General features: G+C 42.2%; 8 protein-coding genes across 20 annotated transcripts in view; 6 read left to right on the top strand and 2 right to left on the bottom strand.

Annotated features, from left to right (window-relative positions):
• FNDC3A (fibronectin type III domain containing 3A) overlaps nt 1–75,917 on the top strand; it is a 124,992-nt gene extending 49,075 nt beyond the window's left edge. For 2 of the 3 annotated variants that reach the window (XM_054058764.1, XM_054058754.1), the window contains exons 4-26: nt 18,580–18,656; nt 23,181–23,418; nt 26,408–26,680; nt 28,727–28,785; nt 39,514–39,671; nt 40,880–40,939; nt 43,294–43,432; nt 44,070–44,123; nt 45,232–45,356; nt 49,264–49,438; nt 50,075–50,161; nt 55,828–55,966; nt 57,824–57,892; nt 59,230–59,348; nt 61,315–61,420; nt 61,504–61,679; nt 62,792–62,905; nt 66,500–66,649; nt 66,735–67,018; nt 69,093–69,302; nt 70,683–70,849; nt 71,406–71,533; nt 74,335–75,917. In XM_054058764.1, the coding sequence (XP_053914739.1) occupies nt 18,580–18,656; nt 23,181–23,418; nt 26,408–26,680; nt 28,727–28,785; nt 39,514–39,671; nt 40,880–40,939; nt 43,294–43,432; nt 44,070–44,123; nt 45,232–45,356; nt 49,264–49,438; nt 50,075–50,161; nt 55,828–55,966; nt 57,824–57,892; nt 59,230–59,348; nt 61,315–61,420; nt 61,504–61,679; nt 62,792–62,905; nt 66,500–66,649; nt 66,735–67,018; nt 69,093–69,302; nt 70,683–70,849; nt 71,406–71,533; nt 74,335–74,649 (3,422 nt within the window). In that variant the 3' untranslated portion in view covers nt 74,650–75,917. Of the gene's footprint in view, nt 1–13,320; nt 13,343–18,579; nt 18,657–23,180; nt 23,419–26,407; nt 26,681–28,726; nt 28,786–39,513; nt 39,672–40,879; nt 40,940–43,293; nt 43,433–44,069; nt 44,124–45,231; nt 45,357–49,263; nt 49,439–50,074; nt 50,162–55,827; nt 55,967–57,823; nt 57,893–59,229; nt 59,349–61,314; nt 61,421–61,503; nt 61,680–62,791; nt 62,906–66,499; nt 66,650–66,734; nt 67,019–69,092; nt 69,303–70,682; nt 70,850–71,405; nt 71,534–74,334 lie in introns of those variants that run through there. The other variant, XM_054058772.1, reaches the window with a different exon arrangement.
• Nucleotides 75,918–76,998: 1,081 nt separating this feature from the next.
• Nucleotides 76,999–82,703, top strand: MLNR (motilin receptor). Its single transcript, XM_009568753.2, has 2 exons — nt 76,999–77,758; nt 81,313–82,703. Exons 1-2 carry the CDS (start codon nt 76,999–77,001, stop codon nt 81,609–81,611), a joined length of 1,059 nt encoding a protein of 352 aa, XP_009567048.2. The 3' UTR covers nt 81,612–82,703.
• Nucleotides 82,704–89,970: 7,267 nt separating this feature from the next.
• On the top strand, nt 89,971–107,039 carry CDADC1 (cytidine and dCMP deaminase domain containing 1). 3 transcript variants are annotated; one of them, XR_008447285.1, is made up of 10 exons: nt 89,971–90,113; nt 94,315–94,409; nt 95,899–96,076; nt 96,893–97,471; nt 99,530–99,579; nt 100,984–101,153; nt 101,484–101,673; nt 101,928–102,043; nt 102,327–102,387; nt 103,647–103,707. XR_008447285.1 is itself a non-coding variant. In XM_054050330.1 (9 exons), the coding sequence occupies exons 1-9, from the start codon at nt 89,981–89,983 to the stop codon at nt 103,718–103,720; spliced, it is 1,530 nt and encodes a 509-aa protein (XP_053906305.1). In that variant the 5' UTR covers nt 89,971–89,980; the 3' UTR covers nt 103,721–107,039. The 3 variants fall into 3 exon arrangements, 1 of the variants encoding a protein (XP_053906305.1); XR_008447284.1 differs by having other exon boundaries at nt 101,928–102,387; nt 103,647–107,039; XM_054050330.1 differs by lacking the exon at nt 101,928–102,043 and having other exon boundaries at nt 103,647–107,039.
• An 8,466-nt stretch (nt 107,040–115,505) lies between these two features.
• On the bottom strand, nt 115,506–188,417 carry CAB39L (calcium binding protein 39 like). 3 transcript variants are annotated; one of them, XM_054077927.1, is made up of 10 exons: nt 188,224–188,407; nt 167,007–167,222; nt 157,302–157,450; nt 144,375–144,539; nt 137,493–137,611; nt 132,434–132,602; nt 127,040–127,099; nt 125,075–125,140; nt 124,272–124,415; nt 115,506–117,385 (listed from the first exon to the last, which is right to left on the bottom strand). In XM_054077927.1, exons 3-10 carry the CDS (start codon nt 157,401–157,403, stop codon nt 117,206–117,208), a joined length of 1,005 nt encoding a protein of 334 aa, XP_053933902.1. In that variant the 5' UTR covers nt 157,404–157,450; nt 167,007–167,222; nt 188,224–188,407; the 3' UTR covers nt 115,506–117,205. The 3 variants fall into 3 exon arrangements, with proteins under 3 accessions (XP_053933902.1, XP_053933912.1, XP_053933922.1); XM_054077937.1 differs by lacking the exon at nt 167,007–167,222 and having other exon boundaries at nt 188,224–188,417; XM_054077947.1 differs by lacking the exons at nt 167,007–167,222; nt 188,224–188,407 and adding an exon at nt 183,484–183,598.
• A 549-nt stretch (nt 188,418–188,966) lies between these two features.
• Nucleotides 188,967–210,774, top strand: SETDB2 (SET domain bifurcated histone lysine methyltransferase 2). 4 transcript variants are annotated; one of them, XM_054077896.1, is made up of 14 exons: nt 188,967–189,517; nt 192,017–192,077; nt 192,824–192,946; nt 194,358–194,423; nt 195,208–195,310; nt 195,917–196,483; nt 197,984–198,103; nt 199,347–199,489; nt 201,864–202,071; nt 204,051–204,135; nt 204,994–205,102; nt 205,879–206,204; nt 207,280–207,368; nt 208,937–210,774. In XM_054077896.1, the coding sequence occupies exons 1-14, from the start codon at nt 189,506–189,508 to the stop codon at nt 209,052–209,054; spliced, it is 2,130 nt and encodes a 709-aa protein (XP_053933871.1). In that variant the 5' UTR covers nt 188,967–189,505; the 3' UTR covers nt 209,055–210,774. The 4 variants fall into 4 exon arrangements, with proteins under 4 accessions (XP_053933871.1, XP_053933863.1, XP_053933878.1 ...); XM_054077888.1 differs by having other exon boundaries at nt 188,974–189,517; nt 199,320–199,489; nt 208,937–210,755; XM_054077911.1 differs by lacking the exon at nt 188,967–189,517 and adding an exon at nt 191,014–191,092 and having other exon boundaries at nt 199,320–199,489; nt 208,937–210,718.
• Nucleotides 210,775–213,255: 2,481 nt separating this feature from the next.
• PHF11 (PHD finger protein 11) lies at nt 213,256–237,620 on the top strand. Its single transcript, XM_009568719.2, has 12 exons — nt 213,256–213,414; nt 216,137–216,280; nt 216,851–216,969; nt 217,867–218,002; nt 219,640–219,747; nt 221,024–221,157; nt 224,192–224,238; nt 227,362–227,420; nt 229,529–229,595; nt 231,217–231,339; nt 233,350–233,421; nt 237,380–237,620. The coding sequence occupies exons 4-12, from the start codon at nt 217,895–217,897 to the stop codon at nt 237,514–237,516; spliced, it is 855 nt and encodes a 284-aa protein (XP_009567014.2). The 5' UTR covers nt 213,256–213,414; nt 216,137–216,280; nt 216,851–216,969; nt 217,867–217,894; the 3' UTR covers nt 237,517–237,620.
• A 2,196-nt stretch (nt 237,621–239,816) lies between these two features.
• RCBTB1 (RCC1 and BTB domain containing protein 1) lies at nt 239,817–267,212 on the bottom strand. Of its 4 annotated transcripts, XM_054080559.1 has the most exons (13): nt 267,021–267,212; nt 263,459–263,599; nt 261,515–261,685; nt 260,506–260,656; nt 259,886–260,052; nt 257,075–257,233; nt 255,896–256,003; nt 254,838–254,980; nt 251,069–251,259; nt 246,524–246,650; nt 246,000–246,151; nt 245,179–245,309; nt 239,817–241,531 (listed from the first exon to the last, which is right to left on the bottom strand). In XM_054080559.1, exons 3-13 carry the CDS (start codon nt 261,656–261,658, stop codon nt 241,391–241,393), a joined length of 1,614 nt encoding a protein of 537 aa, XP_053936534.1. In that variant the 5' UTR covers nt 261,659–261,685; nt 263,459–263,599; nt 267,021–267,212; the 3' UTR covers nt 239,817–241,390. The 4 variants fall into 4 exon arrangements, 3 of the variants coding, with proteins under 3 accessions (XP_053936534.1, XP_053936544.1, XP_009567013.2); XM_054080569.1 differs by lacking the exons at nt 263,459–263,599; nt 267,021–267,212 and adding an exon at nt 266,502–266,712; XM_009568718.2 differs by lacking the exon at nt 263,459–263,599 and having other exon boundaries at nt 239,818–241,531.
• A 10,267-nt stretch (nt 267,213–277,479) lies between these two features.
• On the top strand, nt 277,480–281,243 carry ARL11 (ADP ribosylation factor like GTPase 11). The gene is given in 3 exon segments (XM_054068206.1): nt 277,480–277,821; nt 277,994–279,297; nt 279,299–281,243. Coding segments are annotated over 2 exon segments (672 nt in total). The 5' UTR covers nt 277,480–277,821; nt 277,994–278,772; the 3' UTR covers nt 279,446–281,243.
• The last annotated feature ends 7,115 nt before the right edge of the window (nt 281,244–288,358 follow it).

The following is a 288,358-nucleotide window of genomic DNA, read 5'->3' as shown; positions in this document are numbered from 1 at the left end:
GTACAAAACAAGGCCACCCCGCTGACCAGAACAAAATATAGCCATCCAGAAGTCTGTTGTTTAGATCCAGCTCTTTCTGCTCTGAGAGTAGAGCTCCCCAAGCCTTCTCGTGGAACTGCCTGACTTTCTCCTCTAATAAGTCTGAGAACTGACCAGGTCTTGGTGGTCCCAGTCTCCTCCGGCCCTTAAGGAGGCAGTCAGGGATACTACAAGAAGCTGTTGTTGGAAAAGCTTCCTTTATTATGCTGCTTTTCTGCCAGAGCAGCTCGTGTCATGGTTGTGCCAATTTTGTTAGGATTACAAACAATAGATTTCTAAAACATGCTGGTTGTTCCCAGAATAAACTAAACTTGGCAAAATTTTTATTAAAAAGCAAACTAGACCTGTTTTATCACCTCTGCAGCAGCAAATTAAAAAGCAGATTAAAAGGGAAATGCACTAGAATCATAGAATAGTTTGGGTTGGAAGGCACATTAAATATCATCTAGTTCCAACCCCCCTGCCATGGGCAGGGACACCTCCCACTAGATCAAGCTGCTCAAGGTCGCATCCAACCTGGCCTTGGACACCTCAAGGTATGGGGCAGCCAAAAGTTCCCTGAGCAACCTGTGCATCCACCTTACCACTCTCATGGTGAAGAAATTCTTCCTTATGTCTGGCCTAAATCTGCCCCCCTCCAGTTTATACCAGTTCCCCCTCGTCCTATCACTGCAAGCCTTTGTAAAAAGTTCCTCCCCAGCTTTCTTGTAGGCCCTTTCAGGTAGTGGAAGGTTGCTATAAGGTCTTCTCAGAGCTTTCTCTTCTCCAGGCTGAACAAGCCCAACTCTCTCCGCCTATATTCGTATGGGAGATGCTCTTTTTTTCAGATCTCTTTCACATTGTTGGTTGTGGAGTGGTTTAGGAAAAAATTTTATCTAAAATGTGTGGAATGGATCCAGTATCTTTAGTTGGACAAACAAAGACATGCCTGTAACATTTTTGACTTGGCTATTTTCTTATTCTTCTGTTAGATATTTTTCTAACTTTTATTCTGTCTTGACTTCTTTAGCATATTTTGAGAAGTAAACGAGTTCAGAATTTACTATATTCATTATAAGGCATTCAGTCAGGTTGTCCTTTTCATGTCTTATTTTCCTGTATCTTCTCTAATCTCTTCCATCATTCCCCCTCCTCGCTACACTGCAAACCCAGCCTGATGATAGGAAGGTTCTGGAGACATTTGTTTGAAATATCAGTGCTTCAGCTGCATACTGAAGACATCTAATTTTAGGTGTCTAAATGTGTGTTTCTATATGTGGCCTTGGATCTAAGCTCCCATTATAAGTAGTGAAGATTTAGTCACTAGCTATAGTACAGTCAGTGCTTTTCAGCTGACATCAGGTTGCACTGAATAGCACTCCAGGCTCCACTGTCTGTACTGACTGGGTCTCCACTTGCTATAATGAGTGTTTAAAAGTTCTAACTTGCATGCAGACACGTAATTTTAGATACCTAGATGAGATGTTTCCATTCTGGAACTGAAGTCTGGCTATTATAAGCTGAAATAAGTAAGGCTACATCCTGAAAACATCTCATTTGAGTGTGTTGTTTCGCTGTTGTGCCCACAGTGAATCTTTGTCCCCAAGCATCAGAACTTTTTGAACTCATCCATTTCCACGAGCACCCAACATCTCACATTTTACAAGGATGATACCAGTACTTGGAGGTGCTTGTTGGAAACACCTGCAGCCTGGAGTTGCAGCTAGACAATGCCCCTAAAACTTGGTTTCCATAACTGTAGTCAGTCATACCTGGCCCACAAGGCTGCAAAGTGTTAACTCAAACCACTGTGGGCTATCTGAGTCTGAAATCATTTGGCTGAATCTTGTATACAGTATGTTAAGCTTGACATGTCTGCATGTGACAGTATTATAATAGTCTGCAGCATTGCAGTCAGTTTATCTGTTTTCTAATCATAGAATATTTTGGGTTGGAAGGGACCCTTACAGGTCATCTAGTCCAACCCGTCTGCAAAGAGCAAGAACATCTTCGGTTAGATCAGGTTGCTCAGAGCCCCGTCCAACCTGACCTTGATGCTAAGGTTGTGTAGACAGAGGGCCAAGGTAGCAAAAGAAAGACATCAGGAGGTTAGTCTCCCTTCATTTTCACCAGGGTTGTCTGTATGGGTCCAGGTACACTTTCCTTTCGGGAAGGTAATATCTAACTGAATGTTGCAACTTTGAATCCATGGGGTTTTTTTATTACTCTGTTCTTAGTTCTGCTTTTTTCTAATGGATGAATCAGCAGAGCATGGCTTGATAGATATGGCTGCGCGTGTGTTACTGCTAGTAAAGGATTATAGTTGTCTTTTTTTGACCGTCTGTTAAAAACCTGAGGTTTTGTCAGCTTGCATGAGTTACATGAACACAACACTCTTAAACTTCATTGAAACCATGGTAATATAACTTCCTTTCCCCTTCTTCCTTTTGCAGACATGCAGCAATCTGTTTTACGTCTAAAGCAGTTTATTATCCAAATGAAGGAAAGGAAGGACAAAGATAATAAGGTCATTACAAACATAGGCTAGCTATGCACAAATATAAACAGCTACTGTGTAATGCAAGTTAAAGACCAATTACAACTATGTGAGTTCAGCCACTTAAAGCCATTAAGAAATAGTGTAATTACATGGGGTTTCAAATAAAGTTGGAAGGGCCAAGTTGACTGGTAGTGAATACAGTTACCCACAGCGCTGTTCTTTTTTCCTTTTTGCCTAAGATAAGCCCTTTCTTACATTGCAAAGGGCTTTCCAGTTGTCCCTCAGAAAATGCAGTTGTCTGGAGCAGGTGCCATAGTTCACCATCCCAAAGCCTTCAGATCTTTTCAAGTGACTGTACAGCACCTGATAACTTATAGGTTGATCTCAAGTTAAAGGTATTAGAGCTACTAGAGAAGGTGACTACACCTCCCTTCCCTTTTGATGAATCAGCTGTTCTGTGAGTGTGCTCTTTCCCTTGTGCTTGATCTCAATTTGTTTTTCAACAGCATTTTTCAACTGCTATTCTCCAGCAGTTTCACCTGTCTTTTCCCTTTGCTGCTGTACATATGGGCCATATGCAAAAATACTGAGTATATTGTTTTCCTTGAATGATCTTGACATCTGTCCTCAAAGGTAGAGTGGATGTGCCTTCCAAGGCAACTGAGAAAAGAGCTATGCATGCTAAACCGGCGGTCTATATTATTGCTTCATTAATAATTCTTAAAAGGAGCTAATACAAAACTAGTTTCAGTAAGATGTGAGTATTCCCCATCGCAACCTCTTCATAATGAAGTGTTGCAGCAGTCCTAGAAAAATCTTATGAAACATGGACAGATCACTTATACTAGAAGGACCGCACTGAACAAAGACCCCAAAAGGACTGTGGGCTGAGGCACAGTCCCAAAGTAGTGAAAGCCCTACTCATAAAACACACTGTTTGCAAGCCAGTTCCAAAAACTAACAAAAAAACCAAAGCAAACTACTAAAGCTGGTGGAAGCAAATCAGGTTCCCAGGAAGAGGGCAGGGAAATAATGTTAGGTCTACGAGCTGTGACTTAATGATGCTGCAGTCTTATAGGATTCAGTATGAAAGATGTAGAAAACAGGGAGGAAAATGATGTATCTACAGAGAGTTGTTAGCCTTTCTCTTTTTCTTTGTTTTTTTTCCCCACAAGTTTCATTTAAGGTGGTCTCTTGAAAGACAGCATTTAAGTGAAATGCTACTGTGTTACGTCCTCAGTTGCTTTAGCCTTGAAGAGGTTGTGCTCTGAAGGGCACCACTCTTGACAGAGTTAGCTCTTAGGGATAATGTAACCAAGAGACAACTCAGTAAAACTCTTAAAGTAGCAGGTAGATTTAGAAAATTATATTAAACATAATTAAGTTTGTGTTTATTCTTATTTTTTGTTGTGCCTTCCATATATTTTGTTTCTCATTTTGTGGTCAGGCACAGAACTGTATGGTTCAATTTAAAAAAAAAAAAAATAGAAAAAAAAGTAAGTTTAGCCTTACCTAGCTTTTAGGATCAGTTAAATCTGAAATGTCATCTGACTTTTTACTTTTAGTTTTAAAAAGCTGTCATGCAGGCAGATCCTTGAAGTGCCTAAAGCCCAAGATGAGTTTAGGCATTTGAGAAGCTATTTTTTTTTTTCTGAATTGGGTAATAAGAGGTCAAAAGCAGAGAGACTGCCTCTGATTTATTGTGGCACTACTGGCAGTGCAATTTGGGGGAGCATCTGGTGACTAAGAGTGAAAATATTTAGTAAGTTACAAGGACAGTCTGAGCCACTTAAAAGTTCTTCCAGCATGAATGAGTTTTAAAAATCACCTGCTAAGAGAGCTGAAAAATAAAAGTGAAATTTTTATTTCAGCAAATGCTGAAGTGAGATGCAGAGGACTATCTCGTATGAGCCTAACTTCCACTCTTTTCCTGGACTTGTACTGCAAATGGGTATGAGAGGACTGGCAAGCATAAGATTTGGAGGTTGATTGTAGACAGTTTGGTCACTTTTCACTGCAGACTTCAGGCCCCTGTGTGAACAGTGCTTTTTCTACATAGGTTGTAAATCTGACACAATGTAGCCTTTTCAATAAAGTCTGTGTAAAAGATGTGATTTTATGCTTACTACACCCTTCTAATTCTTGTACAAAGAAAGATTGCGTAAAAGGGAGGAAAACGTACCTCGGAAAGACCCTATCTTTTCTCTTAATTGCAGCTATATACTCTCATATTTCCTTGCATTCCTTTCCAGCAAGGTTCTGACACATACTAGACTAGGAATCTTATTCATATGCCCACACAGCTTTATCTGTAGGTTGTTTCGCCAATTCATTCTCTGACAGGTCTTTAAAATACCATGCAGAGCACCGATTTGCCCATAACAGCCTTCCAGCTGCCCATTATCTTCACAGAATTACAATGTGTTGCCTTTTTTTTTTTTCAGTTACTGACCTCATACTCTCATCAGAAAAGCAGATCTATTATTTTTTTATGCGAAAGAATCTAGTCTCATCTTAGTGACAACAGTTAAACAGAAGAGTGTTAGGTGTTGGGTTTGGGTTTCTTCTCAGAAGCATGGAAACTTATGTTGCTGGATCATGTTGTTGTATGGTGGTGTTGTCCAGACACAGCAGCACAAGTAGTACTTTGGCAGGTAAACATTTCTGTGTAGCTTCAGAGAGCTGAACAGAATGTCTGAAGTGCCTGAGAATATGCGAAGTAGCAAAGGAGGCTAAATGTTAGTTAAGTTTATGTCTATGTAGGATATAACTTTGGGAATATGAAGGCCAGCGGGAAGTAAATCAAGGGACTAAAGAATGCAAGTGTAAAGAATTGAAGATATGCAGTGGAGTCTTGAGGCCAGATGCTTGTCTCCATGCTGCAAAATTCAAAGCACAGTACAGAATCCTTTTTAATTTCTATGTCTAAAGAGCTTCAGCAGAGTCAATATAACCTTACTTGGTTGGGGCTTTTTTAAGGTTCTGAATTGTGGATGAAATAGGAAAGGATTGAATTCTAAAGCATGATGCACAGCTAGGCTAAATGTAAATATAACCTTTCTTAATCACTCAGTAACCACTGTAGTCACGTATCTTTCCGCTATCAAGATATACTGGAAATACTTGGCATTTCAGCCAAGCTGATCATCCAGACACCTCCAGTGGCATAGGAAGTGTATTCCAGAAGTGGTAACAGTGGTAAAAGGTCAACAAAAACATGCATAAACTGTCTAAAGGAGTGTTGTTTGAATGGTACCCCTGAACTGGGTGAGATGCAGTTATACACAATACGGGGTCATGTATAATATTAATAAATTATAAATGGGAATCTCCCTGATTGAAACTTGATAAAGAGGAGAAGGAAGCAGGTAAGCTATTTGACTTACAAGGTAAGCATGATCTCCATTGTCATGTATCTGTAGAGGTTACTGTGATCTTAAAATGCATCAGGGCAGTTCTTGCTAGTGCAGCTTGGGATGTTTAGTAGTATTTTATGGGATTCTGCTGAGACCTCAACTGTAACTTTATAGTTCATGTATTCAGGAGATGAAATGAAGCTGATACTAGGTGTTGTAGAAAAGTGCTGTTAGGATATTCAGAGGAATGAGGAGTTTATTTTATAAAAGAGTAGAAGAATTTGGTTTGTTAGGCTAAAAATGAATTTTGTTAGGAATAGTTAAGTAAACACTAGGGATTTAACACCCCCCCCCAAAAAAAAATGTAGTTACTAGTTAATGCCAGTGCTGCTGGAATTTCAAATGGCTGTGACTAACTTTTGTCTAATTACAAGAAACCTCCTTGTGAGGAGAGCAGTGCTCTCAGACAGCTCTAGAGTGCTCTAGGGAGATGTATAGGTTAAAGAACCAACTGTTTTAAGATCGGCCTTCATGTTTTACGTAGAATCCATTTATGATGCATCTTGATGTATGGTAATGGGGGAGAAGAATGAAGCTGAAATAGCAGGTGAATAGACTTGATTCATGAGGTCTTTCTCAGCGCTTGGGCCCTGATTGTGCAGCAACAGAAAATTTAGGTCTCCTGCATCCAGACGGTAGTAAAGCAATAAAAAAGGTTTCTGTGCAAAGGACACATTTACTGTCCAGCTATTAAGTAATTTTTTTGTCTCAGCTCCTTCGTAGAGGGATATATTGATCCATACATAATGTATGGTGAGGAGCTTCACCATATTCATGTCCTTTTCCCTTTCTTCTGGTTTGGAATGACAACTTTTATATGTCTGAGCCAAGTTAGTTGTTTCTTCCCTGGCCTCTTGTTTGGCACAGGTTGAGTAGATTCCTTACATAGTTCTTTCTGGCTCTGCATTCATTTTGGCTGCCAAAGCGCTGCGTAAGTTGCTTTCTAAAACATATTTGGTTACAGAGCAAATTGAATATGAAGATAACACTGCAAGAGCATAGGCTTATCTTTGTGTGTGGCCCCTGTTTAATGCTTTACCAGATACTTTCTTTCTGATAATACATATTTATTAACATTGTTGAAAGCTTTTTATCAACAACTTTGTCATTGAGCTTTCATTTGTCATAAGACCTTTGTCATTGAAGCTCTTAGTGTTTGAGCTTACAGACTTCCTCTGTGTGGTAACTTGCTTGAGATTTGGAGAAAAGAATTCCATGTTGAAGGGATCTGTAAAGAGTTCATTGTGAAGAATCAAGGAGCCTTTGTCACAAAATACACCAAAAAAGACCAAATTTTAAATTTCAAATGCTAAAACAAGTTTAAAAGTTGTAAATAAATAAAAATTTTTAACGCTTTTATTAGTTAGTGTGTGGTGATTTTTTTTTTTAAGCTAAGACCTTTTGAATCTCTTTCAACAGTAAAATGTGGGTATTGGTTGAAGGTGTTTAGTGATCTGTATGGCAGTAGAAACATTTCACTACAGAAGAGGCTGCAGGTGTTTGTAGTAATTACGGTACCTCTTTATGTTGCTGTGTCTGACTGGGAACATCAGTTCTTTTTTAGGTATACTCTGGTTTGGGGTTGGTTAATTTGGGACCAAATTTCTGCAAAAGTTTTTAATCATGAGAACTCTTGTGTGTTGACCTTAAGTCATGAGCAGAATTGGAAGTCTTAATCTAAATGTTTCAAGTATCTGTTTTGTCAGGTGCAATGTTATTAAGAATTTTCAAGATCAGTAGTTTTTCAGTCAAACTTTCATTTCTGATGTCTTCCAAGCATCCCTTATTGTAGCTGCATTCATAATCTCGTCTTTTTTTTATTGGTAGAAAGACAGAAGAGTATGTCCCTGCAATGGACTGTAATCACAAGGGGTGTCACATTCAGGCTGTTTGCATTCTACCTTAGTTCTAATTTCAGAAGCTTTTAGCTGCCAAAGTCTCAGACGCAGCCCAGGTCACCCACTTAATCACAACCTAATCCTAGCAAGCACATTGAATTCACTGCTTCTTCTGTTTCAACCATGGCATTCCCTGTAGAGGAATATAATTGTACATTGCCTATAATTGTACAAAACATGAGGTTGCAGCAGGACAGTCAGAAGCCAGAAGAAAGACAATATAGAGACAATATATAAATGGTGCCTTTCTCTCTCTCCAAAACAAAAGATAGGCTGTTTGTTTATTCGGGCTATATTAAGTCTATCCCCAAATGCAAACAGTATCAGCAGTAGGAAATTGTTAAAGAACTCACTCAGAACTGAGGAGATCTGAGGGTTTTAACTCTGTGAGGTACTACAGAATCTGATTCCAGCAGAGCCCTCTAGCATGTGACTCTGGGTATTGTGAGTTTAGAAGACTCCATAAGAAGACAATCTGCTTTTTTCTTTTGATGTAGTAGGGATTTGGGTAAAGTTCTGAGTTCCGGTTCCTGTTTTCAGGGCTGGCTCTGTATTGTCTGTTTAGAAGCTGTTGAAATAAAGGAGTTAAGCATCTCTAGCATGGACAGGAGCTTTGTTGCATTCCAGTTTTTAGTGGCCTATCTTCAGTAGAGGTGACCCAAGTTATTCCATAGGTGTACATTGCACTTTCCTAGATAGGAGCAAGCTGTAGGGTTGATCTCTCTGAGCACAATCCAGAAGTTAGCCTGCCTGCTAACTGAACAAGGCATCTTTTCCTGACAGCAGAAATCTACTCTCAGAAAACTTGATGTGCTCTCCTGAAATTTGACAGAAGAGTGACTAGGGCAGGCCTGAACCAGGTATCTACTTGAGGACACACGGTGCTTAATGATTTGGATCATTCGGTATGAGGTGGCTGCCTGATAAAATGTACTGAAGCTCAGAGTTGTCCTCTGGAGACAGCCAGTGAATCACCCGGCTGAAGCAGTATTTGCTTTAGGCGCTGCAACGTGTGAGGTGTGTAACATCAGATGTTTTCCATTTGGTCTTATGTCCCATTTTTTGTCACATGACAAAAATTGTGTCATTTGCTTGGGGCTCATTCCCTACATGACAGAAGGAGTTTGCGTTACCAAATGTCAGCTTTTGAATTGGCAGCTTCAGGGACTGTTTTCTTCACTTATGATTTGGAATAAAACCATGTAATAAAGTGTTACTTCAAAGTTTATTTCATAGTTTAGAAACTTGCATCTGAACATTGCAGTTCCACAAACAAATGTTGGTGGAATCTTTGTTGGTGACCTCAGATGAATGGCAGGCATAAAAAAAAATTGTATATGGTGAATGTGAAGAGAGGAAGTCTTGTAGGACTGAACATTTTCTATATCTTTGTATTGTTACAGAAGACCTTTTCATCTGACTGGAACAACAAACTCACCTAATCTAAGAATTAAAATTCAAGTGGGACAGAGATTCTTGGGGTTTGAGGAGTTTTTTAAATCAGCTGTTATCATTAACATTTTATGTCTACTAAGAACAAGATTGAGCCCTGGTTTTGCAGCCTAGAACTCTAGTTGTGGGGCCAGTGTCTAAATTTACCTAGTTTTCTCTCTTTCTGGTAAATCATGTAGAATCCTGGATTATGGTATTCCTGGAAAGCTGAGGCACCTCACATCCTGCTAACGTAGTTTTATATCTTCTAGTTAGGAATGACCACTCCCAAATTTGTACCTCTAAAGAAAGATGTGTGTTGTATTTATTTTGGGTATTAGGAGGACTTCAGCTAATACTAATAATAATCATCATCATCTTTGTTCTGCTTTGGTTTTATTTTAAATAAACCATCTGAATGTGTCTTGCATTCATTTACATAGTTAGCTGGAAGCCTAAACAACTCGCAGGTTTTCAAACGAAAGTACCCGTTATTCGTGGATTCCAGGGACTCAGAGTGGTACATCTTTAGAGGTGTTTGCCTTGCATAGAAATAAAAATTTGAGTTAGGCGCCATATTTTCTCTTGGCAGCCTTTACTGGTATTCTTAATGAGTTTCTCACACTATATATGTTGTAATACTCAATCACAGTTTGCACAAACAGAATTTCAGTGATTCCACAATCTCTTCTGTGTGTTTTCAATCCATAGCTTTAAAACACCCTCCCCTAGATTTTGGCAAAATTGTTTCAGTGTTTATACGGATGCTACATCATAGTAATATAAGTAATATTCAATAAGTCATATTCAAGTCATAATCTGTATTTAGATCTATATACGATAATTTGAGGGGGGAATATTAAGAAATTTGCACAAGGGAGGCAGAGGCTTCTCTGAATGCCAGCTCCGAGACAGTTGAACGTGCCAGAAAATTTGCACTCTGATTTCAAATCAATGTAGCCAGGTAGGGATGCAAAGAAAAAAATAACTCATTAGTGTCATAAGTTCTATATAATGATGCCAAAAAGGCCTTTACAAGTAATTATACTACATAATTCCATTTTTGGCACAACCAGGTGCCGAAGGCGGGAGGGAAGGGGTGATGTTAAACCTCATTCCTTCCAAGATCTCTCCTCTCTGAATCAATATGCTCTCTTGTAGAAGCCACCGTCTACAGCCAAGAACTGCCAACTGCTGAGAATCCTTTGTGCTATTCATCTCTTAACCACAAGGGGTTATCAGTAGTAGTGCATTACTTTTTAGCTTTCCAGTTTGCAGTACTATGTGGCCTAAAAAAATCTGATTAGAAAAACACAGATTCTAGAAGTAACAACTGTTAGATGACTAAATTGTAGTTTTTCCCGAATGTTACTAATCAAATGGAATATGATTAAGCAGTATGCACAAATATTAAATATTAGTCTGAAAAAGTTGCACATCAGCACTGCTCAGCGTAAGTGCTAGGAAATTAGGCTCTCCTTGCATAAAAAGCTAAACAAATATCTGATGCAGTTAGATTAGAATGAGTGCAGATTATTTTTCCTGCTAATAAAAACATTTTCATCAAAGCTTCTCTGTTAAGAATGGTAAATCACATTTGACTTCTGTTGAAATGGAATGATTTATGGTTCACCTGATATTTAAATTGGACGACTGTGAGAGAGAGAAAACAATTTTGTGACATAACTTGTCCACATAGTTACTAAATAACTGCCCTAAGTCTAAACCTAAAACAGGCAGTGAAACAAAGCATTTTAACAATCTAGACTGCACAGTACAATGTCTGTGTTGCATTTACAAATTAACATCTTAGATGCATTGATACATTTTGTTAACGAAGTAGGATAGAGTTGACCACTGTGCCACATAATTGCTTCATGAAGAATGTATAAAAACTTTTTATTGTTGGAGTATCTCAAAAGACTAAAATCATCCTTTTCTGGGTTCCAAAGTGTAATATTGTGTTATGAAGTTTGCACCATTTAAAGGCATTGGCTTGCAGTCTTTTCTAAACACAAAATTGTAGCATGGTCATTATTTAGAAAGAGGTGAAATGAAAATACATTTAAAATCTGAACACAGAAACCATTGTCACCTCTTTCTTCTGAAAGTGCATGAGGTCATTATAAAAGAAAACCGATATCTGTATTGATGGTAAGGTGCTATAGGAATCTGTCATCTCTGCACTTTACCTGTGAGAAGGGATTTCAAGTCTTTTTTTATTTTTCTGAATATGTATGTGTAGTTTCATGGGAAAAGATTAGGATCTCATTAGGATGTAATCTTTAAAAATACTGTAGTTAGGCTTCATGCTCTTTTATCCATTATTCCAAAGCCTCTGTGGATGAAACTGATGCTTTCCCCCCCTACTTTTGAAAGGAACTATGTAAACATTTTACCTTAAGCTTTTCCTTGTGTTTGCCAGCCTGCAATCTACTGATAGATTTTTATTTTTTTTTCTGTAGCCAATTAATATGTTTAAATTGATGATGATGCTTTGTCAGCTGCTTTTCCCCAGCCTTGGTGGCAAAAGTAGACAGATGGATTGGGGAAGGGATTGTTTTGTCAAGATGAATTTAGAGCATAAGAAATATGTTAAATTGACAGCATTGAGAACTGAAGTCTTTTGATTGCCTGTGTCCTTGTAGTCGTAGTTCCTTCTGGTTCCTCTTGCCTAGCTCAGGCCTAACACTAAGTTCTGTGCTTGCTTTTCTTTTTTGTTATTATTTGCCCCAATTACATTGCACCTAGTAAAGGTAAAGCTGCTGATGCTTTGTGGTAAAGTTTTAGCACCTGTTAACCTAAAGTACTGATTCGGAAGTATTTTCCAGGCATAGCTTACAAGACAAATGTAGGCCAGTTGGAGGTGGTGGTTGTTACTGGGTTTTCTTTAATGGTAGCTACTGGGAGCCCAAAATAAAACTTTGAAGTCTTAGCTGTTATGTCCGAGATCTGAAGGGGCTACAAGAAAGCTGCGGAGGGACTTGTTACAAAGCCTTGTAGTGATAGGACAAGGGGCAATGGGGAATCCTTAACATAGGAAGGATATGGAGCTGGTGGGATGGGTCCAGAAGAGGCTACAGAGCTGATCAGAGGACTGGAGCACCTCCCATACAAGGATAGGCTGAGAGGGTTGGACTTGTTCAGCCTGGAGAAGAGAAGGCTCTAGGGAGAACTTAGAGTGAACTTCCAGTACCTGAAGGGGCTACAAGAAAGCTGGGGAGGGACTGTTTACAAAGGCTTGTAGTGATAGGACATGGGGCACTGGGTATAAACTGGAGAGGGGCAGATTTAGACTAGACGTTAGGAGGAATTTCTCCACCATGAGGGTGGTGAGGCACCGGCACAGGTTGCCCAGGGAAGTTGTGGCTGCCCCATCCCTGGAGGTGTTCAAGGCCAGGTTGGATGGGACCATGGGCAGGGAGGTGTCCCTGCCCATGGCAGGGGGGTTGGAACTGGATGATCTTTAATGTCCCTTCCAAGTCAAACCATTCTATGGTTCTATGTAAAAGCCAGAGCGGTGCAACTATTTGTGGCACCTGGGACTATTGATCTGCTGCAGCCGTCGGTGTTGGAGGGGTGTGCTGCTACGTCAGCCGCGTGCTCTATTGTTTCAAGCACTGTGGCCTTTGTGTTTGATCCTGTCAGCGCTTGCGTCAGCGATGCACATCGCGGACCGCGTGATGTCAAAGTGTGGGTGTTCGCTTATAGAGCCATAGTTAACCTAATGTGCCGCAGTAAATCCCGAACGCGCTTCCTCCTGGGGACAGCAGTGATTCATCACCGCTCGCATTAGACTGATGCTAAGTATAGCTGCGCTCCCACAGCAGCATCCACGCGCATCAGTACCAAAGGCACTCATCCAGAAAGGGTTTGCACCCCGCTCCGTGTGCTCAGCACCCCCTTTCCTAGTTGTCAACCCATTAGCAGTTCAACCCCAGGTAAATCCCGTGGCAGCCTCGCGCCGGGGTTATCCTTTCTGACTTAATGGCATTGATGAGGATCCGAGCTGCGGCTGCGGCGGGCGGGGCGGGGCGGGCGGAGCGGGCGGAGCAGCCTCGCCCGGGCCGACATGAGCGGTAAGGACTGCGGGGCGTAGGGCGGTGGGGTGGGGGTCCGCAGCGAGTCCGCAGCCCCTCGGGCCGGGCCGGCGCTGCTGCGCCGCGATGGGGCCGCGATGGGCGCGGGGAGGAGCCCGAGGGACCCGCCGGTGCCTCCCCGCGCCGGAGCGGGGGCCGTTCCTGCCTCGGACTCGCGTCCCGAGCGGTGTGCGGTCCCTGACACGCGTCCCGAGCTTTAGGCGATCCTCGACACACATCCCAAGCTTTATGCGATCCTTGACACACGTCCCGAGCTTTCTGTGATTCCTGACACACATCCCGAGCTTTATATGATGCTTGACACGCATTGTGAGCTTTCTATAACCCAAGACATGCATCCCAAGCTTCACGCGATCCTTGACACGCATCCTGAGCTTCATGTGGTCCTCAACACGCATCCTGAGCTTTCTATGATCCAAGACATGCACCCGAAGCTTTATGTGGCCCTTGACAGGCATACCGAGCTTTATGCAATCCTTGACACACATCATGAGCTTTCTGTAATCCAAGACATGCGTCCCAAGCTTCATGCGGTCCTTGACATGCATCTGGAGCTTCATGTGGTCCTCGACACACATCCTGAGCTTTATGTGGTCCTTTACAGGCATACCAAGCTTTATGCAATCCTTGACACACATCATGAGCTTTCTGTAGTCCAAGACATGCATCCCGAGCTTCATGCGATCCTTGACACACTTCCTGAGCTTTATGCGATCCTTGACACGTATCCTGAGCTTTATGTGTTCCTCGACTTGCATCTCGAGCTTTATGTGATCCTTGACAAGCATCCAGAGCTTTATATGATCCTTGACACACATCTGAAGCTTTATGTTGTCCTCAACTCGCATCTCGAGCTTTATGTGATCCTTGACACGTGTCCTGAGCTTTATGTGATCCTCGACATGCATCCTGAACTTTATACGGTCTTCAAAACACATCTTGAGCTTTATGCGGTCCCTGAAACGCATCTCAAACTTTATGCGATCCTCAACATGCATTCCAAGTTTCATGCAATCCTTGACATGCGTCCTGAGCTTTCGGTGATCCTTGACACGCATCCAGAGCTTTATTTGATCCTCGACAGGCACCATGATTGTTTGGGTTTTTTTAAACGTAGGGCAGAATGCTTGCATAGAAATGTTTTTCAAGTGTTCTCTTTCGTAATAGTGAAATGGCAAATTTCAGGACAATAATAAACTGAAAGTGAGGCAAAACATCTGTTACTGGGGTTCAGTTGAGTTAAATAAACCCTTACTGTGTTAGATGAGTCATTTTTCAAGAATAAAATATAAAACAAGGCTGTACGTTTGTTTTGTCTCCCACAGTACTACTTTTGCACTGCTAATATAAGTAAACTTGTGTACCTGGAAGTGTATATAGAAAATTAGAGATACACACACACCCCCCCCTTACAATGGTCAAGTCATCAACGTTTATAATAGAGGGATTTGGGCAAAGTCAATTACATTTATATGCGGTATAGAAAGTCAGATGTTTGTTTTAACACAAATTCCTGATGCTGCTGTTTGCTGATCCTCTTTACTCAGTCTTGCCTTATGGTAAAAGACACTGGCTTTGTCATGCACCAGTCTAGCCAATACCTAAAAGCATGAAAATTCCTCTTGCAGCGTGTTTCACTGAAGTAGAGCGAAGACCTTCGCATTAGTAGTTATTAAAATGAAAAAAAAAACAACCTATTTTATAGCATATTAGCATTTTGCCTTTAGATACAGGAAAGCTTTTTTAAATTTCTACAGTTAGTAATGTGCTTTCTGTCAAGAAATCAGTAATTTCACTGTAAAGACCCTGTGCTCATTAAAATATATAGTCTACCACATTTTTTTTCTATGCGTTCTATTTTCTTGAATATCCCTCTGCAATCTAACTTCATTCCATAGCCACCTAGAAATCTAATCAGAAGTAAATTAGAGTTCACCCTTACATCTTGCCTATTAAAAATATATTTTTATGAATTCTGGAACTTTAAAGCACTAAAGATGGGATGCAAGTTTTCAAACTGGCAATTTGACTCTATTCCAGCACTGCAATACTTTTTCCGTTTCCTACATTGCCTTTATGTCCTTATTTTTGTGACCACCAGGTTATGGGGATAGTGAATATAGTTTTGTGGATCAGTGGTTGTGCTGGATTGGAGATCACTGCTTTTTTTGTTTGTTAGAGAGGTGAAAGCACTAAGTAAGTTTTAAAAAGGCTGCTAAACAATATTCTTTAGACATCTAAAGCAAAACAAAACAAAATAGCCAAACCCAATTAGAGATACCCACCAAAATGAGCTGTTGAGGTTAAAGTTTCTTTATCCCCTGAGGTCATTACTTTTGCTGTAAAAAGTTCAAGTAGCTGTGGTCTCAATGCTCAATTTACCTGAAACTTATATAGTTTAAAATTGCGGGTTTAGTACAAGTGTCAGTGTTTTGTATTCATTATGGAAAACTATAAGTAAGCAGCGCAAGATACAAGCTGTGTAAAATCCACCCTCTCGTGTAAGAATGTAAACCCTTATTTGAATCACAGAATCAGAGAATGGCTTAGGTTGGAAGGGACCTTAAAGATCATACAGTTCCAACCCCCCTGCAATGGGCAGGGACACCTCCCACTAGATCAGGCTGTTCAAGGTCCCGTCCAACCTGACCTTGAACGCTTCCAGGGAGGGGCTGAATGGCAAATTACAATAAATACACTCCTGTTGACTTTTTTGCATTTATTTTAAGCTAATGCTCTATAGCACTTTTTCAGCTTCTCTTTTACTGCTTTCACTTCACTTCACTTCACTTCACTTCACTTTGATTTCTTTTTAGTACTTCATACTCAGGAGAATCTGAAACATTTTCAACTGAGCAAAGGGGCCTGAAGGAGGTTCAATTCTGAATTTGTAGCTTACTATAGGCTTTACGTTCTTTACTGCTGCACAGTTCAGACAGTCTTTCAATTAATACCTTAAAACATCTCTTCTTCCCTTTGGCGCAGGTATGGGTTAACATTCTGTCAAGAATAAAACCGTGATTCTTTTTAGGTAATACATTTAAAAACTTCTGTATCTTATTCTGAAGAAGTCTCTATAGTATATGTAATCAAGTTGGATTACATACTACTTTTTTAAAGAATGCGTTTTGTTCCTTTTCCCCTGCTCTTGGCATCTGGATATAGTTATCTTTACCTTTCTGTCAAGTTCACATTTATCAGAATGAGGTATGCTAATCTTATATGCTGTACTTTGCATTTACTCAGTACTTTCCATTTGCAGATCTTAACTGTGTTTATAAAACATTAATGTGCAACTATGAATGCCCTTTTAGAAGTATTATAGAAACTTCTCTAAGAGTTGTGTTGGTGCTTTTGGCAGCTTCACTACACTGAATTGGAAATTTGGAGAATGCAGCATGGAGCATCTGAATCCCGGCTTTATGAACTTGCCATAAAACCTGGTTGGATTATGTTGCGTTTCAGTTTTTCTGTAATAATTAAACTACAACAATTGTTGCCTTCTGTTTTTTAAACACAAGAATGTAAGGATGTCTGTAGGCATTCCCTCTTGAAGCCTGTGCCAGTGTGCTTGCTCTGATAGATGCCAGTATGAAATACTAAAGGGGAGAGCACATGGATAAGGCAGGTGTGTAGAAATAACTTTCTGGCTTCTATTTTTCTGAACCTAAAGTAATATTATATTTTTACAGCTCCTAATGGATAGCCCCTCTCTGTTTAATTTTTTATAGGTCTTCTACTGTTTCTCTGCTGCCAGCCCTTTTATATTTTAACCATCTTCATGTGGAAGAATCCTGGTCTCTTTAATCTTTCCTGATAGACAGGTGGAAAGCCACTGTAAACTTCTCGCTTTTTTTTTCTTTTTTTTTGTCTTTTTCTAGTTCTGCATGTTCTTTTTGAAAGGTGGAGACAAACACTGCACAAAGTATTGAGGTACAGCGTGAATTTATAGCGGAGCATAACAACGTTTTTTGCTTGTTCTCTGTTCTGTTCCTAATGATTTTTAATGTTCTTGTTCTTTCTGCAAATGCCACTGAACAATGCTCAGCTGGTGTTTCCTTAGACATATATGTAGTAACTCCATAGTCTGTTTATTTACAACTAATTTGTGGCTTATCACTGTATAATAAACACATTTGATATTGTCCAGGTACTTTATACTTATGAACACTATTTCTTCTGCTTTTTTATCATCTGATCATTGAATACGGTGGGATCCTTTGCAGCTCTCTGAGACCATACCGAAAGTTTATCACCTGTCTGTTCATTTCCTTTTCCAGAAGTTTTGTTAATACATTGAACAGGTTCTTCTCTGCATGCCTGTGAGACTTCTTTGACCACTACTGGCACTTTGAAAGCTGATAAATTACTTCTCTTTGTTTCCTGTTCTCAAGCTGTTTAGTTATTCATGAGACGCCCTTTTCCCGTTTTAAGCAAAGGCAGCATTACTTCCATAGGGGTCTTGGAGAGGCGCTGTCAAAAGCTTTTGGAAAATCCAAGTATGTCACAGCATCCCTGTGGCCTTTGGAAGTATCATGTGTTCCAGTCAGTACTTTATCTATAAATGATACCTTAACACACCCCTGTTGTTTCATGTTTATCTAAGTGTCTGTGAACTCTGTTCTTTCTGTTTTGCATGGTACAAGGGTCATTATGGGATCACGACTTTTCCCATTAGTAGGAGTAGACTCGTTGGTTTGTAATGCATTGGCTTTCCCCTGGGAACTTAAGTTAGCATCCTGTTTGCTGCCTCCCACTCCTGTGGTACTGAGACCACTTGAGGTGATACAGAGCAGCATTTTTATAAGTAATTTTCTTTAAAACTCTTAGCTGAATGGTACATGGTTTCAGCAATTTATTTCCAATACGATTTTTTGTTTTCTTCTACGGTCTTTTCATCTTGAGACACTTCTTCACTTGTCACTTGTTAAGCAGTTTTGACACGAGCTCTTCTGTGAGCTTACTGACAGAGAAGGGGAAGGGAAAATATCTGCTGGTGATTTTTTTTAAATGTTGTTTCTGGTTTTTTTATTTCTAACTGTTTCTTAGGTTTCTAAGAGTGCCCTTTGCTATAATTTCATCTGCGCAGTTCATTGCCTTTGTTTATCCATGTTATCTTGTATATTTTTCCCAGGGACTTTCCAGCTCAGTATGTTCTTTGAACTTTCTCAGACTTTTAAATGCTGCTGTACTGAATATTTCTGTAACCCATTTAGGTCCTGCTCAGGTTCCAATGATGTCCCCAAATGGTTCAGTGCCTACTATTTATGTGCCTCCTGGATATGCCCCACAGGTATGTCTCTTCATCTCATTCTTATTTTATTTCTTTTCATGCAAATCATGGGAGTAGAACCAAAATCTGTCAAGTTTCAAAGTCACTGTGGTCAAGCAAGCAAGTAAGTAAGGGGGGAAATCCTGCAGTATCTCTGTGATGGGAGCCTTGTCATGCTGTATGTGTGCCTGTTTAGTTATATATTAACTACTTATATGACAATAACAAGCACAGTAGCTTTATGAGTTCAGGATCCTAATGTACTCAGTGCCTTCTGAGCATAAAATACAATCATGACCCAAATAGCTCATTGTGCAGGACCTATTCTGAATTCTGGTTTAGCGGATATTTTCTCCTGGCACCAATGTAATTTTATGTATGTACGTAGTTCATATAGCAAAGTTCCTTGCAGGTAAGAATAAAACAAATCAGTTATAAAAAGTGTAGCAAACAATATGGAAAAAATGTCAGCTGTTGATGGCGAATAAATTATCATATAATACATGTTTCCACAGCTTATCTTAAAATGGGGCTCTGATTTTCTCACTGCTGTCTGATTCATAGTATCATAGTGTAGTTAGGGTTAGAAGAAACCTTAAAGATCGTCTAGTTCCAACCCCTGTGCCATGGGCAGGGACATCCCACTAAATCAGGCTGCCCAAGGCCCCATCCAACCTGGCCTTGAACACCTCCAGGGATGAGGCATCCACAGCCTCCTTGGGCAACCTGTTCCAGTGTCTCACCACTCTCATGGTGAAGAAATTCTCCCTAATGTCTAGGATTCCTCATTTAGATGCCTGAAAATTAAATGTGTCAATTAAATGTGTAAATAACCTGGACATCCTTTAAAGCAGATTAAAGGGATGATTCCTATTGACTATTTTAGGCACTTGTATTATAATGAGATTTGTGGCCTTCTAGATGGTGTCTCTTTGTTTCCCTCATCTATTAAACAAGCCTAAGTCAGTAGGTCAGACTTGGAAGTTAGACCAGATGACTGCCGCTCTCCATAATGTATGTCTTTTCTGACAACATTCTGTTGTCGTGACCAGTCTCCCTCTGACTCAGCATGCATCCCATGGTGCATCCCATAAGCTGAGAAGAGATACAACCTGTAAAATGCAATTTAAAAAAAACCCACAGTGTCTAGCAGATGTTGGACTAATTTTCTGAACTGCATAAAAAAATTGTCCTCTAGCAAAAAAAAATGCTCTTAGGTTAGGAAAATAATACATGGGGTCACCACGGTTTTACCTTCCAGCTGTTGGGAAGTTGGCTGAGTTGATTCCTATTTCCTTCACAGCTGAATTCCCAGACAGGCAGAAGAAACGTGAATTAAAAATAATCATGAAAGTCGATTTGTGGTTGGGTCATAATAAAAAGTCCTAATTCCTCTTAGAATTAATTTTTTTAAGAACTGAACTGAAAGAATTTTTTAGATAATTGAAATTCAAAGTTTTACCATATCTATTGATTACTTAATTTCAGTTGATGAAGTACTTATGTTTAAAAAGTTGTGTAACCTGCAACAATTTGAATAATCTTTATGAATGGAATTTAGCCTTCCACTGAGGACAGCTTGCAGCAGACAGGCTGAAGGACTGAGCCTCCCTGGGGCACACTCCTCAGCCTTTCACTGGAGCTTGTTAGTGCAAGCAAGTGTTGTGCTAACACAGAGCTCTGACTTTTGAACTGAAGGTGCCTCGAATCTATCAAGCTCAGAGTGCAGGTGGAATGAGCTCATGTCTGCTGTTTTCATCTGAGTAGAAGTGTCATAGCCCAAAAAAACCCTGTCGTTTATAAGGCTTCTGAAGTATTTACTGCTGAAAAAACATTACTGGCCGTTGTGGTTTATGATGAAAGTTCCTGTTACAAGCCAGAAGATTTAATAGTCGTCTTGCAAACAGGAAAGTCTAACACAATCAAGCAGAGAGTTATCCCAGGCTTAATGTAGTCCCAGCAAAGTAACTTGCATGGTTTCTTCAGGCATGGTATGTTTTCAGACATCTGCAACTGCAGATATATTTTGAGAGAAATTGGAAGCCATCTAAATGTCTAAAGTCATCAGCCTGGCAGAATAACTTCAGCATAACCATCCTTTGTCTATCCATTTTCATTTAGTTCTGTTATGCCTCTGCTTGTTTCAATTCCTGTTTGGCAGTGACAGAGCGTACTGTCCTCTCTTGGAAGTTGGGGATAACTACAGAGTAAAGCATGTTTATTTTTCTTATATCACATAAATAAAAAGCAATTCATAAGTTTATTTAATTTTCGCTTCCTCTTCTTTTGGAACTGTAGTTCTAAAATGCTGAAAGAAAGCCCAACTTCCTTCATCCTTTCTAAGCTGTCTAAATTCTCTGTCTGTAGTGAATTTTCCAGTGCTGTTTGGTTGGTTCACTCTGCCAAACAAGCCTATGCCAGAACTATGTGTTTTGCTAGCAGAATTAGGATAATAGCTTGTTTGCTTTTTTTTAATTTAAGATTATGTACTTGACATGATGCTCTGACTGATTTTTGGAGGGTTTTTATGTGGGTAGTAGCTTAGTAGAGGTCTACCGTTGAGGAGTTGTTTGATGTGGAGGCACAGTTACAGACCTGTCAGGCTCTTTTCATTTTACACTATTGAACTTAAGGTCCCTGTTGCTATGAATTTAGTATCTATTTCTGAATACTTAGACTATCAGCAGACCCAAGAAACAAATAAATTATAAACTAAGTAGCTTATTGTTTATGGAAGCTGCTTCCTACATGATCTGCTATAAAATCATAATAAATTGCAATATTTTTTAAGTGTGTAAGCAAATAGGACTCAAATAATTAAAACTGTGTTTCAGTGTTTAGAAAATTTCATTGGAAAGCAATTCTAGTCATATTTACTGCTCTTAATATATCGTGCTTTTAGATACCACACAGCTATGGTTGCACAGATATGAAGAATGTTCTCTTTAGTAGAATTATTCTTTCATGCTAAGGGATAATTTCTGAAAATAGCCCATTTTTTTAAAGTCATATGATATGTATGTGTTTTAAAGCCATCTTCACTTAGGTCATTTGTATTAATTTCCAGCACCGTATTTATGTAAGAAAGATGAGATCAGCTCCACTGTGTACATATTTTTACGTATTTTGAATGTCATTGCTTGTGTATAAAGATCCTCCTTTTACCATTATACCAGAAGCACACAGCTTTGTCTACAAAACTGTCTGCCTCAGTATGGCATCAAAGTTCTGAAACAGTTTCCTAGGCCATGCTTACTTACCTTGTATTGATTTGGCCAGCAGGATAATTTTGGGGTGTGCAAGTTAGATTACTGTCAGAGAAAACAAAAGCAGAAGCTCCATTCCAGATGTACCAGGTGCACACCAGGCCCTAGCCAGAAGTACTTTAAAAACCCAATGATTGATTTCAGACAGCTTATTGTCATGTATCCAGTGTAAGTGTTCACACCAGATCGTGGGACTAAATATAGCCAAGCATAATTCTCTTAAGCTTAAAACAGTGGAGGTGAAAGCAGCTTGGCATTAAGTGCTTTGATCTATTGATCTGCTCCTGTCACATCAGGTTACTCATTGGTCTACATGTACATGTCCCTACCTGATTTCAAATATCAGTGAAAACTTAGGTCATAGGGTTGTCTCGTCCCCTGCTTTTGAATATGCTCATGGTATTCCAGATTCTGTTCTTCTCCTTTTCTGTTTACATTGCAATCCTCACTGTGACATTAATTTACAGCATTTTCCTAGGAAGTGGAGAACAATTTATTCACATCCAGACTCTTAAGGTTATTGGACACCACAATACATGCAAGTCAAATTATGCCAAGAACATTTCTAGATATTATCAACAGTCATGTTTAATTGTGAATTTACCACTAGTGTTACCAACATCACAAGAGGATCACAATGGCAGTTTTTGCTGTCTGTGATGTGCATCAGGGAGAGACCCGTGTTTCTGATCCAGCTGATGACCAACTTGCTGGGCGAACAGACCTCACGCTGCATAAATGGAGAGAAAAAAGTCACAGTGGGGACTGGTCTTTGCTCTAACCGCGAGGCGCTTCCCATACTGCATCTGTTGGTACACGGCAACCACCATCTGCATCACCTTCTTAAAGGAAAAAAACTAGCAAGTCACTTCCAGGGAGAAGTAGAACAAATCCATGGACCAGTGTAGCGTACAAGCAGTGTGAATGAGGATGGAAACAGGACCCTGGAGACAAGCTGGGCTCATGCCATAAATATGCCAGATTCTTTATAAGATTGTTTAAAAAAAAATCTGGCTGTACAATACTTTTCCCATTCACATTGAGAAATTACTGGCATTGTTGTAGTTAATACACTTAAAATAGATAACCCTTTAATTGTCCTGGTTTTTCTTAGGCTCCTGTGTTTTCCTTTTCTCAAACGTAGAGTTTTACCTTTGCTGAGTTTTATTGAAATATCTATAGAAACATACCTTTCAGACTGTCATTCTAAACATGTTCGTTCTTTCGCTTGTTACTAAACATTTCTTGGTTTTGGTGTGCAATGTCTCTCACTGTACAGGTTATTGAGGATAACGGTGTTCGAAGGGTTATGGTGGTTCCCCAGGCTCCAGAATTCCATCCTGGTGGTCATGCAGTGATACACAGGCCTCCACATCCCCCACTGCCTGGCTTCCTTCCTCTTCCAGCCATAATACCCCCTCCACCGCGTCATATATACTCACCTGTGAGCGGAGCCAGTGACATACCAACACAGTACATTCCACAGTATCACACCTCACAAATGTATGGGGATCTGGGTAAGTAGCTTATCAAATATGGTGAGTTCTGTCATTGGTAATGATACACTGCATCACTATCTGTGATGCTGAGGTACGGGCTTTGTCAAGCAAAATTTATAGCTTGAGTGGGAGCTGTACACAATAGATTTAGAAGGATACTAGTCTTGTTTTTACTGAAGCTTATTATTCAGAAGTTCTTCTAATTAATGTGACTTGTCTATTCAGTCATCCATTAAACATACAGTTTATTTCTTGTGTATATAAGTTGTAGATTTGCACAGGAAAGCCCGGGAAGTGTTTGTAATGATTCAGCTGATCCCTTCCCCTGAGATTGAGCATTAAAACCTGAGCCCTGTTCTGAGATATCATATCTTGCAAGTATCTTGTTTGAAGCATGAAACAGGAGTTCTTAGTATTGATTATGAAAAAATGTTTGCTGTTTTTCATAATACTGTGCACATTTAGTCCGATGTCTGTATTGAAGTCCAACTTGAGTAACCAGGTGCCATCAACCTAAACTTAATATTGTGGTTGAAGCAGTCTTTGGTAGTACTATTGACATCTGTCTTTAATACTGTTAAATGGCAAAATGTGTGTGTGTCTACTGACTCAGTGGTTGCATTGCTAGGTTAATATTTACATTTGTAGTAGACTTGCTTTTCTTTAGATAAGCTTCAGCTGCAAGGCAAGTACTGACCTTGAAAGACTTTCGGAGAGCAATGCCAGGTTGCTCCTTTTAGAGAAAGAAGCTAGAAGCTATGAAGAGGGAGACTAATTACAACTTTGTCATGGCTGTTGATGTGTACATTCTCAGCATTTTCTGATACAAGTGAAATCATCAAAAAATGTCCTCCATATAGTCACCGTGCTTAAATAGTCATGATGTTCAAAGCTGTCAGGAAAAAATATACCAGTGTCTTGATCTTCCTGGAATTCTTAGTGTTTCTGTATTTTTAAGTTGTATTTCTTCCTTGCACTGCTTTGATAACAGTACATTATTAGATGCTCTTTGGATGCTTATTTCTAGTTTTATTAATTTCTTGGTTTCCTGTAGATGGCAGTTGTTTGCTTTTAGTTTGCTAAATTAAGAGATCAGAGCGTGATAATTAAATGCATAAAAGAGAAAGGATACTTGTTAATACATTAGTATTTTTTAGATTTTTGGTGCTAGATTGTATCCCTTCATATAGGAGCAGTATAATTTTCTAAACTGCTAATGTAAAACAATTGATAAAGTGAGATTCTTTGGTTTTGCTTTGTTTTAAATATACAGATAAGATGCCCTTGGATTTAAGGAGTTAGAGATGCTTTAAGTTGTTTCATATTTGCTGCAGAGTTAATATTCAGTTATGACTGACTTCCACCATGGCTTTCAGAAGTCAAAGCCCACAGTAAGCCTCATATATGAGCAACCTGAATTTCACAGAATTGTTTACATTGGAAAAAAACTTTTGGCCATAAATCTAACACTGTCAAATTCTAAACCATGTCCCTAAGCACCACATCTGCACATCTTTTAGATACCTCTAGGGATGATGAATCAACCACTTCTCTGGGCAGCCTGTGCCAGTACTTGACAACCATTTCAGTGAAATAATATTTTCTAATAACCAGTCTAAACCTCCCCTGGTTGGTACAACTTGAGACCATTTCCTCTCTTCCTATTGCTTGTTACTTGGGAGAACAGACCAGCACCACTCCCAACTCCCAGGTAGTTGTAGGCAGTGATAAGGTCTCCTGTCAGCCTCCTTTTCTCCAGGCTAAAGAGCCTCAGCTTTCTCAGTTGCTCCTCACAAGACTAGTTCTCCAGCCCCTTCACCAGCATTGTTGCACTTCTTTGCACACTCTCAGGATCTCTGTGTCCTTCTTGTAGTGAGGGGCCCAAAACTGAACACGGGTAAATTTAAGAGGAAGGGGGGAACCATAAGTACTTCCAGTGTGGTAGTTGTCTAACAAGAACACCTAAGTCTCTAATGACAGTGAAAATCAAATTTCTAAGTAGTCATAGCTTATCTAAGTAGTCCTCTGTCAAATTTTCTGGGAATTAAGCTGAAGTAAACAAACCAGAAACTTCTGCAAGTTCTCTAGTTCTTTAATTTTGCCTTTCTTGCAAGGAAGATTTTATTTGATTTTGTTTTCTGTACTTCTAGCACATAAGGATTAAAAAGTAATGAATTTCATTCTTCATACCAAGTGACCCAGCTGAAAATGGACAAATTCTTTGCTTGTTTTGAAGGATGTCATTTTTTGAAAGCTTTCATCATTCATCGGAGATAGAGTTACACCGAGGAAAGAGTTGGTGCTGTGTTGGTGCTGTGTGGTGCACTGTTTTAAAGTCTTGAGTCATTAAGCTGTTTCTAAGCATAAAGGTGAAATGGATAGAAGTGTTAGAATTGGATAGAAGAGTTCACCAATCTGCAGGTTTAATTTTTTTCATTAGTCCAGTACAGAGTTTGTTCCATAGGCATGTTCTGACTTAGATATGGGACTGAGTACTTACAAGACCTAGTCATACAATCTTCAGTCTTAGTTTACTGTCGTTTTAGTGCCTTTCAGTTGCCCTTTGCTTTTGTGGTTTTCTTTCCCAGTTGATTTCTGCTGAAGCACCATTAAATACGGCTCTGATTGCATAACAAAACTTAAAACTTATGTAATTTTTATTCAGTATTAGAGCAAATCTCCTCCCATGTAATAAAGTAGCAAGTTTTTTCTGTGTATACTTTGTCCTGTACCTTGTAGCTTAAGGAAGATTGTAGAAACATTTTAAGAGTAGTTTTTAAGTAGAAAAAAGATGTGGGAAGGAAAGATTACACTTTCTTACACGTTGTTAATGTCCAGTTAGTGTGTATTAGTTTATCTACTGGACACTTCAGTTTTCCAATGACAATAGAGATGTAATTTTACGTGCAAGCATGCACTGAATGCATATTGCATTTTTAAGTAGATATTGCATTACATTAAGTTCTTAGTGGTTACTTTTAATTTTTTTTTCTTTACTTTCATTTAGATACTCTGCCTGCTCATGGAAGATCCAACTTCAGAGATGAAAGGTCTAGTAAAACATACGAAAGGTTGCAAAAAAAATTAAAAGATCGTCATGGAACTCAGAAGGATAAGTTGAACAGTCCTCCATCATCTCCTCAGAAATGTCCTTCTCCTACAAGTGAACACAATGGACTTACAAAAGGACAGGATGCGGGTGGTATAAGCACAGGTTCTACCAAAAGCAAGTCTCTGGGTAAAGGAAAAAGCAATTCTCAGACAGACGCAGAAGTAGAAGGTAAGTGTTAACTTGTGTGTATGCGTGTATAATGCAAGTCCCATGTCTGACTTGGCGTAGCATTTTTAGATAGAACACCAGGTTTTGACAGTCTTGAAGTTAAGTAGTAGCTCATAACTGCCTTGACTTACACAGAATTGAGTTAATGACAGTCAGCCTGCTCCAGACATTGGAACAGTGGGCTTAAGAGAACGTAACTACTGACACACAAGTCTCCATGTAGATTTGAGCAAATCTTCTGAGGCATACTTCATAACACTGCTTAAAGAAAAATCTGTGCTTTTGTCCAGAGTTACTGGTGCTTACATTTTGAGGAATCACTGTATATTGATGGCCTGCTTGATACTGTAGAAAACATGGAAAGAACCAGCGGTCTGGTACAGGAAACCTGCGTTCATCTTGTTAGAGGAGGAACATTTTGTAAAAGAGATACTGTTGTTATATGAAATTCACATAATGCCTGTCCCTACCAACTTGTTAGTCAAAGCGCTTTGTAGAAAAGGACTGGTCCTCACACTGTCCCCATGAGTACATGTGTTCTGAGACACTACCATAGGGGATGTGTTTGTTCATAATACCTTTATTTCATCAGAAAGATTGTGAATCTTATAAATGGACTGAATTCACTCAGTCTTGGTCTCACACTCATTGTGGAACCTGATAATGTGTCACAATATAACTTGCAGGTCATTGGCATGACACTTCAGATTGAGAACACAATGTCAAAGACTTGTCATCAGCCAAGTACAATTTTCTCAGAATAGCTAGCTGTAACTAGTGATGCCAAGGGAAACCATGATTTTCTCAACTCATTTTTACTTTGAGGTGATGATTTTGTGCCAATGAATATTAGATTGCTGTAGACCAAAAGGAGTGTGAAGAAAGTATGTCTTAACTAAGACCTGGAAATTACAGCCTAAAAGAACTGTTTAAAAACGCGCAGACGGTACCCTGCGAAAGCTTTGTATCAAGTGACGCATTTGAGATACAACCTGAATTCAGAAGTTGGGGACTGTTGCTCCAAACTTGAACGAATACTTGTCACTGTAGTTCCCGAGTGACGTTTGTCTTGGCTTCAGTTTACTTTCTGTTAGTTGGTATTTATCTGTGAGCTAACGTTACCAAGACACGGGTGATAAAATGTACTGTCGCTTACATGGATTAAAACTGTGTTAATGATTCCTTAGAAGTATTTAATGTGAAAGATGGAGAAGTCCACTTTTCAGAATTATTTATTTCAGGAGACGTTTTTGAGAATTATGCACTGTGACTTAGACTTGTGACAATAAACAGAAGTCAGAAAGGCATTTAATTAGTTACAAACTTAGAAATATTAAGTTGGAAACAGATTTGTTGTGTTTTTTGAAGAATTTTATCAGGTTTGCTTTTCTTTTCTTTTTAGTTAAAGACAGAATAAGTGAATTAAAAATGCGTAGGCATACCTTCAAAACTGAGTAGCCCCTTTACTTACACTATTGAGATAATAAAATTTTAATATTGTGTGAGATAAAGTACATGAAATGCTTGCTATAAACTTACTGAGTCCTCTATAAAGCTCTGCTATACCTTCAGCTGAAATAAACTGCCTTAGATTCTTTCCCTGAGATGTAGCTGAAGCCTAAGGTTTTGCCCTTGCAGTTGACAGAGGCCAACAGTATTGCCATCAGTCCTCTACCTGATGTGCAATAACATATTAAATAAGTACTATAACTTGACTACATCTACATCCTAAGAGAAATCTATAGGGAGTATCTCAGCCAAGAACTTAAGTTCTCCAGAGCAGTGGTTTGGTTGAAGTTATACATTCATAAAAGATAACCTGGCTTTCTGTACTCCATTACATCACAGAACAGATTTAGAAATAGTTCAGTATGAACAACATCTTTGGAAGCTTTTTTGGTTTTATGTTGCTCTAAATGAAGCTGGCAATGTGTTCTATTTTATATGTTTTAGTCTATGTGCATTGTTTAATTTGGAGAGCAATTTTGCTATAAAGTCAATAATATTCACGGGTACTTTTTGTTCGCTTTGATTTTGTTTTTTAAGAAAAGGATGAAGAAACAAAAGCACTTGAAGTACTTCTTTCTAAAATAGCCAAGCCAGTGGTAAGTAAATAAAGCTTTTGATAAAGTCAGAATGTGTCCTGCTAGTTTATACACTTACACCTCCTTTTCTCTTTCCAAGTTTAAAGGATCTTTGACTTCCCACACTAAAGAAAACTTGCTTAATTATAATCATTAAAATGTAAATGACTGAAGTAATTTTTAGTGTATTAACATTTATGAAGCTAAAGTTGTCTTGATACTTATTATGTGGATTTATTCTTGTTGACCACTCTGTGAAATTTCAGTATTAACAGTGTTATGAAAAATATACGTAGAAATAGCTTGTAACATTGCCAGTAACATGGTTCTAGTGCTTAACATAGGTTGTTGCTTAACATTCTATCTTACTGTAAAATCTCTTCTCAATTTCTTGTGCCATTATTTAGTTTTAACTCTTCAGGAAACAGTTTTACACACCAGGTATCTCTAGGCATGAGAGATACCTGGTGAGGTTTTGGAAAATCTTATTTGAAAAGTAAAGAAAAGCAATGGCAGATTCCTCTTTAAGAATCTCCAGGTGGGAGAGACATAAAATTCACAAGGAATGTGACTGTCAGCAGTGGGCTTCTCACTTAACCTGGCTTAATCTATCGATTTCTTTTCAGTTTGTAAAACTGTGTTTTGTAACCTCTGTGTGGAGGTTCTTTAAAGAACTGTTGCCAAATTCAGCAGTTTATTGTGGTTTAGAACAGGCCTGCATTCTTTTCTTTCATCATCAACCTGGACATAAGGAGGAATTTCTTCACCATGAGAGTGGTGAGTCACTGGCACAGGTTGCCCAGGGAAGTTGTGGATGCTCCATCCCTGGAGGTGTTCAAGGCCAGGTTGGATGGGGCCTTGGGCAGCCTGATCTAGTGGGACGTGTCTCTGCCCGTGGTAGGGGTGTTGGAACTAGGTGACCTTTAATGTCTCTTCCAACCCAAACTATTCTATGATTCTGTGATCATTCAGACCTTCCCTGGTCTCAGCCTTTCTCTGAGGGTTTATATAGTTTTTCCAAAAATCTGCACCTTAGTCCTCCAACTTGCCTGTGTAAAAATAGTCTGCATTCCCTATTGTAAACTAGAAAAAGTCTATGCAACTGAAGCTCTAGGAGGAGTTTGCCATAGGTTTGTCTGCTCAGTCAGCTACTTCTTCTATAATTGCGCACCCTGCTTTTCATCCCTTGTCAGTCCTCAGCTTACGCCACCACACTTGCATGCACTCACACACAGTTCATGTGACTAGTAAAGAAGATAAAACTTTTGTGGAAGGAAGGACATGCAGAGAAGAGAAGATAAGGAAGGAAGAGGGGTCAGATGGAATTAATGGTCATCATCAGACTTCCAGTGTTGCTGTTCATCAGTCTCATACCTTCAGCCCTTCATCTCCCAGACAGCCTGGTCCTGGTTTTAGTACCCGGTCTTGATTCCTCTTTCATATGTTTATTTACAATCTGGTGAGGTGAAGTGAGAGAGCTGGGGCTGTTTAGCCTGGAGAAGAAAAGGCTCAGGGTGATCTTATCAGTGTATATAGATATCTGCAGGGCAAGTGGAGGCAGTGGGCACAAACACAGGAGATTTCCTCTGAACAGCAGTAAAAACTTTTACTGAACACCAGCACAGCTTACCCAGAGAGTTTCTGGGTACTCCCTCTTTGGAGGTACTGAAAAGCTGTCTGGACATGGTTTTGAGCAGCTGGCTTTAAGTGACCCTGCTTGAGCAAGAGGGTTAGACCAGAGGACCTCCAAGGGTCCCTTCCAACCAGCTATTCTGTGATTCTATGGTGTTCCAAGGGCTGAGCGGGGATTGTTATTAGAGAGATGCATATCCTGACCTGTCCAAGCATCAGAATGGGTTAGTGTGTCTTTAGAACCACTCTGTCTTTGGTGGTTATAAGCAGCATGGAGGTGGAATCTGTCTGAATCAAATCCTATAAGAAGGGGCTCAGAGAAAGGGAGGAGTTAGCTGGTCCTGGCTGTTGCTGTGGTGTAGATAGTATCCAGGAGTGTCAAGTTCAGTAGCATTTAACAGGATGACGCTGGCAGTTGGAGCTAATGGAAGGTTGATAAGAAGAATTTTTTGAGAAGAAACAGGAAGTGGAGAGAAAGCTTTGGGAGATTAAGGTGTGGGAGAGAAAGAAAGTGAGAGAGTAAGAGACTGCTCTGACAGGCAGCACAAGTCCAAAAGATGATCAAGACTTGAGGGATCTTAAAGTAGATGAGTAGTCTAAGATGAGAAGATAAGACCAGGAACAAGCAGAGTAGTACGTGTCAACTATTGGAAGAATGAGAAGGAGAACAATTAGCTTTTATGTTTGTTATTTTTACCAGCAGACTGATAACAAAAGGGTAATAGGTCTCTTGTTAGTAAGACAGAGAGGTGGGGATAGTGGGCAATAACAGCAAGGGACTGAAACTGCCTGAGATAGATGGAGCTTGGCAATACAAGAATAGCAGAACTTTATTGAGAGACTAAAGGGCTAAAGTCTGGTGTGGAGTAAACAAGGAGTACAGGCTGGAATGAAGAACTGTTGATTAGGACCAGGCTTCAAGGAGCTGGAGATAAAGGGTCATAAGGGGTTATGGCTGTGAGAAAGGAATGTAAGTCTACATCTGATAGCACTGATTTTTATCCAAGAGCTGGAACATGATCCAGCTTTTCCACATCTGATCTTTCTTCTGACAGCAAGTACCTGCAAAATCCTACCATCAGAAGCTTCCTTTTGCTGCCTGTTGTTTCACTGCCTAGTTATGTATCTCATCTCCACAGATGTTAGTGAACAGATGTTAGACTGCTATTGCTAACGCTCTGTTAGATCAGGCAGTAGAGATTTGTGCAGTGGATCTAAAGGCTCTAGACTTGCTGTAGGATGATGCCAGAAAGAATTTAAGGAGTCATTTGCTATGATAAAAAAAAATTGAAAACATAAATTATGTATATAGACACATTCTAGAAAAATATGTGACAAAATATCGAACAGAATTCTATTCTGTTCTCAAAGTGAAGCAGGAAAGATTTGGTACTAATGCTGGTACATTGTGTTCAAGATTGTAATAGCCTTTTGGGTTTGTTTGTTTGTTTGTTTTAAATACAGCATCATGCTGTCCTTTCTGTATGGTCCATGCCATTCACTGTAAAAACATAATATGCCTTGGGAGTGGGTCAGGGCTTTGCAGCTAAAGGCACTGGTTGTCTTTGACCCCATTTGACTCCAAGTCATGAGGGTCTCTCCCAGCAAGGGAGCACAGGCCTGCTTTAGCCACATACTGCATCAGCATGGATATAGGAACAAATTTTGCTGCCATGTAAGCTTACTGCAAGATAGTGCCGTCACTGGGTTATGCTGGACAACAGCATTCTCATCATTCCTCAAGTCACGAAAGCGTGCTGTCCCCTTCTTAACTTAATGAGAATGTGGATGGTCTTTTTCATCCTGACTAGAAGTAGGGGGATCAGTTCTCTAGATGTATGCACTGTCCTTTGCTAGTGGTCAGGGTATGCAGGATGCCATCCAAATCTGGAGTGTCACCTGTGGCTGAATTTCCAAGGGGAATGACAACTCAGCTTCCAGGGGAGGTTAGAATGAAGACTGAGCAGTATGATCTGGTGGTGTCTTCTTCTGTATTGCTAATGACATATGAAAAAATAATGGAGTGCCAGTCTTGTTTTCATTCACTTCCTTCCACCCTGAATACTCAACCAGCCATGCCTTTCAGGCAAGCACACCATTTCCCCTCTCCACCATGTCCTTACTCGAACGTCATTGCATGTAGCTGTGTGCCTACGAGTGCTCTCTTTGCAGACCTCAGAAGACATTGCAGGTTTAGGCAGTAGTAGTGTGCTGCAGACTAGTCAGTGTACACAAGGCAAGAAGCCAAACTTCCAGTGCTTGGAGAGGCTTATGCTTTGCAAAGACAAGGGACTGTCAAGGCTGTGGGTGGGTGGAAGACTCGCTGATGTTGCAGCTTGGGGGAGTGTGATATGATAAGAGAAAGGGAGGCTATGTTACTTACTTAGGCCTTGCAGGATCGAGAGCAACCCTCCCACAGTTTCTCCAAGGAAACGTATTCCTCACCCTCCCACAAGTGAACCAGGAGATAGTGTTTTCTCACGCCTTCTGTTTGTAGTTATCATCAGAAATATTCCTGCAAGTTTTTGATTAATTGTTTGCTTGAAGCGCTCACTGTGGGGTCTGTACCACGATGCTGCTCTTGATGGATCGTCAACATGAATTTCCTGGTTGAACTTCAGTGCTGGCATAGGCAGTACTGGATACCAACTGTGGTGGTTGTCGTATGATCAGATAATCATATGGGTACAGTACAGTATCCATTGCACTATATCCTCCAGGTGGCTTCAGAAAGCCCAGAGTAGGGCTGAAGGCTGTGACCTGCCCTGGGCTGTCCCATGCCTTAATGTCCAGGTCCGGGGCATGTGCATCTGAATCAGATGGTGGACTTCGTGGTGTGCTTTCATTCACATGTCTCCTTCAGTTCTCTGCACTATGGGGCACATCAGCTTTGCTTTGTCCAGACTCCCATTAGATGTTTTTATGAACATGTTCTCATTTTCTTCAGTTCTTTCAATATGGATCCCCCATCCTTTCATATGTGGCAGTGTTAAATGAAGTTGGTAATGTGGTACTGCCACCTGCTGACCCTTCTGCTTAGAGAGGTCTTGAACTTTCTATACCCAAGTGTAAGTTGGAGTGGTTCTGCAGATAGCACCACACAGAGTCCTCAGCATTTGAGCAGAATCCCCACCAGCTGTCCTGTCTATTAACCAAATAAAAAAAGTAAACAGAAGATAAGACAAGAGGGCCTGTGAAGACAAAAGCAAAATGAAGAATGGAGCAGAAGGCTAGTGTTCAATAAGAAGAAGCAATAGGAACTCATAGTTTGAGGACTGGTTGTATAAGATACAAGTCTCTTGGTAAGGGATCATGTTTTGTGGTTCACACATTTCTGAATATGCTTATGGGCTTTTAGAATGTGGTGCACCTTATGCACCAGTTAAGTACCTTGTGTCACTGTGAATGCAATCCAGTTTGCACATGCTAAAACTGCTCTTTTGTTTGACCCTAATTAGGATAATGAGGAGATTCTCTTTTGCAAGCTGGACTGCTAATGCAGACACATCCACCTTTTAGTTTCTTCCATGCTAGGACCTGACTCAAGCATTGTACTGTGTGTTGCAGAAGCACATGGTGCTCAGAGCTCAGTGCTCAATTGCAGCTGCTGGAATAAGCATATGAAGTAATAAGTAATGCCACGCTTTCTGAAAAAGCCACTCCTGAGTGTTTCAGAGCACCTAAGAATAGTAGATTCTTCTGATCTTAGTCTTTGTTCTTCAAAAATACTTTTTACTCCTTATATTGCAGAGATTTGTCAAAAATATGTTAATGTTTTGTGCTTGAGAACTGATGGGAATTTCTGAAACTCTAGTGATTCTTTTCCACAATAGAGCTCTGGCCTGTGTTCAAAAAGTCAAGTACTGGGCTATTATTGAACAGCAAGTATAAAGGACAGTATTGAATAGTGGCTGCTTAGTGAAGAACTTAGTAATTGCTGTCATATCCCTGCATCATGCAAAGCTGAGTTTTGTGTTAAAATAGTATATGGTGATGTAATCTAGCCATAGTGCGTATACATAATAGAGAAAAGTTTTTTATAGGAAATCTTTCAATACTTTGCTTTTGTCCTTTATTAATTGTCTTATGAGGAATAATACAGCTGAACCTAGACTTGTGTTTAAGAATCATTCTCTTAGCTGGAAGTTGAATCTGAAAAGCAGTATCAAATTTTTTATAAATGAATTTAGAAGGACTTAAATTTCATTTTCTGATTCTTCCTTGTCAGTGCTTCCAACTGTGATTTTTTTTTTAGTAACTAGGAGTGGTTGAAAATACTCACACACCTCTACGGGAATTTACTGAAAAGCTCCAGAACTTGGCAAGCATGTTACATCTTTTAAGAGTGTAGGCCCAGAAGAAAGACCTTGATGTTATTCAGTCCCACTCCTTCTACCTCTCTTCTTTTTATCTGACTACTGCCCCCCTCACGCACAAACTCTGTTTCTGAGGCCAACACAATCCTTGACTCCCATTCTCTGGGGTTGCAGAAAGGAAGAAGGTAGCACCTTCAGTGGAATTCAGGTGTACGAGGGACAGGATTGGAAATTATTTCCATTATTTATGCCTGCCAAAGAGTTAAGTGTTGTACCTCTTCTTCTGTTCTTCTGACCATGAGCCTGCTCTCATAGGCCCTCAGGTATGTGCCTCTTACACTTGTTCTGTAACTAGTTCACTCCCCAGGGCTTACTAGTTTAGTCTTGGCTTGTAGGCACTACTTGGTTTAATGCGAGTGTACATCGCTGACGAGGAACCAGGGGTTTAACTTGAACACCTGGTCTATTCCAGACCCTCTCAGTTTTCTTGGGCACCATCTGCTGGACCCAGTGACTTTGCTGTAGGTTGTGAATTTTATAGTCCACAACAGGGCTACATAAGAAGGATACGGATTTCTGTCTCGTTGATAGTGCAGGATGGAAGTAACATTTGACAGTTTTAGCTTCTCCATCCACCAGTAACAGAGCACTGCCTGATTTGGAGCATACATGGTGGGCTGACGTTGGCTAAATGCCAGGTGACTCCAAAGCTGCTCCATCGCTCTTCTCCTCAGCTGGGCAGGGGAGAGAAAATTTAACAAATGGCTGTCATAGGTTGAGATAAGGACAGGGAGAGATCACTCAGTGATTACTGTCACTGACGAAACAGACTCAGCTCGGGGAAATTAGTTTATTTCATTACTAATCAAATCAGAGAAGGGTGATGAGGAATAAAACCAGATCTTTAAAATACCTCCTCCCTACCCCACCCTTCTTCCCAGGCTTGGCTTTACACTTGATTTTCTCTGCCTCCAACTCAGCAACACAGGGTGATTGGGAATGAGAGTTGTGGTCAGTTCATTACATGTTTTCCCTTCTGCTCCCTCCTCCTCAGGGAGAGGACTCCTCATACTCTTCCCTCATTCCAGCATGGAGTTCCTCCTATGGGAGACAGTTCTCCACAAATTCCTCCAGTGCGAGTCCTTTCTGTGGTCTGCGGTTCTTCACAAACTGCTCTAGCGTGGGTTCCTTCCACAGGGTACATTCCTTCAGGAACAGACCTGCTCCAGCGTGGTCACAAGTCCTGCCAGAAAACCTGCTGCAGCGGGTGCCACTTTCCACGGGTCCTCAGGTCCTGCCGGGAGCTCTAGCGTGGGCTTCCCATGGAGTCCCATGCCTCCTTCAGGCACATCCACCTGCTCTGGCATGGGATCCTCTATGGGCTGCAGGTGGATTGTGCTCCACTATTGACCTCCATGGGCTGCAGGGGGACAGCCTGCCTCAGTGTGGTCTTTGCGCTGGGCTGCAAGGGAATCTGCTCTGGCACCTGAGACACCTCCTCCCTGTCCTGCTTCACTGACCTTGGTGTCTGCAAAGCCATTTCTTGTGCATATTCTCACTCCTGTCCCCTAATGCTGTTTCACAGTAGGGTTTTTCCCCCATTCTCATATCTGTTATCCCAGAGGTGCTACCACCATCACTGATGGGCTCATCCTTGGCCAACAGCAAGTCCATCTTGGAGCCAGCTGGCGTAGACTGTCGGATATGGAGGAGGCTTCTAGCTGCTTCTCACAGAAGCCGCTTCTATAACTCCCCTTCTACCAAAACCTTGCCACACAAACCAAATACAAGGTATGTGTGGATTTGTACGTATAGAGAATTTGTATGATCTTTTACATTGCAGCTTTTTATGCACCATTGGGATGTCCTTAATTCCCAGCTTCTGTGAACACTTTTCACTTTGCATTTCTGATCACTGGCTGTGAACACTTTGCATTTCTGATTTCTGATCCACTGGCTGTTGTTTTTAAGCTTTAGCAAATGGGCCATAGCAAAGCTTCAGTTTTTCATAATATTCTGTAGTCACATACTCTGTTTACACAAAGTAAAACAACCAGAACAACCTACATAGTCACTGATTTTTAGCTCATTTCATAATACTGCTTCATTGTGTTGTAGTTAGTGCTCTGTTACTTTAGAAGTCTTAGGGAAGGTTTACGTTGCCCTTGAGGAGTAACTCAGGATAACAATTTTTCATCCAGTCAGAGACCTAAAGAGCATTTCACCCTGTTCTCTGTCGACGCTTGTTGATATATAATGATTTCCACTAATAGTCTGGGTTTAATTTTACTAGTCAGCCCTGTGAGTTGTCTGTTGCTCTATAGTCTGTAATGTTGTCTTTGATCTCCATCCCACTCTTCTTGCTCTCTCTGTACTGAACAGTTGAAACCTCTAATCTTTTAATGTTCCAATAAGTTGTAATGCCACCTTTCACTCATACCAACCTCATTACTTCTCTGGTATAAAAGAAGATAGACAGACTAAGATGCATGAGGTGAAATGTAATCTGTCAGTGTATAAGGCAGTTATGGTAAAAGCACTAAAGATAATGAAACAGTAGGAGATAAAGAGAACATTGAGAATGATCAGAGATTTAGATAAGTGAGGGAAGACACAAATGCTAGTAATCTTCAAATACGTAAGAAAACTGCAGAAAGGAAGGTCTCACATTCAACTGCATGGTGACTAGGACAAGTAGGCTTAGCTGGTAGTAAGAGAGATACTTCCTGGACATCAGCAAAAAAAAATCATTTGTTAAGGTTGCTAACCATAGGAATAGATCAACTTAAAATGGACCTACTAGTTCTGGAGTATACTAGGTCCTCCAGGAACCTACATGTCCCTTCAGTACCCGCTGCTGCCTTTTGCAACCCAGGAGGGAGGGATTAAGACTGTCTGAGAGGGAGATTTAACCAGAGGCTTCCCACAACTCCAAAGATTTCCAGAAATGCTAGGATTGTACTGAGGTGACATTATTTCCAAGACATTGAGGTTCATTTTGTTTGATTTTCCTACTTTTCATTTGTCTGTCATCAAAAAATTATTTCCTCTGCTTTGTTCTTGAAGTTGACTCATTCAGGTTTTTTGTTCAGTATATTATAGCAGTTTGGGAGCACCAGTTGTGAAGATGATTGTATTTTGATACTGGTACTCTGATAATAGATTTCCAAAAGCAATTATTCCCAGAATAGGTATATATTACAGTCATATTGTAAATCTAGTCATTTCATATGCTGTGTTTTCTCTTCTCTTATGAAATCAGAACTAGTAAGCAGGTGCTACAAATAAACCACAATACTAGATGTGCAGTATTCCACGAATTTCTAGGCTTCCTTCTGTAACGAATCCTAAAAAATCATAATCACGTGCGCACACTCATGCACTCACCTACAGAAATAGGAGCATCCCTTTGCAGCACATGTGGGTTTCAGGCAGCACCCACTCTTCTGGGAATGTGGGTGCCCCTAACTGCACATCTCCTTTGGGATGCATGGGTGCCCCTAACTGCACATCTCCTTTGGGATGCATGGGTGCTTTAGCTTTGAATGTAACTGTGTTATTCTCTGAACTGTGGTGTTCCCTACAGTCTGCTAATCCACTGGCCATTGAGAAAGCTCTCCACCAGGTCACACACGCCCACCCAAACTGCACCCCAAACTGCAGTTGCATCAGCTGGAGTGCAGCTGTTCGCGGCATCCGTCAGGCCTGGGTGGAGGTTGTGATGGTGGCAGGGCAATTTCCCACCCTGCCAGGCCAGGTGTTGATCACTGTTCTGTTCCACTCCAGCATGTCTTATCCCTGGTATGAATTTTCATGCCGCTTTTGTACTTCTGAAGCCAATTCTTCATTTCAGAAGTCTCTTTGCAGTTCCACAGTTACCATTTAAGCCACCCAGGGGCCACCACCTTTAGCTCAAGGAGTCTGCTAGGGCAAAGATTTCTCAGACAACTAGAGTTGTTGCATTCACACACTTTTTATGCTCACGTTTCTGTCACACCCACTGTTGTTACCTGGGCCTTTATGCAAAGGCTGGGCTGTGCAAACAAGCATCATCATAGAAATTCTTTAGGATATTGCCTATATGTAGGTATATATATATGTACATGGACTTCATGAGCATGCCTGCATCGCAAGTGCCTGAACTGAAACTACGTTTTATGTTTTAATACTCTGTTCGCTAACAGAGTACTAGATGAGCACCTCAGGTAGTTGTATCCCTGCTAATATCCTGATCAAAAAGTTTGCTGGGGTAGCTAACCAAATAGATTCTAATCTAATGGGAGAGTCTGTTTGTCACAGTCATAATTAAATGGCCAAAGCACAGTTTCTTTATGTCCCTGCTACAGTAATGCCAGTCATTTTTTGAGAAATTCCTCAGCTTCTCTATATTTCATATGAAAATCACCTCATCAACAAGGAGTTTAAAAAAATCAGAGTACCACATAAAAAAAACCCAGTCTGAAACATTCTCCCTTAATGAAATTATTAATTCATGGTATATGGTTGCCATCTCTTGTGGTTCACAAATGATAGTTATTTTTATGTAGCCCACTAGGTGGCATTTGTTACTTAGAAGTTTATGTGTACTCAGTCCTGGACCTTAAAATTGCAGTTTTCTCATGCAGATTTCCAGTTAGATTTCATCTGTAAAAACTAATTAGTAGCTATTAGATGAGTATAAATACTTTGATATGATAGTGCTGTCTTATTTTCTTCTCTTTTATTTAGCCCTACATGGCAAAGGAACATTTATGAACAATAGCATTTAAAAGGCACAGTTCTCAAAGTTGTGTTTCTACAGGTATCAGATATTCAGGCAAGAACAGCACTGCTTACCTGGTCCCCTCCATCCAGTGATACCGGAGAAGATGCTGACAAGAATGACGTTCCAGATGTTTATATTTATGAAGTAATGATTTCAAATACTGGAAAAGATGGAAAGTACAAAACTGTATACATGTAGGTGTTCATTATTTTTATTTCTTTGCTATTACATTGAATTGTGGGTCTTAAAACCTCATTAAAAATCTTCTTGTTGTCCAGAGATTTAAGTAATAAGCAGTTTTGTGCAACTTCTCCTTTGAAGCAAACTACTTTTTTTTTCAGTAGAATTGGTTCTAGTTTATTACTGAAATCTGTACCATCAATTAGAATTTAAAGACTTTGTTCTTGGATGTTGGAAACCTGTTTTAATATCACTTATCTGTATTTCAACCAGCTGCATTAGAAAATATTCTCCATTAGTGAGATATACAAATAGTGAGAAATACAGATAATTGTATTTGTAGTTATTTACTTCAGCATGTGCTTCCGATACTAGTAAGGTTATCCCTTTCTTCCCTGAAGATGCTCCTGGTAAAAGATGATCTTAAGATATGGCATAAATTAGGTGGATTCACACGGAATGCAACTCCAGCAGCAGCAAAACAAGAAAACCTCTTCAATTGTTTCTTTCTTAATACAACAGTTTGTAATTGGGTTTTGCAACTTGGAGAAATACAATAGAAAATTTACCATTAAGTGTGTAGAGCTTTCTAATAATTACAGATCTTTATATTTAGCTAGTTTGTCTTGCTCACCTTCCATGAATTTCTTAGAAACATTCTCATTATTCAGCATGCATCACAAGTTGGATATCCCTGTCCTAGAAGCTTAAAGGGAAAGAAATGAGCTTTGCTAACATAGCTGATGTCAGTAGAAGCACACTGATACTATAGTTGTCACTGAGGTGCCTTTTCTGTGTACTGGGCTCTAACAAGCAGATGTATTCAGTCATTTACAGTTTTAGATAACCGTTTTTGTAGGGCTGAACTGAGCTTCTAAAGGCCCCAGCACTTTAATGGGTTTTGTGTGATAAAGTACATGCACAGACACACAGCTGATCTTAGAGAGTAAAGAGGAAAATAATTATTCTTAAAAAAAATCCAAACAAACAGAACAACAAAAAAAAACCAAACCCACCAGTGCAAAACAATAGGATTCAAATATGAGTAGCCCCTAAAGTTCAAAGATAAATGCATTTTCATTTTACTATACTGAGCAACAGAAACAAACCATTAGTAAATATATTTCTTAGAAGTGTTAGTTGGATTAATTAGATGATGTGTATCTTTTTATAAATGTATGGGTTCTGAAACAGTGTTAAACCAAATAATTTCTCTTTCCAGCGGAGAAGAAAACAAAGTTACTGTAAATGATCTCAGACCAGCAACTGATTACCATGCAAAGTGAGTATCTCCCTCTGTATTCATTAAATTCAGTGGAAATGTTTTAAAAGTTTCATTGGATCTGTGTATTTGCATAAATAAATCTTCAGAGGTTCTTTACTGCATCTCATCCTCATTTGAGCCATAAGTCAACATTTTTGGCTTAGCTGACCACTTAGTCCATTTTGGAAAACGATATTAATCCTTCCTCATCCAGCATCTGTGCTCTTTACTTCTCATGGCTTACCAGAAGAGTAGCATTTTTCTGTCCTTGGAGCCAGATGCTGCTTGCTTTCTGTTTCTCAGAAGCAGCAGAGGGAGGTATCTTGCACAGGAACATGCTGCTGGCTCCCTGAAAGCCAGCTTATGCTGCTTTCACTTTGCTCCAGCAGACCAGTGAGTCTGACCCCATATGTGTAACTAGATACACCTCTCACTCAGAGTGATTCTGCCCTTCTAGCAGAATTTTCTGCTTTGGTGTGTCCTGCTGAAGAAGTAGCATAGGCTTGGAAAGGTGTAGTTAGGTGTTACTTCTCCCTGCTTTTTGGAAGATTGTCTTATTTCTTAATTTAAAAAACAAAAAAACAGTATGAATACAGCAGTTTATAATAACGTTGTAAAGGCAGAAGTGAAGGCCGCCTTAATAGTACTGCCTTTTCAAGAAATAATTGCAGGTGGAGAGTGCAACTTTGGAAGTGACTGAATGCGCAGCATGTGAGGGATGTGCCTCTCTTGATTGTGGAGAACCCCAAGACTCCTGTGTATTGACCAGGGAACCAATTTAGAGGCTGTTGGTAGGAAGCACAGGGAACAGAAGTGTGTGAGTAAGGATCCAAGCCAGAAATGTTGTGCCTCTTGCCACATCAGCTTTACAATATCAGCAGTAGGGAGGAGGAGGATTTCTGTTGTGTAAGTCTTCTGATTAGCATTTGCTCCAATGGGAGAGCTACATTCCTGGTCCTCATTGTGAGGGCATCTGTACCTTCTAGTGCTGTTTTCCAGCATATTGTCCTGATGCCAAACCAGAAGCAAAAGAGGGTTGGTCTGTTCTTCAATACAAACGTCATTTAATTTGGGCCACTATATGGCCTGCAGCACAGATTCAGGAGAAAGATGAATGATAGATTGACTCAAAATTCTTCATATGCAAGTGTCTTCCCTGCAATTTTGTTCCTAGTTTTAGTAGTGTTTATGCAGTTTGTCCAATGATGTTAAAGCTCAAAATGTATGAAATGTAAGGGTCAAAGCCTATAATTTTTTTTTCCCCACTGTAAGTCCCTTTTTAGCAAGCTACATTCAGATTCTTTCTTGCTCAATTCTGATAGTTTTAGAGAATGCGTGGGAATAGATGACTTAGCCATTTAAGCTCTTCCTGAACTGGGTGTTAAACAGAATTCTGCCAGTGTGAACACTGCCCAAAGTCAATGAATACCAGAAAGAGTGAACTATGAAGATAACTACTAAATTACGCATTTCTGATTGTATGCAAGCACAAACAAGTTTGTGCGCAGCAGTAGTCACTGTTTGAATGTCTCTCCCTGTTCATGAAATCTACAAAGCCAAATTTCCTGTGACTCGCTGCTCATGCAACAAGAGCATAGAAAGAAGGACTTTTGCATCCTCATCAGCAGGGAACACAAGTCTTATATCAGTGATCTGAGGAAAATGGGGGGGGGCGGAATGTTGTGAAGGGGAAGTGTTTTTTTAATATCAAAGGAACAGGTGAATCATAAGAAGGTAACGTGTGGGTTGACCCAGGAAGGAGACAAAGCATAGCTACACAGCTGAGGTGACAGGAGAGCACAGGAGGATGCCAGATAATAATCCTGCACTGCATTTTGGGGAAAAGCTACTAGAAAAACCATTTCTCTTTGAGACAGAAGCAAGAATTCACTCTTCTGAAGTACATGGAGAGTTAATTCATAACCTTCCAAAGGAAAGGACGGGGTAAACAGACTAAGCAAGGTCTTGAAGGCATGCAGAAGGTACTCTGAAAATGTATCAACAGCTTCACTGTTCTCATCTGACAAAAGCACTTGCAGAAGAAGAATTATTCATAGTATCACTTAATTTCTGCAACATATAATGAGCCTGCAAGATGTTACTATTATTTCCCAACCAAAGTACAGCAAATAACAAACAGATTTAAAATGTAATTGTAAGACTAAAGCTGATGGACTGTAAAGATATACATCCAAAGTAAAGGACTCTCTTACTTTTGCATTCTAGATGCTTCCACCAGTTATGTATTTGTAACAGTGATATTTTAATAGTGAGATAGCAAAGCAGTGACTTAATTCTGAACACTGAGTTTTCTTTGGAAACTGTATACACAGATTTTGAAGCAAAACGTTCTTGCCTCTTTTCCACTTCAGAGTCCAAGTCGAATGCAACTGTGTAAAGGGGAGCCCTTCAGAAGCAGAGAGTTTTACCACAACAAGTTGTGAACCTGATGCTCCAAATCTGCCCAGGATAACTAATCGGACCAAAAATTCTCTTACTTTGCAGTGGAAGGTAAGAGTAGTTTAAAAACCTTTGAAACAAATAGTTTATACTCTTCAGAAATGTTTTGGATTTGTCAATCAAATGACAGTTCATTGAAATGAAAAATTTTTGTCAAATATACTGTTTCCACAGTTCCATGACTGGAAATACATATACTGGGTTAGGAGCGGACTTGAGCAAAGAGAAGATTCCCAGAAAACCAGGGAGCCTTTGTAGATAAAGTTACTGAGTTTGAATGAGGGACAGTGGTTTGGGTTCCAATCCCCTCTTATACTATGGAACCAATTCCTTTCACTGTTATTGAACATAGGCTTGATTGTGTAAAGCAAATAAAGTGGTCTGGAAGGACTGAGGTTTGAGCAGACCAACAATCTGGCTGCTCAGAGATATACTGTAGTGTTTTACACTGCTGCCAGAATACTTTTCCAAGTCTAAATTGAAAAAAAACCCAAACCGTAAACACAATACAGGCATTCATTGGATGGAGGCTGAACTATAGGGCTGTCTTGGCAAGTGAAACATTCAAGTAACGAGAGCATCATTTGCCCTCTGCTGGTCTTGACATGGTTTGACCTATATAAGCATTTTTTCCTTAAGTAGTCTTGTATCCAATTAGAGCTCTAATTTTCATCTTTTCTTGTTTCAGGCATCTTGTGATAATGGTTCTAAAATCCACAGTTACCTTTTGGAATGGGATGAAGTAAGCAAGTTATTCTCTTTCGAATGTTGTATTTTTTTAAAAAGTAGTTGTATGCAACTGTGCACATTGGGTTGTATGAAAATGTAACTTCTGTCTAGAGCCATATGCCAAATACGTAATTCTGAAGCAATTATCAAAATACGAGTATTGCACAATTTTTTTTCTTGGGGAATATAAAATAATAGGATCTTAATTACATAAGTTCTCATGAAACTATTCATGTAGATGGGAATGCACAGGCTTTTTTTGAGGGACAGGAGTTTATCCTATTTGAACTGACACAAATTCTCTGTTAACCTTGCAAGGAAATTCCTCCTAGGCTGGTTATTTGAAATCTTCCTGTAAAGCCTGTCCTGCTTTACCATCCTGAGACCAGACAAGCTGCTGGTTTTACTGACCCTGTTCTAAGTGTTTTTTTCCTTAATAGCAGCACAAGCAAGTTAGAGCAAACAACAATTTTAGTTTATTGCCTCTGCATTTTCTGATGCTTGCTAGCAGCAAAATGCCTTTCTTGAAGTGGGTAAGTAATAGCATTGAGTCTGTAGTGGGTGAAAGACAGACAGACCAGCAGAAACAAACAATGTAGTTGCTAAAAGCAGCTGCCTCGGCATAGGTCACCATGCAGTAGTGCCTGACCTAAAAAAAACAGACAATAAAAGATATCTTTTTCCCTGTTGGAACTGGATGATCTTAAAGGTCTCTTCCAACCCAAACCTTTCTATGATTCTCCCACTATTAATAGAGGCTCTTTCACTTGTAGTCCAATACTTCTGTCAAGACCTGTAACAGTCTTCCTTTTGTATAACCCAGCAAGCATCTTCCAGTTTCTACCTAGACAGATATCCCAAGATTGCAGAACTGTAGAAGCTTCATGGCTTTCTCTTTCCAACCCTGTGAAACTGAGAAATGGAAAGGAAGGAAGGGAAAAAAGCTTCTAATTCAATATATATATGAAGTTTCATATACTACCTACTACCTCACTATATAGGAAATTCTTGAGTTATGTTTCGTTTCAAAAAAATGAGTTTATTTCACATTTGTGTGTTACTTTAATTGATGTATGCATATATAATAGGGTGGATAATGTGATTAACCTATTCCTTTTTAGGGAAAAGGAAATGGAGAGTTCTGCCAATGTTATTATGGCCAACAGAAGCAGTATAGGATTACTAAACTATCACCAGCAATGGGATACACCTTTAGGCTAGCAGCCAAAAATGACATGGGAATGAGGTAAATATTACTACTACGTACATGAATATGGAATGCATATGCATGCGCGTGTGTGCTTGTTTAGGAAAGACATATGATGACATTTAAAGAAATAAGTCTTTTGTCCAGCTGGAATGAAACAGAATATAGAATACAGAATAGTTCAGTTGAAAGGGATCCACAGTGATCATCTAGTCCAACTGCATAGTTAATTGACAGTGTATGATTGGAATGTTTGTTTGCAGATTACCTGTGTTCTGTGTACCACTTGATCCTGCCTGAGCAGAGGAGGTTGGACGAGATGACCTCCAGAGATCCCTTCCAACCTCAGCTGTTCTGTGATTCCCAGCGTAGTGTATTTTGTCCAGGTGTGGTGTAGCTACATACTAGAAACTCTGTTATGGGCATACTTACCATATAAATGCTACAAATCTCAGCAGATATTACAGCTGTTCTGCTGGCCTTAACCTCATGTCCTGAACAGCCTGCTCAGACGTTTCTACACAATGCCCCTAGAATGGGGAGCATGAGCATGATACAGACAATCCAGCTGCCCAGACGTGAAATTAGCTCAGGCTGTGCTGGTTTTTAGTTTCAGTCCTTGTAGGCCCACACTGACCACCAAAGTTGCTGCTTTGGACATGTTTCCTACTACATGTACTTGTAATAGAATTTTTGGGTAAGCGCTACACTGCAGAGACTCACACACAGTGGCTTTTGTGTCTGATGTAATAAGACACAAAAGATTTCTGGAGGTCACACTAAAAGAGAAGTGATTCAGCCAAAGGGCCAGAACTGAATAGTTTAAATACAGCAGTGCCTGTGCTGCTGTGCTTACTGGACAGTACCTCCTACCATGCTCTTTGCTGCTCTTGGTGCCAGGGACGTTTGACATGGTAGTTCTTGAAGCTGGTGTAGCAATTTTCCAAGGCTTATCAGCCCTCCTTAAATTTAGAGTTTTAGTGAGGACAGTATAGTGAGGTGTCAGTAACTCTGCTGGAGGAGGAAGCAAGTCTGACAGAACCCCCAGTGCTACCTGAAGGTGTATCTGTATTGTGCTCTGTGCTGTGTCCCGTTACACAGATATGCCCTTTATCTAAGGTACCTGTTAGTCTCCTTTTACCCTGGGAAATGGATAGAATATTACATTACCATATCACTGATTCTTTTGATGTTATAGAGCTTATTTGGAATCCTTAGGACATGTGGTTCTTGCTTTTAATTTCTACTTTTCAGAAGTTACAGAGCACAAAACTTTGTTTTGAATTTTTTGATGAATGACATTAATTTCAGCTGAGACTTGCAAAAAAAAACCCCAAATTACTTGTTTCTCAGTCAAGCTTTCAGCACTGGATATGTTAGTTCTTGAGAATGCTTCTTGATCTTGAGGCAAAGCAGATAAACCTGGCCAACAGTCGCACTACCAGGGCTCGTCATCCCTAGGGCAGACTGCCAGTATCCACACTACGTAGTAGCACTTGGACCTTGAAGTCCTGTGTGGCATAAAGACAGCTTCTCTAGCCATCATCCTAAAATTGCTATTATGCGTTCATTTTTTTTTTATTCAGTGTTTGAAATATTAGGAGTATTGTGTGCAGATCCCCAGAATGGTGTTTCTGTAGCACGAAATAGAGGATGTGCATTTTATGTCCTTCAGCTGGCACAAGGAGGTGCTTGAGGGAGCAGTGCCTGCTTGGACACTGTAAAGAATAGGGAGCCAGACGTGGGGCGATAATTCCTGCTGGGCAGAAGAAATCTTCTGCAGACTATGAAGTATTAGGAGATCTAAGACGTGTGTTGGGAGGCTTTGGAGAGTCCTGAGGGAATGCATTGCGTATAGTACCTGTTCCTGTGCCTTTCCTTAGGCAGCTGCTTTGGGACACTGTCAGAGTACAGCATAGTGAGCTAAAATGACTTCTGGTGTGCTCTGACAGTCTTTTTTACTGCCTTCTGGATGGTGTTTCTGGAATTAATTGTTCTCAGAGTTGCTCCTGGACTTTGTCTTGATGAGATTTAGTTGGAACTGCTCAAAAAAATAGACAGGGAGTGGAGTGACGGTTAAGCAAGGTCCAGTGCTCTGGCTCTTTTCTGTTCAAGTTTTATGCCTGACTGTAAATGGGCCCTCAAGGAATAACCTGCACGTATTACAAATGCCTGCAGTGTAAGCCAGTGAAAGACACTGAACAAAAAAAGTAGCCCTTTTAAACTAATCATGCCAAATAGATTTTTAAATCAATGTTTCATAGCATTGTAAAAATGCACTTTATTGTCCTTATGGTATTATTTAATTAAGTCTCATTAAATAGTATTTATTAGGGTGGAGTGCCTGATTATTCCTTATGAAGAACATCGAGAATCTTAGGCTTCTGGAGACAGGATTTTGTCTAAATGATTTTGCCAACAAGAACAGATATTTTATGTTTTAGTTACTCATGTTTTTAAATCTAATTCTAAGCATGCTTGAAACAGCGGCAAAAGAAAACTGGAGCATTATTGTATTTCTAAGTGAATGGTTTAAGAGTCACTGAAATGTGGGTGTTGCTGGAATCTTTTACTTGATTTCAGGGTGTTTTGGAATGGTTTGATCAAGTAAAGAAAGTCAATGTTTTTAAGATGTGTGGGTTTTTACCTCATATTTGCTTGTAAGGTGACTCATTCAGTAGTTTGTTGTGAATAGAGAAAGGCTTAGTATATGTCTAGCCTCTCTTTAGGCTTTGTCTAGCCTACCTATATATTATGCTGAGATTTTTTTAGTAGATGTATTCTATGTATCACATCATCTTCATTTTCAGAGATTTTCTTGCCTGTGACTTTTGCAAGAAAAAAATGTATTCCCTATAAGATTTTTTTAGTTCTTTTTTTTTTTAGAAGAAGACCTCAGAGCAGACCCAAATTTTCAGTTTGTGCATTACTATAATGTGGGTTAGGTAAGAGAGAAAATGAAGTTGAGGTATCTCTGTATTGACATTTTTCAGGAAAGTCAGGTTCCAACACACAAGATAAAATTTAACTGATACTGTTATTTAAGCCATACAGAGAATTCTGTTTTCAGGGCTTCCTGATGCTCACTTAGGTAGTGCCTAGCTTTTTAGATTAAGATTACATCTTTGACGTTAGTTTCATACAGTTAAAAAAGAAAACTAGACTAGCTCTTTAGCCTGTGTTTCTTCAGATCTGATCTGGAAGCAGCAAATCTCTACATAAATGCCATCTGAGAACCGATGGGTGGTTTTTAGAGTCTAGCTGATACGTGTCAAACCACCTATGCAAGTATAGTACCAGTTTACTGACATTTGCATCCCTCTGTTTCACAGTAGGTCTTTTTATGTAACTTACTTGTATTTTCACTTCAAGGTCTATCCAGGCATTATCAGATAAGCTTAACAGCTGTGTTAAGAGACTCACTGGTGGACAATACTTCGTTTGTTCTGCCATAAGACTTTCATATTGGCAGCTCTTAAAGTAACGTAACATTGAATGAGACTATTCTGTTATTTTTCTGAATCACTAGAGAAACTAATACTTCACAGTATACTGGAATTGCTGCCTGGGAAGCAAAATTTTTTTGAGGTCTTCCCATGTATGCTTTTATGTCTTCATATTTCATTTTGAATATGAACGACACTATGGTATTAGTAGATTACTGTGTATAGAGCTCTGTTGTTTTAGAATAATGATTTAATATGAAAAAGCAAAACATTTTGGTTAGCAAAACATTGTAATTATACAAAAAAATATGTTGACCTTGTTCAAATGTATTGTTACTGGCAGACTCGTGGGCAAGTGAAGTTGTCTGCATGTACCAGCTTGCAATTTCCAGTTTCACAAGTGTCCAAGAATCTGTCATAGCTGTGTTTAGTAAGAATTATGCTTTTCTAGATATTCATTACTGTGTCTAGTTAGTTTACATACTGTCTGTTTTAAACAGTGGTTTTAGTGAAGAAGTCCTGTATCATACCTCAGGCACTGCCCCAACCACACCAGCAAGTCCTTTGCTGATTAATGCTGGAGTTACTTGGTTATCCCTACAGTGGACAAAACCCTCAGGAACACCATCAGATGAAGGAATCTCATATATATTAGAGATGGAGGACGAGAACTCAGTAAGTTTAGAATACTTACTCTCAATTAAAAAAGAGATTGTAATATGTGTGTTTAATACATAATTGTATTAAGTGTAACTGATTATTTTTGGTAGAATGTTCTACGAGGAGCTATGTTTTCTGAAAGTAAGCTAATGGCTGTCATTGCTATGACCAAGCGACATAACTTTCTTATTTTTATTGTGACAGTAATTGTTATTAATACTATTAAGATTTAGTCCTGCAAAGACTTTTGAATTACTTTTAACTTTGTGAATGTATGTAAGTTAATCTTTGTAAGAGCTACATCAAAGTAGCTCCATGATGAAGTGTGGTCTCTCTAGATGTCTTTTCAACCTAACCAAGTTTGTTTAAAAATCAGTCTCATTCTGCCCTTTGAAAGTGTTAGATATAATTTCCGTTGTCACTGTGTATATTTTTCTTTACTCTTCCTTTCTTCTGATTGGAGAATGGTTAATCAGTTTTCTCTTTTGTAAAAAAAATATCTTGTGTTTACACAACGAAGTTACACGTATTATTTTCTCAGGGAGCGTGACTATTATGGTCTGAAACAGTAAATTATAACAGTAACTTATGTGTATCAAGTATGGTACATAGTTTGGTCTGTGTTTCAAGTAATGCTGTTTAATTCTGCAGGGATATGGTTTCAAGCCAAAATATGATGGTGATGATCTTACCTACACGGTGAAGAATTTGAGGCGCAGTACAAAATATAAATTTAGGGTAAGATTTTTTCCTATGTGTGAGATTTTTTGCACCAGAGTAGCTCAGGTTGACTCAGGGCAGGGGGGCAACGACTTGTTTTAAGGAAAACTAAATTTTATACCAGCTTCTTACAATTTCAATCTCTTGAAACTATCGGCTGAACACCTGCTTCACTAATTGCCTATGTAGAAGGGATAAGTACCTCCCTCTGCAAGGACACTAACAGGTATCCATGTCATAAGTCAATACTCTTAACCATTGGGGTTTTTATTTGGTTTTGGTATTGCATATACTCTGGTAATATTACTTAGTGTAGCTGTGGGGTTCTTTGAGAGACTCTAAACGTCTGAAAGTGTTGATGTAAGGAGCAACGTGATCGAAAAACATTTGTCAGTGGTAGTATAGCACTGAGCCTGTGTTGGTAAACCATTCCTGTTATCATGGTGCTGAGCCCCTTCTGGTAAGTCTTGAGGACTGAACTTGTTAGCTCAGAACGAGGTCTGACTTAATAATGGCTTGACAATGAGCTTTTGGCTGTGGTTAAATGCAAAAAGAAGAAGCATACCAGCTTGGAAAGGCGGACGAATAGCTGTCAAGGACTACAAGAACCTTGCTAGGACATGCAGAGTTGCAGTCAGCAAATCTGAGGATCAGCTAAAACTGAAATTGACCAAAGATGTCAAGAACAACAAGAAAGGGTTCTTCAGATACAGAAGCACGGGGAAGACATACATAGGCCTATTGCTAAACTGGGCAGGGACACAAGTTATTAATAATGCCAGTAAGGCAGAGATTCTCAATATCTTCTTTGCCTGTGTCTTTACTGGCATAGCTGGATCCCAGATCACAGGATCAAGTAGCTGTGACAGCGCATGCGTCAACGCAGTAGTAGTGGAGGAAAGGCTGGGCTGTGGCCTCTTGCAACAACCCACATCAATCTATGGGCCAAGGCAGGATCCACTCCAGGATGTTAAGAGAAGTGGCTGACCTTGCAAGGCCACTACCTATAATATTTGAAAAGTGACAGAGATCAGAGGATTTCCTGATGACCAGAAGAAGGCAGATGTCATGCCCATCTACAAGAAAGGCCCCAAATAGGACCCAGGAAACTACAGGGCTGTCAGTCTTATTTCAGTCCCCAGGAAGGTAATGGAACAAGTGGAACAGAAATTATTATGAGCCCGGTGAAGCAGGTGGTTGGAAGAAGCCAACAGGGATTTACCAAAGGCAAATGGTGCCTGACTAACCTGATCACCTGATCAACGCTTTCAGATGGTTTGGGAAGAGCAGTGGGTGTTGTATACTTGGACTTCAGAAAAGCGTTCCACGCTGTTTCCTATGGCTTTCTCCTGGACAAACTGGCAAGATACAGACTGGATGGGTGGTCCGTGAGATGGGTAGAAAATTGATCAACAGGCCACACTCAGAGGGTGGTGATCAGTGGTTTCTACTCGTGCTGGCAATTTGTCACAAGTAGGATCCCCTAGAGACTGGTCCAGGGCCCCAAGTTGCTCATCTTCATAATGATCTAGACTATGGGATTGAAAGCATCCTCACCAAGTTTGCTGGTGGCACCAAACAAAGTGGAGAGGTGGACGCATCAGAAGGGAGAGGCATCTTACAGAGACTTGGACAGGCTAAAAGACTGAGCTAGCAAGAACAATTTGAAGTTTACCAAGGCAAATGCAAAGTCCTGCACCTGGGTCAGAATAACTAAGGGCCCAGGACAGGCTAGGATCTGTGTGGCTGGGGAGCAGCCTTGCTGAAAGGGACCTGGAAGTCCCAGTGAACAACAGGTTGAACGTGAATCAGCAGTGCACCACTGCAGCAACCAAGACAAATCTGATCCTGGGCTGCATCTGTGGGTGCATTGCTAGCAGAGATAAGAGATGTGATCATCCCACTCTACTCAGTGCTTGTCAGGCCACACCTGGAGTACAGTGTCAAGTTCTGGTCCCCACAATTCAAAAAAGACACAGATGAACTGGAGAAATTTCAAAGGAGGGCCACTAAGATGATCAAAGGGCTGGAGAACCTGTCCTGTAGGGAAAGAAGTTAGGGCTTCTCTCCTTGGAGAAGAGAAGGTTTAAGGGGGGACAGTTTTCCAGTACTTAAAGGGTAGCTACAAAGAGGAATGAGGCTCTTATGTTGCAGGGAACCACATGGAGGAGACATGGGCAATGGGTACAAGTTGCACTAGGACAGATTTCACCTCAACTGAAGAAATAAATTCTTTACAATGAGCATAATCCACCACTGGAACAACCTCCCCAGAGACATGTTGGGACTCCTGATCACTGGATGCTTTCAAGACACAACTGAAGAGGGTGCTGGGTAGTCTCGTATAGGCTCCCTTTTTCCTGAAAGGTTGGACCAGATGATCTTTCAGGTCTCTTCCAGCCTGCGCTGTTCTATGTTCTAAGTCATTCTTGAACAGCTGGCAGGGGTTTGGGAGCAAAATTGAAGGCATGTCCCACAGCATGTAGCAGTCAGAATGATCTCATCTCTGCTTGCAAGGTAAAAACGTTGATAGCTGCCATTTTGCATATGCCTAAAATACTATTTCATAAGGAGGAACTGGGAACTGCTGAAGAAAAGCATTTCTGTGCAATGTGAAAGGTATCAGTTTAGAGATTGGTTGGTTTGTTTTGAGTTAACACTAAAACATGTAAGTAGCCTTTTTCAAATGATAACTGGTATTTTGCGCTTTTGAATATGATTACTTTCTTAAGCAGAAAAAGTTATGATAGAGATTAATCCTACAGTACTCGGATTTTTTTTACATAACTTAAGATATAAATAATTGAAACTATACATTGTGTTCCAAGGACTGTACCAAGCTAAGCTTGTTATGGCCACACAATGAACTTAAACTGAAAACCAGCTAATTACCTCACAGCTAGCTTTTGCGGGATTTGATTGTAGTTTTCCTTTGGAAGTAATCCTACATGTTAATCATACATGTTACTAGTAAATATATAGTCAACAGAAAGATCCTAAATTTGTCATTAATTAAAAAAAAAATCTTATGTTTATACCCTATTTTTCATAACAAAACAGTAAACAGAAGTCTCTGTTCACTCATTCACAGGGAATAAAGGAGAAACAAATGTGTTAATCAGGTCTTTAATTTTTATTATACAGGGGAAAGACTTAATTAGTAGTAATATTCCTTAAGGCTTTTGAAAGAAGCTTTATAACCATTGAAATCTTATTATAGTATGTAAATGCTAATTGTGCCTGCTTAACTTCATTTGTAAGGGCACAAAGACAACCAGATGATTGTTAATCTTGTAAACTGTGTCGAGAGACTTAATGTCTGAGAGACATTAGCTCACTTTTCCTTTTCTCAGTCTGTGCTAACATTACAGCTTTCGTTTTATTCTGCTTGTTTTTGAAACAAATAGAAAAGCAAAATCCTTTTTTTTAGGTTATTCAGGTGTTTTGCTAGAAACAAATGGGAGTAAGTAGTAAACTAACTACAGATGCAAAAAAAAAAAATGTGAAGAATAACAGCAGTTTGTTTTCCTAGAATCACAGGAAAGTCTAGGTTGGAAGGGACTTCTGGGGATCATCTGGGTTAAACTTGTATGGAAAGCAGGGCCTTAGGTTAGGCAACTCAACTCTGTCCTAGCCCTGTCAAGCTCAAACTGCAGTATTTCCAGCAAGAGAGATTCCACCACTTCTCCGAGCAGCCTGTTTTCATGGTTATTAATTTCTTGTATCCCACTAGAATTTTCCCTAATGCATTCATGCGCATTATCTCTTGTCCTGTCATCACAGGTCCTTATGAAGAGAATATCTTTATCTCTGTTGTAACTACCTTTTGGGTATTGGAAGACTGATTAAATTCCCCCCAAAATGGAACTTTTTTTTTAGCAGAGTAAACCCAAGTTCTTGAATCTTTCTTTGTGTGTCAGGTTCTCCAACCCTCTAATCATCCTTGCCCTCTTCTCGGTGTCTGTCTTGTATTGGGAAGACCAAAACTAGATGGAGTGTTTCAGCCTAAAATGTGCTAACTGAAGTGACGTAATCACATCCCTTGCTGTGCTGGCTAAATTCTTGCTAGTGCAGCCCATGAAACAATTTGCCTTTGCTACTCCAGGGTGCTTTGCTGATTCATTTGGCTTGCTCTCCATCAGGATCCCAAGGTGCTTCTCGGCAGAGCTGAAAAAAGAGAAGCTGACTATCCAGTCAGACCCCAGGCTCTACTGCTGCTGGGATTATTCCATCCCACGTGCAAGACTTTACATTTGCCATAGTTGCCATAGTCAAAACTCACACAGTTCTTGTTGATGCAGACTTCCAACCTGTCAAAGTCTGTCTGTGTGGTGGCTTTTCCTTCCAGCATACCTCTCTCTACTCCTAGTTTAGTGCCACATGCAAACGTGGGGATTGTACAGTCATTCTTGTCTTCAAGATCACTTCTAAAGATATTGATTAGTATCTGATGTTATATTGACTTTTGAGGAAATTGAATCATGAGCAGCTGCCAATTTGCCTTTGAAGCATTAGCCACCACCCTTTTAGCCTGGTGTTCTACCAGGTTTTCCACATCTTGTGGTCCATCTGTCCTGTCTATGTTACCAGCTTGTCTACATGGACGTTGCGGGAGACCATGTCAAATTAAAATCGAGGTGGATGATGTCCATAGATCTCCCCTCACGTATTGAGCAAGTTCTTTCATCATAGAAGGCGCTCAGGTTGGTTGAACATGAGTTGTCCTTGATAAATCTAGTCACCCTCTTGCCCTTCATGTGTATATAAATAACTTCCATTACAACCTTTGCCATAATTTCTGAAGAATTTATGTCACTTTTGCTGTTTTTAATACAACTTACCCATATAAACACTTTTACCTCTGAGTGCATTTCCTTAAAAGAAGGTACCATAGTAACGTGCGAGCACTACTTAATTGATCACGATTATTGCAATTTTTCAGCAGTTAGTAAAGAATCATGAAAATATTTTGACCTCCGTAGGAAAAGAATTGCAATTAGAATTATAATACTTACAAGTTCCTTCAGTGAAAGTTTCAAAGTGGCCTCTTTGCTGTCTTTTTCATCATCTCTGTTTCCGTGCTTTTATGAAGTTTATTTCTCATGTGTAGATTTTATCAATAAATGGTGCAACTGCAATGGAAACCAGTAGTTCTTAGATCTAATTTCTGAGTAGCTTAGATAGTTTTAAAAAAACAAGTTTTCAGATCCATGACTTCAAATAAAGTGGCTTGGATTGTATTGAGCACTTGCAGATTCTATTAATGTCAATGAGATTTGCGTGTCCTTATTACATTTTACAGTCAGGTAGCTCTTAAGTGTCCTAAGTAGAAGCCAAACTTCATACACCAATGTTTGTAATTTGGGGGATATGGAAAGTTAGTTGAGGTGTAAATTTTGAATTTATTTTTTTTTCAGCATCATAATTACTAGGGGTTTTTTAAGTTTGGACCTTTTTCCTGGCAATTTTCAGGAATTTTTAGTTTCAGTATAGTGATTGTCTAACTATGGTCCTAAATGTAAAATGAAGGTATATCAGAACTTGTGATATATCAGAATTCTTGTGATATTTTCTTATATAGCTACCTATACACATAAATTAATTTGACATTACTATTAACAGTGAATAACATACCACTATCCGGCATGTTTGTTCTGTCTATAATACTTTTAATGTATTTACAGGTCATTGCCTATAACTCAGAAGGCAAAAGCAGTCCAAGTGAGACAGTAGAATACATTACTTGTCCAGACAAGCCTGGAGCGCCTTCAAAACCCACAGTGAAAGGAAAAATTCATGCACAGAGTTTTAAAATAACCTGGGGTAAGATTGTTGTCTAACTCTGTTTAGACTACACTCTCTGTATTTTAAACATATATAAAAATGTTTATATATATTTGTGCATAGAAGGACAGATTTTACTTCAGTAACGCTTCAGTCAATTGAGCCATTATGATCCATTTTCATGGAACTAAGAGAAAACTATTAATTCAAAATACTTCGAGTGCCAATATAATACTGTAGTTATGCAGGAAGAGTAATATACAAATTGTAATAGGCACTGTTATTGCAGAGCACCACAATAATTTAAAAACCAGGAGTATTAGTTTATCTACTAAGAACTGTTTCTTTGTCACAAAAAGTAGAAGCAACAAAGTTCTATTTTTTTATCATAAGAGAAGATCCAAGTTCATCGTATCTCTTTGAAATGTTTTATTTTTATGGATGCTTTTATTTGCTCAGGATCGTAAAAAAACTTTTCCTTAGGCTCAGATTTTTTTACCCTTGTGCTGTGAAACAGAAGGTAACAGTATTGTTAGCAGAAAACAAAACAGTTAAAAGGTTTTATTTAGTGTCATGGGTAATTAAACTTATTACCTGTTTCTGCTTAATAGTGTGTTTAATTATTTTGCATTAGTAATAAGATAGCTGCTGGTAGAGGATAAGTAGTACTCAGCAAGTCCAGCCTTATATCTTTCCAGAGTACTTTGCTACATCAAGGCCTGAGACTTGATCTTGTATGGATGATATGTAATATTTGAAGTTACTAGGAATATATAATTTGTAAATCGAAAACTGTCTAAAATGTCTGTATTATAAAATTTTTTAATAGACCTTATAGACTTTTAATAGACTTTAACTGTCTGTTTTTTTAATGAGTGATAATTAACGTGATAATTTTGGTTTGCATTTGGAGTAGTATGTTACCTTCCAACCAAAAAAGTGCTGTGTGGCAGATGATAGTCAGTCTTATTTTACTTATCAGGCATGATGGGATATGTAACCCTTCCCAACAGCCAACACTGTTTCATCCAGCGCATACATGATGTAATAATGTTATGGCAGCAGTACCCTTCTGTATTGAAGTATCATTCTGTCTTTATATTCATCAAAAATGTCAGTTTTCCACATTATTTTAATTCTGCTACTCTTCTAAGTCAGCTCTGAGAGAGCAGGAGTATTACATGTCAAAAGTAGCTCTGTAAGTTCGTATTTCGTACATGAATGTTGTACCAGGAAGGATAGTGCATTGAATTTCTAGCAGTGTGTTAAAAATTTAAATGATTTAAGTTTTCAGTATAGAACCTCTAACTTCTGGTCTCTCCCAAAATACTTAGGGTTTTGAAATGCTAACCTTAAATAATTTTTAAATACTCTTATTTGCAAGACAGTGTGGTAATCTTTTCCTATCTGCAGTCCAAATTACAGGACCATTAGAATCTATGTCCCTGAAACCATAACCAGGCAGCTTTACATGGCACTTCAGACTAACTATATAATGTTTGCTATGGCATCTTCCAGGTGCCCGTTCACTTACCACACTGTAGAAGGGTTGTGACCCGGCAGCTTCGCCTGGTGGAGGATTTAAATAGAATCATAGAGTCATTAAGGTTGGAAAAGACCTCTAAGATCATCCAGTCCAACCGTCAGCCCAATACCACGATGCCTACTAACCCATGCCCCAACACACTTTGTGAACACCTCTAGGGAAGGAGACTCCATCACTTCCCTGGGCAGGAAATGCTTTGCTGCTGCCCTAAAGTAGGATGCTATGGCGCTCTGTCAAAATGTGCACCCCTTCCCAGCTGGCTTTTGATTTTTCCTTTTGCAAATTCTCCTCAAAAGCTACAAAAACATTTAATTTACCTCACTTAGTTGAAATATTGCTATTTTTTATAGATCCGCCAAAAGACAATGGAGGAGCAGCAATAAATACATACGTTGTGGAAATGTCTGAAGGCTTAAATGGTAAGTATTAGGAGAATGTGGTGGCATTCAACTGTTTGCTTTTTTGTATGTGTGCCTCTTGGAAGAGTAGGATGTATTCTGATAGGGGAAGTTACTGCAAAGAACTGCCATTAAAAAAATAGGACTGTTGATGCTTGTATACAAGTTTCTTTTTTGCTGGCTTAGAAGATGCCATGGAAGTCTGTCAAAACAGATGGTCTGTGTTCAACCTATCACTTGGTTGTATTCTGTTTTGGAAATGAATGACACATTTCAGGCACTTTAGGTCAAGAAGGCAGGGCCACGGAGCATTGTTGGATGTGTGACAGATGAAAGAAAAACTAGTGCTCCATTTTTCGCTACTGAAGTAGAAGAGTGATGCACTTGAGATAACTCTTTCTGCTATTTATTCTTCTGTTCTTTCATACAGAAGGAAAATTAACAATATTTCTAATATGGCCGTAAAGCCATGCAGCTATTTAAAAATCTAGAACTCTTAAGTAACCTTATCAAATTCAGAAACACAGTTACATCGAGAATGGAAGTTTATGTGTCTCCAGTGCTGTGTCGAAATAAGACAGTGCACTCACTGTCCCCAGATTGTAATGGTAGCCCTGTCAGGCATCTCAGCTGCGGTTCTTTTGATACTTAGTCTATCACTTTCCTTAGTCCGTCGTGTGTCCACATTAATTCACTTCTGTTATGATTTACCTGAGCCTTTCACAGAGATTTAGTGAGATGCGCATTACGTTTCATTCCTAGTTCTCTTAATTCTGTGGTATATTGAGTTGTTAGAGATTTAATTAGAAGTCCCCAGGTTTCCTGCTTAATCTCTTAAAAAGAGAGGGAGAATGCTAAAGAGTTTCTGATTTCGGAATCTGTCTGAACAGCAGGGAATGAAATCAGTATTTCGGATCATGCTGGGTCATTCAGGAATACAGGAATGAGCTTTATCAGTTGTAAACTGTAGTTACAGTCTGCAAAATGAATGTTGTAATTAAAAGCTTTTTCCATGGAAATTTTACTTTTGTATCTTCCCTATTTACGTGGTTGTGATGTTTTAATGTGTTTGCTGGCCCAGTAATATCTACTTCATTAAAAAGTAAATTCTCTCCTAGTTAATGTGGATGCCAAATACAGAAGGTATTTCACTTCAGCAGATCTAGACAAATTTACCTGGCAAACAGTCTTTATTAAATGATTGGATTTTTTCCAGGAAACTCAAAGGAAGCTTTTATTTTTTCATATAAATGTCAAGCACACACTTATTTACTAGAGCTAGGATGCCTGCTGTGGCTGGTACTGAAGTCTGGCAAATTACCCCTTGGTTCATGGCTCATGTATTCTTAACCTTTAAGGAAACAAATGGGACATGATATACAGTGGAGCTGCTAGAGAACATGTGTGTGACCGACTAAATCCCGGTTGTTCCTATCGCTTACGCGTATATTGCGTTGGGGAAGGAGGACAAAGCACGGTAATATGAGCTCATATTTTTACTAAATAAAATTTCTTTCTGTTTAAGAAAATCTGATCCTGTAGTAAATAAGCAAATACTGTACAAAAGTGCACAACAAAATAGCTGTAATTAGTACCTCGAAGAGTTTCCAGTGTTGTTGTACAGTGTTTCTAGTTTCTGCCCATTTCTTTAAGAAATAAATGGGAATATTCTTTTCTGATGCTATATTTTGTTTAAAGTGCTTTTTCTTATTTATAGAAATAGATACTATGTCATTTCCTGTGTGATACATTGATGCAATGTCATTTCCTAAGGCCTGTCCCAAGACAGCAGTGTAAATTAAATGTTTTCCATGTGGTCAGTGGAGTACCCTGTCTGAGCAGCCAAGTCAGCCTAGCAGGCAGGGGGTGACAGAGTGTTTCCTCAGGCTTTACAGGGTTATACATTGTAGTCTCTTCCCATGCTGCCTCGATTACAATCAAAATGTGCGCATTCAGTATTCTCAAACAATTTGGTGTGCCGTACTGTGCTCCCTCATATACACGCATGACATGCACACGCACTTGGATTGTCTCTTCTCTGGTGTAGTTCAGCCTCCAGTGTCAAAATGTCATGCTATATTCTCTCTCTTCCCAGCAGCAACTGTAACAAAGCCAGTCCTGGTTCTCTACAGACTTCCAGTGGGGCTTAACAGTCAAGCTTATCTCCTGGAAGACTAAAAACCTTGTGTTCTTGGTGTTTGCCATTTCTTCCCCAGCCTCCCTGTACTATAAGAACTTTATGTGTTCTTCCATGTAGAAATCTCCTGCAAAAGCATCCTTGCCCACAGCCACTTTGTCTTCAGAATGAATCTGGATTCTGTCAGTGCTGGCTCAGCTGCAATGCTTTCCCTCTTGCCACAGCTCAGCTTGCTGTCGTACAGGGGAAAGGGGAAGGCAGCATCCTTCCCAGTCACCTCACCAAAAATCCATGTATGTCTTTGCAGACTTTTTCTCTACCAACCTCCTTTCGCACAAGCCAACCCCATTAGTTTAGAATAAACATTATTTGAGAACCAAAGAGAAGATAACTTTCAGAAAGTCATGCTGCGTTCTGGAGGTGTCAGCAATCAATGGAATAGTAAAGAAAGATGTAGTGAAACTTTTCTGTAGCTTGTCATGGACATATGCCTCTTGCGAAATGTTCTGCATTTTAAGTAGCATCTGTTGTTTAGTGTGATAACACATTTCAAAGGAACTGAAAAGCAGCAGAGCTACCAATCTATTCTTTCTGTAACATATGTAGAAAAAAGTTGTGAAATGAGACTCTAAGATATGTCTCTCTTGTAAACTAAAAGGCTTACCGACTTCGCGTTTGTTCTGTATTGCACTTAAGCTAATAACCCCGCATTGCCTCTGAATCATTTCTGTCTGCACCCAGAATAGTCAGTACCATCTGCTGTGTGTTGTTATGCCATGTATTTTTGCACACACTTCAAGTCAGAGGTTGAAGTTTGTTACACTTTGAAGTATTGCTAAGCAATCAAAAAGTTGAAATATCAGGGTTTTTTAATCTCTTCTGTTTGACATTTCTGACCACTTTTGCTTTGTTGAGAAGTTTTTTGCACAAAGAAGTATGCAACCCTGAGATTAAGGTTTTAAGAGTTTGATGGAAAAGAGAATGAGGTTACATTAAATATGTCCTATTTTAAGCATCTATACTAGGTTTGCACTGATACTTAACTACTGTTTCTAGTTCCACCCCTTCCATGTGTACCAAAACACAAAAGCAAAAGTTAATTTTGCCTGTTGTGTGATTACTGTAGCATGTTTTATATAGACATTATGAGAAATATGTGCCAGGTCACTTAAGAATCTTCATGTATTTGCAAATATAGTTCAAAAAATGGAAGAAATGTTTCTTAAGTAATTGCCTTTACTTCTAGCATAATCAGTAGTGCTTTTTTTGGCCTAGGTGACTTCATTAGTCTCTCTTTCCTGTGTAGGCATCTGATTCTTTAACGGTGCAGACACCAGCAGTGGTTCCTGGACCATGCCAACCTCCAAGGCTACAGGGTAGACCAAGAGCAAGAGAAGTTCAGCTGCGCTGGGGTAATTCTGTTACAGCTGTTAGTGAATGTAAGGGATCCAAATGTGTTATGTGTTAAAATTAAGCTTTTCTTTCTTATTTTCAGGACCACCTCAGGCAGATGGGGGTTCACCTATTACATGTTACGGTCTGGAAATGTTTCAGACAGAAACGGATGAACACAGAGAGGTTTACCAAGGCTCTGATGTTGAATGCACAGTAGGCAGTCTTCTTCCAGGGAGGATATACAACTTCAGACTGCGAGCAGCTAACAAGACTGGGGTAAGGAGGCAGTGTGAAATGAAACTAGTTGCAGAGACTGCAATTAATTTAAGGGTCTTCTCTTTTAAAAGAAGCATCTAACAGTATTTTTAAAATGAGGACTTCCTAATGCAGAGTCATTTGATTCACATAGTTTATTGTTGTGTGGGAGCCATTAAACATCAATTTATAATAAAGGAGGTTCTAGATGAAGGGAAGACAAAATAACTCATTACATCTTATATCTGAATAACAGCATTGGGAAATGGCTAGGGAATGCCAAGTACTTTATCAAAGCATTGTTGCAATTTTAATGCTCATATTTGAAGTGACATAGTAAATTATTTTCTGTATACAGCTTTGTAAATTGATTCTCCCTTACTTTTACAACTGCTGGTGTTCTAGAACAAAATAATTAGCATTTCCTGACTCTTTTTTTTTTTTTAGTTTAGTTTCATTTCTGATTGCCTGTTTTATCAGATGTAATATTTTCTGCATTTGGAGAATTAAATGTGTTTAAATCAATTGCTGCTGTAGACCAAGCTTAATTTAATGACATATCCAAAGACAGAGAGGCAAGGCTGCTTGCATTTGTTCAACAACATTCTCTTCATGATAACTATTATGACCAGTTGACACTGCTTGTGGAGAGGTCTGCAACTTAAAGCTTTAAAGCACTCACCTGACATTTTGTCCTCTCCTTCTCTCCCCGCTGCCTCCACCCCGCAAAGTGTTTTATAGCTCAAGCATCTTTTCAATCTTTTATTTATGTTAGATAGATATAAATAAGTGTTGCAAATTGTATGCTGTTACAGTGCCGCCATCGTATAACTTTAAAAGGATTTGAATAGCACTTTCCAGTTTGCCTGGGAGTTTCAAGTGTTAAATTTATTATGATTGCATTTGCTGTAGAGAAGTAGAGTCTTGCAGTTTTTCTGGAGAACAATCAGCTGCTGAAATAAATCCTGAATCCACAGTCCACAAGGATTTATTTTGTAAGCAAGTAATGCAACGTTTCAGGCCATTATTGTATGTTTCTACTACTGTAGAAACTGTTTGTAGGGACTACAAACTGTTATTTAAAAAGTAATTTTATTCTTACAAACTAGTTGTATTAATTCCCTTTTTAATAGTTTGGACCTTATTCAGAAAAATGTGAAGTAACTACAGCACCCGGACCACCAGATCAGTGCAAGCCCCCGCAAGTGGCATGCAGATCTGCTGCATGTGCTCAGGTGTCCTGGGAGGTAAGAGTGCCATGTTACACTTATCTTAACATGATTGTCTTCCACATTTTTAAGTTAAACTTTAAAAGCTTAAGACTATATTTTAATCACATTTTTAAACATACTTACGGATTATCCAGTACTCAGGATGTAGAACCCTAAAGTCATTGATCATTCCATTATGTGACAGCTGTAAGTTTGTAGCCTGCAGGTATCTGAGATCTTACTCACTTCCTTTGTTCAAGAGTTTCGCTGCCACTGCTGCACCACATTTCTGAGTGATGCAGGCTGTTCTTAAAATTTTTCTTTAATGTAGTTACCTTTGCTCAGGGCAAATATATCCACATAATACAATAGATTATTGTACATTTGCTGGTTTTATAAGCTAATTTTATTTCATGTAATCACATCAGTAATAATGTACCAAAAGGCTCACAGACTTCACATGAACCCATAGTATTTAGATATCTGATTAAAAAATGCAATAGATAAAAATTAAGCTAGTAAAAAAGAAGGTTCTATCTGGGAATACTGTTTAAACACAGCTTTTCAGTGGCTTGAAATGGAGTGAAGTGTCTGAGTTAGAGAACTCTACAGAAACAAAAGATAAATCTATTTTACTTGAATAGGAGAGTTTCTGCTTCCTACTGGATATGTCAGAGGACCTCTTTTTAATTGTCTACAAGGCAAAGCTTTTTGAAGAATTCTCTTACAGTGTTCAAGTAGGATTAATTTGACCGACATTAGGTGCCTGCTTTATAGAACCATAGAATCACTAGGTTGGAAAAGACCTTAGAGATCATAGACTCTAACCGTACCTGTCTACTACTAAATCATGTCCCCAAGCACCTTATCTAACCACCTTTTGAACACCTCCAAGGATGGTGGCTCAGCCGCCTCCCTGGGCAGCCTCTGCCAGTGCTTGATAACCCTTTCTGTGAAGAAATTATTCCTAATGTCCAATCTAAACTTCCCCTGACGCAGCTTGACACCATTTCCTCTTGTCCTATCACCTGTCACTTGGGAGAAGAGACCAACATCCACCTCTCTGCAACCTCCTTTCAGGTAGTTGTAGAGAGCAATAAGATCTCCCGTCATCCTCCTTTTCTCTAGACTAAACAACCCAAGTTCCCTCAGCCACTGCTCTTAATACTTGTTCTGCAGCCCCTTCACCAGTTTCGTTGCTCTTCTCTGAACACGCCCCAGCACCTCAATGTCTTTCCTATAGTGAGGGGCCCAAAACTGAACACAGTCTTCGAGGTGCGGCCTCACCACTGCCGAATACAGGGGCAGAATCACTTCCCTGGTCCTGATGGCCACACCGGTTTTGATACGAGCCAAGGTGCTGTTGGCTTTCTTGGCCACCTGGGCACACTGCTGCCTCGTGTTCACTCAGCTGTCGACCAACACCCACCAGTCTTTCTCTGCTGGGCAGCTTTCTACGCTCTCTTCCCCAAGCCTGTAGCGCAGCATGGGAGTTTTGTGTCCCAAATGCAGGACTCTGCACTTGGCCTTGTTAAACCTCATCCCATTGGCCTCAGCCCATCGATCCAGCCTGTCTGTAATCAGGCTGTAAATGTAACTAAGGTAGGAGCGGACCTGTAGGTGTCATTTAGTTCAACCTTATGTTCAGACCAGACCTAACTTAAAATTTAGGTCAGGTTTCTCAGGGTCTTGTCCAATCAAGTTTTACTTCTCTCCAAGGATGAGATTCTTCAGCCCAGTAAAGCTTTCTCTGGGCAAACTCAAACATGCTGTAGAATTTTTTTTCCTTTATGTCCTGTCAAAATATCTTTACTGCAAGTTGAGTCTTTCCTCTTCTCTTTCCACTGTGCCCACCATCAGGAAGAATCTGACACCATCTTCTTTATGCCCTCTTAGTAAGTAATTGAGGGCAGCAGTAAGATGTCCCCTTAGCCTTATCAACTTGATATTAAACAAACTTTGTCTTTTTGTCATGTGTTGCACTTCCTCTTCGTAGCCATCCGCTGGACTTATTCCAGCATGTCAATGTCCGTGTTGTACTGAGGAGCCCAAGGTGGGACACAGTACTGGAGATGCAGCCTCACAGGTGCTGAATAGAGGGGAATCTTTACTCCTTTTAGCATTCTTGCCGTTCTTTTGCCTGTACAGCCGTTATGTACTTGGCTTTCATGAGACATACATTGCTGAGTCGTGTTCTGCTCACTCACCAGGACATACAGGTTCCTTTTTGGAAAAGTTGCTCCTCAGCCTGTACTGTTCTATTCCAGTTCCAGGTCTTCGCAGTCGTGTTTGTCTTCATCGAACTTCCTGAGTTTTGTATCACATCCTGGTTATTGAAATTCCTCTGGTAGCCATACCCTTCACCATACTGAACACTTCTCCATTTCTTGTCATCCCTGAACTTGATGACTCAATTCCCCTACTTCTCTTAAGGTTAATTCTACTAGATCTGCAGCAGCAACAGCAGTAACGTTGAGAAGTTACTCCATCTTCACTGCCGGTTGCACAGCTGCATTCTCTGACCAAACACATATCATTGTAAATTAGAGAAGGGAAAGAGGGTCCCTGTCAGTCACAGATTAGGAGCATCGGATGTTATCCTGTGAAATGCTATTTTTATTCAGTTGCGTATCTTCACATAGCCTGATGCTGAAAGCAGTAAATACATTCTTTCAAAGGAAGAGGAAAGAAAAAAACACATTTTGGAGCAGTTATTATCTGCACCTCAGTGTGACTGCTGTCTTAGAATATCTAGTCTATAACACCAGCAGCATTTTTCTTCTATTTTCTTTGTGATCTAAAACTTTTTTTATTGATTTGGGATGGAGGTTTTGGCTTTTTGGTTGGTTTTTTTCTTTACTGTTTTATTGGCTGCTGATATCTTTCTATAGTTTCACGTCCTAGTCTGGCACTGGTACACATGATTTTAATTGCACTTCAAATTATTATTTCTAAGGAGTATGAAAACCATTCGACTCCTAAAATTGGGAAGGCTACATTTGGATCCTAGGGCAGGTAGTGAGGAAGAATAGGCTACTCGAGTAGGCATTTCAGCCCACATCAATGTTGGTGCTTAGGTGCCTGTCCCAGTTGCTTCACAACTTTATTTTGGAAAGAGACAGAATGCGCAGTTTCCTGCTTCCCACTATGTTTACAACCTAGTTTTCATGCACAAGAGCCATGGTTTTCTCCAAAGGAGAAGTCCTTTGATCTGGAATGTGAAGACACTAGCAGACCGGTGTGCTTTTGCATATTGTCATCCCTGTGCTATAGAACCAGCCAGTGAAAACTTTAGTACCCTAGATCACCCTCTGAAGAAGACTGATCTCTTGCCATTGACCTTTCAGGCTACTAAGCTAAATGCTGCATGCTAAATGATCTCTGTAGTTAAGCAACTGAAATCACACACACTTACTTTGTATGCTGTTGTCTGCAAAGGAAGTAGTGCTTTAAAAGTATAGGTGACTCAAGGCCAGTAATGCACTGATTTTTTTGTATTGTGCTACATTAAGTCAGAACAGAAATGGGAGGATAACATTCCTGTGAAAAAAGCAATATAGATATAGTGAGTTTGGTTGAATTTTTTTGGTCAGTGACTTTAACTTCTAACTATTTGTATCCATTCTAAAGGTTCCAGTGAGTAACGGAGCTGACATCACGGAGTACCGACTGGAGTGGGGTGGCGTGGAAGGATGCATGCAGATCTACTATTGTGGGCCTGGGCTCAGCTGTGAAATGAAAGGACTTTTGCCTGCCACTATATACTATTGCAGGGTTCAGGTAAAGACTTGACACCGTTTGTTAGTGAAATCTGGAAATGGCAGTCGTCTCTGCCATAAAAACATGGTGTACTTTGCATTTGCAGGCAGTGAATGGGGCAGGTGCAGGCCCTTTCAGTGAAGTAGTGGCATGTATGACTCCAGCCTCTGTACCTGCAGTTGTGACTTCTCTTCGGGGACTAAGTGAAGATGAAGTTGAAAGTCCACACTATTCTCCTTCCACATGCCTTGCTATAAGCTGGGAAAAGCCTTGCGACCATGGATCTGAAATCCTTGGCTACAGCATAGACTTTGGAGATAAGCAGCCAATAACTGTTGGGAAGGTTCTGACCTATTTTATAGATGGCTTACAGCCAGATACTACCTACAGGTATGCCGCGCACAGCTACTTGACAGCCTACTGTTTATTCCACAAGAGCAGATTCTTCATTTGTTTGTTTCCTTGTGTTTTTTTTAATTCTCTGCATTACTCTCAGAGAAGCATTAGTACATAGTCATGGAGCAAATGGGAGCTTTTAATGGTGATCATTGTAAGTAGATGAACTGTGCTGGTTTTATTTTCTCTTAGAAAATTCTAACCATTTCCGTTAGATTTTTTGCTGTGGTGTTGTTGTATCTGCCTGGTTGATATGTCAGTTTGGCCGAATTCAGATTACAGATCTGGATTTGTAACTGTTTTAACTATGTTGACTGTCTGCCCCATAGATAGATGGCCTCTAATCTATATGACAAGATGAAATCCATCCAAGGAGAGACTATGTCCAGTCTTTACTGACTGAATTGTCTGATCTAATAACAGCTCATTGCAACTGACAGTGCCTTTTCTGCAGAAATAGTGGGCGTTTGCGTGGCAATCAGCATGTAGAATATTAATTTGGAAATCTATCAATCAATTTTAAATGTCTTTTCAGGAATCTTAGTTACTAAAATCATCCCTTAAGTTTGGCCCTAAGGGTTACTGAAAATATGAATAAGGTCCATAATTCTCCCTGAAAGCATTCTGCATTCCTGTTACAAAAACATGTTCTCAGTGTTAAAGGAGAAGGTCAGTCTCACTGGGGTCGGAATTTAAGCCCACACTGGTTTCACTATAGTTAAGGATATCATCTGGCTATGCAATTTTCTGAATCCTTGAAGTTTTGGTTTTACTTTTTTAATCCTGTATGTAAGACTGCAGTGTTTCCCTGTGCCTTGTAAGTATTTAACAGTAATGCTGGCAATTTGAAGAGCCATTGCCTTCTGTGTCAACAAACTGAAAAAGAAGAAAAGCTTCTAATGCAGAGGTACTTCTGTATTTCAGCCCACAAAAGTGCTTTTATAGAATACATTGTCAACTCTGTGCAAATAAAAATTTGCGTATATTAAGCTTAGTGCTGTGCTATAATAAGTTAGCGTAGTGTTAAATATTTTTGTAGTGAAGGAGAAATATTTCTTCATAAGCCTGTACACTCATTTATGTTTCTGTATTTTTAAATTCTTTGGTTGATTGTTTCCTAAGTTGATCGTTGTGGTTACTTTTTTCCATTTTACCTAGATACTATTTTAGGCAGGCAAATGTTTGTCTGCAAAATGAGATTAGACACACTTTGCTTGCTGCGACTTCCTGTAAGATATGTATAGATATGTATATATACATATATTTCTATGTATAGAAATATATATATATTTCTCTGTTTTCTGCTTTTTCCTTTTTAGAAATACATTTCTTGTCAAGTTCTTTTAATTCTTACTTGTAAACCTAATGCCAGCATTGTTTTCCATGGAGTACCAAAAAGAAAAAACAAATTATCCCTGAATTTCAAGTTGTACAAACCACTCAGCTACGTGTCCTTTGACTACTTATGATTTGTTCCTCTCCTTTTCCAAGCTTACCCAAGATGACTCGTGTTTGCAGGCACCCAGAGATATGCTACCAGTGAAAACAGCAGGAGAGGTGGCTCTGCACCTTACTTTATTTTCACATGAATCCAACCTGTTCTAAAGAGCCCATAAAAATCCTGTAGTTACCCTTGAACTCATCTGATGTAACAGCCAAAGATATGGATTCACCTCTTCTGGGTGTGGGGATTTTTTACCTTCCCTCATCTCTCCTGTGTGGCTGTCAAAAATGTTGGCACAAGACTTGCAGGTTCAGGAAGATGGACCACTCTTGAAGTCACTGATGGAGCTTTGGCATCTTTTCACTAATGTCAATCATGCAAATATGCTAACGTGTTTTTATTTTGAGTCAATCTAGTTCCTTACAGTGTGGCAAAGAAAGTGACACTCCTGCATATTCATGACAGTCTATCAAAGCATAATATTGATACAAGTCTTCATTGTAGAAATACCATTTAGTTGTACCATTATTCTCTCTTGAATGTCAGTGGTGGAAATGACCTGTTATTTCTTAGAATCTAATTTCAAGTTAATTTATTCTCTCTTATTTTTTTTCCAAATACCAGAGTACGAATTCAAGCCCTTAACAGTCTTGGAGCAGGTCCTTTCAGCCACACTATAAAACTGAAAACAAAGCCTCTCCCCCCGGATCCACCTCGCCTGGAATGTGCTGCATACAGTTCTCAGACTCTCAAGCTGAAGTGGGGAGAGGGAACTGCAAAAGCATTAACTGACTCCATTCAGTACCACCTTCAAATGGAGGATAAGAATGGAAGGTTGGTCTTGGCATCGCTTTAATCTGGCCTGTATCGCTGTGGTCTGATGCTTGGGAGATGGCAGCAAAGGGCAAAATTCCATATGCTTTGCTGAATTTACCACAGACCTAGGAGGTCATCTCGTCTGGCAAGGCAAGAAGGTCTCTAGTATTCCATGCTGGGAAGTACAGGATTAAAAACGTCGTAGTTTTTTATTTACAGTTCAGTAGGAAGAGTTTAATGAAATATTTCATATTGGCACCCTTTTCTTTCTTTCTTTTTTGGTTAAGTATTTTGTCAAAGTATCAAGTCTGATCAGTCTTGCGGATTTTATGTATTTGATTTGGAAGGGGTGAATTCTTTACTCTGTTGTATTTATATGCAGTTATTTTTAGTGGAAAATAAACTCGTGTAGTATAAATTATTATTTTAAGGGATCGTTTTTCTCATGTTAAGTCAGAGTGCAAGCTGAGGTGGTACATCAAATACCCTCACCTAGATGGTAAAGTGAACAGTGCTGCTGCTCTGTGTACTGTGTCTGAATCTCTGAGTAGCTTTAGCTTGACAGTGAGACAAAATAGATTTGCTAGTCAAAATTGCTCTGCTGTGAGGAGGAAAAGAAATTAGACTCTTAACTGGAAGGAAATTCATTGCCATTACCAAAGACTAGGTCACATGCAGGTACCATCTGTTATAAATTTAAAAGTCTAAGTCTATGGTAACCCGTGCAGAAAGAGATAGACTTGGGCTGTGTCCTGGGGAGCCATGATTGAAAATCAAATGAGAGCTGCCAAGGTTAGTCTGTATAAGAATTGGAACATGATGAAGAGTGAACTGTCTACAAAGCTCTCAGAATGGGACTTCATGTGCACTGCAAGTGTGACTCTGCCCTCCAGTGCAGATCTGAGTCTGCCTCGTTAGTCACACATCTCTGACAACAATGTACAAGATGCATTGGATCCATGACCCTTTCTTAGGTATAGTAAGGGAGAGTTGCAAAGGTGCAAAAAGCTAAAATCTTGTTACCTAATTTTGAAAAGCTGAAGATATTGGGGGAGTAGGTGGCCAAAATAAGCATGTACACAGCTCAGAGAGAGAGACGAGATCTTTTCCCATAGTTTCAAGTGCAGAAGGGTTTCTGAAAATGCTTAGAAACGTTTTTGCCAAGAAACTGTTGTAGTACTCTGAGTAAAAGAGATTTTATTTCAAAGACATGAGAAATACAATATTGGCCCTGGGAAACAAGCTTATTGTTTTATAGTAATACTAGAACACTGTCTAACTCAGAAATAAATATTTCTCTCATTAGATTCTGGGAAACTATGGGAATAGAATTCAAGGCAATACTGTAGCCATTTCGGAAGTCCTTTTCTGTGTTTGAAATATGCTTTCCCTTTTCAGGTTTGTATCCTTATACAGAGGACCATGTCATACGTACAAAGTACAAAGACTCAGTGAGTCAACATCATATAAATTTTGTATTCAGGCATGTAATGAAGCTGGTGAAGGTCCTCTTTCTCAAGAATACATTTTCACTACTCCCAAATCTATTCCAGCTGCCTTGAAAGGTAAAGAGGCTTTGTTTTTTATTTGGCCGGTGGTGGTGTGGCAAGTTGGTTTTGGTATTGTGTTGTATTTGGGGTTTCTAGAATGCCAAGCTCGTTTCCAAGTGCAGGGAGGGATAGTAGGGAAATGTTCTTTTTGTGTAATTGCCTAAAGCCTAAAATACTCTTCTAAAATGAGAGACTTGGCATTTATCCATTCTTTGATATAAAAAGATATGTACTTAGAATCCTTGCTTCCCAGGAGAGAGTGACCAGGCTGTTGCAGCAATGGGAAATGAAAATTCTCCCTGGCATGTTTAGAATAATTCTAAGCATAGCAGCTATTGACGTTCACCAAATTTTACTTGCTTTCTCTTAGACGATACCTAAACCAGCAAGAAAGACCTACATGAATTGTTAGTTGTTGTTCAGAAAACATAGTAGAAAGAATACATTTGAATCTGAATCTTTTGTTGCTCCTAGACAAAATAGCATATAGAATTTTACAAGGCGTTGTATTCCAACATTAAGTGATGGGGAGAGCAAAGTTAGCTGTCACTTTTGTGTTTTCTTCCTTCAGCACCCAGGATAGAGAGAATAAACGACCACACTTGTGAGATCACGTGGGAGGCTTTGCAGCCCATGAAGGGCGACCCAGTTATCTATTGTCTTCAGGTCATGGTGGGAAAAGACTCAGAATTCAAACAGGTACGATGTGTTCAAGTTACTGTATTTTTCTTCAATTACTATTTGCAATAACTAGTTCAGATTAAAGAGTAGTGGGTTCCAGTATAGTTTTAGTCACCATGCTAACCTTTCGTTAGTGAATAATGTACGGTAATATCTCCCAAAACAATTGTGGGAGAGAAAGGAGATTTAAGTAATATAAATACTGCAGTAAGTTTCAGCCTCTCTGGGTTACCCAGATGTTTACTAAATACAACTTGACGCCTCAGGTGGTGAGGAAATTGTCCACTGATGGGAAGAACGGACAAAGAGAAAACATCCATCCAGTGAGTGGTACAGAATTGAGAAAAAATAAAAAGAGTTCTCTACACTGAGAGCTGTTTTTATGGCTAAGTATTATAAAAGCTTGGATGTTGTCAGTCATACTTGTGTACAGAGAAGTGCAGATAGGAAGGAACCCCTGTGTATGCAATGTAGTCATTGAGGTGTAGGGAAACTTCATGTAATTCAGTGATCAGTTTTTTACCGTAGGGCCATTTCAGTAGTAAGGCATGCTGTTACTACAAGGCTCAAGCAGTTGAGACTGGTTTTATTTCAGGTTTGATTATCCAAACATGCAGTTCAAAACGCCAAGCCACAAATGAATCCATATTTAGAAGAGGGTGTGCAGTGCTAGTTTTGCTTTCCTGTAAACTGCCTCATAATTGATGTGAAATTAGGCTTGGAAACTTTGTTTCACACTGTTAAGCAAACAGATTTCCTTCCGGCAAGAAAACACAATTAATTTTCATATATTCTAATTCTATCATAAGTCAGTATTAAATAAGTTTTGCCTGTGCTTTGGTAAATTATAGGCTTTAGTGTTTTCATAATTCATAACTTTTAGTGTAGTGCTATGTCCCTTTGTTAAATTTTTCAGTAAAAGATGAACCATAACTGAAGACATTTATTACCTCGCCTCGTGAATATTCTTTATTGTAACTCCAAAATTGTAAAAGGAACATTAAATATTTTAGTAAGGTAAGGTATGGTCAGTGTCGATTCTGGACATGGAGTCAAATCACGCTTTGATTAGCAATGTGCATTGCCAAATGAGCTGGACAAGAAAAGTAAAGTTACACTTTAAGTCTAGAAATAACAAAGTAGACTAAGGTGCAGGCTTCCTTTTGCCTCTCTAGAATAGTAGCACAGTGAAATCAAATAAAACAAGAAGACTAGTTTGCAAAAATGAAAATTGGAACTGTCAAGAAGTAAACACTGTGGAAACAGTCTCTAAGATACTTAGATAGGATAGCGATAGTTTTCATTGAAATGGACAAAAAATAAACTGCCTCAAAGTCCTCTCCAAGCTATTTACTACCATTTCCCTGCCAAAACTTAATGTTCTTCCATCTTCCTGATCTGTCAGCAGAGTTGCTCATGTCACTGCTTGATACACGTTTCAGACAAAACAAGTTAGTAACCTGCCATTTGAGCTATATACGTCAGTCAGGCTCCTAAATAGCTAAGGAAGCAACCATATAAATATACCACCAAACAAATTTGAGAGGAAGACAACTTCTGGCAAGGCACTGGGGACAAGCAGCTGAGAATAGCAACCTGTGCCAGCTGGTGGAGCTGGGGCTGGAGTAGGATGTGTATCTGTGGCCTGTTTGCACGCTACCAAATGCATCATAGAAATCAGCAGAATTTTCAGGAAGCTGCATTTCTGATGACCTGCCCTGTCTCAGTGTGGGAACAATTTCTTGAGAGAAAGAAAAGTTTCCAGATAGTAGATTCCTGTAAGATCGGGTGCCTGGCTGTCAGAGGACATTCTGAGCCCATGCTGAGAATGTAGCCACAGGCACAGCAACAGCTCTTCAACAGTAGAATCAGAAGACATTTCCTGCTTCTTTCATTGAATGGTTGGTAGTTTGCATTTGTGAAATACTGCCTAACAGTATGGTAGCTGCAGTGAAAACATCCGCATGATGCAATATTTCTGTATCCTGTTACTAATTAAATAAAGCAGGTCCAGAAAATGGAGGGTGAGAGATAGGGGTTTAAAGAGAGAAATCAAATTGTACTATGCCACCCACAAAATAGCTTAGTACCTGTTACTGTACGTACAGACAGAAAATTGTACCTACATGGGATTTCGTTGGCTTTTACAGGGCCCTTACGTAGCTGCAAATTCGTTAGAGAAACCAGCATTTAGATTTCCCTGAGTTAGGCACTTCATCCTGGAGAGTTGTAAACTCATGTTAACCAGCCAAGACCTCCACGGAGAACACCCTAATATATGTGTCTTGGGATCTGATGGAACTAAGAATCACATAGACAACTCCATTCAGCCTTCCTGATACAATATTTATTGGGATAAATTATAACATTTACGCACATACCTGAACTACAACAAAAGTTCGTTGGATTAGATTAGATGTAATGAAGCACCTTGATAGGGAGGTAATTACCAACAGGCCTGTGACACGATGCTGTGTGTTACATCCCATGGTGTGTATTTACATTGTGAGTGATCACTAAAACACCTTGATGTTGGGGCTTCTGACAGGGCTTATTTGGCATCTACTCATCATGCTGTAAAAGCACTTGTAGTTCTTCTCCTCTGTTTTACTGAAAGGACTGGAGACTTCATCCACCATTTAAATTGCATTTGTGAGCTTTTCGTCGATCTTTCTTAGATGCAGATTTAATCTGCATAGATTAAATCAGTGGTCGGGAGTCATCCAGTTACCTTCACCATCAACAAAACCGGACTGAGATATATACACATATATGAGGTGTCTTTACTTGATGTATCTCTTTTTTCCCTCTATTGCCAGATCTACAAGGGTCCGGACTGGTCATTCCGATACACAGGCCTCCAGCAGAACTGTGAATACCGCTTCCGCGCATGTGCCATCCGACAGTGCCAAGAGACAGCAGGTCATCAGGACCTGGTAGGCCCCTACAGCACACCAGTGCTTTTCATCTCTCAGAGGACTGAACCGCCAGCAAGCACCAACAAGGACACTATGCAGACCACAAGGACGCAATGGTCACAGAGCGACCAAGTGTGTGCTGCTGTCATTCTTGCACTTTTTGCTATCTTTTCCATTCTGATTGCTGTTATCATTCAGTACTTTGTAATAAAGTGAAGAAAAGAGTTTTATTTTAAAAAGCTGCCCATTACATTTTACTTTCTCATAATCTAAAAGTAATTCTGTTCTCTTGCTTTTACAAAACTAGGCATTTAGCACCGGCATTGGGACTGATGCAAACCTTTTCAGCTACTTTAAAATGCTTACTGGTAGGTATAGGCTGACACATGTTACTAGACCACAAGCCACAGAAATACAATCTTTTCTTTAATATGCCTTCTTGCAGTACAAACTCTGCGTGGGGCAGGCAAGCAGTGTTTAATGCAAAGGGTTTGACCAGTAAACATGAGTGTAAAAATGGTTTCCTAGCCTGCACTTTTCAAGGGTTGCTCCTGTAACAGGGAAGAATGTGTAGATCGCATTTAAAACTTACACTAACAAACTTGTGCTGTATACAATATTAATCTGATGCTGTGAAAGCAATTTAGCGCTGTATTTCTACCTCCTCATTTGTCTTAATTATTTGGAAAGCAGGATTTGTGCTGAAAAACAGAAGGGGCTTTTCTCAGGCAGCAAATTATAAACTGGATGGAAGAGTATGCATGAAGGAAGCTTCTTATCTGATAAATGTGGAGTTCTTCACTGCAAGTAGATGTTTTGGAAAGACTACAAGGGGAAGGCACAAGTGGTTTATCTTACCCCCAGGATTTGATGTTTACTTACAAAAATGCCTCTTTTACGTCTTACGAATATGGAAGGGAGAGTGGGAGAGAACTTCTTAGACTTACTATTTAAATTGAAAAACACATTTCTGAAGTTGACCTTTGATCAGATGCAGTTTATACAGATGTCTGTGCCCTCTGATTTTGGCAAGTTAATAGATTTTTGAGATAAAATTCATCCTTGAATTTTTGCTGTTTCCGCAACATTCACTTGCCATATCCACCAGAATCCAACTCTGCCTTTTTTTCATTCTTTCTTTTCTTCCTTCCTTTCTTTGGGGCACCAAATCAGAAGACGAAGTGTAGTAATTTGCACCAGAAAACTTAAAGCTGCTTTTTTCTTGAGATCCTAATGTTTAATGTAATGTCTTTTTGGATACTGTACCAAATTGTTGGTTGCATGTAGTTAATGTTGCATTAGAGCACTTTGCAATTGCATAACTCATCAATGTTTCGTGAGCTTGCATTTGTGAGTTCTTGAATGACCAGACTGAATTTTATCAAGTATCCCATTGAACATCTCGCTGGATGTCAATGATTGCCAGTGACACAGAGCTTGTAGTGAAACTATCTTTAAAAAAAAACAAAACAAAAAAAAAGAAATCCTTGTCACGTCATCACACTTACGTTATTTGTTATACACTTTGTAATTAGCCACTTTTAATTTATTTGAGTTACAAGGTAGTGGATCATTAATGACTTCTAGTTGTGTTCAGTTTAGCATTTTTAATGGTATTAAACACTTCTGTCGGTCTTAATAATAATAAAAAAAAGGAACCTCTGTCTTGTGCTTTGAAGATCTCTGAAGAATTTCTCTTATATTAGAACGGGCATGTATTGTAACTGTTTCTACGTCCAATGATCTGTGCTGTAGAAAAATGTTGCTGAGTTTTGGGGTTTTTTTTTTAAAAAAAAAAAAAGAAGAAATGGCAAAGAGCTTGGGCTCCACGTGACGAGAACAATCTGTCTTTAAAACGTACTGTATGTTTACATTTTATTTCCAATTTGTCATTTGTACGTATAGGCTGATACCTTCCCGCAGGACACCGCGATAACTGATGTTTTGTAGAACCTTCTTAAAAGTGCCATGTTTGGCAGTGCAAATGAGTTTGCGTGTAACAGCCCAGAGATTTCCTACGGTTGAATGTCTTAACACGGTCAGATTTGTCACCACAGCGAATCTGTGGCGACCTATGTTTTTCATAGTAAAAATTCAAATGAGCTCCTATTTTTGATAGTCATTTAATAGCGTACTTGCCATTCGAGCCTCGGTGCGTATTACTGCATTGGAGACAGTTTTTAATGTAATCTTAATTTTACCTCATATACTGTACATTCCAAAAAAAATAAATAAATAATAATTAAAGAGAACGAGAACTCTAAACTTTTTAAGCCGCTCTAGATAACACTACCAAACATATCACTTCACAGCTGCACAACGTCGGGCTCCGTGAAGATGAACCTGTGCAGGCTGAGAGAAATGACACACAACGATGTAGCAAAGCCTCTTTAAAAAACAAACAAACAAAAAAAAATCGTGGAAATAAAACGTCTCCTTCTTTGTTGTGGTGCTCGGTGGGTGCTGGTGGGGCGGTGCTCGGGGCAGTGCGGAGGGTGCTGTGCGGGGCGGGCGCTGCTCGGGGCGGTGCAGTGGGTGCTGTACGGGGCGTGGAGCAGTGGAGGGATGGGGGTTGTCGCTGGGAATGACAGCCAGGGTGAGCCTTGGCCGTGGCCGCCCCGTGATGAGAGGCTCTGTTTGGCTTTGCCATTGCGAGTGCTCGTCCCCGTCACCGTCATGTGCGTGGGGCTGTTCATAGTCGGAGTGGTGGGCAATGCCCTGACGGTGCTGGTCATCCGTGGGTACCACGATACGAGGAGCACCAGCAGCCTCTACCTGGGCAGCATGGCTGTCTCGGACCTGCTCATCCTCCTAGGGCTGCCCTTCGACCTCTATCACCTCTGGTGCTCCCGGCCATGGATCTTCGGGCAGCTCCCGTGCTGCCTCTCTCACTACCTGAGCGAGGGCTGCACCTACTGCACCATCCTGCACATCACTGCGCGCACTGTCGAGCGCTACCTCGCCATATGCTTCCCCCTCAAAGCCAAAGTGATCATCACCAAGTGCAGGGTGAAAGTTGTCATCGGCACCCTCTGGGCTTTCACCGCCTTCTCCGCCAGCCCCTTTTTTTTCCTGGTGGGTGTGCAGCAGACTGACAACCACACCGACTTCAGCGGCGAGTGCAAACCCACCCCACAAGCTGTGGAGTCCGGGCTCCTGGCCATGATGTTCTGGGTCACCACCTCCTACTTCATCCTGCCCGTCCTCTGCCTCAATGTCCTCTATAGCTTAATTGCATGGGAGCTGTGTCGGAGCAAAGCCCCCCTGCGGGGCCCCAGCGTAGTCCTCCGGGAGAAAGGGCACCACCAGACAATCAAGATCTTGGGTGAGTCCCTTCTCTGCATCCCTCGGGCTATGGGGGAGGCTGGGGACAGGGCTGGTGGCCATGGCCAGGCAGAGGACTGAGGCTGGGGAACATGACCACAGGTAGGACTGTGAGTCATGACCAGGGCTAACTGGGGCTGGGAGCCATGGCTAGCATTAGGACTGGGGAACATGACCAGGGCTGGGACTGGGGAGTGATGGCCAGGGCTAGGACTGGGGTGAGGAGCATGCCCAGGTTTAGGACTGGGGAACATTACCATGGGTAGAACTGGGGCTGAGGAGACATGGCCAGAGCTAGGATTGGGGCTGGGGGCCATGACAAGGGTAAGGACTGGGGATCATGACCAGGACTGGAGCTGGGGAGCCATGGCCAGGGCTAGGATCAGGGCTGGTAGCCGTGACCAGGGTTCAGACTGGGGCTGGAGAGGTAAGGCCAGGACTAGGACTGGGGAACACGACCAGCGATGGGACTGTGGCTGTGGGCATGGCCAGGGCTAGGGCTGTGGCAGCAAGCCATGACCGAGGTAAGGACTGGGGAACATGACCAGGGCTTACTGGGACTGGGAGCCATGGGTAGCCTTGGGACTGGGAAACATGACCAGGGCTAGGACTGCAGCTGGGAGCCATGGCCAGGGTGAGGACTGCAGAACATGACCAAGTCTAGGACTGAGGACCATGACCAGGGCTAGGACTGGGGCTGGGAGCCATGACCACGGTTAGGACTGGGAATCTTGCCTGGGCAAGAACTGGGGACCACGGCCAGGGGTAGGATTGGGGCTGGAGAGTCGTGGCCAGGTCTAGAACTGGGGAACATGGCCAGGGCTAGGACTGGAGCTGGGAGCCATGACCAGGATAAGGACTGGGGAACATGACCAGGGCTAGGACTTGGAGTGGGGACTGGTGGCCAGGGATAGGACTTGGACTGGGGAACATTACCATGTCTGGGACTGGGGAACATGACCAGGGTTAGTACTGGGGCCAGGGCGCCATGGCCAGGGCTCGGACTGGAGCTGGGGAGCTGTGCCCAGGGTTAGGACTGAGGCTGTTGTAACGTCCAGGGCCAGGACTGGCGCTGCAACCATGCCTGAGGAGGTTAAGACTGAGGCTGAATCACCCACAGCCCCTGCACAAGGCAGGGCTGGTGCAGGGAAACGTCCTAGCCACAGTGCTGACTCTTCCAGTGCTCTTGGGAGTGCAGTGGCTGGGATTTCATTCCCTCACAGCCGAGGCTTCATCCAGTGTAGCGCTGCACCTCCAGCAGCACTGGCTGCCTATCGTAGAAATTGCTGTTTTCTGAATTCTGCCCAGCAGAACCGAGTACGAGACAGTCCATAACTTGAGAAAAACTGTGGTAACTTCAGTTGCCTCTTCCAGTGGGCAACAACACCTCTGGGTAGTAAATTTCTGCTTCTGAAAAATAAGTTTCATTTTATTGGCAGTCTTTTGTAGCTCTCCTAGGAGCAAATCCACCGGTTGCCCAAGGAGGCTGAAAACCAGCAGCTTAACCCTTGCGAGCAGTTTGCAGACAAGTCACCTAACAGCAAAGCACTTCCTGCAGATGTAGGATGCTGTTAATTTTTAGTTCAATTTTTAGTCATAAGTTCATTAACCTGGCGTCAGGCTCTGGCAGGACAGAGACTGCAGTCTGCCCATGGGGCTTTGAAGTTTGTAAATAGTGTGGGGAAAAAAAGAGGGAAAACAAAGGAAAGAAAAAAAAGAAATCCAACTATTGATTAATAAGCATCAAATGAAATGCCCTGAGTTTTTTTCCTACCCTTAGCAAAGGTTTTACACGCTACATGGGAGGCTTTGTCTGCCAAGGATGTAACGAGCTTGATGGAAATAGCATAGCACAAAGAAAAGAAACCAGTGAGACTGAGAGTACATTGTGCTAATTTATTTGAAGAAGGTATTGGAGTAGGCACGAGGTTTTTCCAACAGATACTCCCTTCTCCACCTTCTCAGAACCCACTGAACCAGACCAATTCCCCCTTATCTCAAAGAGCCAGTAGCACTACATGTGTTGTGTGTTCTGTTTCAGGCATAAACTTGCTTTGGCCATATGCCTTTTTTTAAGCTCTGAGAAATATGGAGGGTGCTCCTTAAATGATTATTTGGTTTATTTACGTGCTTTTATAACCAAAAATACTTTAAAATATGGGTACAATAATACGCTTGTTTAATTGTTCCTCACCTGCTCCTGCTATGTTGCCATTGCAACAGTGCTTGAATTCATATTTGTTTGTGTTTGTGCTGAAATGCACACAAGAAGAGCTGGAGTGCCTCAGGCTAGAGATCCATCTCACCTGTCTCCAGCAGAAATGGTCTAGGAGAGGTGTAGGAAAAAAATCAATAGACCAACTAAACCATAGGTCTTTACATTAGCAACTATCCCGTTACAACAGTGCGATGTCAGGGGGAGCTTGGTCGGCTGAGATTCAGCCTGTACACTTCTGTCTTTCTTGGAAATGTAGATCCATTAAAGAACAACTCCGCAGGAAGCTTATTCTGACTCTTATTTTGACTTCTCTTATCATGTCCCACACATGGCATTACAGCCGTTGCCACGGGGAATTTTTGTTGTGCCTGATATTATATCGATGTTACACCGGTGTTGGTTGTTTACATTTTTCTCAGCTAATTCAGCTCATGGCTTTGAAGAAGATTTTACCTGTTACCTTTTAATCCAAAGATTTAACAATCAGACTCAATGCTATTTGATTGATGAGAAGCTCGAAATAAGCCGGCAATGTGCACTCACAGCCCAGAAGGCCAATCGTATCCTGGCCTGCATCAAAAGAAGCGTGGCCAGCAGGGCGAGGGAGGTGATTCTGCCCCTATTCTGCTCTTGTGAGACCTCACGGGGGGGGGTACTGTGTGCAGTTCTGGAATCCTCAACATAAGAAGAATATGGAGCTGTTGGAACGGATCCAGAGGAGGCTACAAAGATGATCAGAGGGTTGGAGCACCTTCCATACGAGGACAGGCTGAAAGAGTTGGGGTTGTTCAGCCTGGAGAAGAGAAGGCTCAGAGGAGAACTTATAATGACTTTCCAGTACCTGAAGGGGCTACAGGAAACCTGGGAAGGGACTGTTCACAAAGGCTTGTAGTGATAGGACAAGGGGCAATGTGTATAAACTGGAGAGGGGCAGATTTAGACTAGACATAAGGAGGAATTTCTTCACCATGAGAGTGGCGAGGCACTGGCACAGGTTGCCCAGGGAAGCTGTGGCTGTCCCATCCCTGGAGGTGTTCAAGGCCAGGTTGGATGGACCTTGGGCAGCCTGGTCTGGTGGGAGGTGTCCCTGCCCATGGCAGGGGAGTTGGAACTAGATGGTCCCTTAACTTAAGGTCCCTTCCAACCCAAACTACTCTATGATTCTATGATTCTATCCCCATTTTCATGGATATCCAAACATTTAATGCCATTATTTCTATATATTTTTTGTAACAGTTAGAAAAGCCTGCAAAATCAGCCACATAAAATTTAGTTTACTGGATGGTTGAAAGGTTAACTCACTCCTTAACTGTTGCATGTGTTATTTTGTCTTGTAGTTGTGGTGGTCCTGGCCTTCATAATCTGCTGGTTGCCTTTTCACATCGGCAGGATCGTATTTATAAACACCCAGAGCACCAGGATGATGCTGTTCTCCCAGTACTTTAATATATTTGCTCTGCAGCTTTTCTACCTGAGTGCATCCATCAACCCGATCCTCTACAACCTCATTTCAAAGAAGTACAGGGCAGCAGCCTACAAGCTGCTGTTCCCACACAGAGCTGCAGAAAGGGCTTTCACAGTGAACAAAGACGCTGGTGGCTACACAGAGACCAGTGCCAGCACAAGAAATGAGTAAGCCACCAGCTTCTGAGACTGCAGCCTGCACTTTTCCAAACTTTCTCTGCAAAGGAAGGGAATTTCCTTTTCACAGGAGAGGTGCAAAAGGATGAACATTTGTTGGGACGTGTAGCATTTTGTAACTGTTGGTATTTTGAAACACTTAACAGAGCAAACAGGGACCAGAAAGTAGTGAGAATGACTCGCAACTCATGGAAAGTGATAACTTTATAGGAAAAGCTGGAGGAAATTGCCAGTAAAACTGTGGGTTTGGTTTATTCTTTGCTGTTCATTGCACGCATTCTGTGCAATTTCTAGTGTTTTCTGAAAATCATAACATCTAGGACCGCAAAGGAGGAGGGACTTTGAGGCAGGAGCTCTTCTTGGGTGCAGTCATGAGTTAAACTCCCAGACAGCCTTTGCCACTTTAAGATGTTTTTCTCATAAGCGAGATTTTACAAAATGCAGTCTTGCAGAGGGGTGAGCACAACTGAAAAGAATACCGCTCTAAGCATCCTTGGAAGAAGAGGGCATATAGTTTTAGTACCTGCTCTTGTAATCATGAAGGGGAGTTTGCTGGGCAGTTTCACTGACTCTTCGCTTGGGAAGGCATCTTGTCTGCGCAGCAGCCTCTGGGCTTAACCCTTTAGGTCTGGCCCATGCGATCAAATAAGGTCTCTTATTTATGCACTAGCAACCAATCCCCTATATTTGCAAAAGTTTAGTATTCCTGATCACTTCCTCGTCATAGACCCGCACTGTCTGGTAAACGTTAGCCATACGTCCCCGCTGCCTCATGCAATGGACTGTACGTGCAAATACACTGACTTAGCCCCTCTCACCACAGACAAGATGGGTCACCAAACGTGCTGGGCTGCATGCAGGACTTACTGCTCTGCAACACTGCTCTGCAAGTCAGTAACCAACTTGGTTTTTTCACTCCAGAGATTTGAAATGCAAACTTAAGCTATACGATTTATACAAGACATAAGGAAGAATTTCTTCATTATGAGAGTGGTGAGGCACTGGCACAGATTCCCCAGGGAAGCTGTGGCTGCCCCATCCCTGGAGGTGTTCAAGGCCAGGTTGGATGGGGCCCTGGGCAGCCTGATCTAGTGGGATGTCCCTGCCCATGACAGAGGAGTTGGAACTGGATGATCTTTAAGGTCTCTTCCAACCCAAACCATTCAATGATTCTATGATTCTATGACTTAGGAAGGTGGCTTGTTGTGTGGAAGAGCGGGAAGGAATTGTTTCTCCATCGCACCCATGCATTTTACCTGTTACCTTCCTGGCTCCAGTGATATAAAGCTGAGCCAGAACTGGTGAAGTGGGAATGCACTTACAGTAGCATCACTGGTGATATGTTCACACTGGCTCTTGATTATCAGTTAACCCTTGTTAATTAATATGCCTGTGGTTCAAAAAAAGTGACAATGGTGCATACCGTGTGCTGCAATGGTGTTTGCTGCCATGCAAAAGCAGAATTCACCATTCAGCTCAGAGATCTCAAGACAGTGGAGATGGACCCAAGCCTTCTCCTGGTTTTAAGAACATGATCATTTCTTAATCTAATAATCTGTAGCTCTAAGTCACTGAATAAAAGAAAATCCAAAGAGGGGGGGGAAACCCCTCTAACTCACAGCACATGTATTAAGCTTTCTTCTTCTGTCGGCTTTGTAGTTGGGGAGAGCAATTGTCGGCAGGGCTTGGCTTACATTGCTTCTGTGGGGGTGGGAGGTGTCATTAAAATGTCATATTATAATAAAATAACAGCTGTCATTTTGTGTTTGTTTGGACAAGTTGTTTTTAACAGTAATCTTTGTAAATGTACGTAGGCTGAGGGGAAAAAAGAAAAAGGTTTGTCACATTGCTGTGTGGTCCTGGAGCCTCTCCTGCATGCTTGTGGTCTGCTGGTAAAGGCCTTTCTTTTATCATCAGTTACTAAACTGCACTGGGAAGCAAACATTTCCCTGGCAGACATTTCCACAAAAGCAATCATGTAGGGACAAGGTGTGAGCAGGAGGAGGGAGGGAAGTGCCCTACCGGAATGCTGCACTGAACTCCCATTCTGGGGTGCACTCCATCCTGCAGAAAGCCCTGGTGCCTCTTCTCTCTCTGAGCACTCCAAGTGTCCAGGGCAGGACCCTGCCTCACCGCCTGCAATCTGCTCAGGGGGTGACTGTGTTGGGGTGCTCCTGTTCAGCCTCAGACGTCACAGCAGAAGGCTCCTGCTCCTGATGGCAGGCTCCGTGGAAATGACCTGGTTTTCTGGGCAAGCCATTTGTATTCCTCTTATAAATATCCCTTTTGCATCATTAGTAGAATAACACAGGTGGCAAACAGCATTTATGAGCTTGCAATGCCTTTTGGTTAACGCTCTGTTGCCACCAGAGCAAACGCTTAGGAAACAGATGGAGTTGGGGAACTCCCTCTGAATTAACCAGGCTGCTGTCTCTGGCAGTCGGTAATGGATGGTGTAAGGAGGGGTACTGTAAATAAAAAAATAGCTCTGTCTTATTTATTCCTAGGAACTCTTTAAAAGAAGTATTTCAGAAGTAGTTTCCATCCAGGCTATAAAATCTAAGGGAAGATGGACTAGAAGTGCAGAGCAACTTTGCCAGGCAGAGAGAAAGAAATGATGATGATGATGATAATTTCAAAAAGGGAAGGAAGGAGGGAAGGAAGGAAGGAAGGAAGGAAGGAAGGAAGGAAGGAAGGAAGGAAGGAAGGAAGGAAGGAAGGAAGGAAGGAAGGAAGGAAGGAAGGACAAAGATCAGCTCAAGGAAAAATTGAAAAAAGACACACAGAAAATCCATGCAAACCCTTTTCTAGGAGGGAGGCTACATCTGTGAAATCTTACAAATTTGGTGCAGACACGTGAAGCTTGTGAAAACTTTACAGACAGAGAAAGCAGAGTGATGGTCTCCAATGAACAGGTCATTAGTACTAGATCTACCTGTGGCTGCTTGCATGTCGAGCCCCCTGTCAGCCTGCTCTGAAGGCCACTGTGACTGCTTACTAAGTTTCTGGATACCTGCTCTTAAGACAGTAGTTCGGCACATCTGCTAAGCTTTCTTCTTAGGCAGACAGAAACAAAGCTGCTGAGGTTATTGGGAAAACATGTTTGCATATTCTGTGAGCTTCCAGTAAGTATTCCTGCTGGTAAGACCCAGGTTTGTCCTAACAGTGGTTGAGTTTTCTCATAGTCACGAACTCAGTGTATCAGAAACGGAAAGCAGCAATCACTGCAACAGGCAATGCTGCAGCAAGTGTCAGAAAATCACGCCCCAAAGCTCTTCTTATTTTCTGTCTAATATTCATATTCATTAAATAGCTGTACAAGATGTTTATAACCCCAAAATAAACCTGGGGTATAGTATGTCCTGGCTTTAACACAACTTCATTTGCATTTGCAAATAACACTGTGTAACTTAACATGAATAAATTAAATATGTATTAGACTATCTAAATTAGACAATAGCTATTTGATATCTGTTCTAAAACTGCAACTTCTGTTCTAAAATAAATGTGGAAAACTAGTTGTTTCTTGCTGTAGGAACCAATATTTTTTCTCCTGTTTTTAGTCAAATAGCCTGATCCGCACGTGCTGAGCCTCATAAAGCAGTCAAAGCAGCTTCCACTCCTAGTAAGTTGGCACTTCAAGATTTATTGTTTATTTCCCAATTCAGCACAATACATACATCCATATAAAGCTTTTGCTGGATTGGAAACAAATGGGCCCTCTGGTCCTTGCGGAGCGTCTGCATATCTTCATTTGGTACCGTGCTGCATCATCCCCACATTTCAAACAAAGAGATTTCCACGGTGTAAGCGCAAAAAGAGCCAGGTACAAAGTGACACAGGCGCAACCAAAACTGCTCTGAATTAGCTAAATCAACTAAACATCCCCCTGGCCTTGAATCAGTAGAGCCTGATGGGAAGAAGCCCCAGCATTCTTGTTATATCGGGGGTACTGGTGCACTGCAGGACTTTGCAACATTTCTGCACTCTGAAGCTCTGCAGAGGTTGCAAAGAGATTCCAGGATGTCTTTGAAAGCAGCAAAAAAATGTGTTGGATTCTGCTTCTGCTACAAATCAAGGATACCAGCATGGACTGGCCTGAAATGAAACTGATTATGAATTGAAGCATAAAGCCTCAAAAACGTGTAGCTCCTGTGCAATGAATTCTGCCCATCTTAACAAGGAAACCAAGCCCCTAATTTGAATTTCAGTCTGCTCTTTGTTTGTGCTGGGAAAATACGCCCCAAAGGCAAGCTAAGCTGTCTTTTAACTCTGTGAAAGCAGAGGCTGTCCATTACCATAGAAGACCAAGAATCTGGAGAAAAGCTGAGTTTCCCCTTCTCCTGCAGCAGCTGAGCACAACCCAGGGAACATTTCTTAACCTAGAGTTTCAGTCCTGCTGATGCCAAATCAGGCACCATTCCCAGTCCTGAAAGTTATTCGAAGCTTGTAGGCATCACATCTTTGAAGAGCTTCATTTCAACAGAGTTTAGCAGAGCCTGTGGGTCTGACCTGGACAAGCTGTTCAAGGGAATTGCCTCATCCACTTGCCTCCAGCATCCCACTCCTCCAGAGCAAGCCTGCATGCTGGCTATATGTGAGGGACTGACCCTGCCAGGACCGGACAGGAGGACAGTCTCCCGTGAGAAATCACAGCAGGCAGCCCTCAGCCCTTGCCTTGCACAGGCTCTGTCTCTCAGCGAGACCTTCATGAAAAGTCACACCTATCGATGGAAACAAGAGATCCCCTTCAGTGGCCACAACACTGTCACAGGTCAGCAGGACCCGTGCCCTCAAACCCAGGCCTCTCGCCAAGAAGCTGGGCTAAGGGAATCGCGATAAGGCAAGCTGCTCCCAAGTGGAGTGGCAGCCCATTTTTCCTGCCTCCAGAAAGTCATCATAATGGTGCAGAAGGGATAGACTCAGAACATAGTAGTGTTTGCTCCTTTCTATGCTGCTTGTTGTGAAGGGAGATCCTTTCTGCAGGGCCTGGGAACAGGAAGGAAGCGGGGGAGGAGGGAATTGCCTGAATACAGCCTCAGCTGAGACAAGCCTGGGAAAGGCACAGGAAAATGCAGAAGACCAGCAGGAGGTGGTCCCATGGAGTAAAACCCCCGTACCACACGGAAGGGACCCATTCAGCTCTATTTCTTCCTTGCTCTATTCCCTCCTTATGTATTTTCTCTTCACAAACTGATTTGGTCTCCAGAGTCCATTTTGCAGTTTTCAGCAAGAAACAACAGCTCTTGTTAGGAGTTTGTAATAGACAGAGCCTTCATTTTCAATATGCTTTCTTCTTTTCAGCTACTTCTTGCTGTGTAAAGTGCACGTGTGTGTGAGGAGCAATTTGTCTCCAGGATATCTTGCCATGTGGAAATGTCAAATGTATTTCATTTTAGTTTGGGCTTTAGGAATACTGCATTTCTTTCTAAATAGGGAAACAAAACTGAATTCTCACCTCCTTGCCACTGAAACATGGGGCAGAATTGTCAAAGGAAACACATAACAAGAAGAAAAATTGATATGCAATCTCTGCTACAGAATGGGAGAACAATCCAAGTCCGACTGTTTGCACACACCACTGCATCACAACCGATGTTCAAATAGACAACCCTAGAAGAAACTGTCTCTGTTGTCTTGCAGTTTGGAAGAGCAGATGAGGTGCTGGTTTTGTGCTGGGCAGTCTTTGGGATATTTGCACAATGGAACTCCGAGCTTTCACACACAAATGACAGGGAACAAAATCCCTGGAACAAGCTCAGGGATGTTGGATGGTGAATGCATTTGGGTCACAGACCCACAGGGTAGGGTTGCGTGGAGTGCCCAAAACTTTAGTGCTCATGTGGAAGCCAGTGGAGCAAACTCAGAGTGGTTGCTGAGCATCCAAAGGACCCTGATAGCGCTAAGTGCCATTCGGGAGGAACTTTAGCACAGGCAAGGGATGCTCCCCACCTCACTGTGCCTTAGTGGTTATTGTTTACTAGAAAGGATAACCAGGTGAGCGTTGGACTCCAAGTATCTGTAGGTAGCTACAAAACTGACTGCTTACAGGTTGCCAGCACGAGCCTGGGCCTGTTAAGAGGACAAAGGAGGCATCACAAGCTGCTTTCAGTGACCAGACTGGAAGAGCTATTTCATGACCGAGTTACCAGCAGTGCCTTGTGCCAATAGCATGGCAGGACACTGAACTCCCCCCTCACAAGGGAAGGACTAGGACCTACAATTTCTGCAGCAGGAGACGAGTGGAGAGTTTGCACAGCCATTTTTACTGGCCCCATTTTGTGGAGGTGACAGATTCTGTCTTCATTGCTGTCAAACTGACTTTTGCACAGCTCCTAACTTTGCACCTTTTTTAAGCAATGAAATGGATAGTGAGTGTTAATGACAATCTGAAATACAGACTTAAAGCCCAAACTTTCAGAGGAGGTCACTCTTTCAGCTCCCTCCTTTTTACCCTCCCTGCAGCTTGCTCAGCAAGTGCCTCATCTCCTGGTGAAGCAAGTATTTCAGAAACTAAAATACCATGAGCCAAAACATACCCCCAGGAGCTAAACCTCTGGGTCTGGACTTATCACCTCAGTGCTACCACCCTTAGACTCCACTTGCAGGCTGGAAAAGACCTCTGAGATCAGCGAGTCCAACCATACCTAGGAGACCATTCCTCCTTGTCCTATCACCTATCACTTGGGAGAAGAGGCCAGAGATAGGTGATAGGACAAGAGAGAATAGCCTCAAGTTGTACCAGTGGAGGTTTAGATCGGACATTACGAAAAATTTCTTCACAGAAAGGGTTATCAAGCACTGGAACAGGCTGCCCAGGGAGGTGGTTGACTCACCATCCCTGGAGGTGTTTAAAAGGTGGGTAGATGAGGAAGCAAGTGGCAGGGGTGAAGGCTGGGTTTTGCTAGTCTAAGATCTTCCTTGAAGAACAGTTGTGCTGCAGCAGTGACAGAAAGGAACACTGTTTCTCCCACACCTAACTATGAGAATTAACTGATAAATTTTGCTGCAGCTGGTTTGTATGTTTAATTATCTTGTAATAGAAATCTGTTTTGTATCAAGAGATAATATGCAGACAATCTCCAGACATGGATGAACAACCTGAAAGGATAAACACTCAGAGCTGCAAGAATGTATACATATGCTTAATTGTCTTATAAGGTGTAGTTGTCTTAGGTCAAGAGATAACCTGAAGAGAGTCTCATGACACAGTTGGATAACCTAAAAACATTATTAAATTATCATTCTTTGAGGACTTACATGGTTCTTTGTCTAAAACTAGTCTATATACCTACTGCTTTTGCAAGATGGGGTGCCTTTTTCACAAGGGCATCAGATTAAACGCTGAATTGTAAAATAAAAATATTATTGCCTTTGCTTCAAAGACTTTGCCCTTTTCAATATTTTACCAGTGAATAAGCGCTTCTCACCTAACCAAGGCAGTTAAACTGGCAAAACCCTTAGCAATGCTCAAGGGAGACCATGAGATCGGTACAAGAAGTAGTTACTATTGCAAAAGCAGAATATTTTTTATTTATTTTATTTAAAATATTTATTTTTTATTTATTATATTTTTATTATATATTATATATATAATATTATATATATTTTTTTTTATTTATTTTATTTAAGCTAAAGTAAAGTTTCATCCAAGTAATTGTATTTTTTTGAAAGTTAGGCAGAATGTCCCTCTGGTAGCAGGTTTTCTTTCAAGCAGTGTTTTTCCAGACACTGTCCATCCTCTGGGGATGCTAACGCTGTGTGTGCAGCATGATCCGCGCTGAACAGATGTGTCTCCTTCTCTAATCACCTGTTTGCAGCCTTTCCCCATCCCAAATGCAAGGTCAGCCACAGCTGGGCTCAAAGCTCCAAATTTGCAAGAGCTTTGACTACTGGGAAGTTCATGATAGCATTAAAGTCAGTCCTCAGAAAGTAATGGACTGTGCATAAGGTTTCGGACAACTTTATACACGTGCATCTGTTGGCCCCGCCCCTCCCCCTCCCGCTCCCTATTGGCGGAAGCGCCCGCCCCTCAAGCCCCGCCCCCTCCACGCCCGTTCTCTATTGGCTGAATCGCCAGACCCACCAAGCCCCGCCCGTCCCTCCCACTCCCGCTTCCTATTGGCTGAAGGTCCTCATTAAGCCCCGCCCATCCCCTCCACTCCCGCCTCATCTCGGCTGAAGCACCGTCCCTACCAAGCCCGCCCACCCTCCTCCATTCCCGCTGCCTATTGGCTGAAGCGCCCCGATAAACCCCGCCCTCCCCTCCACTCCCGCTTTCCATTGGTCGGGGAGCCCGCCCGTCAGCTGCCGTTGCCGTGGGGACCCCCGCGCGGCACCGCCCAGGGGCGGAGTGAGGCCGCCATGGGGGCGGGCCGGGCCGGGCCGGGCTGGGGGAACGTGGTGGCACCGGTACCGATGCACGGCGCGGAGGAGGCAGTGGTGGCGGGGAGGCCGCGGGTGAGCGCGGCGAGCACGCAGACCGACAGCATGGCCGGTGAGCGCCGCGGGGAGGCGGGTGGAGGCGCCGCTCCCGGCGTTAACGGGGAGCCCGGGGCCGCCAGAAGGATCCGCGCCGGCACCGCAGTGAGGAGAGCCCCCAGGGAAGGGCTTTGGGAACGGGGGAGCTTGGAGCGGCTTGGGGTGGAAGGGACCTTAAAGATCATCTAGTTCTAACCCCCCCTGCCATGGGCAGGGACACCTCCCACTAGATGAGGCTGCCCGTTACACCCATTGCCCCATGTCCTGTCACTGCAAGTGTTTGTAAACAGTCCCTCCCCAGTTTTCTTGTAGCCCCTTCTGGTACTGGGAGGTTGCTGTAAGGTCTTCTCTGAGCCTTCTCTTCTCCAGGCTGAACATCCACAACTCTCTCAGCCTATCCTCATATCAAAGGTGCTCCAGCCCTTTGATCATCTTTGTAGCCCTCCTCTGGACCCATTCCAGCAGCTCCATATCCTTCTTATGTTGAGGATTCCAGAACTGGACGCAATACTCCAGGTGGGGTCTCACAAGAGCGGAATAGAGGGGCAGAATCGCCTCTCTCGACCTGCTGGCCACGCTTCTTTTGATGCAGGCCAGGATACAGTTGGCCTTCTGGGCTGTGAGCGCACACTGCCAGCTCATGTCGAGCTTCTCATCAGTCAGCACCCCCAAATCCTTCTCTGCAGGACTGCTCTCAACCACATCATCCCCATTACATATTAATATGTGTAAAACATAATGTACATAGAACTGCTTGCCTTCTGAGACGCTTCTGCTGACCCCTGTAGCAGGGCCCATGTGTGAATTTAGTAGAGAGCAATTTTCTCACAAAGCTAGGGGGAATGCCCAGGTGAAGAGGATTTTGATAGATTTCATATATCCCATCGCTGCAGTCCCAGGGGAGCGGTGTGTACATACAGATCGACTGTGGGCTGTCTATATATCTGTCAGACTGAGGACTACAACAGAGCTGCCAGGTCTCCTTGTTGGGTTTTATTTCATCCTACTTTTATGAAAATCCTGCTTTGAAGCAAGCCAAGAGCACAAGCTGTGAAAATTAAAACAGTTTCTAGTTTCGTTTTCCCAGACAGAAGAGTGATGTCATTGATTCCCTTCCCCTTGATGGTGTTATGCAGAGTTTTCATTTCATTCTTGTAAGATGACTTCTTACAAGCTTTTCTGAATTTGAACCAGGGACTCCTATGTTGCAGCCACGCCATAATCCTATATTTGACCCATGTCCATATGGGCAGTGCTCTGCTCCTTTTTGCATGATGGTGGAAAGAACTTGTTTTCTTTTTTTTTTTTTTTTTTTTAATAGTTAGGTTTGGAAGGGACCTTAAAGATCATCTAGTTCCAACCCCCCTGCCGTGGGCAGGGACATCCCACTAAAGCAGGCTGCCCAAGGCCCCATCCAACCTGGCCTTGAACCACCTCCAGGGATGGAGCATCCACAACCTCCCTGGGCAACCTGTTCCAGTGTCTCACCACTCTCATGGTGAAGAAATTCTTCCTAATGTCCAGTCTAATTTTGCCCCTCTCCAGTTTATACCCATTCCCCCTGGTTCTATCCCCACAAGCCTTTACGAATAGCCCCTCTCCAGCTTTCCTGTAGGCTCCCTTCAGGTACTGGAAAGTCACTATAAGGTCTCCTCTGAGCCTTCTCTTCTCCAGGCTGAACAAGCCCAAGTCTCTCAACCTGTCCTCCTAGGGAAGGTGCTCCAGCCCTCCGATCTTCTGTAGCTGCTTTAAATTCTGCAAGATGTCTGCTACCTTTTTTTCAGGCTACTTGAATCAGAATTCTCTTCTTCTTGTTGAGCTTAAGGGAATATTTAACTGCCTAAGTGAATAAAAGATGCAGATACATACAGATCATAAGTGTAACCACAGGTCACACTCCGGTGCCACCCCCACCTACTTTCTTTTTTCACCATAATATTCTTCTGCTGCCTGTTGTAAGTTCATGCCAGTCGCCAGCAGTGTTGTAAACCAGTACATTCTTCAGCTTGTTTCCCATGTGTTTGACAGGTCACATTCAGATAAAGCGCAGGAAACAAACAGTAATTCAAACTTGTTTCAGGTGTATTCTGTTTTACATCTACTATGTATGCCAAATTGTAATAATCAGAAAACATGACAGTATATGTGTGAGTTGGTATAAATTGCACCGTTTAGTTTAGCTTGGTATTTGGGAACTGCGTAAGTGTGTGCTACAACAGGAGTGATTGGGGCTGTAATGGGAGTGAACACAAATGCCCATTTAAGAAAACAAATTCTGCTCGTCTAGAAGTGGCTTGTAAACGTACTTTTACAATTTATTTTTAGTACAAGGGATAATAAATCTCCGTGTGTGCTGTTTGCCAAAAACATTTCTAGTACACGTATCTGATAGTGCTACCTAGGTGCCCTTTGCAGAGCTTGTGCACAGTGCGATACCAGAGCTGGGCAGCCTGAGGAGCAGGGGACAGTGTGGCATCGAGTGCTGCTGCTGAGAGGTCTGCAGCTGCTTTCCAAAATCACACTTTTGTGTGAAAAATGCTGCTAAACCACTGACTCAAAAGTGCTATTCGAGTCATGGAGTGCTTATGTTTACCTGCTGTCCTAATAGTTTGGGCTCACAGGCATGTCATTAAACTAACCCTCTTCCCCCTTTACCCCCCCCCGAAGCAGTCTTAGTATATGATTATGTCCCTTCTAAAGTGCTGGAACTATTAAAGAAATGTTTTCCTCTACTATATTCTTGCCTCTGCCTTTTCCTCCTTTGCAAAGGCTTGAATGTTTGTAGTAAGAGATAAAACCAGAGATAATACGATTGGCAGACAGCATACGTGAGACCTGCAGCAGAATATGTGTTCGTTACAGCTCTCTGAAATAGGGATTGGAGCTTTTTCAAAGACTTGGTTAGAATCATAGAATCACCAGGTTGGAAAAGACCTCTTGGATCATCGAGTCCAAGCATTCCTATCTGCTACTAAACCATGTCTCTGAGCACCTCGTCTACTTGTCTTTTAAATACCTCCAGGGATAGTGACTCAACCACCTCCCTGGGCAGCCTGTGCCAGTGCCCAATGACCCTTTCCGTGAAAAATTTTTTTCTGATAGCCAGTCTGAACCTCCCCTGGCACAGCTTGAGGCCTTTCCTCCTTGTCCTGTCACCTGTCATTTGGGAGAAGAGGCCAGCTCCCTCCTCTCCACAACCTCCTTTCAGGTAGTTCTAGACAGCAATGAGGTCTCCCCTCAGCCTCCTCTTCTCAAGGCTAAACAACCCCAGTTCCCTCAGGCTCTCCTCGTGAGACTTGTTCTCCAGCTCCTTCACCAGCTTCGTTGCTCTTCTCTGGACACGCTCCAGAGCCTCAACATCCTTCTTGTAGCGAGGGACCCAGAACTGAACACAGTGTTCGAGGTGTGGTCTCACCAGTGCTGAGTACTTCTGGCCAAGTGTGAGGCAAGACAACTTTACATCTGGAATGGTGCAAGCGTTAGTGAGCAATGTAGTACTTCTTCCTTTTTCATTTGTGGAACATTCAGTGATGCTGAGTGCTGGCCCTCACAGGACAATGTCCAGATTTTGAGTAGAAGCACAACATGGCGTGAGGTGGCAGTCTGAGAAGGGATTCTTTGCTACCCCTCTGGTTACTTAGTCAGCAATGACACCCTGAGCAATAGGTTTAAATTTTTGTAAAAACCTAACCAAAATTTAAATGGGCTGTAAAATCCAGAAGCAGGTTTCTGCGGAACTGATGTGACTGGAAGGTTTCACAGTGGCTGATCTACTACTGCTGTGGGTGTCAGTGTAAGATCATGATGCGTATCTAGGTTTTTTTGCGCTATTCCGTGGTGAGCCTGAAGCTGAATCACAAGCTATGTCTCAGATTTCTGTAAGCATCTGTGATTCGTTTGAGCACATTAAATTATGTGGGATCTGATCTATGATTTCAGCGCTTCACCTCTAGTAGAACTAACTCACTGAATTTCAGTGAAAGTTTCACCACTTTCTCTTGTTGCACAAATCTGATCTCCGCATCCAGATGTGCATGTTCTAAGTTGACGACTACTGCCCTGAAGTGGACCATGTGGATTTAGCTGTTGTCGTACCAGAAGTGGTTGATGTGATGTGTCTGTGGTGTACAAAACTTGGAAAATATTGTTCAAAATTTCAGGTTTCTTTATAAATACTTTTTAAGAAATATTTCTTTTTTTTCCCCTTCTGATGACAGGTCAAATGCCAAGACTTTCTAAGGTCAATCTTTTTACTTTGTTCAGTCTCTGGATGGAGCTCTTTCCCTCGGCTGAGCAACAGAAAAAATCACAGGTAAGATGTCTATCTACATTTACTGTTAATTGGTCTTTCTGAACAGCCCTGCAGTGAATTTAACCTAACTGCTCTTTACATAGCAGATAGTCCAGAGGGGAAAAAAAAGATAATAAACATTTTTCAAATATTGGTTAGAAGTAGAAAAAAATCCACTGGTGGGAGAAAACTAGCAAAATAATTAAATAGCATGTTATTTCTGAAAAACTTTGAAAGGCAAAGTATATCCGACAGGTGAAGAAGCAGTACAAAATGCTGGTGGGTATTTTGAAGAGCATAACAAAGGAGGTATGGTGTGTACCACACACCTCTTAGTATATACTAATTATAACTTTAAAATCAATGTGGTTGATGGTGTATAGATATTCTTTAAAATATCAATGTTCATGGTTGTAGAAGGGTTCTTTTATACAGCGGAGGTGCACAGAGCTACCTGAAATGTTTGCTTATCAAGAACTTGTAGATGACTACCTAGGTGACAATGAAATGAAACTGTCCTTGAGAACGGGTCTTGTAAATAGCTGCCAGTTACATATCAAAGTAGAGGGGCATTTTCAGAGTGTTTCTTTTGTCATCACAGTTCTTTTCAAGGATTACTAGTTAGTGCAGACCATGCCCATCTGCAAAGGTCCATAGCACACATATCGACCAGGACAAAGAAAGAGAGGAAGATTTTTTTGAGTGACAATTAGGCCTGATTTTCAGAGCTTGGTATGTCCCAGACCAGATCTGAAACAGGAGTACATGAGCACTATGTAGACTTCAAAAGCAGTTTCAAATTTAGTAATTCAGTTAAGAATGGCACTAAAGTTACATATGGAGCTTTACAACAGCCTCATTTCTGTAACCGCAAATAAATTGAATAATTTGCAGATCCAAGGCAACAGTGTTTTGGTAGCAGCTGGGTTGAATAATGAGATCTGTTTCACTAGCTTCATCAAACTCTCCTGTATCCAGTTTCCTCATAATACATGGAAATCCAAATGTAAGAGCTCTTGTCTCTGGTGTGCAGGCATTTTCCATGGAAGATTCTTTAGAACCAGCATTCATTTCTATAAATGAAGAGACAGAAATAAAGCTAGAGAAGCTCTTGGCTCTCAGGATGGTCAAGATTAAGACAGAAATTAAATTTATTAGCATTTCCAGATGCAGGATGATTCAGAGGGGTTTTCAACTGTAATTGGCAGAATGTTCAGTGCTGCTTCTGGCTTTTGTTATGGGCAAAGCAATGACCAGAAAAATCAAGAATTTGTGATAAGTCCCTGTTTGAAGTTTGTCAGGGTCACAGCACTCCGATATTAACAGGCACATATAGAATCCCCCCAAAAAAATACAAAGCTTGTTTAATGATTCGTATCACAGTTTGTACTGAAGAGCTATATGCTCTGATCCTGGCTGATTAGTGTTACCCAAGGAAGAGCTGTAACATCTCTATGGACTAGATGCCGTAAAAAAGTAAAATAATAATAGTAATGGATTTTTTCCGTAGGTCAAGAAGAGTGGTCTAGTTGTGGTGAAAAACATGAAGATTGTTGGTCTTCATTGTTCCAGTACTGACTTGCACGCTGGCCAAATTGCTCTCATTAAACACGGATCAAGACTTAAAAACTGTGATCTTTATTTTTCCAGAAAACCATGTTCAACTTGTTTAAAAATGATTGTAAATGGTAAGCAACAACTTGTGGAGTCTATGCTTGAGATTGGTGGTATCACAAAGCCTGTTTGTACTCTGGACTGTTCCAGTTGTGAATGCCAATTCCTAACTTGTGTAGCTTGCACTGATATTTTGTACGAGGCTGAAAATAGTCTTGAATATGCATTTCCTGGAGCTAATGATCAAGCAAATAGTGTTTACTACAGAGACCCTATTTCTGTGTGCAGTTGTGCTTCTCCCTTATGAGTGATGCGCTGCTGAGATTCCAGCTTTCCTGTTGCACTTTGGCAGAGCAGCCCTAAGCCTGATGACAAGGCCTAGATTGCTGCATTTTTCCTTGCCTTCCCATTGCTCGTCAGAGGCACCAGAGGAAGGGTGGTTTCTATGCAGAAATCACAGGGAGTACTTTAGGGTTTCCTTTTCTCAAGTGAGATGAACATAGGTCAGATTATTCACTTCCTGAAATGGAATCTGCTGGTTCAGCCCTCCTGCAAGTGCTGTGTTTTAATCGCAGCAGCTGCTTCTATTAGTGCTAAGATTTTTTTGTTTAGTGTTAGTGTATCTGTTGTAGGCAAGATGCAAAATCTGTCTGTCACAAAGGTCATAGAATGTGGGAAACTCCAATTTTTGTCTATAGTCTGATTATTAAGCCAGGTAACTTCTTAGCACTCAGCATCTGCTAGCATTTTTGTTGTCCAGGTGCCTCTTAAGCAGCACTCAGGGGGCCTTAAAGGAATAAAACTGGGGTTAAGGTATAGTGTGTTGAGTATGAAGTTTATGTTCTGCTGTATTTGCATAGTTCCTTTTGTTGCATTGTCTTCTCTTCCAGCTGGGGTGAACAGGATTTCTTACTGGCCTGCAGACCCTGAAATCAGCTTGCAGAATGAGGCGTCCAATCCCATGACTACTGATGATGCAAAGCTAGATGCCAAAGCAGTAGAAAGACTGAAGTCAAATAGTCGTGCTCGTGTGTGTGTGTTGCTTCAGCCGTTGGTGTGCTATATGGTGCAGTTTGTTGAAGAAACTTCCACCAAATTTGATTTTATTCAAAAAATAGCAAAATCTCAGCCTGACTGTAATACTGACTTTTATACTGCATGTAGACAAGAGAAAATAAAAGAATATGAAAGTTTGTTCCTAATCTCAAATGAGGAAATGCACAAGCAAATACTGATGACAATGGGACTGGAGAACCTCTGTGAAAATCCCTATTTCAGCAACCTTAGGCAAAACATGAAAGATCTTGTCTTGGTCTTGGCGACAGTGGCTGCCAGTGTCCCTGTCTTTGGATGCTTTGGATTTTACAACAGCGAATCACAGCAAACAAATGAAACAGATCATCAGGGTTTGCCCCAAGAAATTGCAAGGCATTGTATGATCCAAGCCAGGCTCCTTGCCTACAGGACAGGTGAGTTGTTACAGTATTTGAGGAAGAACGGGTCTCATGAGTAGAGCAAGTTCCTGAAGTCTTTCTTCTTCCAAATAAGTCCATGAAGCTGCTGAATTTCATTCCTACACCTGTGAAACAGGAGCAGCAGTAATACTGAAAACTACAGGGGTACATGGTGTGTGTGAAAGCACTGAGCTTTTGAAGAGACAACCCAGGCAGGTATTTCATATAGAATGCTAGCAAAGTCTTCCCTGTCAACACGTCCAACACCAATCTGAAAATAGGATACAGCAACATTTAAATTCTTCATGCTGCTCTAAGGCTCTTTTTCACAGAGATTTCACGATATTTTTCTGTTATCAAATAAGTGTCAATATTTTAAGCACATTATGTACCCTTTGTCGGAAAAGACCAGTGAATTGATTCCTTCCAGCAGGGTACTAAATACAGTTATATTAGGTTTCCAAGTTCCAATGTTATTAGTGAAAGTGATTATATATCCAATGGGGTTTTTCTCTGCAAAGACGCTGGAGTTCTGATGAACACATATTCAGGGTGGAAGGGCAGTTTTGGGCTGTTGTTTGATTCAGATGACTTCCATTAGCTACTTTATTCTGTCTGGGTAGCAATGCTACCAAAGCTGGTAGATTCTTCCAGAGAGTACAGAATATGAAGACTTAAAACTTGTTGTTTCTCCTTAGTGATGTGGAGTTTTTTTCACCTAAATAGGATAGTTGCTATTTTTTAACCCTTGTAAACAAATAAGTAGTTCATATTTAAAGCTTATAACAAAACTAATTCCTCAACACATGCAAACAAAAACAACCTATCAAGTTAGGTGCTGAACGTGTCTTGTGACTCATTCAAACTTTACCCTCCATGTTTTAGAACCTTTCCCCTTTTTTGTTGTTGTTTTTTGGGTACCCGCCACGAATTTGGTCACCAAAGGCTGCAGAGGAGATTGGGTTTTCATAAGTAATTCACAAGTTGCATGGAACGAGTTGTGAGGGGTTTTACAGCTGGTGTTTGTATAGAGCAAGATAGAATGACCAAGCTTGAGTACTCATTCTTAGGGCAGCAAAATTCAGTTCTATATGTGCTGTTCAGGGTAGATTTGGGTCGGGTTTTTGAGCAAACTTTTTCCTCTGTAGTTCTGTAATGAAGTCCTAGTTCTCCATGAAATTCAAATACATAACATCATACACACACATTTAGTTGATTTACATTGTCATATAGGTGGATATAAGGGGAGCAAGATGAGATATTTTCTATGCTGGCTTAATATACATCAGTGACTAATAAATGTACACAATATAAATAAAGTTTATCAGCCTTCATAAAATACGTCTTTGTCAGGAAAGACCCTCTTTGAGTGATTGTGTGTGGTAGTCATACTAAAGATGATGGAAATGGTTAATTGAAAAGTTTTTATCTACAGTATTGATCACTGGAAGCCTGAAACCTTTTTTTCTTCTTGATATGCTCTGTTTTAACTGGTCAAAACTCTCATGAATAGCCACTGAGGAAGGCTGCTGATTTCCATCAAAATCTTCCAAGCTACGTAATGAAAGTTCTGTTCCAGTTTTCCTGTGAAACACCCCCCAAATTCTGATTGTTAACAGTTTGTCTCTGAATGAGATATAAAATACAACTAATTCTGATAGGAATTCAGACCATAGAACCGTAAACCTAAGGAATGGGAGAAATTAAATAATTAAATTAATTAGTAAATAATCGGAAGGGTTTTATCAGTTTGCCATCTCACATCAGTGAACCTGTCCACATATATTCTTGGCACGCATTTTCTTATCTGATAAATGTATTGGTTGCTTCTTAGCATTTGTGAACAAACATACCTAGCAAAGTCTTAGAATGGGTGGCCTTGCAGTTAAAGCATACGCGGGTTTTGCAGTAGACCCATATAACTTCGAAGCTCTTAATCTTTCTGTATTTCTTTTGTCTTGTCCATGCAGCAACAATGAATGCATTCCTTACTCTAGGTTGTCATATGTTAACGTATAGGTAACTTAGAAGTACTTTATTTGTTACTTACTGCTAAAATGTTATGTATTTTAGAGGATCATAAAACGGGAGTTGGAGCTATTATTTGGGCAGAGGAAAAATCAGTAAGTATTGACAAAATTACTTTTTCTTGCACTCACAATTCATACACTTGTACCTGCTTTGAGTGTGCTATTTTGCTTTAAGTTTATACATGTGCATCTTCATACACACGCACAACGCTATCAAAAGCTTGCACTTCTCATTCTTTAGTAACTAAGTTAATGACATTGTTGGGCTGTCAAGATGAAGGGGAAGTATATATTAGTTTAGTAACAATCAAAGTGTCTCTGCTTGGCCTTTCAGCGTTCTTGCTTCCCTAGTCATTGAAAGTTATTCTAGGTGTCCTGGCTACACAATTTTCACCACAGCTGTGCTTGCCCTGCATGGTCCCTCTTTGCAGCTCTCTTGAAAATGCCTCAGTGCAATCACCAGTGCAGTCCTCTGGAGGACTTTTGTTGCAACTAAAGTGCTGTACTAGCTGCAGCATGATCATTTTTGTGTCATAGAATCGTAGAATTGTAGAACAGTTTGGGTTGGAAGGGACCTTAAAGATCATCTAGTTCCAATCCCCCTGCCAGGGATTGGACAGGGACATCCCCCTAGATCAGGCTGCTCAAGGCCCCGTCCGACCTGGCCTTGAACACCTCCAGGGATGAAACACCCACAGCTTCCCTGGACAACCTGTGCCAGTGCCTCACCACTCTCGTGGTGAAGAAATTCTTCTTTAGGTCAAGTCTCAATCTGCCCCTCTCCAGTTTGTAGCCATTCCCCCTCATCCTATCACTGCAAGCCTTTGTGAACAGTCCCTCCCCAGTTTTCTTGTAGGCCCATGATGGGTGAAAGTGATGTTTTTCTACAAATATTGTTACTGTACTTTTTCCCATCCAAACAAAAAATTCTTATTCCTTTATGTCTCTAATTATGTATGTTACCAATCCCAAGAAGCCTCATTCTTCAGGCAGCTGCAACATACACTTAATTATTTTTTTTTAGCAGTCATCACTTGCTTGTTACTATTTTGATTTTTGTTCTGATGGCAAGCGCCAGTTGCTACTTTGCCAGCCCATTGGCCAGTGGGTCTGTTGAGAGGCAGGTGAAACACAATCCAGACCAATCGGGGTCTAACTCCAGCTGTCTTTAATTTCTTATGTTGCAGAAAGTCTTAAGGACTATATCCCTCAGACTTTTTGTTCCTGCTATCGGTATTACTTGCTGAAGGAAAGCCTCTAAAGCCTGGTGCAGTGTGTTCTCTGCAGTGTTACAGTTTGCCCCTGTGTCTTCTCTGGAGCTTAACAGAAAAGCTCTTTAGAGTCACGGAGCAGTTAGCAAGAGCCGAGTTCTCTTTTTCTCTCTTAACTGCTGTAACTTGATGTGAACTGATAATGTGAAATTATACATTACACAACACTTTGACGTAGTGCTTGGTTTAAATATCTCCAGATTTGTTGCTTTGCTTACTGTTGCAGAGAAGCTGTGATGGGACAGGAGCAATGTATTTTGTAGGCTGTGGTTACAATGCTTTTCCTGTTGGATCAGAATATGCTGATTTTCCACACATGGATGATAAACAGAAGGATCGGGAAATCAGAAAGTTCAGATACATTATACATGCGGAGCAGAACGCCTTGACATTCAGGTAATTGGTCTGGTTTTAACACAGGCAAGAACGAGACAGTTCAGAAACAATTCCGTGACAAATGCATGATGTCACTGTGATGAAGTGTGGATTGCAGTGGTCTTGTTTATGCCTATGATGCAGAACTTGGATGTGCAGGGGCACTGTCAGCTTCTGGAGTTTCTTTAGACTTCTTACATGAACTTGGTTTTTAAAGGTGGTTCACTCCAATGCATGGCTGCTGGAGTAGATAGTGCAGCACTTCTTTGCTTGCTCTTAGAGTTATCATTTTTTACTATTCAAAACTATCAGGATATAAAATATGGAATTCTGTTTTCTGACTGCTTGTAGGTGTCGAGAAATAAAGCCAGATGAGAGAAGCATGATATTTGTGACAAAATGTCCGTGCGATGAATGCGTCCCTTTGATTAAAGGGGCTGGTATCAAGCAGATCTATGCAGGAGATGTTGATGCTGGAAAAAAGAAAGCAGACATATCCTATATGAAGTTTGGTGAACTTGAGGGTGTTAGCAAATTTACAGTAAGTGTCTAAATGTACAATATTCTATAAACTGTGGGCAGCTGTGGGGGGAAGAGTGGAATGAGCAGTCCTCTACAGCCAGCACAGAGGAGTGTTTTCTTGTGCTGTTTGGTCAAGTGAGTGGAACTGAGAGGTTATTCTGTCACAACACTGGAGAGAAGTGCTGTGCAATATGCCAGCTGGTGGCGCCAAGTCTGTCTGTTTTCTGTAAACTCCTTGCCGATTTCCCTTTTAACTCCTTGCTGTTGTTTGAGGTGGTCCCTTCACACTCTGGAGTCCTCTTCAAGCCTCTGTGTCGCAGCATGGCAGCTGATGGGGCGACCACGATGTGAATTTGTAGACCAGTCCAGCAGCTTCTGAAAGAGCTGTGGTGGGTTTTGAAGCTGGCCCGGTGCACCTGCGCTCCAGGTGCTCAGCATGACAAACTGCAGCACTGTCACTTTGGGCAGGCTCGTTTCCACTTCTTGGGAGAGTAAATGGCCACACATCCCTTAATAGCTTTTTACCCTCAAACCAAGTGTGTGTTGGAGGGGGGAGCCCTTTATTTCCTGCCTCACACCTAGTCATGCCTTACAGTGAAGGATTGTAGTGTATTTTTTCTTTTGGCTTTTGGTCTTCTGTAACAAGTAAACTTTTCCTCCTTCTTTTACCAGTGGCAACTAAATCCATTGCACGCTAATGCCCTTGACTTCCATGACTCCACAGCCAGGGAAAGTAAGTATTTTTTCATTAATTCATTTTATGACTGAAGTCAATAATGAGGTCAAGTTTTAAGCAAGCCTGAATCCCTCTGGGATTGATTAGTCTTAATTAATCTTGATTTTGATCGGTTAAATTTTGCTATAAAAACTTCTCTGAGCTATATGAGTAGGTGAACTAATCACAAGTGAAAAACATAAGTTTGTTTAAACAAATGCTTGGCATTAATGGACACGTTACAAAATCTACCAATGCTATTGTTAGTGCTATGTTTTGCAAATAGACCATTTCAGACTACTTTATCACGTTGTAGATTTTGTTCTGTAAAAAATTTTTTAGATCATAAGGAATGCCATTCTTTTCAAGAGAAATTGGACTCAGAGGAGTCATTTAAATATGACCTGCAGAACATTTCAGTGCTTCTTTTATAAAGTAGAATCTATGCCAGTGCTTTTTAATCGACATTTTTTTGTGTGTGTATACACAAATATATAAAGGCCACAAAATCCTTGTCGACCTGCACCTGAAAACAGTGTTTAAATGAGTGTTATGTTGAAGCCTTTTTGTGCTAAAAAAGGGACCCACCATTGGCATCTACTGTCAGCTACCAGTGCTTAAAATGTTTCTCATCCAGAGGTGAAATTAATGTGGAAAAAGAACCTGAATATTTTTTGTGCCTCAAGCATTAAGAAGTGGAACGTAATGATAGGGAGTTGGCAGTTACCAGAAGCACGGAACACCATGCTAAGAGCATAAAATAGACTGAAGGTGGTTTTTGTAGCACATGAATAGCCAAGCTAATTCCTAACATAGTGAGCTACATTAGTGGAGCAGTCTCTTTGTTAGCTATTTCCTTATGAGCTGAGGGGAAAGGGAGGGCAGAAGGGCTCAAGGTGGTGTTTATGGCATTAGTAATCACTGCAAAATGTTAGAGCTTGTTTGTCCCTCTCTCTGCTAACATTTTTTTAGACCCAGCTGGCAAAAGCTTCATCCTGGGTACTTTCTTTGACAACCTTTAACAGGGCTCATTTTTCTAACAGTGTTTTCTTCAAGATGGTACGCTTGCATTTTAAACACTGACCTCTTTTAAGTTGCTGTTTTTTCTTAATATGTTTCTTTTACTATGATTAATGCATGTTCCACTGTATGGGAAGAAGCCAAGCATCCCCACCCCAGTTATTCCTCACCCAGTGTTATTCCATGATGCCTGTATGTCTTGAGTATTTAGACAATGCTTGTTATTACATTAATGTTTCACACATTTTTTTCTTTAGATGGGGTCCAGAAAATAAAATCACTAGATGACCAGCAGCACCAAAACAAGAAACTGTGTCTTGGTCACTATTGAATAATTAAGCACTTCTGCAGTCTCACTCTGTACTTTTGATAATGCGGCTTGTTTGCACTTTCAAATAAGGAAAAGTTTTATTTATTGTTTGGAAAGTGATTTTTAGAATAAGTTTATTTATGATGTCTTAATGTTTTACTGAATCACCTGAAGGTCTTTTTAATTTAGAAGTTCCTGGCAAAAAATGTTGCTTGTATTTTCTGTGAAACGTTTGCTAATCATTTTTAACACATTAAAAAAATACTGAAAGTCTATTTCTGGTCAGTCAGAGTAATAATAAAATGGTATCTGTCTTGTATTGAGATTGAGGGAATGGATTTCTGCATTCTGGGCTAGCAGAATGCAGAAATAAGCCCTAGTTCTTCAAGTACAATCATCAAGGCAGTCTTCTAGGAAATGGCAGATAAATAATCACTAGCAATTATTCCTATTCCTGAAAGTGGCTTTTGCTTCTTGGTCTGTTTGTATAAAGGAGGCAAAGCCACTGGGTTAGCAGTCATTGCTAGGTAGGTGATTTGGAGATCCAGCTTGTCTCTCATACATACCCTCTTCCAATCACCATAGCAGCAGAGCTGTTTAGTTTTGTGGTACTTGCATTGCTGCTTTGTGTGCTTCCTCAAGTGCAACCCATCTGAATTAATGGAGACAAAGATTAACTTTGCTTTTACTCAGCTTCTGTATGCAGGCCTAAGAGAATTTGGCTCTGTGCATCTCACTGGCCCTTACAAACCATGTGAAGATTGCTACTGTTCAGGTTTTGTTAATCTGTATTAACAGCCTGCTAGGACTGGAGAATGTAATAAGCTGCCAGATCATAAAATCATAGAATGGTTTGGGTCAGAAGGGACCTTAAAGATCATCTAGTTCAACCCCCCTGCCACGGGCAGGGACACCTCCCACTAGATCAGGCTGCCCAAGGCCCCATCCAGCCTGGCCTTGAACACCTCTAGGGATGGGACAGCCACAACTTTCTTGGATGGGGTGGAACCAGTGGAACAACCCAAATCCTTTCAGGTGCCAGTCTCTTGGATGACTCCGTGTGGAGCAAGCATGACTTTACCAGCCAGTGAAAGTGCAACCTGACGTTGTTGATTTGAGGGTGTGCTGGGTAGGTAATGGGTGACCAGAATGGAGTGTTGTGTCCTGCATCTTTTGAGAGGTCGCTCTTCTTACTTCTATTTGTTTGCTGCTTTGAATATGACCTCTAGCTGTTTGTTTTAGTAGGTGCTCCCAGACTTGCTGTTCATTCCTCTGCTCAGCTCTCAAGTCAAACACCTTAAACCTTTTTCTGCTGCTGCTGCTGTGATATATAAACAGCCTTTGCTCAATTCTTTCATGCATCTTGTCCTTGCTGGCCTCCTTAAAGTCCTGGAAAAGGAGTCATGTCTTAAGATGCTGCTGCAGGTTCTGTTTGTTTGATTTAGACTTTGGAAAAGGTTGGAACTAGATAGCAAAGCTGTGACTGGATAAGCTGTGACTGGATAGCGTGCAAAGCATCCTTTAATGTGGCATTAATTTTGTGCAGTCTGTTCTCACACAGTTTATCTACTGGCCCTGTAACATAAGGTACAGCTTAAGGTACAACTTAGGTTGGAGCTGTAGCAAGGAGCTGTGATTCCCCATGGCTCATACTCATTCTTGAGTACCTGGACATCAGAGCTGAGGAACGCTTGTGTCCTTTTACCATCATGAGAACTCTCTGGAACTGGAGAAGTTGCTGTTTTTGTGAGCCTGGTTAGACCAAAGGCAACTCTAGAGTTGCTGGTTGAGTGTGGCATGTGTGTTATTGGCAGCAGAAATCTCATCAGGCTGACCTCCTGCACCACTGCTGCCTTGGTGAGCAGGGACTCAGACAGCTTCATCTCCCAGGACCATCTCCCAGGTGGTGAATGAAGGAGAAAATCTGACACTGTTTGTCAGTTAAGGGAAGTATGGTGAAATCCATTTTTGCATCACACCACAAAAGAGAGCTTTTTCACAATAGCTCAGGAGGAAATGGCTGAACTGCCACTTCACCAGGTCTTGTAATCTAGTGTGGAGGAACCTGGGTCCTGAATTTGGGACCAGCAGATCCAGCTGCAAGAGTTCTATGCCTTATCTGTCAGATTCAGATTCTGGGGCCTGGGAATTAAGTTATTGGTCTGGATGCTGTGCAAGCCTCAGAAAGACAGTTTTTTCCTTTCAAGGATTGTGTAGTTTCATTGTTTGTAACTTCTGTATGAGGTTAAAGTCAAATGTTGGTGTTTCATAAGCAAGGTTATAACCTGGTTTTAAGTCTTAAATACCTTACTTTGGCATATGTCCCCACCACCACCACTTGTAAACATCTTGTGTTAGATTATTCTGGGCTTCTTCTAAAGATCAGAAAAACACGGTCCAGATTAGAGTAAAAAGTCCGCCCCACCCACTTAAACCTTCCTGTTTCCATAATCCATTGGCAACACTCTTCTACGAGCAGGGGTAAAAACAGGGTCAGGTTTAAAGCCTCAAGTTTTATACTGATGAGCTAGCTGGTATCAGAATCAGTAAAGAAGCTTCTGTCTGAATTGGAGTGGCCGAAATTGAAAAGTCCCTGAAACATGACAGGTGGCTTGGGGTGCATGGAGAGGTAAATCAAGATACAAGTCAAATATCACACACATTGAATAACTACACTGCAGTGAATGCTGCTGGAAACCTGTACCTCAGAAGGAGTTAAGATTTTACCCTTACTTTTTCTTGAGTTTTAAAGAGGATTTTTGTACTAAACTTTCCCTGAAACCTGGAATTGATTGTAGGGCTGAAGGCTTGGAAGTCTGGCTTTATTTCTGTCTCCCCAAATTTCTACAGATTCCTTCAAAGGTTCACAAAGTTCTGTAGGATGTGACTACCAATATAACCCAACTTCTATAATTCCCACTAGGATTACAAAGCAGAGTCTTTATCCTGGCCAACAGGAACAATGTGAATGGGCTTTCTCTCTCAACCCATGGACTCTCTAAGTGCTGCTGTGTATGTCACCTGCTTTCTGGGAGAGCCACGGAAAACTGGACATCTCCTACAGTGCTTATTTTGCAAACAAACTCTAGGGTGTTTGTTTCTTATAAAAGGAACAATGTATTTAAAATTATGAAATGTGAAAGCTATATATTTTATATATTATATGAAATTTCCATATGCATTTTGGGTCTCTTCCATTCATTTCAGCAGTTGCTTTAATTGCAGGTATTAACTATCCAATAATAATTTGGCCTCTTGACTGAGAATTACAGAAATTCTCTGTTAATTGTCTGCCTTACAGCAAAACATGTTTTCTACTAATAAATTAATCCAACAGTGAGTACTGAAGTGTATTTTTAAGTGTTTGGGTCATTAGAAACATTACAGAATGCTTTGAAATGCTCATACCTTTTACCACCTCACTGCTTTCCTTTCTTCTGCTGGCCCAGCTGTTTGCTGAGCTGCATCGCTTCCCTCTGCCCTTCTCCAAGAATTTGTCCCAGCATGAGACTGTGCCTCCTGCTAGCCCAGGGTGAGGGTAGGGATCCCCTCCCTCAGCTTTGCGAGCATTGATGAGCATTAATTCCCTCTTTCTTGGGAGAGTAAGCTTGTTTCTTGGTTAGAAGCAATAGAAGGGGGTGAAGCTTTGACCATCCAGAAGTAAAACTGGTCCCTGCTGCACCTCCTGCCTTGCTGCCTTGGGATGCAGGCATCTTTGATCCCTAGTCACGGCTAGTGGCGGGGGGGGGGGTGTCGCTGTAAGGATCAGGCCAAGGGCTGTGCTGGTCACAGTGCAGCTGAAGGGGAGCAGGCCTGTAGCATGAAGCAGGTGATGCCGAAGGCCTGACCCATCAGGGGTTTTACACCCATCGAGCTGCAGCCCAGTCCTGCGGACATGCCTGTTGGCTAGCGGAGTGCATTAGAGCTATTCCTACAGCTCGTTATCCTGTTTAATTTCATTTGAAAGGATCCCACTCAATGCACTCTTAAGACCAGCTCTTGTCATGGAGCGACTGGCAGTAAGTGGAGACAGATGGGGGATGGATTTCAGAAGCACTCTTGAACTGAAATGTCATTGTAGACACACAGTGAGCAGTCGGTAGGACAGGGTCAGCTGGGCTGGCAAAGGGACAGGCTTCCCAGAGCCATGTTTAATGTGAAGACTACTCTGAAAAGCTTTGCAGTCCTCTAAATGGATCTTTTTGTTTCAGCCATTCTGCCTGTGAAAGAGACTTCAAATATCTGTTTGGCTTTAATTTGTTAGATCCATGAAGCAACATTGCTTGGAGACTACATTGCAAAGGCAGCAGATGATGATGCCAGTTTCACAGAATCACAGAATCCTTTAGGTTGGAAAAGACCTTTAAGATCATCAAGTCCAACACTTAACTCAGCACTGCCAAGTCTACTGCTAAACTATGTCCCTAAGCACCACATGTAGGTGTCTTTTCGATACCTCCAGGAATGGGGACTCAAACACTTCACTGGGCAGCCTGTTCCGGTGCTTGACAACCCTTTCAGTGAAGAGGTTTTTTCTAATATCCTGCCTAAACCTCCTCTGGCATAACTTGAGGCCATTTCCTCTCATCCTGTCACTTGTTACTTGGGAGAAGATACCAACAGCAGCCTCGCTATAAACTTCTTTCTAATAGCTCTGAGTTCACATATCACTCATGAAGGTGGTCACAGTGCCACTTGTGCAGAGCCAAACTTTCTGCACAGAAAGGTACTTGCAGGGAATTGTCAAACATTTGCTGATCTTCCTTGGGATCCTTGTCTTTTCCCAGAGCTGCACAGCTGTGTGCTAAGGTGCCGCTTTGTCTCCTGCACACACATACACAGCAACATCTGCTCTTAAGCTGGAGCACCTCCCATACAAGGACAGGCTGACAGAGTTGGGGTTGTTCAGCCTGGAGAAGAGAAGGCTCCAAGTAGACCTTACAGTGACCTTCCAGTACCTGAAGGGGCTACAAGAAAGCTGGAGAGGGACTGTTCACAAAGGCTTGTAGTGATAGGACTGGGGGGAATGGGTATAAACTGGAGAGGCCAGATTTAGGCTAGACATTAGGAGGAATTTCTTCATCATGAGAGTGATGAGGGTCTGAAACAGTTTGCCCAGGGAAGTTGTGGATGCCCTATCCCTGGAGGTGTTCGAGGCCAGGTTGAATGGGGCCTTGGGCCGCCTGATCTTGTGGGAGGTGTTGGAACTGGATGATCTTTAAGGTCCCTTCCAACCCAAACTATTCTATGGTTCTATGATTCCATGACTTTCAGAAATGGGGCAGAACATCCTGCTCGGTGTTTGGCAGTTTTGTCCCCTCTTGGAGGGGAGAGGGGCTGCTGGCATCTTCCACTGGAGCCCACCTCCTTCTGACAATGTGATGGATACTGGTAGGGCCAAGAGAGGGGCAAACACTAAAACACTCCCTTGAAACTCATGGTGTTGTGCGTGTGTGGTGCCCACAGTCAGGCTGATCCTACAGCCACAGGCGTGGGGGCCAAGAGCAGCACCGCCAAGTCTTCGGAGCAGGGAAGGAGGAGGCAAAGAGCTCATTTCGTGGCTGGCTTAACGAGCCCGAGTCCCACAGGGCTCCTCGGTTCGGTTCCCTGCATCGAAACTGGGGCTGCTTTGCCTGGGCGGCTGCGGAAGGAGCCCCTAAGGAAGGAGCCCCTGCAAATGATGCCCCTGCTAATGATGCCCCTGCTCATTAGGCGCAGCAATTAACAGGCCGGGGGCTGCAGGGCTGCTGCGTGGCCGTGAGAGGGCACTGCCGGCGGGGAAATGGTCCTCACGGCTTCTCTGCCCCTGGAAAGGAGTTTGGGGGATGGGGGAGGGTGAGCCAGAGCAGAGATTTTCTTTTCTTTTGTTGTTTTTCTTTTTTTCCTCGTCCTTCACCTCCGTATCTCAACTATCTTTACTTTGGCACTGGTGAGGACACCTCACTGCTTTGCCTGTAAATTCCCCCCCCGGGGCAGCTAAATTTCTAACTTGGAGGCAAAGTAAGGGGTTGAAGAAGCCTGGGGAAACCATGGAGCGTTTGAACATCAACTGTAGCAAGAGCCAGGCCCTAGGGATATGTCATACAAATGCCAGCACAGATATCCCTCTCCATAATGTCCTTGCAGCAATACCTGAAAGATTCATGTAGGATGGTATGAACGTCAGCACATTCGCCCACTGCTGGCTTTTCATGACCATTGTGGGGCAAGAGAGATTTAGCTAGAGAAACAAAAACCAGTAGAAGCAGAGGAGCTCAGCTCTATGGCCAGAAGTAGTATTTATGAGCAGGAGAGATGGGTCTTTTGTTGGAATGAGTGTATGTCTCTCTTCCATCTGCAATGCAAGCCATTCCCTGGGAGATACTGCTTGCCTGCCAGTTCGCCTGTCTCCAGTGCCGCTTTCCTTCAAGCCTCTCACAGGAAGCATGAACCATCACCGTCAGCCCACAGTAAGAACCCGCTCCATCCCATGAGCTAATTGTGGCTCTGCCCTTGACACTCCTTGGGGCACAAGGCAAGTCCATCTGTGAATACCACTTTTTCCCCCCGACACACCCACCTTCAAAATAGGGAGGAGGTGCCTTTCCCCACTTTCCCCCATGCTGGGAGGTCATGGGACCTGCTCCCTGCAGGTTCTGGCTTGTCCTACTATGCACATGGAGCCCAATGGGCATCTGACCATCTGCCTGAGCAAATGACGGGTTTGTTTGCTCCCTGCTTGCGGCTGTGGCAGGGCTGTGCCTGGGTGTGACGCCTGCTGACCCTGACCGTGTGTTTGCACAGAGCTCTGAACAGATGCAGCGGGCCCTGCTTTGACAGAGGTATTTTTAAATCCGCTCGAAACTCTTGTCAAGCCAGCTGTTCTACAGGCGAGCTGAAGGGCATCGCCAAGGCCAGTGGAGGTAACGTACCCGGCAATCTGGAAATAAAGAGTCTCTATTCATAAGAGTTGACCAAGGCGCTTTCATGACCCCAAAGACATGTTCCTGCCTTCTGTGTGTCCTCAGAAGAAATACTCTATTCATCAGCAGGCTGGTAGCTCTCCCCAGGGGAGCTGTGTTGGAGAGTTGGCTGGTTTTCATTTCTTTAGCTATGAGGAGCTGGGCTGTGGTGCCACAATTGAGCTGGCACTGGTGCCTGTTGGGGAAGGACTTTGCTTGTTCCTGTCCCCTTGCTGGTCAGGTGCTTGTTCTGCCCAGCTACCTGTAAAAGACCTCAACACGCTGGAGGTGCCTGCTGGCACAGTATGACTGTTAAAAGAAGTAGGTTACGTGTCTGGCCATGAGACAGTGAGACTTCATTCCCAGGTCCAGACATGGGTCGAGGATCTGAAGACAAGCTGACTCTGCCCCATAGCCCCTGCGAGCATCACTAGCCAGGAGCACAAGAGGCACACCAAGGAAGGCTGGAGGCTGTGGAGACACACTGAGCCATACCTCAAGTCCTGCACCCCAGCAGGTATTTGAAGTCTCAGAGATGGCCAGGGCAGTGTGATGCTTTCCTGGGGCAAAGGCTCAGTAGTAAAGCCATCCCAGCTGTTGCCAGTGCTGTGCAGTGTTGGGAAACCAGCTGTGGGGATCCCGTAGCAATGGAGAATAGAGTGTTCGGCAGTGCAATGTAAGGCAGAGCAGTGTTTCACAGATGTGCTGGGACACTCCCTGTCCCCATACCCAGTACATCAGTCAGTATTGAGCTGGGTGTTTGGCGGGAGGGGAGCCACCTCCCCACTGTGGGGTGGCTGGACATGCCCATGGTTTGGCTGGAGCTGAGCTGGTGCTGCACCCCAGGCACAGGCTTTCCTCTTGCTGCCACTCACTGCAACACAGCCTGAGGTGGAAAAGATTCTTTTTCATGCGGCTTTGCAAAGCCACTCACAACTGATGCCATAGAAAAGTGGCTGGTTGATTGTTTTTCCTTCTTTCCCATTCCTGGAAAGAGGGGCCAGCTCAAGGCAGGCACTGTGGAGCAAGACCGTGAGTCAGGAGGGCTGGGCTCACCGCCTGCCTCTCCCCAGGGCTCGTTGGGGAGCCAGGCCAAGTCACAGCCCTGTGGGATGCTTGCTTTACAGCTCAACCACATGGCCAAAAGTGCTAAACTTGTCCTTAGCCTTGTCCCATCTTGCCTGCCCAGCACCCTGCTGAGTCCCTGGCTGGGACTGCTGCTGCCTTGCGGCCTTGTACATCGCTGGCTGAGGGATTCCAGCCTTTGTGGGAGGCAAGGCTCCCCTTCAGCATGGGCTGGGGTGGCAAGGACTTCAGCTCCTTCTCTTGCCCAGGCCACAGCAGCTGTCACCAGTGGGATTTGAATCCCATGTTCAGTTTGAGCCCCTCACTGCAAGAAAGACATCGAGGTGCTGGAATGGGTCCAGAGAAGGGCAATGAAGCTGGGGAAGTGTTTGGAGCACGAGTCTGGTGAGGAGAAGCTGGGGTTGTTTAAGCAGGAGGAAAAGAGGCTGAGAGGAGAGCTTACTGCTTTCTACAAGTATCTGAAAGGAGCAGTTGTAGTGAGGCGGGTGTTGGTCTCTTCTCCCAAGTAACAGGCAATAGGAAGACGGGGGGGTTGCACCATGGGAGGTTTAGTCTGAATATTAGGAAATATTACTTCACTGAAAGGGTTGTCAAGCATTAGAACAGGCTGCCCAGGGAAGTGGTTGAGTCACCATCCCTGGAGGTATCTAAAAGAGGAGTAGACGTGGCACTTGGGGATGTGGTTTAGTGGAGGACTTGGCAGTGTTAGGTTAAGGATTGGACTCAATGATCTTAAACGTCTTTTCCAACTTAAATGATTCTATGATTCCCTCTCTTGCTGTGGGGTTGGTCCTCTCCCTAGAGGCCCTGGAACACCTCACACCCAGTCTTAAGTGCTTGTGTTGTACCACTTGGTGCGCATGTATGGAATAAATGTGCAGGGGCCTGAGTAACTCCATAGCTCACTGGGCTTGTCACTCAGTTGGAGAGGAGCCCTGGATTTTCTCTTGACAGGTAGAAAGTCTTGCTGAGCCCTCTGCTAAGCTCCAGGACTTAGGCTCCAGCAGTGAAGGCCCTTAGGAGCCTGCATTCATCACAGGCATCGGAGAGTGCTGTGTGTCTCCTTCTCGGACCCCAGGAGTGCTGCAGGTCAGCAGAATTTCTGCCAGCCATCTGCTTTGACAGGAAAGCAACTGGCCACTTTAGGTTCATCAGTGTAGGAGAGAGAAAATGGGCTTTCAGATCACTGCTTGGTAGTAAAAGCAGCGAATTCTTGTGGTCTGTATAGTCCTCAGCTGCTTGGTGTTGTTCAACCGCAGGCAGCGTGTACAAGTCCAGTGGGTGATGCCCAAGGCAAATGCAGTGTGAGGTCCACACAGGGAAAGAGACAAGTGCCAAATTCAAGTCCAAAACTGGTGAAAGGCCATGGAAACCTGTATTTTTATGCATGAGTGCTTAGTCCAGAAGAGGGAGAGCTATTTACAATTTCTTTTCATGTCACAGAGACCAAAAGTCAGATCCCCTCTGCCTGATAATGGCCTACACCGCCAGGCATAAGACTTTCTGCAGGAAGATGCTTTGAACCAAACCACTGGAGTGTTTGTACATCATACATAAAGTGAAGCATTTGTTGGCCCAGAGAAAAAGCCTCTCTACTGATCAAACATCACTGTATCCTTTGGAAAGAGGCCTGGGTTCTCTTAGTCGTGCTTCTATTTCATGGACAAGAGCAAAGCACGCATTAGAGAACAAATGGGATCCAGATCTCCTCTCCCTCATGTGAGTGCTTTTATCATTAGATCATAAGGTCCAGGTCATTCTTTCCTTCCTATCTGATCTTGTCCCTGGAGCACACAGATTAAAAGGCTCACTTGGTCTTAACACCGACATTTTCTAAAGGCCAGAGTCCCCCGAGTCCCCACCTGCTGACATGTGTGCCATTACAGACAGGGAAGGCTGTTGCCACTTCTCATTAGAGTTTCCTTGGTTGCACAAACTGCCCAAATCCCAGGACAGAAGCTTATGGTTCAAAGAGTCCTGGAACTCTGCTGTATCAAATCAAGTTTCATGTGCAGGATTGTACATCACATCTTGGCACAGATTCATTCCTACAATCCAACCCCCTCTGAATGCTAGGTGGGAATTGGAACGGAGAGGCTGCAGCCCAAGCATCCTCCAGTTTTTTTCTCTCTCTGGACTACAGTCTTGTACCCTGGCCTCATTCTGATGACCTCTGTCCTGCAATCACACAGCTCCTGCAGATATTAATTTTACAGGGATTGTCTGTTCCTGGTTGGAGCAGTCACTCAAGCAGAGGAACTTCCTTGACTGAAAGCACCAAAGAAAATCAGGAGTTCTATCATTATTTCAAAATTGCCGTAGAAGAGACCTTTTTTTCACTTAATTAGGGATGTGCCTCTGCCTGCTGTGAAATATTCTTGTGGTGTATTCTTTATTTCATCTTCACCATTTCTTTTGCCTTCTTCTTTTGAAGAGCTAAGCAAGTTGAGCTTGGTGAAGACTCCATTACTTTAGGGTGTGTTGGCAATATTTACTTCAGGTTTGGCTTCTGCTATGGTAAGTTGCAAAGGGCCTGGCACATGTCATTTTACTGTAAGACCGCTCCCTTTTTTGCTCTCTTGCAGACAGACATGCACACACACACACACACACACACACCCTTATTCACAAGCCCTCCTTCCCACTTGTGGCCTTCTGGCTGCTCGCAGTGGAAAAGGCTGCCTTTGCAGAGGTCACAGAATGGGGCCAATTGCTCTTTTCCTTGTTGGCCTTGCATGCTTCTGCCTATGCAAACACGGGGTGTGGGTGTAACCTCCCGCCTCATATTACAGCGAGGTTGTGATGTCTTCAACTGCTTTTCTGTGTCTAGATTGTCCAGATGAGCAGCTCACAGCACTGACCACCCTCTTTATTTCCACAGAACGTAAAATCACAGAATGGTTGGGGTTGGAAGGGTCCTCCGGAGATCAGCCAGTCCAACTCCCCTGTTAAAGCAGGCTCACCTGGAGCAGGATGCACAGGAATGTGTCTAGGCAGATTTTGAATAGCGCCAGAGAAGGAGACTCCACACCCTCCATGGGCAGCCTGTTCCAGTGCTCCATCACCCTCACAGTTTTTCCTCACATTCAGATGGAACTTGTGCATTCCAGTTTCTGCATGTTACCCCTTGTCCTGTTGCTGGGCACTAAAAAGAGTTTGACCCCATCTTCCTGACGCCCATCCTTTAGATATTTATAAGCATCGATGTTTATGAATAAGAGATGCAGAGGGCACCTCTGCATGGGTTACACTCATTGTCAAGGGCAGGCATTCCCCAGCAACACACTGTAACACTATTTTCTGAGTGTAGGCTGGAAGCCTGACATTCTCGTGTGACTCCATGAGGCAATGGACACGTGTCTCCGTGTTAATCCATCCCTGGAGACAGCCCCAACCCAGGAGCTTTGAGCAAAGTCAAGTACCCTTTGATTTTAGGCTCCAGATCTCAAGGATCAGACTTAAACGACTAGCTCCGAGGCCTGCGATTCTGGAGATGGTTCTTTATTGACCCACAAACTACCACTGATAGCGAGCGCTGCCCACAGGGCTGGGAGTGAAGATCGTGGTCAGGCTGAGCTGGACCATGGCCTGGGTTGCAAAGCCCCTGCCAGCCAGAGCTGCAGATATGATGCTTGTAGAGTGCGTTAGCTCTGGAGAAAGTGCTTATCGCTCGCTCTCTCCATCTGCTGAAACTGGCTGGCAAAGGAAAGAAGAATTTAGCACTGCATGAAATCTGGCTACCAGAAAGGCAAGAGGAAAAAAAACAGAGAGAGAAAAAATGGGTGATCAGTAATCATGCCTTTAATAGCTTGTAAATATTTTTTTAAATTCCAGGCAACTAAGATAGACAGTTATTGTGTATCTCTGACATCTGAAAAAAACATGAGTCCATAATCGGTCCCGTTTCATCCCTTTTCTAAAGCACATAAATTAAAGTATCAGTCACCCCAATATACAACAGTTTTATAAAGGAAAAAGTCTTGTTCTGTTTTTACAGTTCAGTGTTGCCCTTTTGTCTGAAGCACTAGTTATTTTAGCTAGACAGCTGTCTTACAGCAAGTAGGAAAACTCAGAACCTAGGCTGTCCAGAAAAATTCAAGAAATTTCCACTCCCTGCTCTCAAACTCCACTTCCTAATAAAGCATCAGAGTAACATTTTCATTTCCTGCTAGAAAACAAAAGACCTCAAAACTCTTCAAACACACCTGGCAAATGCTCTTTGGACCACAGAGCTTATTAAACTTGAAACATCAACAGTGCAACCATTTCCCCCTCTACAATTTGAATGCAGAACCTAAATTCACATCAGGATGAACAAGGATGGAAAACGCCAGACAAGAAATAGCCTTTGGTGCCTAGAGCTGCTAAATGGTCTCCTGCACTTGATTTCAGTATCCAATAAATGCTCTCAGCTTTGAGAGCACCTGCAGCTCCCAAATGTCTCACGGACCCCGAGGCACTCAGCAGTTCAGGCTGAGGCCATTTCAGTATCCCCTTGCTGAACTTTGCTCAACCTCACCTCGCACAGCTGGGATTTGAATCCAGATGGGAAGGCACTGAGGAGCCTCCTCTCACCCTGGTGGTGGGGCTCAGCCATTTCAGTCACTTTGGCCACCACCAGTATTATTCCCACTGAAAGTGAGGACAGGCTTCTTGATGATTTTAGTTGGTGCAAGATCACTTTATAGCAATACAGCATTGGCCTTGGCGGAGGGGTGTTGATCTTGCCTTCTCCCCATCGGAGGGTTACATGGGCACCGTGCACACAGGGCTGTTCCTCATCGGTCTGCTTGAGAGCTGGTGGGAATGGCCTGTGCTCTAGCACGAGGAAAATCACATACAGGAAAATAGGAGGCAGGCAGAAACAGCTCATCTGGCTGATGTCTTCATCCATTCCCTAGCACTGAAAACGAAACCTTTCATCTAGGGGAAAAGAAAACTTAAAGATGAAAGAAAACAAAAATAAAGCAAAAATGTGATCTTTACTGGTTTTTTATCTCCCGCTGTTTTGACTATAGAACCTGATCTATAAGTGCAGCTAACTCCAGAGACAAAGGTACTCTTTCATAGTCTTGTGTGTGTGCAGCACTAAAGAAAACTCACAATTACAGGTGCAAAGGAACAACACTAACAGTCCTCAGAAGACCTACTCTGTGCACTCACCAACAGCTCAAGTTGGCTGACAAAGTTAAGCAAAGAGGTTCATTTTTCTTGAGCATAAATCTGTCAAACCAGCTTCTATTACAGAGATATTCTAAACTGACATAAATAATTATAGACTTGATTAAAAATAATATATTATTCTAGATTTTTTTCAGTTTTCATGTAAAACCCTTCTACTCCTGACATCTAGGAACAAAAGACAAAATAAAAACCAGGTACTTGCTGTGCCTTCTCAAGAACTATTGTGGTGTTTATCGGACACAGAGGAACTTAACAAATGAGATTAATGCCTACAGTGGAAAACGAGAGGAGTTCTTCATGCCGTTGGCTTTTTCAAGTCTCGGATTTGCTTAATCAGGTAGTTCTTCTCATCAGTGAATTGTTCATCATCTGTCCTCTCTTTCTGGAAGTTGCTCAGAAACTCAATTAGCTTGGGTTGGTTTTTCAACAGGATCTCCACAATAGGCTGTGTTTTGTTTGGACTGGCCACAAAAACCTAACATGCAAACAAATCCAGGCACAGAGGGATACACAGAGAGAGAGAGAGAGGAACATCAGTTACAATATCACTCTAAGTTATCTTCTAACAAGTCAGCTGAGGCTGGCAGGCAGATACTCTGCTGCTACGCACCTTATCCCAAGGCACACAGAGAGGACTTAAAAACACATTGGTTCAACAGCAAACTGAAGCAAAGCTATGCCTGTGTGTGGTAGCACTTCTCTTTAAATTTGCTCTTTGCTGATAAAGCATTTGATTGTAAATCCTGCTGTTGAGAGCGAGCTATCAGTTCTGAGCCTCTTCCACATGCAAGGCTTCGGTATAGAGAAATTAATTATCAGGAGACTGGAAAACCTTTGTGTCAGTAGTGATATCATTTCCATACTAAACAAGGCCTAAAATTAGACTTGTCAGCTTTGTTTTGGTTTGGAAAAATGTCAGAGGCTCCACTTCCCCTCGCCTAATCAATTCACAGGAGCATGGAAATTTCCAGCAGGAGAAGCACTGTGGTGTGCCCGGTGCCATCCCTGCCCTCGCTGAGCAGAGCAGGAGGGCAACGTGGGGAGGGAATGTGACACATCAATACTCACCTGGCAGAACCAGCAGTTCCGTGGCTTATTGGGCTTCTCAAAGAGTAATTTTTAAGAATAAACCTAGCCATGCTCTGATTTTAACTCTTGCAAAGCCTAAAGCTGCAGAGGACCCCCTACACCACAACACTGTTTCTTTAACATGTTCTGTGTGGTATGCGCTGACTGACAATAGGACACTTAGGGCTGGTTGCAAAGGCCAGTAGTGACAAACTCTTCCCAGGGACCTCAGGATGCCGCAGAGATGCAGGCTGTGTAGACGTCAATCCCAGAGGGTGGACAGGGTGGGAACACATGCACAGCACTCCCCCGGCCACCCTGGGAGGAGCTCCTACATCTGGCTCGCACTGAGGTTACCATGGCTGGTCAACAAACACCGCCCGAATGCTTGTGCAACGACATAAATAACTCAAGTTATTCTCTACCCGATGAGAAGAAATTAAGGATGGACAAGACTGGAAAACATCCAGTTTCCTTCCAAGCCTGTTCAAACCAGAATGAAAACAAACATCTGTTGACAGTACAGAATGGCATGTTGTCTGGCCAAATGCAGGCGGCACTACCGCTCGCTTAGCCTCCGGGCTGCTGGCTCCAGACCCGAGGCTCTTCTGCAGGTCCATTTATCTCCACTGAGATGATGCCCACATGAAAACCTGGGCCACATCCAGCTGCACAGGGAGGTGCTGTGTTACACAACAAGAAACATGCACACACCATCCTAGGGAGCTGTGTTGCAGGCTCTCGCCCCCAGAAACACTGCCTCATAAAGCCTGGGACAGGATTCCTACTGGACCCACCGCTAGGTTTTGTACTCCCCAGTTATGGGAGCAGTTATAGAAGTGGTGTGGAAAATGCCACACATGGGGAATATGGGGGAGGAATTGGGCTCGTCACAGATCAAGTGCCACACTAAGTACTTCTGCTCAAGCAGGGAGGTAAGACTACCTCTACAGCTCTCTAGTCTGTGCCTTATTTAGGGAACACGAATCTTGAAATCTCATGGGTATGAATGCTTGTCTCTGGCTGAGAATGCATCAGTTCACTAACTCAGCTTGAGCAGCCTCATGATGCAGCTCCCCACATCCTGACCTACAGCAGGTCACCGTGCTGATGGAGGCTGGATACTTCCAGGATCTGGACTGTGATAATCCCTGAGTTGTCTGGACAAGATTCCTTTGAGAAAATTAGTACCTAAGCCTACAGTCAGGGATCAGGAAAGTAACTGTTACCAATCTTCATTAAAAGTTTTTAGTTTTGGGGTTCAGTTCCCCCTTTGTGACCAGGAGGAGTAAATCACCACGTACACTGGCAGGACCAATATTTTCAGAATTAATCTGATTACGACGCACATGGGATCCATTAAAAAAGACCTGACCTTGAAGTACTGAACATTTTCCTTCAATGAATATTAGACCACCTTATAATGATAACTGAAGGCTGACTCTCAACAAGAAGAAATCTAAATCTTTCTTCTTGTAAAACCTATCTGGTCTGCAAACAGAATTGGAAGGTTTTAGTGACAAACCTTGTAAATACCAGCATTTCATATTGGTTCCACAACTGCCATTACCACAGCGAAGAATTAAAAAACTTAGTCGAATAGAAGACATCACATCCTGCTCATCTCCCTGCTCAATTATTTATAGATTTTAATCTTCCCCTTGCAAAACCTTCAAACTGAACATTCAAACAAAGATCATCTTGACTGCCAGTCCTGCTCAGTGTCAACAGGGACTTGTAAAGAGAGAATGTTAAAGGATCAGAAAATTCCTGAAATGTTATTCAATACTCTGGCTAAGCAAACAAATTCTGCCAGCATCAACTAATCAGCTTCACAAAGCACAGGATTAGGACCACCATGAGATTTTACTTTTAAAAGAGGCCCCTTCATTCAGAACTCTGTATTGTCATAGAGGAGGAAATATATCCCTGAAAATAGAAATCTTTATTAATGCTATCTGGAACATTTCTACTAAAATGAAGTTCAACTGAAGTTAAAACACTTCACAGAGAACTTTGTTTCGCCCATGGTTTTATTATGAAATGTTGCATGTTTTAGAGCACTTAATTCAGATAGAAGAGAGAGACAGAGACCCAAAATAAAGAAAGCACTTCTATTAAAATTCCAACTCTAAAAATAGATGCTTCAGCAGTTTCATTTTGGAATATTTGCAAAAGGCAACTCCGAAGCTTCAGAAGTTTTCTCTCGTCTCCACTAGAAGTCATACACTGTATTTCTTCAAATACCAAGATCACTTGATTAGAGAATCTGACCTTGTTTCCTTACAATTAATAACAAGGCATCACCATCGTCTGGGACTACAGCAGAGCAAAAGCGATTACAGTGGTTGGATACCCTGGATTGAGTATTTTAAGACTTACCCTGGGGTGACGCACAATCTTACTGCGTCAGGAAACTGGACACAAGAGGTGCCTTATGGTTCATGTTGCTTATAGCACAATGCTTCCCATAACACTTTTGCCCTTTAAACCCTCCAACTAAGAAACAGAAAGGACACATCCCCATAAGCGTGGCTTAAGCTTTGTACCAAGAGGAAACTATCAGTGCAGTCAAATTAGGTGAGGCCATTTGCAGAGCCAGCTGCAGGAGGTAGCTGTGTGACATGCACGAAAGAGAATGGAAAAATGAAACTAAGGTCACGAAACACAGTGTACCCATTCTATTTTTAGATTTAAACAGTAAAATATATTTTGTTAAATGTCTATTTAAATACAAGAAAGTTGCATATTCCCAGTTCACCGCTACAGGGTGTTTTCCTCAAAATAATCTAATCGTTTATGTGAAAGCCAAGAGAGCTTTTTATTTGCCTCTATTTCTAAATGTATAGGGTTAAAGGAGTACCTGCACCATGTTCACATATGTCTGAAAGCTTTGGTCTCCCCTACAGGCAAACTCAAAGCAGCCTCCACTAATAACTTTCACAAAGCCATCATAAGAGCTGGACAGCCCTTCCCAACACTTGATTCTCAAGAATCAAGTGTGAATGTTCAAGACTGAGACCTCTCCACTGAAATCAATGCAGAGAAGAACTGCAAAACCTACAATGATGGTGAGTCCATTGGATTATTTATGGAGAAGGAGGAAGGGGGTGAGATTCATTAGCCTTTCCTAGTGATTAAATAGTGGCTAATCCCCATTGTCTAGGACATCCAGCCTTGGAAAGCAACTGCAGGCCCTTAGGATGGTGCTGCAAGGCAGAAGATCCATTTTGCTCAGGCAAAAGGAAGAGAAGGAGTTGGAGCTGGGGTGGAGATCAAGCACGTCCTCAATGGAGAATGGAAGAAGGCACTGCAAGAGGGTACTCTGTTAGTTTTCCTTTTCCCACCCAAAGCATCTTGGATGAGTGAAATGTTCTCAGAGCCTGAAGAGGCACTGGCATATTCAGCCATGAACTGTTCCTGCAAAATATTTTTGCACTAGAGGTGCTCATCATTTTCATCTCTGTCTTACAGTTTTGACTCTTCAACAATTAGAAATTGCCTCAGGGAGGTAAGAGTCATATGCCTTTTTTGGGTCAGCTGGGGCATGGGAGTGTTGGAACCTGGAAGCTTACAAAACAAGCACTTTTTCATTTCAACGGTGCCTAACTGGTGAAACATCTAAATCAGGTAACTTAAACCCAAACCTTTTGGCAGTTCAGACAGAGCAGCAAGTATCCACTTCTCAGCAGACCTTTGATTTCAAATCACTGTGCTTAGTCTACTGTAATTTCAACCAGGACTGCACAGATATTTTGCAATCATAATTTAAAAATGCAGGCACAGTTTAAAATTTACGAGATTAAAAGCTGAGGACAAGATTCCTCTCCCAGTTACATTACCACGAAATTATTACAGCTGAGAAGAGAAGGCTCCAAGGAGACCTTATAGTCACCTTCCAGTACTTGAAGGGGCTACAAGAAAGCTGAGGAGGGACTGTTCACAAAGGCTTGTAGTGATAGGATGAGGGGCAATGGGTATAAACTGGAGAGAGGCAGATTTAGATTAGACATTAGGAGGAATTTCTTCATTATGAGGGTGGTGAGGCACTGGCACAGGTTGCCCAGGGAAGCTGTGGCTGCCCCATCTCTGGAGGTGTTCAAGGCCAGGCTGGATGGGGCCTTGGGCAGCCTGATCTAGTGGGAGGTATCCCTGTGGGGTGAAACTGGATGATCTTTAAGGTCTCTTCCAACCTAAACTATTCTATGATTCTGTGACAAGAGAATCAAGTTGAGGGACACTAACCCAGAAACAGGAGGCAGGGATACTGCAGAACAAGGCACAACTAGCCAGTAGTGTTCTCCCCCATTCTCTTAAATATTTAAGAATTTCCTTCAGTGATTCTCAAGAAACTAGAACTCAATTTAAGAAGTAAAATCAGAGGAAAGTGCTCTTTCCTGAAGCACTCTACAAATGCAGAATGCTGTTCTCTATAACATACCCTATAACTACCCCGTCCACCAGGGAGAAGCTGAGTACTTCTACATCCACCTAGCCCAGATCTCCAGTAAGGACCTAAAAGGGCAACTCCACTGCACCTCTAGAGTTATGCTAGTGTGCTGCTGGTGGTTATAAATGAGCAATTTCCAGCTGATCAGGTTCTGCAACTTCTCTACAGCAAGCACTGCACATGTGAGATAGCGTGAGGCACACCATGGCACCATTTAAATGCTGCTGATGGGAACTGTTGAAAAAAAAAACCCAGCATCTCTTGGAGGTTACTACCTGAGGACAGAGTTTGGCCCTCCAAACTGAAGAAATACAACATTACCACCACACACTGTTTTGCTGGACAGCTGAAGGCCTCAGTGTTATGTCCATGTGGCAGCAATCACAAGTGGTCAAGCAAGGCTGAGCCTACAATATTTCCACTCTAACTGGAAATGGGATGCAATGCACTGGAAAAGGAAAGGAAGGAAGGAATGGGAAAGCAGAATGAGAGAAACAGCAATGTATGACATGGTTGCACACTCGAATCCTTTCAAGTTATTCCAAATCCTTTCAAATGCTTCTTAAAATAAGCAAAATCAGCTGTTCCCAAGGCCTGTGCCACGCATATCATTATTTCAGGAACAGCAACTCATGTGTCTCGTACATAAAAATCTGGCATTTACTTACAGAGCAGCTAAGAGAGCCCAATCCTCTGATCCCCTCCCTTCATAGGCATCTCAAAGGCTGCAAGTGTTTGGAACCTAACTGTTTTCTTATCTCGGAACCACATACCTCCTGATAAGGAGGAGGAGTAGAAGTTACTGACAGCGGTTCAGCTGACTGTGGAGCAAGTCAGCAAGGGAACAGCTTACCAAGCTGCTTATTTGAGGGAGAGAATTTTTTTTTTTTTAATGCTCCTTGAAGCCTTTTATTTTGGAAACAAAAAGCTTTTTGGAGAAGCTGCATATCCTTTAAGCTTCCACACTGCAGATCTGAAAGCTTGTTTCCAAATCAGAAATGGCAGAAGTGCAAAACGCAACAAGTCAATCTGAATTTGTGGAAGGTGATGTAATCTTTTCACAACAACATGCCTTTTGGTGTGGTCTGGTGTCTTTCCTAACCATCCTGGGGAAGGATATCCTCTCGGGTTCAATATTCCTCTTCTGAAAATCGTTAACAACTCTACTTACAAAGTTCCAAATTAAAGGTACTTTTGCATAATAAGAATGCAACTCACTGTCTGTCCCAGAGCAGAGGACTTTTTTGGTAGAAAACCAGTAATTTTTTCACTTATTAGTATTAATCATCCTGAAAAAAGGGACACTGGCTGGGTCTGGTAATTGACTAAGACTGCATTAACGATCATTGCAAAAGGATGGAAGGATTAAACTCATTTCAAGCTCAGATTTACCAAATCTTTTTTTTTAAAAGCAAATTGTGTTCACACTGACACACAGCACTAGCATCATCTACTTTTAGTCTTAATGTAGAGTTGTAAGACTTCTGTTTTTTCAATCTTTACCTAGAATCACGTGGTAAAATGGCCCAAGAATTGGGGGAAAGTACTCTGGATACTGCCTAGAAGCTGTGTATTTTATTACCTGTAGCATCCACCTCATTGCTACTTGAGTGACTACCCTTAGCCCAAACCAAAATACTGCTGCTTTAGATCTCACCTGAAGGAAGGTAAACAGAAATCAGAGGCTGAGTGATAGAAAGGTTTTCAATTAAGACATTCTCAAACACTGGAAGTGACTGTAAACCCAAAATTTAAGCCTTATTTTTTTGGGCTTTCTCTTGCCCACCTTGAAAAACACTTCTACGGGCAGAAGAGAAAGTCCCTACAGCTCATACTAGCTCACCTTGAACACATGGAATGCTTCAAACTGAATGTTGGGGCTTTTATCTCGCAGCAAGTTCATCATTAGCTTCAGATTTTCTGGCTTGCTGATGTATTTTGTCATGATCGCAAAGTTGTGTCGATCCAGAATCAATTCACCCAGAAGCTATAGAGGCAATTACAGGTTTTTCAGTTTGATACATTATTTTTGAATGCAAAGAAAGCAGCAACGTATTTTAATGCTTGCCTAAGAGCATTTCAGTCATCACCTTAAAAAAAAAGTAATTACACTTGTTATCATGCTGTGAGTTACTTAATTCCCAGCAATATTCATCTTCTAAACACTACAGAGAGGGATCCCACAGATGGGCTGGGTGTAATAAGAGCTGCTGTGAGCCAGCTTGGACAGAAGCAAGTGTAGTGCAGCTGTCCCACAGAGGCACCTTCATTTCATTCAGATGTTACATTAACACGCCTATCTGGTCTCACCTGCATGTTATGTCAGACTTGGTGCTGCACCAGCAAGCAGCACCAGACAAACAGAGACGTTCATGTTATTCTCCAATTCATTTTAACCTCAGTTATGAACCAAAGTACAGATTTGAGGTCAGAGTAAAAACGCAGTGCTTGTTCCATAGAAACAGCCCAGTGCTTCATTAGAAAGAAAATTCACAGTGAGCTCTTCTGCATTGTAAGGGCAGCACCTCTAAGCGCTTATTTCTTTTTTATTAGAAAGTATATGGCCGCTCCATTGCCCTACATGCATGCTGATATTCTGCATAACATGGAGCTCAAATTTAGAAGGAAAGTGCTGAGAAACTTTACCTTCAAAGATTGTCTCTTCGTTACATAATTTTCAGAATGAAGAAGTTTTTCATAATCCTCAAAGATCTAGAGTAACAAGAAAACACAAATGAATCCAATTCACGTCCATCCTTCTTCCTCCCCGTCCTTCTCACCCCAGAGAAGAGGCCACAGCAGTGCTACCCTTGAATGCTTCACTGCGATGCCAGGCACAGCTCTCGTGGCCTTTTTTCTTGGCTGGTTATCACACAGTGAATTAATGCCCAGGAACACTCTTCTTCCAAATACTGCAGAGAGGGATACCACATATGGACTGCACATAATAGGACAAGTGCAAGCCAACTAGGACAGAAGTGAGATAATGCCTGTGCAGCCTTCTCTTAGAAGAGGGTGAACCTGCTGCCAGGACACATGGGTCCAGCACGTGATGTCCACACACTCATACCATGGTAACAACCTGCTTTGTGATTTAACACAATACCCCAAACTGGTGGTGGTGCATCACATACTGGCGTATGCCAAAAGCTCCTGCCATCTGCCCTGAGCACCCTCACTCTTTAAAGCCCAACAAGGGTCAGTAGGAGTAGAGCATGTGCTGGCTTTTGCAAGATTGGGCCAAAGGAATCTTGTGGTCAAGAAGACTGAGTGAGAGGGTTTGGGTATGTTCAAACTACCTACCAAACAAGTGAAAACCTCAACATTGCTGTCCAGGAATCATCTGAAAAAATTGTTCACTTCCACAATTTATACTTAAAATTTTAAATGTGAAAATAAAGGTAGAATGTGGACTGTTCCAATGCCAGTGCTTCAATGCTAAGAGAAGAGGCTTGCAGAGATGCTAATTTTGCTCCAATTAAGCTGCATTTGTGACTTAGCAATAATAAGCCTCATCTTTATTTAACCTTCTTGGTAACTCTAGAATGAAAGAAATGAAATCGCAGAAGTCTTTGGCCTTTTCAGTTTGGCAATGAAATAAAGAATATCTCAGGTAACATGAGAATATAACCTGTAGTCTAATTCCATGATCCATATCAGTCAAATTTTAATTGGTTTCAATGGAATTTTTCTGACCCACATTTGGTTCAAAACCGAGCCAAAAACTCAAAGCGAAAAATGGCAGGAAACCAAGGGACTAATTGATTTAGGACGGCAAGAGGAATACTCAGACCTCAATCTCCCTGTTAGATACACATAATTTCCAGGAATGCTAAAACTTCTTCCAGTAACTCTTCTCCTCTGTCCAAAGCATCTGTGACACCTGTATGGCCCTGTTGCTGCTGGAATATCACAAAGTGGTCTTTCTTGTGGTGAGGGGGCCAAAACTGAACACGGTACCTGAAGGAGGCCCTTCCAGTACCTGAAAGGTCTACAAGAAAACTGGGGAGGGACTGTTTACAAAGGCTTGTAGTGATAGGACAAGGTGCAATAAGTATAAATTGGAGAGGAGCAGATTCAGGCTAGATATAAGGAATAATTTCTTCATGATGAGAGTGGTGAGGCACTGGAGCAGGTTGCCCAGGGAAGTTGTGGACACCCCATCCCTATAAGTGTTCAAGGCCAGGTTGGATGGGGCCTTGGGCAGCCTGGACTAGTGGGAGGTATCCCTGCCCATGACACAGGGGTTGGGACTAGATGATCTTTAAGGTCCCTTCCATCCCAAACCATTCTATGGTTCTATGAAAAATGTGCATGCATTTTTCCCCACAATGTATTTACATACAAAGTTGACAGTTCCATTCACACATGAGAAGACACAATGCATGCAAAGAGGAATAAAACTTGCTTTTAAACTGTGAGTTCCCCTGAAACTTTGGCATGTGTCTGTGTGCGTGCAGAGGGGTACCTGCATTTCAAATGCCACATGGGGATTCTGCTTTAGTAAAAACAATGTTTTGCAGTGTTACATAGCCCTCTGCTATGAGAGCTCACTTTTTCTAGCTAAGCACGGACAGATTTTTAAAAAATTTTTCTATCATTTCTACTTACCACATCATAGTTTTGTTCCAGAAATTCTGCTACCAACAATTTGTGTCGTGTTAATAGGTCCTGGGGAAGAACAGAGAAAGGTTATAGTGTGCTCATTTGATTGTCTCTCGCTTCTCAAATTTTTTATTTTAGCTTTTTTACCAGGTCATCTTTTACAGGGTATTTACAACATGATTTCCATAGACAGAAAGCATTTAAAAACAAAACTGCATTGTGCATTCATTGGGATTTTAGGGAGAATTAAGTGAATACTCACAGATTCAATATTCCAACACTCACTCTTTTTATTCCTTTTCACTCCCAACTTTTCTTAAGGCCACCATATAATCGTTAGGTTGGAAAAGACCTCTGAGATCATCAACTCCTGTCCACTACTAAATCATATCCCCAACCACCTCATCTACCTGCCTTTTAAACACCTCCAGGTGTGGTGATTCAACCACCTACCTGGGTAGCCTATTCCCGTGCTCGATAACCTGTTCTGCAAAAACATTTTTCCTAATGTCCAATCTATACTTCCCTGATGCAGCTTGACACCATTCCCTCTTGTTCTATCACCTATCACTTGGGAGAAGAGACCAACATCCACCTCTCCAAACCTTATTTTAGGTAGTTGTAGAGAGCAATTTGGTCTCCTCTCAGTCTCCTCTTCTCCAAGCTAAACAACCCCAATTCCCTCAGCCACTCCTCATAAGACTTGTTCTCCAGGCCCTTCACCAGCTTCGTTGCTGTTCTCTGGACACGCTCCAGGACCTCAATGTCTTTCTTGTAGTGAGGGGCCCAAAACTGAACACAGTATTTGAGCTGCGGTCTAGCCAGTGCTGAATACTTAAAATAAACTGGGGTGGTGTTTATTAAAGTAAATCAACCCTTTATGGAAGGATCACCTATGGACCCAAAGCCAAAAGTGATCTACATGCTACCCCACAGCTGGAAATTATGCTGTTTGATCAACTGCTATTGTTCATCTCCAATGAACATAGCAAGGAAGACTCAGATTAATCCAACATATATATACATATTTAAAGCCTAAAAGTTAGGCACCAATCTAAGCCAGGCAGCCAGGCTCCCTTCACAGCTACTTCATCCCCAGAAGGGAGTCTCACATAGGTGGGATGAATCCTTGCTGCTCCTCTTTTTCTGCAGGTAGGCATACTGATACAACAGCAGCAGATATCTGGATGGGATGCCTGCTATGCTTAAAGGCCAACTAATTAAAATTTAAATTAAAGCAACCTCTCTCACAGAATAGGAATGCTGGTGCTCAGCGACAGAGATGCAAATGTTCAGTTCCAGAAGAAATCAAGTCTCTTTACTGGATGAATAGCTATGAAATGAAATGGCCGGTTTGAGGCATTTAAATTTAATTTTTATCTTATTGCCTCTTTTAAAACATAACATTGATCACAATAAATGCCTGATGAAGTCCATTCAAGTTGATATTTTTTCAGTCAATTAGTTTCTGCTATCATTTGCATCATCTTTTCCTTGGTTTCCCTACCCAGTCAGAAAGCTGATGAGCAGCTGAAGTACATGCACAGACACATCCGCTGCAGCATCACAAATGAAATAAATCCTTTACATGCTAATCCTTTAATTTTTTTTTTTACCATCAATCACAGGATGAAAGCAGAGTGCTATAAAACCCAATACATGTTTTCAATACATTCCTTGATTTAGCAGGACTGCAACGATAGCAGTCTAAAAGGCTGAGTGCAACAAAAGTGATGCACAAGCTTTTATGCAGCACACTTAGGAGGCAAGTACAACATTTTTCAATAGGGGGCACAAACGGAATATAATCCAAAATGAATTTTTCACAGAAAATCACAAGAGAGCCTGCAGCAGCAGTATTCCATCAGCACTCCTCCCAGACACTGCTGATACCCTCCACAGCTGACTGTATCTCTAAACACAGGCTGTATTCCACTGCATTTTTAGCAGCTCTGTTTCCTCTCTGCGGTGCACCTGGCTGAATTTAATTAAGAAGTACATCTCCAGATCATAAGAAATTCCAATACTTCCCCTACTATAAATATCCTCAGACTTTAATGCACATTTAATTAAGCCCTTCTCTGAAGCATAGACTACGTAAGGCTTTCAGCTCTGAACGAGACACCCCAGTGGCAACACTACAAACCCAGCATGAGGGAAACTGAACCAAACACAGGAGTTTGGTAATCCAGCCAGCGAGCAATCATAGCACTTATTTTTATGGTATTAGAAATTAAGTTGCTCCATATTTCATGATTCAGTCACTTCCACATCACTTCTTGCTGTTACAGCTATTCAGAGTAACAGACAAATAGGAGATGAGATGAACGCCTGCTTTATCTCCAGAACTAACCAGGTATCAGGTCAGACAATTTAAAATAAGAGGGAACAATTATTTTTTTAAAAAATGCAGTTCATAGATTTTCCCCAAGCATTTTAAAAGGTGATTTCTGCCCGATGGCTGAGGATGAACTGCCCTCATCCTCCTCTCTTGCCAGTGCATGTGTAGAATCCTACTTTTAAATCTTGATAAAAGTACACACAGATTACAGCAAACAGAAGTAAGTTCCACAGCCGTATTTCTTTGAACAACAAAATTCCCTCTTTTCTTAGGAGGGTTGCAGTAGTCTGCGGTTGCTGTTGCAGCTTAACTGACCATTGTCTTCATTCTGCCTCCTGGCTGGGGTGAAGGCTGTCCATCACCAACCACACACACTGCTCTCATGCTCTAAGTAGGACCTGGGGAAGAGATACAAGTCTTTTCTGCCGAGCTGAGAACAGAGTCTAGGAGGACTTTTTCTGACCAGAGACTACGACTTCCGAACATAGGGGAAAATGACAGAGTTGGAAAATTGAAGTATCTCAGTTATGGGGTTTTTTACACAGTCCTACACTGTACTTTTATTTGTCTGTGTTTCTGTGCTACTTCAACTTTCTTAATGTATACCTGATGAACTTAAAATAATTGAAAGATGCTGCTATTCATTAATGGGTGGTTTGAATTGGTAATCCTGCTCAATTTATTACTGAAGAAAGCAACTTTATTGCCATTATGCAAATCTTTACCCCATTCAGAAGGTTAGGGAAAACCAAGGCCTGGTTTCAGTATGCACTGAATCGCTGAACTGAACTCTTAACATTCCTCACAGTTATTCCTAAGGTCTACCAAATTGTGGTCCTAATTAGCTTTGGGAGGAAAGAATGAACAATGTGTTTCTATGACAGCAAGGAACCCAATGATAGAAGAAAAAAAGGAGTTACATCTATATTTAGCAGAGTCTTTACCTTAATTTTCCCCAGCTTTCTTGCATTATTTTTTAGAAATAAATTAATCTTCCCTGTATATTAAGCTCATAGGCACCAAATTTTGCTCAAAGCCTATACTATTACCTTGCAGGAAAGATGGGACTTTTTACAAAGACTTGTAGTGATAGGACTGGGGGAATGGCTAGAAATTGGAGAGGAGCAGATTTAGACTAGACATAGGGAGGAATTTCTTCACAATGAGGGTGGTGAGGCACTGGCACAGGTTGCCCAGAGAAGTTGTGGCTGCCCCATCCCTAGAGGTGTGGAAGGCCAGGTTGGATGGGGCCTCGGGCAGCCTGATCTAGTGGGAGGCGTCTATGCCTATGGCAGGGGGGTTGGAACTGGACGGGCTTTAAGGTCCCTTCCAACCCAAACTACTCTATGATTCTATGATTCTATATTAACTCTAAGAAATTGGGTGAGTTTCACTCAACTTCATTTTTAACATAACAGAATCTATACAGGGTCTACGCTGTCCTTTCACCTACTCCGTTTGTAGCAGTAGGTCCTTACACTGAACCATATGTCACAAAAGTAAGCAGATGAATACACTGTAAAACAATCAACAGGCACAGCATTAATTAACCTTGAAAGTCAAACTCAGAAGGGTCAGCAAAAATTATAAGGATTTCAAAAATGAATTTTAAATAATTCCTTCTATTTACTTGTTGTGGTCATGATGGGTAGTGGTTTTGTGTCCAGAGGAAGATAGGGAGAGAAAACAGTTATGCATTTTACAGGAACTGTACATAATACATGATTAATTTGAGTTTTAACCCAAGGTCTTTTATGGAACCATTTATAAGGCACACAAACAGTTCATCCCCTTTAAAGGTAAGGGAAGCAGGCAGAGCAAGAGACTCCCTTGGCTTAACTATGAGCACCTGAGTCTGCTCAAAACCAAAAGAGAAGGGTACTACAGATGGAAATGTGGACAAATACTCGTTGAGAACTACAGGGGCAGTGACAGGGCATGCAGAGATACATTTAGAAAAGTAAAAGCTCAGCTGGATTTGAAACTGGCCAGAAATGTCAAAAAATACAAGAAAGGGCTTTTCAGATACGTGAACAAGTACAAACAGAAGGAAAATACTGGCCCACAGTTAAGCAGAAGAGGTGAATTGGTCACCAACACCACTGAAAAGGCAAAGGTTCTCAACACTTTCTTCACCTCTGTCTTTACCAGCACTGTTGGGCCCCAGGCCTTGGGAACAAAAACTCGAGTCAATGCAAACACAGACCCACTGTCAGTGAAAGAAGAGTTGGTTTGTGAACTGTCAGAGGAGCTTGACCCCTACAAATTGGTGGGCCCCGACAACATCTATCCAAGGGTTTTAAGAGAGCTGGCTGATGTGAGGCCACTCTCCATAATCTTTGAGAAGTCATGGAAATCCAGGAATGTCCTAGAAGACTGGAAGGCAGATAACGTCACCCTCATCTACAGGAAGTGCTTAAAGGAAGATCCAGGAAATTTACATCTATCAGTCTTCAGTCCCTGGGAAAGTTATGGAATGAATCCTCCTGGGGGCTATCACAAGTCACATTGGGAAAAGCTAGCACAGATTCACCAAGGGCAAATCATGCTTGACAACCCTGACTGACTCCTAAGGATGTAACATACTTGGTTGATGTGGGGTGAGCAGTGAACATCAGTTTTCTCCAAGGCTCTTGATATGATTTCCCACAGCCTCCTCTCAGAGAAGCTGATGTGTTAAGGTGTAGACAAGGGTCTGTGCCGTGGGTGGGGAGATGGCCGACAGCCACACCCAGAGGGAGGTGGTAAATAACTCCTTTTCCAACTGGCAACCTGCACAACCTTGTCTAGACTGTGCTTTTGCCAAGAAAGGCTGGACCATATGATCCTTTAGGTCCCTTCCAACCTGGTATTCTGTGATTCTATGGCTGTATGATTAAGAACACTACCAAAACATAAATCTGTATTGAATTAAAGGTTCTTTGCAGACTTGATCACTATTGTGAGCCCTGAACAATAAAAAAGCCACCCAGTTTAAAGGCAACACAACATTCAGTGACGGCTGCTGATGGAGTGTCATTATTGACACAACACTATGATGCAGGTATTGAATAATTTACCTTGAATGTAGCAAAGGCATCAGAAGCTATATCAAATGTTGACATTTCCACATATTTAAAAAAGTCTCTGAACTGTTCCGAAAAAAGTATGATCTTTGCCAAGGGTTCATGCCGGATACACTCTCTCAGCATTATTCCACAGCGTAAGGCAACACTTGGGGATTCATATCTGAAGAATGAAAAAAAACAAAATAAGTTGAAACATAGAAGAACAAAGATAAGTGTGTGTTTTTCCAGCAATGGGAAACTTGGTAGCATAGGGGGACACAACACAGGAATGGCAGCTCCCAGATACAGCACTCTACCCAGTTTCAGGACCTCAGCCCAAAGCTAAGGAGCAGACACACAGCTAAGGCTGCCAGCATTTTCCATCAAAAAGCTCTGCTTTCCCAAGCCAAAACGTCTTTTGATTTAAATGTGCATTACACCTCCTCTCTGTGGAAAGACTGAGGGAAGCACGTAACATTTCACCAGTTCCTTCATCCTTTTGGATTGATGAGAAAGCAAAGCCCAGACAATATAACAACCTCCCTCTTCAGGTTTAATTCTGAGCTCCTCAGTTTATCCAGGAAAAACATAATGCCTCATGACCATCCATCACCTCCCCACTGTCCTACAGAACGTCACTCTAGAATATTAATGTCTACCAAGGAAGGTAGGAAGAGCCTATCCAGGCCGTCTACATAGGATTAAGCATTCTGTAGCTGTGAAGAACTTTTTTGTTGTTTAGAAGGAATTCCGCTCAATCTCTCCTTTGTAGAGGCTAAAACTTTGTTCAGGAGACAAATATTTGCTCTTCAAGTTAGAATCCTGTCACAGCACAAGCATTGCAATAGTCAGGAGCCATCATGCTTCTTGATCTTGGAAAGTGAGGGAGGGGAGAGGTAATTCATCATCTATTTCTATGAAGTCTTGATTGCTTTAAAGCTGAAATTTATCTGAAACAAAACTGTTAGAAACATGATTTAAAAAAAAATTAAAAAGGTTAAAAGCCAACAGTTAGGAAGGACTTAAAATGAACTTCTTCTAGTAAACTTCAGTCACATGAAAGCAATGAAGTCCAAGGGGACAGAAAGCATGCTCTGTTTCGATAAGCTGGTTAAGCTATACCAGAACTGTGTATTATCACCCAGAGCTTATCAGCATCATTTTTCCCTTGCACAGTTAATTCCTATCACTAGACTAAAAAAAAAAAAGGAAGAAAAACACAAAACGCCATCTGTGCTGTGAGTGAGTGGGCTCTCAAATCTACCACCAGCTTGCAATTTAAAAGAATGGTAGTGTTTTGTGAGCATACCAGAGCTGCATATTCCAACTCGATGTCAACAATAGTTGTCTTAATGAAAAATGATCTAGTATTCCAAACAGGCAAATGAAACTTCCCACCCTCAAGGAAATGCAGGCACTCAAGCCTCTATTCGTTTCCTTTTAGGAAACATTTGCAAATGTGAATTTGTAACTCTTTAGACAGTTGAGATTTGCTGATGTTTTCCATTGAGGCATACCTCTCCTTGACTCCATTAACAGGTACACTAATTTCCAAGCAAAAAGAGGTGGAGTTGCTCCTAGGAGTACAGCCAGGAAAATATTTAATAGTTGGCTAAGGAATATTTTGGTTGGAATAAAAGCAAATTACATTGTTTCCAGCACAATAACTTTTTAAAACATAAGTATCAACAGAATCATTCTTCGTCAAATGTTCCATTATCTGGAAGTGGGTTATGGACCTTTGGCTATTCACATAAGCGAGGGAAGTTGGGCTTGGCTCCTGGAATATGCCTGGAAGAAGTTTCCAGGCTGCCCAGTCATAACTGGCATGTTCTTTACACCCACACTTACATGTAAAGCCACCAGGCAGGAATGAGAAAGATGTGTTTCAAAATAACTTCTAACGAGCAATTAGTGCTCTATGCTGATGTACATAGAGCAGCAAATAAAAAGAAGGTAGAGAGTTCTTCTCTGTTTGGATGAACTTACAACCTAAAGAAACCCCCACATACTGACTACTGGGGGCAACCAGAAAAGGAAATAATGGACTTCAAATATTTCAAAACACTGATTGTGGAAGCTGAAAGAGGCATGTCTGAGAGTCAAGACACATCTTGGCCCAAAGGGAATTACACTTGAATGGCTCGTGCAATGTAAGGAGCACAGACAGGATATTAGGAAGACATCATCCTGGGAGAGTCAAGACTTTGACAAACAGCTATATTCTGATCTGATCTTACACTAACTTCTATAGTTTGGGTTCCTCCTTGGATAAACTCAAGGGGAATTCTGCAACTTCAGCCGATATGCTAGTAAAGCTTTAACTGCGCTGTGATATGAAATGATCATCACAAAAACACTGGGGCAGTGACTGAGAATATTATAGCACATGGCATGATATACTTCCACAAAGGAGCTTATAGATTTATCATTTGTGAGAAACAATGCAGCTGCCAGAAACTTCAAGACCTCTGCAGTCACTGTACTAGAGGAAAAATAAGTTACATAGGACTAAAGTTATTTCTGGGCTAATGCAATATGCTGAGAAAAAAATGGCCCAAATATATCTGATATTCTATATACTAAACATTTTATTCATCTGAAATCCTATTCATACACAAAGCCTGCACGCACAGAACATAAGATACCATTAAAGCAAGTCCTCATGCAGCAGAAAGGTCCATTGACCTTAAAAAAATAGTAGTGAAATACACACTGCGTGTTTTTCTGAAGCTGAGATGCTGGAAGGAAGTAGGCAACAAGCAAAATGAAGCCTAAAAGGTAAGAACAGTTATCTCAAGCTGGCAGTGCCACTGGAGTATTAGGCAGGAAACACTGGGTGGGAGCTCTGATTCAGGATCCTTCCCACTCAACAGAGCTCACATTATGCAATGAAAAAGCAAGCTTTTGTTGATGCTGTTGGGAACTTACTGTCAGGGGGCAGAGGAAATTTTGCATCCAATACAAGTGAAACAATGACAAGCCTTCACAATAGTCCCAGACCGTTTTTTTTTATTGCCATGGTTGAAATTTTTTTTCTTTTTTCCCTCCAAATAATGTCATATAACAAACACTGAATGGTACAAGCCAGCCAAATCCACTTTCCATTCCTTAAAGCAGATTTTGATTTAATATATTTTGTTTAGCATTAAATAAATAAGAATATATGTCCTCAAGTCACGTTTTTAAGTGGCAGTGTCTAACATGAAGTGCCTGCTTCCCAGTCTCATACCTGATTGCAAACAAGCACTGCACACTGCCTGTGTGCTGCAAGCTGCCTGTTCAGGGCCCTGCCCTTGCTTTAGGCATGTACTTTAATTATCACTTCTAGACACTCCTGGCAGCAGGACACAGGCAGGTAAGGCAACATCACATTAGACATCATTAAGCTGTTCTGCAGCAGCTGCTTGGATATGATCGGGGCTGGATAGGACTGTCTTCCGGACTATTGCTGATGAAGTCAACAGCGCTGTCTAATGAGAAACTCCAGAAATGGCAATTCTGATACAGTGCAGTGCTGAGGAGAGAGAGCCAAGAAACCAAGAAGAAGGAGCCGGAGCACCAAACTAACATAGACACATTGCCACACACAGCAGCAGTTTCCAAACAGCACCTCAGTGGTGCCTTTTAAATACATCCACTGGGTCAGGTTACCTGCAGTATAATGTCTGTAAGCAGCACATATGCATAACATAAAATCTTTACTATCATCTTAATATTCTTGGTTATTACAGATGCCAAAGAATATCTGGGACATGATCCAAAACTATTTTTTAACTTTAAATAAAGCTCAGACATATGGTAATGATACATGTGCAACGTGCAAAAACAAAATGAGTGAAAAAATGTGGAGAAGACCACAAAAGCAAAGACAGAGAAGAGGGAAGAAAATGTTTGTATCTATATATGAAATTGAAAACAGTTGTACAACTTAATGACAACTGAGAAAATTATCATCGCTGTCCTGAAACAACTAGTTTGAGGTTTATACAAATGGTGAATTTTAATAAACAAGTGAAACCAAAATCCACTTAACTATCTTACTGGTTTCCTTTCTGAGGAAGCTGGTGTTTAGTAACACGAAAGTAAAGTCAAGAGTCACTTTACTTGTAAGAGCAAGGCTTAGGTCAGCCTGGCCACCCACCTGGGCTTCCCACCAACCCATGTGTGAGGAAGGCAGCGGGTCCACACCTCCTCCTGTTGCAGCAACCAAGAGCTTTGCTACTATATTCAACCACAAGACCTCAGTTCTTGAAATCTGGCTCCTGTGGTTTAGAAAACCACAGAAAACTGAGCAGAAAACAGTAGATTTCAAGGGCTGGAAAAGCAAAGCTTCTCACTAAATGAGAAGGTGCTTTTGCCAAATGTAATGGGAACAGAAACTTCAAGAGTTTTAGGTCAATGCTTGTGCACTCCTGGATGCAACTACAGCTGATGTCCTCTGCACACAACAGTCTACCACCCCTCCTTGGCCAACTTACCTTGGGAATCACAAGGTTATGACTGAGCACTGATTGCCTCAAAGGTTAAAAGACAAAAAAAAAAAGATTTAATGCTGAAAGTTGTGGAGTTCATTACTGAATTAATTAAAGTTTTTCACACGTGGCTACGTGTGAAGTCTGGCCCACAGACAAAACCATCCTTTCTATGCATTTTTCCTTCTCTCTGTTCTACCACATGGTGGTCCAGCATTTGAGTCCAGTTATTTACAGATACCACTCTAAGTCACTCCTTTAATGCAAAAAAGTCCAAATGAAACTCAGCAATCATCAACAAAGCCACTCAAGAGTTGAGGGCAGGAACTGAAATACATGTCACATACAGAGCAAAGACAATCAGCACATAATTATTCCAACAAGAAGTTTGGTGAAGAAATTATGGCCAAATAAAATAATCCGGTCATTAAAAAATATACAGTTGAGCAGAAAGAATGTCAATTTAAAAGAAACAAAATAAGAAATCTGGAACAAAATCTGATTTTTTTTAAACTAAAAGCGAGTAAGTAGATAAACTGCAATGCCATCATATTCCAGGAAATACTCTCTAATGAAAATCAAATTAAAGCACCCACCCTTTTAGAAGCATGAACAGGATATGTGGATGGGCACTAATATATTCCACAGTAGGGCTGCGTGTGCCAATCTGTCTTCTCAAGATGTTGTTAAATATCTGCGAAACGTCCTTTTTGCCCTGTTAAAGAAGAAAAATATATCTTCAACTGGAAAAAAAACATGAACAAATGACCACTTACCACAATTTCTCTTTAAAGTGGAAATTAAACTGAAAACAAAACATTTGGTCTCCTTTGGGGGCACTCCACAGTCCCACCTGTGGTTTCTTCAACACCACAAGAAGACTTCCTCCGTCAGGTGGCTCTGAAGAGTGATCATTTACACCTTGTTTTTTCTAAATGGAGATGTGCATCGACCCTATTCTGTCAAGCAAGTCCCTATCTTAAACAGAAACACTAAAATACCAAAAAAGCAAGCCACTTCCCTGCGCCAAACATGCTTTGCAGCATATACTATTGCTCTCACAGGCTCCAAATTTAAGTCGTCAAGCTAGTATCAAGCATACCTTCCCACAGCCCAGACTTACAAAGCTAAAACTTTTCATTATTCAAATGTAATCAACAACAAGTATGACTGCATTTTTGAAAATCAGGGTTAAATTTATCTCTAAAAATCTGGTTAGGCTCTTAAATAGAGCTTTAAACTAGATGTGAAGGGGGAAGGGGAGGAGACCAGGCTAGTTGGGAATGAGCCTGGAAGTGGGAAACCGGCGGCTGAGAAATGGTGTGCTGGAGAGGACCACCAGTACACCACAACAGGGCAAGTGAGGGTGAGTATAAGTGGGGACAGTAAGGATAAAACTGGGTCTGTGGAATTAGTTATTCCAAGGACCAGTCAATCGAGAATAAACTCTCTTCCCTTCATGAGGGCTGAAGGTTCATCAGCCCAGCTGAAGTGCATTTACACCAATGCACGCAGCATGGGCAATAAGAAGGATGAGCTGGAAGCTGTTGTAGGGCAAGGTGACTATGATGTCATTGCCATCACAGAAACGTGGTGGGATGACTCACATAACTGGACTTCAGCTATGTTGGGATATAAACTCTTCAGGCGGGACAGGAAGGGTAGGAAAGGAGGCGGGGTAGCCCTCTATGTCAAAGAGTGCTATGAAACTCTCGAACTGGATTACGGTGAGGACGGGATCGAGTGCCTATGGGTTAAAATCAGAGGGGCCCACAAGAAAGGGGACTTTGTGATAGGAGTCTGTTACAGACCACCCAGTCAAGAAGAAGCTGCTGATGAACTCTTCTATAAACAGCTGGGGACAGTCTCTAAATCTCTGCCTCTTGTCCTTGTGGGAGACTTTAACTTTCCGGATGTCTGCTGGGAGTACAATACAGCAGAAAGGAAACAGTCTAGGAGGTTCCTGGAGTGCATCGAAGACAACTTCCTTGCACAACTGGTTAGCGAACCAACAAGGGAGGGTGCCTTCCTAGACCTGCTGTTTGTGAATAGGGAAGGTCTTGTCGGGGATTTGACGGTTGGAGGACGCCTGGGATTAAGTGATCATGAGATGATAGGGTTTTCAGTTCTAGGTGGGATTAAGAAGGGGGTTAGCAAAGCAGTCACATTAAACTTCCAGAGGGCAGACTTTGGCCTGTTCAGAAGGTTGATTAGCAAAGTCCCGTGGGAAACAGTCCTTCAGGGCAAGGGAGCCCATGAGGGTTGGGCGCTCTTGAAAAATGAAATCCTATCAGCTCAAGAGCAGGCCATCCCTGTGTTCCGGAAAAGGAGCCGGCGGGGGGAAAAGCCAGCTTGGTGGAGCAGGGTGATCTCAAGATGCGTCAATAAGAAAAAGAAGCTCTATGTGCTCTGGAGGAAAGGACAGGCATCTTGGGTGGACTACAGGGACGAAGTGAGATCGTGCAGGGAAAAAATCAGGAGGGCCAAGGCCCAACTAGAATTAAAACTCGCTAAGTCTGTAAAAGACAACAAAAAGTCTTTCTACAAGTACATTAACAGGAAAAGGAGGACGAGGGAGAATATCCAGTCTCTAGTGGATGCAGAAGGAATAACAGTGACAGGGGATAAGGACAAGGCTGAGGTACTTAATGCCTTCTTCGCCTCAGTCTTTAATAGCAAAGAAAGTTGTTCCTTCTGTTTACAAATCCAAGAGTTAGAGGGGCAGATTGAGGCTCCCGTGATCCAAGAGGAGGCGGTTAGAGACTTGCTTGCCCAGCTAGACGTCCACAAGTCTATGGGGCCGGATGGGATCCACCCAAGAGTATTGAAGGAACTGGCGGATGTCCTTTCCAAACCCCTATCCATCATCTTCCAGAGGTCCTGGCTGACTGGGGAAGTTCCACTAGACTGGAGGCTGGCTGATGTTGTGCCCATATACAAGAAGGGTTGCAGAGAGGATCCGGGGAACTACAGGCCTGTCAGTCTCACCTCAGTGCCAGGGAAAGTCATGGAACAGGTAATCTTGAGTGCTATCATGAAGCACACGCAAGAGAACCGGGTGATCAGGCCCAGTCAACATGGGTTTACAAAAGGCAGATCTTGCCAAACTAACCTGATCACCTTCTATGACAAAATCACTCAACTACTGGATGGGGGAAAGGCTGTGGATGTAGTCTTCTTGGACTTCAGTAAAGCCTTTGACACAGTTTCTCACAGCATTCTGCTGCAGAAACTGTCAGCCTCTGGCCTGGACAGGCGCACACTCTCCTGGGTTGAAAACTGGTTGGATGGCCGGGCCCAGAGAGTGGTGGTCAATGGAGTTAACTCCAGCTGGAGGCCAGTCACAAGTGGAGTTCCTCAGGGCTCAGTACTGGGTCCAGCTCTGTTCAATATCTTTATCAATGACCTGGATGAAGGCATTGAGTGCACCCTCAGCAAGTTTGCAGATGACACTAAGCTGGGAGGAAGTGTCGACCTGCTGGAGGGTAGGGAGGCTCTGCAAAGGGATCTGAACAGGCTGGACTGCTGGGCCGAGACCAATGGGATGAGGTTTAACAAGACCAAATGCAGGGTCCTGCACTTGGGGCACAACAACCCTATGCAGCGCTACAGACTGGGGGAAGAATGGCTGGAGAGCTGCACAGAAGAGAAGGACCTGGGGGTGCTGGTTGACAGCCGACTGAACATGAGCCAGCAGTGTGCCCAGGTGGCCAAGAAGGCCAATGGCATCTTGGCTTGTATCAGAAATGGGGTCACCAGCAGGTCCAGGGAGGTTATTCTCCCTCTGTACTCGGCACTGGTGAGACCGCACCTCGAATACTGTGTTCAGTTCTGGGCCCCTCACCACAAGAAGGATGTTGAGGCTCTGGAGCGTGTCCAGAGAAGAGCAACAAAGCTGGTGAGGGGGCTGGAGAACAAGTCTTATGAGGAGCGGCTGAGAGAGCTGGGGTTGTTTAGCCTTGAGAAGAGGAGGCTGAGGGGAGACCTTATTACTCTCTACAACTACCTGAAAGGAGGTTGTGGAGAGGAGGGAGCTGGCCTCTTCTCCCAAGTGACAGGGGACAGGACTAGAGGGAATGGCCTGAAGCTCCGTCAGGGGAGGTTCAGGTTGGATATCAGAAAAAAATTCTTCACAGTAAGAGTCATTGGGTACTGGAACAGGCTGCCCAGGGAGGTGGTCGAGTCGCCTTCCCTAGAGGTGTTTAAGGAACGGGTGGATGAAGTACTTAGGGACATGGTTTAGGGAGTGTTGGGAGCGGTTGGACTCGATGATCCAATGGGTCCTTTCCAACCTTGTGATTCTGTGATTCTGTGATTCTGTGATTCTGTGATTCTGTGAAATTTAAAACTGTGCCCATTATTTCACCACAAAGAACAAAATGATCACTACTGACAAAATGTCTGCATCACATAGATGCCTCTGCTTTAGTCACAACCAAGATTCTTCGCTTTGTCCTACTTTTCTCCTGTATACACGTATCCGCACAATCACGTTTTTGTCTTCAAATGCTTCCCCATGCAAAGAGCTTTTCAGAAGGTATTTCCAAATTATGTTCTATTAAGCCACAGGATTTGCCAATACATCTTGCATTAGAAGGCCTCTTCCTCCCCCGCTGCTCTCTCCCCTGGCCACAGGAGACAAATTGATGTGTGAAATTAACAGAGAGGGGAGAACTCTGCACTAATGACCAGTAACCAAGGCACTGAGTCAACAGCAGGTCACTGTGCACAGGGTTAGCTAAAGCAAAAGGTCACTTATAATCTGTACATGCTTATTGATCTGTCTGGAGAGGACAAACATTCCTTGGCGGAGAACTTATTGAATGTTTGAAGCCAAAGAGCAGATAGTTTCACACAGAGGGAAATTCCCTGGTTTCACCTCTACAAATAAATCACTGCTGAGAAACACAAAATGTTCTGCTTCCAACCCAGCTGGCTTGGACACTCAGGGAATTAAATAGGACAATCAAATCAGACCAGGCCAGTCCATCTGCCTTTGTCTGCAAGATGGACATTTTGACCCTTGGACATTCTCTTAATTAAGTGAATTCTTTAGAAAGACATTCCATTCTCCCCTATCTTTACAACACCCTTAACGTATGTTTGGAATCTTATGATCTCCAGTGGCTTCAGCCATTGCTCCAAGACAAAAACAATCCAGACAGACAAGAGCTGTTGAAAGGGAGCAGTGAAAATGGCCAAAAATTAAGTAATCCTCTCTGCCAGGCCAAATTTTATATTTGTTACTTAATATTAGGTGTACTGCAGCATTCTATCCAATATCAAAGAGGAAAGATATAGATAGACAGATAGATATAATAGCAGGGAGGAGCTATATAGATCCCATTATATCAAATTTTCTAGAGACCAGTGATGGTAAAATCTGAAGAAGTTGGTCCCTCTGGGCTCTCCTGGAGAGAAGGGAGGCTGATAACAAGGAACCAAGGCAGACTTCCCTCACTCCAGACATCTATAAAAATTGTAGAAATACTTTTGCAATGCTTCTCTCTTGGATCGGTGATTCAAGTTTGTCTTATAATGAAATACATACGGCCACTGAAGCACAAGATAAGGCAGCATGGAGAGAAGATATGATAGCTAGACAAAACAAAAAGCCCTACAAAGGATGCCATGATTTGAATAAGAAATTTCATTATATATATACACCATAATTTAGCTCCCTATTCAAGACAAAGTAAGGGAAAGCTTCTAACATCAGCAGTCCTGGGCTTGTGGCTATTTACTCTCTTTTATTGGCTTTACAGCTTGTGAACCTTTAGGCTTACACACAGTTAGTAACATATTTTTTTTAATTGACTTTTTCTGTATGCACACTTTCCTCAGTTCTTCGAAGTTCAACAATAAATTTCACATCTTAAATTTCCAAAAATTTATTCTTATCTTGATTCAGAGCTCCTGCTCAAAACCAACTTTCGTGCTTCATAACAGCACACTAACAAATTACATCTTGTTCCTTGAGTGGCAGAAGCCACAAACCTGTGTCTTCTACAGATATGTGATGGACATATGCATGGACATGACAGTCTACCCTACACATATGCACACCCCTAGACACATGTGCTGTTAAGTGTCCTGGCAGATGAAACACAAATAAAAGAGGACTCAAGTCTCTGCTTCTGAAGGTCAAGGGAGGTGATTCTGCCCCTCTATTCCTCTCTTGTGAGACCTCATCTGGAGTATTCTGTCCAGTTCTGGAATCCTCAACATAAGAAGGATATGGAACTGTTGGAATGAGTCCAGAGGAGGGCTACAAGGATGACGAGAGGGCTGAAGCACCTCCCATATGAGGACAGGCTGACAGAGTTGGGCTTGTTCAGCCTGGAGAAGAGAAGGCTCAGAGGAGATCTTATAGCGACCTTCCAGTACCTGAAGGGGCTGCAAGAAAGCTGGGGAGGGACTGTTCACAAAGTCTTGAAGTGATAGGGCTAGGGGCAATGGGTATAAATTGGAGAGGGGGAGATTTAGACTAGGCACAAGGAAGAATTTCTTCACCATGAGTGGTGAGGCACTGGCACAGGTTGCCCATGGAAGTTGTGGCTGCCCCATCCCTGGAGGTGTTCAAGGCCAGGTTGGATGGGACCTTGGGCAGCCTGATCTAGTGGGATGTGTTGGAAATAGATGATCTTTAAGGTCCCTTCCAACCCAAACTATTCTATGATTCTGCGATTCTGCCTTTTTCTCAGTGAGGGCATTAACTCTGGTCCAGCTCTTCTAAACAGCAACCAAGTTTCATGAAGTCTATGAAAATGTATCTTCAAATGTTAAGTACAGCAGTGCAAAACTGGTATTAAAGTGGGTAGTAGAGTTGGTGAGGAGGAGACAGGGAGTCAGAACAGAATTAAGTAACCTATATAAACATCATTCCCTTCACAAATTAGATTTTCAAGTAATTTATGATTTTGCTTTGTACCATTATATACTGATCCAAAAATTAATTTGCATGTTATGAAGTGATGAAATTGCTTGTCCCACAAAAAAGCTAAATGCCAGCTGTGGACACCAATATAACAAAATGGAAGCAGAGAAATCGATGAACTGAAAAAGTCAATGGGAATAGAAAGACAAAGCAGGAAATTTTCCTTTATCATCTTGTTCAATGACATTTCATATCTAATGTTTTGCCAAAAGCAGTATGTTTAACAGTTTTGCTAAGCAACTAAACAGGTTTTATCATGGAAAAATCTATTTTGCAATAGAATTTATTAGAACTGTTTGTAATAACAGTAATTCAGCAATGCATTTGGTATCAAAAGGGTTAAATTAGATGCATTGTATTTAATTCCAGTATACAAGCACATCTGTCAGGACACTGACCAATCTACAGGAACTACTTTCTTCAGCATATGAAGAATAGTTTTGAATGCGATAAAATTTATTTAGATTTTGGAAAAACACAGCTCTACTCACTGACAACACTGAGACCGAGGAAATGGAAAGTTTTATGTACGCTGACATACCTCAAAATCTATCAGTTGCAGGTTGGCAATAAGCGTCACTAGAAGGCCACTGTTGTATAGCTCTTGTGCCAGCTGAGCCACGATTTCTGTAGGTGGCTCCTTGTCTGTGGTCCCACACAGAATTTCCTTCATTGCTTGCAGAGATTTTGACACTTCCTCCGATGCCTGTTCATCAGCAGATATGGGGTTTATTTAAATAGAAGAAAAAATAAGAAGCGATTTATTTTAAAAGACAGGCAGTTCAAACCAAAAGCCTCTGAACATACTTGCCATGATCGTTATCTACTGAAAAAAAGATTTAATAATTTTATGTAATCACCAAGGCTGGAGCATCCACCCTGGGTCCTGCAGGTCCTACACAAGCACATGGATATATTCAATTTAAATACAACATGCCATCACTTACAGACCACAAGGATAAAATAGCAGCAGGAGTGTAATTACCAGTTGGCATGAGCAAGATCCTTTGCAGGTTTGGAGACAGGTGCTGCCTGAAAAGTGGCAGCACTTTCATGATCACTCCTCCATCCTCCCCAGTCGGGTCCGTCAATGGAGGTACCAAACTGGCCGGCTTCTCCTGCCAGCCCAGTGTCTGCTGCACTGCTTCCCCATCAACTGCTTGCTGATGAACTGCCTGGCTCCTCCACTGGTAACTCAAATAAATCCTTGTATGCCTGCCAGCTTTGCATTGCCACCACCTATTTCCCCTCATCATGTGTGGTTTGAGCCAGCATCTTCCGCTGGGGATTTGCCTACTGCGCACACAGCCACTTCAGTCTCAGGTTGGGAAATAAATTAAATTAAACAATTTGCTTTAATAAAGCTCCACAGCTGCCACTAAGCAAACTAAAATAAGTTTGTTATCTTTAGCTCACACCTAGCATAGACTAATTCTGTGCAATGTTTCAGGTACATAACAGAGAGGCCAGATCAGGAATTGCCTTACAAAACATCTTCACCAGAAAGCTTACAACAGGAAAATGAAAGAGAAAGGCATATAAATAGGTAATAGCTTGGCGTGCGTGGCAGTCGGCAAGTTTAAATCAGATGTGAATTATAATGTCTCACTGCCCAAGGGAAATGACTGCTGGAAATGACAGCAGCTTTGGCTCACGCTCTCCTCCCAGGTTTGCTCCACTTCATGTAAATAAAGACTCTGTGGAGCAAAAGCATTATTTTTTTTCACATGTGTGCATGTGGTTTAAATCCCACCTGCACCAGCCATGGGGCTATGGAAGCAATGGCTCTTTCTGTGTCAGTGTGTATTTAATACATGTGTGACTTGCAGCAAGGCTGGTTGGATTTTTTTGGCAGGGAGTGGGAAGGAAGTAAGAGAGAGTTTTGAAAGCAAAGCTGAGATCGACAGGAAAGTGCCAGACAAGACAGTTAAAGATGCTGAAAATAGGATAGCATTTCACATCTATATCGCAAAATATTTTTTTGAAATGAGCGTTTAATTAGCTGAGTTGGGGGTGGGGAAAATAATCGAGACGCAGATAGAAAACCCAAAAGTTATTTGTAAAAGCTAACTGGATGTTAATGGATCTTCAAAGCCAGATCAATAATTTTAACACATCTCTCACATAAACGGAAAGGAAAAATGTCATGCATTCAAATACCAAACGATCAATCTGCATAAAATAACACCATGGTGTTCTGGAAAGGTATCTCACAACTGTTTCTGATCCTCCAACACTTTAATACTGATTTAAATCACAGATCTCATTCACTTTAGTGAACAAAAATCCTAGGAAAAGCCTAGAAATCCTAAAAAAAAATCAATAAAAAGCCACTTTCACATTGCATCTGCCTGGAAGATTCAAGCACTGATTTTGCACAGCATAAAGAACTCTTCTCCCCCAGTCTGTTTGTACCTACTCTCAGTTTTCTGCTAGTTGATATAGGTCAGCATGAGTGGTGTGTAAATGAATATGACTATGTGATAACTCTAAACAGAGCAGAAGTCTTGTTCCTCATCGTCACTCAGCAAAAGAGCCTATTTTTACCTCAAATGTTAGTGATATGTCACTAGAGATATGCCACAGAGTACAGATGGGATTAACAACTGGGATGCTATCTTGAAAACTAAGGCTCTAAGTCTTTAGGAGAGCTGTGTAAATATTTTCATATAAAAGGAAAAACCCACACATTTTTGGACTTTCATCCATTCTGCTGGGCATGGTGTGAATATGTCTGGCATTCTATGGCTAAAAAAAAACCTAATACCGTCCTTTCAAGTATAAGCAATCCTGATATGTAGAAAAATGTCTGCAAGACACAGGTTTAGGTTTAATTCTCAAAAAGGAGGACAAAAAGTAAAGTGCTGCAGGTAAAAAAAAAGAAACTACAGAACACCATGGTGTTGATGGACACAACCGGGCACTGCAATTGCATTTCTCTAATCATCTGCCATCCCATCGGCTCATCTTCTCGGCTTTTCTATGTGCAATTTACATTTTGTGTTTAACTTCGTATCCTCTGGGTGGTCTGTGGTTTGACACTCAACCTGCCATCAAAAGATATTTCTGGTCAAATCTAAGGACCTCTTTTCTGTGCCTATCCCTCGTAATCTAGCTGGAGGAAAAACATAATCTCAAACAGAGATTCTTAAATTAACTGCCACTTCTAGGCTCTACTTTGACATTTCCACTTAATCGTACAGTTTTAGAATAATACCCTAAGTACATAAGCACTGTTTCTGGGATGGAAACTTGCACAAGACTTGGGCGGGGGAAGGAGGGGGGTAAGATGTTCTAAGATCCAAAGACCCAAGATCCTGTCCAAAACAAACAGCAAAGCAAATACATTCACTCAAATACATGGAAAATACAAGATGACAGAAACGTAGCTGCAGAACAGCTTGTTGTAAGAACTCAGACTGGTCCTGACACCTTTTAGGAATACTTGCAAAAGCCAACAAAACCCTCAGCAAGATACCCTTCCCCAGTGATGCCACAAAGAAACTTTTGGTGACAAAAATCACAGAGATCTGATAGAAACTCCAGAGCCTATTATGGACTTCTGTACTACTATTTATTCTCCATCAGTGGCAACAGCAACAACAGCAAAGTGCTGCAACTCTCACTTCAGCAGAAGTTAAGGAGCAAAAGAAAAGGTTTCATGAAACATCTAAGCGCTTTAGGCCACTTGCCTCCTTCTTGCAATTAAACACACTCTTCTTTCCAGAAGATTTTCCTTCCATCCTCTAGATATGAGTCCTGTACATAATGACTGAATTTATGCCATTATATTTAGAGAAGCTGGTGTGAGCAGAGGGAAGAAAGGAGAGGAGATAACCGAACACAAAATTCTAAACAGAACAGCTTACATATATTATATACAAATGTCAAAAGTGGGATATGTTGAACTTTGGACAACTGAAGTTGCACACAGGGACAACAAAGCACAGGATGAAATGCAAGCTGACTCCTAGCACATGCATCAATTTCACATTTGTGTTGCTGCCGCTGCACAGACTTCAGGGTCTTGACCTCCTAAAGCAACTGACAGGTTTCTAGTCTACAGGCATCTCAGTTCACAACACCCAAACTTAGGAGGATCTAATTCCACCACAGAACACCAAAACCAAATGAGTTACAAGATTGATTGGCAATAGCTGTGTAAGTGGAGTGAAGAAGACCACAACCAGTACTGACCTATGCAGTGAAGGCAACCTTTTCAGTGCTGTCCATTTCTTCTCTAGTGTGGGCCAACACAGGACTAACAACTTATTTCCAAGAAGAAATAACTCTTTATCCGCAGATTATAGTTTACAGTGACCAGCAGCCCACAAGAGGTTTGTGGGTCCATTTTGAAATACAACATTTTGTGTAAATGTTGAAGTGCAACCATTCTTGGATTACTTTGCTAACCCTACTGGACTAGATGACAGATCCTCCTGGAAGCTATGCTAAGGCACACAGAGGAGAGGGAGGTGGTGTGAGACGGTCAGCACAGATTCACCAAGGGCAAGTCCTGCCTGACTAACCTAGTGGCCTTCTATAGGGGAGTGACTATACCTGTGGGTGAGAGAAGACCAAAGATGTCATATATCTGGATTTCTCTAAGGTCTTTGGCATGGTGCCCCACAACATCCTTCTCTCTAAATTGGAGAGATGTGGATTTAATAGATGGGACTATTTAGTGGATGAGAAATTAGTTGGATGGCCACACCCAGAGGGTAGTGGTCAACAGCTCAATGTCCAGATGGAGATCAGTGACAAGCAGTGTCCCTCAGGGGTCTGTTCGGGGACCAGTGCTGTTTAATGTCTTCACCAATGACATAGATGATGGGATTGAGTGCATCCTCAGCAAGTCTGTGGATGACAACAAGCTGAGTGGTGAGGATGGCACTCCTAAGGGACAGGATGTCATCCAGAGGGCCTTGACAAGCTGGAGAAGTGGGCTTGTGAAAACCTCATAAAGTTCAACAAGGTGAAGTGCAAGGTCCTGCACCTGAGCAGAGGCAACAGTATTGATACGGGCTGGAGGATGAAGAGATTGAGAGCCCTGCAGAGAAAGACCCGGAGGTTCTGGTGGATGAGAAGCTGCACACTCAGCTGGCAACAGGTGCTTGCAGCCCAGAAGACCAACCATATCCTGGACTGCATCAAAAGAAGTGTGGCCAGCAGCTTGAGGGAGGTAATTCAGCTCTGGTGAGACCACACCCGGGATACTGCATCCAGCTCTGGAGCCCTCAGGACAGGAAGGACATGTACCTGTTGGAGTGGGTCCAGAGGAGGGCCACAAAAATGATCAAAGGCCTGGAACGCCTACCCTATGAGGAGTGGCAGGGAGAGTTGGGTTTTTTCAGCTTGGAGAAGAGTCCAAGAAGACCTTACTGTGGCCTTCCAATATTTAATGGGGCTTATAAGGAAGATGGGGAAAAAGTTTTTAGCAGGGCCAGTAGCAACAGGACAACGGGTAATAGTTTTGAACTAAAAGAGGTGAGATTTAGACTAGATATGAAGAAGGTTTTTTTTACACTGAAGGTGGTGAAACAGGTTGCCCAGGGAGGTGGTAGATGCCCCATCCTGGAAGCACTCAAGGTCAGGTTGGACAGGGCTCTGAGCAATGTGATCTAGTGGAAGATGTCCCTCCTTAATGCAGGGGGTTGGACTATATGACTTTCATGGTCCCTTCCAACCCAAACCATCCTATGATTCTACGACATAGAATAGGCTTAGACCTTGAGAAGTGACAGCATATATAAGCTCATAGAACTTCTCTAAGTTAAATTATAAATGTGCACTCACTCATCTCTGCTTACAAAGTTGGGAGTTCATCAACATTAAAGTGTCTCTCCAAACCTACCAATAGCTTCAACAGCAAGAGCTGGAAACTTTATGAGTTGGAGATACTTGGTCTCAAGCTTGCTTTCCTCATTGATCAAAGTCTGCTCATTGTTGGCTTAATGGGAGCATAACACAAAGAAAGGAGACAATGAAGACATTATTCCCTGGAAATCCATGTGAAAGGAAAAAAAAAATTCCTGAAAGACCTCAAGACACTCCTCTCCACAGCATAACGCACATGTGAACACCAGCAAATGTCCAGTATTAATTAAATAATGGGTAACACTACTATGCCTGTACTGAAATATTTCTGTACTCCAGTGTTGATCTTCCTTCCCCACAGTGCTAATAATGGGTTCTTCAAAGCAATGGGTAACTTGCTTTGCCAGGTCTAGAAGACAATTCAGAGTTTTATCTATTTTTTTTTTACTGATCTCTACAGAAGGGCCAAAGAGCACGACAAAGTTCTTAGGGCAGTAATTTAGCACTATTAAGGAATGCTGCAAAACAGTTAATTTTTTCTTTATAAACCACAATAATACAGGACAGTTCAATATGGAGTTTCTTTGGGTTTTTTTTCATTAAGGGATTACAAATAAATCCTCCAAGTCTTAAAATTTTTCTGGTCTTCTAAAATTTTCCAGAGGGATTTTAAAAAGCAGCATGGAAAGCTGAAAGAATGGTCTTATCTGTTGTTCACGCAGAAAGCTCAATTTTTATTTCCTTAATTGCATGAGCTGGGACTTGCCATACTCCAAGGCCAAGCTGGTTTATCTCCAACACTGCTTGCTTCAGAAATCAAAACTTCTTAAAGGCAGTTTTTTAAAAACCCTATTAGCACACCACAAATATACTTTATCAAGAGTCCCAAACTTCAGCAACTTAAATTTCTACCTATTCCAACTGGCTTAATAAAAGTACCTCTACTTGCCAACCTTGCCCTTCCCCTCTCTTTACCCACTTATGGCAATTTCACTTTTATCTCAAAAGGGCCAATGTTAAGTGCTTGTGATCCAGACCTATTATGCTTGTCAGAGGGACAGAGAGATGGATCTCCTGTTATGCAATATAGATTCATTGCACCTTTCACTCCTCACCAAGGAAGATTACAAAACTCATAAGCAGAAAAGCATCAGGCCTTGAATATTTAACAGTCTGAGCTCCTACACCTGAACTGCAACTTTTCAAAGATTTCAATGGGTTGTCTCTATTTTACCTCAACTCAGATAGCAAATATGCAAAAATTACAGGATATCTGGCATCTGCATAGCACGGAACAGGAAATCCTCAATTCTTCATAAGAATATGGCAAACAGGATCACACAGCTTCTGTTTGTGTACCTAGCATATTTCCAGGGCAAAAATATCTTTCCAAAGCACTGCTATCTTGCACAGCAGCAGACAGTAACACACATAGAAGCCTGCCAGTGAGATGCTAAATGCTCCAATGTGTGATTCAATGAACTGTCAATACTCCATGCTATATGCTACAACCGAAACCATAAGGCTCTTTGGTTTGGCTTTGTCTTATTTTAGCTTACAGTCCTGCTTAAAAATATTTGCATTGTGTGATTCAAACCAACTTTTTTTCCTAAAGAATAGCGCCAACACAATTCTCTGTACATGCAACTGTAAAGACTCCCAGGAACAATGATCAACAGAATCTGAATCAAACATCTATGCAGCTTCAGATTCATCCCAACTGACTTATTCTTGGTACAATTTCATGCTAAACTGTGGACATTTTGGGTCATAGAATCATAGAATCATAGAATAGTTTGGGTTGGAAGGGACCTTAAAGATCATCTAATTCCAACCTCCCTGACATGGGCAGGGACACCTCCCACTAGATCAGACTGCCCAACACCCCATCCCATCTGGCCTTCCACACCTCCAGGGATGGGGCAGACGCAACTTCCCTGGACAACCTGTGCCAGTGCCTCACCACTCTCATCATGAAGAAAATCCTCCTTCTATCTACTCTAAATCTGCCCCTCTCCAGCTTATACCCATTGCCCCGGTCCTATCACTACAAATGTTTGTGAACAGTCCTTTCCCAGGTTTCTTGTAGCTCCTTCAGGTACTGGAAGGTCACTATAAGGTCTCCTTGGAGCCTTCTCTTCTCCAGGCTGAACAAGCCCAACTCTCTCCGCCTGTCCTCGTATGGGAGGTGCTCCAGCCCTCTGATCATCTTTGTAGCCTTCCTCTGGACCCGTTCCAACAGCTCCATATAGTTCTTACGTTGAGGATTCCAGAACTGGACACAATACTCCAGATGAGGTCTCACAAGAGAGGAATAGAGGGGCACAATCACCTCCCTCACCCTGCTGGCCATGCTTCTTTTGATGCAGCTCAGGATACGGTTGGCCTTCTGGGGATCAGGAGGCATGAACTGTCATTTAACAAAACATTATGGAGTAGTACTCAAGGAAATTGGCAAAGACAATTTGACCAAGCAGACACAATGCAGAAACACCTTTTAAAAGTCTGCATGATTAAATGTAAGAGACAAGTTTGCCCCAGAAGAGACAGGTTTTAAACTCTTGGCACCAGCAACTGATAGTATCTGGAGTTTCTCCTATCGCTAGAGCAGTAACAGGTCTTTGCAGAATGAGGAAGCTGAAACATTAAATGCTCCACAAAACTCTCAAACGTGCAGAGCTACAAGGAAGGGGTGCCAAGCCCTTCTTATCTCATTCCCTTGGTTTCAGTGTGCAGCAGTGAAGTCAAAGGCAATTTTGCAGCTGACTGGCAGCTGCAGAATCGCATCCATGGGTATTCACATTCACAGCAGTCACGCAACCGTTCTTCCATGTAAATGCACATCAATGTCCTCAGCACGCACCCCATCTCACACACCAGTTCCCAGCCACCTGATCAGCACAGGAGCAAACAAGGTAAACACGAGCTGAAAGTGGCTTAATTGGTGCTATGTAAAAACGTAGGATTTGTTGATAAATATTTGTTTTGGAAATGGTAAAGTCTTTTAACTGTAGCTGTATTTAAAGACTGCCCTCCTGACCCTTCTGGACAGTACACAGAGACAAACCAGAGGACAGCTTGCAGTGACCTGCCCGAAAAAGCAGTCTCCTTAGATATATTTAAGTGAAACGAGCAGATGCCAGACACTTCAGCTTATTTTACATCTAAATTCACAATGTTTCTTGAACACTGGCTAAGGGCACTGCAGCCTGTGGTTCTGCCTGCCAAGAAAACACTCAGTGCGGCACCTTGAACCAGCTCTAACTCACTTGGATTCAGCTTCCACAACAAACCCAAGTCTTGGATCACCTATGCAAGAAACTATACATATTTCAGACCATCTAGGCCAAACACAAAGATTAGGTCAAGTTTCAACCAACCCCCGATCCATTTGCTATTCTATAGTAAAAGTATGGCACACTTTGAAGGCTTTTGCTGCAGGGCAGGTTCAGAAAATGTTACCGAACCTGTAGGCACCGCAGATGGCACTGAGTCATGGATGCCGCACCCAGACATGTTTGGTTAGCAGCGAGTGGGTGATGCATTTAAGGACATCCTTCAGTAACATTCCAGATGCCACCTGCACTGCTTTGTGCCAACCAGGCTCAGTGGCTGAACACTAGTCTTCAAAAAGTTCGCCTGTTTACTCCTCTATTTTTGTGAGATAGGTCAGGTAACCTTTCTATTAATGTTTTATTAAAACATCCATCAACAAAAGACATGGCAGCATATCAGTAATAAATGAAGCAGTATGACCAGCATGTCACACGCTGTCCACTCTTCCTCAGGTTTAACAGATCTGCCCGCTTGATATCAGGGTTTCTCCCTTCTTGCTCCCTATTTATTTGTATCCTCTGAATGCTGCATGAGTTTGTGCCAGATAGGAGAGAGTCTAAACTCTGAAGACTTCATTTCCTAGGTATTTAAATACTTCTCTGCTTTTCCAGTTAATTCCAGAATGAGTGTTTCTCATTAAATCCAAGCATAGTATGTGACTGAGATTGGCTTTTTATATTATTTATAGAATTCTATAATAAATGCAATTAATTGTTCTTTACTGCCTTCAAAGCCTGAATAGGATGTCAGCAATTGTACGTGTCACAAGAACATCTTATTTATTTCAGAGGTAGGGAGAGAGAAGGATGCTTGATAAAGAAGGCTTCAGTCCACTTTTCCAGCTCTGTGTTACCCTACTTAATTCTCCCATTGTTACATTTGATTTGCCAGTGTTGCAATACCTTCTTGAAAGTAGATGTTATTTTAAAAATAATTTAAAGGTAATAGAAAGAGTATTTCAGAGGAAGAAGAGCCATGTGTAGTGGCACTTCTCAACCTGTGGTCTCTCAGCCATCAGAATGTAGCTGAGAAAATGGCAAAGCTTTTAACACACATACATCCGTGCAAGTAAGCAAAGAAACAAAAAAACCCACCCATAAAACAGAAGTAAAAAAAAACATTCAAACTTGGCCTATTTTTCAGTTAAGAGTGTTTAAAAAGCATCATAGCAACACTACACACGTTAATAGGTTTTAAAAAAAAAAAGACACAGAAGAACTGGGTCAAATTCAATCCTTATCTAAGAAGACAGATACTAGTACAGTCTAAATAGAGTTCAAATTCTGACTAGATCCTATTCTATGAATAACAAAAAGCATGATTAAGAAAGAGTGAATATTTCTGTATATTATGTGTGCTCATGGAAATGTGTCTTGGAAAAGATGTATAACTGCCTTTATACTTACAAGTGGCTTCTCTGCAACCTATCTACCAAGTTGTGTCTTCCCTACTCTTCACTTCACTCAGAAAGTCTTAGCTGACCTGCTGTAAAGCTTCCTCTACTTGCCTACTGCCACAGTTTGGTAGGAATGATCATTTCTGTGTTATCTAAAACCAGCCACTCTGACGCACAGATGGTTCTTGCAGAAAGTTTCACAAAACTGTATTAGGAACATCAAGCCTCTCCCTGTCTGACCTCGTGCCTCCCCAGCTGCCCAGTGCATCTTCTCCTCATGATTTCTTAACTGGGAAACGAAATGAGGAGGTTCTCAGCTAGCCACACAGTTAATTTAGGCTTTGCCACACTTCTCTGCCAATTCTGGCTGTATTAGCAGCTTTTAGCTGTCTCAGCCCACATACCACACTGGCTGTACTACAATAACAGTTCAGTTGTCACAGGATAAATCTTTTTGTGTAAGCATCTGAGGCAAGTTCTACTTGGAAGCTATTCTGCATGCAAGTAAAATCAGGGATGCTGTGAGTTGTACCTCAGAAGTTCTGAGAACCTCAGTTTTACGGTGAAGCGAAATAGCACCTCTCCAGTTCACATGGAAGGTGACAAGGAGCCAGAACTATGAAATATCAGAGAGTCCTGATTCTCAGACTTCCATAAGCCCAGAGGGTTCAAAACCAGCTCTGGGATATCCAGTGTCTTTGGCTCTTGCAGGAGCCAGACCTCTGAATCTTTCTATGAAACTGACACATTTCAACTCCCTTTGGCAATCAAATTAGAGGTAAACTTAAAAGCCTTGAAAGGTTTTGAAAAGCACAGAGTTCAGCACCGTGGCTTGTTTTTCTTTACTTTTGTTTTCTGTTCAGTTTCTCTAAACATGCTCATGAAAAGACAAGATGTTATTCATTAGTATTATTTAGCGAGCACATTTTTAAAACCTGTGTGCCATTGGAAGTCTTCCCATCATCTTTTCCTTTCTTTTTCAAAATGCAAACAACATTTAAAAATTGTTTTACCAAGCCTACAAGCCTGTATGGATCGTAAGAGATGTGATGGGATGATCAGTTTTGCAAGAGTTAATTTTCCTGCCATTTTTTAAAGTTTATTGTTGTCACAATACTAAAGATATTCCCTTTGATTTACTTCCCTAAACTCAGTGCCATGAATCTGGCTTTTTTCTTAAACAGGTATTTATTCCAGGACAGCTCAGTTCACAACTTCAGATGAAAGGTAGTGTTACTGAGGAGTCTCACATCTTCCCGTCTGAAGGGAGAAAGGCCCTATGTGCTGCTTCTACATGGAAGCACAAAATCCTGAGTCAAGAAGCCATGTAAAGCTTATGTGCAAATACTGCCACAAAAAAGGCTGTTCTCTTCACTTGCTGCTGAAGCGACTGCCCTGTCCCCCCTCCCTCTTACCTCTGATCACCCACATTCATCCCAGGAAAAGCCCCCATCTCACAGCAATAAAATACAGCAGAAAAATATAAAACCCAACTTCCTTCTGTACAATAAGCATCGTCTTTACATCCGCGACCTGACATCCTAATATGCTGTGGGAATGCTCCTTTTTCTTTGTGGGAAAAACACACACCAGCTGTTCTGACTTCTATGAAAAATCTGCATTGAGTTCTTGATTTTCTAAGAAGTCTGAATTTCTCTTCCTTTGTCACTGACACTCAAATAAACAAATCAGCTCAAAACCAGAAATCCTCAAAACCACAACCCAGAGGAGTCATGCTGCAAAGCAAATTGAAAAGAAACCCAAGTCTAGAGCTTCTGCTTTGAATGTCTTCTTTAATCAGGCTGCAAAGGATAAATGCAGCAGGCGAGAGTAGACTCTGTTGGTTTATTTAGTTACTTATTTTAGGTTTCAGTTGAGAGTCAAATATTCTCAGTGCTTTTCAGTTAACTGAAGGTATTTCAGCATGAGACATCAACTACCAGAGGCCTCCCTGAAATCTGTGTCACTGATCTTGCATAATTAACACACTCTGAATTACTTGCTTTGAACAAAAACGTTTCAAAGGGATTTCACTAAGAGTGTGAAGGGCTCTGTGCTTACCTTTTGCTTGTTTTCATACAGGTTTCTGCACAAGGTAAGGGAAGCACAACATTCACACAGAAACATTAGCTGCATAGGGTTAATGTCTCTTATCAGCTATTTCTGTTTCCACTGACACTCAGTTTTAACCTAAAATTAGTTTGTTGTTAATTAAAATCATATATTCCTACTACAGTAATAATATAGAGTCTCAGATGCAAAAAAAAAAAAAAAAAAAAGAATTAAAATTATTTCATTTTATGTAAGTACAAATTCCTAACTGGGAGCATTTTATATGCTGGGGTGCATCTTCTCAGCTGGTCACAGAGAGTGGCAAAAGTAACTAGGATCTGTGTCACAGAGTTAGAGGAGAGCAATAGTATTAATAAAAAACTAGCACTATAACTAGAATATGGGTAGCACAGCTTATTTAGGAAGCCCTACCCCCAGAAGATTGGACAGGATTGATAGAGTGAGATCTCTTTTACACACATCTGGATATATACAGGTTTGCTGTTTCACGTGAACAATGTTCATCAGAAGTTTTGCTCTGTGAGTACCTAGACATTAACAGGCAGTCTCATTTGTCATCCTGCTAAAACAATGGTATAACAGTTTTCAAAAAGGCTTCCAAGCTATTTTGTTAAATCCATCACTACCTGAAGACCACCCTTTGTTTTGCCTGAGGTTCCTGGATCTCAACATTTTCTTTTTGATCCTGAAATCTGTTGTACTTTACTTATGCAAAAGCCCCCCTGATTTCAGCAGGACCATTCAAACACAAAGCTTCTGCTTGCACAAACACTTGAAGAATTCCCTTTATTCTAGTGTTTCCCCAGCACAAAAACCTTACTGGTCTTCTACAACATGGCCTCATACCTTGTCTGTCTTTTTTTCTTGCTTTTCCAATATGGTCATGTTTTCTTTCAGAATTTTCACAATCTCGGCAGGATTTTTGTGCGATTTACTAAACAAAGGCATGGTTTTTCTTCACCTGGATTTCTTCCTTCAGGATAGAAGAGGACTGCCTTAAATCAAACAAGAAACAAAAATAGCTTTTAAGGTTTACAGGAAAATGCAATAAAAACACACAGACATCATAAACAAGAAAAGCTGGTGCTTCAGGCACTGTATCTTGCTTCAGCTACTCAGTAGAGCAGTAGAAGTTCTCACAGTTATCAGGTCATCCAGGTACAAGGTCATCCAGGATTCACAAGCCACCATTAGCACAGGAAAAGCAACCACTCAGCACCGGCATAGCAGCAGAATGTCTCCTAAAGCCCCTGAGCTACAGGTCAGCGTTCTAGAGAGCCTGTGCCCATGACCAACATTTTTTGGACCCTACATATCTGGCAGGCTCCACTAGATTTCTGATAGAGAAAATTCTATTCTTCTGCCCAAATTCACTGGTTTCATCACAATGCAGATTAACAGTAGACGACAGTGTATCAAAAATGTCCCTTGTTTAGAGCGTCCATTGCAAGAGAAGGTCCCAGCTTCTCCACCATCGCTCCTTCTTCTTCAGCTGCCTTTCTTTTTCAGCCTAAAGCTTCTCGAGAGGAAGCAGTTTAAGCTGTCTCCTAAGTCTGACAGATTTCAAGAATCTGTGGGTCAGATCTCACTTTTGTAAAACACTGTCTGGATTAAATAAGGAACAGAGGATCAGGACCAAATACAGACACAAATGTTTTCATGACCTTTAAATGAAAGCCTGAGCATTTTAACAAAAAGGGTTTTGTTTGTTTAATTTAAAACATTCTTCCTCTGCATGGTTAGAAAGGCAAATACCTCATCACTATATTCATATATGAAAGACCAAGCAGCTTAGTTTCTGATCCTACATAACATTAAGTTGCAAATTCCCACAGGTTTTGCTGAGGGTCCAATACAAAGATCTGCTGAAGACAATGGACAGACTGTTGGGATATATTGTAGTTAAGGCAATACCACTTCCCAGGGAGAGCACAGCACTGCTTTGGACTGCATTCCAATTAATACACTAATGAAGAAGGGGTAAAGAAAAACAACAGCAAAAATAATCTCAAACTTTCATCTCTTTTCACAACAAAAGACAACCATCACCAGCCCTCTCCACAGACAGTTTCAAGATTAGTTGTTATATATACATGAATCACTTTGATCTCCTTATTCTTCTTAAACTTTTACAATTTCAGAAAAGCTTTATACAAGAGGTTTAAAGGACAGAATCAAACAAGCATAACACACACAGTATAAAGAAGAAAACAGAATGGTGTAACATTTTCCCATCTGTCCAGAGGATCCCACACCTCATATGCTTCATTGTCACTACTGACGTGCTACACGGTCCATCCACCCCATTTGTGTCATACATCCATGTGTAACTAATCCTATGGAATTAATACCCAGATTAGATATAAATTCTATAACAATTATAAACAACAACCACATAAAAAAGTCAAGTACGAAAGCTCAAACCATAGTGAAATGCTTTAAAAAAAAAAACTATATACAGGCTCTGTCCTGACATTTTATTTAAAACATTTTTTGCAGATTATCTTCACAAAGAACAGTTTCTATGACACACAGGAAATATTTTTAAAAGTCTTATTTAAATCAAAATTTCCTTTACAGTGTCCAGAGTAGGTGAACTTGTGTATAGCTTCTCATTTGTTGCTAGGTCAGTTTTACAGGAATGTTTTCATGCTCAGCATCTGAAAGCTTCCCTCTTTTAGATTTCCATTTTCAATCTCCTTGAAGTTTAGTTTAAACTCATTTTTATTTCTGCAGTTTTGGCTACATAACCTCCACTTCTTGGCTGAGCTCTCAGCTGCGGAGTCCCGCTCCCAAGGAGCTCACAACTGCAGGCTTTGGCAGCACCATCCGAGCAGCAACAGAGCAGATTCACACCTCAACTTGCCAACGTGCAAGACTGAAGGCTGAGTATGCTAATGACTAACTCGTTTGGGCACATTCAGCTACATACAAGCAATGGAAAGACTGGGATATTAGTATCATACAATACATTTGTTTAAATGCTGCTAGCAAGCGCAAAGCACCCTGTCCTGCACGTGCTGCAATTAGAAGATTATTAAGTCACCACACACTTCAAAAAGGACCTGATTCTGCATGTTTTCATTATCCAGGAAGACATAGCAAGAGGCTGTGAAGATGCAAAAGAGAGAGAGGTGGAGAGCAGGAGCTTAATAGGCGTGTCACATTTCAGAGAAGTAGTTTCATGCAAGGCAGGGCAGGTTTATTCAGATTGCCGAAGGAATCCCTTCATCTTCCCCTTTCAGAAGCCTTCACACGAGCAAAGCAAAGGAGCTAATTTGATTCTTAAGTTGCAGTACTCATGAGCTAGAGGTTCTGAGACTTTAAAAAAATGAAGTCCACATCACTAAATGAAATGTTGACTATAAATTACAAATACATTCTCCTCCCAAAAAGCAACTTAGACAGCCGTATAAAGTATGGTGTCTGTATTTAAACAATCGCTAATTTTGCCATAAAACTCCAATAGCCAAGCTAGCACTTTTCCATGATATAGTTCCAGTCTCACCCCCAGTCACCACAGTACTGCTCAGTGATAAAATACCATTTCTTTTCACTTCATAGGAAGACCAGTTTCCTAATCACAGCAGCAAAATCACTGATAATGGGGCAGGAAGGGCCTCAAGAGATTGTTCAGCTCATCCCTCCACTGAACAGAGCCAAGCCTCTGCTTCACTTCATTTATTAGTCTTACATACAAAGCAAAGCATCTGCTATATGCAAACAGAGGGAGACAGAGAAAAAGGGCAAGAGCCTCATATGTGCACCGAAGAACACTTTTGGTTTCATTCCTTTTCAGGAAACAGTTTTTAACCCATCAACATCTGGCAAAAGATGATCCATCACTTTAGAAAACACAACTTGGCAGCAGCAGGTTATGCTCCCTTTTGCTTCTAGCGAGCACATTCTATTCACAATTACAGGTAGAATCAAATGGGTGTGAAGTCACTTTCCTGAGATTTGGCAGTTGTACTCCTGAGTTTTATGGCCAGGTATTCCGTAAGAGATCTGGCAAAGCAAGGACTCCTCTCCTCCAGCTTTGCTCTTCATGATTGGATTCTCTAGCATCAAAGAAAGCATGAGCTCTTGCTAAAGGTCTTAACACAACTGATGCATTTCTGCCCTGTTCTCCTCATTCTATAAGCTCTCTGCTCCCTAAGCTTTATTTGGAAGGTCTTCTCTTCAGTAGAGGCACTAATTTTGGTTTAAATTCCCTACTCCTTTCATCACCTATTTTCAGTTCGTTCTTTAGAACTTGGTATTTTCCAGGCATCTAGCCCTCTGTCAAGGTCACTTCAAATCAGCCAGTAAGCTCAGAAGTTACCTGACGAGGAGAACTAGGATGACATTTGGACAGTACGACCACATAAACTTCATTTCATCAAGAAACCAGTCTAAAAATAACTGAAATATAAAGATGAGTGACAACTGGAAAGAATGCAACACAGGCTTACCAAAGGTAGCTCTTACCACAAGCCATTCTTCACATATTTTCAGACAGAGAAAACACTGTAAAACACATGCATCTGACATGGAAATACTCTCAACTGAATATAATAGAAAATAAATTAGTTGAAGGAAAATTACATTTTAAGGGAGACTGATCACCTGAGAAGGTAAGAGCAATTTGGAGACAGGGTTTTATTTAGAGAGGCATGGGAAATAAGAGCCTACCCTAAAATTGCGGTGACTCAAAACAGGAAGACATTATCAACACAGAAGGGGTCTGGAATACCATTACCTGAGAAACTGAATGGCCTCAATGACTGAGATAATAAGAAGGAGATAAAATTTAAGAGTGACAAGTATCATAGAATCATAGAATCATAAAATAGTTTGAGTTGGAAGGAACCTTAAAGATCATCTAATTCCAACCTCCCTGACATGGGCAGGGACGCCTCCCACTAGATCAGACTGCCCAACACCCCATCCAATCTGGCCTTCCACACCTCCAGGGATGGGGCAGACACAACTTCCCTGGGCAACCTGTGCCAGTGCCTCACCACTCTCATCGTGAAGAAAATCCTCCTTCTATCTACTCTAAATCTGCCCCTCTCCAGCTTATACCCATTGCCCCTGGTCCTATCACTACAAATGTTTGTGAACAGTCCTCTTCCAGGTTTCTTGTAGCTCCTTCAGGTACTGGAAGGTCGCTATAAGGTCTCCTTGGAGCCTTCTCTTCTCCAGGCTGAACAAGCCCAACTCTCTCCGCCTGTCCTCAAATGGGAGGTGATCCAGCCCTCTGATCATCCTTGTAGCCCTCCTCTGGACCTGTTCCAACAGCTCCATATCGTTCTTATGTTGAGGATTACAGAATTGGACACAATACTCCAGGTGAGGTCTCACAAGAGAGGAATAGAGGGGCAGAATCACCTCCCTCACCCTGCTGGCCATGCTTCTTTTGATGCAGCCCAGGATACGGTTGGCCTTCTGGGCTGCGAGCGTGCATTGCCGGCTAATGTCAAGCTTCTCATTGATCAGCACCCCCAAGTCCTTCTCCGCAGGGCTGCTCTTAATCACATCATCCCCCATCCTGTATTGAAACTGTAGACTGCCCTGACCCACATGTAAGACCTTGCACTCGGATAATGCTGAACAGGAGACAGAGAGGTTGTAGATGGAAACAAAGTCAGCTTGGACAGGGTTCTGAGCAACCTGATCCGGTTGAAGATGTCCCTGCTCACTACAGGGGGGTTGGACTATATGACCTCTAAAGGTCCCTTCCAACTCAAACCATTCTACGATTCTACAAATATCTGCACCAGTCTGAGGACGTACCATGAGAAACGACAAGGCAGATACCCAGTAACTACACTGATATTTTACAGACAGGAGAAAGACAGACACTAATTTGTGACGAATTAAGAAAGCAACCAAGTAGAAACACAAACATATGCCTGTCTTCATACAAAGTCTCGATGGAACTTCATACAGAACATTGTACACAATTCTGAACACCCGCAGTCAAGTAAAAGCAACAGAGATTAGAGCAGGTGCAGAGAACGATCCTAGGCTGGCCAGAAAAACAGGAAGACTAGCACCCTTAGGTGACTAAGAGTGCTCCCCTTGGTAAGCTTAGAAGGAAAATACAAGGAAGCACAACAAGTTATTTCAGCTCAAATAACAACACTTTATTTATTCAGAAGCAAATGGCTATATACTGATGATGAATAAACTTAAGCTGAAAATGTAAAGTTTTCCAAACATTGGAGCTTTGAGATTCTGAAATGACCTGCTCTACTCTACACACTACAAAACATCTGTTCATAAATTTTGGACACCGCTGTCTAGCAGCAAGAGGCAGGGATGAATGCGCCTCTTTCACTGCTACTTTCTAGGAAAACTTTTTCCATCTAATGGTTACATTTTTAGAATATCAGAAAGGTACTGTGGACACTCCTGAAGTTGTTATGCAGGACCAGGCAACTTTGGAAACATTTTGTGATGATGTTATTTCACTGGTGCTTTTGCAAGGAGCTTATGAGACCAAGGCAAGAAACAGTTGTATTTCAACACACTGAGTCTCCCGGTCTTGGACGTTGTCTCTCCCTGGTCTCCAGGAGAACATCCCAGCAGTATTGTAGGAGGAACAGTGATTTCCTAAGCCTGCAATTGTCACCTGTATGAATAGGACATTTCAGCTGCCAGAGCTGGAGAGTCCAGCGCATTTTACGAGACCTACTTTTACAAAAATTCTTTCAAGGAACATATTTGATTGTTTGGGAGAAAAAAATTGCACTGATTTTATTTTAGGTAGGTGACAGAAACACCAAAAGGCAATTTTAAAGCACCATTTTCTAAAAGTTTGGCTGTTTCTGTTCAAGTCAGAAAAAAAGAAAAAAGTGTATCACGCAGACCAAACCAATGAATTGAATCCAGAGGTGGATGAGACTTCCAAGATGTGAGTATTGGGGTATTCAGTAGCCTGTCAAAGGTAACATAACATCCCTTCATACTCAGGATATGCCTTCCCTCAGAGGCCTCCAGCTCTGCAAACATTTAACCAAGGTGGAAAACAGACTTCCAAAGAAACCTATATACCTGCTCTTACTTTGCCCCTCTGCAAAGGGAGAAACTGAAGCACATAAGATGAGAATACTTACCCAAGGCTACATAAAAAAAATCAGTGTCTGTGTCTGGAATGAAACCTAGATCATTTGAGACCAAAGCTAATACTTTATCTGTCTTCAAACTATCTCTTCTGCCAGTTTATCTGATCATAAAGAGAATGCACTAAAAAAATTACTGCCATTTGAGCTGTTTAATAAAACTATAAAGTAGAGTAAGAGATCTAGCTCTGTTTATAGGCACCCTTCACGATTTCTTTGCTCTTAAAAATATACTTTCTCAAAAGATTACAGCGCATCTGAGCTTGTAAGCATGATGAAGGGAAAATGCAGAAGGCAACATCATTCTACTCACCAGCTCAGACCACTATGAAGTGAGTCAGTTTAGCAGCTCAGTAACAAATGCTTCTTCCTGCCCACAAAGGCAAGAATGGGAGAAAGCATGTGGGTCCATCCATGAACTCTTTGCAGACGTTCCTGCAGACAAGCCATTTGCTCTTCAAAAATGAATGGTAGTGAAAAAATTCTTCCTGTCTTGTCTTAGTTCCTAACCTTCATCAACTTATTGATCAGAATCAAAACATTTCAGTAATTCATCTTGGGTGAGAGCTTTTTTAACAGAAAAAAGACTTTCATTTTTCCATTCACCCCAGTTTGCCTGAGACTCATATGTTTAAGACCTGTATGAGCGCATTTTGTTCATAATTTTGCCTTCATAATAAAAGAGATGCCTCATTCCCTCATTTCTTCTTCCTGCAATATTTGGGAAAACTACTGGAATTACAGAGTCACATACTCAAACCAGAAGATCAAAGCCATTTGACCACCTGGAGAAATCCAAATTGTCACCCCCACGCACCCCCCGCACACAACCCATGTTTCATTCGATACGCATAAGGAATCCAGGCTACACAAGTAACCTCTCTGCAAATCCTCAGAGCTGCAGATTTTGGAAAGTACACTGCAAGTGAGACAAAAGATTAATAGGAGAGGACAGTTTTATGGTTAGGGTAAATGAATGCTGCCACTGCTTGGTAACAAAACTACTCCAAAACCTCAAGAATTTACTCATCATACAACCTGCTGTTGGCTACTTGTTGCATGACTGAAACTTCATCTGAACACACAAAACATTGCAGTAATGCCTACCATCGCCGCAATCACCTTTTTTAACAGATGCAAGCATCCTGAAGATCAGACACGGAAAATAAGGAGGCAGCTCTGCCCTTAATCTGACCATCTCTACAGAATGAGAATAAGAATCATAGAATCATAGAATCACCAAGTTGGAAAAGACCTCTGAGATCATCCAGTCCAACCACACCTATCTGCCACTAAACCATATCCTTAAGTACCTCATCTACCTGTCTTTTAAATACCTCTACGGATGGTGGCTCAACCACCTCCCTGGACAGCCTGTTCCAGTGCCTGATGACCCTTTTGGTGAAAAATATAGGCATTCATGATGATGCTCCACTAAAGTCCCATGGTGTAGCTCTATGGCAGCACTCAAATAAATTAATAATTCTATTTTTAATTGTTTGAATGCCCATTCAGTAAAATCCGAAAGGCCTATATAGTCTCTCAGCAAACATGGGGGATAAAATGAAACATGGAATAGCTATCTGGTCATGGAGGACCACAGCTGGATAAACACTTTGTTCCATAATGCTGCCACCCTGCTCCGCATCTATTCACATCCCTACAGCCTCTGTTGGAGAGCAAGAGCTGTTTGCAGGGACACATGGTGAGCCAGGTCAGGGAACAGACACAGTTTAACGAAAAATAGCCTGGTGGGGAAAAAAAATGTTACACTGGTTTTCAGTCCATTTCTTCCCACTGTCTTACAGAAAGCTCTACCAGCACAAAAGGGGAAGAAGGGGAGGGAGGGATGGTAGAGAGACAAGGCTACTGGATCAGCTGCTACAGGTCAGGTGTTCACCACCCAAACCCAGAACTTGTGAATATAAGTATCCCAAGTGGGATAGAACATAGACTACATTTGTACCGATTAATGCCAGAATTAAAGCTAGAAACTTTTTGAGTGTTTGACTCCACTGTCTAGTGTCCTTTTATTGTGACAAGTTCTGTGCTACCACATCTACTACTATTAAAAATAATTATTGTAAAATAATATTTGTACACTGCAACAGATTCTAAACCCATGAAGAAATGGCTTCCTGTAGCACCATACTCACACCAGCATTGATCATCTCTGTATCACAGGACTATTTGTGATACAGAGATGCTCCCACTCATGGTAACAAAATGGAAGTAGTAGGTTATTCCTTTAAGTTGAACAAAAGTAGAAAGATAAGAAACCAGCAGATTTTACAGCTACGAAATATGCAGGAACGAGTCAAGAATATTTGGATCCCTATTTCCATTTGTCTCCATGGAGGTCTTTCAAACCTAAAATAATTAAGAATTCAGTTCTATGCCTATCTGTAGTTCACAGCAGAACTCCCACAAGCTCAGTCATGCAGAAAGAGGTCTTTCAAATAACGTCTCTGAAGTATACACAATTCTAAGGTTACAGCCCTTAACTGCTTTTCACTTACTTAAGTAAAAGGGAAACTAAGTTAAATTTCCTGTAGTAGAATGTAGTAGAATTTCCATTTCAAGTAGGAATAACACCTGTAGAAATAATGGAAAATGGCAATATAATTTAAATAACATAGGTAGAGCCAATAGCAAAGATCATGAATACTATTTTGGGGCTTTGTTCAGTATTACTGAAAGTTACCTCTCTACACAGTATTCACTTGACCATGCCTTTAGCAAGCCTGATGTGTAACTTTCAATAGCTTCAGTATGCATTAAAATAATTTGCTATAGCAGTAATTTCACTTTACTACTAATACTAGTCCAAGAAAGAGACTTTGCTCAGAAGAAAAGCTTCCCTTAAGCACCATAAAAGTTCTCCCTGAGAATGACTTCATGAACAGCCCATTTCACAGAATTAACATTTCATTGCTAATAGGTCTTAGACAAGACCTATTGACTGCAGATAATGAGATGGTTAATTTGCATATGCTTTTTCTTGTGACAGTTCACTCATGCACTCATCTTCCCTTCATCTCTAACCGTTTCCCACTCTCATTCCTCTGCATCTCAAGAGCCACTCCGCAGCTGCAGGCAGTCAGTGAAGAGGAGCAAGAGAAATGATATATTGCAGATATTTTATTTTTGGAAACTGCACTGTAAATAAAGCCATTTCCAGAGATATTCCATGGACACGGAGCGCTTGGTCGTGGAGCCAGCGCCTTATGTAACAGGAGGAGTATTGTTTAGGGTTGCCTGCTTTAAAAAGCCACTCCTGGTAACACAGTTTACAAAGCCATAAAAAGCTAACAGCGTAAGTATCGAGAAGAAGCACGCAAGTGGGTTTATGACAAGGCTGGTGCTACCTGGAAAAATAAAAGTTTTATGAAATCCTTTAACTTTCTGTCATGGAGAGGACATCACCCCAGCTGACACTTACTGCGTGGAAAGGTGAGGGCTCCTAGGCAGCCCTGGGCAGCCCCATGGCCAGGTGCTGAAGACAGCTCTGCCGCCTTCCCACAGCCCACACCGCCAGCAGTCACCTTCAGTTATCTTCCATTTAATTCCGCTTTTTCCCAATTATCGACACGTGGCAGAGACAAGGGCTCATGCGATTTAGCCTCCTGCTCTTCTTCTGCCGAGCAACCGTCAGCCTCTGGAAAAGCGTTAGCAGAAAGGATCACTTGAACATGCACAGGCGCTCACAAGCAGCTGTAAATTTCCACTCCCCGCTGTCGGACTCCTTCTTGCCGTTCCTGCTCCAACTAGCTCCATGCCTGGGTGTGCATTTTCCCCACCGCCCTACTCGCTTCCCAATCCCTCAGCACATCTTGCTCACAGGCTCAACCCCCCCTCAAACTCCACGTCAGAGGAACACGTGGAAAAGCAGAGGAAGAAGCAACTGCTCCGCCGAGAGGTTTCTCTAGGGTTAAGGGAGGAGATGCGATGATTTCACATCACTTCTGTAAGTTTCCATTCCCCTCCGAAGTCTGTCGGTGCAGGGGAGGCATCGCTGATGGGCCCTCGCACCATCACGTGGCAGAGGCTGCTGGAATTAAATTATTCACCTTGCTATCCTGCTGAGAATGCAAATGAGGAGCCCAACAGTGGGTTGTTTTAACAAGACAACAATAAAATCAACGTCATTCTGCAGAGCCTTGTCGGAGAAGCTGAAGTTAAGCCGCCTCCTGCCTGACAATACATTATAATGTAAAGATGGTAACACTCTTCCACAATAACATGGGAGGTGGGGGGAACCACTGCAGGATACCCTCAGCAAAATTTAAATCACACTGAAGGAATGTATTAGCCTAAAGTATTTTTTCAAAGGCTAATGTGAAGGGGGAAAAATAATCATACAATTAAAATAACCTGAAATAAGTGCTACCGGCTATTATCAAGCACACATATACAGCAAAATGTAGTTAAAAGAATTTTTAATGCTTGTCTCTTCACCTTCAGCAGCTATTGCTCAGCAAATGCCACATATTCCCACAGGGAACTGCGAGTGCCTCCCCTCAGCCCTCCTCCCCGGCTGTCTAAGGCACTGAGAGCGAGGAAAGGAGGATGCTTTACCAGCCACCGTGCGCACTGCAGGATGGGATTTAAATTCCATCCTCACCCAGATCTCAGCCAAGCCCTGGCAAGGATGAGAGCCCAGTATGTATTTATGCTGAGCTTACCAGCTCAGTGGGAGACTTCCCATCCCCTCTTCCTCAGGGCAAAGCCCAGCCAAAGTCCTACATTATTAAAAATAATACTGTATGTTATAATGTTTGCTTGGGGAGTTTATCTCAGCCCCTGTGGCATACCAGCACTACAGTCCTACCAGATCTTAATTTAGTGCTCACCTGCAGTAGTTGTTCACAGCTCTACATTATAGGCAACCAAAAAAAAGCATAAGAAACCTAACTTCTGAGGAACAGAGATGAAACAGCCAACTTTTAAAGGGCTAACATCCTTTGATAGTGATCCCAGCACCTAACTAAGGCAAGCAGGAATATCCCAAATCCTCAATTTGAAGAATCAGCAGTGTGCCCAGCGTCAAAAGTTGTCCCCACTCCCTTAACCTCCTTGTATTTGCTCCTGCATTTGCACAGGAGGTGCCAAGTCGACCTCTGATCAGGAGATGTGTGCTCTCAACTTATCTGTAAAGCATGCCGCTGATTGTGCTTATGCTTTAACTAACAGATCACCCAGATACCTCAGCCCCATGTTTTCAGACTGCCCTGAACAGTACTGGGAACAGGCACTAGAGTTGCTCCTGCTGCACCCAAAAGCACTGCAACAAGTGACATAAAGTGGCAATTTCTGCTCCAAACCCGTAGTGAGACATTCCTCCAGCACAGAACTAAATGTTTCACATTAGACACCTGGGACAGGTTTCCTCTCCAGGCCACTGCCAGAGAAAGCTTGGAGTGGGATGAACCACTCTGTGAAGTGGCATCTTTCTTCACGAAGCTTAGCAGGCATGTGAACAGCCAGCACAGGCCAGCATTTCACAATATGAAGGACCTGGGGGTAAAAGCCAGCTGTGGGCACTGTTTCACAGGTGCCTTTGATCTCCCACAGCTCGGCATGGAGAGAGAAGGGGCACCGGCAGCACCTCAGCATCTTACACCCATTGCAGGGTTGGCCCTTTTTTTTTTATTGGATACTGTGGCTGTTGGGTAAACATCATAGCAGAAGTCAAATGATAAAGACTCTGACCTTGGGCTACTACTGAAGGTATTGGCTTTTCCTAAGGCAACACAAAAATGCAAGCGCCTTAAATCAATTTCTACTACATACTTTTAAGAGAATAGTTCTTTTTCTACCCCTCTCCCAAGGGAAATTAAGTCCTTTCTGTAGTGCATCTACCACTACTTCAACAGGTAAAAAGACACCACTGTGGTGCCTGGTAGAGTTTAAAACTACCTGCAACTGAATAATTACAAAAAAGATTGAATAACCAACAACAAAAGCTGGTTTAGTTGCACATTATCCCGCTCCGCTGGATAATCTGCGTATCACTGAGTTCCCTGAAGTATTCACAGACCGTTCTCAGTAAGCAGCACTCCAGAAGCATAAGAACATTATCTAGAAAATAGCATCCTCTGTTTTGGACTAAATATGTCTGGTTTGCTGGTTCTGAGGTGTAAATTGAATATGCACTCAACTTACAGTTCAACTCTGCAAGTGTTCTACATGAGGCAATACTTTCGGGCTTGGAGCCCTCTACATGCCAGGAGAGCAAGAAACCTGCCTGCCTCCATCTCTGCATTGCAGCAGGAAAAACAGTGCAAAGCAGAATAGCTAAAGGGAAAAAAAAAATCTCTGCTTTTCCAATATTCTGTTTCATCTTCAGTGCAGTGAATTCTTAGATAACAAGAAAATATTCTGAACAATCCAACAGGAATTGAGCCATAATTACTTAGTGCTTCTACCTGGGTTGGTTTTCTTCTTGTTGCTGAGAGGTTATTAAATATTTCAAAAGAAATGTTTGCTTCAATTAATAATTTGTGGCCATCTCAAGTCTGGAATAATGTAATTACGAACAGCCAACAACTGTTTATAGTCTCAAAGTACACTGAAAAAAAAATATCTCTGTGCACTGCTAAAGGACTCCAGCCTCCACATATTTACATTCCATTACATTCGTTTCCTTTACAATGAGTTGAGTCCTCAGGCTAAAGCATGGTTAGAGTACTTTTGAGAAATGTTTGTCCTTGTTTTCGTAACTTAAAATCATGCCATCTCATAAAGACCAAAGGAAGAAAACCCCATTCCATTATTCCTGCCCTTTCCATTTACTTTCTAAAGTGGAAAAGAGAAATTAAGGAGCTTGAACAATGAGTGTGGTAGCAATAAATTACAGAGGCGGATGATAAACATGCAGTATATATATATTATCTGCTCATTTAATCACCACCTTCCAGTCTGTCTACCTCCTCTGAAATGATTTCCAGCATTTCAAAGCCCTAGGCAGCCTCAGATAATAACAACAAAAGATTTCTTTCTTCTCCCCTGAAACTGCTCAAGGCCATGGCCCCAGGCCATCAAAATTCAATTCTCCACAGTGACAGGTTCAGTTGTGTAAAACTGGATTATCAAGAAGAGAAACTTTAAGATGCTAAAAGATTCCTCCACCCTGTGAACCTTGAAAACTAAAGACCTACCCTCCCCAGTGAGATTTCATCCTAGAGGTCAACATGACCGCAATTTATTGGGGGGGGGGGAACAGAACCCAAATTGCTTATATTATCCACATCATAAAGCTGTTACACTTTAAGTCAAGGCATTTAGCTCTGTGACAAAGCAATACAAAAAGTGTGCCCAACAACATGCTGAAAACCTAAAAAAATATGAGGAAGGACTTTACTGTAACTTCATGCTTGTATGTTATTTTACAAGCTCACAGACACTCATTTTCCTCAGATCTCCTGCAAGAGCAACGTGGCCACTCAAAATTAATGCCACTAAAACTCTTCTTCATCTAATAGATCCTCAACACAGAGATACACTAACATCCTAATGTTCTCACTTTCTCACCCACATAAACTCGGAAGGAGACAAGCTCAGAACTGAGCCTATACTCCAATCATCCCCCCAAAAAAAGCCACCAAGAGGCAAATTAACCTTTGGCTCCTTGTCCAGATACAAAACAAGGCCAAAAAAAAAAGGGGGTACACTCTGTGAAGGGGCAGGTAGTTTCCCTTATGATAATTTTAAAAGCTTCTGGCCTCCCTGAGGTCTAGAAAGTTGAATTGTCTTCAGCAAAGCATGGGGGAACAGAGAGCAGCCAGGGTCAGTGGCTGACCTGAAGCTGCATTTTAGCTGAAGTAAGCGGGAGGATTTAAATGGATGCTTTGTATAAGCTGCTCCCAAAAATGCAAATATGCCTTCAGTGGTTTTCCCCTTCTCTTCCTCCTGGCTCCCTCTAGTGCTTTTAAGGACATACTGCCTTTTCCTCTCTGTTTTATTTAATGCAAATATAAAGAACTGCTGAGAATTTATTTTTTTTTTTTTTAATAGGGCTGCACTAACTCTTATAAACTGCTCAGGAGTTTTTTCTGAACATATTGTTCACATGTATATCATTCCAGAGATCACACACGGACACTAGCCTTTCTACTGGAAACTTTTATGTTAAATACACAGAATCACAGAATCACAAGGTTGGAAAGGACCCATTGGATCATCGAGTTCAACCACTCCTGACACTCCCTAAAGCATGTCCCTCAGCACTTCATCCACCCGTTCCTTAAACACCTCCAGGGAAGGTGACTCGACCACCTCCCTGGGCAGTCTGTTCCAGTACCCAATGACTCTTTCTGTGAAGAATTTTTTTCTGATATCCAACCTGAACCTCCCATGACGGAGCTTCAGGCCATTCCCTCTTGTCCTGTCCCCCGTCACTTGGGAGAAGAGGCCAGCTCCCTCCTCTCCACAACCTCCTTTCAGGTAGTTGTAGAGAGTAATAAGGTCTCCCCTCAGCCTCCTCTTCTCCAGGCTAAACAACCCCAGCTCTCTCAGCTGCTCCTCGTACGACTTGTTCTCCAGCCCCTTCACCAGCTTCATTGCTCTTCTCTGGACACGCTCCAGCACCTCAGCATCCTTCTTGTGGTGAGGGGTCCAGAACTGAACACAGTACTCGAGGTGCGGTCTCACCAGTGCCGAGTACAGAGGGAGAATAACTTCCCTGGACCTGCTGGTATGGGCCAGTGTATTAAACACTTAAAACATTTTAAAGGCATCCATCAGCTTCACCCTTAGAGAAAGTCAGCTAAAATTAATCCCTTTCCCTGCATATTCCCACCTCAGAGAGGAATTATGTCTAAACAGGAGTTTACTAAAGCCCAACAGCTGAAAAATAAAACAAATTAAACAGATTAAAATGTTATGGCTCTCTAAAGGGTCACTTATAAAATGCTAATCTCATCCCCTATCTACTGTGTCTCCAAATCAATTAAGAAATACCTGCACTCCCACTTTTATAGAATAGAATCACAGACTCATAGAATGGTTTGTGTTGGAAGGGACCTTAAATATCATCCAGTTCCAACCCCTCTGCCATAGGCAGGGACACCTCCCATCCAACCTGGTCTTGAACATCTCCAGGGATGGGGCAGCCACAGCTTCCCTGGGCAACCTGTGCCAGTGCCTCACCACTCTTATTGTGAAGAAATTCCTCCTTATGTCTAGTCTAAATCTGCCCCTCTGCAATTTATAGCCATTGTCCCTCGTCCTATCACTACATGCATTTATGAGTGGAGGAACAGGAAACTCATGACAGCGTCATGCTTTTTACCTGTTGATGTATGCCAACACAAAGTATTTCTCCAAAATCAGTATCTCCCTGAAGAGCTGAGCAGGTATTCTTTGTACAATTAAAGCCTTCACCTCTACAAACTCCTTCAATTTCAACTCTACAGAGTCAGTGACTTCAGTGGTCATGTTTGTTTGTTTAAGGTCCATCCACAGAATTAAAAATGTGAAAAGGAAAGCTCATTTCAGAAGGAACAAGAAAGAAGGCTTTGCTGAAGATCTTAAATTTAACCTTACATCACACGCATACCACGAGAGGCCCAATTTCAAAGTTTATAATGCAGCACACTAAAAAAGATGTTATTTACAGTAGCAACAAACAAAACTTTTATGTAGCCAAAGAATCTCTTGCTGTCCAGTACGCTGGAAGACATCCTTGCATCACTGCTGCCACTTCTCTTCATTACACTGCAAAATTCTTTCAAGTGTATAACAGCACTTATCTGCCATCTCCCATTCCTGAAATAGTCAAACAATGTTAATGCTGTTTAGTCTTCTTGCAAATACTGAATTCAGTTGCTGGATTCCACATAACTTTGTCAAGCAACTTTTTAATGTCAGGCACAAGTCAGTAAGACAGCATAGAGTACTGCACGTTAAGACATCCCCTTCTAACATGCTCACCTGCGCAAAAAAAATATATATGTTCCCTACAACTTCCCTGGTGGTGGAAGACAATGAGCACCTCTAAACAAAATTTTCAACTTCATAATAGTGCCTGAAGCTGAAAGCTATATTAATGCACATTCATCTCACTAATGGTGAAGTGCAGTGAAAACACCAGGCACATCAACCACCTTCTGATGACAATAATTTTGTTAAGCATAATGTATGCCTCCATTTCTGACAAGCTGTAAAGCAGTTTGGATTTAAGACTTTTCCTTTATTGATCACTACCATAGAAGTCTTAAGCATTTTTCATCAAATAGTCTCAAGACAACTTGCAAAACCAAAAAATTAAACTTAATTTGGAATACAAGCTAAGCACTCCTGCGAGGCACTCACAATAGCATCCATTTTAGTAGGAGAAATCTGAGGTGGCACCAAGCAGACACCCAAGGATGTGCACTCTAAAATGTACTGTTAAAGAGTGCCAGTAGATAGGAACCATCACTCCAGATCAGACTTTCATTCAACTCTCCTCCCAGGTAGCCTCAACAATGAAGATTCTTGACAGGCTCTGGATACTTGGAAGAAAATAACTCACCACATGACATAAATGGCAAGCTCTAGGTGTACAAGTTGTAACGGGTCAAATACACCAATGGAAATCTTCTTGGCAAACACCACTCCTCTACACATCTCCCAATGAAATCTGACAGCTCCTTTATTACACAGCACACAGATCCATACTTACAGGCATTATCACACCTCTGGAAATAGTTTAGGGAGTGACTGCTTTCTCACGATAATGGCAATTTACAGATCTGCTCTCTTCCCACAGAAGCAACGGATAATTTTTCTCCTGTATGTCCTTTTGCAGTGTGCATTCAGGAAATAATTTGATCTGCTATAAAAATCTACATTTCTGAAGGGTAAAAGACTGATGTCCAATACGAAAAAAAGGTCATGATTAACACTGACACTGAGTAAGGTGTAGCAGTCACAAATGAAAAAGAAGTCTCAGACTGTGTCTGCCCAGACAAGAGAAGTTGTCTAGCATCTTTGCAAAAACAATTACAATATTTATACCATAGTCATAGAACCATAGAGTCATTTAGGTCGGAAAAGACCATTAAGATTATAGGGTCCAAACATAAACTTAATACTGCCTGGTCCACCACTGAAACTAAGCCCAACATCTACCCATCTTTTTAATACCTCCAGGGATAGTGACTCAACAACTTCCCAGGGCAGCCAGTTCCAGAGTTTGACAAACCTTTCAGTGAAGTAGCTTCTTAACATCCAATCTAAACCTCCTAAGGTGCAACTCGAGGACATTTCCTCTCGTCCTATCACTTGCTACTTATAAAAGGAGACCGACATCCACCTCACTACAACCTCCTTTCAGGCAGTTGTAGAGAGCGATAAGGTCTCCCCTCACCTTCTCTTCTGCAGACTAAACAACCCCAGCTCCCTCGGCCATGCCTCATAAGACTTGTGCTCCAGACCTCTCCCCAGCTCCGTTGCTCTTCTTTCCACACATTTCAGTACCTCAGTGTCTTTCTCATAATGAGGGGCCCAAAATCGAACACAGTATTTGAGGTGTGACCTCATCAGTAGCAAGTACAGGGGGCAATCAGTTCCCTGGTCCTGCTGGCCACACCATTTCTGATACCAGCCAGGATGCCATTGGCCTCCTTGGCCACCTGAGCACACTGCTGGCTCATGTTCAGCTAGCTGTCAAACAGCACTTCCAGGTCTTTTCCCATCAGGCAGCTTTCCAGCCATTTGTCCCTAATCCTGTAGCGCTGCATGGGGTAGTTGTGTCCCACATGCAGGACCTGACACTAAGCCTTGTTAAACCCCATACATTTGGCCTCAGCCCATCGATCCAGCCTCTCAAGATTGCTCTGCAGAGCCTTCCTTCCCTTGAGCAGAACAACACTCATGCACAACTTGGTGTCATCTGCAAAGTTACTGAGGATGCACTCGATCCCCTTATCCAGATGACTGATAAAGATATTTAAGAGAACCAGCCCAAACACTGAGCCCTGGAGAACACCACTTGTGACCAGCCACAAACTGGATTTAATTCCGTTTACCACAACCCTCTGGGCCTGGCCACCCAGCCAGCTTTTAACACAGCAAAGATTATACCCATCTGAGCCATGAGCAGACAGTCAGAATCTAACCAAGTCTGAACACCCGCAGAACACATTTTCTAACATCATATATGCATTCAAGACCTCAATTTTCTCTCTCATATTAAATTGCACAATGTCATGTTCAAGCCTAACATTACAAAGAGAAAACATTTCATATCTACTAAATCAAGCAAAGTTTCCCAAACCCAAGGAGTCAGAGCTGAAGATCTGATAGCAGAATTGAGAGAGAAAAGTCACAAAATGATTTTTTTCAAAACAGCAGTGCTCATAAGGACATAAAATTATGTCTGGCATTATTGCCAATTCTGTAGTTTCCACCCGAGTACCACTGAAAAGCAATGGCTTATTTTCCGAGAGCAGGCAAATTCCTGTGAGAAGGTCACCTAGCAAGAGTCATACCAGTTTAACTTTCCATGACCACAGCAAGGCAGTCTCTACTAGCTGTCATCACGGGATGAAATTACTTTCACGAGCATAAGAAGTTCCATTGCAAGTTTTCAGCATACAAAGACCTGTATCCAAACAACTGCATATCAGCCAAGTAACTAAAGATGTAAACACAAGCTATTTAATACCTCATTTAACCCAACAACCACACTACCTATTTTTACTTTTTTCCATTTAAAGAGAATATAGATGACACAGTTAGGAAGTTTAAAAGTAAAAAGTATTAAGAATCTCTGACACTTTACACAGATCTGCCTTTTTTTCAAGATTGCAGACATATTCTCTATGCTTCCTATAGACTCACAAAGTAAGACCTTCTTGGAGAAAAATTTTGAAACAGCATTTTCCCTCTTCTCAAAACAAGAAATGGATGTTGTTACAGCCAACAGAGGAATTTACAAACTGCAAAGACCTGCTCTGACTCTAACAATGCAGGAATTATTGTCTGACACAGCTCAACAGTTTCTTGAGCAAGAGCAGCTTTTTAAAAGATGTTAGACCTTGACGTTAATTTCAAGTGTTGGAGAATCTTTATTTGCAAAATGTATGGTCTTTGAAGACTCTCCATTTTGGCCATGCATATGTACATGATCAATGCACTTCAACAAACTCAGATTTTACCTCTTCATCACTACCATCTAAGTGTATAGATATGTTTTTCCAACACTTAAGGCCAGTGCTGACTCAATTTAAAAAATACGTCTTGAAGTGAACACATCAAACTTTATTATATTCCAGAAGTGATGTTAATAATATTGGACAGGAAATCTGCATTCTGCATTCAGTGTATTCAACTGCTACCAGCTCTTGGCTGCCACTTATCTACAGGGAGTATCCACTGCCTGCCGCCTATGAGCTTCGACACCTTGAAGCACTGTTTTTTTCAGATACTGTTTGTCATCCTTAAGGTGCATTGTACCTTTTTTCATAGTGATCAACTTCCCAAAGCTTTGAGTTCACCTTTTAAAAGACTCCACTAACGTGTTCTTTAATTCAATAGAATACATGAGGCTATGCCATCATTTGTCATTTTTCTTCTTTATGTGGCCTAGATAAAACTGTCAGGAGGATTTTGCCTTCTTTTCCAACTGTGTGTTCATTTGGGGATGGGTTTTTTCCAAACAAACATCCAATGACTGAACATGACCATATTATGTCTTAATTCAATGATTCTTCATTAAGCGTAACAGTTTCTTAGACAGACTACATCAAACCTTTAACCTAGCTGGTACAGTACATTTTACAATATCTGTTTTCTATTTTGAACAATTTTAGCCATTTAAAAAAAGAAAAATTCCTCAGTCTCCATAAATTTGTAACACAAATTTAGTGTTCTTTTAGTCTTTATTTACTACTGTAAAATGGATTTCTTCAGAGTTATGATTATTTGTAATAGTCAGCTTCACTCTCACTACAGATGTACGTAACAGTTCTGTCTATTCAGCATCATTGTTGACAGCTTTAGCACAGCCACCAGACATATGTCACAGTTCTTTTTGTTCCTAGTATTTTTAGAATGTCTCCCTATCATCCCTAGATCCTAAAGAAAATCTGGAGTTTTTTTAAATCATCTTTATAAAAAATTACTTAAACTTACTCCTACAGAATGTCTGCTGCCCTTGAACCATTCCTAAATCAAGATGGGACTCTTCTTTACATTATCGCTTGTTTTCAGATCTGCACATTCTAGATAGCTGCATGTCCTTCTACTCCTGCCCCCCAGCTTTGAGAAACGCTTCTGTAAGCAGTGTTAGAAGTATATTAGTGATGTAATAGCATGCAACATCACACAGAACAAAAGAATTGCTTAGCCCCTCGTGTTTTTCATCCTCAAAGATGGGAACGTCATGTAGTTTTGCAGCCATCTTCTCCCACGACCTCAAGAACTGCAATGAAACCTTATGAACCACGATAAGGAGCTACTCAGTTTACGGAGCGGAGAGAGTTTAGGGAGATGAGAAAAACAATGGGTAACATCTCTGTGTATGTTTCCTTGTCGTTTAACTACTGCCCAAGAAACTAGACTAGCATAAGGATACCCTGGAAAATCCTGTGGCAACATTTTCCTTTCCATGACAAAAGGGCAGAACACAGACTAATTGTAGAGGTGTGTATCTTCTTAAATTAGAGTTGTTTTTTTGAAGGGAAAAACCTTTTCCAAACAGCGTACAACCTAAAGTCTACCAAGCCAATTTGACCTCAGAGTTCATTCTCACATTCCTTTACTCAAACTGCCTTTGACCAAAAGCACTTTGTCTTTTCCTTTCATACGCTGCCCAAGGCTGTGTGCAATGCTGGCAACAGAGGAGCACAGGTGTCACAGTTTCAGAAGTAAACATGGATTGTAATGTAAAAGAGATGACTGATAATTAGCCTGCAGATGAGGAGGAGCAGGACCAAAAGTCAACAAATTTCTATGTAATAAGCTTGTGTTCAGAAGGTTCAGCCTTACTTCGCTCATTTACTAAGACACATTAACCAATTTGTTAAAAAACAGAAAAAAAACCACAACCAAACAAAACCAGATAAAAACCAAACCAGACAAAACTGAACAAAAGAAAAAAAACCCCAAACTCACAGACTTTTCTCAGAGATTGATTATGTGATTTATCGTATATTTGCCTTAACAGATGGCTACAACCACCCTGCAATCCTGCCCTCACCCTATAAATTTCAATTTGGTGCCTCATTTGTACCAACAAATAAATCCTATATTGCAGACAGCCTCTTCTGTATCCAAAAGCAACAGGCAGTGAATGACCACCATGAACTGGTAGTCTTTTGCTTATTTGCAGAAGTAAAAGACGGCTGCTTGACTGCCAGTGAACTGCAAGAAGTGAGAGTACACAATTAGAAGGTACACCTGAAGAGGGAAAGTTGATACAGCTGTGCCTCCCTGCTGGCATGTGAAAAAAAAGGCTTAACAGAGAGCTGAATGTTACATGTTGCTAGGATCACTACAGATGCTGGACCTGAATTCTCTTCCTGCATTGTTTCAGTCTTTTGGTACTAAGTAATCTCCGGTGCCCTTACTTAAAAAGCCCCACACAACTTCCTTCCAACACTTACGAGCAAGTGAACGGTAATCTTTGCTGCAATAAATTTGTATGTATCAACTTGTACAAGTACCTTTGTGCTAGATTGATGTAGGATCTTCAACAAAGGTCACCCAATCCAATAGTTGGCACTCAACTGTCCCACATTTCAAAGTCCAGCAGTACTTTCTTCCATCTTAATTATCAACTCTTGCAACAAGAAACCCAATGAAAAAACATTAATGAGATAGCAGAAGGGGTTTTTTTGGTTCATGCTGTAAAATAAATCAAAGATATTCCTTCACAACTGATTAAGTAGCTATAAGATTACATTGCCGCCATAACGAGAAGTCGTGCCCTCCCTGCCATCACCTTTCTTGCACCAGTTCTAGGAATAGCATCCCTACAGAGAGAGACCAATCAGCCTGCCAGGCACCCTGAAAATTTAACAGGTGGAAAAAGCCAAACCCCTCTTATTTTCCTTAAAAATGTAGGTTTTGGAGAAGTGAGAGAAATTGTGGAGAGACTTACTAAATGTAACTTGTGTGACATTTTTTGAACCACCTTTATCAGTCCATTCTAAAAATCCAGGCAGTAACACTAAAAGAACAACAACAAAAAAAACTGATCCATGAAAACTTTTTTGGAGGAGTGGGGATGCAATTTTAAAATATTTCTACAATATGTGGTGCCAAAAACAGCTGAGGAAAAAAAGAAAAGATCCCATCCCTTCTTCCTCATTTCTTTACCTAGGCTTCAACTACATATCTCAATCTGCTAATGCAGGGGTTGTAGCGCCTTGCTACAAATTCATTAACAAAATCAGTTCATCTCAAAAATAATCCTTCATTAAAAAATATGCTACCAACCCCCAACTCACTTAACTGGTTCATCACAAATTTGTCAGAAACCATACCTGCACACTGGGTTCAGCTAACTAGCAGTATCAGGTGGGTGCTTTTCTTGATAGATACACATGAAATCTACATGTTTAGCAGTACTCCATCTTATTGAAACCTTACGCCAGCCTGCCTGCCATCCACAGTGGTTTAGATATGACTGTGTAACAAATAACAGAGTCACTTAAGCAACATTTCTTATGAAAATGGGTTACAAAGATTTGGGCCCGTTCGCTTATTCAGTGCTGCTGGAAGAACGTCTCACACATTGTCTACAGAGCTTCTTTGGTTCCAGTCATTCAAGAATTTCACAGAAAAAATAATAATAAAGTTAAACTCAGTTGCCCCCGGAGAAATCCATTCATCTCCACTGCCTGTAAAAAGCAGGAGGGGTTTTTGGTCTAGAACAACTGAGACCACAAAGAGCTCCAGGCTTAGCACAGCTCTGCTGTGTGATGAAAACCACCCATAATAATGTGATTAAAAAGGTGGGTAGATGAGGTGCTTGGGCACATGATTTAGTAGAAGACAGGTACAGTTGGAATTGATGATCTCTAAAGTCTTTTTCAACCTAATGATTCCATGATTCTATGATTCTATGGACACATTAAGTGTACTACCCGTACCAGCACTTTGCTCAGACTAAAGCAGTTAGGTTAACCCTTTAAATTGGGATAAAAGGCAGCAATAACAATATTAGAAAGCAATCCATCTGCCTCCAGATGCTCATTTTGTCCCCAGGCCACGCCCAGTTCCCTGAAAGAAGAAAAACACCAAATGGCTGCACAGCAGATTAGATGAGGAAAGTTATTCAAATAAAATTAGATGAGCCAAATAAATGACTTTTTCTTTTTTTCAAAAAAAAAAATAAAAAATCCTCAACCAGTTCCCTGAGCAATGACACAAATGAACAACGAAGAGCTGAGAAGCACAGGGAGGACAGAACTGTTCCTTTGCTGATGTCAAATGAAAATGCTCAGGGGACTGTGGCTTCCCTGATCTTTCATAATTCTCATAAACAAAACCAAATACAATACATATTAATATGACAATACTGCCTCCCACCCTTCTTCCTCCTATTCTCCACACCTTTACAAAGCTAAGCCAAACCAGCTGCTGATGGAGCACAGCAAATTGGATCAGGAAAAATGATTAATTCAAAAAACAGGGGGTTCGTCGTCTAAGTTAGTTTTCCCATGGGAGGCTGTGACTCTTTAGTCCAGAATACTCTTTTTAAGAGCCCTTTGCTGAGCCTTTACACCGCAACATGTATTTACCCTGTTATCTATGATCGTAGCCAAATTCCTTTTCGTATATTTTAAACCTTAGAGGTTTTGGTTTTACTTGAAAGTGGGTTTTCCACCTACACACAATAATGACTTCAGCATTTTGCCATATGCCTCCTTTTCATGGCTTTTATTAGGTCAGGTCCAACCCTACGCCAGCCTTTGTCTGTGTACAGCCGCTACCAAGACCAGCATAAGCGGATCAGCCTTGCATCAGCCAGCATGGCAAGGATGGCTTCCTCTGCACTTTAATAAATAAAAGACAAATGAAAAAGAAGTCATGGAGCACTCCACAGAACATCTTTAAGTGTGGGAACACCCAAATTCACTAAATCTTGAAGACTGCTTAGAATTTTTTTTTCTGCTACATCTTCATTTAATGAAAATACTTCGTGCACATATTTTAATCTGCATGCAAACCCACAAAGAGGCCATCAGAAGAGTCAGAATACTTTCCAACCACGAGCCTTACTGCAGAAAATACCAGCGAAAATTTATTTCAGATAAATATACGGTTCTGTTCACATGGAGAAATGAAGATAAAAAGGGTTTTAGGCATCCATTTATTTTGGGTTCTTTTCATCACATACATCTACTGCCTGATTTCCAGAGACCTCAGGCCCTTTCCAGTGCAACTGTAATCACAGGCTTTCAGATCTTGTTAATGCATCTGAGTCACCCAAATTCAAAGGACGCCATTTTAGGTCTTAATCAGTGTGTTGTGGTGGGGCTGTGGCACAGAAAAGACAAAACATGCTGCTTCACCTAGTCCAGCATTATCTGACATTTAAACCAGCCCTTCCTTCATGTAACTGTCTGGAATCTATGTTGGCAATGAATACTGAGGCTGTAAGACACAAATCCAGCTGAAAAATGAAAAGGTTTCTACTACAAAATTAGTCTATAAAGATGAAATCCATTACAGTACCAGTCTCCAAATGCAATCCTTGAAGGATATGCCAGCTAGTGGATGGTTAACTGTTTCAGCATATTGGGCCAGGCTCCAAAACCCTCAAGCCAGTTGGTAATTAACAGACATCTAGGTCCTCCACATGAAAGAAGTCTATTGTTTAGACAGTGACACAAATTTTTCCTCTCCTTTTCATTGCCAGACTCTGCTTGTGTTTTAAGATTCCCTTAGGACCGTAACAGTGTGTGATTTTAGAAGCTCCACTTCTCAAACAGACAATTTGTTTGACTTTTAGTTGCCAGGAATGCAAACATGCTTACACCACAGGTAGAACAAAGCCATTTTACAGGCTGAGTGGCTTCTCAGAGATCCCAAATGTCCCCATTCTTTGATTTAATAGCTGGAAAAATTAGTATCCAAATAACCTAACAACACCTAAAACCCAACATATCTTCAATAGCAACAGAATTACAACACATAGCACTAGAGGCCTGTAAATAGTGACAAGTTCAATTAGTAAGCAATGTACCTACAGGCAATAAATATTAGTGTGTATCTTGATAAATAATGATGAGTTACAGCAAAACTTCTATAAGCCAAAAGATGTCCCACTGGACAAGTTTTGTAAAGAAGCAATGTCCTGTTTAAAACTACCTGTTCTCTGACCTGTTATCTTAGTTAAGACAGATGAGATGGGTGAAAAACAAGGGATTAGTTATGAACTATACTTAAACTAACCAATGCAATAAAACTTGAAGAAGACAAAGGTACTTTAAGAAGAAAAGAGTCAATAAAACAAAAGAGCCAATCCAGTCAGAAAAGGGACAAAAAGGCAAATCAGAACTGCAAAATATTTTCTGAATGTGCACAGCTTTCCAAGTTCCACAGCTTTGACTACTTTGCTATTTTGTGGAGCCTAACTGATGCCTGCGTACCTCACCCAAGCCCATCTGGCCATACAACGATACACCCAAATCTCCATTGCATTCAAGATGATAAAAATATTCCCGGATAAGAGAACTGGGTGAGACAGTTCCGTTTAGACCAGCTTTATCTCCTCCCACTCAAAGGAGCCATTTGCGGTCTGCCTGTCTATGCAATCATTCATCTGAAGTCTCTAAATTAAAAGACCAGAACATGCAACACAAAAGCGTAATTCAGCAGCTCGATCAACAGCACCATTCACCAGGACAGTCAGCCCTTTCATTGTCACCCGAACGAAGGTGCAAGCAAATGTGTAAGCATGTAGAACAGGATGTCCTCACCTTTAGATGCAGTTAGTCAGCCCAGGTCTATGCTACGCAAACTGGTGGGAGAGCCCCAAGAAGCTTATACCACTGCAGGGAGGTTACTGGGATGTCAGATCAGCATCGCTTGTGAGCTCCTGCCACCTAACAAGTTTGGGAAGTACTGAGCTCACTGGCAAAAGGTGCTGCTATGTTGCAGAAACTCTCTCTTACAGTTCCAGATAAAAGCAAAACCAAGGAAACTCAGGTATGTTTCAAAACTGACTCAGTGTCATTCATTTTTGTTTCAAGAAAAATGCATTTCCTGTTCCTCTTGCTTCAAATATCAAGCAAACTACATTACTAATATCTGGAGGCATGCAGTTACATGCTTCCAGCTTCTTCCATCACTCCCAGTTGCTATTAAAAGTTTTAGAGTGCTACCAATACTTCACAGCGAAAGGCACAGATTACACCTGCGTTACCTCTTCACTACACGTCCTCTGCAGTCACTTTCTAAAACACAGAAAACTACATTTGCAATCACACTGACATAAAACACATTTATATATGTGTGAATAATGCAAAACTCTGATTGCAATTGGTCTTAAATTGGTCCTTGCGTTAGTCTCCAGGGACAGCCTCTGCAGTTCTCTGCTCTCTTTTCTGGAGCTGGGTCTCACCTTGAGTGCTCACCACGGATCACGTTCACTACCAAGGGCCAGGCAAAAACCCCACTACAGCAGATGGAATAAGCTCCAGCAGCTTGCTCAGAGCAAAGGGGCTGCTCTCCTCAGTACTGCAGGAGAATGCCACTGAGTGCTTCCAAGTAAAACTATCATTGTGGGCAGATTCTTCATACTTCCATTTCAATGACTTACTGCTGGAAAAAGGCTGGAACTCATTTGCTGCTCATGAACATGAAGCGTAGAGCAACTTTATAATCACAAAAGCCCAATCATCTCCTAACCATTTCAGGCAACTAGACACATTAAATCCTGTTATCCGGACATAAATATGATTATTTAAGAGCTCCTTGTTTATGAGATTGCTATATCATCTCCATATCACTGATTAATGCTTACCACATAGTTTCAAAGCACGGAGGCAAACACAGGAGGCCATTCAGGAGACATTTAAGGAAAGAAAATTTTATGAGGAAATAATCCTTTAAAATAACTTCTAATTAACACAATCATCAGGATGCTTGGTTCCATCTTCTCTTTATCTTGTATATTCCTCATACATAATTTGCAACACCACAAGTGTTTCATAACACTCAATATTCACTTACATATGCACATAAATTAGTGATTCAGTAAAATGAAATTACTTAATCTGCAACCATCACCTCACAACGCAGTATATTCCAAGAGCAAGAAAATCTTGTACTTAATTTTAAAATAAATAATTACATTACAGAAATATCATATTAAAACATGAACTACTATTTTTATTGGGACATTCGTCAGCACATCAGTGATGCTGAGCCACCCTGTTCCAAACAACGTTATTGTTAGTTGTCTAATTTCTCTCTGTAGAGTTAGACAGCACTCTGGGCTTATCAGTCAACTTCAAACACAGACACAGATGTAGGCATGCCTATGTAAACATTTAAAAGGTTTTATAAAAGTATAAAGCAGATACTGGACATCTAAATCTTCTGGAGGATCCTGGATCTGACCATAGCTCCAAGTCACACAAACATAGCATTCCCCCTTCGCCTAGACAAACTAAATTTCTGTCCCCTCCCAACTAAATAAATACATTAAATATTACCCACAAGATTGAAAATGCTTTGACAGGTCTTTGAGCGCGTTATGTTTACGTCTGGTTTCAAGAGGTAGTAAAAAACTGCTGACAAACCACCCTCAACACCTTTTTAAGAGTGAGTTATTTTTTGCCCCTCTGAAAACTGTCTTTACAGAGCCACAATGCAAATACCTGTAAGGTAATCACAGAATTATAGAATAGTTCGGGTTGGAGGGGACCTTAAAGATCATCTAGTTCCAACCCCCCTGTCATGGGCAGGGACACCTCCCACCAGACCAGGCTGCCCAAGGCCCCATCCAACCTGGCCTTGAACACCTCCAGGGATGGGGCATCCAAAACCTCCCTGGGCAACCTGTGCCAGTGCCTCACCACTGTCATAGTGAAGAAATTTCTCCTCATGTCTAGTTTAAATCTGCCCCTCTCCCATTTATACCCATTGCCCCGAGTCCTATCACTACAAGTCTGTGTAAACAGTCCCTTCTCAGCTTTCTTGTAGTCCCTTCAGATACTGGAAAGTTGTTAGAAGGTCTTTTCGGAGCCTTCTCTTCTCCAGGCTGAACAAGCCCAACTCTCTCAGCTTGTCCTCATAGCAGAAGTGCTCCAGACCTCCGGTCATCTTTGTAGCCCTCCTCTGGACCCGTTCTAACAGCTCCATATCCTTCTTATGTTAAGGATTCAGGAATTGGACACAATACTCCAGATGAGGTCTCACAAGAGAGGAATAGAGGGGCAGAATCACCTCCCTCAACCTGTTGGACATGCTTCTTGTGATGCACCCAGGACATGGTTGGCCTTCTGGGCTGCAAGTGCACATCACCGGCTCATGTCAAGCTTCTCATTGACCAGCACCATCAAGTCCTTCTCCACAGGGCTGCTCTCAATCGCATCATCTCCCATCCTGTACCAAAACTGGGGATTGCTCCGACGCAGGTGTAGGACCTTACAGTTGGCCTTGTTGAACTTCATGAGGTTCTCACAAGCCCACTTCTCCAGACAGTGGAAGTCCCTCTGGATGACATCCCATCCTTCCACTCAGCTTGGTGTCTTCAATAAAGCTGCTAAAACCTTGAGTGCAACGTAAACTTCATATTTTCACACTTTGAATCAAATGGGCATCTCATAGCACACAGGTGCAACTAGCAAAGGCAAATGGCAGGGGCCAGCAGTGGAGTGAACCAACTCGTTCACTTCCCCAATATCTTAGTTTGCTGGGGAGGGACTTTTTACAAGGGCATGTAGTGACAGGACGAGGGAGAATGGCTATAAATTGGAAGGGACAAGATTTAGACTGGACATTAGGAAGAAATTCTTCACAGTGAGGGCAGTGGTTGCCCAGGGAAGTTGTGGCTGTCCCATCCCTGGAGGTGTTCAAGGCCAGGTTGGATGGGGCCTTGGGCAGCCTGGACTGGTGAGAGGTGTCCCTGCCCACAGCAGGGGAGTTGGAGCTCGATGATCTTTAAGGTCCCTTCCAACCTTAACCATTCTATGACTCAAACTTGCTTTTACCCTCCCTGCTCCCCACCCATGTGCCTGCAGCCCCACCAAGCTCAGCCAGCTGCCAGACAAATTCCCATACGGAGCCTAGCGACGGCCTAGACTCCACGGCAGCTGTGAGAAGCTCCACAGGTATGGGGGGCACAGCAGGCTGCCTCACCCCACACCGAGCCCACACCACATGTAGACAGAGACACTGATACTGAAAATGCGGGCAAATAAACTCTCTAAGACTCATTTTGGAGTTTTAGAAAGAAAGCATACTTTATCAGGCCTGGCAACACGAGGGAGCCATCAATATCAATCATGTGCAGTGAGACAGGAGTTGGGGACAGAACATGTTTCTCACTTCCATGCATATGTATAAATTTTCCCAGCAATCTTATGCATTTTCTATTACTTTCCAAGGGCTAATTTCAACGTTACTATGAACTTCACAATAGTCAAATCTCTTGCTAATTTGGAGCTGGCTCCAGCTCTGTTTGACCTTGCATTGGAGAAGGGGAGAGACTGCAGAGGTGATCACAGAAGACCTCTCTTCAGCACAGATCACACCACACACAAGATGTAAGAGTGGAAAAACACTATTTGAAAAAGCATGCCATAAGAAACATCCTATCAGAGGGACATTCTGCCTAATTCTCAAAAAATATAGTTACTTGGATGAGCTTAATTCTACTTTAGCTTAAATCAAAGATATGCCACTTTTTGTTAAACGCAACTACTTTTTGCATCAGCACCTCACCCCCATCACCTCAGGCCGAGTGGGGCAACACAACACCCCCACCAAGCTCAAGGTGGCAGCCAGGGCCATCCAGGTGAGATCAGCCCTGACTCCTCGCCCAGCCCTGTCAGGCGCTGCTGTTCCCCGATGACCACGCCCCTCCCTCTGGCCACGCCCACAAGTGCTTACGGTCCCACCCTTCTCACCCCCACAACGTGTTATGGCCCCGCCCCTTCACCCCTCCCACAAGGGACTTGCTGCCACGCCCCCTATTGGCCATGCCCACAACAGATCGCTGACCTGCCCCATCGCCCCGACTACAAGGCGCTTGTGGCCACGCCCCTTCCGGTCACGCCCATAAATTGGCTTAAGGCTGTCCCCTGCTGACCCCGCCCACAAAGGGCTGCGTTCCCGCCCCTTCTCGCCCCGCACCCTCGTGGTTGAAGCCCCGCCCCCTCCTGCTCGCCCACCCACAATGTGGTTGCGGCCCCATCCCTTCTCCTCGCCCACTGGGGATTAGGGTCCCGCCCCTGCTCGCCGGCAGACAAGGAGTTACGGCCCCGCCCCTTGCTGCCCCGCCCACCAATGACTGAGGCTCCGCCCTCCACTGGCTCCGCCCACAAGAGGCTGCGCCCCCAGTGACCCCGCCTACAACGGGCTGCAGGTCCGCCCCCTCTCGCCGCGCCCCCAAGATGGCGGGGGCATGGCCTGCCAGCGCCGCGCGCACCGCCCCCTCCCCACCCGCCGCCGCAGCCAACAGCACCGAAGGCGGAAGCACGCATCCTTACGCATGCACAGTGCCCCGAGGACGCCGGCGCGGCCGATAACCCGGAAGGTCCGGCGTCCAACTGACGAAAGTTTCCCTGACCCCTCCCACCGAGGGCGGGGGGCGTGGCTACAGGCTGAGCGCCTGCGCCCTCGCCCCGGGCCGGCAGTGTGCCCCGATGCGCTCGCGCCCTCTGGCGGGCGGCTGCGGCGCGTGAGGGAGGAGAGCGGTCCGGCCCGGTCCGGCCCCGCAGGTACCAGAAAGGGAGAGGAGGGCGGGGGAGCCCCGGGAACCCGCGCCCGAGGGAACGAGGTGCCTCGCAGCCCCCTGGGCTCGCGGGGAGGCCTTGACCTCTCCCTAATGTCGAGCCGACAGACCTCGGCCTGGGGGGCGGGAGGTGCTGGGGGAGGCCCCGAGCGGTGGCGAGTGGCCCAGGGCGGCCCCTGACCAGAGCCTCGCTCCCCCTACAGGTCCCGCCCCGCTACGGGTCCGTACCCCCCACAGGTCCCCCCGTTCACCATGGGTTCACCCACCCCACGAATTTGATCCTACCCCAGGCTCACCCTCCCCACGGGCTCACCTTCCCTACAGATTTATCCCTGCCACAGTTATGCCCGCCGTAGGCTCGTCCTCCCCACAGGTTTATCTCCACCACGGGTTCACCCACCCCACAAGTTTTTGCCCGCCCCCCAGGTTCATCTCTCCCCACGGGTACATCCCTTCCACAGATTCATCCTCACCACAAGTTTATCCCCATCTCAGATTTGACCCCCCCCCAGCTTCATCTCCATCCCAAGTTCACTCTCCCCACAGGTGCATCCCCACCCCAGGTTCACCCTCCCTGCAAGTTTGTCCCCATAAGAGGTTTGCCCTCCCTTCAGGTTTATCCCTGCCACAGGTTCACCTTCCCCATGGGTTCACCACTGCCAGAGATTTATCAGTGCACAGGTTCACTATCCCCATGGGTTTGTCCCTGCCACAGGTTCGCCCTCCCCACGGGTTTGTCCCTGCAACAAGTTCGCCCTTCACACAGGCTTCCCCTCTCCACGGGTTTATTCCCACCACAAGTTCACCCTCTCCATAGGTTCAGCCCCACCACAGGCTTGCCCCATGTCAGCTGCTGGCAAGCACTGGTGCAGCGCTCCGGCAGCCTGGCTCCTGTCTGCAGGCCCTTCGCCCTGATCCCCATGGTAGTGTTGGAGGATGGCAAGATCAACGCCCTGCTCTCCTAGATGAGATGGGCCCGGTGATGGCGATACCCCAACGAGTGTAGCAGCCCTCCGTGTAACCACCCCAGAAGATGGATGAGGAAAGATGTAAGCCTTAAAAAAAAAAAAAAATGTTTTGAGCAGTCATTAGGCAACTCTTGTGAGAAATTTTTCTAGGAATCAACAGTCTTCCCTTAACCTCTTTCCCCAGTCAACCAAATGAAATTTCTGTGCCAGATTGAATGGAAATTATTTTTTCGATTACAACACAGAAGAGATTATGTAGCTAACTTATAAGCAAGATGCATTTTATGCTCTCAGTGTCATGAGTGGTGCCAGTAAAAATTTGGTATCTTCAGTGTGGTTGAAGACTGCGCTTTGCTTCTTAGTTTTGATCCAGTGAAGATATTTTTCATCTGTTGAGGAACAGATTCAGTATTTTTTTCCTAAATAAATTGGTTTAGTTGAAATGCTGCAGTACTGACAGCATTAATTTTTTTAAAAAAGGAGAGAAATATGAGCTGGTAGGTTGTGGGGATAATGTAGTCTCTGCTGAATATACTGGGAAGTATAGGTCATCTCATGACAGCTTCATGCATGAGTGATAATAAGAAATGACCTATGTAAAAATAATTCCTCATAGAGCTTGTTTTGTCTGAGTGTTCTTCCGCTAGGTCTTGACAAGACGTGGGATGACTATTTCACCATAATGCTTTCTCACAGAGTGCTCCCACTGATACCCACTGTAGTATTTACGTGTGTAAATTTTTGAAAAACAAAGCTATAACTGTTAATTTCTCTTTCTCTTACTTATTTGTCCATTCTGCACCTCTTGCAGTGCTACACAACTGCTTTGAAGTAGAAAACTTAACAGTTCTAGGGAGGAGAGGATTAAAGGTAGTATAGTATGTATTTGGCACCACTTCTGGTGTGGAAATAATAATTGGAAGACAATAATTTTGCCTTTATGGTGTACGTGTAAGATGTTTGTCAGCAGTACTACAGATCCTTCATGGGAAACACTTGCCCAAGTATTTTTTCTGGTAGCTGAGTAGGTAGCCTCAGCCTTGGCTACTTGTTTCCTGCTACAGCCTCAGTCCCCTGCACAATGCTGAAAAAAAGAAATATGTCATGGAATAGTTTGGGTTCAAAGGGACCTTAAAGATCATCTAGTTCCAACCTCCCGGCCATGGGCAGGGACACCTCCCACTAGATCAGGCTGCTCAAAGCCTAGTCTGTATTTCCCCCTCTCCAATTTATAGCCATTGTCCCTCATCCTATCACTACAAGCCTTTGCAAGTAGGATAAGTGTTATTGTAAAATATGGCCCCAAGGATCTTATCAAGGAGAAATCCCTCCAGAGGTAACAGCCTCAGCCAAGTTTAGGACTATTGCCACCAGATGCCTATTCATACCCCGAGTCATCAGCCGGTGAGATTGTTGTGAACACTGACAAGGTAGATGTGTCCCCTGGTGATTTATTCCCTGTGCCCCTGGGTGGGGTTGACAATAGCGGCATCAACACTGGAGAAGAGATTAGTCATGTGGGCATCTCTCTTTTTTTTGAAATGAAAATTATACTGTGACCTTTGTATGCAGTCTTTCCTTCTCTGTGTGAAACCAAGGTTTTGCTGCTGGAGTTTCGGGGCACTCCAGCATGAGAACTAGCAAAGCAGTTTTAAGGTGAGTGTGAGTGGTTTGAGCACAGCACTACACTAGCAGTGTATGTTTTAGTTACTTTTGGCCTACACAAGGTGATAAGTGATGACCCAGAAATTAGAAACTGTGTTTTGTCACCCATCTTTGGAAGTGTTGTATCCACCAATGCTATCAAGACTTGGTACATATCTGTAAACAGGTAAGGAATAAAGACAGCAGTTTTACTCTGCAGTGGTGGGACTTCTTACTAGAATTCCAAGTCTGTATGTTTAAATACAGATATTAAATGCACTTATTTCTTATTATGTTTAATTTATGATACTGTCACACACAGCAAAAGGATACTAATGGCGCAGGGCAGATGTCATTTGAAGCAGTGGTGTAGGATTCCAAGAAGCATTGTGGGCATGTTTTATACTGGGACTTTGATCTTTGTGCATTTTTAAAGCTCATGAAGTGGTGTTGAAAGTGCCAAATCAGTCATTTTAAAAGATAAAGTACTTTCAGCAGAGCCTGTTGATATTAGATGTTACATTCTTAGCTGCTGGTGGCACAAGCAGCTGGTGTTGTGGTGACAAAAGGTGGTTACTTTCTCCACAGCTGTCATGACAGTTTTGAGATTAACTGTAGACTCTGCAGTGTCACAGCATTACTGAGCTTCTGGTACCTTGGGCAGCAGAAACCATTCTCTGCTAAGGAAAAAAATAAGGAAATATGTTTTTACTATTCTTACAAGAACGCAGGATTTTGTGACTGTTGGGGACATGGCACTATAGCACATTTGCTAACCAAGATTTGCTGCCTGAAAGCGGGATGTAAACCTACTGTGGTGACACTGGACTGTAGCTCTAGAAATGGAATAGGAAAACAGATTTATTTATTCGTTTGTGCTAGATCATTGAAGGAGAAAACTGTTAACCACAAGAGAGGGCCTGTTCTATTTTCTAGCATGGTCTGTTGACACGCCGAACCATATTCATTTTTCAGAGTCCTTGCCAAGGATGCACAGGTAATGTTTTAACAAGAGCTGTCATGAATAGGCTTAGTACCTCAACAGTATATCACTTGGAAGAGAAGAGGTGTGACAAACCAGGTTCTGATCAGTAGCTTAAAAATATTTCTTTAAAACAAATGTTCTTTATAAGTCTATTGGAGGAAGGAGACACAATATAAGGAGTGTATTAATTATCGCAACTGATGTGACTTGATGAACAAAATTTATCAAACTACTTTTATCCACAAATACGTTGAATACTTTTCCCCTAGAAAATGTACCAGAAATATTGATAGGATAGGACAGGATTGTCAGGTTATATAGCTAAGAAAGTTTACAGCTATAAAAAAACTTCCAAATGTCTTTTGTGTAGTAATATGTTCAGTTCATTCAGTTTAAATATCCTCCTGTGCCACTTCTGTGAGTTTCAGTGTTGACTAATTTATAGTGGTACTAATTTATTAGTGTTTGGAGAAAGACTTCCACAGCAGCCTTTGTAGATATGCTTGAAAAGGTGCTTGGAGGGAGACCATCAGAAGCCATTCCAGGTCATCACTTGACTGCTGTTTTGCTTTCACGATTAGGTTTAAGAATAGACTTCTGAAGGTGAAAGCCTGCAAAGAAGAAACTTTCCTGCTAGTTTTTCAGAAATGTCTCCCAATGGAATGAGTGGGAGCCTTTGAAAAGTCCACTGGGAGCTGCTTGTGTTTTTAGACTTCCTGGGAGCTGTGCAGACTTGTAAGTGGAAATTTGCATTTCAGGTGATTTGAAGACGTTTTGGACACAACTGGGAGGCAGAAGAGTAGACAACATATTCGAGCAGTTGCAAAATGTGCTGCTGTTGCTAAAGCAAAAGATAAAGAATGGAACTGCCACAAACCAAGGTTTGAAATCCTTGTAATTGTTAAGCAGGACTGCAAGGGAGCTGTGGCCTGCTTTATGTAGGGCTGTGCATATATATTACTTAGTAGCTGGTGTTTTTAAGCACTTCTGAAAATGCATTTTCTTTTTTAACAAAAGACTAATCATTGCAGGTGCATTTTGCCACGTTCTCAGTTTACCTGTGTACTGAATGTACCTGAATGTGCAGCTCTTAAGCGCATGGAACTGAAGTAATTATTCTTGGGAAGTAATGAAATATCAGCAGTGCCTCGTATTTTGGGGGGTTTTTTTGTCAGAAGTTTTAGGCTTTCAAGGTGATTTCAGTGAACTGAATGTTTTTGGGGTGGGATTATGATCACGTGAGTATTATTTCACCTCAGAGACACTAATATAATGTGAAACATTAGTAGAAAAATGTGGCAGGAATGCATTTAAGATTGTTTCTGATTTTCAAGGAAATGTTTCCTTTATCCACAACAAAATCGGAAGTCTGATGAGCTTGGGCCAGTACAGGTTTCTTTTTACTGGTTTATTTAATTCAGAAAAATTACTTTTTTTTTTTCCGTTCACCTATGTAAATGTTCTATGGATCTTATTGCTTTTTTTGTGCAAGAGAAGCTATGGTGGTTTAAGCTATGGTGGTTTAAGGTTTGAACTGGTATAGCCACACACTCTGCATTGTACTGCTTGTTCTAAATCAGTAGCACAATGTTTTGTGTACTTGGGGACGCACATCTTGATTTTTATGACCATTACAGCAATGTATAGATGAAAGTTGAACTTTAATCTCAAAATGACAGAATGAATCTGTGATGTAGTTAAATTTGAATTATTCTTTGTTCTGTAAAGATCTCAAACTAAGATATTAACATGAATTTTTCCAACATTTGTTTGCCACATTGTAATATTTATTGCATGGGGTAAGAGGCTGAGGCAGAACTGTTTTCTTGTTTGTGTTCCTGCTATCTGAAGGTCATTTCCACCAATTTAGGAGTAGCATTAACTTGGCCTGCCATGATCCAGCCCCTCTTAGCCAGAAGATGACTAATCTGATGTCAAAGCGAAGAGAGAAACTTACACTAAATTGTGTTCACTTATATTGCTGTTACTGGAAAGTATTGGTTTATGTGCATTAGGAAATATTGCAGCAGGTTTCCAAAAGCCAGAGGATATTTGGTGCTGATTCACAGCTACTGATATGAGCTGTAATTTTGTTGTAATTCATAGATGTATCCATTAAGGACCCTGGTCAAAAGGTTTCTAATAATATCAGTCTTGCAATGCATAATGAGGAAACAAGCATCTCTAAGGGCTTACACTGTGTTTTCCTTTTTAGTAGCCACTATTATCGTTGCAGGTGTTATCATTACTTAAAGTACGCTTTGTATCTGTTTTGTTTTGGGTTTTGCATAGAATGCTGTCAGGCTTGGACAATGGTGAATGAAGCTAATCTCGGTGATCTCTTAACTCTGACAAATGGTATGTGTGTCTTGATTGTATTTGTTTAGTATGTAGATTTTGTTTTACTTGCCAGGAGCTTATTTTCTTAATTGAAATCAGCAAAATAGATCGGAGAAGCCTGTTAGTATTACAAGGGGAAAAACATAGTTGTAAGTTTTCTCAAGTACTGAACTGTGGACTCACTTCTGAGTTTATACTTTTGTGGTTTGTGTGTGTATATACGGCTTGTACCAAGTGAAGAGAGTTTGAACTAGTACGCACTGGTGAACCCGGGTCGTCTTGTGCGTGGCTCCACGAGCCGTAATACCTTGGCATACTTTTACCACAAATAATGAAGAGAAATCTGTATACCTGTTTCATTTGCATGTTGTCTCGATGCACTTGGAAAGATACGAGGAGGAATTTAATGTGCAAATCACCTGGTGATCTGTGAAAAAAGGTAGATATTCATGATGCATTTTTGCCTCAAGTTTGTCAATGCACACTTAAGTTTTTCCCCTTTGAGAAACAGAAAGGAAAGAGAGGAAGGGAGAAGTGGAGCAGGAGAGAAAGTGGGAAAATGCTGTGTGTCAACTGGTTGCTCACTTGCACACCTATATGTAAGCACTTTACTTTTACGTAAGTTATAAAAAGCAGCTTGTTTTTTTTAGCAGGGCACTTGCTAGCATGCTCTTTGTGTAGTTCATAGAATGCATTGTTTTTAATGTATTTTGGCAGTTATCTCTTTAATAACTGAAGTAAGTTTGATTATAAATTGAAATGTGGATTGCTGAAATTCTTGCTTCCATTCAATTTTTTTCAGTGAGTGATGTGCCTGACAGAGATGACTTACAGGTAACAGAATCCAAATTACAGCATCTTCTTACAGATGACAATACTGCAAACTCTGTAGAAGATTCTCACAGGTCAGTGTATTTAATATTTAATTCCAGTTCCTTATTTGACCTAGTCTTTATTGCATTTCTCTTGTATTTCTAAATTCAGTGTCTTAAATGCAGTTTTGAATCCTGAGAGTTTTCAAAGTGAAAATACTTTTAATACAGGAAAACTTGAGGTTTTGAGTAGAGTTGTCTCATTTATCGTGTGACAACATTGCAGAAATAATGCAGGGCATTTGGTTGTGAATAAAGATCTGTGAGTATTATCAGGATTATCGGGGTTAGGACTTAACATTTTTTTAGTTCAGTTCTCAGGCTTTCACAGACCATGCAGATTGTCAGGTGCATGATTTAGTCTCCCTGTATTTAGCCTCAGGTACTAGCTTGGAAGATGCAGGTAACAATATTGTTGCCCTTTTTTTGTTTTAGTGTCCTTTCTGTGGTTTTTTTTGGTAGTGCTATCGAATATGTCTTCATATGATCTTGTGACAGTAACACAATGCACACAGTGATTCAGTGAAAGCGTTGCCCTTTTAGCAATGGGCTGTTTCTTTCTTGTGCTAATAATACCAAACCACTAAAAAAAGTGAGCGTTTTGGTTTGTTGGTTGTTTTTTTTTTTTATTCCAAATAGCAAAGAGAAGGAGATGGAAAAAACAGGTTCTGGGAGTAAAGAAGTATCTAGTAAAATTCAAGATCTACCTTTAAACCTGCAGTATCAGAACCACAAGTGCTCTAGTGCGTGTCTTGCCAACAGACCAATGAACTCCTATAAGGGTGAAAATCCTCTCAAGATACCAATCTTGTTTCACTTCCAAAGACGCCATGCAAAAGCAAACTGCCTTTCAAAATCCCTGGATGTGAATTATAAAGCTCCTTGTGGCCGAAGTCTGAGGAACTTTCAAGATGTACAAAACTATTTGTTTGAAACAGAGTGTAATTTCTTATTTGTTGATTACTTCTCCTTCAACACGTATGTACTGTTGGGCAGGAACACGGTAAATCCCAAACCCCTCGTGTTTGATTTTGATATTAGCCATGGAGCTGAATCTGTGCCCGTTTCCTTCTGTAATCATCTTGACCATGCAAGATTACCTTATTTCAAATACCGGAGGGCATCGTGGCCACGTGGATATTACCTTAACAATTTCTCCAGCGTGTTTGTTGATTCGTGTGACTGCACGGATGGCTGCATTGATAGGTAGGTAGAAGAATCTAATCCCAGACAAGTAATGCGTGATGCCTCAATAGCAGTGTGGTGGTGTGTGAAGGCACACGGTGCGAAACAGTGCCAGATGATGAAGGACCAACGCTGCTGGAATTTCTGTGGTAGTTGTCTTGTGCCATGCTCTGTGTTGACTGATACCACTGTATCTTTGTCTTCTCCAGAACTTGGGTGCTCCTACCCATGCCTAGCCTCTGTTGTAGGGAAGGAAGCCTTCCCTTTCTTCCCAAATAGGCAGTGCTTCTCCTCCAAGTGGAGCTGGCAAGCAGATTCTTCACGATTGGGAAGGGAGCAGGGAAGGGCGAGTTTTGTGCCAGCAGAGAAAGGAACATTTCCCTGGCAGGCAGGGAAGGGTCCTGCATGACGTTTTCTGCTGCAGCTCCTGCTGTAGAATGGTATACTAGAGATGGAATGGTCAACCTGGAGACACGAGATCATTTTGAGACTTAAAACATTCCTGAGAGTGGAGGAAGAAACCTCCCCATTCACAGCCTCTACATCCCATCCTTACCATTCTCTAAAAGAAATTGTGAAACCCTGTGGTCATGACACATTTATGTTCTGAGCAGCTCAAATGGTGTTACTCACTGCTGTATTTTTTGAAACCCCAGTAACTCTAGGCTACCTATCCCTCTGTGGGAACCTGCTGCAGTTAATGTGTGCAAGTTTGGTGATAATTTTATCACCAAAACAGCTTTCTTGAAGGCTGTCTTTGATCTCTCCCTGTAGGTGTTACTTGGTCTTGAATCCATTTTGTATTATTGATATCTAGAGCAGTTGCACGTGCTGGTGCCCGCAACCCAACAGAAGCTTGAAATCACAGCCTGGTATAATGAAGCTTCGGTGATTAAAGTTATTTAGTTTGAGCTGGGCGTTGCAGGGCAGCAAGCACATAGCATGCTGCTGCTTTGCAGTGAAATTAAGAATTGAGATGCTTTTGATGTGTGGTTTGGGGGTTCAGAATTTGGTCCATTGCTGTTTGCACAAATGCTGTAGGTCTTTGGAGTTGTCATGACATAAGCTGGTGAAGACAAGCGTTATTGCTCGAGTTCTCCAGTATGCAGTATGAAAGTCTGCACCTGCTGGGAGCCGGAGTGGGAGAAAAGTAATGAAGTAGGGCCTAATAGATCAGGGTGCTGTGTCAGAGCAGCTGATTTTCATTCATTCATTCAATCCTGTTTATAATAAATTTCTGTCATACTTAAGCTGTTTGCATGTTCCTTTTACAGAACTTGTTAGAAGAATGGCGTTAGAGTGGAGAGAAAGTGATTGTTGTAAAGCACACATAACCAGGCAAGAGGCAGTGAGAAGGGGCAGGGTGCCTGACATGGCCTTGTGGAGTAACACTGAGGGGAGAAAAAATATAGGTGCATATAAGACTGTGTGTATAGTCAAATATATTTTAACTTGTCTAGATTTATGTTTTATTTACGCTGCCCAAAATACATTCTGAAATGATTTATTGTTAATTTTTAGGTCAAAGTGTGCATGCCTGCAGCTAACTGTAAGAGGTTGTAGTAAAATTTCTCTATCTCCAAATAGTAAAACGTCTCATGGATATAGTTACAAAAGGCTGGAGGGACCTGTTCCTAGTGGGTAAGAAAGACCAAACTATTAACTGTTATTTTATTTGCATGCTTTTATTTTGCTTTTATTTCCTGTAAGTATAAATGCTACAGGAGTAAAATGACTGCAATTTCTGGATTACTGAAACCTTCCATTTATGTTACAGTTTTACTGACATATCAGGATAGTAAAAATAATTAATGTGACTTGAGTAGTAGGAAAGGGAAAACTGCTTTTATCCTGCAGATATAACAATTTTCACAGCTTAGTTCCAGGCTCAGGAAGAGTGTGAAGAGTAACATAATAGTATCAGCTGGTCCAGCTGGAGATCAGGCCATTTCTGGCCCATGTGCTGGTTAATTCTGTGATAGCAAGGGGAGGAGGGAGAAGGGAAGGAAAGCCTGCCACAAGGAAATGAGGTCTATCATGAGACCATCACGGCATATATCAGCCAAAGAAGTGGGAAGCAGTACCCACCCTTGGGTTTCGGCCTGTATCTTGTCCATCCTTTTGCTCTGTAGGACCAGAGTCCTGAAGTCAGCCATCTGCTCTTGCCAGGCTTGGTTATGCGTGACTCTTCCAGGAGACTCCAAAGCCGTTATAGCACTGCAAGTGTTCGCCCTTTTTCTTATTCAGCTGCTGTGGATTAATATGTGGCCTGGGGAAGATGCCACTAACCTCAGGTGTTCAGAAGAGGGTTTGTGCAAGGCAGTTTCTTGCAATAGCTAAGAACCAAATCCAGAGATTTAAGGAGCCCCTTTATTCCTTTGTTTCTGTGTGGTGGTAGTTTATGGTTGGCATGCAGAATTAAAGCAGCCAGTGAATCCAGAAACAAGTGCAAAAAAAGCACGATGGTGAATTATTTTAGAAGTATTTTGTTAAGTCCCAAAACTCATGACAGCAATACTGAGGTCCAGGCAGGCAGGCTGTCTGCTGAAGTCTGTTCCAGCATAGAATGAGGTGCTTTACAGGGATTTCTGCTTCTTTGTGATTTTCTCCCATAATATAAAAAGGTAACATTTATTTTTCTTGTCTACAAATCTGGCTGACAGATTCTTAAAATTGATATATCAGCAATCAAGAAAGTAATGAGCTTCAGAGCAGTGCTGCACAACAAGTTTTAACCAGAGTCTTTATCTTTTCAGTCGATAGCCTTACTAACGCTCAGGAGAAAAATTAATAATAGCAACTTTGTTTTAGTAATGCATTCTTTTATATTGTGTTTTGTTTTGCTTCTTCTTGACAGAGTTTATGAGTGTAGTGTGTTGTGCAGGTGTGACAAGATGATGTGTCAGAACAGAGTTGTACAGCATGGGATTCAAGTCAGGTTGCAAGTGTTCAACACAGAAAAAAAAGGCTGGGGTGTCCGCTGCCTTGATGATATCGACAAGGGGACATTTGTTTGTACTTACTCAGGTAACAGAAGGTAACCTGTGGCATACTTACAGCATAATTCTCCTCTCCTGTGGCCTGTGCCCTGTTTTTTTTTGAGAACCAAACAGGAAAATGCAGGGTAGGAAGAGAAGCGAGTCAATATAATCTTAACTTGCGAGATGACCAAATGGACAGAAGAACATTGAAGAATCACAGAATCATAGAATAGTTAGGGCTGGAAGGGACCTTAAAGATCATCTAGGTCCAACCCCCCTGCCATGGGCAGGGACATCCCACTAAAGCAGGCTGCCCAAGGCCCCATCTAACCTGGCCTTGAGCACTTCCAGGATGGGGTATTCACAACCTCCCTGGGCAACCTATTCCAGTGTCTCACCACTCTCATAGTGAAGAAATTCTTCCTAATGTCGAGTCTAAATCTGCCCCTCTCCAGTTTATACCCATTCCCCTGGTTCTGTCCCCACAAGCCTTTACAAATAGCCTCTCTCCAGCTTTCCTGTAGGCCCCTTCAGGTACTGGAAGGTTGCTATAAGATCTCCTCGGAGCCTTCTCTTCTCCAGGCTGAACAAGCCCAACTCTCTCAGCCTGTCCTCATAGGGAAGGTGCTCCAGCCCTCTGATCATCTTTGTAGCCCTCCTCTGGACCTGTTCCAACAGCTCCATATCCTTATTACATTGAGGATTCCAAAACTGGACAGAATACTCCAGATGAGGTCTCACAAGAGAGGAATAGAGGGGCAGAATCACTTCCCTCAACCTGCTGGCCACGCTTCTTTTGATGCAGCCCAGCATGCGATTGGCCTTCTGAGCTGCAAGCGTGCATTGCTGGCTCATGTCGAGCTTCTCATCGACCAGCACCTCTAAGTCCTTCTTTGCAGGGCTGCTCTCAAGCACATCATCCCCCATCATGTACTGAAAACAAGGATTGCCCTGACCCAGGTGCAGGACCTTGCACTTGGCCTTGTTGAACCTCATGAGGTTCTCACAGGCCCACTTATCCAGCCTGTCCAGGTCCCTCTGGATGACATGCTGTCCTTCCGGCGTGGCAACTACTCCACTCAGCTTGGTGTCATCCGCAGACTTGCTGAGGGTACACTCAATCTCGCTGTCAATATCATTGATAAAGATATTGAACAGCACTGGTCCCAGTACAGACCCATGAGGGACACCACTTGTCACGAATCTCCATCTGGACTTTGAGCCATTGACCACTACTCATTGAATACGACCATCCAACCAGTTTCTTATCCACCTTACCGTCCACCCATCAAATCCATCTCTCTCCAATTTAGAGAGAAGGATGTTGTGGGGGACCATGTCAAAGGCTTTACCAAAGTCTAGAGAGATCACATCCATCGGTTTACCCGTGTCCACTGCTGTGGCTACCCCATCATAGAAAGCCACCAAGCTGGCCAGACAGGACTTGTCCCTGGTGAGGCCATGCTGGCTGCCATTAATCTCCTCTCTGTTCTCCATGTGCTTTAGTATAGCTTCTAGGAGGATCTGTTCCATGATCTTCCCAGGCACAGAGGTGAGGCTTGACAGGTCAGTAGTTCTCAGGGTTGTCTTTTCAACCCTTTTTAAAAATGAGCAAAACGTTACTCTTCTTCCAGGGACTTCTCCTGATTGCCATGACTTTTCAAATATTGTGGAGAGTGGCTTGGCAACCATATCTGCCAATTCCCTCAGGACTCTGGGATGCGTCTCATCAGATCCCATAGACTTATATATGTTCAGGTTCCTCAGGTGTTCGTGAACCTGATCCTCCTCTACTGTGGCAGGGGGTTTACCCTCCCTGGTCACCATCTTGCTGTCCTATGACCCAGGAGGGGTGAGGAGAGCAGTTATCGATGAAGACTGAGGCAAAAAAGTTAAGTACCTCAGCCTTCTCCTCATCTGTTGATACGTGATCCTCATTTCCAATCATCAGTGGAGGTATATTCTCTTTGACCTTCCTCTTTTGATTGACATACCTGTAAAAGCCCTTCTTGTTGATCTGTACTTCCCTTGCCAAGTTCAGCTCCAGCTGTGCTTTGGCCTTCCTGACTTCATCCCTACACAACTGAGCAGCCTCTCTATACACGTCCCAGGTTACCTGACCTTGCTTGCACTGCCTGTGCAGTTCCTTCTTCTTTTAAAGAACTTTGCAATGTGATGGTGCCAGACAAACAATCAAAACATTCTAGAACAAGACCTATCTCAGACTGTTAATTTTTTTCCCTTTTGGCCCCATGCATCCTGCACCAGGGCTAGTTTTCCTTCAGTGTAAATGCGTTCATATTTTACTTTACCAAATAATGTTCTTGCAATTATTTAATATGTTTGACCTGCTGTAGTGAGTGTGACCCATCATAGCAAACAAACAATTTAGAAAACATAATCTTTTCTTTTCCTTCCAGGCAGATTAATGAGCAGAGCCGAAGCTCAAGCACTGGGAGATGCTGATCAAGGGCTGAAAGAGAAGGGTGCAGTGAATGACAGAGACTGTGACTTTTCTTCTAAAAAAAGAAAGCGTGACAGTAATAGTTCAGACTGCGTGATTGAACTGGTGCAGACTGGCAAAAATGATGTTATTGAGAAGCAGGACAATGAAAGTAAATCAATCCTGTAAGTTTACCAAAGCAAGTTTAAGCATAACAAGACTAATATTCTGCTATTCTATGAAGTCTTTGGTAAAACTCAGAGTAGAACTGAATGTCCTCAGCTGAGTGTGTTTTATTTTCTTTCTCAACTTTTTTGTTAATTCCTGGTAATTTCTTCTAGCGGGACAGAATTTCTCTCTGTATTAATTTTACTTACTGTTTGTTCCACTTGGCATTTTCTAGAAATCCAATTCATCTCCTGGGTTTACTTGATCTGTTCATTATGCTAATTCGAAAGAATTAATGAAAGATACTTGAGGTAAACTATTTAAAGATATTTGATAACACTGCGGGGTTTGATAACAAATTAGGCATTAACTATCCTGTCCCTTGCTCCCAGTCTCTAAACCTCTTTTTCTTCATAACATAACCTTTCCTGCTAGGAGTCTTAACCTTTCCTGCTGGGACTCCGACAACACCTTGCTTTTGCAGTTTACTATGCAAAAGTTGTGGTCCTGTTTTCATTTTACAGTTAGGATCTCATAGCCTATCAGGATTCCTAAAATCAAAATACTGCAAAATAACCATGTGGCTTCATCAGTAGCATGCTGCGATCTTGTCAGAAGGGAGTTGGGAGCTTGTTTTCTTGAACTGTATTCCTTGCTTTGCCACACTGCTTTGTAAATGACTTCCTTGCACTGCTCATGAATTATTGCAAATTCTTGCTCATTTCATAGGAGAAGATCCATGTGGATCTTTGAGAAGCACCATGAAATTGTGAATGGGAACTTTTTAAAATACCTGCCAGTATATTCTCACTTGCATTTCAGTATCTTGGCAACCTAATGAATTAATATTTTGTAAATTACATAATTATCAGCAATCAGCTAGAATTTATTTCTGCTGAGTGCTAGTCCCAAAAACTGTGGCGAAGCACAGTTTTAAAGTTGCATTTACTGCACTGCGACCTTAAATCTCATAAATTTATTTTCCTGAGAATAAAGGTGTTTCGCATGTGGGCCATGTAGAAAAATATGACAAAGACTTTGTTATTCTGCCTCTTAAGAAATTACAGTCCAGCTGATCTGAGAAACTTTTGTGAGGAATCACTGGGCTAAGTCTAATGTCATTTGCCCAAACAGATTGCCTGTAAAAGGCCAAAAAATGTAATCAAGTAATAATGTCACAATTTTTTCTTGTGTTTACTGCACCTTTTGAATTTACGAAGAGCTTTAACTCTTAAGAAAGCTTTAATTAGTAGCATTTGTTGCCATTATCAGTAGCCCAAAGAAATACCACTATGTTTTTTGTGGCAATAAAACACATATAAATGTTTTACATTGAAAGTTTTCTTGAAAAAGAGCTGTTATTGCTAGACATTGTACAGATATTAAGATTAGTTTTGAAAGTGGTGTTTTCAGCTGTAGTCTTAACGTAATCCAGATGAATATGATTTTACGTATTTTAAATGTATATGCCAGATACTGCTTCCTGTCCTCCCCCAACCTGCTCCTGATGTGAAGGAGAGTGTTTTCTATTATCTGCCATATATTAACTGTTTCCCCCTCTGTCTCTCTCCCTATCCTTTGTCCCAGTAACATCTTTACTTCCCTGTTTGAAAGCTGCACTGTCCTAACTGTTAAAACTGGTAGCAGGAAAAAGGCAAAGCTCTGTCAGTGCTCTATTTTGAGATGATCTGATATAATAATAGTAAAACAAGAGAGATATTGGTTCTTGTCAGAAAAACTGGGAAAGGATATAAAAGCAGCTGCTGATCTCTCGAAGTGTGAACAACTGGTATTTTTACAAATACTATTGTGAACCTAACCTAGGTCCTCAGTTCTTAAAAGCAAAATAGTCACAGAACTTGGGGCGAGGTCAGACTGCAGGCTTTGGTGTAATCTGGTCTTTATGAACGAGAGAATCTTAGGGGAGCATATGTTGTGAGAGTTAACTTATAGATCTTTTTGTCTTTTACAATTTCCTTTTGACCTTTCTTTACAGGTTTCATCCAAGGAATTTAAGTATGGCAACTATGAGAAGGCTTGGAACTAGAATAGCTACTTTAAATAATCACCAGCAAAAAAAGGTAATAATAATAAGTGGCTTTAATAGATTCATTTTTCACTGTGCTGAATATGTATGTCAATTTTGACCTTTTCGTCTTATACATTTAAATAGTTCTAATGCTCTTTCTTCATGAAATTGTGTCACACTGAGCTAAGCTGGCATGCTGGAAGCTATATCCCATCCCTTTTCCATCATCAGTCCTTCAACATATTCCCTGAGACCAGCACTAACTACTTTCACAGTCTTCGCTTCTCCACCCTTCACTTACACTCCAGCCTTGAGAGTCATAAGAAATTATTCTCCCCTCCAACCCTTGTTGTAACTAACTGCAGGGTTAGGGGGTGAGACTGATAATACTTGTGTGATGTCTCCCCAAAGAATATCATAGTAGGGTGAGAAGGAAGTCTCAGGAGTCTTTGATCTTACCTGAGTGTGAAGTGTGTTCTGCAAAGGAGGGAAACTGGGGTAAACTTATTCTATAGGTTTCATTGCACTAAAGACATGCATGTGGGATTTTCATGCTAACAATTGGCAGTGCCGTCCATACCGGAACTCCCATGCTAATCACGTTTTTCTGGTGGGAGAGGATAAATCTTGCCACTTCTGTTCATTTTACTGAAACCATGTAAAAAGCATGTTTGGGCTCTGGTTCAGCAACTTATGCAAACATGTTTAATTCTGGTGAAACTGTTGGAATGAAAGCAGTAATTTAAATGTCTGCATGGACTTTTGAAATTCAGCTATAGTTATGCGTTACAATAGGTTTGAAACTTCAATGCCAGAGTCCTAAACCCCAGTTGCTATCGTGTGTTGACCCAGAGTTGCATACAGCAACAATGCATCACAGCGGTTTCATTATCTTTTATTCTGTTTAAAGGAAATTGATACACTGGTTCTCAGTGCCACCTCAGATGAAGATAATATTTCTCATATTCATCAGTCAAGCAAAACAAAACTAACCAGTGGAACAAAGAAAGGAGAAGAAAGTAGGTTTGCAGAGCTGTAAATACTGCACTCTTAGTACACTTGTACCCCGTCAGGTGATAGAACTAAAATGTAGAAAGTGATCTTTGGAAGCAGGCAGGCCTTGTTCTCTGAGTTAGAATAATGTTGTCCCCATAATGCTTGCGCTGTCCTTAGAGAGCTCAGCAGTACAGAAATCATTGCTGCCTTGCATATTGCAGTGCTTTAACTGGTACAGGGCAATCTTTTGCAAAGTTGATCCTGGGACATGTTGAACAGTGCTGACAGCAGCTTCTCTAATGTGGTGCAGTTGTGAGAAGGTCAGTCTTGCAAATCCTTTTCCGTCACACCAATACATGTTCCAGTCAACAAAAATTGAACAGGATATAATGTGGGAGTGGGGGGGCCTCAAGCTGGAGAGGCAGTGTGAAACTGATGCTATTTGTGCCTGCATCTAGTTTGTCTTAATTACAGTTTGTGATTCTCTCAGTATTTAAGGTGAAAAATGATGATAAAATGCTATGTGCAAGAATTCAATTTGGAGTGGGATTTCAGAGAAGTTTGAGACTAGAACAGTTGAGCAAGTGCTCTAGGCACCACAGCTGGGAACACAGACATTTGTGGGAGGATTGATGAGAGGCATGGAGAAGGGTAGTTGTGTTACAGACTTGTAAATAGCAAGGAGCTTTGTACATTTTGGAGAACAAAGAGGGGTGGATGGATAAAGAGTTCTGGGCAAAACAAGAGAGAGGCTTTGGCTTTAAACTGGCATTGAAAAATAACTTGTGTCCCTTGACAGAATCCACTCAGCAGCAGAATGAAGAACATCTGATGGAAATTGGACAGACTGAGGCTGCTGATGAGAACAGTGCAGAATGCAAAAGAAAGAGTCTGTCTGTGCAGGGTGCTGATTATGGCAAGTCAGGGGTGCTGGATGACACATGTGTTTTGAGGGCATCCAAAAATGTACCAGTAAAAGCTGACTGCAGAGAGGAAAATCACAGGCAGTTGAAACAGAACTGTGAGGAGGATGATGGTGACAGGCCACTTCTGAAGAATGCTGATGAAGAAAATATTTATGTACTAGATGCCACAAAAGAAGGAAATGTGGGTCGTTTTCTCAACGTAAGTAAAAAGTTGCACGTGTTCTCTTAATTGTCTCAGCTTAAATAAATGAATTATGTATTTGCATAAACGAGAAAGCTTTTGTGCATAAAGCATACTTGTGGTAGGTGCATGGTAAGGCAGGTGTATGGTGCTCCCTGCACTCTGAAGAGACAGAATAGCAGGGTGGGTCACACTAGCAGTTAGTGCCCCAATAAGGTGATGCATGCTACATACTAGCTGTAGATTTTGGTGCAACTAGGTTCCCAAGTGAAATATTCCCCAGTAATGAGTGAACTCTTTCTCTTGAATTTTTAAACAGCTTTTTTTGGGGGGAGGAGGAGTGTAGGGGTGGAGAGAGCAAATGGCACATTCAGTTGAACCACAAGCCTTCTCCCAGTCTCATTTTTTTGTTCCCCAACCATAGTAAATTCTAGCTTTCGCTGATTTAGATTAAGTGTTGTGATACTGTATGAAATGTATCTACCACTCAATCATAAGTATACAGTATGACAGACCACTTTCTGAACCTATCTGCTAAATAAGTCTCTCAATTTTGACTTGCCAAGAAATAGTAATGAATTACCAAATACCTCAGCTAAGATGAATGTTTGACGTATCTGCATGTACTCTGCAGTTAACTTATTTCTCTTCATTGGCATGAATGTGTCTTACAGCAAAATCCTTGCATACGTCTAAGCTGCTCTTCATTGCAGAGGTAATACTAGAGGTTAGGATTAATAGTGCATCTCGCTGAAACCTTCTTCTGCAACTATGATCATACATCTGTCACAGACTGCTTATTTGTAGTACATCTTGAATCAAAGATGAATTCTCACCATAAATTTCTAGAGGACAGCTTGGTAAAAGAACTTGGTTTTCCTAGAGAAAAGTACTTTCATAATAAGATGGAAATTAGAGAGACATAGTTACTGCAAAAATAACTGGCAGTGAATTGAGTAATAGAGATTTTGTGTGGGCTGTAGAAGGGAGGGAAGAAACTACCTTTACTAGTGAGAGATACCTGACACAAAATAGGTTCTTCAACTGTTGACGAGTGGTTCACTGTTTCTAATTCAAATATTCTGTTCTACAGCACAGCTGCTGCCCAAATCTCTTTGCACAGAGCGTGTTTGTAGAGACTCACAACAGAAGTTTCCCATGGGTGGCGTTCTTCACAAACAGGTGAATTTTTAGCAGTGTAACATTGTTCATTCAAAGCACTGCCGGGGAAAAAAGGCAGTGCTTAGTTATTAGGAAATGATTATACTAGGGAGGAGGCAGATGCTTAGATCATGAAACCATAAAATTGCCTTCTTACTGGTGACTTATTTTGCACTAAAGGCTGAGGAAATACAGCGGCTGATTATCACTAATGAGTTGTTCTTCAGTTTTGCACTGAAATGTAAAGTGGAGAAGCTTAATTTTGATGTGTCTAATCTATGATTCTATGATTGTATGATCTATTTTGGTGATTATCATCTTCAGTGGAAAAATAGGTTTAACTCAGCCAAGATTCACTGATTCCAGTATTGTGTCTCAAGGAATGGCCAGCAAATCTGAGTCCCATAAGGCAGGATTGGACCCTGCAGGGAACACCTTGTGGGCCAAACAAGTTGACTCCAGGCCTTCTCCTTGTAGCTACCAAGAGAAGTAGGACTTCGTGTGGCCCAGTATGTCCTGGTGAGGTGGCACAAGGATGCCCAGAGTTGAAAACTTCACTGAAATCCAAAGGTTGTGGGTCTTTCCTTAGTGGATGGCAGAAAGGGAGGTACAGAGAGCTGGTGCCATTGAGAAGGTGACAGCTAAACCCAGGAGGTAAAAAATTAGTTCTATGAACAAAGCTAGCTGATACACATGACTGCAGGAATACTAGGTGAGAACTTAGAATAGATTGTGTGTCTTCCATGAACTTGCCCCGTTGCTGTTTTATTTGTTTTACATTTCTGGCTTCCAAAACCTCCTAAGGCAGCAAGCCCCACATTGCAGTTATCTGCTGTTTGAAAAGCCCTCATTTTGTTTGTCCTCAGCCTGCTGCATGGTAATTCACTGAATGTCCTTTATATTGTATTCTGTGAGAAACATTAGAGAATTACTCTCTTTATTGTATTTTTCCTCAATTGTCCCTTCGTATTTAAGTATTTAATTTGCATTCATTTTGGACAATGAATTTCCTGCTTTAGAAATTTTTTCTCTTGCATGTACTGTCAGAGCAACTGGTTCACAAGGAGCACGTGTTTAATTCTGATTCTTAGGCTTTGCACATATTATAGTGCAATTGCATTAAAACCTAGCTTTTCAGACCAAAGATGATAGCCTTCATCACTGGTGTATCTAGAGATCTGTTTAAACCTCAATGATGCACTGTCCATAGTAAAAATTATAATGCTGTCTGTGTTCTTGTTTGGGTGTATTCACTTATGTGTTGGTTTTGTTTGTTTTTTTTTTTGTTTGATTTTTATTTCCCAAAATTTGCCTGGAAGTTAGAGAGGCTGTTTAGTCTCTGATCCTATTGCACTGCTTAATTTTTTTTTCTCCTAGATGCATGTATTTGCGCTCTCCGTTGCTCTTGTAGGCAAAGCAGGTGCCAGAAACTCCTTGTATCTCTTGGTTTTCTCCCAACAAGCTGCTTGTGCGATGCTCCCTGCCCCCCTACGATTTTGGGGTTTATATGTGCGTCGTTGGTGACAAATTGTAAGCACAGTTCTGTTTCACTTAGTTCAAACAAATTGACTGAGTGTTATGTTTCTTAGGCATGTGAAAGCTGGAACCGAACTCACATGGAATTATGGTTATGAAGCTGGAAGCATGCCAGAGACAGAGATTTCCTGTCAGTGTGGAGTTCAGAAGTGCAAGAAAAAAATCTTATAGTCAAAACTTTCCTACTGTCAACACATAATGTAACTGGAGATTTATACACTGGAATGGACTACTACACAGTTACAGTGCACAGTACACTAAAGACTTTGGTGCTAATTACATTCAACTCAAATGCCTTTCACCTGGTGGTGTTCTAAGTTTCCAATTAAATGTCATTTTTGTAGTTTACAGAATTAGAACTGTTTGTCATAAGAAGAGCCATCAAACTTTTATCAAACCTAGATAATTTTGTGCTCCTAGTCTTCCCTCCCCATGTCTTTCCATTCACAGACAAAGTTCACAGTGCACTGGAAGAACTTCGGCTTCTATGCCACCTGCAGCAAAGATGTGACTGATGCATAGCAATGCCAAGTTAGCAAAACTCAGTTTTCTGAAACTCGTATGAATGCAAGTCTGCCTATTTGAGGACTGAATTATTAAAATACACTTAAGCCTGATGGATCCAGCGGAACAGATAGTCTTGAATAGTGATGAGATTAATCAGAACAGTGTGCAGAGCTGCGTTCGTGCTACAAAGCGAGCTGGGCAAGTCCTGCTGCTGCAGGAGAGAAATGACTGGGTTTTGTTGGATTGCATCCCTCTGCATCGTGGCACACACAAATCCTTGAGAAATCTGGTGTGCCTCATTTCAGTGTCCTGTTCTGTAATGTGGGACAGGCATTCTGCAGAAAGTCCTTGCTGTGTAGTTTGTTGGTAATAAACAAGCGTCATTAGGTGACACCGAGTGTAGATGCAGGAGGTGACCGAAATGGAGCAAGAGATGGGTGTGCAGGTGTGTGGCTTCTGAATGTGTTGGAGCCTGGTGCAAAGAAGGTGGTGTCACAGCCAAGCAATTTAGACCACTTGAAGAACTACCGCCAATGGTATCAGCAAAAGTGGTTTTATTGAAATAAGATATAAAAGTGGGACTTAACAAATTTCAATGGCGAGGTTCACTGTTACTTACTGCAGAGTATATAACAATGATTCAAAGTTACCAACGCAAAATCAAACTTAACCAACACAAAGTTTTAGTGCACTGTAAAACAGGTTTATGTGCAGTTTCAGTCACTTGCCAACTATTTGCTGTTGGTAAGAGGTCTCGCAGCCTTAAGGAGTAACCTTGAGAGGCGTCCCATCTCAAGGGAAGATCAGTCCCACACAGCCAGCTGCTTAAGACAGAGATTTCAAAGAAGGCTCACTCAGGCTGTCATATCTATGGAATAAAATGGTTGGCTCGGAGTCGAATGACGTGCAATGGAAGAGGCAAGCATGAGACTCCTGGTACATACAACTTTGTTCCTTGATCAGTAAATCTTGGAAGAACTACCTCTATTCATGCGTTGATTGCGTGGTCAGTGTTTCAGTGTCCACACCAACACTCACCATGTCAACCTCTTCCTGTGACTTTTCAGAGAAGGTTGTATCTAGAGAACTTTTTGGCCAGTTATGGCCTAGGCCTTTGCTTCCTTTGGAAACTGAACTGAACTACCATGAGTGTGGTCAAGGACTCAAGCTCATCCAACACAGATGGATTTAAAGCTGGCCCTGCAGTTCACCTTACCTTCATTTCCTGAATTTGTGCGAGACCATGCATGGTGGATCATGAAGAATTGTTTGTTGGTATTTACTCAGCCATTTGCTGCAGAAAACAGACCTGGTGTTTCAAAAGCTAAAGCACTGTGTGGTTGACAAGTATCCGAGAGCCTGCTGTCAGTGGGGGCTTTACAGTAGGTGTGTTTATGAGACAGGGCTTTTTGGCTGGCTTATCAGGTCTTTCTTCAGGCTGGTGCATCTTCATTCTCCTCTACATGATAATACACTGGGTAAAGTGGTTGCAACCCAGCTTCTAGTCCCCTCATAGTCCGATGCTTTCACTGCTTGGCAATCCAACATACCCATAACATATCCGCTTGCAAGTTTACCTTACAAGGTAGGTTTTCTGCCTGTTCTTGTAATTCTATTTGAATGGGTTCTGCTGAAGGTGGCTGGTGCGTATCCTCTGCAGAGAGGAGCCGTGCCAGTTCAACAGACGTTGTGTGAGTGCTTGTCTGAACTTGGTATCTGCTCAGTTCCTCTGCTTGCCCTTGGGCAGCTCAGGGATGGGTGTACTTGTGAGCACAGCCCTTCGTGCCACCCATGCTTTAGCAAAGCATCATGTAAAAGCACCCAGCACAAGCACTGACAGACTAGGTGGAAATGGTGAGTGTGAAGCACTCAAAAGTGCTGGTGGAATGACACATTTGGAACTTCTTGTCAGCCTGTTTGGGATATCAAAAGAGGAGGAGAGTGCCTGGTGGGAACTGAGACATGAGGCAGAGTTTGGGTGATGCCCTGAAATCAGAATCTCTGTTTTCCTCCAGGGGAGCATAGATTTTACAACACTGATGGAGGACCAGCAGAGGGGAATTCTAAAACAAATCTAGGCTTTTGCAGGGTGGTACCTTGTTCCTATGAAATGGTGTGGTTCAGCCATACAGTGTGGAAATCAGAGTCTTATGGGGAGCAGGACAGTGAGCAAGACCATTCCAGAGGAGGGACAATAGGGATGTGAAGACATAGAACAGCTCCATGACCTACAGGGAAATAAATATAATGCCCACAGTGAGCACACATGCAAAGACAGCTGAAGATCAGCTACGGCACAGGTATGAAAGAAACTGAACTGGAGTACATTACACTGATTTTTGTGTGCCAAAAAAACCTGAGAGCACTAGTTTCCAGCTGCACTTATTTTAGCAGAGCTATAGGGCTCTGTAGAGCCAGGATTTGGAAGAAGGGATCACAAGGGATTTGCAGTGGCTTTTCCTCCACATACTTTTTTTTTTTTTCCTGTGTTGAAGAACAGACTTGTGCTAGGAAAATTTTCCTAGTTTAAGTCTCTAATGCACTTGCGAGAGCACTTGAATCCAGTTGACTGATTTGAGAACCATCTGGTTAATGGATTTGGGAATTGATGTTGCATAGCAGCATCTGGCTAACAGGTGCAGTCTAATTACAAGCCTGGACACGGGCTGACCTCACTCTGAAATGCTGCATCGAGGCAGTCTCAGAGGGTTTTGGGAAACCAGGTAGAGTAATGCCAGCAGTGTTGAAAAGCCAACAGTAAAGAGAACTGATCCTACAAAGTTCTAAGTTGTGTTTGGTGTGGCTCACAATGGGCCAGAATGTGCCTGATACGTAGTGGCTGGTGAGCTGTACGGAGGTGGAAATGCAGGCTTTGTTTACTTACATCCCACTCAGTGCAGAGGACCTTCACGTTCCTTGGTCTCACTGGCACAATTTTGCCTTAAACCTTGAGTGGTTGATGTTCCGAGAGCTTGCTGAAGCACTGCTCGTGTGAGCCAGGAAGAGGAAACCTCAGTGGTGCGGTGTGTGAAGACGTGCAGAACAACGTGCTTCTCCCAACACTGCTTATGCTTTATGATGAACTGGTGCACGCTCATCATCTGTTTACAGGGGCAGCTCGAGGGCTGCAGCCTATGTATGAACCATCAGGCTTACAAGCAAGGAAGCACCAGCAAAGCCCTGCAGTGAGGAGCTGGCATGATAGGAAGCCTGGTATCTCCAGTCACCCCAGGGATAAGCCTCTCTTTGACTTCCTCACCAAGCAGAAGACTGATCAGCAGCACTGGGAGAGTCCAGTGCTCCGCATGCTGGGTGAGCACCATGATTGCTTGGAAGGGGTTCTCCTTCGGTGGTCTCTGGATGAAGGCCACAGGTCTTCCTCACAGTTGAACTTTTCAACCCCCTTTTTGTGCATGCTCTTGGACTCCTTGAGCCCCCAGTTAATCATAAAACATAAGCAATGTTGGGAGAACCACGTTGTTCTGCACCGAACCCGCTACCCCGTCCCCGCCTCGGCCAAAGCCGCGGGGAGGAGCCAAGCGCCCCCCCCACCACGTGACCGGCGGCGCGGAACCGCCTCCCGGGGAGCAGCAGCCAATCAGCGCAATGGTAACACTGTGTGCTCACGGCGCATGCGCCATGTGGGGTACTGGGCACGCCCACTGAGTACTTGCTGCGGGGAGGCCGGCTGCGCCCACTGCGCATGCGCTGCGTGGCAGCCGGACAGGCCTACTGAATACGTGTGTGCCTGGACAAGCCTATTGCCGAGTCGGGCAGGGCCACTGCGCATGCGCTGCGCAGCGTTCGGGTACGCCTATTGCCCAGCTAGTCGTGCCCACTGCGCATGCGTCGCGCTTACGCACGCCAGTTGCCCGGGCAGTCAGGCTCACTGCGCACGCGCCGCCCGGCCGCCGGCCCGCCCTCTTCCGCTCGAGAGCTCGAGAGCGGAAGTAGGGTGTCGTCTGGCGGAGCTGTCTGGAGTGGTGTGTGAGCAGTGGGGTTGGATGTTTCTCCCCGCCCTGCGGTAAGTGACGCCTGCAGGAGCGGAGCCGAGGGGGAACCGGCGCCACGCGGTGGACGGTGCCCTCTCGCACGCTCCCCGGCGTCTCGAGTGGGATTGGCTAGAGGGCCCACCGAAGCGGGGCCTGCCTCGTCCCTGAGCCTCTCGGGGCCGCCCAGCCCTTACTCAGCACCCAGGTGTCCAAATCAGTGGAGAGTCCACCCGCATCCTTCTTCTGGTTCTGCTGCGTGGCACTTCGTGGTCGTACCAAATTATGAAGCATTAGCCTCTTAAAAACAGTGCTGCCGTGTTTAAAACCCTGGAAGCGTGGTGTCAAGGTGTTATTCTGTGAAGGGCTTCTCTCTGGAGTGATTGAGGATCTCTTAGCAGTAGAAATCTAAACATCTGTCACCTGCATTATTAAGTCCAGCTCTGGAGCCCTCAGGACGGGAAAGACATGGATCTGTTGGAGTAGGCCCAGAGAAGAACATGGAGATGATCAGATGGGTGGCACACCTTTCCTGTGAAGAAAGGCTGAGAGAGTTGGGGTTGCTCAACTTGCAAAAGAGAAAGCTCCAGGGAGGCATTATTGTGGCCTTTTAATATATAAAGGGGGCTTATATGGAAGACAGATGGTTTCTTAGGCCCTGTGGTGACAGGACAAGGGGTGACAGTTTTAAATTGAAAGAGGGTGGGGTTTAGGTTTGATATAAGAAAGGCATTTCTTGTGTTGAGAATGATGAGTCACTGGCATAGGTTTCCTGGAGAAGTTGTGGATGCCCCATCCCTGGATGTGTTCAAAGCCAGGTTGGGCGGGGCTTTGAGCAACTTAATCTGGTGAATTATGTCCTTTCCCATGGAAGGATGGTTGCAATTTGATAATCTTTAAAGGTCCCTTGCAACCCAAACCATGCTGTGATTCTGTGTCCTTTTGAGCAGGTAAGAGTTTAGATCTAATGAGGAACCCTCTACATTGGATCAATTATGTTAACATATCCCTTTCTAAAGAAAATTTTTTTTTATTCTTCTATAGCAAGTAAAAGGTGATCAGAAAGATAGACTTTTTTTGGTTTTGTTCTGAAAGCCTCGCAAGGGCTGTGTGTTTGTGCTGCTGTTGACTTGGGGAGAATTGAGAAGGGGACTTGTGTAGGTCATATCCAGCTAATATATGAACATAGTGCTTCTTTCCCCACAAAGTACAATGGAAGATGCAGTGAGTGTGGTGTTGTGGTGTGTAATTTCCTTCTTTCTTCCTCCTTCAGTAGATCAAGTCCTTCGCTGTGCTGGAATGAAGGCAAGAGCGGAGGCAGTGGGTTTCAGCAGCATGCTGGAAGTCAGGGGACTTGGGATCTTTTCCTTACTTCCCTCGAGATAGGCTGAGAGACATTCTGTGCCTTAGTTTCCTCCTCTGTAAAATACATGTGGTTATGTGTAAGGATGCTTGCAGAGTTTGTTCTGGATAGGAAATACTTGGGCAAACTGGTAGTGTTTCAGCAGGCCATATTTGGAAGTGACACAGTCCCTGTGCGTTTGCCAGCTTTTTACTTTCTGTTTCGTTTCCTGTTCTCTTACATTTTACCACTGTGGTGAAAAAGAACTCAAACCTGCTTGTAGGAAATGGCACAAGTAACAGAGCAGTGGACAGAGGTTTAGGACTGTTTCTTGCCCTCAGCTGCTTCTCCTCTGTCTTCTGTTTTGCAGCTTCATTTGCTGTGTCATTAGTGGAGGGCAGCAGAAGAGTCTCCATCTCTTGTAGCTAAAATGGTTACCTTAGATTCCCTCGGTCCGTTTCTGTGGTGGTGAAGGCGAAAACTGGATATGCAGAGTTACAGGAAGACTTCGTGACAGAGAGTGTTTTGACTAGCAGATGAAAAACAAGCATTGATAAGGGGGAAATTATGCCTGTGTCAGAGCAACAATCATAGTGCTGATATTCTCTGTGCTGATTGATACCACTTAAGGAAAGAAATCTGAGCAGACTGTAATATGTAATGCTATGAAAGTGTCAGCTTCGTGCCCAGAATCAGCCTACAAAAGAAAGAGATTGAAATATTAAGAATTATAAAGAAAAAGAGAGAAAAATAGAGTGCTGTTGTGGCTTTCTATTGTAAATGGTAGCCCACCCTTTTGAAGGTCTTCTGCTCCTCTTGGAATGCGGCAGGAGTAGAGAAGAGATTGAGAAATGACAGGGCTGATCAAAGATGTGGAGCAATTTCGGTACAGGGAACAACCAAATAGTTTTAGATTCTTCAACTTGGAAAAGAGACAGTAGGAGGAAGAATAATGGATCTGTCACAAGTGTTACTGGAGGAGCTGTGTAAGGAGCAATGATTTCTTGCCTTTTCAGACAGATTCTGAGTTGTCAAATGGAATCCATGAGTGGCAGGCTTGAGGCCTGCAAAAGCAAGGGGTTTAAGTGAAATGTAGTTGAACTATGGAACTGGAACCACACCCTTCGCCTCTCCGTTCTTGCAGGAAAGCAACCAACTGGATCCGTGGCCTAGTTTAGCTCAGTATCCTCTCCCTGGCAATAATCTGTAGCAGAAGGCTGGGGAAGAGCACAGGGCTGAAGCAATGCCCCTGTCGGGGACAGGATGCTGAGCTAAACAGGTCAGGGGGTGCAGGCTGGCTGCTTCTGCAGCCAGGAATGGCCAAGAGTTGCTCTTCCACTGCTGCTGGGTTCCTGCAGAGGCACTGATGTATCCCCAAGTCTGATCTTGACTGAGCGTCCTCTCTTCTTCTGCAGCACCAGCATATCTCCTGAGCCTGTAAGAACACCAAGGACCGAAGGCTTCACCTTTAGACTCTTTCTCGCAACATTCCTAGAGTCCGTGGAGCTGGATCCTCTGACTGGGCCAGAGTAGGGCCTATGTATCTGCAGCGATTCCAGGTATCAGCTTGCTGCGGAGAACTCTTGCTGAGTTCTAGACCATTGAAACTCTACGGCTTGTTGTGCTTTGTAATTTCTTTCCATCTTTGTTTTCTGTTTTATATCTAGTATTTCTATAAATTTGTATTTGTTTCTATCATATTTATTTAATGCTTAAGTTCTGAGACTGATGTGGTGGTCACTTTATAGAGGGACATTGGAAATCAGTCCCTGCCTCGCTTACTAGAGATAAAGGATGGAAGAGAAAACAACCGTATATGTGTAGAAGCAAAGTGACTTGCTGTGATTAGGTAAATTCTAAGTGGCAGAGCCACAGGAAAAAAAATAAATCTCCTTCTCCTCTGATATTCTTCTCACTTGAGTCCACTCCCTTCTCTTTATGGAAAGGAGATGGGAACTAATGAAGATGGCTTGGCTGTTGAAAGTCACAGAAAGGTGTGCGAGATTTACTGGACTGTGAGATATCCTGCCTGCTTTGTACTTAGACCTTATTTTCTCTCTCATTAGACTAATTTAACTTCAAATCTTCTTATTTCTTGAAAGTAAAAGTAAACTTTTCTTACCCTACAGGAGTTTGTGCTGTCAGAGGTGGCATCTCCAGCAAAGGGCAGTTTGGAATATCTCACCTAGTAGGAGTGGGAAATTGTTGAAGATTTCTGCAGTGGACTTGCACAGTAACCACAGACAAAGTAAAACTTCTGCTACTAATGTGTGGCGTGGCGCTCTAAGCTGCTGGTGGGGGATGCGGGTAAAGGTTTATCCAGAAGTGTTTAGCCTGCTTTGTGAAATAAGTAGCTGGGTTTAAAATTTTACAGCTGTGGAGAGGTGGGAGAGACTGCGTGAAGAAAAACAATTAACACTTGTGGATATGGGCAGAAAAAGAGAACAGGTGTCCATGGGCAAAATGCAAGGTAGAGAGAAAATTATGTTGTTGATGTTAGTGCTCCACTTCTTTGAAAAAGTATGTTCAAATCTCTCATTTCTGACTGTCTTCTGCCCTTTTTTATTTGCAAGACTCTCCACGCTTCTTTGCTGCAATCTTTTTACAGTAAGGAATTTATGTTCCTTCCTTGTTTTCTGTGAACTCCCAGAAGTCTCTGAGGAAGTTTGGAGACAGCTGTTTTTCTTTCCTTGTTTGACTTGCAGACCCACATGTGGCAGAACTAGCTTGAGAGAAGCACTGCTGTGAATGATTGACCTTCTCCAAACAAAAGGAGTTTCAGATCTAGGACGTTTCTTCCTGGCCTGCTTTTGGTCCTGTTGTTGGAGCAGATATTGTCAAAGAAGCTTGAAAGCTCTTGCATTGTCCCCCATGACTTGTTAGTGGCTTTCCAAAAGGAAATAAACCATTTTTCCTCCTCTTGCTCCAACTGCTGAAGCTCCTAGGAGCTGGTTTCTATTCCACTGCTGCCCCAAGAGAAGGCTTTGACCCTTCTATCAGTAGTTGCTGGAGGAGCAAAGCACCAGTGTTCAGGTGGTGGAGGTGAAAGAGCAGTCACAGGGCAAGTGCCAGCAGGCCCTGCTTTCGTCTCTTCGTCCTGCTTTGCATATGATAGTTGCATCAATTACTTTGTGTTTTGTCCCAGTTTTCCTGCTTTGGGTGTTTTCCTGATAATGGCGAAGATGGTGAGAAGAACATGTGCATTTTGTTCAGAAGGGGAAGCTGGTTCTGTAATGTATATTGCCAAAGACCGAAATATTGCAGCTCATCAAGATTGTCTGGTGAGTAGCTTTTAGTTGGTCTGTACCTAAGATGATTGGAGAGGAAGGGCTAAAGGGGAAGTTTCCACTGTTCATCTATTTTTGCCTCTACAATGGTGTCTGAATTCAAAGGCTGGCTACCCAAACCAGCAAGCCTGTATTAAATTAAAAAGCTATGAAAAGCCACAGGGCTTGGCCAGAATTTTGGAGAGGGGGAGAACACGGCTGCATACCTGGGCATGTTGGTTTGTAGTGTTTTCCTGCATGTCTGTTCCCATTAGATGATTCCTGGACACAAATGCAATCTAGTGATAGGAACAGGTCTTCTTGGGACGCTAAATTGAATGAGGCTTCTCAGACCACGGGATGTTGTGTACTTAATTAAACCTTTGCAGAAAAATATAGACATCACTTGATATATAAAGGTAAAAATCTTCCGAGTCTGTGCCTTGTATAAAATAGGGAATAAAAATATCCAAAATTCTAAAGGTAATAAATATATTTTGATTATGTAAAAATATCTGTCAAGCTCTAAGTGTGCTGTGATCCTAGAGGGTATTTATTCTTGCTGTCAAAAAGCTCCACTTTGTTCTGGATCTTAGCAGAGCTTGTTCTTGATCTGCAGAATCAATTACAGATGCCATATTCTTCCTTCAGTGAGACTCGCTTGGTGCAGGAGATGCATCTGCTACTGGAACAGCGTTCTGGCTTTCACTGTTCCAGCTGCCTTATTCTCACAGTTTTTTTGTTTATATCATTATTTTTCTACTACCTTTTTTTTTTTTTAACAGAATGTTTCAGAAACATCTGATATGTTTTTTGCATTGTTACTTGGGCGTTTTGTTTGAAATGGATTTTGTTATGGCTGTAAGGTTGCTCCAATGTTGAAACTTTTTCTCTTGCCTTTTTTTTTCTTCTATTTCCACCCCCCACCCCTCAACAACAACTTTACTGATTTACTGAAGCCTTAGGCTTCTCTGTGCTGTTTGGCTTTTTTGTGAGTAGCTGTCACCTTCTGAGAGACAGACTGTGCCTGCCAGTTGACATAAGGGCAGCTCGGATTTTTTTTTATTTAACAATAAAAATTATGAGAAAATTTGCTAAAAATTTCTCTTCTCTCGCTGATTGTCATGGCTCAGCACTTCTGTGGGAACTAATGTAGCCCAAATGTACATGTATGCTTTTTTCGTGGGTTTCTCCCAGGCTTTGTACAATGTTCCTGTGTTTCTTACACTCTCAGCTGTTGACAGCATTGAACTGTATGGAAATTTTATGACAGAGAAGTGTTGCATCCAGCTGTAAGTGTGAATGACTGGGCAGGCAACAAGATGTTCAGGGTGTGGAAGCCTGTCAGCCAAAGAGCTTCTACCTTAGTCTGGGCGGCCTAGACTTCCTGGCTCTCTCATTCACCCTTCTAAATTCACTGTCTCACCTTGTTATCTTTTCTTAGTTCACCTTCAGGACATGAGAAATCTCCTGTATAGACAGAGGAACGTCTTTTGACTGAGAAAAAGTTTAAGCGCAGCTCCTTTGTTCAATGTAGGTGAAACCTCTTAAAAACACAGAATAATCACCCTTTCTTAGGTAGGGCTAGTGCAAGAAGGCACCAATGACAGACACCCGCCTGTAATTCTGAATATTGTCTCTTTTGTCTTTAGCTGTTTTCCTCAGGGTTTGTGGAATCTGAAGAGTATAACCCAGAAAATCTGGATCTAAGGTTTGATGTGACATCAGTGTTGAAAGAACTCAAGAGAGGAAAGAGGCTGGTAAGGAGTTTCTTTTTGAATCTGCACTTAGTCGAATCATAGAATAGTTTGGGTTGGAAGGGACCTTAAAGTTCATCCAGTTCCAACCCCCCTGCCATGGGCAAGGACACCTCCAACCAGACCAGGCTGCCCAAGGCCCCATCTAACCTGGCCTTGAACACTTCCAGGGATGGGGCATCCACAAGTTCCCTGGGCAACCTTATCTCATAGTGCCAAAGGTTTTCTGGCCTGTTTTCTGCTTTGAAAAAGTGCAGGAAAGTCCTTGGTCCTTCTGATTACAGAGCCATAGAATAGTTTGGGTTGGAAGGGACCTTAGAGGTCATCTAGTTCCAACCTCCCTGCCTTGGGCAGGGCCACCTCCCACTAGATCAGGCTGCCCACGGCCCCATCCAGCGTGGCCTTGAACACCCCCAGGGATGGGGCAGCCACAGCCTCCCTGGGCAACCTGTGCCAGTGCCTCACCACTTTCATAGTGAAGAAATTCCCACTAGATCAGGCTGCCCAAGGCCCCATCTAACCTGCCTTGAACACCTCCAGGGCTGGGACACCCACAACTTCCCTTGGCAACCGTGCCAGTGCCTCATTGCTGTAATTGTGAAGAAATTCTTCCTTTTGTTTTCCTTATATCTATTAAGATCAAGGAATTTACAGATTTAGAGTTAGAAACATTGATTTGATGTTATATTTCGTGAAATTTAGTTAATTTTGTATTACAATGTGTTGATTTTTTCTGGCTATTTTTTTTCTCCTTAGAGACTTAAGTCCTTAGTCCAAGTTTCCTAATAGACTTTGGTACAGGACTAAGCCAGTGCCTGAAACAAAATTATGCAATCCATAAGTGTAAAGAGGAACACGTTCTGTGTTAGCAGAAGGGAGGTTATTTATATGAGGGTTTTTTTTATTGACTTTGTCCTCAGCTGCCCTGCTCCCTTACACCCTGGGTGGAACTCCTTCCACTGCAATGTTAGCCTAGAAAATATAAATACAAACACTAATACCAGCAGGTATTGAAATAACTTTGGCAAGATTTAGAGGAGGGAGAAGTTGCCCAGTGCCTTCATGTGGCTTTTTGCATCATTTTACAAATTCATCAGTGTAAAATAGAGGTAAAATAGCAAAAATGTAGCTGAAGTAATGACCTGTTTGCAGGAGTGAGCTTACCAAATGAGTCACACGGAGGCAACATGAAAGATTTGAGTAATGTGTTTGCCTTGTGTGGTAGGATTTTTCAGTAGCTTCCTGTAATGCTTACCTGCTAAACCCCGTGCTGTTCTAGGTGTGCAACTTCTGTCGCAAGAAAGGAGCCACTGTGGGATGTGAGGAGAGAGCCTGTCGCAGGAGTTACCACTATTTCTGTGCACTCTGCGATGATGCAGCAATAGAAACGGATGAAGTAAATGGAGTATACCGGTACTTAACCAACTATTTTCTAACTGATTATTGTCAGGGTTTTGGCAGTGGTGTCGGGAAGAGAGACTTAAAAATTCTGTGCTTTTTATAGTTTTTTTGAAAGGGAAATACATTCTCTCTTAAAGTGATGCTTGACCTATGTTCACAAGCAATAGGGAGAATGTTTCCCTTTTGTGGGAAAATATCACAGCAGTGGGAAGGAATCTATTCGGTGTTTGAGCCTGCAACACACCTGAAAGATCACTAAGGCAAAACTGAGGCTATCTTACTGATAGCTCTTAATGCTCAAGGACCAAGATTTTCGTTGATGTCACTCAGGTTCTTGATTTCTGTTGATTCAGAAGTTTCAGTAAATGTGGTCTGAGCACAGAGCAGGCTGAAACGCTTCTAGGTTCGTTCGCATCAGGTGAATTCTGGTAATTCCCTCCTTATGCTAGCAGAGAACTTTGTATTCCAACCAAAGAGCTTCTTATATTTCAAGTACATTGCTAGCATTAACTCAATTAAACAGTCTTCAAGTAAATTTTCTCTCCTGATCATGCTAGTGCTGGTGTCTGCTGCCCCAGGCTGACTGTAGTGCTGTCAGTAGATGGAAGGGCTTGTTTGGAGGATGCAGATGAAGTAATTGAGAAATTTGAGCTTTAGGGACCTTTTGGAGTGCTCAGGTTAAAGACTGAGGTTCATGAGCCCCGCAGCATCCATTTCTGTGCAAGGCCAGGGACGTCACAGGCCACGTTAGTCTTGGATCTATCTGACAGACCACCTAATCACTACCCATTTCAGGAAAAGGTGGACTAGTGTGATCCTTAGTAGTGGTGGAGGATGGGTCCTTTTGTGTCAAAACACTTGCACTTCCTGGCTGCTTCACTTACGCTCTCAGTCCAAAATAAATATGTCCTGCAAGTCTGTAAGCTCAGCTGTGTAGGAAAGATGTGTTTAGTTTATGCTTATAAAGTCCTTAGGAATCCGCAAAGCTCATGAAAGAACATAGCTGGGAAGACCGAAACTTTCCATGACCACAGAATAAATGACACTCATCATATAGGTTTAGAAAGAAGAAGACCAAACTTCTCAAGATGCTGAAAAATGAATGGGACTGATAACAGTTTAGATAGAAACTGGTAAAAGAGTGGTTGAGTATAGTTTCTTTTGGATGTTTTCTGAGCTGATGACCTTGGAGGATTTAAAGAGGGACCCTTAAAAATGCCTCCTATTAAGTCATTGTTGTTTGTCCTGTACAGAAATATAGGAAACTAGGATATGGTGGTCTGGAAGAACTGGATTGCAGAAAGGTGGTGTGACAGTTTTCAGAGATGTGAATCCAAACGACTTTTGCACAGTATCAGTGGCATAAATAAAGCACAAAATTTGTAGCTAGCCTTAAATTTTTTGAGAAAAGAGGAACAAGACTTGAAAAAGAGTGAGCATGGATTTACAGCCCCCTACACTTTTTCACGGTGAAATGTACTGTACTGAAAAGCATAGCAGAAGAGAGAATTTCTTCCAGAGGGAATGAGCTAGTGGTTTTAAATTCTGTGTTGCCATCATTGCGATGATGATGTGATCTTCAGAACAAATGGAGCAGAACAAAAAAGCGAGTGTACACAGTGCTATGGAAGTGGCTAGGAATAGTAGAGGTGGGAAATGAGTGTAATTTGTACTCCTATCTTGCAAAGGTAATAGTAGAGAAGTGCTTCCAAATATAGTGATCTGAATAGTAAAAGGTATTATCTGTTCTTTTTAAGATGATTTTGTACTTAGGAAGGTTGGCTTTCCCTGGGAAAGAATAGAATTAAATGGAGGGGAGATAAAAAAACAACCTCTAAAGGGCAATATTAGAAATTCAGGGATGTAAATAAGGTGTCTCCAGTGTTTAGATTTCTGATTGAATTGTTAAACGTGCATAAATCTGGGGTTTGTGCATCAAGATGAATTTCACGCGAAAAAAGGTGGCTCGTCAAGGAAACAGACTGCATTTCTCAGGTCAGTTCTTCTGTTTTATTGAAATAAAAGAATGACTATAATTAGAAAATGGCCTAGTAAATGCAGTTGCCTTTAAAATGCCTTCCAAACACTTGAGCATTAATGGATTTGTAATGAAGAGATCAGCTGAACCGCACTCTTGACAAGGCAGTTTTGCTTAAAAAGTGGTTTGGGATCCTTCTGTAAGAAAGGCATGTTGTAGGAGCTGGTTCACGTTCTCTACGTGTTATCGTATCCAGAAGATATGAAATATTTCCAGCTATATTTGCTGTATTTTGCCTCTTTCAAGGACTTGACATTGCTTTCCTAGAACCACAGAAAATGTTCCCATCTCATTTATTACTGAAGTCTTTAAGGAATAAATGGATTGAGGAGCTTTAAGCTACTGGATCTCAAACAGGGTGCCCTACTTTCTTAGGATTTGGGGACCACCTCATCAGCACTGGGCAACGGAAAGGGAGGGGCACAGAAATCTCCAGGCAGGTAACTGGTGCCATGCATGGGAGTGCAGTGCTGTGTGGCTATGCCAGCACATCGTGCAGGGCTTATAAATTCAAGCTGACTGGTAAGCAGATAATCCAGAGAGGTTCTGGACTTGGCCTGAGTGATATGGGGCAAGGGGGCAGAGCTGCAGTAGCTACGATCAAGCGCTATTAGTCCTTCATGTGGTATTTCATCTTTACAGCATTAATCTCACTTTAATAACGTGTTTCAATAAGAGTACCTCTGCCGCAGTGATTGCCAGATGAAATGTTTCAAGCTCAGGATTTGCACAGTGAGCCAAGTCTAAGCAGAGTGGGGTAATAGAACTAATAATTCTGTGTTCAGAAGCTCTAAAAGTACAAATACAAGCTTGTGCATGTGTGTGACTTTCCAGCCTTCCTAGGTGGGTAATGCTGAACAAAAATCCTGATAATTCTTTTAAGTGTCTCTCAGTTTATGAAAAAAGGAGAAAATATCTGTTAAAATCAGTCAGCATAACTCTGTTTACATATTTATTAATATTTTAATAACTTTTTCTCTTTTTCTTAAAATTGAACTTAAATTTTAGAGTGTTCTGCCCCAAACATGACCCAAGCAGTAGGACCAATCACTATGGTGAGTTTCTTTGATGATTTCATCGATTTCATTTGTTTTAAAATTTTCTATCCCATAGTCAATAATGACTTTGAACAAAATAAATTACTCCACCTTTATAGTGAATGGTGGATTTCTAATCTTGCATGAGTGGTTTGGTAGAGATCCATGCATATGCACAAAAATGGAGAATGTTTTTTGCAGTAGGAAATGTTTATGTTTGACCTGTCCCAAATCTCTCTCAAAAGTGATTTAAAACGCTGTGGACCTGATCCTTCATTGAATTATTCTGACTCTGCAGGAAGGTAGGCTTGTAAAATCCACGTGAGAGATGAGAGCCACGTTTGAGTGATGCACAAGCTTGCGCTTGGTTAGCAAAGAGGGCTGTTACAGGAGGTCGGGGCGGGGGGGTGGTCTGTAGATATGTTAAAATGTCCACTTTTGCATCTTCCCAATTCACTGCAGTAGTTTAAGTAGGGCCTTTCATTCTGAAGGATCCCAAAGAGCTTTTTAAGTGTAACAAAAGGGTCATACAGCCCCTGTTTAGGGATTGCTGCCTTTGCTACAGAAACGCAGCTTAATTGGGTTGTCCTGGTTCTTGCCAATTGCGAGGCATTCGGGAATCTCACTGAATTAACCAAAGTTGTGACTTTATTAACTTAATGCATACAATCCTGCTCAAAACGGAGTGGGTGCTGGACTGACCATCACTTTGAAGTTGAGCTCAGTTGGACTGTGAACAGTCATGCTAAGAGTGGTGCACTTCACTGATGTCTAGTGAGCTTTGGTTAATTGTCTTGACAAAGCCTGGCTCCATCCCGATGTCACTCAAGAGGCCGGTGAAGTGATTATCATTTAAACTTTTAGTCATAGGGTCTGGAGCTTCTTAGCCAGACACACAGCTTGTTTAACACCTGATGTTGCTGTGGTTCACTAACTGAGTGTAGCATCTTATTTCACTTAGTTTTGCTTTTTACTTACCCATAGTTTTGAGACCTGACATTCCCTCCCTTCTTAAAATTAATTTGATTTCTGCGGTCTCATGGTTGTCTGTCTCTTGGGTCTGTCCAGAGTCCCTGGTAGATCTAGACAGGGCCAGGATTGTTTCATTGCCCTTAGGAGAGAACTTGAAGAAGGTATTGGCCCGGCCCTGTCAACCACCTCTTTCATTGAGGAGACTTAAACCTTATGAGGTTGAAGATCTTAGTGTCTTCAAGTGCTGCGTATACAACGTACAGCCTGTTCCCTGAAAAGAGATTTTTCCTCTTAGAGAAGATCTTCCAGAGGCACTTAATGTGAAGACCCTCTGTTTATGAGGGGTAAATGGATTTGCTGGCAGTGTCTGCCTTGCCTTCCAAACGCGTTCCTCACACCTCTGAGAGAGTAGCTGTGAGAGCTGGGAAACTGGCGCTTGATTCCCCAAGCTCAGCATCTCCTCTGAGCAGCTCTCAGAGGCGTTCATGGCAGCCAGAATAGCCAGAGGCACCTGCTGGTTGAAGTGGCAGGTGCTCTGCTCTGCTCCTGGCCCATCTGGGCAGGCAGAGGACACCTGTTCTGGGTGTGTTTGCAGGGTGTGGAGCAAGATAAGCTGGGATGGAAGTGCGATTGCTCCACAGTAGACTTTTTACTTTCAGGATCCAGCTTGGGTGAAATAGCTCAGCCATTCCTTTGGGGGGGCAAGCTGAGCCAGCACCAGACTGTCCGGGAGCAGCCTGCTACAAAAGGGCTGCCTCTCCAGGGATGTTTTCCCCAGTAGGTTGGAGAAAATAGGGACAAGGAACATCCCCTTGTTCTCGGTCCAGACAGTATTCCTGTGCTGAAATGTGAAGTGCTGTGTTGCTGGAAGGAGATAGTGTGCCTTAGGAGCCAAGAAGTCTCCTTGCAGCTGTGTACAGCAGGGATGGGATGACAATTTGGATTTGCAAATAGGCTCCAACCTCTGCTTCATTGGAATTGTTGGATGTACCTTAAGTTAAGGCTGGAAAACACAGAAGGAAGGGTTGGGCTGCTCTTTGGGCTGTGTTCCTCTTGTTTTATAGGGCTAAAGCAAGCGTCAGCAGGAGCCGAGAAAATCTTTAAAGATGTTGTGCTAGACAGCAAGGAGCACTTAGTGCCTTTACCAGTATCTCCTAGACTGCTCCAGATTAGGCCACCCACCTTTATTTTGGATGAAGTGAGAGGCTATGATTTCCGTTCAGGCTATGGAAAATGCAAATGTACAGCACCACATTCAACAAAGTGAACCGGAACCCCAGACTTGTTTAAGTAACCTTCCTGTAACTCCTCATTCCTCTTAATAGGATGATTTTTAAGTGCTGTCCAAAGGGTATAGAGTTAAAGAGGAAGGAGCCTGTAATGCCACTGCATTCGAACTCCTCAGGTGTTGGTGGGTGGTTGAACTCTTCTCTGGCTTTGTCTGCTCCTGCCATGTCTTCCTTGCCAGAGTTATCCTTCTCTGCTTGTGGTGCTGTAGCTGGTTTTGGCCACTGCCGGTTACAGTGTTGGAGAGTAGCTGGTGCAGGCTGATAGAAAAGACAGAGTGAAAGTAGGTGGCTTTGTGGAGATCTCATACCACATCACTAAAAGCACTCTGTAGCATAAATAATATTAACTTACAAGTCACATTGCTTCTGGAAGCTTTTTAGGACATCATTATGTCCATGAACAAACTGCCATTTGTATGTCTTTAGGACATCTAAAATAATTCTTTATGTAGTCTTAGTTTTGTGGAGGTATTCACATAAATGAAGATTGAAAACCAACAGTCAACTTTCATAAATTTGCCTCTTGTTTTTACCATCCAGAGGTAGTTCTGCTGCCGAGGAGAATTAGTTCACTGTGCCACAATTAAAAATCTTACCTTAAAAACTGGGGTTTGCTTTATACTGAGTTTAAAAGGCAAAGTGATATCCTAATGCTACAGTCATTTGCCTTTCTTCCTACTGGTTCAGGCTTGTAATTTTTCTTACACAGAAATATTGTAAATTCCACTGAAATGTCAACTATTTGGGGAAGCTGAACATATGCTTGCTGCCCAAAGTGCCTCACTTTTGTAGCTTTTTGGGAAAACAGAGAATTTGAATGATGTCAAATTGTCAGTCTGAGGTTGGCAGATTTGTTACTTTGTTGTTTCTTGATTCCTAGGTGCAGCTAATAAAAGGAGAAGACACGCATTGAAATCTTCCGCCATCACAGAACAAATGGTAATTCTGACTCTTAAGTAGTTCAAAAGCAGGGATCCACATCTGCTAGGAAAGGACTTCTTCAGTGAGGTGTTTTGTCAGTATATTCAGAAAGAGACTTCCTCACTGAAGCAATGATTTCTCCATTACAGCTGCCTTCTTTTGATCTTGTCATTATGTCTTAAAAAAAAATCCTATTTGCATGTGGAGCTGCGTCAGGCTCCCCTCAGGTAACATGGCACAAATACGATAGGAACCTCTGAACCAAACTGATTCAGTGGCTGTGATCTTGACATGACCAGAAAATGCTTCCCTTTGATTGAGCCTTTTCTTAGAAGTGCTACAGTCCTCCGATTTACTTGACATGAAAAACTGCTTTTGTTGAGTCACTTGGCCTTCTGAACCAGCGATTGGTCATTTGTGAGCCTGTGCTCACATTTGTGAGCCTGTGGCAGATTTTCATTGCAGATCAAGAAGTTTGCAGCTCTTTTGGTGAAGATGGCCTTCCCAAGAGTTTGGGACCTACCAAGCAGGGAGAGTTGTTTTAGGGGATGTTGTTAGAAAACCAGTAAATACAGCTCATTTTAAGTTTTGAGGTGATTCTCTTGGCTCCATGAAGGTATGCATCAGAACTCCCATTGACTCTTGTGGGTGTTGGGATTTCTCCTTTTTAAAAGAATTAGCACCCAGCTGTCCTTGGGGGAAAAACTTCTCCCTTTCCCTTATTCCCTTTTCTTTAGATTAAAGGAGGGTTTTGTGAGGGGGCTTAAGTGATTTTTGCAGCTTCTGTGTTGTAGTATTGTGATAAGGGCAGGTCAAGGGAGGAGATTCTGCCCCTCTATTCCTCTCTTGTGAGACCTCATCTGGAGTATTGTGTCCAGTTCTGGAATCCTCAACATAAAAAGGATATGGAGCTGTTGGAACAGGTCCAGAGGAGGGCTACAAGGGTGATCAGAGGGCTGGAGCACCTTCCATATGAGGACAGGCTGAGGGAGTTGGGGTTGTTAAGGATGGAGAAGAGAAGGCTCCAAGGAGCTCTTATAGCAACCTTCCAGTACCTGAAGGGACCCACAAGAAAGCTGGGGAGAAACTGTTCACAAAGGCTTGTAGCGATAGGACCAGGGGCAATGGGTATGAACTGGCAAGGGGCAGATTTAGACTAGACATCAGGAAGAATTTCTTCACAATGAGGGTGGTGAGGCACTGGCAGGAGTTGCCCAGGGATGTTCTGGCTGTCCCTTCCCTGGAGTTGTTCAAGGCCAAATTGGATGGGGCCTTGGGCATCCTTGTCTAGTGGGAGGTGTCCCTGTCCATGGCTGGGTTTTGGAACTAGATGATCTTTAAGGTCCCTTCCAACCCAAACTATTCTATGATTCTATTTGTCTCCAAGAATGACCTGACTGTAAATTCACTTATGTTCACATTATTATAGCTGAGAGTCACGTGACCTGTTACCCATGGCAATGTGCACTTTCAACTGCTACCTAGTGCTACCTATCTTGGAAATCAGTACAAACATTGTAAATAGGAAGCTGAGAGGCTCTGGGATTTATCACTGCTGGATAAATTGCTTACCATTGTGTAGGCAACACTGTTTTGTGGCAGAAGAATTAAGAATTATTTGTACTACTATGTTATGATGTGGAACAACAGAGAATGATTGTGTCATAGAATCATAGAATAGTTTGGGTTGGAAGGGACCTTAAAGATCATCTAGTTCCAACCCCTCTGCCATGGGCAGAGACCTGTCCAAAGGAAAAGAAAAATATTCCCCCTCTCCTCTCAAGTCCTTTCTAGTGTTACATCAGGTCTAGGGAATTGAGCATCATTTGCACTAGGAGTTACCAGCATGTGTTTGTTAACATCTGTGCTATTTGTGCATACAATAATAATTAAGAGGGTTGTGTGGGAGATGTTGGGCTTTTTTTTTAAAGAGTTTTTGCTTTGAGGCAGTTTTTGCTTCCTTTTTTAAAAACAGTGGGTAGAGAGGAATATCTTTAGCTGTGCAGAGAAGCAGACTATTCACAGAATCATGGGCTCCTTTTTATTTTTCTGCTAACATGGAGATAAGAAAAACAGCAGTGACTGTCAGTATGATGTAAACATAGGTTGTTCTGATTTTCTTACAGAGCACAGAAGAGACGGCAGAAGAAAACAGTTTACGAATACTAAAAAGAAAAAACAACAGACATAAAGGTGTGACTCGCTTTAAAACAACTAGGAGAGGCTGTGATCTGTTATGCTGAAGTTCAGAGCTTGGAGGTGTTTGATAGCATTGGTGCTGCAAATATATCTTTATTATTCTTCTGAGATGAGTGACTCTCCAAGCGCTGACAAGGGAGTAGAAGTCTGGTTTGCAGAATGGCTGGGCGGGTTTTAATAACTGTGCAGCAAACAAATCTCTGTGCTTTGGTCAAGATGTGCCATGTGATGTGAGCTGGGATTTTTATAATCCTGTCCTGGCTGGCTGCTGTGTTCAGTGGTGTCTCTGGCACACTTAGTGCCCTTGCTTAGCCCTGCTCCTCCACATCAGTACAGTTAAACTTAACATTTTGGGAATCGTTCCTCCTTCACATTGGTCTCCTTGCGCTGAGCCCTTCTTGAAGGAGAAGGGGTGCAGTTGTGCCAGGCAGCAGTGGAATGGGTTGGCATGGAGGGGGGTTGAGCAGTAACCCAAGCAGTGAGAGAGGAGGTGGCACACCTTGAGCAGGAGCTCTGGCTCCCTGGGTGGCAGTGGGGTCCGCTAAATGCTGCTGCAGTTGCTGCTGCCACCACGTGCCTGTCTGACCTTTTGAAGCCTAGGTGTGCATAGGGTGCTTAACACAGGATAGTATATTACTGCATAAATATGGTATTACAACAGTGAAATCAACCACTGGACCTGTCCTGCAGTTCTGCTGTGTTACCCCAAAGCCGTGCTGTAATTGCTTCCCAGGATTATGCTGTCACTTGGAAGTTAGACGGTGTTAATCGTGGTTATTCACCTTCCCATGGCTATGGTTAATGTAAGGGCATGGTATTGTCACAGTAGGTGGCTGCCTAATGTTTTCCCTGAATTTTTAGTTCCAATAAAGAATCCTGGAATACTTGTGGGGCATCTAGTTTAAGTGAAATGAGGTTTCTTTTCTCACAGATTTCTTCAGTAAAAAGTGATATTGTTTTTACTAGAGACTGGCAGACTTCTGTCTGTCAGGCTGTCTGTGCGATAGCTCCTTCCTTTTGAACAGCCTATTGAATTGATCTTAGTGAAACCTGTCACCTGCTGCTCCAAGATGAAGGAAAGAGAGGTAGTTATTTCCCTAGCAATCGAAATATGACAAAGTGGGTGTATAAAATGGGCTGTTACAGAGTTTAGTGCCTGGATCACTTGGAGTAAAAGTAGCCTCAGTTCTTTTACCAAATCAGTAGCGCTTCACTTCTTGCACTATTTTCTGTCCTTTAGCCTGCTTAGTCCACAGTGTGGTCCTGAGGATTGGAAGAAAAAAAAGCTATAGAAATCACCTGATTTCTACACTGGGGTATCGGGAGGCTTTAGGAATGCAGCATTTAGGGTTGTGAAGATATTTGCTTTTGATGAGTGAAGCCAAATACAGAGCTTAGGTAATGTTATACCCAACACAGTACTTGAGTTTGCCTGGCCATGTTTTGTTTTCCTCTGAAAAGGGCTGAGTGGAAGCTGGAGCCAGAGATTTGTATAAGTATTTGTGTCTGAAAGGGGGACTTTGCCTGAAGTTTTAGTTTCTGAAGTGAGTGAAGCCCATGCGGTGGTGGTTAAGATCACTTCTGTGTAAGAGTGGGTGGTTTTGTCTTTTAACAGTCCGAATAGACTTTCTTAGGAAATGCAAGCAAGCCGGGCTTCTGGATGACATATTTGAAGAAATGCTAGACACACTTCACCTGGCACAGGAAAAACTGATGGATGACAACACTTCAGAAACAGGTATGGACACTCATGGGGGACTCCGCTCTTGGAGCAGAAATGCTGATGTGAATGCTAGGCACTGGGTTGCCTTCCTGAGGTGCTTCAGCACTAAATAACCAGGTCTTGTCTTGTTTCTGCAGCTGCACAGCAGGTGGAGAGTGTTTTTTGGTATGACCATGTTAGTAGAGGGGAAGAGCTGCCAACTCAGCATGCTCTAGTTAAGACGCCTAACTTTGAATTTTTCAAGCAACCTTTTAGCTGTTGGCATAAGCATAGGTAGGTTCAGCCAGACCTCTCTCCCTGGGCACTGAAAGAGAAAGAGGTCCTGAGGAGAACTGGAAAGTTCTATTTCAGTTATAAGTCTGTGTTGTTCTTTCAGCTTTGCAGAGGGACCGGCTGTCTGTTAATAACAGCACTGTCTTTTGAGAGAAAACTCCCTGACTGTGTACATTTTAAATCATTGGAGGATTAGTTAGAGCTGTAGTGTCAGCTGTTGGTGTATGTTTTGGGGTCACAGAGTCACAGAATGGTACAGGTTGGAAGAGCCTTATGGAGATCATCCAGTCCCCGCCTCTGCTAGAGCAGATTCACCTGGAGCAGGAACATGTCCAGGCGGGTTTTGAATATCTCCAGAAATGAGACTCCGCTCCCTCTCTGGACAGCCTGTTCCAGTGTTCCGTCACCCTCACTGTAAAGGAGGTTTTCCTCACGGTTGGGTGAAACTTCCTGTATGACCATCAGTTTAAGTATCAGCTTGTGTGAAGCACTTTGTTCTTAGAGGATTCCACTTTAACATTGCTTTGTCAACAACACAGTGATAAAAGAAAATATCAAACCCTCCTCTCCTATTGTCTTCCGAACTTTAGAAAGTGCTGAATAAAACTGTTGGATAAAGAATGCCCATTTATGCAAAGCAACTGAAGCACAGGCATGGAAAGTGAAATAGAATCATAAAATGGTTTGGGTTGGAAGGGAACTTAAAGATCATCCAGTTCCAACCCCCCCGCCATGGGCAGGGACACCTCCTGCTAGATCAGGCTGCTCAAGTCCCATCCAGCCTGGCCTTGAACACCCCCAGGGATGGGGCAGCCACAGCTTCCGTGGGCAACCTGTGCCAGTGCCTCACCACTTTCATAGTGAAGAAATTCCTCCTTATGTTTAGTCTAAATTTTATACCCATTGCCCCCAGTCCTATTACCACAAGCCTTTGTGAACAGTCCCTCCCCAGCTTTCTTATAGCCCCTTTAGGTACTGGAAGGTCGCTGTAAGGTCTCTTCAGAGCCTTCTCTTCTCCAGGCTGAACAACCACAACTCTCTCAGCCTGTCCTCATATGGAGGTTCTCCAGCCCTCCGATCATCTTTGTAGCCCTCCTCTGGATCCGTTCCAACAGCTCTATACCCTTCTTATGTTGAGGATTCCAGAAATGTCCCACCTTGGTAAATCTTCCTCACAAGCAGCTTGTGTGTAACGTGACAGCAGCTGATGAAGCAGTAATGAAGTCCAGGGCAATTAGGGGCTCCAAGAGCTTCACCATTAAGCAAACCTTATGGCCATGTGAACTCTGTAGGTGTTTTGTTTGAATGGAAGCCTCAGTTGTGAAATTGAGGCATAATTCTGGGCCGGTTTTTAACGTGAAACAGTGATAGCCCTGGCGTATGTGTCACAGGGTCTGTCGAGGAATTGGTGTGGCCAGCCCTACCATTCCATGTACAATCCTGACATGGTAGAATGGAATATGACTTAAGTAGGTTGCTTGTTCTGTAATGGACTGTTCACGTGGTGCAGACCCAAAAGGGGAATTACAGGGAAGGTCCCCTTTCCTATTTTCTGTTTGAAACTAAAAAGCCAGAAAAGTAGAATCGACAAATCAATCCATCCCCCTCAATACAGATTAAGACATCTTAAAACATCAAGCAATCAGTATGATATAAAAGAAATAACTACTTTTAAAGAAAGTCTGTACATTAACACAAGGGTTCTGTAAACCTTTACTCAGTAACATTAAATCAAATGATCTCTTTCCCCAGAGTATGAAGAGACAGTGATATCACTCTTTGACTGTGGACTGTTTGAAAATATACTGACAAATATTCATTCAGGTATGTGAAAAAAGCTGTCGGGGCAGTAGCGGTTGGTATGGGTTTCAGCATTGATGTTAATTCTTTACAGCATTTTGATAAATGACCATTTAAAATGAAGATTCCAAGGAACACTTCTTCTCAACATTATATAAATAATTGAATAAACACCATTGCTACCTGGAACTATAGAAATGTGTGTCAGATCTGGCTGACCTGAAAGGGGAGGCACGTAGCAGTTCCACTGCTTTATAAGACCAAAGGGTCTCTGTCCCAGAGGAACTTCCCTCTCCTGCAGGTGGCATTTGTCTTGTTTCTGCCGGGCTACTTCCCTTCCTCCTTCCCAGGCTCCTTTCGGCAGCTTGTCTGCGTTATAGCTCTGCTCCTTTCTGAGGAACGCTGTTCAGGTTGGCGGCTGTGTTTCAGTTGAGAGCATTAAACACTCTGAGCAGAACTTGCCTGGTCCTGTTGGCAACTGTAACGTGCTTTGAAAAACAAGCTGAGCGCACTCAGAATGAAATGAAAACAAGAGCAGGAGCAGTTGCTAGGGACCACTGGTGTGGAAGGAAACTGGGGCCTGGGCTCCAGTCTTGGCTATTGTAAGCAGCGAGGTTAAAACTGTTTTTCAGATAGGCAGGTCTCATGCTCTGCTTTCCCTGTAACAGTTAGCAGCATTGTCCTAACTTCTGCTTTAATTCCCCTGTGAAAAGGGAAATGGGTTTTAATTAGCCAATGAGGTTCAGTGCATGAATGTGATGTTCGCTGATGTTTGCTGTTTCCTCTTTAGTCCCATGTTCTCGCATTTAAATTCCTCTTTCAGAAATGGGAGTGACTGGTGTTACAGTTACCAACACAGGGCTCTGCCAGTGCCTCGTCTGAGGGCATGAAAACATCTCCGCTCATAATTCCTCGTGTGACACAACCTTGGATCACACTTGTTCCTTTCACAGCTGCAGTAATTATTTCATCCACTTCACAGCTTACAGGAGAGATTCTTCATATTGGCACCCACACACACACAACCATGTGATTCTCATGTGTAAAAGTTGTCCCCTCTCCAATTAATTCCTCGCTACTTGAGCAGCTCAGTTCCGCCTGTACCACAAAGGCTTCTTTTCCAGTATCATCAGCCAACTTTTAATTTCAAGGTCAGTAATGGAAGCACACGTCAAGGTTGCTTCCAAAACTGAACCAAAAAGGAGCTCTTAAAATGACGAAGTGAGAAAGGTAGGATAACCATGTTAGTTAGAAATGGAACTGTAGGGATGGACCTTTTTTGTGTCCCTATCCGTCTTCCCAGCTCCAGCTACGAAATCTTTCTCGTGCTCTGTGAAGGACTTGTACAAGTGCTGTGTTTTTCTTTGATCTTTTTCCTGGCACTAATGATTTTGAGTTATCTGATGCACTTTACCTTAAGTCCGTTGTTTCATTTGATGTTTTTTGACTTCTTGAATCATCACATAAAACCTGTTCTGAACCAGTGCAGTAAAGTTACTCCCAACTGTAATTGCTGGTACTGCTTTTTAGAGTCCCTTCTATATATAGGGATAAACAGTTCTTTTCCAGCCTGCAGCTTTACTGAAAACTGGACTGCATTTCAGACTTTTCACCTGGGACTTGCTATTGCCTCATCAGCAATTCCAGAATTCTAGGTTGGATATTCTGTTTTCTTCTCTAAGGAAAAATGACTTCCTTTAGTTTTGCATTGTGTTGTGGTGTGTCCTGCTTGGGGTGATGCTTCAGTCACCATTGATTTAATCTCTTTTTTGCTGGTCAGCAGGCTGTCCAGGAGCTTTTGAGCTCGTTGGTAGAGTTTGTTTTCAGGGGATCTGTGGCAGTGAATTCTGCAAGTCAGTTGTGCAGACAAGGGAGGTGATACTTAGATTTCAAACTGTTGTGCAGTACCTTCACCAAGAGCTCCTTAGCACTTTCCTTACTGAAAAACAAGTGCAGTCGTTCCTCAGACCATTCCTGATTTTACAGAAATACATACTCTTTCCCTTTAGGTCATCTCTACAAGTTGGATGGTTCCCAATCCTTTATCTGTCTTCCTATGGGAGCACTCCCATAGGCTTGTCATTCTCTTCACTGACATCTTTTGACATCTTTCTCTGGGCTGTTTCTATTTCTGTCACATCCTTTTGGAAGAGGAGAAATGGGGCCGCTGTCCGCCATCTGCAGTCACACGGCTGCTGAGTACAGAAACACAATTGACATGTTTGCTCTTTGTTTTGTTTACTTCTGAGTGTTTGTTAATTCATGTCCAATTATTTTCTGTGTTTTTTCTTCACCTCCCACTTGGACATATCCATTTTTTTTTCTTCAAGTGTGTGCCTGCTCCTTCTTTTAACCACCGAGGCTTGGTCCCAAACAGGAACATTATCACAGGCGGCTGTGGCAAGCGATGAAGACTATGATTTCCATTGCAGTCTTGTCAACTTTGAGCTGACACTGTGAAAGAGTGGGTGCAGCGGAGGGATGTGCTGTCAGCTGTGAGGGACAGCTGATTGCACAGAGGAGAGAGGTCACCTGTTTTTTTCCAGTCAGAGCTAAGGGGAGGCATCAAGTCGTAGAATCATAGAATAGTTTGGGTTGGAAGGGACCTTAGAGATCATCTAGTTCCAACCCCCCTGCCGTGGGCAGACACATCGCACTGGATTGGAGTGCCCAAGGCCCTCTTCAGTGAAACACTGCCCAGATTCCGCGAGGCAGTGGGCAGCAGCAGCAGCATTCTGGCTGCTCCTTGTCAGCATCCACACTCAGTCTCTGGCTACTGCATTTAAAAATGTGTTATAAGAGTGCATACACACAATCTTCCCTGCACACACACAAAGAGTCGCAGTGCTGGACTTGCTGAACAAAGAGGAGGAAGAATGGGGAAGGCAGAGGCCTTTTAAAAAATACCACAGTTTGGGATGGTTCAGGCTGTAATTCAGAACGAACAGGAGTAAACATCAGAGCTGCTCTCCCCACTCTACTCATTACAACTCTGAGACCTCCTTAATTGTCTGCCCCCAGAAAAGAAAAATAGATTTGGTTTTGTACAAGCACCTTTTGGTTCTTACCAAAATCTTAGCATTCGTGCTGTGAAGAAAACTTTTATCGTTCACAGAGTAACTGTGCTGCTCTGCGGTCACCGACACCTCTGTGTGTTTTGTTACAGAACAAAGACAGTGCTTCATTTAAAACTTAAATGAGTTTAAGTTAAAACTAAGAAGGGTTAACAAGATAAAGTTATAATAATGTTTCTGAATTCCAGCAAGGCCCAAGGCTGAGCTATTACTGATTTCAGTAGGCTTTAACATTAGGAAAGTGGAAGCTGATAAGAGAAGCAGAAACACAGGCAGGGCTTTGCAAACGATGTGAAGGAGTTGGTTAGTCTCATCAGCGCTCTGGCAATCACTGCTTTGCCAGAAGCAGGAACATTAAACACTCCAGTCCTGTTTTTGAGACTCTGGCTGCCAAATGCAGTTGTCCAAATAATTTCCTTTTAGCTTTAATTTTGTTGTTGTTATTGGCTAAAATCCCTTAGGATTGTAGATTTGTTTTAAGCTTGTAATTCATGGATGTTACCTGTAGTTTTAAAATGCAGCTTTACTGCAGGAGTCCCCACATAAATGGATTTTGAAAGTGGAACTGTTAAAGCTCCTGTGCTGCCTAACGCCGGGTTAGTAACGGAGCTCACAGATTTTACATTTGCTGTGATGTTTCAGTTTAAATCCCTAGTGCAGCTGGTTTTCCAATACAGTACCTGGTACAGGACTTTGTTTTCTTATGATACTTCAGCTCATCTCCTTTGCGCAGCACAGCCCAAGCGTGCAGGGCGTGAGGCTAAAGACTTTGTGCCGGAAAGGGAGAGGCTTTCTTGTCAGTTAAGCTGAGCATTGGTAGCCTTTGCTGTGCTAATGTATATGTAACATGAAGTTTAATAATAGTTACATATGAATAAAAGCTTTTATCCCTTTCTTTTTCATAACAGGAACAGAGGAAAAAATCCAGGAACTTCTGGAAAGCAGGAAAAGACTGGATAACAAGATCGAGCTACTGCAGGAGTTAAAAGAAGTCATTTCTACCCCAGAGAACACTGCTAGTACATCCAGTACAGCATCCGAATAACCCCCCGAGTCTGTCTGTAATGGTGTCAATGTTTAGGATTTTCTAAGGATAGAAACAGTAGAGCACGTCTGGTCAGTGTTTAAGTAATTCCCCTGCCCCCCCCCCAAGACAGGGACACAAGGAGGAACTGAGTGGTGGTCTCCTTTTTATGCCTCGCTGTTGCGATAACTGTATATTGTTCCTTTCTTTACATTTTACCATGGATCAGAGAGTGTTATGCGCCAAGTTTAGCTGTTCCTAAAGCTCAACAGCATCCTCCAGGGAAGACTTTTTTTTTTTTCCCCTCAAAGAGAAGGGAGCACCAGCTGCTGCAGAACCCTCACTAAAGCCACTTTACTTGCAGCAGCCCTCTTCTGACTCTGCAAAAGCTGCTTCCCTGCCTGCATCGGGGCAGTGGTTTGGCTTTCCAAAGAAGATAAATTAGCAGAACTTGCATTTAATGAAGCCGCCTGAATTATAGACAGGAGTTGGGGTTTTTTAATTAAATGTTCCTTGATTGACTGCTTAGTGTCTAATCAGTTCTGCTGTAAACGGCAAAACAGTGAGGTGAAACAGTGTTTGCCAGCAGCCCAGAAACAGTTCGGGACCTTACTCTAAACATGTACAGTTTCAAATGGATCAATGGACTGTCTCTTCCTTTCTCCATTAAGAAAGGATACGGTTTCCATGTGTTTTATCTTAAAAAAAAAAAATTTGAATACAGAAAGTCATTGTATACTGCAAAAGGGTAAGTTAATGAAATAAAATAAAATGTTTTTAAGAAGGCTGTGTGTTTAGTTGTGCTCACCAGTCCCACTGGGGCTGGAGATGGCCAAGGAGGGGCTGTGCTGTCACACCCCAGTTGTACTGCACCGAACCCCTCGGCAGCAAGCAGAGCTGGACCAGAGAGATCCAGTGCCCCACTGATAACATCCAATGCCACCTGGGCCCCAGCCGGCAGCACCATCCTGAGCTCTCCATGACTGGTAAAGAATGTGGAACTTGAGTGTGTTCTGTGTGAAGGTGGGGATTGGGAAGCAGAGACTAACAGCTTCCCAAGCCTAAGCTCTCAGAATAGAGCCCTTGGCTGTGCCTGACAGACTGAAAGGTGGGTATTTTCACTTAAAATCACAGAGTGGTTTGGGTTGGAAGGGACCTTAAGGATCCCCCAGTTCCAACCCCCTGCCATGGGCAGGGACACCTCCCCTCCCGCCAGTCCAGGCTGCCCAAGGCCCCATCCAACCTGGCCTTGAACACCTCCAGGGATGGGGCAGTCGCAACTTCCCTGGGCAACCTGTGCCAGTGCCTCACCACCCTCACGGTAAAGAAATCCCTTTATGTCCAGCCTAAATCTGCCCCTCTCCAGTTTACAGCCACTGCCCCTCATCCTATCACTTGCTTAAATGTTCAGGCCTGCTGAAAGCTGTGACTCGAACCACAACTCATTTACTGCCTGAACCTGGGACTCGTGTTCCACTCATAGTAATTCTGCCCAGAAAACTCCCACCTAAACCAGAAATGTATTAAATGTGGAGCATGGATTTATCTGTTACTAGGGAACAAAGATGCAAACCCACTGTCATGAGAACAGCATAAATACTTGTGCTCTTTTTCCCCTCTAGCAGCAATCAGAATTACTGACGACCTTAGGGGACAAGTCCTGTGCTCTTCCATTCCACACCCCACCAAGCTAGACCTTTAGTCTATGGCCTGCAGTCCAAAACAAGTTATTTCTAATAAACATCTAGGACACAGTTGGAAGCGTTTTGTCAAGACCACCCACTGTCACGCTAGGCTTTGCAAAACTTAGAAAAGTCATCACCCCAAAACCAGGCCTGTAGTTCACCTAAACTTCAAAAGCTGAAGTTCCTGGTGTTCCACTCTCCCCTGTAACACCTTAAAAGCACACCCTAGGAGGTGCCAGTCCCTGTACACACCTGCTGTAAGGCTACAGTCACATGGGGGCTTGATAACAAAAAAGATCAGATCCTGATTATAGTTTGAGGTCTACATTAGTGCCTACAAATAAATCAGCTGTTTTCTTCAGAAAGAGAGAGAGCAGCTATTTGTCAAGCACAGTGAAATCAATAAAATTCAGTACTAGGTGGTCAGTGGGGGTAGTGGTTCTTTACATTGAGTTATATGCTGTATGTTTGCAATGTTCCTCCAAGCATCAGGCAGCCAAATGCCCCTCTCTGCCCACTAGGATGGGGAAGAAACTCAGGAAAAAAGGTAAAACTCACAGGTTGAGATAAAGACAGTTTAATAGGGCAGAAAAGGAATGGAAAATAATAATACAACATCCAAACCAAGGGATGCACAACTCAACTGCTCACCACTTGCTGACGGATGCCCAGCCAGTTCCTGAGCAGCAGCTGCTGCCACTCGGCCAACTCCCCCATGTTCTATTGTTAAAAAGACTTCACATGGTACAGAACACGCCTGTGGTTGGCTGGGAGGGGACACAGCCAGGACAGCTCCTCGTCCATCCCCAGCCTATCACTGGCAGGGCACTGGGAAGCTGGAAAGGCCATGGCTTAGGGTGAGCAGTGCTCAGCAGCAACTATGAGATCAGTGTTACTGACATTATTCTCATCCTCACTCCAAAATACAGCACTACACACACACCTACTACAAAGAAAATTAACTCTATCCCAGCTGAAACCAGGACAAAGTCCAGAGAATCTTAGAATCGTGAATCACAGAATCCCCAGGTTGGAGAAGACCCCTAGAAATCATCAAGTCCAACCGTACCTGTCCACCACTAAATCACCTCTCTAAGCACATCATCTACCTGTCTTTCAAACACACCCAGGAAGAGCAACTTAACCACCTTCCTTGCAGCCTGTGCCAGTGCCTGATGACCCTTTCAGTGAAGAGGTTTAGGTTCCTAACATCCCAACTGAAGCTCCCTGGTGCAGCTTGAGGCCACTCCCTCTCATCCTATCACCTGGGTGAAGAGACCAACACCCACCTCTCCATAATCTCCTTTCAGGCAGCTGTGGACAGTGATAAGGTCACTAGTGAAGTTCACTAGTGAACAGGTACTAAACAGTGCATTTTATTGCATGTAGTTTAAATTTATACAACACTTAAATGCAACCGGCCCCACACTTTCACAACAGCATTTCTCTTCCCCTATAAGAGAGCCAATGTCATCTGAAGTCACAAGAGAGGGATTTTTTCCCATTAATCATTATAAATATCGCTTGAATAGATTACTCAGAGTGCAAATTACAACTTACATTAAGGTATACCCAAATATAGAGATTTAATTCCAGTTAGATTTGCTAGCTACCCCTTTCTTCCAAGGCACTTGCATAGGTTGTGAGGATATACTATTTTGCCCCCTTCTTTGAGCATCGTACTAATGTACTTTAGCCCTCCCTTAGCTGCTCTCTTACCCCTTGCCCCTGCCCTCCGGTTGGATGGGGACAAGAACTGGAAATGAAAAGGAAAACTTGTCAGTTGAGATGAAGACACTTTTAATAAAACGATAAAAGAAGAATAATGATAATTATACATATATAAAAGAATATTAAAACAACTTCTCACCGCCTGATGATTAGCCTGTACCAAGCAGCGATTCCAGCGAGCACAGCAACAGCAGCGAGTGCAGAGATCACAGCGAGTGGAACATTGAACACAGAACCTGGGTTGCCTACCCCTGGCCACATTCCCATTTCTATACCGAGCACAATGTTACAGTACGGAACATTCCATGGGCCAGTCTGGGTCAGCTGTCCCGGCTCTGTGCCTGGATACTTGCAAAACATGGGAAACTGAAAGGAGTCCTTGATTTCTTCACGTCAAGAGACCAGGTAACACTTGCTTTTACCAGTACGGTTATGATGTCCTGTTGTTACTGCAAAAACCCTGCAGACATCTGGAACTTTCAGTTCTTGAAGGCTCCACATTTACTGGCTTTAGCGATGAACTCTTTTAGCAGGGGACCATCCATTTGCCAAAATGCAGTAGTTTGTGTCACTTCTGTCAAGTGATTGACACAAAACTTAAAGCAGAACTCTTCTAAGTCCTAAAAAGAAAAAAAAAAAAAAGAAAGTCTTATTGTTTTTGCTTCCATCACAGAAAGTTACACTCAGGCACAATCGCCCACATATGCTTTATTTTTGCAGAGAATTAGACAAACACGTTAACCCAGTGGCTCTCAGTGTTTCTCCCCACACAGTCACTATGGAAATGCAACAGAGAACAGTAATTCTGCCCATATATTGTGGTTATATAGGGAAAAGTAACCAGAATCTGGTTCTCAGTACATAGCTGTTCTGAGCAATATCTATTTCAAAAGCTTTCCCACTTGAAGTGTTTCACTTGCATTCACTGACAGTTATTAAACCCCAATACAAATAGGAGATCTTGGGGTAATGACACAAACAAGGCTGTGGATTAAGAAAACTCAGCTCTTTGGTTCCATATGCAAACACAAACCTATACGTAAATTTGTTTGACTTCCTGCTTAGTTAAGGGCTTAACTCAAGCCTTGAAGTCACATGTCTCTAGGCTCAACGCAAGCGGACGCTGACTGGAGAGCTCTAAAGCACAGTCTAGGCCAAAGGCCTTTCTGTGCTTTAGAAACAAACTCGTGTTGCAAACCATTCCACAGATGTCCCAAAAATGATTCAAAAGAAGTACTGTGGCACAATACAGCATAGCAATTCTTGCAGAAAGTAGGCTTGGGATATTTGAGTCTACTTGGAAGTGCCTTCCATTTAAGGGTTAGAAAAGCCTCACAGACAACCATCATTGCACCCGCATGATGTCAGACAGAAAGGATGTCTAAAAGAAACAAGAGAGAGTCGTCAATATAATGTTGACTACAGAATGCTTCCCACTCAGGTTATTTGTTTCCAACTCCTCTTTTGAGGAGGAAATCTACTCTTTGTGAGGGCTGCAGATCTAAGCAGGATGCTGCAGACTTCACAAAGCAGCAGCTCCCCAACCTGTTCTTTATTTCTTTCTAAGTTTGTAGAACTAGCGCTTCATTTTGCAAGAACATGGCCTTCCCCAGCTGCTCAGCAGCCTGGGCACTGCAGTAAGGCATAAAAAGTTTGCAAAGCTCTTTAAGCCACATGAGGTATGAAAGACTGATTCATGTTTTCACGTAAGGTCTATACTGAAAGCTAGGGCAACTGTGTGCCAGGGAGAGTTCTTGACAGATATAAAAATAGATATAAAAAAAATAGATATTAAAAAAACACATCCTGGCCTAAAACCAGGGACTCTGAAGCTGCAGATCTTGACTTGTGTGGCATCTGTGCAACGACAAAAGACAAGCTTATTAGAACTGAACACTGAGTTTTTTCTTGTTTTAAATAACAGAATGAACTAGCATTTTAAACAAAATTACATCATACACATAACAATAGTTTGCACTGCTTTATTTAAAAAAATCATATTCCAAGTCAATGCAACAGAAGCATACAAGAAACAAATACTGTAGCATTAGTAACTTTGGAAACTTCTGTATAGAAAAAGGCTGGATTTTATTTGCAGATGGATGCACTCCCAGCAAACTGTACTTAAAATAGACTTAAGTGAGTAAAAGCACAAGGTACATCCTATGCTTATTTTAAAAGCTACAATAAGAAGCCAGGCCTGAAATTCAAGCCACTTCAATTCAGTCAATCACAAAAAGAAAGGACAGGAGAGTTTCATGTCATGGCAGCATTTTAAATTAGTGAAGCAGCTTCTTTCAACTGCTGTCCTCCAGATGCATAGTCCCTCGAATGAACACGCAAGCAAGTCCCCCATCTAGCATTAACTGCATGTAAAAATCACTTTTTACTGAAGCCCAACCCTGCTATATCACCCATTCTCTCCTTGATGTAGCACTCAAGATTAGTTCTAACTTTATTTAGCTAGTGAGGTAAAGCAAAGGCATAGTAACTAGATTTCTTCTACTCTTTACAAGCAGAATCAATCACATACTAAAGACCCATCCTGCACAGAAGATTGTAAGGCTAAAATATGAAAGTCTACCTATATTCCACGAACTCCCACCAAAGAAAATTGTTATTCACAGTAAAGCTAAACCCACAATGCAGAAATCAAACCAGCCCTTTGAGTAAGAGAGATCAAACAAGCAACACACAAGGCTCTGAAGTTAGAACATCCGCATGCCAACTGCTGGATATTAAATACAAGAGAAAGCACCGAGTTGATTTACTGAGTACCAAAACTGCTCTATAAGCTAAAGTAGCAAGCTAAAAACTAACTCACCCTAAAGTTACAAAAATGATGCACAAACACTATGCTGAACACAAACAGCCAAAGCAAGCCATGCACTTTCTGGCTGGGGTAGAGTTAATTTTCTTCATTGTAGCTAGCACGGGGCCGTGTTTAGGATTTGTGACCAAAACAGCATAATTCAGGGATGTTTTTGTTACTGCTGAGCAGTGTTTACACACAGTCAAAGCCTTTTCTGCTTCTCATATGCCCCACCAGCAAAGAGGCTGGGGGTGCACAAGAAGCTGGGAGGGGACACAGCTGAGACAGCTGACCTCAGCTGACCAAAGGGATATTCCAAACCCTATGAAATCACGCTCAGCATATAAAGCTGTGGGAAGAAGGACAAAGGTGGTGGGGAAGGGGGGGCATTCAGAGTGATGGTGTTTGTCTTCTCAAGTAACCACTATGTGTGACGAAGCCCCGATTTCCTGGAGATGGCTGAACACCTTCCTGCTGATGGGAAGCAGCGAATGAATTCCTTGTTTGCTTGCTTGTGTGGCTTTTACTTTATGTATTAAACTGCCTTTATCTCAATCCACAAGCTTTCTCACTTTCACCCTTCTAATTCCACCCCCTCATCCCACTGGAGAGGCAATGGGCAAGCAGCTGTGTGGTGCTTAGTAACCAGCTGGGGTTAAACCACAACACAAGCCCAGGAACAGTTCCCAATTAGTTCAAAGCAGCATGTTAGTGACCTAGTGGTGAAATCAGAGATTATGAATTAGGGAAGCATCACAAGTCTTCCTCCCTCTTCAGACTGCTTCTCTGTTTTCAAAATTTACTATTATTAGGCCCAGAAAGCAGTTCTTATCCTGTCATTTCATTAGCATACTGTGAAGACTGAAAGTATATTTGACTGTAACTAAACAAACACAAAAAGCAGCCACCAAAAAACACCCTGCCAACCAAAAATAAGCCACACAATGCACTCAGTCCCCAAACCTACCACCATAGGATATCACACACAACCCACAGTCTTACAAATAAATAATTTAAGGTTTAAAAGAGTGCTTTTCTTAACTTTATGGGTTTTGCTTTGTATTTAAACCCTTCCCTTGTTTCAGAGTTAGTGTTTTCATCCACAGAAAGTTTGTTACAGGTCTGTTGTTTCTTTTTGCTCTTTTTTTCACTACAGAAATAGCAACTAATGAAGCTTGACACAGCATCATAACCTTTTACCATGAAATTAAGCAATGCAAGCATTTACAGATACTGAGTCTCAGCCTGGGATTTAAGTAATCTTTGGATCTCTCTGTACTAGACCACCTTCCCAGTACTGGTTTACGGAAAAAACAATGCATCTTATGGGAAATACAGGTTTTCTAAGTATTACCTGACATTAAGTGAGAGTTTATATGAAAATATAACTGGCTGCTTTTCTCCACAGTTTAAGTCAAAGCAGCCACCTTAAGAGATTGAAATTTAGAAGTTTACCTCTGCATCATATCTGACAGCAGCAGAGAGCAATGAAAATGCATTTTCCACAGTAATTCCTCTCTTGATAATGTGTTGACAAAGTTTTTTCAGTCTATTTTCACAGTATGAAGTAGCCAAATCCAGAAGTCCTGCAATTAAAATACCATCATATTAGTCAGTTGTAATGACCTCTGTCTGCTCTTTGAACAGTTTATACTCCTGGGATACAAGTTCCATCCCTGTTCTGTATACAACGTTCTATATGTCTATAACATGCTTTTTACAAGTAGATCACTATTAAGAAAAATGTATTTTAACATAATACAGGAAAATGGTCTTTTATTACCTTAAGCCATGATCCTGTTGATCTCTGTAAATACTCGAGCTGTTCCACTGATTTGCAAACCTAACTGCTTGAGAGTGGAACTGCCACAAAACAGGCACCACAACATGAGCAAAAAGCTACAGCTACAAAAATCTGTGTTTGAATTACAGCTTGCTCTTTGCTCTGCTGTCCAGGCTTCCCCCATTAGATCTATCGAGATCCTTTCATATTATCCTAAACAGTTATGGACTCCATTTAGTAAGATACACAAGTATTTTAACCTAGAAGAACAGTTTATCTCCCAACCTTGAGACAACTACTCATAGTTTATTTCTAACTATGCACCACTTCTGCTGTAGCGTTTGCTACGACAATATTAAAGACAGCTTAATTAATCACCATCAAAACGCATTATAGGCTAGACTAGCAGCCTGTATTAATACATTTATTCTGCTTCCCCTGTCTCAGTTTTTCTGGATGCTGTTTTCTAACATAATTGGACCATAAGCAATACCTATTGCATCTTCAGGCGGAAGGTCAACACTGTCTGTATATAAGTACTCAAGAAAGGCACGATACACAGGGTAAGAAAATTGGTCTATTTCTATCACTTCCTTCATATCCTCATTCCAGTATGACTGGAACATGGTTCTGAAGTGTTCACACCTAAGAAACAAAGATATTATCTGGAACACTATCATACGAACACATGAATATTACATTACAGTCCTCCTAGAACAAATATTTGGTACACTCTGCAATGTTCTTGTGTACACATTTCTGTTCAGTTGGTCTGACTGCATTTATTCTCCTGGAAACAACAAACAGGCTTAATGAAAATTTACTATGGACCATTTTAAGAGAGTTATTTTAAGACAGTTTAAGACATATCTAACTATTTTTACAATTGCTTCGTTTGAAGTGATTATGGATACATAGATGCTATGTAGTATAGGTTTAGGGGTCCTTCCCCACCCCTTATTTCCCACCCACCCTCTTGAGTCTGTACAAACAGCAGCTGTGAAAAGTGACCACTACCTGATTTTCAGAACAGCTTTGTGGACATGGATGTATTTTCCATCCACACGGAACTTTAGGTCTGACGTTTCTGGGCTGTCAAACTCTTTCTTCAGGGATTCTGCTACTGTTAAAAAGTCTTCATGCTCTACAGAAACAATTTTAAAACAAACAAAAAAAAACCTTCCATGTTAAGCATCTTAAGTGCAATACACACACCGCTTACTAAAGATAGCAACACTAAGAGCACATCAAGGAGAACAGGTCAGTATCAGGGCTCCATTGGCTTAAGAGGTATAATGGGAAGAACAAATGAATTCAATACAATTTCCTGTTGGCAAGGACTATTCCACAACAACTACAGGCAGCAGTGGTCAGCAGCTCCCCTTCCAGCTTATTACACCAAAATAGCACAGCACCAAGAAACACACACTGAGAACTTCCCCTTCCCATTCTCTGCCCAGGCATCAGCCACAAAAATTGCCAGCCTCCTGGCAGCCCACTGCTAGTGCTGGGTCAGCTCAACCTGCAAACTGCTGGTGATGTTTGTCTACAGCATCACCTGCAACTCACTTCAGACACAGTGTATGTGCTTCGGTCACACCGACACAATGTGCTCTGGGCCTAAAGAGTAAGAAATCATGTCACCATTTGACTACTTTTTTTTGTGCTGGCAGACTGGATATAGCCTGTGGGCTGTCTGTTGAGGCCTTTGCCAGGGCTCACTAACAAGAACTATCACTGACAACATTATACTCCATTTATTAGTCAGTCATCACAGAATCATAGAATGATCTGGCCTGGAAGGGACCTTTAAAGATCATAGTATCATAGTATAGTTAGGGTTGGAAGGGACCTTAAAGATGATCTAGTTTCAATTCCCCTGCCATGGGCAGGGACACCTCCCACAGGATCAGGCTGCCCAAGGCCCATCCAGCCTGGCTTTTAACGCCTCCAGGGATGGGGCATCCACAACCTCCCTGGGCAACCTGTGCCAGTGCCTCACCACTCTCAGGGTGAGGAAATTCTTCCTAATGTCCAGCCTAAGTCTGCCCCTCTCCAGTTTGTACCCATTCCCCCTGGTCCTATCCCCACAAGCCTTTATGAATAGCCTCTCTCCAGCTTTCCTGTAGGCCCCTTCAGGTACTGGAAGATCACTATAAAAATCTCCTCTGAGCCTTCTCTTCTCCAGGCTGAAGAACCACAACTCTCTCCGCCTGCTCTCATAGCAGAGGTGCTCCAGACCTCTGATCATCTTTGTAGCCCTCCTCTGGACCCGTTCCAACGGCTCCATCATATCCTTCTCACGTTGAAGATTCCAGAACTGGACATAGTATTCTAGATGAGGTCTCACAAGAGAGGAATAGAGGATCAGAATCACTTCACTCATTCTGCTGGCCACGCTTCTTTTGATGCGGCCCAGGATACGCTTGGCCTTCTGGGCTGCCAGCGCACATTGCCAGCTCATGTCAAACTTCTCATAGACCAGCACCCCCAGGTCCTTCTCTGCAGGGCTGCTCTCAAGCACATCATCCCCCATTGTGTACTGAAATGTGGATTGCCCCGAGCCAGGTGCAGGACCTTACACTTGGCCTGTTGAACCTCATGAGGTTCTCACAGGCCCACTTCTCTAGCCTGTCCAGGTCCCTCAGGATGACATCCCATCCTCCTGGTGTGGCAACTACACCACTCATCTTGGTGTCATCAACCTGTTATTCTTTAACAACAGTGTAAAGGCACTTCAGCTGGGCTGCCGGTTGGTCCCTCCCAGTGGACCTTCTTGTGTCTATAAGGTGTTTTGGAGAAGTCTCCTCCCTAACACCTGAACCCTGACACCCATCCTAGTTCCAAGCCCCCATGCCACAGGCAGGAACACCATCCACTAGACTAGGTTTTAAAAGCCTCAGCCAACTTGGCCTTGAACACCTCCAGGGATGGGGCATCTACAGCTTCTCTGGGAAAGCTGTTCCAGTGCCTTGCCACCCTCAGAGGAGAATTTCTTTCCTGTATCTAATCTCAATCCACCCTCTTTCCGTTTAAAATTATCCCCTTTTGTCCTATCACTACATGCCCTTGTGAAAAGTCCCTCTCCAGCCTTCTTGTAAGCCCTATTTAGGTACTGGAAGGCAGCTGTCTCCTTAGGGCTTGTCTTCTCCATGTTCAACCACCCCAACTTTCTCAGACCATCTTCATAGAAGAGGTGCTTCAGCCCTGATGACAACACAAAGTTCAAAAGCAGTGCTGTTGAAGAGAGATAGTAGATACTGTGTTCTTGGTACAACCAAAGGCATGGGACTTGAGCAATTTTGGAAGTGGATTAAAGCTGAGATATCACAGCTGTCTGATAGTTCTTTATATTAAAGCCTATGGCACTGGTCTCACAGAGGTCCTATTCTGTGCCTCTAGAAATCATACAAGAACAAGTTGACTAAGGCTTGTGGTAAAGCGAGAACCCTGACATTTTAGAAAATAATTTAACCTGCTATTTGAAACTTTTGTTGATGCATTTTAAAAGTGTTTCAACACATGTGGCTTCTAAGAAACAAAGTATGGAGAAGAAAAATAAGTGGATTTCCACTCTAATACAATGCAGTTTGTCTCCTGTGTCCTACAGGACTGCATAATGCTCATCCATTTCACAATCCACAAATTAGTCTCCACCAATAGGGGCAGCTAAATTAGTTGGTATTTAAAATGAAACTGCTGTAACAAACCATCATAACAGATAAGTCATGTTTGTGCCACAAAAGACCAGACACTTCTCCAATTTGCATAGGTCATCCACAGAACCTGCATCTCATCAGCATTAACTAAACCATGCTCCAATCCCCCTCCTTCTGCTCATGTGATTTTTTTCTAGGTCATCAGCTTAGCTTAAGCTATGCAGTCCAAATACCTTAAATTCACCCCTCAAAAAAAGGCTACAGATTTGTACTTCATCACAGCCAATCCTGAGTGACTGATTTTTTTTTTTTGCAGGGCCATCATAACTGGAAGCAGAATAACCTTTATGCAGAGTTAACTCTCACTGAAGGAAAAAAAAACCAAAAACATAAAAAGAGAGGGGAGTTTAAACCTATATGGATAAAAAAAGGTGGGGAAAGGAAAAAATGAATACAGAAAATGGAGATTGAAAATGCCCCCAGATTTAATGCATTTGATTTAAATATTCAGTAAGTAGGATTATCAGAATAAGACGGAAAGAACCCCCAAAGGCTAAGAGGAATTAAAATATAGTAACAAACTTCAAATGCCTTTTTATAATCAGTCTGGGGATACTCCACGAAAATCAGGAACTTGGAAGCTACTGAAACTGGGAAGATGTCATTTAAACTGCCTTCACCATTAGCAAAAGACAACAGACTTGGACAACCATCAGAACTCTACAGAGGGCAAGGCTAACATATCACAGGAGATTAGAAAATGGAGAAAGTGAGAAGTGGGATAAAACAAGACTTGGATTAACCCAGAAGCGGATCACTCCAAGCTAATCTCTCTCTTTAGTAAAACTATCCAGTTTTCCTCTATAGACAAGATGCTGATATCTGGACCTTTATACATGGGATAACATTCTGAATGAGAAGTTACGGTGGAGAAGCTAGGTTAGGGCAAGTCACATGCACAGATAATGTCTGAGACTGGAGAAAGGTTGCTTAGGGACAAAAAGAAACCCAGGCTCTGTAGTCAATATGAAAACAGATCAGGTCTCCTAAATGATCTTGAGAACGGAAGTCGTAGATCTAAGACGAACACATCCTGTTTTGAACACAAAAACACCCCCATATTTTAAAGGAGGTGCAAGCTCAGCACTTTATAGCATATTTGGGGTCAAATAAGAATTTGCAGCATATGAATCAAAGATAATCAAGAAGAAAGGCTTGGGCTTATTTTTTGGTCACAGAGATTGCATCCCAGAGCAGTACAAGTAACCCAAGGCAGTACAAGAACAGAGTTCCAACAGAGAAAACAATTATGTCAGAGCCTTGTTATACAGAGATTATTTACAAGTCTGCCTGTCTTTGGGGAAAAGTCAAACTAACTCAAGTCAAGAGAAATCATCTCACAAAATGACAACTTGGAATTCTATTACTTTACTCTGCTAACATGAAACATACAGAGAGACTCACTACTTTAAATTCATGTTGGAAGGATACATACTAAGGAGGGGAAGCTAGAGATAAACTCTTATAATTCAAAGTTGTTAAATACCAGAGTATCAAGCATCACAAACAGTCTTCCAAGTAAGAACAGCTTTAATAGAAGTTACGTTTAATGATTCATGAGTCCTTCCCAGTCCTGAGCTGGAGCTCAAACATCACAAATGTAGGAAATACAAAATATTGATAGTGCAACAGTAAAACATGGTTCATCAATCTTGTTAAGCTCAGCTGCTGAAGTAGGTTTGTTTTCTTCAGAAAAAAAAAAACCTAGCTAGAAGAGCTAGTTTAAATTGCCACCTCTGCTTAAAGCAGGGACCGTCCTGCCATGGAAGATGTATCCTGTAATAATCACTACAAACGTACACAGAGTAATAGCACTGGCAACCACATTGGAGCTTGTTCTCACCTACTGACAGAAGACGCCACATAACGGCAGGGGTAGCAAAGCAAGCAAACACATCATCAGTGCAGGCAAAGTGAGTGAGATGGGGAAAGATCACGGATTGCCCACGGCATTGGCCCCACATGTACACCTGGCCACTCTGGGTCTTGGCAGCTGACGTGTGGGCAGAGTGGCAGGCTGCGATCTCCACAACCCTGCAAATATAAGAAACTGTAAGATACTTATAAGTACAGAATCAAGTGACATTCCAAATGCCTTACCAAAACAAGAGCCAGCCAAACTATGCATCTACACTCCTGTGCTTCTTTCTTTGGCCTGCATGAAAGTGATACTGTTTGAATGGATCAATACTTAAATCAATATTATTGTAATTGGATATTGCTTTAATTGTGTCATTTTCAGCAGCTGACATTCCTCCTCTTCTTCCATGAAGATGGGGAAAGGATGAAGTTTTGGTTTTCCCCTTTAAAGCCAAAACATGTCAACACTTATTCTTAAGAAGAAATGCCCATGGAGCTTGTGAAACTTAACAGTTAGGGAGCAGGCAGGAAAGTTATACTACTGAGATTTTTGCAGAGCATTTTGCAGAACTTCTTTCAAAGCGATGCAGTAAAAATTCTCTCATTTTGAGACTTAGACCCTATGTATTTTCCAATAAATCCTTTATTAAGAAACCCTTCTTCTCTGCCTTTAATATGTTTTTTGTGTATAGATAGATCTAACCTAATGCTGTTAAGTTTCCTTTCCTCAACAGTGGAATGCAGCATGGAACACAGACAGTGCCTCACATTTGAGGACAGGTCAATACATGTACTTAAATCCACACCGTTGAAGAGCTATGGTTGTTTTTTCAACTAGTCTCTACAGTATTTTCATCCACCTCACATACTTCCCTATAATACCAGAGCTGCTGATGCACACTTACTTATTCTGTCTGCTCACGCAACCCCTATCTTGGTATCTGAAACATTAAAAGAACTGAGAAGAATCACACTCCCATTAAAAGGGCAACAAGGACATTTCAAGGGAAGTTCCAGCATTAGCTCAAAATAAAAGCTACATTTCCTTGGGTTTTTTTCCATGCTAAAAATGCCTCTGAGGATTTAATGTTTTTGTGCCAGAAACAGATCAACTGGAGCAAATAATGCCTTTCTAAGCAGCCTAAGAATACACATATGAAAATGTTTGTTCCTTCACAGAACTACATCAATAGAGTTAGCTTTCCAGGCAAAATCTATTCCGCATGAAGCCCACGTTTTAAGTGCAAAACCTACTTCAAGATAAGCCACAAAAAAATCTACAATCATTTTCAGTATACGTATCTATAATTTCTGGCAGATAAAAGACTAATGGTTATTTTACATCATTATTAACTTATCAGTTTCTATGCAATATTGAGATCTTTCAGCACCTCTGTATAAGACATCATAAAAGAATTATTTTAGGGACAACTTACTGTCCATTATAGCTATCCACCTAAACTACTTCATTCCCCAAAGTTTCTTTCCTTAGCACGACAAATTCTTATTTTTAGAGTATCTATACTATATTTAAGAAGCGTACTAGACCACGTACTATAACACATGTACAGTCCATGTAGAAGATAACATTTGAAGCATATGTTTAACATCAAAATTCAGGAAGATGTCTTCACAACTGTTCCTCCATGCTAACACAAAATAAAGTCTAATGGTTCCTTGCAAGCTGCACATGCAATATTCCTCAAGACAGCATCAAATGCCACCTCTCAAGGAGCTGCCACCAGCATTACATATAAATGACAAAAGAAGTAGAAAAACTAGAAGACCAGGAGAGGCAGCAGTAACGTGCTTCATGGGAAATGACAACTCGCCCACTTACAGCACTGTTTCCTAGGGAGCCAAGTCAAGCAAGATGACAAAGTTCTAGTAACTTCTCTCGCTTAGACTCCAAGCAGAAATTGTATGATATTTTCTCCCTCCTTTAGTAATCAAAACAGATGCCAGTTTTATTATAATCCCATGCTTGAGCTCATAGACAATTCTAAATGCAACAGCTTCCCTTAGCTCACTCAAGGATTAAATCATTAAGAAAACAAAGTTATCTATTTGCAAACATAGGCATTTCTATTACAGCGCTTTTTAAAGAATATTTTACTTTGCTTCACTAGTGCAAGTTCATTCACAGGCTTAACCTTCATGGTTTCTGTTCTGGTGGTTTCTACCTTCTTTCCCCTCATCCACCTTTTAAGGTTTTAAATAATCTCAGTACCACGCAGCTCTACATTTAATGTTAATTAAGGAAAAAGTAGAAATAGCTCCCCAGACAGTTCATAAATGGAGGAGAAAACAATCACAAGTATTTCCTAGTTAAAAGGAGATTACAAGTGTTCCGATTTGAGCTACAGTAGAATCAGTTTTCTAGATTTTCAGCTAAGTCTCATCTAAGTAACTTCATTTTCAGAAAGTTATGCATGCATAACACAAAGCACCAGGATGCAGAAAGGCCATTGCTTATACTTATTCATAAAGGAACCAAGGCCATCCTTGAGCTGTGGGATGCCATAAGCGAAAGCGGCAAAAAAGGGCCACACCTGCAGGGAGGGATGGACAGGACAGATGACCCAAAACTGACCAGAGTATTCCATCCCACATACGTCATACTCAATATAAAACTGAGGGATCACGAGGGTCAAGCCTTCTTTGATGGCAAGCATCAGACTTCATCTGTCTTTTTTGCCCCGATCCCAGATTCGTGCATTCTTGAATCCAGTTCCCGAGTCCAGCTCACATTTGCTGTGGAGTCCAGCCCAGACAGAACCTTTTCCCATGCCTGCTCTGCAGCATCTGTGGCAACACAGTCATTGAGGGGAGGCCGTTTTGCATATTTTGATTATTAAGTTATTATTAATATTTTTGTTATTATATTGTTTCCTTAAAGCTGTTTTAGTTTCCAACCCACAAGTCCTTCTCTCAGTACCCTTCCTTCTTTTGCTCAAGAAGGAGAGGATGGGGTGGGAAGGGTTGCAATCACAGCTTCTTGCTTATAGCTGCTGATCAGGCTGGGCTGGTGCTAAACCATGACAAAAAGTTAAGATATTTACAGATTTATAGACTAAGAGCTTCCCAAACTGAGGTGAATAAATCTATAGGTATACACATGGGCCCAGGAAATGGGACTGACGTCCAAGTTTGTAGGCAAGCAGCAAAAGAGCCATCCCAAATATGAGGATGACAAAGGCACTGAAGGAGAGTAGACAACGGCTAGGGCCATTCTTTTCTAAGTTTACAAAACTAAGAAACTGCAAAGTACTAACTAGTGCAGCTGATACAAGTGTTACCTGCCCTTAGCTCTAGCAACCTTGAAAACAGAGTTCTATTTTTGTGGTAGGCCGTTTTCAGCCTTTCATAAAACTGTCTTTTCCTCACACTGCTTCATACAAAGGTAGTGCCTCTTCCTTTTTAAAGTGTAAGCCTCGATACAGCTTATAAGCTTGGTTTATCAGTTTCATAGCTGGAAATTTTAACCAAAAGGAACCATATTTAGAATAGCGTAACAGTCATTTTCTTTCATTATTGCGCAAATATAAAGTATGTTTACTTCCAATAATCATCACAGATAGCAAAAAGCACTCTGTCTGTAATAAACAGTATGTTACCATCCCTTCCTATGTTTTTAACATTAGCAATAAAAACCAATCCACCGAGCCCTACACATGCACGCTTCCAGTGCCAGAGACCGCATAAACACATGTTCAGACTTATCAATTCAGAAACAGCTTCAGCAAGATTACCTTTCTTTTTCCATCATGATCTGCATGGGGCTTAGCTGGTTACTTTTATTGCCAGTTCCCAGCTGCCCATAAGTGTTAGCTCCCCAGGCATAGAGCAAACCCTCATCTGTTAGTGCTAGTGTGTGTGCGTAGCCACAGGCAATCTGTAAGTAAACATATAAGCATTACTACTAAACAAAACAGAAGAAAAACAATTGTCACATTCGTTACCTTAGTCTAGATGATGTTAAACACCTCTGGCATTCTTCATGTAGCACCTACAATGTGGTATTTCTCAGTACTTAAAGCTAACACAAAATATATAAAACTTTAGGTACTGGAAAAGCCTCAATTCCATTAATTCAGTGCTCATTGGTTACTCTTAAATAATTTATTCCACCCTTGCAAAGTTTCCCTTGCCTTTACTCACTTTCAGTTGCAGACTTCACATGAAGAACAGCAAACCTCATCACACCATGCAATTCTGAAATACTTTCAGAATTTGATACTTTGAACACTATACAACCTACAAGAGCTGCAGTTCAACAGCCAACAACTGTTCAACCCAAGTTATCGCATGAAACTCCACAGAACTTCACTAAAAACCCAGGAAATGCCAATTTTTAGTTTTATTCTTCAGCTGGAAAACAACCCAAACAAAACCCAACCACCAAACAACCAAACCCACACCCATGACTTGTTTTCCCTTCTCCCCTTGCTTCTGAAGGGCTAATTAGGATATTAATGTAGAATCTAATTGGAACATCTTGTTCCCCTTAATTTCTCATCTGTCTAGTGCATTTCATTTATTCAGCTTTGTATCAAAGATGCAATTTGTACTCATTGCATAAATTACTTACAATTACACTATCTAACCTTAAATCCTTCAGAACACTTACCAAAGCAAGTATTTTACAGCTTACTTGCAGTTTATATAAGCCTAGTATAATATAAAGGACATACCAAAAAAATAAATCAATATTTGAACTATGAAATCTAGAAGCAGGTTTAAGATTCCAAAGATGCATTTGTTTCTAGCATATGCTAAAACTGTATTTCCATTTCCACATCGGACGTACCTGGAGTATACACACCCCATGTAACGCTGCCACTCTGCAGGGTGTTAGCTGATTGGCATTGTTTCCAAGACCAAGCTGACCATTACCATTGTAACCCCAGCCATAAACCTGGTTGCAAAAGGAAAACAAAATTAAGCCGCTCCAGTGCGGAAGTACAGAACATTTAAGATTTGGTATCAAGCACCAGTGAAAAAGTATATCTTATTAAAAAAAACTACACAGTATGTCAAGTGTAACACGGAGGAGGGCTGCAAGATGTTAAATGTACTGCAATGACTGACTGTATTCAGGTCTTCAACCCTGCATTTACCTTTTAAAGGTTTCTAAAATAGAATTGTCTTTGAAGAAGTTTTGCAATAAATTACAATACACCAAAATCTCTCCCAGATCATCAACATTTGAGTTGACTTTTGCACCTTCCTTCTCACTTTTTCTTTTTAAAAAAAAAAACCCAAGAAATTAGCTCTTCTGATCAGCCAATTAGCTTTTAGATTAGTTTAAATTGAAGTTACAAGTTTAGCTCTAATTTTTTTTTTTTTTTTTTTTTTTTTTTTACAGTGGACACATCAAGACAATAGTACGTACAATGAAAGCTCATGAACATCAGGGACTTTTACTGTCCCTCCAGGCACAAAGAAACGCTATGCCTCGAATTTGGTGAATTACAGTTCATACCTAGAAGCAAGACAGCACCATAAGCTTATATGAAACGAACAGTTGCACAATTCTAGGGCAATCTTCAAAGTTTGGTTTGGTTTTGCTGCTGGCAATTCAGCAACATGTTTAAGAATCAGGATCAGTCAGTGCACTGCTGCCAAAAGATTAACTACTTAATTGTGCACCCTTCAAAAAAAATCTAATTAAGATATATGTTAAACGATCTACTGAAATAAGGCTGAACAGTTGCATTAAGGATGCCTAATTCTTGCAATCAGACTCAGTAAGACTTATGTTCCAATGGAGTTTTTACCATAAGAAGGAATGTTTAAAGACAGCATCTCCAGTTAATTGCAGAGTTTTCCTTAAACTGGTCTCACAGAAATTATTAATATAACTCTACATAACTTCATCAATACAACTCTAACTTGAGCACTCCATGTCAGCATTTCTCCACGTTCAGATGTTAACCTCGTAAGTTTGGGTAACAGAGAAAGAACATGAGAAAGCAGCAAGGCTTACCTCACCGTTGTTTACTACAGCCATGGAGGAAGTTTGACCACAAGCAATGCCAACGACCATTTTACCCTGTAAACAGTTTGAAACTCGACGAGGAGTTGGTTGGTTTGCTGTAGATCCAGATCCAACTTGACCACAGTTATTATAGCCCCAGGCATACAGCTGTCCATAAGAACAAACACTGCAGTTTAAACCTTAATAATGGTAATTGGAGTAATAAATTATAATCATACTGTAGGCGCCTTCATATTGGGTAAACTATACTATTTAAGAAGATAAAATGCTTAAAAGTTGTTTCCAACAGCTGAAAGTTACAAGCAGCAGTAGAACTGACTGACCTAGCACATACAAACATAGCACTTTTTTCAGCTTCTTGCTACAGAAGCAGACTGATGACAAAAGAAAACAAAAGAAACATGTTTGATGTGGAAATATAAGTCGGACTATAAGACAAGGAGTATAGCAAATGGACTGCCTTTATACTTCCAAGGTGTTGGAAAAAAGTAACGCAAGCCAGAATATCATTTGTTTCCGAAACAACTGAACTCCTCAATTTACAGCTATTTAGATTTCTTCACAGAACTCTAAACCAGGTTATTACTGGACCCTCCTCTTACCTCTTCTACATCTTTCAATAGCTGTGAAAGGAGATGCTTTTGTCAGCTCATGTTTCATAGTAACAAAACTCTTACACAATAGCATTAACAAAAAGCAACATCTCCGACAGTTCAAAATGTGCCAGTGGCAAACTGCCACTAATAAAAATACTGGTTCCTTTCACCTAGAAGTCCACAAAACAGGGATTTAGTTTGCTATATAAAAAGAAATAGCTTTTTATTTTCAATTCCTTGAATTGTTATTGAGTGCATAAACATGCACATGATGCTTCGCATAGAACTATTTCTGATAGTTAAGTTTCTGGTGCTTGAACCAGTTAAAACGCTTGCCCACTTGGAAATGCCCAGCCGCTAGCACCCAGACATGCTAGACAGTGAAAGTACATTGATAGATTCCCTAACATGAAGTCTGCACATCTTTTGGTGCCAAAAACTGCCTGTTTACTGTGACACCAAACCAACAGTCATTAGAAACAGACACCTCCCCCATCACACGAAAAATAATAGCAAACCAAATCCCCCAAAAAACAGAACAGCCAAAAACACCCCCAAAGACAAGAACAAAACCTCCTACCAGAACAATGCATTTACCATGTCTAACAGGAACAAAAGAAAGCATTAGTCCTTTACTTTTTGTTACTTGTATTTGCTGGACCTTTGATTCTATTGAATATTATAGAGCACCTTCAAAATTACCTTTATTTCAGTCACAGATTAAAAACTGAGGTAGAGAAACAGGCAGCTGTTTTGAGGCAGCTCAAAATGCCAAGGAGCTAATCAGTTTGCTCTCTCAGAGAAGCACAAATATTTACAATCCTTTAAGTCTATCAAGATTTTTTTTTCCATATTTGCACTGCACTAAAATTGCACTGGACCAACTGTGCAAATCAATTATGCCAAGTATTTTGAGAAATACTTCCAACTTCAATGCCTCTCTGAGATTCCACGTATCAAGTCACATGGGGTTTTGCAGACAAATCTTTCTGTAAGTAAAACCCCACCCAACACATTTCACTGCTTTCAGTATAATCAATTTTGGTAGAGATAAAACCTCACAGCACAAACAGACTAAGCTACTGCAAGCCACAGTAGGGATGTATTATAGTACAGCCACAGTAGGGATGTACTAACTAACCACAATGGCAAGTGAGATGGAAATATCAGCTCCATGGTAAATACAAAGAACTTTCCCCACTTCCATTGAGATTTCAAGTGCATTACATTTATTACAAGAGACAGCACAGCCACCACAGGCAGTTGGCATCACTAGTTTAACATGAACACCTTCTCCTTCTTGCATGCACATCGAAATTTATAGTTTAACCAAGTCAAACGTGAACCTATGCTTTCCCAAGCATAGGTTCTCCTTTCAAAGATACAATGCAGACTGTTTAAATTACCCCAGTGCCTTTTTCCTACCCTCAATATCGATTTCTTACTCTTATTACACTTGCACTATGACTCCACAGTGAACCATAACACAGACATGATCAGATAACCAGGATGGAAAACACTAATTCCCGTTTTCATTGTTAGGAAGGTTTTAAAATTCTAACTTTTGTTAAAGCAGACCTGAAACCAGACTCTCCTCCCTGCAGTAACACGCAACTTAAATGAGATACACACACACCGTCAGATCTGACTAACTGGAAACTAATTGTACATTTGCCATGACACATAGCCTTAAGCCATGTAAACAAATAGGATAAAAGAGACTTGGCATATAAACCAAGCGCTCTTTAATTAACTACACACAAAGGTATTCAGAGGTGTGCAGAGTAACATTCTTTCACAATGCCAGGGCAGAAATCATGGAGACTACAAGAAACAGACTAAATAATATACCCCTTACATATCAGAACTGCAGGCAAATAAAGTGACTTTTGGCACCTTACAAACCATTCCTTCACCTCTAAGTGGCACAGCTGTCTGGTCTCATCCCTGTGACACACAACAAATGAACGACAAGTTCACTAGCCTTTTATTCTCTTGGGTTTGTGGTTGGCTTGGGGTTTTCTGTTGGGTTTTTGAATTGTTTTCAAGTCTGCTCTGAAAAAACAGAGAGCCTAGTCTGAGTCAGCAGGAGAAAAGCTTATGCCATAACTACACTGTAGAAAAAGAGAACTTCAGACTGCAAGGTATCTGCATTATTCACTTCACAAATAAGATTAAAAGATTTGAACAGGTTTCAACTTACATCCCCATCAAACGACAGCGCCATGGAATGATGAGAGCCACAAGCTACTTCCACTACTTTCTTTATTAACAGATTTGTGCAAACTTGAATGGGAGTAATGCCCTGATTGGTTGTGCCATTCCCGAGCTGGCTGTAACCATTATGTCCCCAAGCATACACTTCACCATCTGCAACAACATCCAAAAAATCCAAAGAAGTTAAGATAGAAAGAATTCAAAAGAAATTAGAAAACACCAACATGGAAGTGAAAGGATATTAAGTAATAGGGAAACTATTAAAAGAATCAACTATTTGCTAAAAATGTATGTACTTTCTATATAATTATTTTATACACACACAGTGTATCTCCTAGATTTATTGTAGAAATGCATGGAAGTGCATAGGCAAGACCGAGCATGTAAGAAATGACAGAGTAAAATTCTACAGTTGCAACATAATGGAAATATAACAGAAACTTACTTTACCTATTACAGAACACAAGTAGTATCACTTAAGACCGAGAAGCCCTTAGTTTACAGTACCCGGTTAAGTTAATAGAAATACACTTTAATCCATTCTTAAGCACAAGTGGAACTTAAAATCTGTAACTTATGTTTCTATACTAAATGTTAAATTTCTACCTTCAGTGCAAAGTACAACATGGGGTCCACTTCCATAACTGAGACTGGAAATCTTCTTTCCACATAAGGCTTCTAATTTCTTTGGTACTATTGTGCTCTGATTATCTCCAGTTCCTAAACAATTACTGCAGTTCAGTCCAAAAACAAATACCTGAAAAACAGAAGAATACTCATTTCACTCATCTCAAGTGATTTATGCTCAGGTATGCACAAGATGTAGTAACATCCAGGTCTTCATACAGGCAGGACAGAGTTCTGCCGTGGACTCGAGGGCCAGAGACTTCCTCTGTGGAAGTTAACGAGCTCAAGAGTTAACTTCCAAAGTGCCCCTGCGCTAATTGATGGGTGTTAAGATCCATGGAGCCTGGAAGCTAGGCTCCTCGTTTGCAGGAACTGTGCTATGAGAAGCACTGAACTGTGAAAGTGGAGGACATTGCCTTCTTTTAGCAGCAGTTTGCAAAGAGCACTCACAGCTGTACTGTGGGAAGATCATCCTCTCACCACAGGGAGCTTTGAGGCAGCTTTGAAGGGACTTAGGGGTGGGGGCTAAGAAATCTTACTCTACCCAGTCTCACAAGAAAGTCTCCCATAAATACATCTCAGAACAGCTGGCTTGGTTTCTTTCAGCAGCACTATGCTAACTCACATTGAGTTTCTGAACCATTAAAATCCACAGATAACCTGCTGCTGAATCATTACTTAGCAAGCCATAAGCGTGTCTTATCTCTCCATATCCGGAATGCTTTCACTTAATTTCAAGTTCTTTTGAATTCAAATTGTCTTCAGAACTGCATATAATCCATCATGGCCTTTGTCATTTATAAGTTTTCTAAATACTTCACCTACATTGCCTCCATACAAGACTAAACTAAAATTACAAATTACATCCGACATGTTTCAAAATACAAATTTCACACAATGCTTTTGAGAAACAAAAATTAACTTGCAAGTGTTCAGTGGACTCTGAAAACAAATGGGGAGTATGTGTTCAATTTATTTACAGCCTTACCTCATCATTGTGCGTTATGTATATTGCTTCATTGGCTGACGTACCAAACACACATGCTTTCCGAATAGACGCTATTTCTTGAGGTGACAGTAAGGTAAATATTGGCCACTTGCCTACATCCACCATGATGCTGCTGTGGGTCATGACTTTTCTACATGTAAGATGACATTGCTGCAACAAAAACAAAAGTTTATTAAAGGTGTATTTTGCACTTTCATCAAAAGGCAGCAAGATTATTTCCTGTAAATGAGACAAAAAGCATGTTCTTCCTCAAAGCATAACATTCTGTTCTACATTAAATATGGAATTATATTTCCATGTATTAAGGTGAACAAATGGCAAGTGACTGCTAGGACACTGGAAGAGCAGATCTTTTCTTAACAGAATATTTAAATAAACTGTATTCAGTACAACTGGACATCCATTGTTTTACAGGCAAACTTACTAAAACCTTGTGATCTAGCAAATATCCAGTGGTGGCAGAGTGCATTTCTGAGGCAATTTTCAGAGGGAATTCTCATTTATAAAACTTTCATTTGCAATTTTTTTTTGTGGCTTTACAACTTTTATATGCCATATAAGAAAGCTGCTGATGTTTATGTGAAACCTGTAAACACAGCTGGGCTGTTGAGCATATGACCCAAATCTGCCATCTCTTGCACAATCAAAAACTCTTATTATGGCCAAAAACTATTTGTCAGAGCAATAAAGCATAAGATAAAATCATAAGATTGTACAATTAAGCAGTGAAACACAGAGAAAAGTGATTAAGTGAAATTGTCATAATATGTTACTTAGAAACAAACTGGACCACATTAAAAGCTTGAAAGATGACTGGGTACAGACATCATTTGTCAATGAACACAGATGTATAAAATCCATCCTTCCACAATGCTGCTTCTTCTCAGTTTCCTCGGGGTAATTGCAGCAGCTCAAGAACAAAGCTGACAGTCATCAAAAACATACAGATCTTACCTAGGTCTTCCGTCCTGCACATGAATATTGTGACAACACTCACAGCCTGAAGGGATTCTGCCACTGACAATCTATGACCTATGCTCAGGGATATCAGCATGTTTTGTGAGATCAGAAAAGTACTGGGTGGAGAATTCCACAGAACATCAGCAACATGATACAAATCACAATAAACCAAATTAAAAAAAGTGGCTAAAGAATCATTCATAACAGGTAAGAAATGCAGTCTCTATCCAGATGTCACTCGCTTATCAATATTTAATTCTTTCCTTGCCACTTGTTTGCTGCAGTCCTACCCCATACTCCTATTCTTTGCTTTGTTGCTTTCAAGTCAGGTGGCTTCTTGATGACACCTGGGTATCAGATATGGAAGACTAAGAACACAAAAGATCCTTTCCTCTTCTTCTGATGCTTACTTCTTAAAAGTGCTGACAACCAAGTCAGCTTCAGAAAGGTATTCAAGACTAACAGTCAATCCTAAATTGCAGGTTGATCAGTGCAGTCATTTTTTAGAAGGAGGGATTTTATTTTTATTATTATTTTTAAAAAGTTTGAGAACCCCTGAGGTCACAGGGGAAGTAGGGGCACAGAAAACCCAACAAGACACACAACCTCATTCAAAAAAAAAATAACCTTGTTCAAAAAAATCCAGCTGTGCTCTCAGGCACCTCTCTCACCAAGAGCCTGACTTCACTACATTTCACATTTGAAGTAGGTCTTGAAAACACCTGAAGTCTCCAGCACATTCATAACAGATTTATTTGTAGATCAGCTTCTGAAAGAGCACCTGATGCCAAGCCACAGCACATTCTACACAGCTAAACAGATTTGAATGCATTTAAGCCTTCTTAATTTCTACTCCAGTTACAAACTCAGGCTAGTTAGCTGCTAAGATCTGTTACCTCCCTTTGGCAAATCTTTTAACATATGACACTATCAATCAATTAGAAGGAGACAGCGATGACCTACCTTTTTGAGCAGACCAAGTAATTATCCCTTCTGACTACTTATTTAATTTGTCCCACATAATATACAATTGGCAAGGCACAAACATGTCAAACTGGGTATTAAGAAAAATATTTTCTTCAATGAAGTTCTTTTCAACATATCCTGTCAATTTAAGACATGAAGGCAAAACGTTATTTTGATGGAAAGTGTCCCAGTAAATGCACTGGTTTTAGAGCACCCTGAGAATCTTTTAAACTCTAAAGGTAACCAGTTTTAAGCGTGCTACTTTATCTTTCCCTTTCTGGTCTTTGCACTAGGTCTTTAATCTGCTTAGTTTTTCCTCTACTGTATGACGCTGTTAACCACTCCTCTTTGATAAAATCTATGCAAGTTACACTGCATTTCCCATACCTCAAAGCTCAACTGGATATCTTGTCAGAGAACTAATACCAGTGGAGAAAAGCTTTCAAGCACACAAGACTTTCCAGATTGAAGGCATGAGCCATTAACTCCATTCACAAATGAAGAATCCTACAATTTTTGACAGGTGTAATACCTACCTTATCTAAAATAAAGCTGCATATTTCCAATTTCAGCTGTTACTACAATCTTTCAAAGTTATTTTGAGGGCTTTCCCTAAAAGGTTTTTAATGACAACTCATCTGCCACTGGTAGCTTAGTTTCTTTAATAAATCAAAAATCCCTCCAGGTTTAGCTACCAATAAAAGCTCTGAAACCAAAACAAGCAGAAAACACCTCCTACCTTTTATATATGTACTGTTTATCTCCAAACACACAACCTTTCCCCCTCCTTTACAAATATTAACTACTGTCCTTAGATGCTGTCAAAAGGCTGATACGGGAGACTTCAGTCACGTCATTGCAGGCAGTGGCACAAAGAAACAGTGTCCTTCACTCACCTTTCCACCCTCCATCAATAAGAGAGCTAAGGTTATTGTTTACTTCTCGTGATAATCATGTAGATGGACCCCACTAAACTACATACCATGCAATGACTCACCTTAACTGCAAGTCTGAAAGTGCAATATAGTAGCAAATGTGCCAGAAGGAGTCCAAAGTAATGAAGTTTATTCTAATCTGCACACAGTTGTCTCAATGTATTAGTTCTCAAGCCATTGTTTGCACTCTGTATGCAACATGGCAGCAGCAGTTCTAAGGAGTATCTGTCACAAATCAACCAGATCTTGTTAATTTCAATTAAAAACCTTATGAGTATGAAGGTCATGAGCTTAAATTCAGTGCTCTGGTAGATAGTTCCTTTTTAGAAATATTGTATGCCACTGCTTTTACCTGTCATTTCATTTCTGCTGCATGATTCACTAATAAACAACTATATGCTACATAGCTTAGTTTCTGCCACAGAAGTAACCAGCAGAGGGAGCTTATATCTACAATCCCTTCTCTAACTGCTTTAACATCTTTGAAATTATCCAACAAAATCTGTACATAAGTGATTGTTTGAATTTCAATGAGGCTAAAAATAAGCAAGAAAGGATGACTTGTAGAGAAGGAAACTGAACTGGCCACATGTTGTGATAAAAAGAAATTGAACTCCAAGCAGTCACCAACATTAGGGGGAAAAAAATAAAGATCTAGATCTGTTCACAATTAAAAAAAGCCACATGCTTTGAGAGACATAAGCCCTTCAAAGATTCTGTGCTAAACTGCTGCCTATGCATTCAACTTCTCGCTAGTTTGCTTTCTAAAAAAAAAGCATGCAAGCTGATTCTCAGTGATACGTGTAGGCAAACATGCATCCCTGCCTTAAAAAAAAAATAGACAGTGTTTACAAGACATTTTGTGAAATGATTTCAGATTAAGTTTTACAGTTTATAGTTCAGCTAAACAAATCCATGCTGCAGAGAACAATAGCCTAACACAACATCCTACCAGGAAAACAGTACCCATTGTCATCTCAAGAAAAAAACACAGTTAACTCCTCAAAGATTATCCCCCTATTTATTAAGGCTATTTGAACACAGTGGCATGCCTGTTAGTTTCAGTCTTTCCTCAGGCTCCAATGCTACAGTTTATTCTAGCTGGACAGACTTACTCCTACACAGAAAGAAACTGCAGGGTCAGGCCTTCATTCTCCCAATCGTCTACAGGAATTATACACAGCAGTGAGAATACAAAAGCTGGTATATCTGCTGCTATATATAAGAAATGACTGGCACACTCGATCCTTTTTAAATCTTAACTACACTTCAACCAAGAAAGAGTCAAATCCTACATGCAACACTAACCTTCACCATGTTGTCTCCAGTTTATGTTTCTTTTTCTTATCACATGCTTCAGTATTGAGAAAGAACAGGGAAACGATGCATACTATTGACATTAATCAGACACATGAATCAAGTGATTTTATTCCATCTTTCTCCCTGCCAACAGGGACATTGCACTTTCCAAGATCACGCGCCTTAACTTATTTTGCCTAGACCTTATATAACGCAATATTTCCCTGACAAAGTCTGGATGCACAAACCTGTGCACAATTTATTTTTGGATGCCTTTTATGAACAATACAGGGAAAGAAAAAAAAACTGCTGATCTAAGAACTGACAAGCAGACCTCCCATTTGCTTTGAGTAATCAGCTGAAAGAGATATAAACAAGCAAAAAACACCACGTACACAAATATTAGGCTAGGAAAAAAACCATCACCGGATGAGTCATTCACCCACCATCACAAAACCATAATTACAATCATAGAATAGTTTGGGTTGAAAGGGACCTTAAATATCATCCAGTTTCAACCCCAATCAGTCACAGTATGCCTTCTTTTGCTTTTTAAGCTGAGCCGTTACTGCAGGTCACTGAAGCCATTCACTCAGGAAAAGACATCTTCTAAAGCAACACCTGTATTTCAGTCTGCTGCACACAGAGATAAGCATTCATATTAAGGCTCGAAGGAATTACTTCACCTTCCAAACACCATTTATTCCTAAGAAGCTCAGTGCTCCAAACACATTTCCACTGATGATGCTTAGCATCTTACTCCCATCACCCCACACTCATTTTAAACATTTAGAAGTCCATTTTACCTTTCACCAGTCGATGAGAACATGCTTTCTGAAAGGAGTCACTTAAACTGCTTAAAATAGAACTGTGAAAGTTCCTTTAAAAAAAAAATTAAAGATTCCTTTAACATTTAGTTTAGAAGCACATTAAAACCTGAAGAAACACTGACAACTCATATAGAGACTAGTGAGGAACAAAAATCGTTGGGAGCCCTGCTTTTCCAGCAAGCTGGAGCCGAACCTTGGGGAAGGAGGCAACAAAGGGAAGGATGAAACGGAACAGAAAACCCTTGGAAGAACACGCTGTGCGGGGAGAGAGGCTCCAGGGAGCTGCGGGGGAGGAACCCGCCAACGACCCTGTGCAGGGGGATGGGCGCTTCGCTCATCCAGGCGGGCCCCGGCACCTCACACCGGGGGGTCCCGGCATCACCGGCGGCCCCGCGCTGACGTGGTTCCCGCAGCCCGAAGGGGAAGATGGGGGCGAGAGGAGCCCGCACCGGGGACGCGCAGCCCCGCGGGGAGAGGGGGATAACAGCGGCTCACCCGGCCACAGCGGTGCCCCCGGCAGGGTCAGGGTCGCTTGCCGGTGCCGGTATCGTCGCGCTCTTGGAGCGGTGGTCACCGCCGTCACGTGACACTCCGCCTCCCGCTTCACCGTTCGCGCGCGCCGCCACCTGACACCCCTCTCTTCCCTCCGCTTTCCCTCCCCGCCTATTGTGCGCTGCGGCACGGTCACGTGACACACCCCGTCCCCGCCCATTGACGGCCGCTACGCGATCACGTGATAAAAGCTCCCTGACCATTGGACGCTACGGCGCAATCACGTGACACATACCCCTCCCGCCCATTGAGTACTGTTAGGCGGTCACGTGACGCTCTTTACCGCTCCCTCCCGGCAACCGGGGCCGTCGCCGTCCCAGATGTGGTTTGGGAGGAGTGTGAAAGCGAGCATTGTGGGTCTGGGGGGGTGGGGGACCGCGCGGTGCCCTTCTGCCTCCAAAACAGGAGCCAGTGACAGGAGAAGATGCCCCAGGAGAGATTTAGGTTGGAGATGGGGAGGAATTTCTTTGCTGAAAGAGTTGCCAAGCATTCAGAGAATCGCTTGGTTAGAAAAGATCTTCGAGATCAAAGCCAACCTCGATCTGCCTGTCCTCTGCTAAACCGTATCCCTGACTTCATCCATCTTTAGGCTAGACATATGGAAGAATGTCTTCACTATGAGAGTGGTGAGGCACTGGCACAGGTTGCCCAGGGAAGGTGTGGATGCCCCATCCCTGGAGGTGTTCAAGGCCAGGTTGGATGGGGCCTTGGACAGCCTGATCTGGTGGCATCTCCTTGCCCATGGCAGGGGAGTTGGAACTGGATGATCTTTAAGGTCCTGTCCAACCCAAACCATTCTATGATTCTACGATCCACCCATCTTTTAAACACCTCCAGGGATGGGGACTGTTCAGTGCTTGATAACCCTTTTGGTGAAGAAATTTTTCCTAATGTCCATTGGAGCAGGCTGCCCAGGGAGGTGGTTGAGTCACCATCCCTGCAGGTGTTTAAAAGATGAGTAAATGTCATACATGGGGGACATGGGCCAGTGGCAGGCTTAGCAGGACTGGATCAATGGTTGGACTCGATGATTTTAAAGGTCTTTTTCAATCAAAACCATTCTATGATTCTATAGTGCGAGGTGGAGGGGAAACAAGGTGGGGTTGCAGCCAGCCCAGGCTGCCCGCCCTGGTTGTCATCAGGCTGATACTGAAAATGCCAGCAAATAAACTCTCTTAAGACTTGGTTTGGAGTTCTAGAAAGCAAGTGCCCTTTTTCAGGGCTGGGCAACACAAGGTAGTGATTGCCATCAATCATGTGCAGGGAGACAAAACCCAGTTACAGAATGTATTTCCAACTTATATGCATATGTATAAATTCTCCCAGAAACTTCATGCGTATGCTATTACTCTCCAAGGGGCTGTGGCAGCATTTGTGCTGGTTATACTTCACGCTAGCGCCTGCTATGTCTAAAACCAGCTGTTTGCTAGACACAGTGTTAATGATCTTCTGGCACAGTCACGTAAACACTTCTCTCCCTTCATAGGTTTTTAGCCAGTTTTTAAGAACTAATTAAAACTTACTGTTGACATAAACTTTTCTTCTTTACAGTTCTCTCTGTCTGTAGTTGCAGATCAACTAGGAGACAGAGCTGGAGTGGGGGGAAATCCAGGAAAGGGAAGATTGGAGACCAGACTTCCCATAAGAGCTCTTTTGTTACACAAAGTTGTTACCAGGAAATGGCTTCTGCTTTTCTTATAATTTACTTACTTTCCTGGCTGTGCACAAGGTCAGAAGGCAGCTGGGAATTGCGGTCGTTGGCAGGGCAAGGGAGGGAGGCTGAACAACCTGAAGCATAAAGCAGTAGGGAAGAGGCCACTGGAAGAACCAATCTGTCTTTGAGGGTGGTCAGTTTAGGAGAAATCTGTTTAAAGAATAAATTATATTTTTTTAAAAAAAAAAGGGAAAAGAAAATAAAAATCAAATTCAATACCCAAGGAACTGAGCGTGGTTGGGTTGCTCTGAAAGGGAATCAGTGATGCTGAAGAAATCCTGTCCTGGAATATGAGGCGAGGAAAGCGCAGCAGTAGGTCCAGGGTAAAAAGAGGTTTTCTCTGCCAAGTTCCTGCTTACTGTGTTGTTGAGTGACTGCCATCAGGAAGGCACTGCTGAATAGGTTGTGCAAGTTCTGGAGCAACAAAAAGAAGAGGGATAAATAAGAAGATAAGTAGGGAAAGTGTCATCAGAGACTCCATGGGAAGCCCGAAAAGAGGTAGAAATGGAGCGCGCACAACACTTATTTTCTGCTCATGTTGTAGGAACTGTCAAGAACAACAGCCTTTCCTGACATTGCTAGGAAATGGTGTGAAGGTGGAGCTGTGTAAATAGAACTATTTAGTACTGTAGAACAAACTATCTGCTTAATTACAATACACAGAAACCCAGTTGCCCTAACAAGTACTGGAAAATAAGCCCCTAGTCAGGTTTTCTATTTGTGTGGCTTTAAGTTTCTTGTTACTAGTTATCACTACTTAGTTTTTACTGCATACAATAAGTCCTTAAAAAGTAGTTTCAGGCAGTTTATACTGTGTCTGAGCTTTACAATTGGCTGAAACAGCTAAAAAACTGCTCTGTTTGGAGCAGAAGTAATGTTACAATCTCACAAATAACTACTTGCAGTTCTTTTTCTTTCAGTTTGTAAAAGCCAACAATAACAAAAAGCAACTTTTCCCCATCATTTTTTTCTAGACAGGAAAGGGATATGAAACCTTACATCCATCTTGGAAGAGTTATGACAAGCTGGAAATGCTATGAAAGCATTAAACAGGCCAACCAGACAAAGGAAGGATATTCAGAGACAAGTCTTGAAGAGTGAAATGAATTCTTGCTTAAGACAGTATAGAGATAATGTGAGTAACTCATTGCTGATTTAGTGGGTTGGCTCAGATGGTGGTCCCTCTCCCTTACACTGACAGTCTGAGCTTACATCTCTTTTGATGAACATAGCAGGTGATTTTGAAGTAATTTTCTCAAGTGACCAAACTGGGAGATTCAAAATGGACAGTAGCATGGCATGAAATTACACCCCGAACCCTAATGCAACCTGAATCAGCAGTTTCATTCCAAAGTACACACTCAAAACGGGGGATCACAAAGGTGTGTGGAGTGATAGATAAGACCAAGTTTAGCATAGTTTATGATCTTGTCCACTGTAGATTGAAAACTATGTTCTGTATCTGCAGATGTGTAAGTGACCACAAGCAGTGAAGAGATGACAGCTGTCAGTGACCTGTTACAGAAAGTTCTTCAAAGCATTTCTCTCCTCCTCACTCAGCATTATTTTTTCCATCAGTGGGTTCAAACCGCAGAGTTCTAGCAGACAATGCCAGTAAAATCTGGTATGAAAACAATATGGAGCTAAATGTCATCTGCACAGAGCTGGCAACTTATTCCCACTCTTCCACAGTCCTCACCATGAGCTTTCTATGGATGTGCAAGAGCAGGTACTCAAAATAGACGTCCAGCTGTTGTTCAGCAAAACCTGTTTCAAAGGGATTCTGCTGCACAAGGGCGACAAAGGCCTGAGGGCTCTTCATTCTCCCCTAATCAAAGCTCTGATACGCACAGTTTGGCAGGAGCCAATTCTGCTGGATAGGCTCTCCTTTGAGAAGTGTGTGGGATGACAGTGACACTCTGTGGCCAGGCAGATGAAATGCAGTTTCTGAATTTTCACAGGTTTCTATGCTTTCATCCATTTTACCAGACAGAAAAGTAGCAAAGATTGGTTTGTAGCTTTCATTCTTGTTGCTTATTTCCAGTTTCTTTTCAATACATTTCCTTTATTGTTATAAAATGTCTGAAGCATGTAAGCTAAGACAAAAATTAAAAACAAGTGATGAAACAAAACCTTGCATACAGAGCCCCTGAACCTGAGGAATGTTGAGAGTGAGACTCCACTGTTGTTCTGGAACATGGTAAACTGTGCAAAGCATATTTTCAGGTCCATGCTTACATCATCATTTTAACCACATTTCTTCCTGTGCAACTGGAACAAGGGAAACCCCTTAAGGGGAACTGGATCTGTGTATTGCAAAGCAGAATTTCCTCAGACTAACCTGGAAAGCTGAGCTCCATCAGCATATCTTCCAAGCTGTAACTTTTGCTTCCCATAGAAATATAGATATTACCTATATAATATGTAGTGCAGGTAGGCAGTATCGTTAAACATCAATAGGTAGTCTCTGAGGGCTTCCTCTCGATAGCAAATAAAGGAATAGTGTAAAATAAAAGTCCTTGCTTCATAGCCTTTATATCCAACAGATGAAGGAGCAAATACTAGGATATATATAGGAGCAAATACTAGGATATACTAGGAGTAAAAACCTTTTCTTGGCACACAGAACATTGGTATTTTTGTAAGCGGACCCATTTTTTTCTATTTTTTTTTCTTTTCACCCGGAAACATTAAGAATAATGAAAGAATTGAGAGTGAGGCATTTCAAGAATTTAATTTTCATCTTTTCTAAGCTGAAAACTGCATATATGCAGTATATAGCATAGGTGAACATATGACTTAAACTGGAATAGGGGCCAACTGTAAGCGGAAGAGCTAATGAATAGTCCCAGAAAAAGGAGAGATGGTGTTAAGATAGGTGCAGAAGCCAAGGAACGTCAGTTTTTAATTGCCCTGAGAAGACAAAGCTGAGGTGTTAGGAATCAAAGAGGAAAAGATCTGTGAATTTAAGACATAAGAAGAAGGACCTGTAAGGAGAGCTGCAGTGGTATAGGCAGCAGAACACAAGGGATTGCTAATTTATGGAAGAAAAACTAAACCAATTTGGCTAGCACTTTAACAAATTAATCTACAGAGAAGACCTGCATCCTGGTAGAATTCTAAACAGCTTTGGAAATATAAATTCAGAGATTGCACTAACAGTATTTATGAAAAATATTTTGTAGTCTTATACAAAACCTGTAGTAGTTCAAGCAGAAAGCAAGGTAAGTACTTTTCCTTTCCTCATCAGCTGTTGCAACCCCTGCTGGCTAAGGGATGAAAACATAAGGGAAAAAGTCTTTACTCTGTGCTGTATTTACCCACATCTGCTTCGTTATCAGGGTGTAATGAGGGCTCCAAGGAAGTGTCAGGGCAGGGTCTGTCAGCCAGGCTCCATCCCACTGCCCGCAGCCAGGGAGCAGGCAGGCTGCGAGGCGTGTGGGGACAGCCCCAGCCCTGGGCATCAGGCTGGGAAAGGGGGTGGGCTGAGGCCCTTGACATCTTCTCAACAACTTTCTTTTCCAACTGTATGAGGCACACAGAAATAGAACAGATACCCTGGAGCATACACCATGTCTTTTCCAGAGTGCTGAGGACAAACAAATCAACGCCATGTCATGTTTGATGCTGTTGCAGGCAGTGCTGGTGGGTCACAGTGAGTTGAACGTTATTCATGGAAGCTCAAATAGAGACTCTGTTTGAACCTGTGCTGGACACTCTTGACATTTCCGGGTAGGAGGACCATTGTGTCCATTCAACCTGCTGTGAACACTGAGCCTAGCCACAAAGGGCGTTGAGCTTCTGTTGTGCCACTGAATTGACCACCAGGTGCTGGAGGCTGTAACTCTGTGTAGGGAAGGTCTTAAACTGAGATTTCCCATTCTATAGTTTTCAAATCCAGACCTGTGAGATAGGGGGAAACTTGTATGGTTGTTCAGCAAGGTGGAGCTCAAAAGTAAGCTTTTCTCCTCAGACCTTAGCAATGGCCAGTTCAGTGGTCCTGGGTGAATACCTCTGGGGGACTGGTAGGCACCACAAGCTGTAGTTTTCCTTTTGCAGTTCATCCATCTTACTGACAATGGAGTGCAAACAAACATCCAGGCCCTTTCATGGTATCTGAGTTAAGCAAGGAGCAGACCTCACACCTGTGGTCATATTTGTGTCCTAGTGGCTCCCATCCTTCAACACATAGATCATGGCAGACTGGACAAGTGGAGGCTGAGAAGAGACAAGGACCAAGCTTCCTCCTTCAAAAAGTCTGGGTTTTCAAAGGCATGAGAGACCATAGCAGGTGAGGTTTTGTGTTCTCCAGCTATAGTCATACACTTCTGGGCAGGGTTAACAGTGATAAGGCCGATAGTGCAAGGCCGATAGAATATCCACTGCCAGTTATGCTACCAAAAAGCATTTTCCTTCATCACAAGTCCTGAGAAGCAGGGGCAAACCAGAGACCATCAGATTAGCTGGGTTGACAGAACAACATCCTATTTCCAGCCTTACCAGGAATGCCCAGGACGTACCAGCAGCTCTCTGAGTGCTTGATGAGCACCTGAAGGGCAGGTGCTTCACATCTGCCGTGCATTTTGTTGTGTGAATCTTGTCACTATGAACTTTTGGGAATTGGCCAACAACTTTGAGCAATCATATGTTGTCAAGAGACATGACCGCAGGCAGGCTTTTCTAAGGCGCATCAAAGCCTGTGGGTGTATTATGTAGCTTTCAGAATGTGCTAAGTCAGCTTTAAAGCCTCTGGGAATCTCTCAGGAGAAAGCAGCTTGCCTTCAGTTCCTGGTTCTCACAACTACTGATTGACCCTGGTTTTGTTACGGCTTTAGATCAGGGTCCCAGCTAGATCAAACCCAGTGGTCCCCTGCAACTCTGCAAGGAGCTCTTGCAGCCCAAACTCAGAAGTCCTCTTCAAGATGACTGCCAGGAGGCAGGCAACTGGGCTTTCCAGGTCAACACATCCGCCTGTGTCCAGGGCCTCCAGCTCCCAGCAGGCTTTCTCAACATTTGTTATTCTGAACACCCCCTTCATTGGTGGTCCTTCCACATATGATTTAGCAAGGAGATCTTGCTGGAAACACTGGCAGGGCTTTGAACATCAGCTTTGGTGGCTTTCCTCAGAGGCAGAAGCAAGTCTTGATGGGGAGGTACATTCTGCCTTCACTGCGCTGTGACCTACTTGTTGCTCCAAGCAGATGTCATTACTTGTGACTTACACTCACAGTAAGGACCATATCCACTCCTGTTATTCGTGGCTCTGCTGAGGGTTGCATCCCCCTGAGCTGCCTTTCCAAGAGCTGACATGGACTGGACCAAACCTCCACCTCAGCTCCTTCTACTACTGAGGCAGGGACGTGTCCTCTGGGTCATGCCTGTTGGAGGGGTGTTCTGGGAGGGAAGCACCTGTCTCCTGAGCTCCACAGTGCCGCTTCTGGGGACACTGCCCAGGGACACTGCGGGGAAACCCTCAGGGAGGCTGGTTAGAACTGGCGAAGACTCTCAGAGTCCTCAGCATCCTGACACTCAAGTGGATATTGTGATTATTTGGGTGAGATTTGTGAGGTTATTCAGAAATGACTCAATGTCTACATATTAGCTACAAAGAAATTCAGTTTTGGATTTAAAACTATTTCTTTTGAAAAACTATTTATAATTTTAGTGAAGATAATCTTTTGGTTTCAGTGGCAAGGGGGACTAAGCCTCCACATGCCTCTTATTACCCCTTGGATGCAAAGGTCACAGCATGTCTAACAGAAAAGACAGAGCAGCAGTGGCTCCACAGTGCCTGTGAGGCTGTTAATGGTAAGTGTTTTGCATTAATCAAAGGGAAGGATCAAGGTGCGGTTTGCTTGGAAGTTTCTGCCTTGCTTTTCAGGATAATTCTGCTCATTTGGTGTTAAGGGATTTTCACCAGACAGTGGGTAACTCTAGGCTTGCTTTATTCACAACTCAGAGCTGGGCCATCGCCTCAGTGAGTGGCAAAAGCCCATGCAAAATCATGAGATATTTATATATCTTAACATGGCATTATATAATTGGTATTTTCTTTGAAAAGTTCTTGGTGTTTTTCCATGTGGTCCTAGTTCTTTATTCTTCATTAACTCTAAACGACATGGTTTAAGGGAGTGTTAGGAATGGTTGGACTCGATGATCCAGTGGGTCCTTTCCAACCTGGTGATTTTATGATTCTATGATTCTAAAGTTCACAAAAATCCACCTTGATAATTCATCTCCTCTGTCTCGTTTTGGTTCTCCCTCAGAAGCAATGCTTCAACAGGTCATGTTCTTCCTCTGGTCGTAAAAATCTAAAACCAATGTTGTAAGTCTGAAATTTCTTACACAACCTATTGATTCAGCTGGACTGGGGCTACACATGGGACAATTGAACAGTATTCTTGTAGTTGTCATAAAGATTAATTTCCAACACCTGTTCTTATTATATTCCTAATACAATTTTCTATTTATCACAATCAACTATCAATAATATGGAAGGCCTACGTGGATATGTTTATCATATTTTCTCATTTCCCTTAGCATTTGGTAATGGGTAATAAATAAGGGGCACTGCCTTCTTGAGAAGCATTTCTGATGGACTCAGCCACCTTTACTATATGATTAACACTGATTTCCAGTGAATTAGTTAGAATTAGACCTACGTGCTTCAGAACTCACTCTGTTTTGGTGTATGGCATCAGAGGCATGAAGACAATCTTGACAGCCACGCTAGGAGCATCAATTCTGAAAAGACATGGTCTTCCTGGGGAACCATCAACTTTTGGATTGTTCTCTAAAGCCTATGACTTGTGTCCCATTGCAGATCATGGAATCATAAAATCATAGAGTAGTTTGGGTTGGAAGGCACCTCTAAAGATCATCTAGTTCCAACCCCCCTGCCATGGGCAGGGACACCTACAACTAGATCAGGTTGCTCATAGCCTCATCCAACCTGGTCTTGAACATTCCCAGGCATGAGGCATCCATGACTTCTCTGAGCAACTTGTTCCAGTGTCTCATCACCCTCAGAGTGTACAATTTCATCATAATATGAAATCTAAATCTACACTCTTTCTTCCTCCTGTCTGCACCCCATGGAGTGAGTGCAAATTGCTTTCACAGTGAATGTAGTGATTGGGACAAAATTCCAGTTAGTGGAATATTGAAGGACATGGGAGGAGGGGGGGTTCTCTCCTGTAGTACTAGTCCTGATTATTGCCCTTTGTGAAGAATAGCTAGGAAACAAAGGAATGCATGCCTAACAAACAGCAAACAAGTACATAGACTGAAATTCTATTAAATTATAAATGGAATTATTGAGCACTGGCTTTGTCTCCGTGAATTCAGAGAAATGAAACACAAGGCAAGAACATTTGTTCTGCCTATGTAGCTGGGGTAGGGGCTGTGCTCGTCTTTGAACACCATTTCTGAATTATTTAGCATACAGACTTTCTGCTCTGGCAATAGACTCCCTCAGAGCTCATCTCATCTGCTCTTACTTTGTTTTCTTTGATTCTTTCTTAAACAGACTTGCAATTGCTCCTATCTATTATTTATTTGAAATACTATGCTTTTATAACATAGCCGTGGGTGGAACAGACTCTGCAGGCACAGTTTGCACCCCATATTTGGAGTAATTGGCAGGAAGAAAGAAAATAGACTGCAGTTCAACACATAGGGTATGAGAATGTAAGAAAACCAATATAGAGTTCCCTCTGTTTGGCCATGAACTACTCTATTCTGCACCATAGAAAACCTGATAGCAATCTTCAATAAAACTGTACCTTAGGCTGCATCCATTTCCCAGGCTTTATTTCTTATTTTTATTTTCTTTCTTTTGTTGTTTTTTGGGTTTTTTTAACAGAAGCAGCCTCATTCTGCAGCATCTTACTGTGATGCAATAAAGACTCCATCAAATCACATTTCAAATACTCAGTTTTTCATCATATGGTTAGAATCTCCACCCTTGCTTCCTGTATCTATATTTTAGTTTACTTGAAAGAAATTTCAGGATTGTGAATGTCTGCTCAGATGAAACGTGTGTGTGTACCACAGCCTCCTGTCAGGCCTCAGAGAAAACAAGCAGTAGAAAAGGCAGGAGAAAAATGAAAAAAAAAAAAAAATGAGAACAAGCAGATTAAAGAGCCAGACAACAATTTAACTTATTTTTAGAAATTAAGAACTCGGACAAAGGAGTAACTGCCAGGAGCAGCATGCCCTGAAAAGTGGGCACAGTTCCCTGAAAGATCAGGATCCTCTGTCTTAATTCTCCTTTCTAATTCCCATCTAGAGAGCTTCCTGCCCTTTTTTCCATTTATAGACTAGTTTCAGAAGAGATCACAGATGAACATACACTGCATGATTTATCACCTGTGTGGTGGTACATTTATACACAGATTAACTCTGTGACAACCAAGTCATACATAATAACAAGTATTAGCTTTTGAATTAACCTAAAGCCTGATGACAGCAACACATCTGACATATCCTCAAGCTGTCCAAAGCTTGTGGAGGCTCTTGGTGCCACCCAGCTTTGTGGGTTAACTATGGGAGAGGCGTGTACCATGGGAATGCCTTGCAAAATGTGGTCTGTAGGACCCTTGCAATTCTGCGCAGCCTATCTGGGCTGGACTCATGTTTTGTTCCTCATTCATCTTCCTTTTTTTAGAAGGCGGAAAACAGACACATCTTGCCCCCAGGGTAAGAAATATATCTCTGTTTGGCTACTAATGACCTGGTCACTGACCAGACAGTCCCTTCGAGATGTTGCAATGGACTTCATCCCCTGCAAGGGCGACTTGCAACATAGAACTGTCATGCAGAGATCATCCTTGGGGAAACTGCATCTTCCCCAGGCACGTGGAACTCCCCAGGGAAGCACAGATGAATCACATTTCCTTTTTCATCATCTAACGAAGGTGACTGGAGAGCAGCTCTGCGTTAGTGCCACAGTATGAGATTTAGAGCCACTTTCAGTTCTGCACGTCTCTAAGCAGCCTTTTTTTGGAACAAAACCAGCCAATAAGTAAGGTAAATACCAGGTTTGCTGGGGCTCTGCCTGGCTGCCATCAGCTGCTCTTGTACAAGCGACTCTGGGAGCAGTCTCAGCAGCATGTTTTTGCCTCTAGCGTGTAAAGTTCAAGTGTTGCTGTCTTGTTAAATATTTTCCCCTTCTATTAAGAGATTTTTTTTACCTCCTCAGCTGCAGAGGACTGACTTTCCTTCACTTATGAAAGTTAAAACGTAAGTAAATATCTTGATGTAAAGAATTTTATAGATTTTCATTCCAGGGAAGGCAGTTTTGGCTGGTCACATTTCAATAAGACATTAAAAAAACATGCTTGTGCGCATTTTTTTTCAGTTGCTGTCATTACCATCTGCAAAACAGGTAGTAAAAGCTGATGCTACGAAGATTGGTTTTGTACTTTTTGCTGTAAGACTAGCAGAAAAATTGTCAGTTATCTTGTTGCTCGTTTAAATCCACACACTTGAGCTGTGATTCAGCAAATTCCCAGAGTAACTCTTGTCTGAAACCCAGGTTCCTCCTTGTCCTGTCCTGATGGGGGTGGATTTCCCCTAGAGAAGCCAATGAACAAAAGCTCATTTATTTCTGTACTCAATGAAAAGGAAACTTGCTCCACCATCTCCCCACCTCTTCCTGCAAAACCTTAGCTCACTTTTGCACTGATCACTTCAGGTTGTGAATGAAAATGGAAGTGAGCAGCAGCAGAGCTCGGACATAGAAATTGTTTGCAACGGCGCTCCCTGGCTCTGCTCCACATCTCATAAATAATAGCTCTCACCTCATTTTAGCTACAAAGAAAAGCAAAAGCGAGTTGCCTGTGTCTTTCTTCAGCAAACTTAAAGTGCTCTCTCAGAGAGGAAGGACTGAGCACTCTGTTATTAACTGGCATTATCAAGGAAATACGCTTGCGGTTTTTTTAGCTGCAATTTTTTTGCCACTGTTGCAACAGCATCTTGATGGGGAAGCTGATCTCCAAAGGCCAGCGCAAAAGAGATGCGCGAGTTGTCATGCTGGGGCTCAACTTCGCTGGCAAATCCACCCTTCTGTACAAACTGAAGAGCGGCCAGGCTGTGGAGACCTGTCCAACGGTGGGCTTCAACGTGGAGTCTCTGCAAACACCCTGTCACATATCCTTCACCCTCTGGGACGTCGGTGGACAAGGCAGCCTGCGGGCAAGCTGGCATGACTACTTGGAGGACACCAATGCCCTCATCTTTGTGCTCGACAGCACGGACACCACCCGGCTGCCTGAGGCAGCAGCGGCACTGGAGGAAGTGCTGAGCCACCCCAGCATGACTGGCATCCCTGTCCTCCTCCTGGCCAACAAACAGGAGGTGCCAGGAGCACTGGCTCCCGCCGAGCTGGAGGAGAGGCTGCAACAGGGACGGCTAGCAGGACACCACTGGGTGCTCCGAGGTTGCAGTGCCCACACCGGAGAGGGCCTGCAGGAAGCCCTGGCTGTCCTGGGAGAACTGCTGCGGGGTCTTGAGCAGAGCTCCCTGTCCCAAGAGCAGTCCCTCACAGGGCTGGTGGGAAGGAAGCAAGCTCCAGAGCAAATCTGAGCCTCAGGAAGACCTTTGCTGCCTGCAGGTTTGCCACAGAGGATCCCAGCCTCCAGGTACCTTCTAAGGACCTCTCTATTAGGTCTTTTCCAACCTTGTGATTCTATGACAAAATGAGCAGATCTGCAGTTGGCATGTGCCCCACCAACAAGCACCCAGCAGCTTTCCACCAAAACTCACCAGGAAGACCTCTGAGCAAAATTTCCACCATGGAACATTTTTGGCTCCATCTCTAGGGCTCTCATCGCTGGCCACAGCTTGTCTTGCAGTCACCAGGCTCTGATCATCCATTGCATGCAGGTCCAGTGCTTCACCAGGGATGCTTTTTGGCAGAGCAATATAAATTATAAGAGAGATGTGCCCAAGGCAAAGAAGGGGTTTTCTTCTTTCTGCAGCTCCCAGTCCCGATGCAGCTGTCCTGGTGGAGGAATCCTCACAGGGGAATACTTGAATGTGCCCTGCACCACTTCTTGCTTAGCTCGGATCACAGGTTCATCAACTGGAAAATCAGGCAGCCACTAAAAGGAATGGCTGGACAGGAGCAGCATATGCACAGGACTTTGGACGGCTGAAGGCTAATTGGTTTTAATGTAGCATCTGCAGTATAATCTTCAAGCCATGGAAGCAAGTCAGGATTCTATGGCATAATGCACATCAAGGATGTGTATATATTAATTTTATATTACTGTCTACATTTCTTGGTTTGTGTCTTCCGTTTGTTATTTTTATCAAATGCTGATTTAATGAAAATGTTACCTCATTCTCTTTGGATTATATTTAAATACCAAGAAATCAAACCTGACTTCTAGGTGCTTGAAAACGTATCTACATGGCCAGGCGTGGTGGACAAAGCCCTGTCTCTCAGTGTTTTTGAAACTGGATGAGACCACTCTCTGGGCAATGGTTGGACACAGGCTGGTTGGTAACCCAAAGGCTCTCTACACAATCACATTCAGAGCAGCCAAAATGCTCGGCACAGCTAATGACGGAGCTAGGTCTTTGCCTGATCCTGCTGAACCGCTGGAAAGACTTGTAAATTGTGTACCTGAGGGCTCCCTGTACCAAAATTCCATTATTCAGGGTTAAAGCTAAGGAATTTCATAGCAGTCCCTATTTTATTATTAAATGCATTAAAGTGGATGTAGTCTTCTTGGACTTCAGTAAAGCCTTCGACACAGTTTCTCACAGCATTCTGCTTCAGAAACTGTCAGCCTCTGGCCTGGACAGGCGCACACTCTCCTGGGTTGAAAACTGGTTGGATGGCCGGGCCCAGAGAGTGGTGGTCAATGGAGTTAACTCCAGCTGGAGGCCAGTCACAAGTGGGGTTCCTCAGGGCTCAGTACTGGGTCCGGCTCTGTTCAGTGTCTTTATCAATGACCTGGATGAAGGCATTGAGTGCACCCTCAGCAAGTTTGCAGATGACACTAAGCTGGGAGGAAGTGTCGATCTGCTGGAGGGTAGGGAGGCTCTGCAAAGGGATCTGAACAGGCTGGACTGCTGGGCCGAGACCAATGGGATGAGGTTTAACAAGGCCAAATGCCGGATCCTGCACTTGGGGCACAACAACCCTATGCAGCGCTACAGACTGGGGGAAGAATGGCTGGAGAGCTGCACGGAAGAGAAGGACCTGGGGGTGCTGGTTGACAGCCGACTGAACATGAGCCAGCAGTGTGCCCAGGTGGCCAAGAAGGCCAATGGCATCTTGGCTTATGTCAGAAATGGTGTGACCAGCAGGTCCAGGGAGGTTATTCTCCCTCTGTACTCGGCACTGGTGAGACCGCACCTCGAATAATGTTTCAGTTCTGGACCCCTCACCACAAGAAGGATGTTGAGGCTCTGGAGCGTGTCCAGAGAAGAGCAACAAAGCTGGTGAGGGGGCTGGAGAACAAGTCTTACGAGGAGCGGCTGAGAGAGCTGGGGTTGTTTAGCCTGGAGAAGAGGAGGCTGAGGGGAGACCTTATTACTCTCTACAACTACCTGAAAGGAGGTTGTGGAGAGGAGGGAGCTGGCCTCTTCTCCCAAGTGACAGGGGACAGGACAAGAGGGAATGGCCTGAAGCTCCGTCAGGGGAGGTTCAGGTTGGATATCAGAAAAAAATTCTTCACAGTAAGAGTCATTGGGCACTGGAACAGGCTGCCCAGGGAGGTGGTCGAGTCACCTTCCCTGGAGGTGTTTAAGGAACGGGTGGATGAAGTGCTGAGGGACATGGTTTAGGGAGTGTTAGGAATGGTTGGACTCGATGATCCAATGGGTCTTTTCCAACCTTGTGATTCTGTGATTCTGTGAAAGTGGTAGGAGCAGGGGAGAGAAAGGACACAACATTTTGAGGTAGCAAAAGACAATCGCTTTTAAGAAGAACTTATTCAGTCTTGAAACACCAAGGAGAAATACATGACAGAATCCTTTTCTGTTCATACCAGAGTGTTTTACAGTTGTTCAGAAATTAATCATCCAGCTGTTTTTGGTGCAGTTATTAACCTCATTTCATAGAAGGCAGCAGCTGGAGTAGAGAGATTAAACGGTCATGAAGAAACAGAATATGACATGTATAAGAAGGTCTCAATAAAATAAATCTTTCCCAATGGAAAAAGGCGTATTTTTGTACTGTGTTAGTGTAGAAGAACTATTATATGCTATAAAATACTGCTGCAGTGTTGATCTGGCCTAAGTGATTATGGTTATGAGTATACTTAAACGTAATTAATTATATGACAAAGCTGTGTGCATGGTAAGGAGGACAAAATAATGTCTTTAAATCTTTGCATTTAACATAAGCAGGTTGGTCTACTTTTGGGTTGTGGTAGGTGGTCATTGTTGGCTTCTAACACGTCTCCAATGCGCGTGTCAGGTATTTGACAGCTGGAGCTGGACTGAGTGGTTTTTGTGAGAGAACACAAGTGCTGACATCTAGACAGAGTCGAAGAATCTTCGGTCATCTGTGCAACCAGGTTGCCAGTACGTGAAAAAGCCACGTCTTCTCAGGAGACCATCTGGCTGTTTTGAACATGAGTTCTGGAGGGACAATGAAAAAGGCTGTGCGTTGCATTGTCATGCCAGAAAAGAATTTCTTTATTGAGTTCACTGTTGTTTCAGTCTTGCATCTCATGTGGTACAAAGCAAAGTATTGTACATTAGGCTGGGGGATCAGCAATATTTTAAACTCAACACGGACAGAAGGGTTGTCCTGATGTTGTTTTACTCCTAATTGGCTCTTGATGTGTGCATTTGACTCTGACAGTTAAAAAGGCACTGAAGCCTTCCCATTCCTCCATGACTGTTTTTTAAGCCCTTTAAAGGGAAAAAAGGCTCCTCTGGAAGTAAATAGAGTTAGCCACCAGCTCTTGGCAGATGTCACAAATTAAAAATTAAAACAGTGAGATAAGATCTGGGGAAGAAGGGGTTTTTCTTGGCAGTGGGAACCCTGAATGCCTGAAACTGATGAAGCAACATCCTGGTTACTGAGAGCGTTCTCACTTCCCCTGAAGCAGAAATTTGGCAAAATAACGCATCTCATAGGCATCATGTGATTTACCATCCTTGTTTCCTGAATAAGGCTTTTCTAGATGCTTAGTCACATTGCTCAGCTCATTTGTGCCATTGTTAGAGACTGTCAAAACAATGGTGGGTCATAATGTTTGAAACGGCAACAGAGAATTTACTTCTCATTATTTTCTCTTTTTTTCTGCATTGGAAAGTGTGTTAAAACAAAATCTAATGAGTCCTGCATTGCTCTAATGAAACGCTCGCAGGACGCTCACCCAACAGCACTTAAATGCTTCAGCATCAAAGCTTCTGCCCAGTTCAAAGGGAGCAGTGTGAAGGTTTGCAGGAAGAAGCCAGCTCAAGGGAGGGAAGTTTGTTGCCTCTTTTTCTTGGTAGTTCTGCAGGAGGGCCTGTGCCACACAGAGCGATATTAATCCCGTAAACATCTGTGCTTATGGATTCCAGCCAGAAGGGCACCCTCGAACTTAGAGTTTCTGTCTTCCGGGGTGTGTGATTGGTGTCAAAGCCTCTGCACCGATTTTGAAAATAACATGGCTTCCCTCCCAGTAGCAGACAAAGGAAAAATCTTCAGGCCACTTCCTTGATTCAGGTTCCTCACAAATCATAGAACCATAGAACCACAGAACCACAGAATCATAGGTTACGGTTGGAAGGGACCTTAAAGATCATCCAGTTCCAACCCCCCTGCCATGGGCAGGGACACCTCCCACTAGATCAGGCTGCCCAAGGCCCCATCCAACCTGTCCTCGAACACCTCCAGGGATGGGGCAGCCACCACTTCCCTGGGAAACCTGTTCCAGTGCCTCACCACTCTCATGGTGAAGAAATTTTTCCTGATGTCTAGTCTAAATCTGCCCCTCTCCAGTTTGTACCCATAAATCTGAAGTATCCTTTCAGTTATTAGCCCCAGAGCCCACTGCGGTTGCTCAAGATCCCTTATGAGCAGCTTTTCTGGATGCGAGGCTACTGGCTGTCCCTGATGTTTGCTGTCTCAAAGCCAAAAGGAGAACTTTGAAACAGCAAACTGTTTCTCTTTTTGCCTTTTTTTTTTTTTCTTTTTCAGCAACAGGTACTTACTTGGCTCTTTTTATAAAGGAAAAGTGTCGCTTGGCAATAGCTTCACTGCTAGTTTTTTTCCCTCCATCACTCTTGTTATAACCTGTATCTTTCCTCCAGACATTGCTAGAAGCTTCCTACAGCTTCATGAGCTCTCTTTAACTGACCTGGTCAGTATCTAGTTGTTGATGTGGTCTTCTATGACTTAAATGTATTGGCAAAAGTGGCCAACTCATAGGACAGGAAGGTTTGGAAGGACACTTCGTCCAAACCCCTGCTTAAATCAGGTCATTCAAGGCCCTGTGCAGCAGTTTTGAATGCCTGTGTGGATGGGCGTTCTACAACCTGACACATCCAGAGGCATTCTCGTATGTCTTAAACTTTACAGTCACTTCACCAGAAACCAGAACCGTGCATTAGTCACCACTCCACTGAGAAAAGCCTTTCTGGTGAGTATCTGTCCTTTCTTGGAGCTGTCAGGGCAGCCTCCTTGCCCAGAGCCATCAGCTTCTCCAGCGCTGGGACATCCTGTGCGTTTTCTGCTTTGCAGGGATCACTGCAGCAGGAGCTGCCTCGTGGCCCTGCTGCCTCTTTTGAGGGCAGCAAGACACTTTGGTCATTTTTCACACTGCTTATGAGCAGCTAATTACACAGCTAATTACTCACTGATTCACTAACCTTTCTGTGGGACTGATTTTTAAAGCAGCTTCAACAAACCATTTTCATGGCAATGAAATCAACACAGATTTATCTTTTAATTTCTGACAGGGAGTTTTCCATCCGCTCCCAGAGAGAAGGAAAGCAGTGAGCTAGAAAAAAAACAGCCAATGTTAAAACCAGTACAGGAGTAGCACACCTTTTCCTATTCTCTTCACTAGCACAGGAAGGACAACTCAACTTTTCCCTCATCTCTTCAACACTTCCATGTTTTAGCCAATGTATGACAAGTGGGCGTTAGCTGATTTCTGCTCTTGGCACTGTTTCTTTCACTCTCATGGTGAAGAAATTCTTCCTTTTGTCTAGTATAAATCTGCCCCTCTCCTGTTTATACCCATTCTTCCTTGTCCTATCACTACAAGCCTTTGTAAACAGTCCCTCTCCAGCTTTCTTGTAGCCCCTTCAGGGGAGAGATCTCATAAAGCCCAGCAGAACGTGCCAGATTAAAGGAATAAAAACAAGCCGGTGGGCAGCCCAGGGCAGTTCTGACTGCCGGTCCCACCAGAGGTGGCAGGGAGGGGTGAGGGTGGCTGCTGCTGTGGTTGACAAACCTTTCCTGCCGTAACATGTTCCCCGGGCCCTGGTGGACACAGACCCCCCTCCGGCTATCTTGCTGTGCTGCTGCTGGCACTGACCATCACCTGAATGTGACTTTTGGGAGCCTGCAGGAGAGAGGCAGCACTGCAAAGCACCTGCTGCAAGAGGGGAAAAATTCGAGCTCCTTTTGCAAGAAAGATATGAAATGCAGGGGCCAAAAAAGGGGACTTCCCTACAGTCTCAAAAGTGTATGTAGATGCCACCAGGAGGCTTCCCCTGGTGAGGAGTCCCAGGGGAAGGACCAAAACTCACCTGTAACCTTCAAACCCGAAGCCTGCCTGCAGTACAAAGCTTCCCAAAATGCTTTCTTCACCTCCATTCTGCTGGGTACATGAAAAATAATCCCAAATGTACTCAAATAAGTACATCGATGAGTGTGTTTTCCCCAGTCTGCTCAGGCTGCTGCATGGAGACAGTGATTTCCAAGACGCCTAGAGGCGAGGTGCCCTGCTCCAATTCCTGGTCCTTAGCAGACAGCAAGTTATACAAAGAGAAGCCAGATTTTAATTTATGGTTCTTTGCTGCCAAGTGGTGACCTTTTACCCTAGCAAAGGGGAAAGTTTGTTCCTTGATTTTTAGCAGAAAGCAAGGAGCTGGGTCAAAATGACGCAGCTGCCAGCCTGAGCTCCTGTCACCATAGCTGGTCACGGAGCTACTTCTCCCAGGCAGTTTTTCATCTGTGAAATGAAGCTGAAGTGCACACAGGGGCTCTTACTGTGGCAGCCTTGCAGGAGCGGAGACCAGCTGAACTCCTGACTTGGCTTTTATCATCAGGCTGAATCTGGTGACAGCAACCTATGCTTGTAAAGCAGCGATGTGCACATATCGGATGTTGCAAAGGGGCGGTTTTGAGCCTCTTCTGAATTAGCAGTCACCTTCTCTAAGGTGCAAACTGCCACCGAAAGCCTCTGAAGCAGCAAACCACCTCAAGCCAGATGCTTGGCCCCCAGGGACAAGCAGTGAGCTCCCTTCCATGCAGCTGTCTGCTTCACAACTCCAAGCAACTACACACTGAGTAAGTCAGGAGCAAGTTATGCACACACTGAGTTTCTCAGAGGCAACGGAGGGGAATAACTTGGCTTGGGAGGTCAGCCTCAGGCATGGAGCCTGCAGCCGGCAGCAAAATCTGCCCAGCAAGGAGCTTTTGCCTCTCTTCCATCACTTTCAGCTCTCACACAAACTTAGCTTGGAAGGAACATTGATGCAGTTTAGCAACCTGTGCTTTTTGTGATTTCTAAGGGAGAAGAAAAGAGTCCCCAAGTCCTCAGTGCTAACACTTCGATGCTTGCAGCACTTCTCCCTATGTAGGCAATGGAGTTGGTGCAAGAACAAGAAACAGATGCACTTAAAGGCTGCAAGGAAAACTTGCAGCAGTACTCCTGCAACTGGAAGCATGAGGAGTACTCCCCACATTACATCAAGAATAATGAAATTGAATAAGCTTCCGTTTCTAAGCCTGTAGGATTCCCATTTTCAAATTTTCTCTCCCATCTTTAAGGGCCATTTTTCCCTTTTAAATTTAGTCTAATCAGTAAAACTCCTGGAGGATTTCAAGAGCTCAGATGTTTGCTAAAACACTAAATACTGAGAAAACAGTGATCACTACGAGCAGTGATTTCTTCCATTTCCATCAGTTTTTTAATATTTCAAGCACAGACCTCAGGTTGAGCTCCCCTAAAAACACATCCCTGGATATCGGTAGCTGTTCAAAGCTCAGTGCAGACACTTGGCTCCGTGCTGCTGACAGAGAGGCTGGGCTTAAAACCCCAGCAGTTTGGTAGCAGGGAGAGCAGGAACAGTCTCCTACTGCAGAAGAAAGACGCCACCTTGCTAAATATTCCCGTTGGACTGTGCTCCTTTCTCAGCAAAGGGTTAAACACTTCAGCAGAGCCCTGGAATGCTGAGATTACAGACAGAGCCGAAGTGAGCATTAGTGCTGGGTGTCCGAATTGGTGTCAGCACATCCAGCTCCTTGGGTTAACAAATTAGCCCTTTGGATGGAAATTTTTCCATGTGAGATGCAGGCATTAGCACATGTTTTAAAAGCAGAAAAAAGGTGCAGAAATATTGCTTTACCATGCAGAAAAAATGTAGATTTTTTTTTTTATTTTCTTTTTCTTTCCTTTTTATTTTTATGATTTTTTCTAAACTAGAAAAGCCAATAGCTCAGAGATGTGGAAAATTACAAGGATTAAGATATGCAAAAGCTGGAACACTACATTTTTGAAGAAGCTACACATTTTTGGAAGACTTTGGATGTCTTTGATTTAAATATGAGAATTAGACAAGTCCAAAGACTCCCTTTGCACACATTTAATTCCCTGAGATTTCTTACGCACTGTCGTGCTTCAAGGAGCGAAAACCAACACCTCACAAAACTGTTCCTAAATAACTGATGTCAAATATTCTTCTTCACAGTTTCAGGGCCAGATGACACTGTGGTCATTCCTCCCATAAGCTCGGGTCACCACCGCAAGGAGAACAGAAGGACTTTATCCCTTATTTTCAACATTATAAAATGCAGGCGGTGTGTAGATTAGAGGAACCCTACTAGGATGTAGAAGTATAAAATGCAGAAAAAACAGCCGTAAACTACACCGAACAGAAAGGAACAGTGACAGATCTAATCCCAGGGCAAGAGGTGCAGCTTCCCTGAGCGCCTCCCCGGACAAACCAAGAAATGAACTTCCTGAAGCCACCAGAAAGAATTTCAACTTCATTCTCCCTTTTCGTGTACAGAGGATTTGTTTGAGGGTCGCCTGACTTCATGAGGTACGGATAAAAAAAAAAAAACCAAACAGAAAAGCCACTAAAAGTGATCAGCTTAAAAATAATTAGGATGCAGGTATGAGTTCACTTCTGTTTCATTTCAGCACAGTAGAAAGATTCAAGCATAACAGTCTTCTGCAGAACCCCATTTGGTAATGAGGATGGTTAGTCCATCTTCCGCACTGTCATGTGTGCCTGGGCCCTACTTAACGCACAGTGAGGAAACTAAAATCTAACCTCTTCCTGCAGTTCCCTCAGCGCATTCAGGGAAGAGCCTTCCACAGAGAGTCTTCCCCCAAGGTTACACGGTGACATTCACCTTATTTTACTGCTGATG

This window comes from Cuculus canorus, chromosome 1 (genome assembly GCF_017976375.1).
Source record: "Cuculus canorus isolate bCucCan1 chromosome 1, bCucCan1.pri, whole genome shotgun sequence".
Classification (NCBI taxonomy): Eukaryota; Metazoa; Chordata; class Aves; order Cuculiformes; family Cuculidae; genus Cuculus; species Cuculus canorus.
This window is presented reverse-complemented; position numbering and strand designations above follow the sequence as displayed.

Coding starts and splice junctions, on each gene's coding strand:
- MLNR (XM_009568753.2), top strand. CDS start 76,999: ATGGGGGTTGTCGCTGGGAATGACAGCCAGGGTGAGCCTTGGCCGTGG. Junction 77,759..81,312: donor CCAGACAATCAAGATCTTGG/GTGAGTCCCTTC, acceptor TTTGTCTTGTAG/TTGTGGTGGTCCTGGCCTTC.
- CDADC1 (XM_054050330.1), top strand. CDS start 89,981: ATGGGGGCGGGCCGGGCCGGGCCGGGCTGGGGGAACGTGGTGGCACCG. Junction 96,077..96,892: donor TTTAAAAATGATTGTAAATG/GTAAGCAACAAC, acceptor CTTCTCTTCCAG/CTGGGGTGAACAGGATTTCT. Junction 102,388..103,646: donor TGACTCCACAGCCAGGGAAA/GTAAGTATTTTT, acceptor TTTTTTCTTTAG/ATGGGGTCCAGAAAATAAAA.
- CAB39L (XM_054077937.1), bottom strand. CDS start 157,403: ATGCCTTTGTTTAGTAAATCGCACAAAAATCCTGCCGAGATTGTGAAA. Junction 124,416..125,074: donor CGAAGAGACAATCTTTGAAG/GTAAAGTTTCTC, acceptor TTGCCTCTATAG/CTTCTGGGTGAATTGATTCT. Junction 117,386..124,271: donor AAGCATTCCATGTGTTCAAG/GTGAGCTAGTAT, acceptor TTTGCATGTTAG/GTTTTTGTGGCCAGTCCAAA.
- SETDB2 (XM_054077888.1), top strand. Junction 195,311..195,916: donor TCTGTAGAAGATTCTCACAG/GTCAGTGTATTT, acceptor TATTCCAAATAG/CAAAGAGAAGGAGATGGAAA. Junction 204,136..204,993: donor ATAATCACCAGCAAAAAAAG/GTAATAATAATA, acceptor TTCTGTTTAAAG/GAAATTGATACACTGGTTCT.
- PHF11 (XM_009568719.2), top strand. CDS start 217,895: ATGGCGAAGATGGTGAGAAGAACATGTGCATTTTGTTCAGAAGGGGAA. Junction 221,158..224,191: donor GAAGTAAATGGAGTATACCG/GTACTTAACCAA, acceptor CTTAAATTTTAG/AGTGTTCTGCCCCAAACATG. Junction 233,422..237,379: donor ACTGACAAATATTCATTCAG/GTATGTGAAAAA, acceptor TTTTCATAACAG/GAACAGAGGAAAAAATCCAG.
- RCBTB1 (XM_054080559.1), bottom strand. CDS start 261,658: ATGACCCACAGCAGCATCATGGTGGATGTAGGCAAGTGGCCAATATTT. Junction 257,234..259,885: donor CGCTGTCGTTTGATGGGGAT/GTAAGTTGAAAC, acceptor TCTTATGGACAG/CTGTATGCCTGGGGCTATAA. Junction 251,260..254,837: donor ATCATGATGGAAAAAGAAAG/GTAATCTTGCTG, acceptor TTATATTTGCAG/GGTTGTGGAGATCGCAGCCT.